General features: G+C 37.9%; 11 protein-coding genes across 24 annotated transcripts in view; 4 read left to right on the top strand and 7 right to left on the bottom strand.

The window, feature by feature from the left end:
• The window catches only part of LOC131687265 (uncharacterized protein DDB_G0283697-like), a gene marked incomplete at its 3' end in the record, with an annotated part of 23,987 nt that extends 8,391 nt beyond the window's left edge, over nucleotides 1-15,596 (bottom strand). Inside the window, exon 1 of the mRNA XM_058971337.1 lies at nucleotides 15,052-15,596. Coding sequence (XP_058827320.1) covers nucleotides 15,052-15,114 — 63 coding nt within the window. The remainder of the gene's footprint in view (nucleotides 1-15,051) is intronic.
• Nucleotides 15,597-34,037: 18,441 nt separating this feature from the next.
• LOC131690552 (uncharacterized) lies at nucleotides 34,038-48,814 on the bottom strand. Of its 3 annotated transcripts, XM_058976418.1 has the most exons (8): nucleotides 48,554-48,814; nucleotides 47,849-48,079; nucleotides 42,908-43,115; nucleotides 42,155-42,845; nucleotides 41,928-42,091; nucleotides 40,260-41,857; nucleotides 35,017-35,134; nucleotides 34,038-34,956 (listed from the first exon to the last, which is right to left on the bottom strand). In XM_058976418.1, exons 3-8 carry the CDS (start codon nucleotides 43,079-43,081, stop codon nucleotides 34,375-34,377), a joined length of 3,327 nt encoding a protein of 1,108 aa, XP_058832401.1. In that variant the 5' UTR covers nucleotides 43,082-43,115; nucleotides 47,849-48,079; nucleotides 48,554-48,814; the 3' UTR covers nucleotides 34,038-34,374. The 3 variants fall into 3 exon arrangements, with proteins under 3 accessions (XP_058832401.1, XP_058832400.1, XP_058832402.1); XM_058976417.1 differs by having other exon boundaries at nucleotides 47,849-48,814; XM_058976419.1 differs by lacking the exon at nucleotides 47,849-48,079.
• A 15,810-nt stretch (nucleotides 48,815-64,624) lies between these two features.
• On the top strand, nucleotides 64,625-66,261 carry LOC131690315 (serine/threonine-protein phosphatase 2A regulatory subunit B'' subunit gamma-like). 2 transcript variants are annotated; one of them, XM_058976006.1, is made up of 2 exons: nucleotides 64,625-64,828; nucleotides 64,889-66,261. In XM_058976006.1, exons 1-2 carry the CDS (start codon nucleotides 64,774-64,776, stop codon nucleotides 66,220-66,222), a joined length of 1,389 nt encoding a protein of 462 aa, XP_058831989.1. In that variant the 5' UTR covers nucleotides 64,625-64,773; the 3' UTR covers nucleotides 66,223-66,261. The 2 variants fall into 2 exon arrangements, with proteins under 2 accessions (XP_058831989.1, XP_058831988.1); XM_058976005.1 differs by having other exon boundaries at nucleotides 64,886-66,261.
• A 342-nt stretch (nucleotides 66,262-66,603) lies between these two features.
• Nucleotides 66,604-68,531, bottom strand: LOC131690314 (zinc finger X-chromosomal protein-like). Of its 2 annotated transcripts, XM_058976004.1 has the most exons (3): nucleotides 68,428-68,531; nucleotides 68,064-68,355; nucleotides 67,794-67,930 (listed from the first exon to the last, which is right to left on the bottom strand). In XM_058976004.1, exons 1-3 carry the CDS (start codon nucleotides 68,457-68,459, stop codon nucleotides 67,916-67,918), a joined length of 339 nt encoding a protein of 112 aa, XP_058831987.1. In that variant the 5' UTR covers nucleotides 68,460-68,531; the 3' UTR covers nucleotides 67,794-67,915. The 2 variants fall into 2 exon arrangements, with proteins under 2 accessions (XP_058831986.1, XP_058831987.1); XM_058976003.1 differs by having other exon boundaries at nucleotides 66,604-68,355.
• A 3,242-nt stretch (nucleotides 68,532-71,773) lies between these two features.
• On the top strand, nucleotides 71,774-73,936 carry LOC131691539 (actin-related protein 5-like). The gene is made up of 2 exons (XM_058978041.1): nucleotides 71,774-71,867; nucleotides 71,940-73,936. The coding sequence occupies exon 2, from the start codon at nucleotides 71,946-71,948 to the stop codon at nucleotides 73,893-73,895; it is 1,950 nt and encodes a 649-aa protein (XP_058834024.1). The 5' UTR covers nucleotides 71,774-71,867; nucleotides 71,940-71,945; the 3' UTR covers nucleotides 73,896-73,936.
• Nucleotides 73,937-74,242: 306 nt separating this feature from the next.
• LOC131691801 (zinc finger protein 780A-like) lies at nucleotides 74,243-76,214 on the bottom strand. Its single transcript, XM_058978452.1, has 2 exons — nucleotides 75,962-76,214; nucleotides 74,243-75,905 (listed from the first exon to the last, which is right to left on the bottom strand). Exons 1-2 carry the CDS (start codon nucleotides 76,088-76,090, stop codon nucleotides 74,412-74,414), a joined length of 1,623 nt encoding a protein of 540 aa, XP_058834435.1. The 5' UTR covers nucleotides 76,091-76,214; the 3' UTR covers nucleotides 74,243-74,411.
• Nucleotides 76,215-85,246: 9,032 nt separating this feature from the next.
• On the top strand, nucleotides 85,247-87,491 carry LOC131691739 (protein angel homolog 2). Of its 5 annotated transcripts, none has more exons than XM_058978362.1 (5): nucleotides 85,259-85,404; nucleotides 85,473-85,574; nucleotides 85,708-86,284; nucleotides 86,337-86,771; nucleotides 86,829-87,491. In XM_058978362.1, the coding sequence occupies exons 3-5, from the start codon at nucleotides 85,712-85,714 to the stop codon at nucleotides 87,204-87,206; spliced, it is 1,386 nt and encodes a 461-aa protein (XP_058834345.1). In that variant the 5' UTR covers nucleotides 85,259-85,404; nucleotides 85,473-85,574; nucleotides 85,708-85,711; the 3' UTR covers nucleotides 87,207-87,491. The 5 variants fall into 5 exon arrangements, with proteins under 5 accessions (XP_058834346.1, XP_058834341.1, XP_058834345.1 ...); XM_058978361.1 differs by having other exon boundaries at nucleotides 85,473-85,585; XM_058978363.1 differs by lacking the exon at nucleotides 85,473-85,574 and having other exon boundaries at nucleotides 85,247-85,380.
• A 12,540-nt stretch (nucleotides 87,492-100,031) lies between these two features.
• LOC131691046 (calcium-transporting ATPase type 2C member 1) lies at nucleotides 100,032-262,786 on the bottom strand. Of its 4 annotated transcripts, none has more exons than XM_058977198.1 (9): nucleotides 262,500-262,786; nucleotides 133,471-133,723; nucleotides 133,241-133,397; nucleotides 131,393-131,663; nucleotides 131,081-131,318; nucleotides 116,246-117,061; nucleotides 108,216-108,531; nucleotides 107,706-108,156; nucleotides 100,032-107,644 (listed from the first exon to the last, which is right to left on the bottom strand). In XM_058977198.1, exons 2-9 carry the CDS (start codon nucleotides 133,679-133,681, stop codon nucleotides 107,399-107,401), a joined length of 2,706 nt encoding a protein of 901 aa, XP_058833181.1. In that variant the 5' UTR covers nucleotides 133,682-133,723; nucleotides 262,500-262,786; the 3' UTR covers nucleotides 100,032-107,398. The 4 variants fall into 4 exon arrangements, with proteins under 4 accessions (XP_058833181.1, XP_058833183.1, XP_058833179.1 ...); XM_058977200.1 differs by having other exon boundaries at nucleotides 262,532-262,786; XM_058977196.1 differs by lacking the exon at nucleotides 262,500-262,786 and adding an exon at nucleotides 262,103-262,478.
• A 3,293-nt stretch (nucleotides 262,787-266,079) lies between these two features.
• Nucleotides 266,080-267,927, bottom strand: LOC131692659 (uncharacterized). The gene is made up of 2 exons (XM_058979822.1): nucleotides 267,484-267,927; nucleotides 266,080-267,428 (listed from the first exon to the last, which is right to left on the bottom strand). The coding sequence occupies exons 1-2, from the start codon at nucleotides 267,793-267,795 to the stop codon at nucleotides 266,538-266,540; spliced, it is 1,203 nt and encodes a 400-aa protein (XP_058835805.1). The 5' UTR covers nucleotides 267,796-267,927; the 3' UTR covers nucleotides 266,080-266,537.
• A 13,663-nt stretch (nucleotides 267,928-281,590) lies between these two features.
• Nucleotides 281,591-284,771, top strand: LOC131689792 (ubiquitin carboxyl-terminal hydrolase nonstop). Its single transcript, XM_058975092.1, has 3 exons — nucleotides 281,591-284,096; nucleotides 284,166-284,548; nucleotides 284,613-284,771. Exons 1-3 carry the CDS (start codon nucleotides 282,909-282,911, stop codon nucleotides 284,653-284,655), a joined length of 1,614 nt encoding a protein of 537 aa, XP_058831075.1. The 5' UTR covers nucleotides 281,591-282,908; the 3' UTR covers nucleotides 284,656-284,771.
• On the bottom strand, nucleotides 284,769-287,098 carry LOC131689793 (FGFR1 oncogene partner 2 homolog). Of its 3 annotated transcripts, none has more exons than XM_058975093.1 (3): nucleotides 286,950-287,098; nucleotides 285,956-286,504; nucleotides 284,769-285,901 (listed from the first exon to the last, which is right to left on the bottom strand). In XM_058975093.1, the coding sequence occupies exons 2-3, from the start codon at nucleotides 286,484-286,486 to the stop codon at nucleotides 285,635-285,637; spliced, it is 798 nt and encodes a 265-aa protein (XP_058831076.1). In that variant the 5' UTR covers nucleotides 286,487-286,504; nucleotides 286,950-287,098; the 3' UTR covers nucleotides 284,769-285,634. The 3 variants fall into 3 exon arrangements, with proteins under 3 accessions (XP_058831076.1, XP_058831078.1, XP_058831077.1); XM_058975095.1 differs by lacking the exon at nucleotides 286,950-287,098 and adding an exon at nucleotides 286,854-286,874; XM_058975094.1 differs by lacking the exon at nucleotides 286,950-287,098 and adding an exon at nucleotides 286,645-286,845.
• Nucleotides 287,099-288,358: the final 1,260 nt, after the last annotated feature.

Raw genomic sequence — 288,358 nt, 5'->3', positions numbered from 1 at the left:
TATTTCGTAAAAAAATATTACTCCTCCTCTTATATATCAAGCCCTTGTTTTAAAATTTTTCATGGAAAAAATCTTTTGCCCCTCTCTTGTATATAGAATCTTATTTGTAGTCTTAAGATAGCTGTAAATTTTTTTTCGCTTATAAAAAAAATTGAACATTGTAACCTACTAGTTTTAAGATATCCAAAATGTAAAAACAAAAGAATTTGGCACCGCCCAGCTAACGCATTTGTGCCTATCAAATAAACGAAATGAATAAAAAAAATCTAATTGGGCTTTCAATTTGATAACAGGATCTGTTCGGGATGCTAGAAAACACCATCGTCTTTCGATCTGTACTGGAAAATCGTGGGAAACAAGGTACCGTAATAATCGAATGAAAAAAAATAAACGAAGAGGTGTTATTATAGTCACTTCTGTCCAATTGACAATTTCCCCCAAAAGTGCACATCAAATGAATGGCTGGCGTCCAACAGGGGCTAACCCACATTTTGCATTTTTTACAGGAAATGGAAAAAAAGTCCGCATTTCCAAATTAGCATTGTTTTTATTGTAAAAATACACGTTTTTATTAATAGTTCATTGACTCATGTTGTCTAGAAAAAATAAGATCATTACATGTACTACTTTTCAATTCACGAGCATTTTCGTTATTCGAGGGGGTAACCCCGGAGGTACCAAGCCTCCAAAAGGGGCTAACCCACAATTTACACGTACTTTCCTTATCCTTCGTTTTAGAGGTATGGTGTCTATGGCAAAGTTGTTATGTGACATCTAACGCTTTATTTGATCATTTCATATTAGTTCGGAATTCAGTCGCTAGGGCGGCGCTGTTATCAACTTTTTAATGGAACGAGGTAGAAATATGGTGTCTACGGCAAAGTTGTACGTCAGGTAATTATAAATATATCTTCTGAAGATACCAACTTTGTAGGTCCTACAGGTTTTGAAATATGACGGCGCCGGTGGTTGAGTGGTAAGCGTGACCGCCACTCATTCCAGGCGGCCTGGGTTCAATTCCAGCCGAGGTCGTTGCGATTTTTCTGAGGTGAAAAAATCTGTGGTCACGTCTTCCTTCGGAAAGGGGAAGTAAAGCCGTTGGTCCCCGGTCTATGAGTTTTTAGTGGATCCGAGATCTGAAGTCATCTCTCTGACGTCGGTAAAGAAGAAGTGATCCAACTTCTATACTCTTACTAACAAAAATATCCTCCTCCTGTGATACTTGTGGAGTACACAGTAGTATATACGGCCTCTAGCAAAAGCAAGTATCGGACTAATTATTCCTTCCCTTTCCTTCCGCGATCTACGCTCGGGCCTGGCCGGCGCGGGATTGATCAATAAACACTTTAGGATTACCAGGAATTGCACATTGAAAGATGTTTCGCTACTTCCAAGCATAATTATCTACTTATTCTCTGTGCAACTTCAGGTAGTCCAGATCGATAACGGAGTAGCAGCCAGGGGTGGTCGCACGAGCTCAAGCTCAGGTTTTGAAATATGGCACATTTTTGAAAACATAATATGTGTAAGTAAATGTTTTAACTAAAACCTTCTCTATCTCGAAAAATACAGAACCTACAAAGTTTGCATCTTCAGAAGATAGAACCTACAGCTTTCTCGAACATAACATTTCTATCTAGTTTTATAAAAAAGTTGATAATAGCACCGTCCTAGCAACTGAATTCCGAAATAGTGTGATTTAACCAAATAAAGCGCTAAGTACCATACAGAAACTCTTCCGAAGAAACCATAACTCTATCAAGAAAGATAATAATTGATTCTACGTTTTGCCTTTCTCATATAGAAAGGTTATGCAATCACTCTGAAAAACGTCAACCTAATCCCGGCCCGGAGGGCCGAGTGTCATATCCCATTCGACTCAGTTCGTCGAGATCGGAAAAAGTCTGTATGTGTGTGTGTGTATGTATGTATGTGTGTGTGTATGTGTGTGTGTATGTGTGTGTGTATGTGTGTGTGTGTATGTATGTGCGTATGTGTCAAATAATGTCACTCATTTTTCTCAGAGATGGCTGGACCGATTTGCCCAAACTTAGTCTCAAATGAAAGGTGCAACCTTCCCATCGGCTGCTATTGAATTTTGGATCGATCGGAATTCTGGTTCCGGAATTACGGGTTTCAGAGTGCGGCCACACAGAAATTTCTCATATAAACTATAGGAAAAATTAAAAATAGAATTTTTATTTTTGATGCTAAATGTGTTCAAGGTGCATGAAACGTCGAGATTTGATGCAAACTCGAAAAAAAAATTTGACTACGATTCACTTTTTTGGATTTTGGCACATTTTTGCCTTTCTCATATAGAAAGGTTATGCAATCACTCTGAAAAACGTCAACCTAATCCCGGCCCGGAGGGCCGAGTGTCATATCCCATTCGACTCAGTTCGTCGAGATCGGAAAAAGTCTGTATGTGTGTGTGTATGTATGTATGTGTGTGTATGTGTGTGTGTATGTGTGTGTATGTGTGTGTGTGTGTATGTATGTGCGTATGTGTCAAATAATGTCACTCATTTTTCTCAGAGATGGCTGGACCGATTTGCCCAAACTTAGTCTCAAATGAAAGGTGCAACCTTCCCATCGGCTGCTATTGAATTTTGGATCGATCGGAATTCTGGTTCCGGAATTACGGGTTTCAGAGTGCGGCCACACAGAAATTTCTCATATAAACTATAGGAAAAATTAAAAATAGAATTTTTATTTTTGATGCTAAATGTGTTCAAGGTGCATGAAACGTCGAGATTTGATGCAAACTCGAAAAAAAAATTTGACTACGATTCACTTTTTTGGATTTTGGCACATTTTTGCCTTTCTCATATAGAAAGGTTATGCAATCACTCTGAAAAACGTCAACCTAATCCCGGCCAAATTTTTTTTCGACTCGTTAAGGGTTTCTGGATTTTAACAGGGGCGTAGTTGAAGGTTTACGGAGAGGGGTTACACCCCCCCTCTACTGTTCGCGCCCCTCCTTTAAAAATCTCCTTAAATCACCCCTCAGACCACCACCCCATCCAGCCCTCATACCCCTCCCTTTCAACCCCATCATCTTTAAACCACCACTATATCACAAAGCATACCAATTTAAGCTGGGGAGTCATTCGTTCATGGGACTTTCGCCCTCTTCACATACCCAGCCCCGCATGACAAAATGAGTTAGCAAGCAGATAACATTGATCTAATGATGATTAGGCTAATGGAGTATGATATTTTTTTGTTTCAAGTGTTTCACCGTCGACACGTAGCTCATCAAGTTCGTGGCTGGCATGCCATTGTGTATAAGTGCAAAGTGTACTAAGAATGTAATGGACATTTCCACAATTATGTTGAACATAAAAAGCCTCCGTGCCATAGTTTAGAGAAATGAGAAAGGCACAATTGCACCGCTAGGTGGATTAAAACAGGTTTTTCGGCAAATATATGGTGGTGGTCAACGCACTTACGAATGAGCAATGGAAAGAGGGCATTGAACCATGAGTGATCAGTTGTAAAAGTTACTACGACAATTGCTAGTACAATAGGTCGGTGTTAAGTCAGACCGGTCTAAGTCGCAAAATCTTAAAAAATGAGGTAATGACATCACTGGATAAAGAATTTCTTTAGCTACATTCGAGTTTTACCAGATTTGAAGAATGTTATAATTGGCAAGAATTATGACAAAAGTTAATTTTGAATTATAACGTAAAGGGTGCTGCGATTCAAACTTTGAACTTGTTTTTCTCAAAATGAAAACGATGTCACTTGGTCCGGTCATGCCGACACACAGTGGGGCGAAACTGAAAAAGACGGTCAAAAGTATTTGCTGAGTTTCACAGATGTTTCCATGCTTTGATGTCTTCAGAAAAGTTTCCTAGGACTACATCTTTTAGGATAAAAACCTTAATTTTTCATAAGGTGCAACTGTCATTTAAAAAAAAATACTTTTAGCTCAACAAAACTTTTATTTTGCGCGGAATCTTATGGAGCAATTTATTTTAAACACCTTCGAAGAACATATTCACCATCTATATATTTTTCCTTTACGTTGCACCTTAAAATCAGTTTTTTTACTTTCTCTTCTACACATTATTTTTTCTACATTGGTATGTTTTAGAAAGTTTTAGATATCATCAAAACACATAACATTTCTGAAGACTCTAATGATGTATGACATGTGCTTCGGGATATAAGTCGATTTTTCTTTAAAAATGCTTTTTTTCATTACAAAATTTTTCAAAATTGTGAATTCTCTTTGTGAACCAAAACTCAGCATGATTCGTTTCGGCATATTATATAGTATGTGTAAGTGAAGTATAACAATCCGGACTTTTTGGGTTTTTCGGTTTTCATGCATTTGTCTTCTATATAATGTATGGATATTTCGCAGTATCTATAGAACTCCCATTAGTAAATCAACACGTCATAATACAGAATACTAAACTCAATGCAAAATATATCTTCTTTTATAAACAATCAACATGTAAAAACAATGTAAAAGTGTACGAAGCACTAATCATACATTAGAAGTATTTTATATCGAATGACTAAAACCATTAATCTTGGAAATATTATATAATTTTGGTATTAGTCCTGTCATTCTTCGTTCTTAGCAATCAGTTACTCAAAAATCCACAAAACTCAAGCTCTGAGAGTGTATTTTCTGTAGTCCTTCTAATGTATAATTAGTGCTTCATGCATTTTCATTGTTTTTACATGTTGATTGTTTATAATAGAAGATATATTTTGCATTGATTTTATTATTCTGTATTATGACGTGTTGATTTACTAATCAGCGTTCTATAGATACTGCGAAATATCCATACATTATACAGTATAAAAATGCATGAAAACTAAAAAACCCGAAAAGTTCGAATTGTTATAATTCGCTTACATATACTATATAACATGGCGAAACTAATCATGCTGAGTTCACAAAGTTTCACAATTTTGAGAAATTTTGGGATGAAAAAGAGCATTTTTTAAAGAAAAATAGATTTATATCCCGATGTACATGGTATGCGTCATTAGTCTTCAGAAAAGTTATGTGTTTTGACGATATTTAAAACTTTCTTAGACATACCAATGGAGAAAAAATTAAGTTGTAGAAGAAAAAGTTGAAAAACTGATTTTAAGGCGTAACGTATATATCTCTTAAGGAAAAAATATATAGATGACGCATATGTTCATCAAAGTGGTTTAAAATAAATTGCTTTACAAGATTTTGCGCAATTTTTTTTTTGCTGCTGAACTAAACTTTTTTTTAAATGACAGTTGCACCTTAAGAAAAATTAAGATACTTATCCTAAAAGATGTAGGATGTAATCCTAGGAAACTTTCCTGAGGACATCAAAACATGAAAACATCTGTGAAACTCAGGAAAGACTTTTGACCGTCTTTTTTCAGTTTCGCCGCACTGTGCGACACCACTAACCCTTCCCAGTTACTGAGGGACTCTAAATTGCCACCTTAGTTTATATCAGGTAGTAGAAAAAATAATCTGCGCTTCTCGTATAGAAAGTATATGCGATTACTCCAAACATAGGATGCGAATGTATTTGTTTATGTGGCACACCTCACCTTTAGCTGGATCAATTTGCACAAAATTAGTCAAAAATTAAAGGTCCAACTTTCCCATCGGCAGCTATTGTACTTTTTTTTGCTGATATTACTGGTGGTTCGAGAGGTACGGGTTTAAAAGTGCGGTCATACAGTATGTTTAAAATCTATTGAAATAGACACAGAATTGCTAGGGTCAAGGATGCCAAAGGTACTGGTCAACTACATTTTTTTCGGTATATTTACATTTGCACAAGCCGTACAGCCCGCTACAGCGACGCATCACTACAGCTCTTGCCAGAACGGTAGCCAAACCGAGTATATTTTCCCGTAGAGCAGTAGAATACATTTTTGTTTTGCTGCTGTACTCCGACTGCTCGGCGAGAGTGTGGCGTAGTAAAGTTTGTTCTCTTGCTTTGTACACTTTTCTCTGCGTAGTCAAAGGGAGAGGCCCGCACACGAAAGCGTTGATGCCGGTCGTGGCGCAAACGAACCGCATTTATTTTTGTCGTTAGTGATTGAAAATATTGAATAGATCAAAAATATTAAAAAGTGTAAAATAAGGAAAGAGAAGCTGTACCGCTCGCGTCTGGTGGCTGTACTGGGGGTAGTATTTCTTTGTCATGTTACAGCTTTGCTTACAGACTGCCGTATAGCGCTGGGCTTCCTGCAATAGCGAACGACAGCAGCGATGAAAGAGAAACGAGAATGTAGGCAGAAAAATTACAGCCGCAGAAAAGGTAGGCATTTTTCATCCTTGGCTAGGGTTCACAGGCTTAAGTCACTGTTGGTCTACCGAAATCTCTTTTACCACATTTCCGATATACAGGTATACCTCGATAGTACGTACCCTCGTTAGTACGTACCATCAAACATTTTTTTTTCGTTTGATTTTGTAAACTTCAAAAAAATAGGACAAATTTAATGGAAGTTCAATGGGTTTCTGCATACTTTAGAGAACATGTGTGCTACTCAGAGTAATCGTGGAAATCAAACAAGTATAAAAAATCTGCCAGCCTTATGGACGCCCTCCAAGTTTCAGGAAAGTCTTATATTTTGAGAGATTGCTAACTTACAAGAAGATTCTTAAAACTTCAAGTAATTCGTCAGACACTCAGGTTAATTAAAGTTTGTTTTTGTCAAACTTCAGAGTATCTCAATGAACTTTAAGGACGATCTTCGAAGGTCGTATGGAATGTAGGAAATACTTCAGACTTAAGAGCCTTTCTATACTAATAATTTCTTTAGAAAGCACGATTCCACAAATATTTTACAGTTTCAGTAGATTTTGTTAACGGTTATCAGTGATTCATCCAAGCTGTACTAAACTTCAAGAAACTCATACGATAAAAATTCGCGAAGCTTCGGGAATATTCTAATTTATGGAAAATCTTTTAAATATCAGGGGCCCTTTGCAAATTTTATAAAATTCTATCGAACTTAAAAAAATGCCAAGTGCATTTCATGAAACTCACAATTAACTTCAGCGAAATAATTCGAGAAAAACTTTCAAAATTAGAAAAGTGACGCAGATCAAAAAACCTCTTCCAGCATTAAGTACGGCATGTCCCACAAGCTTCTGAGAAGTTTTACTAACTTTAAGGCAATTTGTAAAATTTTGAGACATTTTTCGAACATCAAACATTTTAGGCAATTTTGATTGCTAATATCTAGAGCGATAACAAAACGGTTTTTGATGGACGATCTTCAAACATCATGTACATTAAATTTGACTGCTGAGCTCTATCCCATAGGAGATACGATGTTTGAATTGGAATGGGCGAGATTCACACGACTAGCGATTTCGATGGAGAGGCTTGTACTACTCATCGAACCGAAAAAACGCATCTAAATGAGCATTTTCTCAATATCAATAAGCGAGTGTGGTTTAAAAAACTTGTTTTAATCCACCTAGCGGTGCAATTGTGCCTTTCTCATTTCTCTAAACTATGGCACGGAGGTTTTTAATTTCAACATAATTGTGGAAATGTCCATTACATTCTTAGTACACTGCTCTTATACACAATGGCATGCCAGCCACGAACTTGATGAGCTACGTGTCGATGGTGAAACACTTGAAACAAAAAAATATCATACTCCATTAGCCTAATCAGCATTAGATCAATGTTATCTGCTTGCTAACTCATTTTGTCATGCGGGGGTGGGTATGTGAGGAGGGCTAAAGTCCCATGAACGAACGACTCCCCAGCTTAAATTGGTATGCTTTGTAATATAGTGGTGGTTTAAAGATGATAAAGTTGAAAGGGAGGGGTATGAGGACTGGATGGGGTGGTGGTCTGAGGGGTGATTTAGGGAGATTTTTAAAGGAGGGGAGTGAACAGTAGAGGTGGGGTGTAACCCCTCTCCGTAAACCATCAACTACGCCCCTGTTAAAATCCAGAAACCTTATGCGAGTCGAAAAAAAAAATTGGCCGGGATTAGGTTGACGTTTTTCAGAGTGATTGCATAACCTTTCTATATGAGAAAGGCAAAAATGTGCCAAAATCCAAAAAAGTGAATTGTCGTCAAATTTTTTTTCGAGTTTGAATCAAATCTCGACGTTTCATGCACCTTGAACACATTTAGCATCAAAAATAAAATTTTTATTTTTTATTTTTCCTATAGTTTATATGAGAAATTTCTGTGTGGCCGCACTCTGAAACCTGTAATTCCGGAACCAGAATTCCGATCGATCCAATAGCAGCCGATGGGAAGGTTGCACCTTTCATTTGAAACTAAGTTTGGGCAAATCGGTCCAGCCATCTCTGAGAAAAATGAGTGACATTATTTGACACATACGCACATACATACACACACACATACACACACATACATACACACACATACACACACACATACATACACACATACACACACACATACAGACTTTTTCCGATCTCGACGAACTGAGTCGAATGGGATATGCCGGGATTAGGTTGACGTTTTTCAGAGTGATTGCATAACCTTTCTATATGAGAAAGGCAAAAAGTATCCACTATATGGGTGTCATTCAAGAAATATTTCCTAGCTCAGAGCTATCTTGTGTAGTCAAAAACTATGACTTAAATACCTTCTGGCACATATGAGATGAAGGATTTCTGACGCATCCTCCACTTCCACTCTACTAATCCACCCCCCCTCTACTTCCATTCCAGCAACATTTCAAAATATAATGATGATAACATAGAACTCATGTTGATTAAGTTAATTAAATATTAGAGGAGCCCGGGGCTAGTTGGTGGAATCCCTTTGTATTCGTTTCTATTGGACATATGGCGCTGCCTCTCATTATGTACCTCAAGTTAAGTGAAACCCATTATCCAATGTGTTTTTGTTAAAAAATATTTTGTTTTGTAGAAGTTGTGGTCTATATTGTGTTTTCGAGCATACCAAGTATTTTTTTTTTAATTTAAACACTTTGTGTTATTTTGGGTGATTTTAAATCTATTTCCCAATTGATTATATTTTTCGGAAGTGCGTAAAAAGAGCTTTCAGTATCCGTATAGATATTAAATCTATCCATGAATTAAAGTGATTTTTTAAAGTTTTTTTTTGTAAAATTGCGGTTGGAGTAAGTTGGCAAGTTGGCGCTACTATTTACAGTGCAAATGTAGTCATCAAATATTTTTATTTTTGGAATTCACTCCAAAGTAAAACTTTGTGTATCTCGTCAATGCAGGGGATATTTACTTCGGCCAAATCGCCTGAAGAATTTCGAAAATATGCTTTTGAATGTGGAATACGCGTCTAGGTAAAATGCCGGGGTATTAAGACTGAAATATATTGGCAATTGTCGGTTAATATACAATTTTATTGAAAAGACTTTCAGCACGAACCTTTAATGTAATTAAATCTCCTTTTTTTGGCGTATTCATACATACTGGGGTAAAATGGCGGATTTTTCGCGTCACACATTTTTGTCTATAAAAACAAAGACAATGCAACAAACACTTTGATAAAATTCAGGGATGTTGGCAACAGCCACATGTTCTATTTTGCAAGATCTAGCTACATCAAAGACTGTAAAAAGAAGAACTGAAAACACCCCAAACTAGCCCTGGCCTCCCCTATACTTTTTTGTTTAAAGTGAGTCAGCGTCTAGTTTCGTGGTAGTCGTGGGGTACGTGCTAAGTGAAATAAGAATATAATAGACATTTCCCCAATTCTATTGAACAAAACCAACTAATGAATCATAGTTTGAATAAATGAGAAATGCGCAATTGCACCACTAGGTAGATAAAAACACGTTTTGCCTTTCTCATATAGAAAGGTTATGCAATCACTCTGAAAAACGTCAACCTAATCCCGGCCCGGAGGGCCGAGTGTCATATCCCATTCGACTCAGTTCGTCGAGATCGGAAAAAGTCTGTATGTGTGTGTATGTATGTATGTGTGTGTGTATGTGTGTGTGTATGTGTGTGTGTGTATGTATGTGCGTATGTGTCAAATAATGTCACTCATTTTTCTCAGAGATGGCTGGACCGATTTGCCCAAACTTAGTCTCAAATGAAAGGTGCAACCTTCCCATCGGCTGCTATTGAATTTTGGATCGATCGGAATTCTGGTTCCGGAATTACGGGTTTCAGAGTGCGGCCACACAGAAATTTCTCATATAAACTATAGGAAAAATTAAAAATAGAATTTTTATTTTTGATGCTAAATGTGTTCAAGGTGCATGAAACGTCGAGATTTGATGCAAACTCGAAAAAAAAATTTGACTACGATTCACTTTTTTGGATTTTGGCACATTTTTGCCTTTCTCATATAGAAAGGTTATGCAATCACTCTGAAAAACGTCAACCTAATCCCGGCCCGGAGGGCCGAGTGTCATATCCCATTCGACTCAGTTCGTCGAGATCGGAAAAAGTCTGTATGTGTGTGTGTATGTATGTATGTGTGTGTGTATGTGTGTGTATGTGTGTGTATGTGTGTGTGTATGTATGTGCGTATGTGTCAAATAATGTCACTCATTTTTCTCAGAGATGGCTGGACCGATTTGCCCAAACTTAGTCTCAAATGAAAGGTGCAACCTTCCCATCGGCTGCTATTGAATTTTGGATCGATCGGAATTCTGGTTCCGGAATTACGGGTTTCAGAGTGCGGCCACACAGAAATTTCTCATATAAACTATAGGAAAAATTAAAAATAGAATTTTTATTTTTGATGCTAAATGTGTTCAAGGTGCATGAAACGTCGAGATTTGATGCAAACTCGAAAAAAAAATTTGACTACGATTCACTTTTTTGGATTTTGGCACATTTTTGCCTTTCTCATATAGAAAGGTTATGCAATCACTCTGAAAAACGTCAACCTAATCCCGGCCCGGAGGGCCGAGTGTCATATCCCATTCGACTCAGTTCGTCGAGATCGGAAAAAGTCTGTATGTGTGTGTGTATGTATGTATGTGTGTGTATGTGTGTGTGTATGTGTGTGTGTATGTGTGTGTGTATGTGTGTGTGTGTATGTATGTGCGTATGTGTCAAATAATGTCACTCATTTTTCTCAGAGATGGCTGGACCGATTTGCCCAAACTTAGTCTCAAATGAAAGGTGCAACCTTCCCATCGGCTGCTATTGAATTTTGGATCGATCGGAATTCTGGTTCCGGAATTACGGGTTTCAGAGTGCGGCCACACAGAAATTTCTCATATAAACTATAGGAAAAATTAAAAATAGAATTTTTATTTTTGATGCTAAATGTGTTCAAGGTGCATGAAACGTCGAGATTTGATGCAAACTCGAAAAAAAAAATTGACTACGATTCACTTTTTTGGATTTTGGCACATTTTTGCCTTTCTCATATAGAAAGGTTATGCAATCACTCTGAAAAACGTCAACCTAATCCCGGCCCGGAGGGCCGAGTGTCATAACCCATTCGACTCAGTTCGTCGAGATCGGAAAAAGTCTGTATGTGTGTGTGTATGTATGTATGTGTGTGTGTATGTGTGTGTATGTGTGTGTGTATGTGTGTGTGTGTATGTATGTGCGTATGTGTCAAATAATGTCACTCATTTTTCTCAGAGATGGCTGGACCGATTTGCCCAAACTTAGTCTCAAATGAAAGGTGCAACCTTCCCATCGGCTGCTATTGAATTTTGGATCGATCGGAATTCTGGTTCCGGAATTACGGGTTTCAGAGTGCGGCCACACAGAAATTTCTCATATAAACTATAGGAAAAATTAAAAATAGAATTTTTATTTTTGATGCTAAATGTGTTCAAGGTGCATGAAACGTCGAGATTTGATGCAAACTCGAAAAAAAAATTTGACTACGATTCACTTTTTTGGATTTTGGCACATTTTTGCCTTTCTCATATAGAAAGGTTATGCAATCACTCTGAAAAACGTCAACCTAATCCCGGCCCGGAGGGCCGAGTGTCATATCCCATTCGACTCAGTTCGTCGAGATCGGAAAAAGTCTGTATGTGTGTGTATGTATGTATGTGTGTGTGTGTGTATGTGTGTGTGTATGTGTGTGTGTATGTATGTGCGTATGTGTCAAATAATGTCACTCATTTTTCTCAGAGATGGCTGGACCGATTTGCCCAAACTTAGTCTCAAATGAAAGGTGCAACCTTCCCATCGGCTGCTATTGAATTTTGGATCGATCGGAATTCTGGTTCCGGAATTACGGGTTTCAGAGTGCGGCCACACAGAAATTTCTCATATAAACTATAGGAAAAATTAAAAATAGAATTTTTATTTTTGATGCTAAATGTGTTCAAGGTGCATGAAACGTCGAGATTTGATGCAAACTCGAAAAAAAAATTTGACTACGATTCACTTTTTTGGATTTTGGCACATTTTTGCCTTTCTCATATAGAAAGGTTATGCAATCACTCTGAAAAACGTCAACCTAATCCCGGCCCGGAGGGCCGAGTGTCATATCCCATTCGACTCAGTTCGTCGAGATCGGAAAAAGTCTGTATGTGTGTGTGTGTATGTATGTATGTGTGTGTGTATGTGTGTGTGTATGTGTGTGTGTGTATGTATGTGCGTATGTGTCAAATAATGTCACTCATTTTTCTCAGAGATGGCTGGACCGATTTGCCCAAACTTAGTCTCAAATGAAAGGTGCAACCTTCCCATCGGCTGCTATTGAATTTTGGATCGATCGGAATTCTGGTTCCGGAATTACGGGTTTCAGATTGCGGCCACACAGAAATTTCTCATATAAACTATAGGAAAAATTAAAAATAGAATTTTTATTTTTGATGCTAAATGTGTTCAAGGTGCATGAAACGTCGAGATTTGATGCAAACTCGAAAAAAAAATTTGACTACGATTCACTTTTTTGGATTTTGGCACATTTTTGCCTTTCTCATATAGAAAGGTTATGCAATCACTCTGAAAAACGTCAACCTAATCCCGGCCAAATTTTTTTTCGACTCGTTAAGGGTTTCTGGATTTTAACAGGGGCGTAGTTGAAGGTTTACGGAGAGGGGTTACACCCCTCCTCTACTGTTCGCGCCCCTCCTTTAAAAATCTCCTTAAATCACCCCTCAGACCACCACCCCATCCAGCCCTCATACCCCTCCCTTTCAACCCCATCATCTTTAAACCACCACTATATCACAAAGCATACCAATTTAAGCTGGGGAGTCGTTCGTTCATGGGACTTTCGCCCTCTTCACATACCCAGCCCCGCATGACAAAATGAGTTAGCAAGCAGATAACATTGATCTAATGATGATTAGGCTAATGGAGTATGATATTTTTTTGTTTCAAGTGTTTCACCGTCGACACGTAGCTCATCAAGTTCGTGGCTGGCATGCCATTGTGTATAAGTGCAAAGTGTACTAAGAATGTAATGGACATTTCCACAATTATGTTGAACATAAAAAGCCTCCGTGCCATAGTTTAGAGAAATGAGAAAGGCACAATTGCACCGCTAGGTGGATTAAAACAGGTTTTTTGTTTGTTTCTTATACTGCCAACATAACCACATTGAGATTTTGTATGAAATCTTTGAATATTCAAGATAACAGAACGAAGGATATAACATACGATGTTGAAGAGTTGGCGAATTTCAATAATAATTTGAATCATATCGAATTGAACATCTTTATGATCCTTGAATAACGCGAGGGTAATTTCTAAGTAACAGTCGCGTGTCTGCATCGCATGAGATAATGCACCATTCAAAAACTTCATTTTTGAGTAACCGCTTCATGATTAAGAGTAATCGCACCGGAATGGAAACAGTTTCTCAAGACACTGTTGACCAATCAGTCAATTGAGTGCTTAAAAGCGCACAACAAACCTAGGCGTAATTCATGTTCAGCTCAGGGATCGCATTTGAAACAAATGCAAAATAGCAAATTGGCTTTGATATCTCCACGAAAGCAAACATTTTCATATAACATTTAATTGCCAGACTCCAATCCGCGCCACCACCATACCACCCTCTCTGGTTCACCTTTTCTGATTTTCAATTTGTTGCATGTCTCTAAAGCACTACTTCATCATCATCACCATCATTGCCGTCATCTCTTTGGAATTTTATTATAGTATCCTCCTTATTAACAACTTTCGGCGAAGGTTAAAAACGCATTCGGCGTGCAAGCAACGGATCCACGTTGGCGTGAAGTAGGAAAAGGAAAATCTTTCACTTCCACCGTTCAAATCGCGTGCTGCTGTACACGAGAAATATTATGTATTGTTTCTTTCTCCATTTGCCACCAGTGGCGTTGTCCACGTTTCAAAAATTGGCCCGAAATTATGAATGCAAAATGAGAATGAGGTGATGGGGATCTGTACTGTTAATATTCCAACTTTTCATGAGTTTCAAATTACTTTGATCGTTCCGTCAATTATGAACAAGAACTGGCGTTGCTTGATTGACTTTCCACAAGTTCTTTCAATATATCATTGTTTTCGATAAACTAAATAATCTTTCAGCAGTTTTGTAAAATCTATCCGTAAGTACATTTGAAGAAACCTACATGTATTATGTATTTTGAGATCAACAGAATTAACTTTCCTGAAAATAGTATTTTCTTGCCAAACACAGTAATACTATTACCTCTGTTATAATAGCAGTAGTGGTCTTAAAATATATTGATCAGCCCAAATAAAGCTGCGATGGGAATGATGCCCCTGGAAACACATTCGACGTTTATTTTACGAGAAATTTATCCGAAAACTGGGAATCTGCTAAATGTGCAGTAGTAGAAGTCATTGAGATTGTCGAGTATCTCACGGTAAAAAGGTTAGCTTTGTTTACATTTATCAGACCTAGTACTTTGAATAATTTATTATCTTTGTGCGTCTGCTGATACAAACAAGATCGCTACCCACAGAGGGTAGTAATTATTTAGCCCTGTTTCCTATGATGTGCACTCAGGATTGTCAACAGATATATGTGTCTATTAAATATGATCTGAAATTTACTGCTCGAGGTGTCACTTCAATAATACAAAAAAAAACTCCATTTTCTATTACATGAGAATCATATGCATGAAAGATTACTACAGAAATTCGAATAATTCAACGTCACACTTACATCAGCAGAATTATCGGTAAAGTCATCCGATTCCGACAACTTATGCACTGGCTTTTCTGACATTTTCCCCGATCTGCCGTTCACCTTATCTCTCGTTCCTGTTTGATCTACACTTATGTATAATTTTCACTTTTCAAAACTCTGCAGCTGCTAATCACAATTTAAACACTGTACACCCTGGAATACGCAGGACACTAGCCGCAAGCCTCCCTTGCCAGTTTTGATGCGAACAATCCGGAATAATTTAAACTACGTAAATTTCTCCTTAATCTTCGAATGAGGGCAGGTACCTCCGTCGGCCGATCCACCTTTTGCCTGCTGTGCGAAACCCGATGGCTGGTTGATGGCTACCTTACGGATTGCGATACCGATGGATCCAAGTGGTATTGAAAAGTTTATGCACCTAAGATACCTCGCCTACAACACTGCTTTTACTTTGCAAAAGTGAAAAGGCTTACGTACTACAAATTATCTCCTCTGAATGATGAATAGGTAACACACAATTTTTTTCGGTTCGAAAAAACCAGTATGACAACTGTGTTGACGTTTTTCGTCGATATGTCAACGCATGCCATTTCACTTTTACTCCGTTCCTGATAGAATGTGTTGCTAAAATAATCCAGTGCTGTCAATACTGCCACTGAAAATATTCGACACGAAAAAACCATACACGCAGAATTTTATTTATGCATCAATAGTATACTTTTCTATCTGCCTCTCGTTTCTTCAACTGTAAATTTTATGCATTGGACATATTCGGTCTATCCACTCATTGAATGCTTACTAGAAGTATATGCATGAAAATGCATAAAAATTACAGCAGAAGAAAAGAGACGGGAATAGAAGGTATGCTAACTATGCATATTTTTGTTTCTCAGTGTATGCAATTAAACATCATTTTCATGTGCGTTCCCGCATAAACGAGAACAATAAATGTTAAATAATAAATAGTTTAAAAAACTTTACCCATTTTATGTATTCAAATTGCCCATTTTCGGAAGTTATTCGAGCTGTCAAAAAATGGGTATTTTTTTGTTTCTAACAATGAGTACTTTTTATCCATTTCACAACTACTCGATGAGGTAATGTCAATGGGTATATTGATCTTGATAATGGGTGAAAAATCCTTAAGCATTATTTCAAGCGAGTTAACCTGCAAACTAAGGATCGTAGTGGAACCTGCAAATTATCGCCCTGCATCGGAGTCCGTGGCGGAAACGGAACATTTCGGCAATGCTCCGAAAACAACGTCTGTTTAGACTACTGAGGATGTTGAAAATATGCGCCAGTTCGGCATTTTAAGAACAGCCAAAAGATCCAGCCATCAAAAATATAACCAGTTGGCGGTTTTATTTTGTTAAGTATTATTACCTAAGAGAAGAGACGACAACAGGCTTCTCGCTCTTCTTAATTTTCTCGACTTGGCCCTGCCGTAAATCTGAATACAACAAGCGTTAATCGTTGCCAGATTCCCTTTGAATGCTTCTTACAATTGCCGAAAATAATTGTACCTAAAAGATCGCACCTCTACCAAGAATTTACAATGCTAGCTGCATTTAAAAATTAAATTAAATATTTATTCATGTCTCTCTTAACAATACACGTAACTATATCGTCATTCAGGTCTTTTATTCAATTTGCACGAAATGTTGATGTGTATGAAAAATAGCCAGAGTAGATTCAGCAGCACTGTTTTCCATCCCGATTGTAAATATAATGAACGCTCATGACTGGGAAAATGACCAATCAGAAGCTGGTTCAATATTGAGGTTAGGACTGGATCAAATTAGCTACGCGATTGTCTTCTCTTCTCTTAGATTATTACCCAGTCAAGAAGGGCAAGTTGCTGGCTAGCGGGGGGCTATTTGCCAACTCGGATGCGCTAATTGCCCTACAATTTGCTGGCAATTGGGGGGCTATTTTATATGCAACATTTGGGCGATTTGCCGCCGTCATTTTTTTGCCGCTCTACCCGCCCTTAAATTGCACCTAAATCGCCCAGGGAACGCGCTATTTAATCGCCCTAAATTGCCTGATATGAAAATTAAAAATAGTAATTATTTTCGGATTCACTATCTACTCACATAAATTTATCGGTACACTAGGTAATCACCACCAGACTATAGGAAGAATCGATGGTGGAATTCGTATTGCACACCAAAACTTACCACAATCTGACTTTCATTTAGACTCAGAGATCTTGTTCCACTATACTTACACACGATTTTCCACATTCGTTGGCTAAATTAAGTGCACTAAACAAACAAAATACAAGCGGGAACGCGCCAATTGTTTAAAAAAAAACAATTTTAAACTTAAGCCAAACATGAACCGCCATGTTTGAAAAACGCAAAAAGCAACCAAGTCCATTTCAGCCGCCAGAAAATTTGTCTAAGTATTGAAATTGCCTTTAAATCGCATTCGCAAATTGCTTTTGTTCCTAGGGGCAATTAGCACAGGCGAGTTGAGTCAAACGTCAAACTTTTTAAATCGCCTGACCATGTTCGTCCGCATTTTTTTTTTGACAGGGTAGAATAGGATTTCTATCTAGATTCCTACCCAGGTTGACGTACAAGGTCTGTACTCATTTATGGGTACAAATGCTTTACCCATTTAATGGGTTATTCCACTTTGATTGAAAATGAGTAGTTTTCTACGCATTAATGGGTACTTGATTTTATCAGTATATTTGTATAATAGTTTTTTTTCACAATTTGACATATTGTGATTCGACAATAAACACGCCACACCGTAAATTGTTTCCGTCATTTGGGGTATTGCTTTCAGCCGGATAATAATTTGGGGAATATGGCGTTAGGTTATGTTACAATACAAAAACGATGATTTTGTCGAACATTTTTTTTTCGAGGAGTTCCGAGTTTCTACTATTTCTCGTATAGTTCAAATATAGTTTTCTAGCGAAATACTATACAAATTAAAACGTATAAATCAACAGTAGGATTTTGACGAACAATATTGGAAATAGTTATAGTATGGTTTTTGTTATTATACTGGCCATGTCCATCATAGGTTACTATAATGCAACAATAAGACTAATTGTGAAAACAAATTTCGGTCACTTTAGCAGAAGCGTGCAGAAACTACTTTATCGACGCTGCAAAAGGATAGGCGAAAGTAAAGAACCTTACAATAATGTTGGTATTTTCCGCATAGTTTATCACATTTGTAATGCTCGCATATAGTTTTAACTCTATCGATATTTAATAATCGAGATTTGATTATTGCGAATCTTTTCTTAAATCCACATTGCGACTTTTCAGCCAAGCGCCAATGGGCCGTGCGTTGAGTTACGCGCCCATCTAGTTTGCATCAGTGCGAGTGAGAAAACGCTTTGATGTTTGTTTTTGTTTCGATCGCACTCGTGTGTATCTCATATAGCAAGAACTCGACGAAATGCTAGATTAGCTCGAGATAGACAATACCTGCCATCTGGAAAGTGTTGACATCAGTGGTACTGCCGCTTTATCCAAATGAGCTATTTCCGCTATAGAGCAAAGAACACAATTTTCTTCATATTATTGTGAGCTCATCCCACCATCTTGAGCTGGGCAAATCGGAATTAGCTAGTACCGATAATTATGGGTGGCATAATGAATAACCATGACCATAGGAGAATAAAAACATACCATATCGCATATGGTTGAAACTACCATACAGGATGTGAACTTGTTCAAATATATTTGATTAATTTGAGTTGTTAATTTTATGTCCAACAGCGACAAGTTATCATCAGGCAGTACAGCAGTAGTAGTACCTTAGATTGTACCATTATTTTGCCTAATTAGTTCATCAATTTTTTGTGCTTTTGCCATAAAAAAATTATGTGCTTAAGATTATGATCATTCTAGTGATCATTTATTTTAGCAACCCCGCATGGCTAAAAACCATTTGACATAGTCCGAACAACAAACCTGTGTTATGGGATATAGTGACCATTAAAGGTGTTGATTTTATAATGTTCCTAGAATATAAACTTAGATTTTATTCAATGAGTATAACAATAGTTGTACCATATCCCCAATAGTAACGACGAATTGAAAGGCTAAATTATAGCAAAACATTATCCAGTACCACATGTTGATGGCCATGTTAATGGTTCGAATGTTAAACAAACAATATCTGATATGGTTTCGCTAGTAAACAAAACAGTAAATAGACATTATGTGGGATTGTTGAAATATAATGTACAATGACATCCTATCGTGTAAATATTTAGAACATAAAGCTTATTATTTCTATTGCTATCATTAACATAAGGTTGGCCGAAATATTTTTGAGTAAATTACGTATTACCTGGGATTGAACTATTATCTGATATTGTAAATATTTAGAGTACTTATGCAAGAGGTTGCAATAGAAATAATAAATTTATGTTTTAAGTATTTACAAGAGAAGAGTTCCTAACACATTACAATATATTGCAACAATTTCACATAAGGTCTATTTACTGTATTGTTAATAAGCGAAACCATTTCAGATATTGTTTGTTTAACATTCGAACCATTAACATTAACTGACATACAAGTCAAGTTTTCAATGTGTGTAAGAAAAATAACTGTCGTTTTCAAATGACAGCAGCAAGTAGTTACTTGCCGCTAGTCGGCGCTACGATCGGTCAGCAGGCTTCCAGCAATCGGAATAGGGACCTTGCGTGCAAGCTTGGATACGATGGTTATTCACGTATGCGAAATTGTGTACAATGGTGATTTGTAACGTATTTTTATTCGAATGTTTACACAGGTTTTCCAAAAAAAATTGTTCTAGCTTATATGTCTGCTCTCTGTGACATTACCATCAACATGCACAATATCACATATGGTTACAGTACTGGATATTGTTCCTTTATAATTTAACCATTCAATTCGTCGTTACTATTGGGGATATTGTAGAGCTATTGTTATATTATTGTTATATTGTTATAACTTGAATAAAATCGAAGTTCAAATTGTAGGAATCATACAAAAGTATCAGCTCTAATGGGTACTATATCCCATAATATAGGTTTATTGTTTGGACTATGTGACAAATGGTTTTTAACTATGCGGGGTCTCATGTTAAAAAGTAAATTAAATTATTTCCCTTTGAATTTCTCAAGAAAATCCATTAAAAAGCATTTCATGTGGTGTTTCAAATTAAATTCAAATAAATTTCACGTGAATACGACATATTTATCCATTGAATGGTTACTGCCATGCAATATTGAATCGTAAAGTATGAACTTTTCACATGACTTTCGCATGAAAAACATGTAGTGCATTTATGCATGTAAATAATTTATTTAACCGATTCTTCTATCAATGAAATCTATAAGTAAAACAAAGCGATAATCACGTGTAATTCATTTGGAAATTTCAGTCAATGGTATTTCTTATGATGTTGATGTGCTTTTCACACCATGTTCGCATGAATTTCATTTGAAAACCATATTTCCCACACTCGAATGGATATTCAAGTGGCAACCGTGTGCATTTCATGTGTTTGGGGATTGAAATAATGCAATAGATTTCCACATGATGTTAACGTGTTAAGTTTTTTCAGTGTGGATAAAATAATCCAGTCAAAAAACCCTCTAAGAACGGTTGGTTTCAAAATCGTCCAATGAATGACGTTCGTTGGACCAATTTGGACAACGTCCAAATAACCGTTCAACGAACGTCCATCATTGGACACGTGTTGAACGATTTTGAAACAAATTTTTAGACGTCTCAGTGGGAAGGCGGACGAACTAGAGCACTCTAGTTAGAGTGTGGCCAAGAGGCCATGACGTATCCAAACGAACATGGAATTTGACGTATACACAATAGAAATACGTCAAATTTCATGTTCGTTTGGATACGTCATGGCCTCTTGGCTACACTCTAACTAGAGTGCTCTAAGGACGAACAAGGTGCGGAGACGCTGTGCGGAGTTAATTGGGTCATTAAGCTATATATAGTTTTCCGTTCCATTCGATAAATTTTAGGTTCAATATACATAATATAACATTATTTCAAAAAAATTTCGTTGTGATGCGTAAAAACGATTTTTTTGTTTTTTAAAATAAATCTTATGTAAACTTGGCAACCATACATAGGAAAATTGCGGTTGTTTACATCTGGCCTATCAGGACAACGCCCTAAATGAAAAACAAACTATATGCAACGGATGGTGTTTATGTCAAATAAAAGTAACCCTCCGGGAAAACCGAGAAAACATGCCCTAATTTTTTCTGACAGGGCATCATTTGTCCTGAAATTCGATATGTCAAATCCTTCCTATAGTGTCAAATCCAGACTGTCAACATATTTCTTTATTTTAAATTTTAATATTATTTTCACGTTTCCTGAGTTGGAAAAAAACATTGTTGCAATCACGAAAATCAGCTTTATCGATGTAAGTAATAAAAAACGACTTTTTTTAATTATTTTTTTCTTTTTGCCTTTCTCAATAGAAAGGTATTGCAATTGCTCTGAAAACCGACTTTTTAACGGAGGCCCGGAGGGCCGAGTGACATATACCATTCGATTCAGTTCGTCGAGTTCGGCAAATGTCTGTGTGTGTATGTATGTGTGTATGTATGTATGTGTGTGTGTATGTGTGTGTGTATGTGACCAAAAATGTCACTCATTTTTCTCAGAGATGGCTGAACCGATTTTGACAAACTTAGTCTCAAATGAAAGGTGCAACGTTCTCATAGGCTGCTATTGAATTTCTAATGGATCCGACTTCCGGTTCCGGAATTACAGGGTGATAAGTACGAACACGCAGAAAATGTCGATTTTAATAAATTCTGCAATGAATGTATAAAGGTGAAAAATTTTCCAAAATATGACCACAACTGCTTCGATTTGTAGTATTAGGTCACTAACATCCATTCAAAGTCTATTTGGCCACATTGGCCACCATCCTCGGTTCCGGAAGCCCCGGCGGAAGTATCTAAATTCAGAATAACAGTCACATCGGTTTCTCGGAGATGGCTAGACCGATTCGACTAAACTTGGCCTCAAATGAAAGGTATTGCGTCCCCGTAAATGGCTATTTAATTTCATCCCGATCCGACTTCCGGTTCCGGAGTTACAGGTTGTGGCGTGCGATCACATAGCAAATTGTGATTCAAACCGATACCCCGATGGAAGCAAAAAAGGTAAAAATTTCGCTAAAATGTCTCTCAAATAACTTAACTTTGCAGTTCTAGGTCACCGACGGCTAAACAAACTTTCGTTGACTACATTGACCACCATAGACGGTTCCAGAAGTGCCCGGGAAAAGCGGCCATCTTTCATAACTAGCAAACTCATATCAGTTTCTCGAAAATGGTTGGGCCGATTTTCACAAACTTAGTCCCAAATGATAGCTATATTATCCCCACAGATGTCTGTAAAATTTCGCACGGATCGCTTGTATGGTTCCGGAAATATAGACTGAACGGTCCGGTCACACATGAAATTCCCATATAAGCCGGAACTCAAAATTTTTTTTCAAAGGGGGGACCCCATGAAATTTCAGAAATCGAATTCGTATTTTTGATGCCAAACATCTTTAAAATGCATGAAACGTCGAGATTTTATGTTATCTCGAAAAATTTTTTTTTATAAAAATCGACTTTTTGGGACTGCCGATTTCGCACCTTTTTGCCTTTCTCAATAGAAAGGTATTGCAATTGCTCTGAAAACCGACTTTTTAACGGAGGCCCGGAGGGCCGAGTGACATATACCATTCGATTCAGTTCGTCGAGTTCGGCAAATGTCTGTGTGTGTGTATGTATGTGTGTGTATGTATGTGTGTGTGTATGTGCGTCTGTGTGTGTGTACGCGAACACAATCTCACTCACTTTTCTCAGAGATGGATGAACCGATTTTTACAAACTTAGTCCCAAATGAAAGGTGCAACGTTCCCATAGGCTGCTATTGAATTTCTAATGGATCCGACTTCCGGTTCCGGAATTACAGGGTGATGAGTACGATCACGCAGAAAACGTCGATTTTAAGAAATTCTGCAATGAATGTATAATGGTGAAAATTTTTCCAAAATGTGACCACAACTGCTTCGATTTGTAGTACTAGGTCATTAACAGCCATTCAAAGTTTCTTTGGTCACATTGGCCACCATCATCGGTTCCGGAAGCCCCGGCGGAAGTATCCAAATTCAGAATAACAGTCACATCGGTTTCTCGGAGGTGGCTAGACCGAATCAACCAAACTTAGTCTCAAATGAAAGATGTTGCGTCCCCGTAAATGGCTATTAAATTTTATCCCCAACCGACTTCCGGTTCCGGAGTTACGGGTTGTGGCGTGCGATCACATAGCAAATTGTGATTCAAACCGATACCCCGATGGAAGCAAAAAAGGTAAAAATTTCGCTAAAATGTCTCTCAAATAACTTAACTTTGCAGTTCTAGGTCACCGACGGCCAAACAAACTTTCGTTGACTACATTGACCACTATAGACGGTTCCGGAAGTGCCCGGGAAAAGCGGCCATCTTTCATAACTAGCAAACTCATATCAGTTTCTCGGAAATGGTTGGGCCGATTTTCACAAACTTAGTCCCAAATGATAGCTCCATTATCCCCACAGATGTCTGTAAAAATTCGCACGGATCGCTTGTATGGTTCCGGAAATATAGACTGAACGGTCCGGTCACACATGAAATTCCCATATAAGCCGGAACTCAAAATTTTTTTCAAAGGGGGGACCCCATGAAATTTCAAAAATCGAATTCGTATTTTTGATGCCAAACATCTTTAAAATGCATGAAACGTCGAGATTTTATGTTATCACGAAATTTTTTTTTTTTTTTTTGGAAATCGACTTTTTGGGACTTTGCCGATTTTGCACCTTTTTGCCTTTCTCAATAGAAAGGTATTGCAATTGCTCTGAAAACCGACTTTTTAACGGAGGCCCGGAGGGCCGAGTGACATATACCATTCGATTCAGTTCGTCGAGTTCGGCAAATGTCTGTGTGTGTATGTATGTGTGTGTGTATGTATGTGTGTGTGTATGTATGTGTGTGTGTATGTGCGTCTGTGTGTGTGTACGCGAACACAATCTCACTCACTTTTCTCAGAGATGGATGAACCGAATTTTACAAACTTAGTCCCAAATGAAAGGTGCAACGTTCCCATAGGCTGCTATTGAATTTCTAATGGATCCGACTTCCGGTTCCGGAATTACAGGGTGATGAGTACGATCACGCAGAAAACGTCGATTTTAAGAAATTCTGCAATGAATGTATAATGGTGAAAATTTTTCCAAAATGTGACCACAACTGCTTCGATTTGTAGTACTAGGTCATTAACAGCCATTCAAAGTCTCTTTGGTCACATTGGCCACCATCATCGGTTCCGGAAGCCCCGGCGGAAGTATCCAAATTCAGAGTAACAATCACATCGGTTTCTCGGAGATGGCTAGACCGATTCGACTAAACTTGACCTCAAATGAAAGGTATTGCGTCCCCGTAAGTGGCTATTAAATTTTATCCCCAACCGACTTCCGGTTCCGGAGTTACGGGTTGTGGCGTGCGATCACATAGCAAATTGTGATTCAAACCGATACCCCGATGGAAGCAAAAAAGGTAAAAATTTCGCTAAAATGTCTCTCAAATAACTTAACTTTGCAGTTCTAGGTCACCGACGGCCAAACAAACTTTCGTTGACTACATTGACCACCATAGACGGTTCCAGAAGTGCCCGGGAAAAGCGGCCATCTTTCATAACTAGCAAACTCATATCAGTTTCTCGAAAATGGTTGGGCCGATTTTCACAAACTTAGTCCCAAATGATAGCTATATTATCCCCACAGATGTCTGTAAAATTTCGCACGGATCGCTTGTATGGTTCCGGAAATATAGACTGAACGGTCCGGTCACACATGAAATTCCCATATAAGCCGGAACTCAAAATTTTTTTTCAAAGGGGGGACCCCATGAAATTTCAGAAATCGAATTCGTATTTTTGATGCCAAACATCTTTAAAATGCATGAAACGTCGAGATTTAATGTTATCTCGAAAAAATTTTTTTTATAAAAATCGACTTTTTGGGACTTTGCCGATTTCGCACCTTTTTTCAGTTCAATATTACCGTGGCTGTTTTTTCTTTTTCAAAATTTTAGAACTCGAATAATGATTTATTTTCCTGTATATAGTTGTCATGTGATGTATGATAATAAAATGTAATATATGCATTTAAAAGTTTTTAATGAGTATAAACAACGCACACATTCTCGTGATTCATGATTGAGAAAGGCACAATTGCACCGCTAGGTGGATTAAAATAGGTTTTTCTAATTATAACTACTAGAGGTCCCATGCCGCTGTTAACACGGATAGTTTATTATCTCTCTCTTGCTTATGCTAGACCCACTAGTTTGACACATATTGCCCCGTGTACACACATGTCAAAGTAATGGGATACAATAGGTTTGTTCCAGTACATATAAGTTACTCCCTGTTGCTCCGGAGCAAAAAATTCTTGCTCCTTTTCACTCCGGTTTACCACCACAAGAAGAAAAAAGAGAAGATAGTATAGGAACGATTTTCTCCCTGTTTGCTCCGGAGTACTTCCAGTTTCTCCTGGTACTGGAACAAACCTAATATGCTAGATCGAGACCCCATGTTTCAGTTAGTGAATACATGCACGGAAACGAAAAACTACCTAAAATTGAGTTCCTTTGACTCAATCTCGTGCTATCGTGGAGGAAGTTAAAATTAGGTAAACCATGTTGAAGGTAGTTTCCATTTAACCACGGCAAAAATTACAACTCATTGATAGGTTTTTTATACTCAAATTTAAGTTGAATTTACCTAATTTTGAGTATACCCCAAACAACTCAAAAGTACCTTCCTCCAAGGAAGACCTCGACTGAGTGGAATCTCTCGTTTTGTTTTTGACAACACTAATAAGTGCGAAAGCGACGCACAACTCAAAAGTAAATTAAAAGAACTTATTGTGCAGGTTGTTTCATTTAACCGTGTGAAGACAGTATCGCTTTGCTCCCTCCCTCTAAGAACGGTTGGTTTCAAAATCGTCCAATGAAGGACGTTCGTTGGACCAATTTGGACAACGTCCAAATAACCGTTCAAAAAACGTCCATCGTTGGACCCGTGTTGAACGATTTTGAAACAATTTTTTGGACGTCTCAGTGGGCTCTAGCGGTAATAATCTCTTTTAGCATGACCTCACATAACATGTTCTTTTTGGATGTATATGGAAAAAGTATTGTGATTATGATGATAAATATTTTACACGGTCGAGCATAGGGATACGAAAATAAACAATATTTTTTCTGTAACACCGAGAGATATTCGCACAAGTATGAAACCACATAATATATTCGAATTCGTTTCGCTACACGTACATGTAAAGTTCTTACTCGCGACGTCACAAATTAAACTATTAAGGCTGTGAATTATTTGGCGAAATTTTAAACTTTTGGTTAAAATCTAACACTTCGAAATTTATTTGAAAAAAAACCTGCTCCGAAGCATGGTCAAAATTGACTGAGCGATAGTTAAATATGACAGTTCGATAGTTAAAATTTTGTCCATGATGCAGAATAAAGATGTAGAAATATTTTCTGTACATAATTAAGGTTGTCATTATTTTTCAATGCAAAATGAAGGGCTAAAGATGTAACCGAATCGATTGCCTTGTACGCAGCTCTCCTGGGCTCGATTCCCAACCCACCACATAGGGTTAGAGATTTTTCCAAAAGATATTTCTTTAACCCGAAAAGAGGCGAATGACCCTAAGGTTAAAACCTCTAAAATTAAACAAATAAAAAAAATAATGTAACCGAAAACGTGTTGTGTCAAGATTTGTTTGGGTTATTTCATCATGTGGATAATGACAGTCATACTTAATTTAATAAGAAAAAAAACTAATTTTGAAATATCGACAAATGTTCACACCTCTACCAACTTATGGTTATCGCAGCTAAATAACTATCCAAATGTCAACTTTTCAAATGGTTCGCTCTCGGTTAAATTTTACCATTCGAGAGAAACTAGAGCTTGAACATTTGCATGGGACGTCAGTGTTTTCTTCCTGAAATAAGAGTTTTCCGGCTTTAGTGTCCGTCTAACTGTGAATATAGTAACTATAGATCAGGCAATTTAAACACTTTGACGTTTAACTCAATTCGCCTGTGCTAATTGCCCCTAGAAACAAATGTAATTTGCGGATGCTATTCTATTCTATTCTATTCTATTCTACTCTATTCTATTCCATTCTATTCTATAATATTCTATTCTATTCTAGCCTAGTCCAGTCTAGTCTAGTCTAGTCCAGTCTAGTCTAGTCTAGCCTAGTCTAGTTTAGTCTAGTCTAGTCTAGTCTAGTCTAGCCTAGCCTAGTCAAGTCTAGTCCAGTCTAGTCTAGTCTAGTCTAGTCTAGTCTAGTCTAGTCTAGTCTAGTCTAGTCTAGTCTAGTCTAGTCTAGTCTAGTCTAGTCTAGTCTAGTTTAGTCTAGTCTAGTCTAGTCTAGTCTAGTTTAGTCTAGTTTAGTCTAGTCTAGTCTAGTCTAATCTAGTCAAGTCTAGTCTGCCATCTCCTTACGATCGCTAGAGGGAAAGAAATATTAGTTGGATGCCTACTAGAGTGGCTCGAAAATGACATTTTTTAGCACAGCACTTTTTGAGTTCCTTTTGTGGTCCCAAATGCCTGTGCAAAGTTTGGGAGCGGTCGGTTTCTTCCCGGTTTTGCGCATTGCGTTTAAATTTTGTATGGGATTTTATATGGGGAAAACAATTATTTTGCATTTACGTTAATAAAGATCGCTATTTCACTCAATATGGAAAACCAGCTTTATAAAACGATAATTCAAACCTTGGTTAACAACTTTGTCGAAGACGGTAACTAGCTACGAGTCTTCAAAAAATAGTTATAACGATTTTAAAACTTATGGTTCAATCCAAATGCAGAAATTAATTATTTCTTCCAACACTGTCTGTACACCACGACACCGATACTTTAAACTTGAATAAATAAAAATATATTCATCGCAGAGACTTTTACCTTTGAATGAAATGTTCAGAATGAATTGCTGAATAACATAGACGTAGTCAGAAAATGAAAACAAGAGGGGGTGTGGCTTGTGTACTCTCCAGTTCCCTGTTTAGATAGTTTAGTATAACATAAGGAGCACATCTTCAACGCAGGTTTAAACCGCCGTATTAAAAATTAATCTTACGCGTTTGAGTGCTACTATTTAACGGCTCTACTGTTATCTCATTTAAAATGGTACAGCGATTTATAAGTTTTACATATTTTAAAACCCTTTCAGTCAGAATTTTAAAAAATGCATATCCTTAGATTCGTTGAAGTCTCGGAATTGTTTCTATTGACGTTTTCGTTTGAGAATCTAGGAATGAAACAAACGTTTTTTGATGAAATTGAGTTAGGTACACGCAAAACAGAGGTGATGTTTGCGAACCAGAAATATACTTCAGGTTAGAACCCAACGCGATTTCCAGACCTGATTTAGTTTTTGCCCCAAACAAAAACACATAAATTTGTAGGGGTAAATTCTAAATATTGTAAATGTTGTTTCCAACAATAAAGACTGTAGTATGATTCATATTTGGGCCTATCAAAATATTAAGAAAGTTCAGTCGTTGACATTTACAAGGACGTAATGATTCTTTGTCTTATACAAAACAATCTAAACAGGGACTGGGGAGTACACATGCCCCCCTACTTCTTTTCATTTTCTGACTGCGTCTATGATATTCAGCAATTCATTCTGAACATTTCATTCAAAGGTACCAAGTCTCTGCGATGAATATATTCTCATTTATTTAAATTTTTAATGTTGATGTCGGTGGTGCACCGGCAGTGTTGGAAAAAGTAATCAATTTCTGCATTTGGATTTTACCATAAATTTTAAAATTGTTATAACTATTTTTTGAAAACTCGTAGCTAGTTACGGTCTTCGACAAAGTTGTTAACCAAGGTTTGAACTATAGTTTTATAAAGCTGGTTTTTTGTATTGAGTGAAATAGCGATCTTTATTAACGTAAATGCAAAATAATTGATTTCCCCATATAAAATCTCATACAAACTTTGAACGCAATGTGCAAACCCGGGAAGCAACCAACCGTTACCAAGTTTTACACAGGCATTTGGGACCACAAAAGGAACTCAAAAAGTGCTGTGCCCGCTAGTTTAAATCATTTTGAAGTTTTCCCATACAACTGCGAGCCACTCTAATGCCTACTTAAAAAGATGCAGGGTATCCAAGCAATCTCCATATGTATTACGGATGTTGGATTTTGTTAATAGGGAAGGAAATGGGGTGTGGGTTTGTGGTGATCAATATGCGTATTTGATGTATTTATTTGATTTTTGTGTATAGATTTGTAATGATGGGTGGATCTTACCAAGTTGGTTATTACTTTTATTATTCCTTTTAACTTGTCAGGAACAAAGAAACAAATGCAATTTGCGGATGCGATTTAAAAGTAATTTTAATACTCGTTTGTATTTTGTTTGTATGGTGCACTTCATTCAGCCAATTATAATTGTAATTATAATAGAGTAGACGTGCCCTTATTCATTTCATTAGTCACGATGTCACACTATTTCGCTGATAACTCAGCCCTCATTGGTTGGATTGCTCTTAAATAGGCATCAACATCTTTGCTTCGTTCTTAAGAAGCAGATCAGTAAAAAATCTGGCTTGGAAAATGTAAAATACTCGCGTTACAGCGAAGCGAAAAGTCGAGTACAACGCACCTTTGTTCATCCTACCATTTGAGCTAATGCGTTGAATAGAGATCTAACTAATGCGTTCAAATGGGTGGGATGAATAGAGGTGCTAAGATGAATTAGGGCACAGTAACCCTAGAACAGGATCCCTGACACAAAGACGTAACGAACGTCAGATTGTGGTAAGTTTTGGTGTGCAATGCCAATTTCACCATTGATTCTTCCTATAGTTTGGTGGTGATTACCTAGTATGCAGATAAGTTTATGTGAGTAGATAGTGAATCCTTAAATAAGTATTATTTATAATTTTTGTAAAGGCGATTAAAGCCAAATTTTCACCTTTCCGATTTGAATCAGAGACGGTTCAGTACCGTGCACGGACGGAAATATTCTTCCATAAAATTCAAATGCAAGCATTCTCACTTGTCCGGGACGGTGCCGTGCTGGAGAAGTGGGCTGGATGTTGTTGGCTCGAATCAAAACTTGTCGAAAGTAAACAAAGTTTATTCCGTATCGTCAAACTGGCGCCCAGGTGATGAAATCGTTAGAGTTCAACTAGAGCACTCTAGCAGAGATGCCAGGTACTTTTTTCAAATGTCTGCAATAATAATTTTAAAAGTCTGGGAAGAACAAAAAATGTCAGGAAAGCTAGTGTAACCAAAAGCCTTTGTATTCAAAAATCTGCAAATATCTGCAACAAAACTAAAAAATCTGCAAATATCTGCAACCAAACTAGAAAATCTGCAAATATCTGCGTCATCGAAAAAATCTGCAGCTTAAATTAAAAGTCTGCGAATTTGCAGACTTGTCTGCAAATCTGGCATCTCTGCTCTAGTTAGAGTGTGGCCAAGAGGCCATTATCGATGGGGCTAAGTCTCTAGAGCAGATTGCCGGTCGAGTCACATGTGGGACCGTATCTATCGTTATTTGTGTGATCTACCTACCACCAAATTCCGAGCTCGCTTTATATGAGCAGCATGCCGCCTGTGTGGATAAGCTGCTCAATCACATTGATGATCGCACTAGGGTTGTTGTTCTCGGTGATTATAATTTACCGTGGCTACGCTGGAGTTTTGATGACGAAATCGGATGCTTTATCCCCAATAATGCATCCTCTGAGCACGAGCTGTTGTTAGTCGAAACTATGATCGCTTCTGGTTTACAACAGGTAAACTACCTGACGAATGACAATGGAAGATTACTTGATTTAGCCTTTGTAAGTAGTGCCAGTGATTTTGAAATCCTAGAACCACCCGTACCGCTAATGAAATTGGATCGTCATCATCATCCGTTTGTTTTGACCATTGAGACTCTTTACGGTTCACCAGTGATTGACGATGTAGATGTGTGGTATGATTTTAATCAATGCGATTATGACGAGCTAAATGCGAGAATCTCAAACATCAATTGGATTGAAATATTATCACTGGGTACTCTCGATGAGGCTGTGGACAGGTTTTATCGTGAATTGGACTTAATTTTTCAACAACACGTGCCTCTGAGAAGGCGAAAGCGCCGTTGCACAAATAAACGCCCCTGGTGGAACGATGAGCTACGCAATCTGCGAAATCGGTTAAGGAAGGCTCGTGAACGATTTTTCCGGAAAAGAGGTGAAGATGATAAATCGTTTGTGCGAGATTTAGAGCGACAATTTCAATCATTGAATGCATCTTGCTTTCGATCATACGTTTCACGACTTGAGAGTAACATGAAGGACGAGCCGAAGCAATTTTGGGCTTATTTGCGGAACAAAACATTCACCCGTGATTTTCCTGAAAACGTGAACTACCGTGACAGGACCTCAACGACACCTGCGGAGTCAGCAAATCTATTCTCGTCTTTCTTTCAAAGTGTGCTAAGTAATAACTCACCACCTTTGTCTGAATCGTACCTGAGTAGTCTGCCGACGTTCTCCTTGAATTTGCCTGTAACATCTTTCACCGAACGCGAAGTGTACACCAATCTACGTGGTGTTGACGGTTCAAAGGGACCAGGATCGGACGGAATACAACCATGTTTCGTCAAGCAATGCTATTCATCGTTAGCTGTACCGATATCCATGCTTTTCAATCGCTCACTAGGTGAAAGTATTTTTCCCGCCAAGTGGAAGAGGCTTTAATAACACCAAGTCATAAAGCCGGTAACGTCCACGACGTCATAAATTACAGGGGAATTTCAATCCTGAGTTGCCTCCCAAAAGTTTTTGAAAGTATGCTGTAAGATATTCTCTACCCTGCAGTAAAACACATCATCACTACAGATCAGCATGGGTTTGTTAGAAAGCGCTCAACAACGACGAACTTAATGAGATATGTGTCAACGCTGATTGATAAATTAGAGAAACGATAACAAATTGATGCAGTGTATGTAGATTTCTCCAAAGCCTTCGATCGCCTTCCTCATCAGCTAGCTGTTGAAAAGTTGAGGCGAATTGGATTTCCGGACTGGCTGACCAATTGGATCTTCTCGTACCTTACAAACCGCAGTGCATCTGTGCGACTTGGAACTGTACTTTCAGACCCATTCGACATCACATCGGGTGTACCTCAAGGGAGTCACCTTGGACCTCTTCTCTTCGTGCTCTTTGTGAATGACATTTGCAGCGAATTGACATCGTGTAAGGTGATGTACGCAGATGATCTGAAAATTTATCGCATCATAACAACTCTGGTAGATTGTTGTGCACTTCAGATGGACATAGATACACACAGAAAAAAAATATTGGTAAAAGTAAGAGTGTTCCGCTCTTAGCAAAAAACAACTAATGCCTACTATCAGGTTGAAAGTAAAACTTTTAAATTAATCAAGAATAATAATCAAAATAAAAGTTTTCCTTTTAAGCTAATGAAGAATAGTATTCAAAATAAAAGTTTTATTTTCAAACTAAGAGCATGCGTTGGTTCTTTTTTGCTAAGAGTGAAAAACTCTTATTTTTACCAACATTTTTTTTCTGTGTGTAGGATCATGAGTTGGTGTGATAGAAACGGAATGACTATAAACATTCAGAAATGCAACATAATCACATTCACACGAATACTCTCGCCAATTACGTTTGAGTATGCAGTGAGCGCTGCCCCAGTAAAACGAGTATCATCAATCAAGGACCTTGGTGTTATACTTGACCGTAAGCTACGTTTCATCGAACACTTCAATGCAGTTACTGCTAAAGCCTTTGCAGTACTAGGACTCATCAAACGAAACACCCAAGATTTCAACGACGTCTACTGCCTGAAGGCACTGTACATCAGTCTGGTACGCAGCATTCTAGAGTATGGAGTTATCGTTTGGGCCCCGTATCACACCGTACACATTAATCGCATAGAACGGGTGCAAAAGAGCTTCGTCCGGTATGCCCTTCGACGGCTTCCCTGGCGAAATCGATTTGAACTACCACCGTATGAGCATCGTTGTGCTCTTATCAACCTGCCTACGCTACGAAACAGGAGAGTTTTTCTGCAGCGACTTTTTGTGTTCGATCTTCTCGCTGACAACATTGACTGCCCTCTGCTTCTCGCTAAGCTGGACTTCAACGTTCCTGGTAGGTCTCTGCGGAGAATGGACTTCTTTCGCCTCTCTACTCATCGCACGCAGTACGGCCAGAATAACCCGGTAGATGTTTGCTGTCAGCTCTTCAATAGCGTTTTTCATCATTTTGACTTTAACTTAAGTAGAGAAATGTTCAAATTGAAAATAGGTTTAAGTTAGTATAGTATTTCAGTCTGTACGAAAATTTATTAATTCGAAGGTAATATATTAATTCCTCCATGACGTATCCAAACGAACATGAAATTCGACGTATTCCCAATAGGAATACGTCAGATTTCTGCTCGTTTGGATACGTCAAACGCGTCTTGGCCTCACTCTAACTAGAGTGCTCTAAGTTCAACGGGGTATTAGAGCGTTGCCAGAAAATTTTAAAATGAGCATCGTAAAATACATAATACGCAAAAGCCTCATTTAATGAAAATCAGTATTGGTGGTCGAATTCGATTTCAAGCGATTTTGAGTTTGAACCTAATATGAAATTCAAACTAATTTAACATTTCTCAACAAGTTGGAAATTTTCGGGAGGGGTCCCAATCCCCAGGACCCTCTCCCAGATCCGCCACTGAAAATGTAGCATAGTACCTCCAACCTTATTTTAATACAATCTTCCATAAGATAGTAAATTAATGCATTCCATTTAACAGACTGAAGTGTATTCTACTTCACTCCGGTTATGTCTCTCACATTACCCTCCCATCTTTTAGTTTGATTGAAAGACCTAGAAAATGTGCATATAGGATTTTTTTTATTCACAGAAATGTCGACACCTTGTTTTATGTTTTAATTTGTTTATTATATCAATGAGCATCTTATTTTTACTTGATTTATCTAAGATTGGCGTTACAGTAAATAACATGCCTACGATGATAAAGCCAAGACTGGATTTTCTGTATTAGCAGTCTCCAGTTTCATATTATTTTACTAAACATACAAGCAACAAGCTTCTTTATGAAAAAAAAACAAATTAAAATTATATCACAAGTTACAGAATAATTTTTAATATGCTACCTATTCAAAACGATCAATCTATTTTAAGTCCCATATAAATATGTTCTACCAAACCCTACTGCTAAACTCATAATTTAGTCTCGTGTCGAACCATCCCGTTCTTAGCACCATACATTCGCAATCGCATTGGTCTACTGTTGTACGAAACTGCAGGGCCATTGGGATTCGCTACACCGACTACGTTGTCGACGCCGTTTATCAAATCTAAGCTATGGACCTGTTTTGAACTACTCGCCATCAGATTATTTCCGTAGCCGTTGACCATATGCATACTCTGGGGCGTTGCGTTCAGCGTTTGCCTTGAACTGGGTGCCGAAATGATCGCCGAACTGCCTCCGCTCACCAGCATGGTTGCATTCGGGGAAATGTTCTGCGCGTAGTGCATGGCTGCTGAATTTTTGTTGAGATTATTCAACCTCGGTGGTGCTCCTAGGTTCGAGCAAGGAGTAGCGTTTTTCAATCGCTGCTGCGAGTTGGTGTTCGAATTATTCGAATGGTGTTCCGATTCGTTGTCGTCTCCACTGTCCACATCCCCGTCACTGCTGTTGGTACTGGCGATGAAATGCTCGTTCTTGATCACTTTGCGACCCTTGTTCCGACGGTAGTATTTAAATTCGCGTGGTAGCGTGTAGGAACGTGGTAAAGAGACCTGCAGAAAAAAAATTAAATTGACAATCGGCCTTTGTGATGTAACGTAACTATTTATTACCTGGCTATCGATATCGGATGGAATGCGATTGGGATTATGTCCATTATCTGCGGCATTTTGGTCCAAATTTTCATCTCCGCTACTCACAACGGATTCGTTGCGGTCAGTTTCTTGGACTCTGCGGATAAAAGTAGATGATTTGTTTTAATTTGGTTTGGACATGTGGGCTATAAACGTAGTCAAGATTAGACTTTGCATGGATTTCATATATGCAGATACCAAACAAAACCGGTTTACTATCCAAAAGAAAAGGAGAAAATATCTGGCCAATAACCCGAGCATACTATTTTCTGGTATCATACCAAAACCTGGTATTAATTGATTATTAATACCTCATTGAGGTATTAAACAGATATTGAAGAAACATTCTTCAATACCTGCTTAATACCTCAATGAGATATAATACTTTATTTTAGTATTATTTTTGTATTCCAGTTATTTTTACAAATAGCAAATCAATACCTTATTGAATACCTCCATACAGTCAATTTTGTTATTGGAAGTTTGAAAAGGTTTTGCTATTATTCAGGTATTATAATGACACGTTTCATTATCGTAGTACATGTCTCAGTTAGGTATTAGGGTTTCAGGTATTCTACCTCTTATGCAAGGCTCCTCAATATCTTATTGTGGTGTTCAAGTATTGGGTACAGTATACTTGAATTTGGTACTCTGAAGTAATTTTCTTCTTCCCGGGTAGTCTTTGACCTAGTATAATGAAGAGACTGCATTCACCGCCAACATCGAAATAGGTAACAAGTATACCTCGACTGATTCCCAATAGTTCTTTAGATAGAAGGAAAGGAAAATCATTCCGATCGGCAACAAAGCGACGATATTGGCTTGTAGAGGAACATGGGGAGACTTGATCAGGTTTTCAGCTAAACCTGCATAAATCTCAAAAAAAGTTTTCAATCCTTCAAAAGTCATTGAGATATGATGTGCTAAGGTCTTGTGCGTGTTCATGATCTTTTGCAAAATTTTTAGTTTACTTTTTCAAAAGGTATACAAGTTTTTCTGTGAACGTTTTTTTTTTTTGGTCAAGTCTCCCCACTGCGAGGAGACCAAGGCTGGGGAGATTTGACCAAGATAATTTTGAACGAAATTTGAACTTTTTTGATGAATCCTCAATACTTATATTCTTCGCATCAGGCATTAGTAATGTTTATTTACTTCACACGATTGGTCTGCTCAATAAGGTATTTTTGGCTTTACACTATTAGACTCTTTCCCTATACTCCCTAGCTTGCATATGAATATGTAGAGAAGAGTGGGTATAGATGAACCACAGGGATAGGTGAACCTCTAGGGAAGTGTGTCATATTTTGATAACTTTTTTGTTAACCTAACCTCATACGCTTTTACGATAGCTTCAAATTTTTTTGAAGATTTCTTAAAAATAAAAATGCTCTTAATCCTCCTAGCAGAGTGATGAATCTCTCTTCGACAAAACAAAAGACATTCCATATAGTAATTCATATAGTAATGCATTGTTTATTGTATTATATTTATGCAAACAGAATACTGAATCGCAAAAGGATTAAGAATTACAAAAATTGGTTTATCTATTCTCACTCTCCAATAGAAAGCGCCAATCAACCACGTATCTTGGACGAATATTATATATGGTAAAGGTCATCAAGCAATGAGATATCCTAGTTCTCACAAGCTTCTAGCACATTGTGAGTCTTATCCATAGAGTCGACGGATGGATAAGATGTTCATTGAACAAAAACGTCTTCTACAATATTTTCCTGAGAAATAATCCAAGTTTAATCCTCATGACTTAAACACAGGCAGGCCAAGGTGGTCTTGAAAGAAATGCCTTAAGATCAAAGCATAGATAGGATATCCAACAAATAAGAGATTTACATGGTTTTTCTCCTTCGGATTTTATAAAAATCATTTTTGTACGATAATCTACACCAATAAAACTTATTTTCTGAATTTTTTTCAGTTACCATCTTTAGATAATTTTAATGGGAAATAAACAATCACCTAAACTTGAAAAACCATTTCAGGCTGATTTTTCAATACTGTGCTCAGCACAGAAAATATAGATAGTTGTTTTCGGTTCACTCAAAAACTGGCTTACGTTAAAATATGACGCTCTGCAAAGTTTCGTGGACGCACACTTCCAAAATGGAGTGTGACCAACAACCGAAGTTGGGTTATAACCTGGGACACTCTCTTATGTCATGCGTCGAAGTCCTTATATAGGTAGGTCCTAGCATGCATCAAAACGGAAACTGCCTTTGTGCTCGTATGTGTTACAGTTTCTAAAGGCGAATGGTAGCGTCTACGTCAGGGTTGTTAATCGATAATTTATCGTCATCGTCGATAACGTTAACCACCCGTCAACGTCATCGGAAACTCCGTTAACGATAATTTATCGTCGGATTCATCGTCATCGTCGATAATTCATCGGTGGTTATCGCGATACATTTTGCGTTACTTTCCCGTTTATTGGAGTTGAAGTTGATGCGGTTAACTTTCAATTGTTTTGAAATGAATAACTACTGAATGACATGTTATTGGCAGTTGAAAATCAATAGTTTTGGACATTTTCTATGCACAGGGGGGGGGGTGTTCCGACGATGTGTCAAAATGGAATTTTTTGTCAACTTTTCGGGAGAATTTTATACTGAAGGGAAAGTTATTGCCAGTTGACAATCAATGGTTTTGGACATTTTCAATTCACAGGAGGATCCACCAGTGCACAGTGTTTCCAAAGTGGCAAAAAGGTGAAAGAAATTCTTTGAACCACGAAAAAACATTTTTAGCTATAATGTATTGTAAAGCTTATTTATAGTTTTTTGCATTTAAAAAGTGTTGGTTGAGTAATTAATCCCTCTAAAGCTGAGCAGCAAGTTTTTGTTTGGTCATTTATGAAAATAAAAAAAAACTTTCTTTGGCAAAGTTGTTGAGAATATCTTAAGTATTAACTTCGCTGAAGAGACTATGTGCCTATCTGTCAATTTTAATTTACATTTGTGGAGATTTCTTTGATATACCCCTGAAAATTGCTTTTTTCAAAATACTTTTCCTGGTAATTTTGTGGAATTTCAAAATGTTCCAAGATTTTGTTCAGCATAAGAAAATACACAATTTTTGTAATATAAGTTTATTTGTACCTCTTACAACTTAGAAGTTATCGAATGTTTTAGTGCCCAAAAAGCAATATTTTGGTATGGAAGTCGCAAATTTCCGCAGACGAATACCAATACGAATCTGTAAAACAAACACTATCAAAATCGTTTGGTTTGCTCTAGCCTACGTTCAAGTCAAATTCGAGTAAATTTCTTCTTTATCTTAGAGATGCAAAATATACGAAAATAATAATACTGTACTGTAAGACCTCCTTAAGGTAAATTTTTACTAAATGGTCAGAACGGGTTATGAGGCTTTGTCGAGGGACTAAAGAATATTTTAACCGCTCCGGTTTATTAAAAAGAAAGAAAAAATATGTTAGTCCAGGTGTTTGCGTTTCGACTTCGTCTCTTCAGAACCAGAAAAAATATGTGCCGATTTTGTCAATGTCATCGTTTTATCAGCCTAAAATTCGCCAAGGGGCTGATAAAAACGGGTCTTCACTGTATTCAAAAATCGATTAAAACTCTATTATGAGGCCGTTCATAAATTACACTACATATTTAAGGGTAAAAGAAGGAAGCATGAAGCATCTTGTTACATAGTGTAGAGAAGAAACGGAGGAGGGGGCTAAAAGCTTCCTAACTAGAAAGGGTAATCAAACATTGGAAATATGTATGTGTATTCTCCTTTTTAAAATCCGAAATCTTCTAGTTTAAATTAAAATTATAATAAAATCTGTTAATCACCACACCATTTAAATGTGTAGTGTAATTTGTGAATGGCCTAATAATAGTGGCTTAGTAGTTTTTCATATATATTTTTGCGTGCTAAAAATAACTAATTACACAATAGCTCAAAATTTGTTTTCTTGATGGTCAAAACAATTTTGATACCTTTTGCCGCTTGGAAACACTGTGCAGCTGTGACTCTTCTGTGCACCAACTTACTCGAAAAGTTGAAAAATTCAATTTTGACACATCGTCGGACCCTTCTGCGTATTGAAATGTCCAAAATTATTGAAAATTATTGATTGCCAACAACTTTCCCTTCAATATAATTCACTTTCCCTAAAAATTGAAATAGTTTCATTTTGACGCATCGTCGGACCCTGCTGTGCATAGAAAATGTCCAAAACTATTGATCAACTGCCAACAACATGCCCTTCAATAGGTATTTATTTCTAAACAATTGAAAGTTGCATCAACTTCAACTCCAATAAATGGGAAAGTAACGCAAAATGTATCGCGATAACCGATGAACCGACGATGACGATGAATACGACGATACAATTATCGACGATGACGATGAAGGCGACGATACATTATCGTTAACGGAGTTTCCGATGACGATACATTATCGTTAACGAGTAACGCCGATAAATTATCGTGAAAAATGTATCGTATTAACAACCCTGGTCTACGTCATCAATTCAACCTTTTATAGGCTGTCTGTTCATTATCACTAAGGGGCCGTCACAAATGACGAAATCGTGCTACTAACGAAATATTTGTGCTACACATAAACATTTTGTTCGATGAGAGTAATGAAATCGTGCGGCTGACGAAATATTCGTACTATACACAAGCTTTTAGTAAAATAACGAAATATTTCGTTTCATTGACGAAAAATGGTTCCGTCTTCGATAATTAAGTTTATGCAATGTACCCTGAATATGCAAATTTTCAAAAATTATCGTTCATCAAGTCGCCATGTTCTTAGATCGTGAAATGTGCGAACCCAACTGTTTACAATACACAAAAATGCTCGTGTTCATCGATGAACCTATCCGTAGCAGATTAACGAATAAATTCGTTCAACGATACGATTTTTGTGCATGATTACACTATGAATTTTTCGGAAAAAATCGTTTATATTACAAAAGATGCTCGTAAATATTGGAAATACTTCCGTATATCTTATCAAACAATTCGTTTGTGAATCAGATTCTTAATAAGCCTACGAAAGTCGTTTCGCGGTTTCGCGTTATCAATAAGACAACGCTTTTATATTAACGTTACTACATTACTTTTAAAATGTAAAACAAAACAAAATTGGCACCTTTGAGCTAACGCAAACCTGCCTTATCAAATAAACGAATTGAATAAAAAAAATAACTACATTAATCAAAGAACACATGTTTTCATTCTTACCTAAAATTAGCCGCCTCTCGCGCCACCCAGTCGTAGTAAATTCGTGAATTTTCCAAATAATGTGGTGACAAGAGTATCTCCGGTGTCTTAGCCCGTTGCATCTGACGCTTAGTATTATTCAGATTGTTGATCGTGGTCGGCGGAACTGCTACTGGCACATTCTTACCAATGCTGTTACTATTATTATTGCCACTACTGCTACCGGTGTTAGTTGCACTTGGGTTGTTTGGCATGGTAGGTGTTGCTCGACTATCCAGTTTGCTGCGGGGTGGCGGAACAACGTTGTACGGGAAAGGGAGATTCTCAGTTCCAGTGTTCTCCATACTACTGTAGGTTCCCGATATCTGACGGGGATGGTTGGCGTCCATGTAGAGTCGACTGTGATTATCATAAAGAACTGCACGATTTGCTGCTGCAACATCTGTAGTACGGGGGCTTATCGAAGGAGGTCTATTATTGTTAGCAGCCGCATCAGCGTATAAACTAACGAAATTTCCCCGATAGTTTTCGGCGAATGGATTTCTTGGCACATTGTTCGGCAAGATTTTCGCTCGAGGGTGAACTTGACGAGTGAGTGAATTACTCTCAGTTGCCGATATTTGAGACGATATCGGGGACATGTTTCTGTTGTTCGCGGCTGCCTGTTGCGCTTCGGCATTCTTCATACTCACCAGCGCAGAAATATTAATTCCATTCAACCCAAAACTGTTGTATATAGGATCATAGTTAGCATTAAATTTGTTCAGATTATTTACATCATCTAAATTAGCTGCCAGCAGCAAGTTAAGATCATTGAATGACTTCTCCACGGAAATTTCAGCCATATCTGGACTTGAGGGTCGCCAATCCATCGGATCAATATCGATGTGTTTTTTCGCTCTTGGAATAGGTTGACGTGGCAATGTTGCCTTAGTATCGTCACCCGAACTTAGCGTTCCAGTTCCTGGCCCACCAAGTTTACCCTGCTTGATCTCCTCTTCAATAATTTTCAACTCGGCCAGTTGTTTTTGTTTCTTTTCCTGTAATTTTTGCTGGATGTTGACTCTTGAGCTGACGCTACTGCCATCATTTTCGCTAGACCCTCCAGTATGCGATCTTGGAAGAGGCCGTCGCCAGAACGGAATTGCCATTGGTCCGATAGGAGCTTCATGTTCGGTGTTATTGGTTTGAATGGCGAAATTCGGTGGTGGAACAAAGGTGGTTGGTTTCTTTTTTTTCCGTTTAGTTGCAGCATTCACCGGATTCGAAAAACGGCAGTTAAACACACCCGGTATGACATGAGGGTACTTTTGATTTCCACATCCTCCCATGGATTTTCCAGTTTCCAACTGTTGTGAGCTTTCCTGGCAGCGGCATGCATCATGATTACACTTGTTAGTCCTTCCACTACACGGAACCCGACCACCTGCTTCATAGCCTAACCGGCGTACATGAAAATATCGGTAATACACAACCATGAAGAATAAACCAACACCAAAACTACACAGTACTAATATAGGTATCATGTACCAACCCTCAGGACGGTTAGGCCAAATGCCAACCATCCACAGGCATACCAGCAGACAGTTCTCCATGAACATCACGACGTAAAAGGTAAGCTGTAATAGAAACATACATGTTAAACATGTATATCATAAAACACAGCCATCGAAAATCAATTCCACTGACCATTTTCTGCCGATGTCGAACTTCCTGTAGATTGATATATGCGAAAATGTACACGAACGCTATTAGGCCGCCCAACATTGCCTTTTTTAGTCTCGATATTCGTTCCCCGTGAAATACGTTTTTCGGTGAGATAAGCCACAAAAACATCGAGATCCAATGTAGGACTAATTGAAAAAGAAATCAATAGAGATTAGTAAACCGTCGTGAACATCATCGGACAAACTCACTGATAACCAGAAACACCCAATGACTGTAAACCGATGCGTAAACGGTCAACGAAATTACACGCGATATCACTGTACCCAATCGCCACAGGAACTGAAATATGACTCCAAGCCATGTCAGCACCAACCGGTGTACGTTTTGTAAACGAACATTTTTACTAAAACTGGCCAGAGCCCAGCAAACACTGAAAAGAGATAGTGTAGCTGAGATCATATTAAGATCGCGAAATGTTTTCTGTTGTTGTTCGGCAATGCTGGTCTGCTGGACTAAAGCTGTCGTTGATAAATGATGTCCACTGGCCAGAGCTTTCAGCTTGAGCGTACTGAGGTGGTTCTCATTCTGAAGATTCACTAGTACATATAGTTGCAGTAAAAGCATCGGTGCTGCCTCGCAGAACGCATGCACCAGCCGTAGCATACATAGGTCTCGGACCTCATGTTTCACATGGCGTAAATCTACGGGAACGAAGAGCTTAGCGTAACGCCATAATACACCTAATTGCGTGGCGTGAAGTGCCAGTACGGCGTATCGGCTGTATTTGGCCGTTTTAGTTAGCACTTCATCTGGTGATTTTTTCTTTTTTTTCTCCATGCTGTTTTCTGAGTGGTCGTGGCCTTCGGATGGTGGTCCTGTAGTTGCGGTAGTCGAACTTCTCAACTTTCGTTTGTTTAAATACCATCGTACGGAAACAATCTGGAAAATAAATGAATGCTCTTGATGGACACCTTTCACAGACTAAAAGAGGGTGTACAAACCTGTGAGATTACTAGTGAAAAACTGACAATCACGATAACGGCAGCAAAGTAGGTAAACTTCTGCCTTTCGTATAGTGCATAGCCGAGCACGACATCGAAGACAACATCGCAGAAGTAACCGGCCAGAGAGATCACGTTGAACAGTACATCACAGAGTGGCAAGAATTCGGCCATCGTATTTACAGTTGAATATAATACTGTGATTGATCTGTAATGGCGAAAAAAATATGAAAATATTGAAATAAATTCGCACATAAAATATCGACCCAGGTATTTGAAAATGTTGAATCTTGCTAATCGCACATAACATACTTTATTTTTTTACATTTTAACGACATTCTATTAGTTAGAGATTACTGGGTAGGGAAAGTTATGAAAATTAGAGCCATAGTACTCAAGTGAGAGCCAGGATGTAAACAGATCGGGAAACTAGAAGTGGCAGGGTCATTAGAACAGGCTTAATATCGTACGGGCTTAATCTTTGTCTTCTGCTAAGGAGGGTCGAGCTTAGGCAGCATAACTACGAATCACCCGAGTTCATTAGCATGTGTCCTGGTACAGATAGACGTGTCCATCTTTACCGTGACAACCGACTTCATTCTTACTTCCGACTTCTCCAATTCTTTCGACTTACTTTCATTGTTATACAAATATCAAAAACGTCGTCGTATTCATATGCACAAGCTCATAATGTGTCAGAGCTCAGCTCATTGATCTAGTGCTTGTGCTAGTGTTTGATTAGTAGTTGATTGATTGAAACAAAAAATAACTTAATCAGCATTAGTTCAATGTTGTCTTCTTGTCAACTTATTTAGGAATGCGGGGGAGGGTGTGTAAGCTTAGCTTACACTGATAAAAATGTATATGTTATACCTATTGATTTTACACATTATTTTTTGCAATTAGCGGTGACATATAGCTACCATTTGCTGGTTCATAAACCTAATGTGTGTATTTACAAGCAATATCTTACATTCACATTTCATAACTATAAGGCACATAAAACCCGATTCTATAACAATACACACATATAACTTATGTATGCGCATACATAGTTTATACAGCTGACACATAGAAGGTATGTGTGCGCGTGATAACATTAGCATTTTTTCTTCATATGGATTTTAAGTTGTTTGAAGCAAATAGAAGTCACGATTGAATTTTTTTCAGTTGCACCTAACGAGTGAAAATGCACAATGAAACAAAAAATGGTACGTGGGAGGAGTAAATTATTATCACTTTCATAAAAATGGTCAATAATGACGCCGGCCACGACCAATGCTGTTCTACCGAGGAAGGGAAGGAATGTTAGTTCGACACTGTCTGTTGATAGAGACCGAGATTGGATATCCCAACTACCTTCGAAACCGTTAGAGATTTTACACAAGTTGAATGCTGAAGATGGGCGTCTGTTCTCTGTGGAACTATGTTTAGCCAGTGACGGTTTGTCCGCAATTTCCTTTCAAAGAGCATTTTGAAGTTGGCTTTTAAGCCGTAATCAAATTCGGAACATGACGAAAACAGGCTCATTATCCCAGATGCGTTCGCCATGTTATGCAAGCGACGATAGTGATGAAGAGCTTAATAGGATTGTTCTCACTGCTGTAAATAATATTACCACGGCCATCTCTTTAATCATGAATCTGTATTTTTCCATGATTTTTTTCAGTGCCCGACATCTAGTGTAATGTATTTCTTAATTAAACGCTACGTAATTATTTTTTATTGTAGGGTAATGTGGAGAGAGATGCCGCACATTTCTAAAAATCGATACTGCGCCAAAGTAAACCATTCAATATTTGATGAAATCATTTTTATTAATTGCAATAAGTTTCTAAAATACTGTGAAATGGTTTTTGGCATGAAAAAAATCATCAAATTTCCATGAACATTTAAAAAAAGGTCATTGCGGGAATGAGAGGGTGAGACGCCGCACCGTTGCGTTGCGTTGCGTAAAAAGGCGAGAATTTCGCCTGAGAGCCACCATTGCGGGTCATGACCATCTTTACCGTAACTTGGGATGAGAAAGGAAGCGTTGATGTGGTACTTACTTAAAGGAAGGCCCCGACTCTGTGACACTCCCATATGTACCACGGATTGGGTAGTGGGTGGGTTGTTAGTCAGGATTCGCTTCAAGCAAGCGATGCGACTGAGAATATATTTTCGTGCTTAAGATGTTTGAATAGTTTATTGACTGTAGGATACGTAAATGTTCTGGGTAATCGTTTATCAAGATTGTTTCGTCGAAAACAACTTGAACTCCGGACAGCTGGCTGTCGGGAGTGTTGTCGACAATGTAAAATGGACCGTAAACAATGAGTTTAAAAGTGGTATTGCGGAACATTCATAAATTATGTCACGCAAAGATTACCCAATACTAACTAACTTCCCGTCATATTACCACGCTATTTTTGCCTTTGGTCTAATACGAATCAAATGATTTTAGTTTTTCCTTCATTTTGTAGTAGCACATTAATTCCGCTACTCGCAAAAGTGTTCATGTTCTATGGAATTTCCTATATACATGGCGCAATCGTGCGTAAAACGACCGTTTGCGTCAAAGCACATGACGTGCTCCCCTCCCATTTATGTCACAATTAGTTATATCCCTTCCTTCTAATAGCGTGGCAAAATTTATAATTGGTCCTTGTTGGTATAATCACAAGCATATTCAGATCCCGTAACTTGAAATTTTCCACCTCGTTCGAGTAAACGTTCCGATATTACAATGAAGACGTGAAACAGAAAAAATATAAATGCTGCGTTCCTAAACGATATTAACATCATGCACGAATCAAACACCTCCCGTTTCCAAATAGTACGTACTTATTCTTAGCTCAGTATAATTGACTGATGAGTTAATGGACTAAAAGTAAAACATTAAATATGACCATAAAACATTTGTTCCTCGTGCTGAAATGATTGCCGCAAATTGGTAATTGTATTTGAATTGATCTTGCGAATTGTCAATTCTCCACCCTCATACATAATTCAAATGTCATTCACTCAGATAAGACCACGCGTATTTCCCACACGCATTAAAGACCCACTCGATTCGTTTCCTAGTTGGTCAAATAAACACTAAACAAACAAATAAATTAGTTTGCTTAGTCTAAAGAAATGTCAGCTCGATTGGTATCAACCTGCGGATACGTGTTCCCTTACAATGCTATAAAATGAAAGTACAATTAAAATTTCATGCGACAAAATATGTGCAATTCAGAATATAACAAAATGAAGATTGCTTAATTATTTGCATTTAAAAAAAGATCGGAAAAAATTAGTTGCATAACCAAGATGGTTCATTTTCAAAGATAGCACTGCTGATGAATCACTTTATAAAAATTGGTGATAAGGGACGCGAACGAAAATAGCTGACCACCGCCGCGGGTGAGACGCCGCACCGTGGTCACAAACTGAAAAATAGTGAACAACAGTATTTTAGCTCTCGTTCATGTTTTGTAATTAGGTGTCTTCAGCTGAGTTTCATGAAGTTTTATTACACCTATAAATCGGCTAGCACCATCGCTTTTATTAAGGGGGTACTACCATTTCTAGAAACATTTTTTTATTCAGCATTTTAAGAATATTTTCCTTTGCAACCTTGTGTAACGGGAAAGTTGGAGTAACTTATTTAAGGGTATTATTTATTTATATGTTTGTACGAGCACATATATCTTCTGTTGCTAGGGGTTCCTTAAAACAGTTTTTGGTTGTTTCTTCCAACAATTAATTTAAATAACTTAGCTTTGTTCTTGAAAGATTCATTTTGAAAAAGCATTAATTCGTTGAAATTTTCGTTTTTATCCCAGTATTGACATCATTACAAATCTATGCGTTCACGAAAATTAGTGCCTGAAACTTTAAAGAATAAACCGGAGCAACTAATACTTAGATTTGGATACATATCGCCCGTTTAAATATATAGATAAATGGACTAATAATTCTATATCACTGTGTTAGGTCCACTAATCTGTGGATATACCTTATTAAGAACCTATACCTGACGCAAATGATCATTGGATGAAAAAAGTGAAAATGTTAAAAAGTAACATGGACAATTATGCGTAGAACGGCAGTACAGTTATTTACATTGATAACCTGTTTCGACTAAAATAACTATTCAGTGATACAAACAATTGCGCCATTAACCGATAGGAATCGTTTGAATCGTTAATACGTGTATAATAACAATGCAACTCATTTTCATATTTATATTGAACATAACAAACTATGAATTCATAGTTTGGATAAATGAGAATGGCGCAATTGCACCTCTAGTTGGATTGAAACAGAGTTTATTATCACACTTCTGTTTCAACATACTTTTCAATCGTTTCATAGTGTATATGACATTGCGTGGCTAGTGCCACGATCCAACGGACACTGACAATTCCTTCTGATCGGTTTCAGTCATTTTCTACACTTCAAATTATTAAAAACAGACGTAGGGCGTTTTCCCTAGTGATTCTTTTTCTGATACAATGAACAAAAATCATCAGCCCATCGACGCGTGCCATCCATACAAGAGACTTCAACGAGCAAGCGGTTTTCGCAGCGACGAACTCACCACGTCTGGCATTTTACTCTTAACTCAACACGCTTGTATTTTATGATCGTCACAGATAGTGGGACGATGAAATGGATCCATCATTTGCATATCACATTATATTGAATGCAAATTTCAGTTTAGCTCGTATCAGGAGAAAGGTAACAAAGGAAAGGTTGGTGTGGGAACTGAAAATCGTGTGAGCAAAGAGATGCGACCATGTGTCTTGTAAAATTTGTCGTATTGGAACATTGTTGCACACATACCAATTATATACTAACTAGTATGTTGATAGGACGAAAGGAAACATAATTTTACTTGCTAGTTTTACGAGCAAATGACAATTTAACAGAAATGGACACAACAATGTAGTTAGCGCGACCGGTACTAACCAACTAGAAAATTGCGATAATCCACGTGAATCTGCTATCACCCTGGTCAATGAACTCATCACTGACTAATGTTGTCGTAATTCATTAGCATGCAATACGCATTTGATAGTTCGCCAGGTTTTGGCTCTGCTGTATCATAGATGGCACCAACAGAATATAAATTTTCACACTATTGAACACTTTTCCTGCCTATCACCGATCGATATTTCTTCGTTACATCCGGAAATACTACTGCGGATTAAATTACAATCACAATAACAAGATTTATTTCTTTTTCTTCTTTTTGTTTACTTTTCTCGATTACCATCCGACTTCTCACGGATTGCTTCAATTGCTGGTGTAATTCACTTCACGATAAATAATTAAATCGGTCACATATCGATCGGCGACAGTGCTCCTGGTTAATGCTGATGCGGAGAAATGTGGATTTTCTTCTCATTCCTCGCATACAAATATTTTCCTTCATTTCGTTTGCCCTCTGTTCGTCTGCCGAAGGCAAAATCACCAACACTTCGTCGGGGTAAAGCAAAATAACAACACACCGGGATCATCAGCAGTCACCCAGCCCAGCCAGCATGGGCTAGCATTGATCGATCGGGCATTGGAATTTCAACTATTTCACATAAACAAACGGTGGCTCGTCCACTCACACGCTGCTAATACAGTCTTGGACCTCAGTAAAACCACTGCACTACTACTACGTACTTGTATTGGTTCCGTCCTGCGTGATCTACAACGCAGTCACTGTGTGGGTTGTCGGTCAATCCAAGAGATCTTCAAAAATTTGACCCTACTTTCACGCTTTTTCAGCACGATCTTGGCAAAATTCAAACTAAAAACTATCACAAAGTACTTTTCACTCATTTCGACGCTGGACAGATATATTTTAAAGCCCGATCAGTCCACTTTTCATCCGAATAAAAGCATTTTTCCGTTCATGTTATCCTCATGCACCACCGAATCTGCCTAAACTGCGTTACCAACTACCACATGAAAATAGCAAAATCATGAATGTTGCGTCACGAAGGTTACAATGACTCGATTGCATATCGTGGCTAAAATTTATGTTGCGCTACCTTATGGTTCATTCAGAAAATCGCACAGGTTTGTGGTGTGACAAAGAAACCAATACATTGGGTCGAAACTAAATGAAATGATGTTCAAGAATAAATTGTAGAGCACTACGGGGTCATACATATAGGATTACTGTGCCCTAATTCATCTTAGCACCTCTATTCATCCTACCCATTTGAACGCAATAGTTAGAGCAGTGTCTGCTATCTCTATTCAACGCATTAGCTGAAATGGTAGGATGAATAAGGGTGCGTTATACTCGACTTTTCATTTCGCTCTAACACGAGTATTTTACATTTTCCAAGCCAGATTTTTTATTGATCTGCTTCTTAACCCTCAAAAAGGCAACCGGGTCTCAGAGGCCCGGCACGTTACAATTTTTTAGTTACAAAAAATGTGTATGCAGTATTAGCTTGGGCATGGAAATTTTGATAAGTAGCTTTGAAATCTATTAGAAAAATAAAGAATTGTGAAATTTTCATCTATGGAGTGATGCGCAGCTATGTTTGAATTTTTTACATGCACAAAAAGGCAAGCCGGGCCTGGCAGACCCGGTGTGCATGCAATATTTACTAGGAATACCACGGGTTTTATACATTGATATTTATCTGAAAAAACATTTTGATAAGTTCATCTCCATATTAGCAGGAATTTTTTTCATGTTTGATTTTATCTTTTACCTTTTCTTATAAGAAAAAAATCTTGAAAGTTTGAGCGAATTCTATACATTTGTTTTATAAGAAATGTAAAAATAGCATACGATAATGACGTGTGTCATATTTTTTGGGTAAATACTTTTATTTCACCCACTGTGGTCTACTTGACAATTATTTGGATACAACATAACCTAACTCTGTCGTTATTGTCTATTTTTGTTGTCTATTCTTTGTGTTATAGTTGTCGTAATTATTCAAATTGTAGGATCTAAAAGAAACCAAAAATTGAAATGGCTATAAGACGATATGCCCCATGTTTGCAATCGTCTCAAAGAATCTGAAATAATGGAAGAAATTCGAGCAAATTCAACAGCAGACGATTCCGAAACTGATTTGCAAAGCAAGGAAGAAGATGTGAATGATATTGCTTACGACGATGAATCTGATGCAGAAAATATGAATATGTACTCCGGTTATGCATCAGAAGAAATTAATAGCAACCCAGAAACATTTATTGGTCGTGTTCAAACGAAATAGAGCTCAGAACCAATCGATAGTCGACGTGATCTTCCGAGTACTCACCTTTTGGAAAGAATTTGACCTTTTTACATCCATCGCCTTATACGCTGAAATCGGGATTTGCTGCGTGTTCGTACTCATCATCCTTTAATGCCGGAACCGGAAGGCGGATCAATTAGAAATTCAACAGCAGCCAATGGGAATGCTGTACCTTTCATTTGAAAGGTTTGTAAAAATCGGTAAAGAATTCGCTGAGAAATAGGTATGACATTATCTTAGGAACTTGGTAAGTTCCCCCGGGGCGTCACGAACCGCCATAACCGGCCAATGTGGTCGATGTGCCTTCGGTAGGTCATTAATGATCTAGACATGTAAAGCCAAGTAATGTTGCACATTTTTTAATCTATATTGCATCATTTGGACATCATGGTGGTATCAGTTTCTATGGAAATTTGCTGTGTGATTGTACTCTTCAACACGTAACTCCAGAACCGAAAGTCGGATCAATAGAAAATCAATTGAGACCGATGGGAAGGCTGCACCTTTAATATGAGACTAAATTTGTACAAATTGGTCCAGCCACCTCAGAGAAAATCGGTGAGATTGTTTGCCACATACATGCATCCATACATACATACACATACAGACATTTTACGATCTCGACGAACTGAGTCGAATGGTATAAGAGATACGGCCCTGCGGGTCTCGGTTAAAAAGTCGAAATTTCGACCGATTTCATAACCTTTCTATATGAGAACGGCAAAAAGGAGCTTGAATTTAGACGGGCCTGAGAGGCCCGGCTTGCCCTTTAATGTTAGGATTTTAGCTTGCCTTCACAAGGGTTAAGAACGAATGTTGATACTTATTTAAGCGCAATCCAATCAGTGTACGCTAGAGATGGTCAAGTTCGGGTTTTGTAAATTTAAACTTCTCAGTTTCGGGTCGGGTTCCGGGTTTTCGAATTTCAATTTCTCGGGTCCTGGTTTTTGAAATTTTAAACTTTCGGGTTCGGGTCGGGTTCGGGTTATTCGAATTTGGAATTTTCGAATTCGGGTCGAGTTCGGGTTTTTGAACAGATCAAACCCAACCATTTCTTGACGCTGTTTGCGTCACCACAAAACACCCAGTCTCTTTTTGTAGTATTAACTTTATTTACTTCACTACACGCAGAAAAATTTAGCATATTTAAACCAAAAATATGTGTTATTGAATCCAATCATTTATTGTTTATCACTTTAACAAACAAACTTATTGGTTTGAAAATATTTTTTTATTAGAGCAACAACAAATTTTTGCTTTCAATAAATACATTTTTAGTATCAATAATTTTCTTTTGATTTCAATAAAATAATTATTGAAAATCGGAACGATAATTTTTTTTATTGAAACAATAAATAAATTTTATTGAATTCAATAAATAATTTTATTGTCTCCCGACCAATAATTTAATTTATTGAATTTAATGCATAATTTTATTGAACCTGCAAATCTTTTTTCTGTGTGTAAATACTAGTACCACAGATAACAGACGTTTAGGCTCGATTTGAATCGTGTGTAAATACCCGCTACTGAAATTCTGAATAAATCAGATGTCTGAAACACGTTTGGCAAACGTTTGTAGATGGCGCAGTGATCGATACAATGCAGTTAGAGTGCAGCTGTCAAACGCGTGTAGCAAAGAGATGCGCAGATGGCAATAGTGAAACACGGATTTCCAACGTTTATCAATTTGAAAGTTTACACAGGTTTTTGAAGAAATTTTGTTCTAGCCTAAAGGTCTGTTATCTGTGCTAGTACTAAATATTCCCACCTTTACATCGCCAGAATTCGTTTCTGATGCTCAACTATTGTATTTTTTATTCATGTATAAAATTTCTTCTGTTCAGATTCGCAAACTGTCTGAATTATTTTCTTTTTTAAACGAGTACTCATGAGATAGCATTTAACAATAAGTGTTTCGCGCCTAAAATCTTTATGCGATTTACTTCTATGATAATCATCAATAAACCAAGTCAAAGTAAATTTTTCGCAAAATATATTGGTTCAAGCAAGAAGAATCAACGATGGCACTCATATGGTAATGGTAAGCTGGCGCCACTATCACATCAGTGGTACACATATGAAACAAGCACTTTCCGCCAGATTGTCCCCGGCCTAGGCCGTTGCATAATTCGGATTCCTTCGTGAAAATACATGAATTTCCACTATTTTAAGGAATTAATATTAAAAATATTGTGTGCTCTGTTCAAGCCATGAGCGGATTTGTAGAAGTTTGGAGTCGTTCCGAGAACTCCATTGGAGATCTCTACTGGCGCGCATACTGTACTAGCTAATGATGTGTCATCAAGAACGCGACAGAGAATCTTGATTGACACCGTTCGACACAAGTTTAAGTTTGACCGTACCAACCAGTAACGCGGGTGACGTCGTGTAAACATGTAATACATTAATACATGTAATAAATTATACAAAACTACTATTGCAGGAATGGTTTTCGGTACAAAAAAAACTAGAAATTTTGGTTAAGTACGACGGGCAAGGTTGTTTGAATCTGTTATCATTATGTCTCTTGTTTCCCCATGCGTTAGCCGATTTATCATACTTTCTGATTAAGATATCGACGATTTATAAGTTTCTCAGAAAATTACAAATGCGACGTTTAATAATACAAATTATACATGCCAATTCCTCTCACCAGTAATTCGTTTTGCCATAGGTAGATATATCTGGACGCGTATGGTGCTACTTCAGGTTCGAGTGATTCTATAACTATTTTGGATGAGCTATGGATGATACTATTGGATGATCCTTGGTCCCAGCTCGAATTATAAATTGTCTGGTTCAGGTCGGGTTCAGGTTTTTAAATTTTGAAAATATCGGGTTCGGGTCGGGCTCGGGATCACAAAATTTCTTCTGTTTCGGATTCGGGTTTTGCAATTTAAAAAGGTTCGGACTGGGGTCGGGTTTTTCAATTTTCAAGCTTTTGGGTTCGGGTCGGGTTCGATTTCGAAAAAATTGAAACCCGACCATCTCTACCCACTAAGAACGGTTGGTTTCAAATTCGTCCAATGAAGGACGTTCTTTGGACCAATTTGGACAACGTACAAATAACCGTCCAACAAATCATACCGGCTTGAACCTTCGTTCGAACCGGTCACAAATCTTGATAACTCCTGGTTTACCTAGAGTTTTTCAACAGCAACTTTTCTTTTTCAAGGCTACCTACATTTTCGTTCGATCAGTCTTTCTCAAGACTACCTATATTTTTTCGACAATTAGTCTTTCTCAAGACTACCTACATTTTCTACTCAATTTTCAAGACTAAAACATTTTTCAAGAACAATTCAGCCTAAAGAAATATCTAAATTTTCCAACATGCCTGGGTCCTCCCAGAAAGGCGTTGTTCCAAAAATTAAAGCTAACCGGAAAAGGGTATCGTCTCCACCCGAAAATTCAATTGACTGCATCAACTCATTCGATGTTTTATCCGAATGTGAAGCTGATGAAATTTCTAAATTTCCTCGCATTGTGCATAATGCCAATGAGAAGAAAACGCAATCACCTCCGCCTATAACAGTGATGATCTCCGACTTCAAAGCCCTTCGAACTGAGCTTTCGACGTTCCTTCCGGACGTGAAAGTCTGTTTCCAGATTCGCCGAAGAGGAGAATGTCGAGTTACAGCGGAAGAATTGATTGGGTCACAAACGACTACTCTAGTATCTTACGGAGAAGTTATATAAATTTTATTCATATGATTTCAAGATTACTAGACCATTCAAGGCTGTCTCGAAAGGGCTACCACAAGGTCAAAGTTTGGATGAAATATCCAACGAATTGAAAAATTTAGCACGCTCTGGAATTATACAGGAGCTTTATTTAATTCATTTTAACCGTAATGAGGTTAATAATTTGAAAGTATTTGAAAAAGCACGTTTTATGTCCCACGTGCGAGTAAATTGGGAACATTATAGACGACATGGGGGAGAATTCAAAATCTGACCCAGTTTCGTAGATCCCAAGGCTTTGGGCACGGCACAAAAAATTGTCATTTGGATTCCAAATGTATGATCTATGGTGATAAATCGCACACGAAAGATACTTGTCCGGTGAAAAAAACCACAAAAAAATTCAAATGCGCTAATTGTAGCGAAAATCATAAATTGAATTTCTGGGGTTGTCCTGTTCGAGTAAAAATTATAAATTCTCGTTCTAGACAACAAAAACAACACATAAAAAATATACCTACTTCTTTAGGTACACTTCAAGAAAACACGACCAATCGTGTTAATCCGATTCAAAATAGATTAACAACTACTTCTACCTCCGTCACACCATCCTACAATGCACAGTGGTCGCAATGGTACCAAAACGTGCGTTTAATTAATTGCGCTCTAGGAGTTGATCTTAGTGATTTGTTGTGTTAGGAATACTTCTTTGGAATGTATGCCCCCTTCTTTTGATATATACCGAATCGTGATTAATCCACCTAAAAGTGAGATAGAAAATTTATTTCTACTAACTTTTGAGATAGAGTCATAATGTCAACGACAAAGTTGTAGAAAATTTTACTACGAGAAAACTTCTTGAACATGCAAACTCTCCAAAATGTAACGGTGTTGAGATGAAGTGCGTTGTTCGTGGAAGCCACTTAAAAACAATTTTTTCATTATAACTTTTTTCTGAGATTTTTTCAATTTTTTAAATGTTTGAAGAAGTTATTCAAATTGAGAAATTAATCAAATTTGTCGAAGACGTCAACATTTTTTATTTGAAAACTTAAGAGTTATTGAATAACATATTTAAAAAACCGCCATTTTGAACGTCTATTACTAGGAGATGTGGAAATATGTGGAAGACATTTCGATTCTATTAGAAAAACAGTGAAAAGTACTACAAGAAAAAATAGTAGTTGCAACGGGCATCAACTGGCCTGTATGTAAAAATTATTTTCCAGTAATGCACGTTTTGTATTTTGTGACAAAATAAGTAAGACTTTTTCAACATAACTTTTTATGGTGATTTTTTCTATTCGTCAAATGTTCTGAAAAATCATTGAAAATGTCAAGGAAATCATATGAGACCAGAACTCTTAGTTTCTGTAATCTCAAACTCGTGAGTTATTCATAAATTAACACGATAACTAACGAATTTGATTCGCTAGGTGGACGACTGACAAAACTCCCCGAAGGAGACATTAATAATGTAAATGCATCCGTTCACAATTTCTAATTACTGTCTGGTAGATTGTCAAAGTAAATTTGATATGAGATTTTGGTGTTCTGAAGTCCAACCATAAGTAATCACTAAAGACTGAAATTTTTTCGCTCAGGTGCTCAACACCGCCTTTAAGCGGGCAAAGTATCTTACAAAAAAAACTAAACTTCCGAATTATTCCACTAAACCAATTCACATCTACAGTGAAATGCTAGTAACAGGCTACTCAAAAATATTTTTTTTAGTTGTTGAAATTTCCAAAAATAGTTAAAATGTGTTTAATGAAGATTACCACTAAACACAAAATAGTTTTTTTCCACGTTTTCCTCGACTTTTCAACTTTAAGCTTCAATTACCTTTGACAGAAAGCTACGAATATTCAAAATATGTGCGTATGAAACTAGGGGCAGATCACTCTAGGAATGTATAACAAATTTGCATTAACTTACACTGAAAAAAATCCAAACGTTAATTCTATTTGCTTCAAACCGCTTAAAATTCATATGAAGAAGAAATGCTATTGTTATCACGCGCACACATACCTTCTACGTGTCAACTGTATAAACTATGTATGCACACACATAAGTTATATGTGCATATTGTTATAGAATGGGGTTTTATGTGCCTAATAGTTATGAAATGTGAATGTAAGATTAATATTTCTTGTAAATACACACATTAGGTTTATGTGCCAGCAAATAGTGTCTATATGCCTCCGTTAATTGCAGAAATCTATGTGTAAAATCAATAGGCATAACCTTTACTTTTTTTGAGTGTAGAAAAAATGCATTTAATTTCCATTTTTGCATTTACTTTGCACTCCCTCGCAGAAAAGATTACTTAACAATCGTCCTACACTGATCCACTTTGTTCGATATTTTGTTGAATGTAGGGCTGTTTTTTGCAGGGTTTTGACGTCTTACACGCAACGCAAAATACATTGCACGCAACGCAAAATGCATTACGAATTTCTATTTTGATGGAAAGAAATGCATTTAATTTCGCTGATTTTTAAAAATGCATCACAAGTGATCTGCCCCTAGGTATGAAAGGTGTGAGCGTTGGGAAGAAATGCTAGTGCGGATGACAACATACAATCATGTTTTAGTAGTTTTATTTAGATTTTTATAGAGACCGCCTAGAGGCTGTGGTGGGAACTAAAGGGATAAGCCACATTGAATGATTAAATATTTGAAATTAAAATTCGACTGAGTTATAATATACACGTGAAAATATTTTTCTAAAGTTTTTCTGGCTTTTCTGGTTCTAAAATGCAACTCTGATTACGAAATCGTTTCGTGAAAACGTCATATAATACATTTGGCAATGGTTCTTACTCCTGCAAATACTGTTAAAATTTGTGCATGTCTTATAGCATTAACATTCAAAGTTGTGTCAATTTTTTAATATTTCCTAAATTTTAGATTACAGAAAACTTAGAGTTCATATGTGTGCTTTGAAACTTCCAATGATTTCTTAGAACATTTGACGAATAGAAAAATCACCAAAAAAGTTATGTTGAAAAAGTCTTACTTATTTTGTCACAAAATACAAAACGTGCATTGATGGAAAGTAATTTTTACATACAGGCCAGTTGATGCCCGTTGCAACTACTATTTTTTCTTGTAGTACTTTTCACTGTCTTTCTAATAGAATCGAAATGTCTTCCACATATTTCCACATCTCCTAGTAATTGACGTTCAAAATGGCGGTATTTTTAAACTATTTTATTCAATAACTCTTAAGTTTTCAAATAAAAAATGTTGACGTCTTCGACAAATTTGTTTAATTTCTCAATTTCAATAACTTCTTCAAACATTTAAAAAATTGAAAAAATCTCAGAAAAAAGTTACAATGAAAAAATTGTTTTTTAAGTGGCTTCCACGAACAACGCACTTCATCTCAACACCGTTACATTTTGGAGAGTTTGCATGTTCAAGAAGTTTTCTCGTAGTAAAATTTTCTACAACTTTGCCATTGACATTATGACTCTATCTCGAAAGTTAGTAGAAATAAATTTTCTATCTCACTTTTAGGTGGATTAATCACGATTCGGTATACATCAAAAGAAGGGGGCATACATTCCAAAAAAGTCTTCCTAACACACCAAATCACTAAAGTTAACTCCTAGAGCACAATTAATTAAACGCACGTTTTGGTACCATTGCGACCACTGTGCAATGGTGTGTTATCTTATGCTTCAGTGGCAGGTAACAAGGCTAAAATAACGGCCACAGTTACCACGCCTACAAACTCGTTTGCATCCAACGCTTCCTTTAGTCCAATGGATCTGGGTAGCGTAACGGAAGAAAAATTAAAATACTTGCAGGGCTCTATGTTACCTATGATGATTGCTATGTTAAATTCTACCTACCAACAAAATTGTAATGAAATTAAAGTTTAACAGTGACTGTAAATAATCATTTAAATTTATTAAATTGGAATGCTCGTTCATTAAAAACGTGCGAAGACGCATTTTTCAACTTCTTGAGGATACATAATGTGCATATAGCCGTTGTGCCCGAAACTTTTTAAAAACCAAATATCAAATTGAAGAGTAACTCTAATTTTGTTATTCATCGATTTGATCGAATTGTTGGATTCGGTGGAGGAATCGCAATAGTTGTTAATCGCAAGATCAAACATTCCGTTATGCCGTCTCTTGACACCAAGGTGATCGAGAGTTTGGGTATCGAAGTTGAAACTGATCTTGGTATCATTTTTATTGCTGCAGCCTATTTGCCCTTTCAGTGCACTGGCAAGCAAATTAATTTCTTGAAAGGAGACTTACAAAAACTTACAAGAAATCGGTCGTAATTCTTCATAATTGGTGATTTTAACGCCAAACACCGAGCCTGGAATAATGCTCAAAGCAATTCCAACGGTAAACTACTTTTTAATGATTACTCTGCTGGTTATTATTCAATTTTGTTCCCGAATGGTCCTACGTGCTATTCGTCTGTAAGGAATCCATCAACAATTGATTTGGTTTTGACAGATCAAAGTCACATTTGTAGCGAATTGATTACACATGCTGACTTTGATTCTGATCATCTTCCAGTAACTTTTTCATTTTCTCAAGAAGCTGTTTCCAATCCCATTAGCTCAGTGTTCAATTATCACAAAGCGAATTGGGAAAGGTACAAAGCTTATATTGAGAATAATTTAAATCATGACCTTGATTTACAAAATAAAGCTGACATTGATACGGCATTACAAAATTTAAGTAATTCTATAGTTGATGCTAGAAATTTATCAGTACCAACAACACAGAAAAAATTTAATACTCCTATTATTGACGACGATCTTCAACTTCTGATTCACTTGAAGAATGTTCGAAGACATCAATATCAACGTTCTCGTGATCCTGCTATGAAATGTATCTATCAGGATCTACAAAAAAGAAATAGCATAGATTCCCACTCTTAAGAAATGAAAATTTTGCGAAAGAGGTTGAACAAATCAAGCCAAATTCTAAACCTTTCTGCAAACTTTCTATGGTTCTTAAGAAACCTCAGAAACTAATTCCAGCTTTGAAGGAAGGTGACCACATACATACTTCTTACAAATGAAGAAAAAGCTCAAAAACTTGCTCAGCAGTTTGAAAGCGTCCATAATTTTAATCTTAACGTTGTGAGTCCTATTGAAACCGAAGTCTTACAAAAATATGAAAACGTTTCAAATCAAGTATTGTCTCTAGACGATATTGTTGAAACAAACTATGATGAGATCAAATCCATCATGAAAAAGTTAAAAAAATATGAAAACTCCAGGTTATGATGGAATTTTCAACATTCTTAAAAACCTTCCCGAAATCACCATGAGATACTTGATCAAAATATTCAACAAATGTTTTGAATTAGCATACTTCCCTGAAAGATGGAAAAATGCCAAGATTATTCCTATTTTGAAACCAGATAAAAACCCAACAGAAGCATCTAGCTATCGACCAATTAGCTTACTCTCTTCTTCTTCGCTTCTGTTTGGCTTGTTTGTGAAACAAAGCCCAAAATGGCACGGCGTATAAAACTATATTGCCAGTTAATTTTCGTTTATAGTCCAATGGACTTTACTTTTTGTGACTAACCGACGATAAACTCGCAGCGCCACAAAATTGGTCCACCACAGCACGAGTAATTCGCCCAATCAAGGTGAAAAAAGCGAATTATCTAGCACTCAATGAAAACCAACATGTCGACACGTTGAAATTTTCACCGGAAGTCCAGCTTACTCTCTTCTATTAGTAAATTATTTGAAAAAAATCATCCTAACTAGAATGATGTCACATATCAATGAGAATCCTATTTTTCTTCCTGAGCAGTTTGGATTTCGTATTGGACATTCAACTACTCATCAACTTGTGAGATTAACTAACATGATAAAGGCAAATATCTCAGAGGGCTATTCCACTGGAGTTGTCCTTCTAGACATCGAAAAAGCTTTCGACAGTGTTTGGCACAAAGAATTAATTGCCAAAATGTGGGATTTCAATTTTCCAATTTACATAATCAAGATAATTAAAAATTATCTTTCTAACCGTACCCTACAGGTGTCTCATCAGAATTGTAAATCTAATAAGAGTAGATACAGAACACTAGATTAGGATTGTCGCTGGTGTTCCCATTGTTTTCGCCTCGAGACATGTTTGTTTTGCTTCCATGTATATATCTGTCAAAGTATCGAAAGTCTCTCTAGTAAAAGTCTTTGGTCCGCGCTTTTGGTACACCCAGAAAAATATGGCCTGCTTTTAACCACAAACCGTTTAGTTGAACTTCAAATTGAGTTTGCCTATTTTTCATTTCAGTCTCGTTTATTCTGCTGTGATTTTTATGCATTCAAGACCGAAAACGTCCAATGCATAAAATTTGCAACAGAATAAGCGAGAGGCAAACAGAAAAATGATGTGATATCTGCTATGTAACAAATTTCTATGTGGCATACTATTATAATTTCATTAATTTTCCCATGATATCTATGTGTGACAGGTAATTTTTATCTGCTACTACAAATTGCAAAAAATTATGTGTGAAATCGATATATTCAATATAACGAATTTTCTCGGTGTAAATTTTCGACTGTTATTGTTATGAAATGAAAGAGTTCGTATATACCGCACAAGGAAATGAAAATTTATCAAAATTCAGTACAAGTTTAGACACAATTTGTGCATTCTAATTAGTGAAAACACATTAGCCAAGAATGGCCATTGTTTTGCTGGCTAAAAGAAACAAAAATGATTAGTCGCCATGAAACGACGATAGGATTATTTTTTTGCTTTTTTTATTTGTCCCATTTGACAGGTATATCCCGGTACGGCTCACAGAAAGGAGGCTTGCTATTCCGCGAATTGACAGTTTTCGGTGACGCCAGAGAAATCGTTGAGATAAACAAACGGATTTCTCGAAAGTTATATTTGAGCTCTTACGGTGAAAAAATAGTGTGCAATGGATTTTTGACGTAAATTACGCCATAATTACACTAGACACAGTGGATAATCAGTGCATCTATGTGATTATTAGCGTAAATCGGGAATTTGGATGCATGCCATAGAAAACATATCCCACCGTAATTTTCTGATCATAGCAAAGGTTTTGGACATCCGCATAGCTTCCTTGTGATTTACCAGGTGCCGATCATTCGTTAGCAGCAAACAATATATGAATTTCATGTAATTGTTTTCGCCGACGATTTCTATGACGCGCTCTCGTCAAATGTTTACACTCTAACGAGCTAGCCTAGTATATGTAAGCCGAAATCAAAACAATGATGTTCCTACCACTGATGCCAGCGACAATCCTAATCTAGTGTTCTGTATCTACTCTAACCCGACCTCTAAGAACGGTTGGTTTCAAAATCGTCCAATGAAGGACTTTCGTTGGACCAATTTGGACAACGTCCAAATAACCGTTCAACAAACGCCCACCCTTGGACCCGTGTTGAACGATTTTGAAACAATTTTTTGGACGTCTCAGTGGGCAGTTAAACTCATTCCGGAACCGGTTCGGATTTCTAAATGGAGCCATTATGGATTCCAAATCAAATGCATCAACCAATTCCGACTCAGAATCGGTTGTTGCATTTGATTTGGTATCCATACTGACTCCATTCAGGATTCTGAATCAAATTCCGAATGGATTGATCGGGCCGTTAAAGCAGGCGTCCCTCAAGGGTGCCATCTACAAACGGTGTTGCCACTTGGTTTGGCAGCTCTGTCAGATTTATGCGCGTATCCTGTCGGATTAGTTGAGCTAGGGCGAACTCGGTTTCACTCGCGTTTTCTGACAAATTTTAACAAGAACCGAGCAAAACCCTGGCATAACTCGGACATAAACTGTGCAAAGATCCTGGCAATTCCTACCTGGTAGAACTTAGCACGAATCGAGCAAAACATCTGACAAAGATGTGGCATGAAGCGTGCAGAGATCTTGGCCGTGCATTTCTGACTGGATTCTGGATAAAAGTGAGCAGCATCGGTTGGTTTAACCGCTTCTGTCAGAAACGGTTGTTGCATTTGAGCGAATTCGTTGCCAGAACCCACTGTCCAAAAAATTGTTGCAAAATCGTTCAACACGGGTCCAACGATGAACATTTGTTGAACGGTTATTTGGACGATGTCCAAATTGGTCCAACGAACGTCCTTCATTGGACGATTTTGAAACCAACCGTTCTTAGAGGGAATTCTCGCACAAATCGCGCAAAATGCTCGCAGAAACTCTGCCAGAATCAATTTCGCTTTGCTCAACTTTTGCTAACTTTCTGCTTGCCACGCTGCAGCGATGCCAGATGTGACATGTGTCTTCATTTTGAAGACATTTGAAAGGCTGTGAAGACTAGAGCACTCTAGCCCAGTAAAGTTCAACCGGAAATGAACTGGAATTCTGGCTGGTTCCAGTTCGTATACGGGCTCCAGTGACACAACCGATTCTAACTAGAATTCCGGTTCATTTCCGGCTGAGCTTAACTGGGAGTTAGAGTGTGGTCAAGAGGCCATGACGTATCCAAACGAACATGGAATTTGACGTGTACACAATAGAAATAATGTTCGTTTGGATACGCCACACTCTAGCTAGAGTGCTCTAGTGAAGACGGGTTTTTCATTTTGAAGACAAATTTGTTTCGGTTGTCTGACCGATTTCTGGCAGAATTCTGCCTCAAAATCTTAAATTGATTCAGAATCCTGGTCAGTGAAGACAATCCCAGTGAGCAAATTTTCTGACAGAGACCGCTCTGCTAGATTTCTGTAAGTCTTGGTTTGGCAGCCCTGTCAGATTTCTGCACGTATATCCTGTCGGGTTAGTTGAGCTAGGGCGAACTCAGTTTCGCTCGCGTTTTCTGGCAAATTATGACAGGAACCGAGCAAAACCCTGGTATAACTCGGACATAAAATGTGCAAAGATCCTGGCAATTCCTACCTGGTAGAATTTAGCACGAATCGAGCAAAACATCTGACAAAGATGTGGCAGGAAGCGTGCAGAGATCTTGACCGTACATTCCTGACTGGATTCTGGATACAAGTGAGCAGCACCTTGGTTTCACCGCTTCTGTCAGAAACGGTTGTTGCATTTGAGCGAATTCGTTGCCAGAATTCTCGCACAAATCGCGCAAAATGCTCGCAGAAACTCTGTCAGCATCAATTTCGCTTTGCTTAACTTTTGCTAACTTTCTGCTTGCCACGCTGACCGGGAGTTGAGCAAAGCGAAATTGATGCTGGCAGAGTTTCTGCGAGCATTTTGCGCGAATTCTGGCAACGAATTCGCTTAAATACAACAACCGTTTCTGACAGAAGCGGTTAAACCAACCGCTGCTGCTCACTTTTATCGAGAATCGAACCAGAAATGTACAGCCAAGATCTCTGCACGTTTCCTGCCAAATCTTTGTCAGATGTTTTGCTCGATTCGTGCTAAATTCTACCAGGTAGGAATTGCCAGGATCTTTGCACAGTTTATGTCCGAGTTATGCCAGGGTTTTGCTCAGTTCCTGTCAAAATTTGCCAGAAAACGACAGCGAAACCGAGTTCGCCCTAGCTCAACTAACCCGACAGGATTCGTGCAGAAATCTAACAGGGCTGCCAAACTAAGACTTACAGAAATCTAGCAGAGCGGTCTCTGTCAGAAAATTTGCTCACTGGGCTTTTGCTTTCTGCTTCCCACTGAGACGTCCAAAAAATTGTTTCAAAATCGTTCAACACGGGTCCAACGATGGACGTTTGTTGAACGGTTATTTGGACGTTGTCCAGATTGGTCCAACGAACGTCCGTCATTGGACAATTTTGAAACCAACCGTTCTTAGAGGGTTGCCACGCTGACCGGGAAACGGTGTTGCCAAACCCACATATGTAAAAGAGCATAATAGCAAAAGTGATGGGCAAAATATAATAAAATAATAGTTAGATGTGTGCTTCAATTGTTAAATAAATTTAAAAGTTGCAAGGAAATTTTTGCACGCGATTTTCTCCGTTTGACGTTTATGTTACATATGATGTAATGAAAAAACGCTCTAGATTTCTCAATTTTTACCTTCCCTCTAAGAACGGTTGGTTTCAAAATCGTCCAATGAAGGACGTTCTTTGGACCAATTTGGACATCGTCCAAATAACCGTTCAACGAACGTCCATCGTTGGACCCGTGTTGAACGATTTTGAAACAATTTTTTGGACTTCTCAGTGGGTTGCGCTTAATTTTTGCTTCAAGTAAAACCAAAAAAAGGTCACCACATACCCAGTAAAGTTCAGCCGGAACTGAACTGGAATTCTGGCTGGTTCCAGTTCGTATTCCGGCTCCAGTGACACAACCGATTCTAACTAGAATCGGTTGTGTCACTGGAGCCGGAATGCGAACTGGAACCAGCCGGAATTCCAGTTCATTTCCGGCTGAGCTTAACTGGGTATACCCAGTTAATCTCAGCCGGAAATGAACTGGAATTCTGGCTGATTCCAGTTCGTATTCCGGCTCCAGTGACAACCGATTCTAACTAGAATCGGTTGTGTCACTGGAGCCGGAATACGAACTAGAACCAGCCAGAATTCCAGTTCATTTCCTGCTGAACTTTACTGGGTAGTCTTAATACTTACAGATATCTAGCAGAGCGGTCTCTGTCAGAAAATTTGCTCACTGGGACCCATTTTTGGATTGGTGGTGTTTACCCAATAAATGGGTTTTCCCAGAAATGAGTGGTATACTACTCATTAATGGGTACTTTATTTTAACCGTGTGTGTAACGAAGTCCCAGTTAAACTCATTCCGGAACCGGTTCGGATTTCTGAATGGAGTCATTATGGATTCCAAATCAAATGCAACAACCGATTCCGACTCAGAATCGGTTGTTGCATTTGATTTGGAATCCATAATGACTCCATTCAGGATTCCGAATCAAATTCCGAATGGTTTGACCGGGGTGCATCAAAAATTCAACGTTCAACAAAGCTATAAACAGTTGTAGCGGTTGTATTTAGCTTATTGAAAATGGATAGCTTTCGCGCGAAACTTCTCAAGAATCTCGAATTGGATAACGTTGAAGGTAAGCACAATATTTGGCTATGCCTGTGATAACGAAAATATAAGCTCTATTTATCAGTAGTTCGCCAGCAATATCCCTTTCAAACCGACGACGAAATAGAAGACATTCTATTTCAGCGATACCGAAATCAGATATTTTCCAATGACAAACTTAAACAGAGCATAAACAAGTGTAAAACATCAGATTCCTATCGATTCATTCCTCAGTTTCACTTTGAGCTACCAAAGCACAGTGATGGCCTTGCTCAAAAATTACGCGAGGAAGCAAGAACCTTATTTTTGCAGAAGCGCAGCAAAGAACTGTTGGACAACAACGAGTTGAAACTTCTGTGGAGTCTGTTGGAGAAAAACTATTCACCGCCATTGATGGGCGAAGAGCAGTTCATAAACTACGAAAACTATTGTCAAGTAGCCGCTATTGCAGGGGATAAGTTCAAACGCTATCTGACAGCGTCCACTTTTGCACGGTTGGTGGTTTCTAGCAGCTATCCTGGTAAAATAAGTGTGATGTCCTTGTTTAACTATGCGATGAGAAAAGTATGGCTACAGCAAACCCGGATTGGTTTGTCTCTGTACGATTATACCGGACAAGGCTATTTAAATGAATCTGACCTGGAATCCTATATCTTGGAGTTGATTCCAACTTTTCCACAGCTGGAAGGGTTGGAAAAGTCATTTCACAGCTTTTATGTGTGTACAACGGTTAGAAAATTTTTCTTTTTTCTGGATCCATTGCGAACGGGCAGGATTAGGATTAGGGATATATTAACTTGTAGTTTCCTAGATGATTTGCTGGAGCTCCGCGATGAGGAAATACCGAAAGATGCACAGGAAATGAACTGGTTCTCGGCTCCTTCTGCTCTAAGTGTATACGGGCACTATCTGAATTTGGACAAGGATCACAACGGAATGCTCAGCAAAAAAGAATTAATTGGCTATGGTTCCGGAACGCTTACGCCCATATTTCTGGATCGTGTCTTTGCCGAGTGTTTAACCTACGACGGGGAGATGGATTACAAAACGTACCTAGACTTTGTTTTGGCTCTTGAGAATCGTTCAGAGACCCAAAGTTTACACTATCTGTTTCGTATACTAGACGTGGAGCATAAAGGCTACTTGACTGCATTTACCCTGAATTATTTTTTCAAGGGTATTCAAGATGAAATCTCAGCTCACCGTGCAGAACCTGTAAATTTCGCCGATATCAAGGATGAAATTTTTGATATGGTGAAACCCGCGGATCCCACCAAAATTACCCTGAAAGATTTGATAAACAGCGGTCATGGCGAAACGGTTGTTTCCATACTCATCGAATTTCACAAATTCTGGGCTTATGAGAACCGGGAAGTTATGGTGACGGACTCCACAGCAACCGAGGAAACGCACAACTTATGATATTCGGCCTGCCTTAGAAATAAAGATGAAGTAATGACAGCCTTGTGATTGTCAGGTGCCTTTTACTACACATCCTACATCAACTTAAGCATTAATTAACATCAAACTTGAGCTTCATGATAGATTAAGAGAATCATCTGAAAAAACTACTCATACAATTAGTAGCTTACGTTTGTGAGGCACTAAAAAACATTTAGACCTCATTTGAATTGCATAATTCAGTTTTCAAATACTCATTCCAATTCATAAATTCCGCATGAAGACGAAACACTGTCCCATCCCTAGCTGCCCATAAAAGAAAGAGGAAAATTACATTTTTAGTCAACCTAATTCATAAATGCAAAAAAATTGAGAATTTAGCCATTCATAAATGTAAAAAAATATAGTGAACCAAATTTTATTTATAAAAAATACATTTTTAAAAAGGATTATCTCATCTTCTTTGGTGTTTTTCCGCAGTTTCCGATCAAATGCCCCACGTATCCAATTCTTGATGTACTGATTCTACTGCAGTAGTTACATTTGATAGCCAATTTTGACCCGATATGCATCTTACTATAATGATCCTTCAACATTTGAAACTTATTGTACTCCAGCTCACACTTTGCACATTTATATGAAACCCTGCGCCAGGTATAGGTAACTTTATTAGTACTACCATCAGCAGCCAGCTGTCTAACGTGCAGCATTCCGTGAACCTTGTTAGAGTGAGATCGGCGAGCCTTTTCAGAGAAAAATGATTGAGAGCAGAACTCACAAGCCACTGGGTGGGCGACCAACTTGTGATTGCGCAGATCCTTTTTCGAGCGAAAACTCTCGCAGCAAAAATCACAATCTCGATACTGCCGATGAACAAGTATGTGATAGCGAATTGTATTGATTGACCAGAACCGCTTCCGGCAATGATCACACTCATAGGGTTTATCTTGGTGTAGTTTGCGAGATATTGGATCTTGTTGATCCTCATGGAATCTGGTATGATGGCTTCGAAAGGCGCTGGCATCTATAAATGTTCGTTGACATGGTTCGCAGGTAACAGTGGAAGCTATCAACTTTGCGCCTTGCGAATGGTATCGATCGTAATGGTTTTTCAGAAGCACAGCCGAAGGCAAATCCACACTACATTTTTGGCAGTTGAATTTTGATTCGTGCCTTTGCATATGAGCCTGCAGGCTATGCACGCTATCAAAACTTTTTAAAGGACAATGAACACATTTCACGGTTTTCGGAATATCTAAATCAGTTGGAGGCTCATTACCGGAAGCGTTTTTGCCACAATCGAATTCGTGAGTAAATAGTTTCTTTTTAGTTGAAAAATGTATGTCGCAATACTGGCAAGGGAATGACTTCAATATGTAGCTTTTGATAGCGTGTTGTATCAATCCATGTACTGACTTGCAGGTTTTTGAGCAATTGCAACAACGTAAATTCGCCGTATCAATGTGGTTCTTCATGTGAAAATTTATACTCTCTTTGTCGGTGAAGAACTTATCACAAATTTTGCAACGGTAGTCCCGGTTTTCGCATTTACGTTTTCCAGCCGTGCCGTTTTTCTTTTGTCTCTTGGCCTTTAAGAATTGTCGATCAGCTAGTTTCTTATTTTTTCCAGGATTGGTGCTGTCGCAGTTAATAGAATGGTCATCTTCAATAACTTGTTCTTCTGTTTGACTGAAATACTGTTGTTCGAAGTTAGTTACAGGAGTTTCATCTACAACGATAAACAGTGCTTTTTCCTCATTTTGAAATTTTATATTCTCATCATCTATATCTAGTTCTTCTTTTACAACCAGTTGGTTTGAATGCAGGTTTTGGAAATTATTCTCAAAATCGGAATAAATTACCTCATTTTTAACGACAGGCAGTGTTTTTTCTTCATATTGAAGCCTTCGTTCTCTAATTTTCTCGCTGATGATTTGACATTTCTGTTGAAAGGCATAAAACTCCTCCAATTTCACCAGACATTGGTGGCAGATTGCCGAAGGAAAATCCTGCTTTACGGTGAGCGTGATATTGACCAAATTTCGAAGCAAATCAATGATTCGATGGTTAGGCTCTCCGCTGGAGGGGAAAATGGGCTTTAGATCCCTGTCCAAGTAGCAGAACCGACAGTACGATTCGGGTTGCTCGATTACACTGTTGAATAGTTTACATATATTATTCCTACTTACTTTTATAAGATTAATATCAAAGCAACACTAAACTTACCAGTCAAGAATTTCATTTCCAGTTACAATCATCGCAATTTTTTAAACTATACAGGCAGATTGGCTGCTGGTGCTAGAGGCTTGACACATCAACTCAAACTCAAGCGTGATTTTTGAAAACAAAAGTAAATTACCCAGTAAAGTTCAGCCGGAACTGAATTGGAATTCTGGCTGGTTCCAGTTTGTATTCCGGCTCCAGTGACACAACCGATTCCAACTAGAATCGGTTGTGTCACTGGTGCCGGAATACGAACTGGAGCCAGCCGGAATTCCGGTTCATTTCCGACTGAGCTTAACTGGGTATTTTTAACTGTTATCCACCACGACGTTTGTTTGACAATTCAGCGGTGGGTTCTGTCAACAACTCGACAAACATATGATTACGGCCTAAAAGCCAACTGTCAAAATCCACTTTGAATGGAAATTCTAGAGAAACCGTTACTAGTCGAACACAGTTCACAACAGTTTATGAAAGATAAAACTTTTCTCTTTCATTAACTACCAACATCTGTGATTGGCGTGTAACGGTTTGTCCGGAATTTCCATTCAAAGTGGATTTTGACAGTTGGCTTTTAGGCCGTAATCATATGTTTGTCGAGTACTCCTGCGAACAGAAAAACTCGTCCGACAAACATCTTTCGTTAGTTCGATTCGTTTGATGTTGGATCGAATCAACGATATTGTTGGACGTCGCACCCCTCCCCAGATACTCATTCCGGAACCGGTTCGGATTTCTGAATGGAGTCATTAAGGATTCCAAATCAAATACAACAACCGATACCGACTCAGAATCGGTTGTTGCATTTGATTTGGAATCCATAATGACTCCATTCAGGATTCCGAATCAAATTCCGAATGGTTTGACCGGGTCAGAGTAACGTCAGAAGAAGTAAAGAATTAATCAGCTGATCAGAAACGCCTCTAATACCCAATCAAGCCATTTGATTTTGATTCGGAACCCTGAATGGAGTCAGTATGGATTCCCAATCAAATGCAACAACCGATTCTGAGTCGGAATCGGTTGTTGCATTTGATTTGGAATCCATAAAGACTCCATTAAAAAATCCGAACCGGTTCCGAAATGAGTTCAACTGCCCACTGAGACGTCCAAAAATATGTTTCAAAATCGTTCAACACGGGTCCAACGATGGACGTTCGTTGAACGGTTTTTTGGACGTTGTCCAAATTGGTCCAACGAACGTCCTTCATTGGACGATTCTGAAACCAACCGTTCTTAGAGGGTGGGTAGGGGGGTTTTCGATTGATTGACACCGGTGTAGTGGAGTGCACTGAAACTGCACTGTTTTTGCACTTTCTAGCAGAAGTGCAGAAAACTGGGTATGTTCCATTGACACTTCTGCTAGAAAGTGCAAAACCAGTGCAATCCACTACACCGGTGTCAATCAATCGAAAATCGTAATAAATTGCCTCTGGGACAAGACACACAGAAAACTTCCATTACCTAGCAGTAGGTAATTTTAAATCTGTGCATCCTACTTCCTCCAACAAAAAACGAAAAAGAGGGAGTCCAAATTTACCCAAAAATAATGAGATATTCCCCAAAGCCGACTAAATTTCATCCCATTAATTTTGAGTAAAAAAATCATTCCCTCTCGCTTGTTTTCCGGCAGTGAAATAAGGACAGCAAATTAAAATTACCTACTGGTAGGTAATGGATTTTAAGTGTGCATGCGGATAGATGTTTTCTTTTTCCTTTTTCATTCTTCGTTTCTAACTTTGCTAACATACGCTCTCATTCTGATTCACATATTGCCCACATGCTTTCTCATTCTGGCTCACACTGGTTCAAAGTGACGTTTCGTAGCCGCCCTCTAAGAACGGTTGGTTTCAAAATCGTCCAATGAAGGACGTTCGTTGGACCAATTTGGACAACGTCCAAATAACCGTGTTGAACGATTTTGAAACAATTTTTTGGACGTCTCAGTGGGTTCTTAGAGGGCAGGATTGCCTAATTTCGTTTTTGCTTGAAGCGAAACTGAGCAGAGATGCCAGATTTGAAGATTAAATCAAATTTTGTCTTCAATTTGAAGACATTTGAAATGTTGTGAAGACGAGTTTTTCATTTTGAAGACAAATTTATTCGGATGTCTGTCTGATTTCTGTCAGAATTCTGGCTCAAAATCAATAACCGATTCAGAATCCTGTCCGTTGACGAGAAATGAAGACATTTTTTTTATAAAATTGGGAAACGGTGTTGCCAAGACCACCATGGCAAGCAGAAAGTTAGCCAAAGTTGAGCAAAGCGAAATTGATGCTGGCAGTTTCCGCGAGCATTTTGCGCGATTTGTGCGAGAATTCTGGCAACAAATTCGCTCAAATGCAACAACCGTTACTGACAGAAGCGGTTAAACCAACCGATGCTGCTCACTTTTATCCAGAATCCAGCCAGAAATGTACGGCCAAGATCTCTGCACGCTTCATGCCACATCTTTGTCAGATGTTTTGCTCGATTCATGCTAAATTCTACCAGGTAGGAATTGCCACGATCTTTGCACAGTTTATGTCCGAGTTATGCCAGGGTTTTGCTCGGTTCCTGCCAAAATTTGTCAGAAAACGCGAGCGAAACCGAGTTCGCCCTAGCTCAACTAACCCGACAGGATACGCGTAGAAATCTGACAGGGCTGCCAAATCAAGACTTACAGAAATCTAGCAGAGCGGTCTCTGCCAGAAAAATTGCTCACTGCCCTCTAAGAACGGTTGGTTTCAAAATCGTCCAATGAAGGACGTTCGTTGGACCAATTTGGAAAACGTCCAAATAACCGTTCAACGTCCATCGTTGGACCCGTGTTGAACGATTTTGAAACACTTTTTTGGACGTCTCAGTGGGTGGGATCTTGTTTTCAGCCTCCCAGTTAAGCTCAGCCGGAAATAAACCGGAATTCTAGTTGGTTCCAGTTCGTATTCCGGCTCCAGCGACATGACCGATTCTAGTTAGAATCGGTTGTGTCACTGGAACCGGAATACGAACTGGAACCCAGTTAAACTACCCACTGAGACGTCCAAAAAATTGTTTCAAAATCGTTCAACACGGGTCCAACGATGGATGTTTGTTGAACGGTTATGTGGACGTTTTCCAACGAACGTCCTTCATTGGACGATTTTGAAACTAACCGTTCTTAGAGGGAAATCAAATGCAACAACCGATTCCGACTCAAAATCGGTTGTTGGATTTGATTTGGAATCCATACTGACTCCATTCAGGATTCCGAATCAAATTCCGAATGGTTTGACCGGGAACCAGCCAGAATTCCAGTCAATTTCCGGCTGAACTTTACTGGGCAAGTTTGTACGTTTTCCGTAACACAGATAGACACAGATTTTTAAACGGGCCGCGCACAGATTTTTCAAAATATCACCTGGCATCCCTGAATCAGGCTAAGGAAACTTTTGGTTAGTGGCAAATACAGGCAAATACATAAGGTACATAAATAAAAAAATAATGTATTTAGGTCAATGATAAAAAAATATTTCCAACAAAACAACGTTTTTCAGTGAAAAATGAGTCTTTTCGATATAGAGGATGTAAAGGTGAAACCGGACATTGTATGCGTCTACCCGGACCCAGAAGTCGCATCACATGTAGCAATAGTAATCGATAATGGGTCCTATCAGTGTCGTGCCGGTTGGGCCTCCAAAGACGCACCTTCGCTGACTTTTAAAAATGTATTGGCTAAACCACGGAAGGATCGCAGCAAAAAGGATGCCGAACTCGCTGTTCCAACCGTCCAGATCGGGAATGACATCACTAACATCGAGGCGGTGCGGTTTCAGCTACGAACCCAATTTGACCGTAATGTGGTTACCCATTTTCACGTACAAGAGCAGATTTTCGATTACCTGTTCAGTAAATTAGGCATCAATTCAGAAGGAAGCGTACCACACCCCGTGTTATTGACTGAATGTCTTGCTAACCCCAACTATAGCCGGGGGCTGATGGCTGAACTGATGTTTGAGTGTTATGGTATTCCGGGACTAGCGTACGGGGTGGATAGTTTATTCAGTTTCAGTTTTAACAGTGTTATGCAGGATGGTCTTATAATTTCCTGTGGGTATCATGCTACACACGTTATACCAGTTCTGAATGGACGTATGGTACAGGACAAGGTACGTCGAATAAATTTAGGTGGGTACAATATGATTAATTTTATGTACCGGTTGCTTCAATTAAAATATCCAGTACACGTGAATGCAATTACTTTGAGTCGAGCTGAAACAATGATTCACAATTACTGCTCGCTTGCCTACGACTATATAGAATCCTTGAAGGACTGGGCGTTATTGGACTACTACGATCGAAATGTAATCAAGATACAGCTTCCATTCAATCAATCAGCTTCCGCACCCACATTAACAGCTGAACAAAGAAGTGAAAAAAGAAAAGAGCTTTCGCGAAGATTGGCTGAGATTAATTTACGAAAGCGGGAAGAGAAGCTAGCCCAGGATAAGGTTCTTCTAGTTAGACTGAGTGCAGCGGAGGAAAACTTAGATGACGAAAATATTTCCTTCACCTTGCAAGAGTTTGGACTAAAAAATATCGATGAACTAAAAAAGACCATTGTCACACTGAGAGATCGCATTGCTAAAATAACACAAAAAATGAATGCTCCACAAATCTCCCAGGAGGAAGAGAAACCACGTCTATTGCAACCACCGGTCAATACGACCATACAGCAATGGGTCATCGAAACCCGTAAGAAGCGGGATGATATTTTGGATCGCAAACAGACTCGCAAGCAACGCAGGCAAGATCTTGCGAAACGACGGACCGCAGCGGCTCAGGAGCGAATGCGAATAATTTCTCATCTGGCCAAGAAAGAGAAGGGTGTAGATGACTTTGGAATGCGCGATGAAGATTGGGACGTATATAAGTCGATAAGCCGCGACGGGGATAGCGATAGTGAAGCAGAGAACGAGAAACTTATTGAATACGAAGAAATTCTCAAACAACACGACAGTAGCTATATTGAGCCCACGACTGCGACCGGCAATATTGCAGAGTTTCATCAGTTGCACCTCGGAGTTGAAGGGATTCGAGTGCCGGAAATTCTGTTCCAGCCAAGCATGGTTGGAATACAGGAAGCAGGTCTCGCTGGAACTATCGATTATGTGTTAAAACTATTCCCCCAAGAAACTTTGCCCAGGCTGGTTAATAATATCCTACTAACCGGAGGGTGTGCCAATATCAGGGGACTCAAAGAACGGCTGTCAAGAGAACTTATGCAAATGTTGCCATTTCGGTCGACGTTCAATCTGAAGCTTGCGTCGAATCCAGTTTTGGACGGTTGGAGAGGTGCGAATCGTTTCGCTATGAGTGATAACTTCGACCAGTCGTTGATCACCAAGCAGACATATGACGAGTGCGGTGGGGAGCACTTACATGAGCATTTGGCGAGTAATTTTTACTATCAAACACCAGCAAGCTGCGGGTTAAATGATACTTTTACATGATTTTTTGCAAATAAATGTATGAAACTTAAAACTTAATCAAATATGAAACATACTTTTCCAAAATTAACCATCTATCACATGCCTTTTGGTGTTTGATGTCTTGCTCTTGTGTTTAGAGGTATACAACCTATTTAACCCTTAAATGTATGAATTTAATTTTTCTTTGGTACTCATTTTCCTGGATGCATAAGATCTATATCAGTTGTTAAGGATTTATATCACAGAATTCGTTATGCTGCCAAATGGCAACAGTATACATTTAAGGGTTAATAATATGCATTCATATCGGAATCGCGAATGGACTGGCTTTCTTTCAGTAAAATTCGGATTTTGGATCAACATAAAAATCAGTTACACAAGTATATAATCTAAAAACGGCACAAAACACTAGAAAAGTATCCACACTGGTTCTAACATTCAGTGGATATGTCAAACTAATAAGAATTTTTGGTAGAAAGAGTACAGTTGCGAGAATCTTGAAATATTTTTCCTAATCTTTGGCATTCAACCTACCTATTATGCTCCGTGTTCATCGATCATATGTTGTTCCAGGTTGACACGCTGCATAAACTCCCGACTACAATCACTACAACAGTATGGGTATCTCCGGTGAATCCGCATGTGGGCCACCAGATTACTCTTAACTCGAAACCGATGTTGGCAGACCGTGCATTCGTGCTCCTTGCGATTGCTGTGGATTAGCTCGTGGTGTTTTAAATGTGTAGATTGAGCAAAAGACTTGTGACAGATTTTACACTCATAACACTTTCGATTTTCATGTTTCGAGCGGATGTGAATATTCAATCCCGATTGCTGTGCGAACGATAGGCCACACTTGCAAACAAACAATTTAATGCCAATGTGCGAGTTAGCGTGCGCTTCTAAATGACGCATTCGCTGGAAACATTTGCCGCATTCAGTACAAAGAAACCTTTTCGCGGTAAACTTCTGAACGGGTTTTCGATTCTCGTGTACACTCTGTATATGTCTAAGCATTCCCTGTTTTGAAACGAAACGCAGAGCACAAATGTGACAACAGAATGCTCTCACTAGCTCTTTTGGCACACCATGTTCTTGCAACATATGAGCAACGAAACCCGCAAAGGAGGTCGTTTTCATTTCGCAACTGTCACAATGCATTGTGTAGGACTTTGACTCGTCAGTGGACCGTTTGTGAAGCTTTAAGTGGTCGTACAGTTGAACTCCTTTGTCAAACTTTCGTGAACATATTGAACAAATAAATCCCTCCTTAGGCGATTTATGCGACTTGAGATGACGCTTGAGATTACTCGTGTGAGTGAAGCTTTTAGAACAAATTGGGCAATCGCTTTTGTTAGCATTATGATATTGAATATGCCTTTGCAATAGACGAGCATTGCGATAGGTTTTGCCACACACCGAACAGTCTTGAGGAATTTCCTTTGTTTCTGTTTCAATATTGTTTTCTTCCTGGTCATCAGATTCCACCAAGCTTTCACTGTAATTTGAGAAAAGTGGAAAATCTGTTTCTGGGCATTGTTCATTTTCTTCTATGGGCTGCGTACTGTAGTCAAACGTTTCTGCATCAAGCACCTCTTTTTTACATACCACATCTTCTACAGTGGGCTCGACAACAGGAAAACTATAACCGCCCTTCTCCAAGTTTTCATACTTTTCAATTACAAGCTCATCTAAGCAGTCCTCAACATTTGCTGCCAGCTCGTTGGTTCCATCTTGCAACTGCTCAATGTGCAAATTTATTTCGTTATCCCAAGTTGTAATTGGCCCCTCTTCCAGGATATTCTCCACCGATGATAATAAGTTAACAGTCTCATTTGAAACCGCTGCGCATTTTTCGGCAGTTGTACTGAGTTCTATCAGTATCTCCTGCTCCGATTGTTTCAAACGACTAAGCTGCTCCCTCAGCTGGCCATTCGAACGAATAAAAAGCCGTCGAGTTTCATATGCGGTCACCAATTTTTGTAAACACGTCTGGCATATCACATTCGGCAGTCCGTCGCCTTGGTGAATCTGTTCAAAACATGTTCTATCTGATAACATCGTAAAAAACTACAGTATTTACCTACCGACAATCCGGTACAAGCATTAATCACCTTCGGCAGATGGTAATCATTGTAGATTTCGAAAATTGGTGAAAAATCTCCAACGTTGGTCAAACAACAACGGCATACGTTTTCAAAGCTGATAAATTCCATCCAAACTTACGGAATGCAGAGAAATACCATTTTTGAAAAAATAACACTTTCTGCACAAACTGTCAGCATTAGGGGATGTTGTTCACGTTTTTCAGAAGTGTTTCTTTTTTGTGTTGTCTTCTGAGTTCTGACGGCTATCAAGCAAAATACCCCAGTTAAATTCAGCCGGAAAATGAACCGGAATGCTGGCTGGTTCTAATTCGTATTTCGGCTCCAGTGACACAACCGATTCTAGTTAAAACCAGGATTCTGAGTCGATTTTTTGATTTTGACCCAGAATTCTGCCAGAAATTAGTCAAGACATCTGAAAAAATTTGCCTTCGAGATGAAAAACCAGTCAGCATTCCAGCTCATTTTCCGGTTGAACTTAACTGGGTCTTTAGAACACCTACACGGTCATTCAAAACTACTCAAAATTTGAGTTGCTAGTACTCAATTTTAGAAACAAGCAATATGTCAAAAATTGAGTTTCGATTTGAGTAGAAGTAGAACAGACATATAATCTAGAACCACAGAGAACAGACATCCATGATCGAACAAAAATATTTAAAAATCGTGTGTAAACATTTGAATTAATATACGATAAACACTAGCGCTGCCACACCAACCTATCCCAACTAACCGTCAAATCCATCCCGAACCGGTTCGAAATCCTGAATGGATTCAGTATGGAATCTTGCTCAAAGAAAACTACCGATTCCGTCTCTATCGGTTGATGCATTTGAGCTGGAATTCATGATAGAAGTCCGTACCGGTTCCGGACTAGTTTGACTGGGTAGAGGAATAACCGCTGTCAATTCTGTCGAACTCAGCCACAAAAAACATGACGACAGTAGCGCACCTGGTTTGGATATCCCAACTACCTTCGAAACCGTTAGAGATTTTACACAAGTTGAATGCTGAAGATGGACGTCTGTTCTCTGTGCTAGAACAAACTTTCCCGAAAAACCTGTGTAAACATTTAAATGAAAATACGTTGAAAATCACCATCGCATACAAGTTCGCATGCGTGAATCACCATTGTATCCAAGTTTGCACACAAGTCCCGTATAGCGATTGCTGGCCGATCGAAGCGCCGGCCAGTGGCAATTTGCTACTTGCTGTTGTCATTTCAAAGCGAGTTTTATTTCTTACACAAGTTGAAAACTTTACTTGTATGTCAGTTCTCAGTGGTATGGATTCTAGCATTTCTGAATGGAATCAGTATGGTTTCCAACCCAAATGCAACAACCGATTCCGACTCAATCGGATTCAGAATCGATTGTTGCATTTGAGATGGAATCCATACTGGTTCCATTTAGGATTCCGAAGCGAATTCCGAATGATTTGACCGGGAAGGTGGAGAAAAGATCTCGAAATAGATTTATGGACATATCCATAACGCCAAATGATTCAAATGATTCAGGTTAGTGAAGTTTTCTGTTCGTATTATTAGACATACGGAATGGCAATTTCCCGTATTTGACCTTTGAATAAAAAGTACTCGAATTTGGCATCTTCATCCCGAACTCAAAACTGAGTAAACAACAAAAACTCATCTTTTGACTATGTGCACTTTTTATGAAATCGAGTGGCTGGCTACCCACTTTTAAGTTATTCTTAATGAGCGTGTATGAACAGCTGATCAGCCAAGTAAATATTAATATTTAGCATCAAAAATACGAATTCAATCGTTAAATCGGCCCTTTTATGTTTTTTCACGGGTGAAAAATTTCGCGCTTTGGCCGTCTTGAGCAACCTTTTAATCTTGTCCGATTGAGCTAAACTTTTGCAAAGAGACTTTTTGGAGGTGCGTCCGGTTATTAAATTTAATGATCACCTGTTTCCCATACATGCCAGTTTTGTGAATAAATGCTCGGATGCTCCCTCCGTCGCCATCAACTGATTTTATAAATATACTATAAAAGTTTTGTAACCTGAATTCACATTTGTTTTTACCAGAAACGTAAGATTGTTTCACATATAGAAGATTTTAATCTGAAAAGTTTTAAACTCATCCGAAACAAAACTAATATTTTGACAACATTGGTCGGGAAAGGTATATCATTTCAACAGGGGTTAGCAAAATATAAGAGGTGAGAAAAGAAGCCAGCTGGCAGATCCTGTCCTAGGAAAATAGTCCTTAAAGGGGTCTGACAGTGCAAAATAAAAAAAATTTTTTTTGCTTATTTCGGATCTCTAAGATAAGAAAACTATGCTCAAGAAAGGATTTATTCGAGTAAATCGGTTCTTCACGTATCTATGGAAGATAGATATTAAAATTCAAAATTCAATGGAAAATTCCACAGTGATTTTGCATAGTTTAAAACCTAGCTTGTAGCTTTGTTGAAGGATGCATATTAATTGGATGTCACCTAACAAAGTCATTTAACTTCTAAGGTTAAAAGAAAAAAAATCCGATTACAAGCATGTGCTAGAGATGCATGCAACATATAACTTTATAATAGAATATTTTTCACTACAAACTCGCATCAGTTTGCTGAATTTTTTGCATCCATTGCCGATTTTTCTTGGTTTTGAAAATTTTTGTGAGTATAATAATCTATTAGGATAAAAACATAAATGAGAGTCCACGTGTTCGTTCCATGAACCCCCACCAACTCTTTCAATGGACTTTTTCGTACCCCCTGTCATCCCCTAGATTGTCCAAGCGATATATGGAAGGTTCGTAATGTCATTGAAACGATTGGGGTAGTGGGAGCTATGACATACTGTACTACTCTAACATGACCAGACGCCAGGATTTAAGACTTGTCCGGCATAACCAGACGTATCGGAAAGTATCCAATATTTTACAGCATGCTGACGTTTATTCCTCAGGAGCCTCAGAAGTAATCATTTTCTACAAAATATTCAAGAATTTTTTGAGTCCTTATACCAACAGCCCTATTCGGCATTAAGACGAATTGGTTTTTCGAAACAATTTAGTTCGATCCAATGGTACCCTCATATGATTTTCATGTCGTCACTAAGAAGGAAAATCTCAATCGTTCGAAAAAGCATAACATAATACATAATAATAGAGAATGGGGCTGCAAATCCTCGAATAATGTGAAGAACGTGTAAATTGAGCCAAATTATTCTGATTCACACGGTACTTATATCGATAACTAGTACGATTCGGCTCCTGCTGTTGTTTCACAGTCTTACACAAGGGAAATGTACATCTGTAATATCGAGATCGATCCGATAATTGTTTTCCCTTTTTGTTTTCTTTAGAGACATTTGTCAACATCACCGATATTTTTGGTAATATTTGGAATTCTCTGCAACTTCTCATTTACTCCACTGAAAGAATATTTGAAATTTCAGAGTTATTTAATTGCAAAACGTTTTAAAAATACCTACATGAAATATCAAAATCTGTTATCTAAAAAAAAGTTGTCCGACTATCGCCTCGCAACATATCCTTCGAACTGATGACGAATGGTTCCACATTCTAGAAAACCGTCATCATCGCAAGAACTAAAAAATCATACGGGTCTACAAAAACCGATCTTGTAAGTAAAACTCAACATGATGGGTCTTTTGACCTTATCTACGCTACCTCAACCAAAAAAACACCAGAAAAGGTAAAATATTAAAATTTTTATTCGATCTCGCACTTCTGTCACTTGAACCAAAGGTATCGACTCGAAAAGTCACGGCGCATCGACTAAGCTCACTCAGTTGCGACTGTGAGAATTAGGTGAGAGTTCATCGGTGTTCATCCGAAGTGACTTTTCTCACTGCATTCGTCTGTCAGAATCGCGCGACTCAAGTGACTCGCCGCGAGTCACCTCACTCGCCGCGCAGAATAGGGCCGTATATGTTGGCGATAAACCGCTGGCGTTGGCTCATGATAGCAAACATCAAAAGTTCGTCATAAAAGATGAGTTCTCGTAAGTATCAAATCATTGTTTATTTAACTTAGTAGATATCTCCCATCGCGAAACCTGAAATGGAGCACTGAAAAAAAGCCTGTGATTGGAGCTGCATGTTGAACGCTATTTTGTTCTTATTAAAAGCGATTATCCTGCTGCATAATACTTCTATGCTGTTCTATGATTGATTTGATATGGCTTTTACAAGCTGGTAACGTTAAGCACTAATTATCTTTTGCAATTATCCTTATTGAGTTGAAAATCTGCAAGCTTTTGCTACCGCGCTGGAGGAAGACAGCCTGGAACCGTACGGCAAATCAGCACCGGTAAAAATACCTGTCGGTAAAATTTTTGACAATGTTGTTATCAACAACGGCGTTGACACTTTAACCCATTATAACCCAGGGGTTTCAAAAAGTGATCCAAATGCAGTGATATCTTCAATTCCACCAAAAATTGTATCAAGGATTATGGGAAAAATAAAATCACCGCTTAAAATGGTTTTGAGAATGAAAATATCTCGTGCAAAAAAATTCGTACGCTTAAATAAAAACAACAAATTTTAAGTTGTTTGACATATTTCTTCGGATTTTCTGATAGACAACACTTCTTTTACACCTGTAGGAACGTTTTGTCACATAATGGAATTATTAGCACGTATTCCAACAATAAAATTCAATTAAATATATTGCTTACTTTTCAGCCGCCATTTGCCCCAACTATACATGGTTCAAAAATGTAAACCAAATTATAAAAAATGACAGTTGTCTTGTTTCACAATGAAATATGAGGTGCAATGATCCCATTAGTGCAATAATAAAGCAGTTAGATGCCAGAATTCTGTAGTAAATACGCGTAAAACGATGGATAGTTCTGCGTATGAAATTTCATACGCTAGGATATAATGGGTTAATGGAATTGAATAGTTTATGTCGTTTCTGCTTACGTTATATGCTAGGGTGCGCTTTTCCATATTTTAAACATCTTGCGGCAATTGAGTTCTTTGCTACCGGTCTCACGAACACTAATGAAGTTTCCTGGTTGAAAACAATCCCATTTACTTTTGCCGTCTTTGTTTATTATTTTCCACCAGCTTGTGATGTAGTATTTGTGTCATGTGACGTGTACGTACATGAGCCGTAGAAAAGTCTATATACATGAAACTAGAGCTTCTTTATGACGACACATAGATGTCCGTACCATAAAATATCCTCATCCCAGTAAATTACATTCGTAATGAGATTTGGAATATGGGCTGATTTATGATGGAATTCCAACCGAAGGTAACAACCCACCCTCTAAGAACGGTTGGTTTCAAAATTGTCCAATGAAGGACGTTCATTGGGCCAATTTGGACAACGTCCAAATAACCGTTCAACAAACGTCCATCGTTGGCCCGTGTTGAACGATTTTGAAACAATTTTTTGGACGTCTCAGTGGGCATCCTGAATGAATCGGTTTTCGAATCGGTTGTTACATTTGCGCTTAAATTCTAAAAGAGAACATTCCGAATGCGATGAGCAGGGAATCTGCTGTCAAAACGAGTGAAACAGAGAGTTGTGAGAGAAAGAGTTTCAACTTTTCTTGGTGGAAACCAATGAGTAAAATGTATGGACGCAAACAGTTTTTTTAGATTTTATATGAAAATTTTCAAGTAAGTATCTAAATAAACTTCTACAAACTGTTCCCATATTTTTTCTGCATTAAATGTGTATTCATTTTACAACCACAATATTATAGTTTCTCCAAAATCCCAAGTTTTAATATCTTTCCCATACATTTAAATTCACCATAGCCATCACTGAAGCAGTGCCATCTCTTAAATATTTCCATGAAAGTATTACCTAATTCTATGCACTATGGTGCGGCTGTTGCAAGAAGCTAACGCCGATCTATGAAGAACTGGTTACTAAACTAAAAGACGAGGATGTTTCTGTCGTGAGGATGGATGCCACCGCCAATGATGTTCCGCCAACGTTCAACGTTCGAGGTTTCCCAACGCTGTATTGGCTGTCGAAGAATGACAAAGGGGATGATTTTAAAAATATGTCCGGTAAAACTATCCAGTCTAATGAACGCACCTGTTCACACTTTTCTTCTATGTTAGCTGCAGAATCAATGAACTGACGTCCATATTTGAGTAAAAACTCTAGTTTAACGGGATTATCTGAATTGCGTTTCATTTTATGAATCTGCAATAAAAAACTTTCACATTTGACAACAAAATGAAAATAAAACAAGACCACCAGCATGCTTTGATCAGCTGGCGTTGCCAGTTTAATTGTTTTCTGACATCTCTAAGCTGTCAAGACAAATCATAGGAATTGGGTAGCATAATTAGGGGCCCTTACACGCGCAATAAAAGTGTCATTACTAAGTAGTGTCATTACTAGAATTGTATGGGAATTCCGTCATTACTCACCTTACACGATCATTAAAAGTGACATTACTGCTCAGTAATGACATTACTAGCGCCTCGTGTAAGGGGCCCTATTGGTTTCTTCGATGAGCCAAAAAATGATGCCCCTTTTGTATGGGACCTTGGCGTATTTAATTTGTATTTGGTTAGTCTCACGAACGCTAATGCAGTTTCTTGGTTGGAAACAAATCCATTTGCTTTTGCAGTCTTTGTTTATTATTTTCCACCAGCAAGTGATGTAGTATTTGTGTCATGCGACGTGTACGTACATGAGCCGTAGAAAAGTTTATAAAGAGCGCTTCAAATGTCATGCCGATTGAGCAGTTGCTCGGAAAGTACCGCTATGTTCCAGTTAAGCTCAATCCGAAACCGGTTTGGATTTCTGAATGGAGTCAGTATGGATTCCAAATCAAATGCAACAACCGATTCCGACTCAATCGGTTTCAGAACCGGTTGTTTGATTTGGAATCCATACTGACTCCATTCAAGATTCCGAATGGTTTGACCGGGGTAACGCAGCGTCCCACTGAGACGTCCAAAAAATTGTTTCAAAATCGTTCAACACGGGTCCAACGATGGACATTTGTTGAACAGTTATTTGGACGTTGTCCAAAGTGGTCCAACGAGCATCCTTCATTGAGATATCTGACGTTTAAAATACGCACACTGAGTTCTCGCATTTTTATACTACCGCCCTCCCCTTAAGCCCACAAGCGGTTTGTTTTCCTCCCAATTTGCAGTGCAAATGATTTGTTTTCCTCCCAATTTAAACGTCAAAACGGCACAATACCAACGCAGCTGGATAAGTCTATTGGACGATTTTGAAACCAACCTTAGTTCTTAGAGGGGTGTATCCCGGTCAAACCATTCGGAATTTGATTCGGAATCCTGAATGGAGTCAGTATGGATTCCAAATCAAATGCAACAACCGATTCTGAGTCGGAATCGGTTGTTGCATTTGATTTGGAATCCATAATGACTCCATTCAGAAATCCGAACCGGTTCCGGAATGAGTTTAACTGGGACAGGCCGCTTCAAAAAATCACCCAGTAAAGTTCAGTCGGAATTCTGGCTGGTTCCTATTCGTATTCCGGATCCAGTGACACAGCCGATTCCAACTATACCCGGTCAAACCATTCGGAATTTGGTTCGGAATCCTGAATGGAGTCAGTATGGATTCCAAATCAAATGCAACAACCGATTCTGAGTCAGAATCGGTTGTTGCATTTGATTTAGAATCTATAATGACTCCCCACTGAGACGTCCAAAAAATTGTTTCAAAATCGTTTAACACGGGTCCAACGATGGACGTTTGTTGAACGGTTATTTGGACGTTGTCCAAATTGGTCCAACGAACGTCCTTCATTGGACGATTTTGAAACCAACCGTTCTTAGAGGGTGCCCGGTCAGCGTGGCAAGCAGACAGCAAAAGTTGAGCAAAGCGAAATTAATGCTGGCAGAGTTTCTGCGAGCACTTTGCGCGATTTGTGCGAAAATTCTGGCAACGAATTCGCTCAAATGCAACAACCGTTTCTGACAGAAGCGGTTAAACCAACCGATGCTGCTCACTTTTATCCAGAATCCAGTCAGAAATGTACGGCCAAGATCTCTGCACGCTTCCTGCCACATCTTTGTCAGATGTTTTGCTTGATTCGTGCTAAATTCTACCAGGTAGGAATTGCCAGGATCTTTGCACAGTTTATGTCCGAGTTATGCCAGGGTTTTGCTCGGTTCTTGTAAAAATTTGCCAGAAAACGCGAGCGAAACCTAGTTCGCCCTAGCTCAACTAACCCAATGTACTGGATACAAAGGTGTGGCAATGCTGTATTGCTCTCTCGCTCAATTTCTGTAACTTTATTACGTAATAAAGTTCAACTCCATATATTTTCCATATATCTGCTGTCCACGTGCTTTACAGAGATCGAGCGAGAGAGCAATAGCATTGCCACACCTTAGTATCAACCTCATTGCAACTAACCCGACAGGATACGCGCAGAAATCTGACAGCGCTGCCAAACCAAGAGTTACAGAAATCTAGCAGAGCGGTCTCTGCCAGAAAATTTGCTCACTGGGTGGGATTAAGAAATCCGAACCGGTTCCGGAACTGGGTGCCATCTAAGAACGGTTGGTTTCAAAATCGTCCAATGAAGGACATTCGTTGGACCAATTTGGACAACGTCCAAATAACCGTTCAACAAACGCCCATCGTTGGACCCGTGTTGAACGATTTTGAAACAATTTTTTGGACGTTTCAGTGGGTGGTAGCAAACCGGAGTAAAAAGGAGCACAGAGTTTTTGCTCCTGTTTACTCCGGAGTATCTTCCGTGTACTTGAACAAACCTACACGCAGAAGAATCAGGCCTTTTTAATCAACAAAACGTTTTGTTGAATCTAAAACGTGGCGAATGACTGTTTCAAACTGAAATGGGCGTTTTTCAAAAGCATGTATTTGGTTTAGTTCAACAAATACTTCTGTTTACATTTTAAATAGAAACATTGTTGAATCAAAATAAAATTTGTTAGATCTAACTGATCCCTTTGTTAAAAACCAACAGAATCTTTGTTTAATTTCAACTAAATTTGAGTTGTTCTCTCCTTTGGTTGATACAAAAGATTTGTTTTTGTTCCTTCAAACTTGTTTGTTCGGTTAAACTTAACATGATTTTGTTGTTTCAAACGAAATATTTGTTGAAACTACTGAAAAGCCAACAAATGAATTAGTTGGTAATTTCAACCAACAGTATTGATTGAATCAAACTTGAATCTTGTTTGTCACTATATCAAACGGGAAAATTGTTATTTAAAACCAAAATTTGTTCATTTTTATTAATTTTTTTTCTGCGTGTATTTTAAGTCTTCAAAATGAAGACAAATCTTCAAATCTGGCATCTCTGCCTCTACTCCTTCATAAATCCATTGTTTATAAGAATGCTGTGCTTGTGTGGTTATCTATAACATTGTAATTTATATCTCATCTGTTTCGAAAAAGAATTATTTTTCAGGCAAAGGTTATATAGAATAATTGCAGTTGAGTACGAATATCAAAATTTATTTTTTCATATTGCCGGAGTTCTTACATAAAATTACCTTGGTCTTTCAGTGTTATTTTAAGTTGTTCAAAAATTTGCTGCTTTGTATTCAGGGCAGATTTCTTCACTCCCGTCTTACGTTTATACCTGGGACGTTTATACCAGTCTTAACGGTGCGTTAAACGTAGGTGAAGAAATCGACCTCAAATTTTATAAATAATTTAGAGCCAGTTCACTCTCGCGCAAATTTAAACAAAAATGATGCGGAGTACATCGCTGGTGTCTAATGTTTTCGTTTTTTTGTAGTTTGATGAAACTGATCAGACACTCAATCTGCCTGCATCTACTAGAATCCATCCTGGTCCCTTTGGGCGGTGGAAGCAGAGGTTTAAAACAAATGTCCCGCTCTGTGAAGAAGTCAAAATCTGGTGTACAAACTGCCGATAGAATCATTCAACGTTATACCAGACAGAAAACCATGTCAGAAACATGTAGAAATTGGCAAACTGTCTCTTCGTCGGTTCGATGCTGCCCGAATGACGTGAAATTTACGCTTATGAGCTATAACATTCTGGCTCAAGATTTGCTAGAGTTACATGCAAACCTGTACGACTTGCATGATCGTGTGGCTTTATCGTGGCCTCACAGATACGACAGGCTCATAGCAGAAATCAATCTTATCAGGCCCGATATCCTCTGCTTACAAGAGCTGCAAGAGGATCACCGAGAACAGTTTAGTTGTGGGTTAAATAATTGTAACTATAACATTATTTATAAGAAACGTACCGGTGACAAAGCGGATGGTTGCGCGATTTACTACCGCAAAGATTTATTTAATTTAATCGATCACCAAGATGTAGAGTACAATCAACCAAACGTAAAGGTAATAATTTTCTGTTGTAAGTTTCAGTGTTTGGTGACAATTTTCATTACAGCGTTTAGACCGTGAGAATGTGGCAATCATTGCAAAGTTTGGACTGAAATCTAATCCCAATCAACGATTGATTGTGGCCACAACACATCTTCTCTATAATCCGCGGCGGCAGGATATCCGACTGGCACAGATTCAGGTTTTGCTGGCAGAGTTGGATCGGTTGGCATATTCAGGTCATTACGCCAACGGAACACCGAAGTACCTTCCGACAATCGTGTGTGGGGATTTAAATCTCGAGCCCTACTCAGCTCCCTACGTACTTTTGACAACAGGGTTCTTACAGTACGAAAACCTTGCCGCTAATACACTCGAACCGAGCGACTCTAAACCTTTGTGTGGAAAAGTGTTGCTTCCCTCCAACCTTGGAATCACCGACGATTGTCGGCATGAGTGCTTGCTCGAACGAGTAAACGAGGAGAGTAAACCACGTACCAGGGTTGGTGTCAGCTGTTACCTATGAATAAATTGTCGAAATTACGTAACTTTTTTGCAGTTGCATAATTCTAGCAGTGCATATACGCTGAGCCCGGAGCTTCATCAGAAATCAAGTGAGAACTTCAGTCGAGGAACTCTGAGACATTGCTTTCGATTCTGTTCCGTATATAAGCATAACATAAGGAAAGACTACCAGGAAGCGTCTACCTTCCAGGGCAAATGGATCACCGTGGACTACTTGTTTTACACAAAGTTTTTCAACATTGGCGAAAATAGGCTTGCAGAGAGTAACCTTAAACTGGTGGCAACGTATTCTTTACCGACGGTGCAACAGGCTAAAGAAATTCACACCATACCGAATATGTATTTTGGATCAGACCATTTTTCGCTGGCTGGACAATTTTTACTGAGAGCAGAAGTTGATTTGAAACTGTAATGATTTGTTGTTTTGTGCCTAAATGTTCTAACAAAATACTCGGTCACTGACCTAGCTTCGGGATCAATTTGAAATGTTTCAAAATTTTTGGGACGAAAACGTCTTGTTCACTACAGAAACAATGTATGGTATAAGAAACTTTTTGGACGGGGCTTCGATGCTTGGTATGTGACGAGATTTTAACCTCTTAGAATGTCGGTGCAGTTTGTTTTATTGTTGTGTTATATTGAAATACAAACTAAAACCAAAAAAGGAATATTCGCTAGTTATTCTAGTTAGTTATCACGCATTGCCTCTTCTTCCCCCATGTATCACATTGTCACAAATTTGTTTTTTTTTGTTGGGGGGGGGGGGGGGGGTGGTAGAAGGGAGTAAGGGTTTCAGCGTAATAAAACAGGTTTTTTTTTAGAAATCTGGGGGAGCGAATTAACCGAAGCTTTTGTACATTATACTGCATAATTTCAATAACATTCTGTAGTTTTTCTATGCAAAAAAAATATCGACAAGTGACTCGGTGACGAAGCTTTTTGTGGAACGTTTCAGGAAAAAAACACGATTTGCGGTGTTAACTGCCATTCAAAAACTACGTAACCGATTTATTTCGAACTGCATACACATCCTATGTAAAAAATACATAACCCCTACGTTGAGTTTTGGAGATACATTTTCAAATGTTATATTTTGATTTCATAAGTACCATTTTGTCTTCATACTCCCATTAGCGCTTCTACGTGTTGAATATTATTCTAAAGTTTCATCATTTTTAGTTATAGGGTTACTGTGCCCTAATTCATCTTAGCACATCTATTCATCCTACCCATTTGAACACATTAGTTAGAGCAGTATCTGCTCTCTATTCAGCGCATTGGCTCAAATGGTAGGACGAATTAAGGGTGCATTGTACTCGACTTTTTGCTTTGCTCAAACGGGAGTATTTTACATTTTCCAGGCGAGATTTTTTATTGTACTGCTTCTTAGGAACGAAGCAAAGATGTTGATACCGATTTAAGAGCATTCCAATCACTGAAAGCCGAGTTATCCGCGAAAGAGTGTGATATCCCGACTAATGAGATGAATAAGGGCTCATCTACCCTACCGCTTAAAAATTTTAATATTGACACGAGCAATAGAGTAATAAAAAAAATTAAAAAATTTCTGAATATTACCGTGTCCAAAGATATATAGCTCATTGATCTGCGAACCGGTTGAAAAAGTATAGTGTTTGCCGGGCGAGTTATTGCCTGCAGATTTTTTTGCGGAAGTTAAGTTTTTTGGAATAAATTAAAAAATCTTGTTGCGGCAGAACTGCGTTCAGGGTCGTCCCCTCATCATCTTTACAAAGACACAAAGCCACCAGAACGTTATCCGTATTAAATGTACAAACTGATGAATAAAAGTAGTCCGCGAACAAGGCTGTGAAGCGGGAAAATTATCCGATGCCGAATATCGATAATGCTATGGTTGCAATTACCAAGGTACGTATATATTTATTTCGAGGCAGCAACGTGTATAACACTTTAATATTTTAGGTCGCGAAACTGTCGAAGATTGATATCGAAGCAGCCTATTACCATTTCGAGCTACATCCTAATTGCAGAGAAATTACAACTTTTGTCGCAAGGAGCGAAGTTTATCGGTTCTGCAGACTTATGTTTGGGATAAAATCAGCGCCAGAGTTATTCCAGCGTGAAATGGAAAACGTTTTTCGCGGTATCAAAGGTTTAGTAGTATACATGGACGATTTGTTGGTATACGGAGCCAGTGAAGAAGAACACGACCGGGTCTTAGAAGAAGTGATGCGACGAATTGAGGAGGTAAACATGAAAATTAACAAGCAAAAATCGTTGTTCGGAGTGGAAGCTGCTGAATTTTTGGGACACCACATATCGAGGAAAGGAATTCGCCCGACTGATGCAAAGATTAAAGCTATTTTAGATCTTCAACCTCCAACGTCGGTATCGGAATTAAGATCGCTCCTAGGATTGATCAATTTTGTCGGGAAGTTCATTCCAAACCTGGCGACTATGACATTCCAAATGAGGACATTGCTTATTAAAGACTGCCCATTCGTATGGAACGAACAACACACCGGAGAATTAAATGCAATTAAACACACCTTAGGCAAAGTTGAATCCCTTGGATACTTTGATCCCAAAGATGAGACGCTTTTAGTAACCGATGCCAGTCCCTTTGGATTAGGGGCAATATTAATCCAGATTAAAGACGGCATTTCACGAACAATTTCATGTATCTCCAAAAGCTTAGCTGATCACGAGAAAAAATACTGCCAGACAGAAAAAGAGTGTCTCGCCATTATTTGGGCTATGGAAAAGTTATACGTGTTTTTATATGGTCTACATTTCACACTAGTGACGGATTGCAAACCGCTAGAATACCTATTTAATAGAGTTCAATCAAAACCTTCTGCAAGAATCGAACGTTGGATTCTGCGTTTGCAAAGCTTCGACTTCACTGTTAAGTACGAACCTGGAAGTCAGAACCTAGCTGATTCACTCTCAAGATTATCTCAAAGTACACATCCATCATGCGCAGAGCCAGATCTAATCGCATGGCTTTCTGAAGCAATAAAACCAACAGCTATCTCAATTGACGAGATAGAAAAAGCAACATTATTGGACGATGAACTACAGACTGTTAAGGATGCAATGTACTCAGGAAATTGGGATGCGGTTTCGGATGAATTTAAAACAGCTACAATTAAAGACAGTTTAACAATGTACGGGGAATTAATTTTACGAGGAGATCGAATCATAGTGCCCAATCAACTGAGAGAAAGAGTGGTCCAATTAGCTCATGTGGGACATCAAGGATGCAACTCGATCAAAGCACAACTCAGAGCAAAAGTCTGGTTTCCAGCGATGGACAAAAAAGTTGATATGGTAGTTCGAAATTGTAAACCGTGCAAAATGACTGCACTGCCAGACAAACCTAATCCTATGACGCGTCGTATACCAACAGAGCCTTGGCAAGATTTGGCTATAGATTTTAAAGAGGGTCTCCCCGGTGAAATGTCACTGCTAGTTGTAGTTTGCTACACTACCCGATTTATACAAATTGAATCAATGAAACCTGCTACTACTCAGCGTGTTATAGGAGCTCTTTTGAAAATGTTCAGCGCATTCGGGATTCCAAGATCAATTACATCGGACAATGGTCCTCAATTCAGAGCCATTGAATTTCGAAATTTTTGTATTAGTTATGGGGTCCACCTGAATCTCTCTACACCATATTGGCCAGAACAAAATGGAGCCGTAGAAAGACAAATGCGTAATATTGCAAAACGCCTCAAGATTAGCGCGATTCAACAAACTGATTGGAAAACAGATTTGTATGAGTATTTAACTCTATATCACTCGACGCCTCAAGAAGCAACAGGGATGTCTCCGGGTAGAATGATGTTTGGAAGAGAAATTAGGAATTGGATTCCCTCTATTCATCATGGTCCTAGTCTAAGACTGGAATGTGCTAAAGACAAAGATATGCTAATGAAGGAAAATCACAAGCAACGGGCAGATAGGCAGCGCCAATGCAAGCATCACAAGTTGGAGAAGGGAGACACGGTCATTATGCGAAACTTAAAAAAGGGATCATTATTACCTGCATTTGGAACAGAAGAATACGAAATAACTGACATCAAAGGGGGAGCGGTGACAATACAGTCGAACGAATCCGGAAAGGTATACACTAGGAACAGCACACATTTGAAGAGACTGGACAACTCCTTGAACTCCAGTAGCGGAGAATCAATAGCAAGTCATAATAGTATTGAACAAGACGAAACGGAGGATACCGCACAGAGTGAGTTTGTCCTGCCCAAGAGGTGCCGTAAATTTCCTGCAAAATTCAATGATTTTGTAATAAATGGTATGTAAATCGACTTTTAAGAACATTTATTAGTGGATCCGATTCTTAAGTTAAAAAGGGGTATATTAAAATCATAAAAAGGGAGAGATGTAACGATTGAGAGATATGCGTTTTCAGTGACGGAGGTTGTTCGACTGTCGATGTGAAGTGACGCCTGGTGTCTGAATAGAGCGACACTAACACCAACGAGCACGATCGGTTATTGAGTCAGTGGAGTATCGTCGAGCAACTGAAACGGTTCGTAAAACGCGTTGCGGAGCTTAGGTGTTACGAAAAAGCAAAGAAAGCAAACTGTTACAGTCAGGTCCTAGGGGCAGATCCAGAAAAAAATAGAGGGTTCTGAAATTTTGTTTTTATAATTAACATTGTGCTATTTGTAATACGTAATAACCTTATTTGATGCATATCAGTTTTGTTGGTCATGTTTTTGAGTTAGAATCTAATATAAAGTAACTAATTTAAAATTTCTCAACAGGTAAAAAAATCGAAGGGGTCCGGACCCCCTGGATCCGCCCCTGGCGGGTTCTGTTGCCAGACGTAATAATGGTGCCTTGACCAGGATGTTTAAACCTTCCATCGCAAAGTTGCAACGGTTACAAGAGGATACAAGTGGTATCGAGACGCTTCAGCTATGCCGGTGTGAGCAAATTCGCAGCTGCTTAGCAAAAGTTTCCCAGCGGAGCTATGCCAGTGTGGGCCTATTTGCAGCCGCTTAGCAGAATACACTTCGGCATCCAGGCCATAGGACGACTGTACACATTGCATCGTTCTGGAGTGTATTCAAAACCCAGCAAGTGTTCCGTCGATATCATTCTTCGATCGTCTTCTGGATCAACGTTCAGCACTATTCGACATCATCCAAGTAGCAATGGAGTCACATTCCATATTTTCTGGGGAAAATCTATGAGCGCCTGCGTGCTTTGTCTGTAAGATCGTACAAGGTTAGGTAGCTTAGTTTGGGTTCCCTCGCAGGTAATGAAGAATGAACGGACTCTTTAGCTTTAGAAGGTGACATAGGAAAGACCAATTTGCTTCAGCGAACTTTTCAGTATTACTGATCAGAGAACCCTCGAAAGTTGGCAAACTTTATGGAGCAATGGGGAACTAGGAAGGTTACAACATTCGATAATCCCTAAGGTATCGACGAAACCTTGTTTCAAAGAGATGGATGTGGGTCTTGATTTCATTCGTGGGATGTCTCGGCTCAAGTCCAATCACTACACGCTAGACGCTCATCTCCGACGTATTGGGCTCGCAAGTAGCGGTATCTGCACCAGCGACAACGGTTATCACGATATCGAACATATTGTCTGGGCATGCGCCGAGTACTGTTCTGCCAGACCCAACAAACACGACACATAAAGCACAACATCACACGCGCAACATATGAGCCGTACTACGAAATCTGTAGCAAGACCTGCTTTCTCGAGAAAGACCGCCTGGCGCCCAATACAATGATGCATCCGTCCGAACCTGTAATCCTTATCGTTGATTCCCGATGCTGGAAACTGAAAGTTCCCCCCCCCCCCCCCTTCAGCCTTGTCCACCATCTCTCCTGTTTCTGATACGCAGATGTAGGACTTCACCCCTCCCCCTTTCCCTTTTTTATATATCTTCCCAAAACTTATGTGCCTTTCTGTCTTCTAGTTTTAGTTGATCAATATATAACCACCCACTACGCATTTCCCGCCCCATTCAACAAAATTTGTTGAAATTGCATTTTCGAAACATTGGTGAATTCATTAAATCTCGATCTAAATTTGTTTGAAGAATGAATATTTTATATAGTACTTCTAGGAGGTGCTGCTTTACATGGCAATATTCTTCAAAAATACTAAACATCCAAAGTTAACTGTTACGAAAAAAATGTGATCATGACCGAACGAAATGTTATAGCGCAATTATTTTTTTTCTTCATTATGAAAGCTCACAACTCCAAAACAAGTCCTCTTATACAAAATGTTATTGCACCATTCAATTCATAACTCAAATATACATCATTAATACTCACTTACTAGGAATATTTTATAACCTTTATTATTTTCAATCCTGCCTAGAAGCTTTGTATATAATTGATAATACAAAAAAAATCAACTGCTCAGAAAAACTGATCCTGACCTGCTAAGAAAGCCGTTATTTTTCATAATTTTTTGCTTTCCAAAATATTATTGTCGTTGTTAACCACATTGAGTTCTTGCTTCAACTCTACGCATTCTAAAAAAAACTTTTTGGCAAATATTGAAATGTATGCATTTTTTCCATGAGCAAGTTTTTGTTTATAGTCAATCAACTTAATCAAACATCGCTTCCCGTTCGAAGCATTGTCTCTAATCCATATTTCGGAACATCTTTTCAAAAAAGAGCTCAGAAAAATTCAACAACTATGGGACCTTGGCTAGAGATCAGTACTAATGTTGCCTAAAACTATATATAGGTTCTCAATAAAGTGATCGGATGATATACTTCCATTATTGAATATTTAATTAAATTAGGCAGCATTAAGGGGTTATATACAAAGTTGTGGCGAAAAAGTTAGCTAAATTCTAAAACTATTTGAAAAAGCGAAAGACAGTTCGTTAGTAGTACTATCGAAGTGAAAAAAAAAACAGATTGAATTAAAAAAATATCCCCCGGAAAGGGATTTTTTTGGCAGAGGTTTGCGGTTAACGCTCTCAAGATATCTCACTTTTAGGGGGATGAATCTTTAGACATTCAGTATTAGGAGAAGGAACTTATTGCGTTAATAAATACCTCAGCAGACACCTATGACCGACATTTAGCGAATTTCGCGTTAATTCATATTTTAAATTTGAATAATATTTTTACTCGGTATATTTTTGTCTCTGGTACAGTCGTGATTCGCTGGTTGGACATTTTTTAACTGGACCGCTTTTTAGTTGGACCTTCGCTAGTTGACATTTGTCAGTCGGTCCAACTAGCGAATCAAATTCGTTAGTTGGACAAGGCTGTGGCCCAACCAGCGAATCACGACTGTATACCTGAGTTATGATCATCTTTCCTTAGGGGGTGTGTTTTACTCCATCTTCCCCTAAGCTTTCGATTAGTGAGTAGTTTGGCGATACTGATTTTTCGTCTAAATATTTTTTACTAGAGACACCGTGTAAATGTCTTTAACTAAAAAAGTGTACCTTGTATTTCAAATCTTTTGGTTCCATTGGAAATGTTAGAAAATTTCCTGGTAAAGCTCTCATATCTGGATTTAAGTAATCCTTAGGTGGTGAAGTAGCCAAAAGTTTTTGTTTTGGTGGGGTTTTAGTAAGTTTTCTCAAAATAAAGAATAATGATCATACAAAGCCTATTATCCAAATGTCGAATTTCAAAATGATCCATAATTTATTCTTCAACATGATATTCGCATCTCTTCTACTTTCATTGAAATTTCATTAATAAACTTTTTTAGTTTATTAATTAATTTGACATTTGACTTGTAAGTGCTGAAAAGACTCTAGCCTAAAAAATATGCTTTATATTCTTATTACCAAGATTTCGTTGGAAAACTGAGAAAAATTTTTACCAAATTATGTACAAATACCTTTTAGTTAAGTGTACTAAGTGATGTTTTACCAGTAAAGTAGTTTATAATCAATGTTTTTAGAAGAGTTTTGTAATTTGTCTGTCCCTTAAAATTCTTTACAGCTTGTTTTTCGACATTGTATTCATATATCTTTTTATTTCGCTGCAATTTAATAGTAGATAAAGATACGACATGATGTCGTCGCCACAAATGCAGTGGGTTCAAAATTGTCGCTTTTGCATATGCAATGATGTGATTAAAATGATTTTGCGTCAAAAAGAAAAGAGATACCGATATGGACTCAAAGAAGGAGTTATAGAACTTGCTAAGATGCATCATGTCGATAATAATAAAGGTGTTGTTTGTTGTTTACTATTTTGAAGGAAATTAGCAAAAACGCTAATAATACAGTAATTTCGAAGTAATTTACTTCTAAAAGAGTACTAAATTCACTTAACTGTAAGATATTAGTATATTTTTATGTAAAATTTTCTTAGCTTTCCAGTGGAAACAAAAAAAGTATAGTAAGTGGCATACTTTTGATTTATAGCTAGTATAAGAGAAATTGAATAACCAAAAAACGTGGAAACAAGAAGAGATAAGGGTTGTATACCATTCCCCAGAAAGCCATTTCCCAGCAAGCTAATCCCCAGAATTCCATTCCCCAGAATGCACCGTTCCCCAGAAAGACATTGCCCAGAATGTACCATTCCCTAGAAAGCCATTATCCAGAATGCTCCATTCCCCAGAAAATCATACCCCAGAATGCCCCATTCCCCAGGCAAGTTAATGTTCGTAATCGTTTTTTTTTGTGGTGGAGCCTAAGGTTTGCTGATTACCTAATTCAAGGAACTGATGCTGTGTGGAGCTGCTGAGGTCATGCCGCCGAATGTGACTATCTCTCCCAAGCAAACCTGTTATCCACTCGTATAATCGGTTTACTCGATCATAGGGATTGGTTCCTTCTTTCAATCATGAGCAGTTTTTTTGATTTTGTATGTCTAATAACTCTTGCACGAAAATTTGTCATATTTTCGTCTGACCGGTTTATTCAAACATAGGTGTTAATTCCTTCTTTTGAACTTTCCTTGAATCTATATTAAAATCGAATTAGGCAATCCATGAGACTAGGGTTGCCACCTCTGGAGAGGCTTTGACCCGGAGATTTATACTGACCCGCGGCGGGGGGCGGATTTTGAGCGGACCTAGACAGAAATTGGAATCAACGCGATTACTCGACATTTAAAAGCACTTCAATAGCTTTTTATCACGTATTGAGTGAAAAAGAGACAAGTATGTACTCTATCATTCTTTCTGAAAGTCGTCATGGCTTTTTGCACTTGGTGATTGAAAAATTACTAAAATTGTGTCACAATTACCGTTGAGCGTAAAGTTTTTACCAAGCTTAGTGCGCGCTACTCTTCCATGGCGTTAAAATAAAGCTATAAATTTTTCATGTTTGAGAACGGTTTTGTCGGTTTAATTAGATGTAGTATCTCGTTTTCCCAGATAAGTGCCAAGAATACAAAAGATCCAGCCACTCTTGCTGTGGAGGATAAGTCGAATGAGCATTGCTCTTCACCACAACTAACAAAAAAGCAGTGCAAAGGAGGCGGTTCAGCGGCATCACGTGGGAAGCACTATGTGGTGTCGGTTATTCATCGCCAGAGGTCCCAACAAAGGGGCGAAACTCACTTGCTTTGCCAACAGTTAAGGATCGCTGCAGGAGTAGCAACAACACCGGAAGAATTCGTTTGATATTGACCTAGCCAGTGAAACAAATCTACCATACCTTAGGGCAGCTGCAGATACGCACCACCAACAGTGAAGTGATTTGGTAAACTTGCAACAAAATAACTTTTTACACAACTTTGAGTGACTTAATGGGTTGCAAAATTTTAATTGTAGCATATTGCGAAATATTGCTTTCATGAATTTGTAGTATATTTGATTTGTTTTTCATTTTCATTATTTTGCGAACGAAATCAGCAATATTTGTTGAAGTCTTCAGTTGACAGCAAACGAAGGGTTAGTCAGGCAAAATAAATCTGAACCAAAGAATCAATTAATTTAAAAAAAACGAAATTATGCTTCTTCCCAACAAACCCGGAGAAATTGATGTAAAACGCGGAGGTCCGGAGATCGCTCCCGAAAACCGGAGTCTCCGGGTCAAAGCCGGAGGGGTGGCAACCCTACATGAGACGTTTCTGATCAGCTGATTATTTCTTGTTTACTTATTCTGACGTTACTCCGAGGGGTGCGATGTCCGATAATATCGTTGATTCGATCCAATATCAATCGAATCGGACTAACGAAAGTTGTTTGTCGGACGAGTTTTTCTGTTCGCAGGAGTAGACTTGGTGACAGAACCCACCTTCACTGAAAAAAATCCAAACGTTAATTCTATTTGCTTACTTGCTTACTTTTTATTTGCTTATTTGCTTTGCTACCGCTTAAAAATCATATGAAGAAGAAATACTATTGTTATCACATGCACACATACCTTCTATGTGTCAACTGTATAAACTATGTATGCACACACATAAGTTATATGTGCATTGTTATAGAATAACATAACGTCGCTGTTGTGCTATCTTATGACAAGCGCCATTTAGCACTTTTCGAGAAAAACGATTTTTAAAGTTTGAGATTGAATATCTTAAAATTTATAAATGTTAGAAACTTTTCGGAGAAGGCATTCGATGCTTCTATCTTTTCTGAAGTTATCTCTCGATTTGTGCGAAGAACGGTTGACTATATTTACAGTTTCTGCTTAAAATGTAAACCAAAGTCGCTTGCATACGTGTCATAAGTGTGTATTGATGATAAAATATGTATGACGTGTCACAAGTGTGCACAGAAGATTTCATATAAAAATGAATCATAACTGATTCGTAAAATTATGCGTTATAGAACACTTTGTCCAATATTATACTTTTCAATACGATAGCAGCAATATCAGGTTACAAAATGATGATATTGGAACACAAAGTTTTCACAATTTTCCTTCTTTATTCGGGAAAAACAATAAACAAAAGTTGGTTCCACTAACAATTTAGAGACAATATATATCAAACAATTTTATTGTTGACAGACGACTAGACGAAATATATATTCTTCTTGCATAATCCATCACCACATTTCGGTAAACTTTCCAAAACTAGTGAAAATCTCAAAAAGAAATTTGTTCAATAATCTTCAAAATATAAGCCTACCATTCCCAGAAAAAAAAACTATGGTAGGAAAAGTTTTGCTCCCAAGACAAGAACCTAGCTAATGTTTATGGTTGATCTGCATAGGAATTACCTATGTCATCAGAGACATCTGTTGGCTTGCTATAAGCTTTATGGCTTATAGCAAGCCAACAAACTAGGAATGTCGTCTCTTTTTTCTTTATCATAAGATAGCACAACACGATCACACGAGAAATTGGCGCTAATCGTGTTTCGCAATATCTCAGTAACCCAGCAGAATTTTAAAATTTTGAAAACGCAACTTTATAGATTTCAAAATTTAGTAACATGGCATATCTAACTAAGTTCACCCCAAAATGGCGTTTGTCATAAGATAGCACAACAGCGACGATGTGCCTAATAGTTATGAAATGTGAATGTAAGATTAATATTTCTTGTAAATACACACATTAGGTTTATGTGCCAGCAAATAGTGTCTATATGCCTCCGTTAATTGCAAAAATCTATGTGTAAAATCAATAGGCATAACGTTTACTTTTTTGAGTGTTTGTAATGAAGCTAATCGAGTTGAAATACAAAGTGTATTTTTGAGATAGAGACATTTGAAGACAAACAAGTCAATTTCAGAAAAAAAAGTATATTAACTCTGTAACGGCTGAGATTTTATGGCATGTGTAGAACATTTTTCCCCCAAATGTGATCCTCTATCACCTCTCGAGAGATTCTTGATCATGAACCAAACACCCTGTACATGAGCCAACGAACGTAGATATGATATTGGGTGTGGCTAACACCGCTATAACATATGTCGCATGCCAATGGAATAGCATCATGACGTAGATAATAACTATTTTCACAAAATACATTGTATTCGTTATTTATAATAGTTGTACATTTGAGCGACCGAAAATAAAAGTTGCAAGGATAGAATACGCTTCGCAAAACCCGTTTCAAACATATTCAAACTTTGACTTTTATATATCTATATATATATATATATATATATATATATATATATATATATATATATATATATATATATATATATATATATATATATATATATATATATATATATATATATATATATATATATATATATATATATATATATATATATATATATATATATATATATATATATATATATATATATATATATATAAAAGTCAAAGTTTGTATGTATATGATTTATAGACTCCAGAACGGCTTAACCGATTTCCGTAAAAAATTATACAGTTTTTATTTGTTATGGGGCGTGTTTGTGTGCTATTAGTTGGAGATTATCTGCCCGCCAGATGGTGCTTTGGAACAAATTGCGTTTTCCTCCTATTTCGTTGAAAATCGCTGCAACGCGCGATGGGTATTAGCTAGTTAGAATATAAAAATCGGAAATAAACGTCAAGCATAAAAATCGGACATAAATCCTTCAGTATAAAAATCGCTTAAAAAGTTTTCACCCGTAAAACTCGGCAAGGATGAGCCTCCAGTATAAAAATCGGTTAAAAATAAATAAATCGCTCGTAAAAGCATCCGTATATCTTGATGTTCAAGATTAAAGTCGGCTAACAAAAACTTTTTTGTAAGAATCGGATATATTTTTTCCGGTTTTTTTTATCCGACTCTTACAAAGGAAAGTCCCAGTCCGATTTTTATGCTTGAAGTTTGTATCCGGTTTTTATATTCTAATATATTTGAAACGGGTTTTACGAAGCATGTTGTGTCCTTTATTTTCGGTCGCTCAATTTTAAGGAATCTAAAAAAAATATACGTGCACATATTTCCCATCAAATAGTAAAACATTATTTCGTTCGGGAAATGTATTTTCATGCACTTAAAAACTGGGAAAATACCTAGTAGAAATTCTTGAAACGGGACTCCTGTATTGAAACGTTACAAGTATTCTATTTAAAACAATTTATACTTCGAAAAACTCAAATTTAGATCATTTTATTTAACGAATTTTAAGACGCTTAAATATCAACGCGAAACCGGTAAACGAACGTCACAAGCGCTTTCCTCTAATACTGTTTACCCACTTATTAATCCCCCTAAAAGTGAATGTTTTGGAAACGATTCATTGTTCTACCAGAGACATCGTGAGATCATTACTTGTTGCACAAGCCAAACGCTGTGATTGGAAATTCAATTCATTTATACTCTGTAGCATTACTAATGAAGGTGACATACATATTTGAAAAACAAACAACGTGAACTTGTAAAATTTATTGCATTTTACCATCGTATGTGTGTGTGCTAATTGTTGCTTTTGTTCATTGGTCATAGTATACCTATATTCCATGCACGTCATTTTTATAATTTGCAAATATCCAATTTATCCGGTGAAAATAGCAAAATTGATATTCAATTTAATTTGCAAACCTCACTTGAACTGACACATGCGAATAAATAAGTAATATGTTTGATTCATCATAATACTAACTGTTTCATACAGTTTTGTTAAAATTACTCGCTTTGGTTTATTGTTTCGTTTTCGTAAACTAGGCTAAACCTTTAGTAGCTTTTATTGTTTTGTTGTAGTTGATCAGATGTGTACCAAATATTTACGTTTAATATGCGATATTTGTGTTGGTTTATTGTTATATTTTGTGATCTGCATTTGCACATTTTACTGATGATATAATAATGATGACCATTACTTTTTTGTATAAGAAAGAAATAGGCGCACATGCATAGGTGAAGGCAGGAAAATGACAACGTCGCAATTGGAAACTGTTCTGTAGGTACGGTGATCTGTTCATTTTCATCCTAACCGTGTTAGCAGGAATAGGTTCGAAACCATAGTGAATCATTCTAGGAAGGAATTAATGTAGCGATTCGGCTTCTTTTAAATGTTGATATGTAAAATTAGTGTAAAAATTATAATGAATACCTATATGGTCGAAGCAAATGTTCGTTGGGGGTTGTTGGATCTTGTAAATAAGCACAAAATTTATGTATGTACACAGAATGAAAGGTATTGTTTGCGATTTAGAGTAAACTAGAAGAGAATGGGGATTTATTGATGATCATGTGGTGAGAAACGTTTGCCCTTTGCTTAATTTTTCATTGAATAGTTGATTACAGTAATTGATTGTGCTTCTAAAATGACGATGAAGTGCCTTGTATATGTTTCCTCCAAAGTTCATAATAAGCTGTAACATATGGTGTTCTACCAGAACAATGAAAAAAGACTTTCCTATGTAGGTATATAGTTTTTGCATTTTAAACTCATTCTAGTCTATTACTTAGTAGGCTTTAATTAATCTTAATGAATGTTGACTATGTCAACAAAACTAAGTTCTACTTTTTTACTGTGGTTGCCAATCCTAGACTAAAAATTATAACTTGTAATTGTTTTATAACCAATTTTTCAATGGTATTGTTTGTTTAACAATAATCACTTTTGCGCTACTCTCACGCTAGAAGAATTGCTTGCTGATGTTATTTTAGTTTTCATTTTGTAAGACTATTCGGTTTGCTGGTGTTTTCGCATTTGTTGGTGTTTTGTTGACTTTTACATTACTGATTCACTTTTAGAAGACAACCAATCAAATCAACTTCTTTTCGTTCTCCATGAGCCACAGACTGCAATCCACATTTTTATCTATTTTGTCCATTTCAGGGGTACAAAACTAGGAATCGAAACTCTACGCCTTTCACAAGATTTGCACATTATTTCCTCTATTTATCAAACAGAAGATAAACATCAATATATTTTTTGCAATTATGCTACACGGTTCCTAAGAAGATAAGTTTCAAATCACCTGCGGATTACTGTGAGTGTAGTGGCGTGGCGATGCACAGACAGAAAGCTTGACTATCTTGTCAATGTGCTAGTTGGGATCGCATTTTTGGCATACCTTCGGAACGATGTTCACCAATAAAGCCAGTTTAGACCAAATGCGAGTCATTATCACTCGAGGTGCCGCTTACATAATCTAAATATAGATATATTTTGCTACCTGTTCGAAAACCTATGGATCACCGGTCGGGCACAACCTGAATGGGCATTACAGACTACTCGATCAGGTTCCGATCCAACAGGTTCACCCTTTTCGTTTCTATTGTCGTCAGTTTTGCTGATTGTATAACTTAGTTAAGGAAAGTATACTTTTTCTCTCATACTTCTTCCCAGACGCAAATTGCGACAAACAAACCGATTCTAGCTATGGTCTTGTGGTTTGTTTGCGCTCCTTCTAAAACATATCATAATAACTTTGGTAAATATTTTTTAGTCATACTACGGTAATATTATTTGGTTTTGGAATCATCAGCTATGTAGTAGTAGTTGGACACCGCAGTTTTATTTCGATATGTTTTAGCTTGAGTTTCCCCTTTTTGTTCTGTTCCTTCTTAACAAAGGCTTTGTTTATAGGTACTATTAAACTTAAGTGGGTATCAGCAAATTACACTGAGTGAGCATATGCTATACAAATGATATTACACTTCTCTCATATCAGACTCGCGTACTGTATCGGGGACAGACAGAATATATTGTTCAAATATTGCATTACACTCCTTGTATCGCCAAATTAAATTTAAAAAGAATGTCCCTTTTTTACAGAATTTACATTTTTAACACCGTTTATCTTTTTTAATTCGGTAAAGAAACATTATTTTTTAAATTTTATTTGGCGATACAGATAGTGTATTTATTTATTTTCTCAATAACGCAACTTTTGATCAAAAAATTCCTAAATTAGCATAGTAAAATTGAATTTCCGGAAACGCCTCGAAAAAATTGCTTTGCAGTGTACTGCCCATACTCGCATAACAGTCACATATGCATCTACATTATTTTTAGTTAGCTCCATCAATTACGATTATTTTGACATATAATTCAAGAAATCATTGTAAAATCTCAATTTTCTTCTGTGAAATACGTGAAAAAAATACCAAAATATGGATGTCCCATATGAAGAGTACCCGCATATCAGTCCCATATGTGATCTGTAGTATAGCATAGTTATTTGTATGCCACCGGGATTCATTGTACGGTAGAACAAATTAAAATAATATAGGTATTTAATATATCCCGTAGGGGCCGTAGCATTGATGTCGAAGGGAAAACTCGAACAGCTGTTTGGTTGGCCATCAGAAACGAAACGAACGGGGAGATTTAAGTTAATGGTAGTATATTCTCCTTACCCTGACTGATACCTACTAGATACATCGTTTCGCAAATATAGTAAATCTGTACGGTGAAATACATCACCTAGAATGCTTGAGGGATGAAAATCGTTCATGAGTACTTGGAGCTTCGGAGGTGGTGCTAGCAGCGGCAACTGAAGCACTTTAACCATCAGAAAAACTCTAAACGATTGTCTATCATCTACTTAACAAACAGTTGCAGAATATTCCAAATTAGAATTGAATAAGATTCAAAAAATGCTCGAAGTGAAAGATTTCCTGTTCTGGTATCGTTTGGTGGTCGGATCGATTTCGCCAAATATATTCACATTATCAAAATAACTATCTTACAGTACATTACATCAGGAACAGTTATATATTAATTAAAAGTAGTTACAACACGTACACTTATCAATGTGCTAGACAAACAAAACTAGCTTCATAAGCAGGTGGGACTGATATGCGAGTACATTTGATGACAAAAGTACTCGCATATCATCGCTGTTGTGCTATCTTATGACAAGCGCATTTCGAGAAAAACGTTTTTTAAAGTTTGAGATTGAATATCTTGAAAGTTATAAATGGTATTTAGCAATTCAAAGAAGACAATTGATGCTTCTATCTATTCTGTATTAATCTTCAAATATTAACAAGATCGGTTGACTATGTTGCGAGTTTTTACTGTAAATGTAAACAAAACTCGCACTCACACGTGTGTATTGATAACAAAATTTGTATGGCGTCTGATAATCGTGCATGGAAAATTTTCCATAGAAAAAAAATCATCAATATTCATGTCTTTGGCTTAATTTGGTCTATAAACAATCGATGAGATGCATTTTGAAGGAAGTCAGAGAATCTAGAAAAATAGTTATTATTGGTTACAGTGTGGCCAAATATGCTATATTTCCAATTCAAAACTTAAACTGAATTTTGCTCATAATTCGAGTATTTTTATTCTGAATACGATTATGCCATTGTGTTGCTCAGATAGTTTTACACATAAAAACACATTATACATCAAGATAACTTGAGCCAATCCTCAGACACAGTCATTTGAAGCAAAAAGTTAAAAATTTCTCAGCTCGTTTCTCACTATATCTCAGTAACCAAGCAGAAAGTCAAAATTCTGAAAACGCCACCTTGTAGAGATTTTTTACACAAATAATGTGGCATATCTAACTCAGTTTATCCCAAAATGGCGTTTGTCAAAAGATAGCATAACAGCGACGATATGAGTCTTATATTGCTTTTTCAGTGGTTTCCTTGTCACCAAAAGACTAACATTTTTAATTTTATTTATGTAATACAAACATATTTATATAGTGATTTAACTATTTTGTGCAACAATGCCGGGATTTACAATTCTTCGAAGCCGTGAAACAGAAAGCAAACGAAAATATTAAATTGTATTTATCTCAATATGGTGACGTTTCATATGGGACTGATATGCGAGTACCAGCAGAGTACATCCTAACTCAAGATCTATCGAACGAATGCACAATATTTGTCCATATAATTCCCCAGGTAGCCACAGGATCAAACCGCAATCCAGATGCCGGGTACACCTCACACATATGTTTTTCTCAGTATGTACAGTCCATTAACTAGATGCTTGGTTTCCCTCAAACAGCTAAATACGAATAATAATATCAACAAATCTACAGCGGTCAATAATCACGATAAATGGATTATGAGCTGGATTGCTGCAACACTAAATTCGGTTTCGCTGCTTATACGGCTAGAAAGCGAGGATCTATGAAATTGAAAATGAATGGAAAATTGAGCGGCAAGGCTATTACAATAAATGATGCAACTAACAACAGCGGTTTGAGATTTGTTCGTCTTTCAAACAAATGATTTGAGATTTCCTCCTTCAAGTTCAAACAAATCTGTCGAATATTAGCTGCTCTGACTATGGTACATAAAACATCGATATCGATATCGGTTGGCGTAGACAATTTTGAAGTGATTGATGAGCTCGCGTATTCGACAACGATTCCAGCAGATAAATCGTGCTTTCTCTGAACTCGAAAAAATTCTACGGTTCAACAATGTGCTCCTTCGCTCTATGCTAACAATCTACAATTCGCTCATTTGACCGATTCTACTCTATGGCCAATGAACCAGAACTATGTTGGCACGCACTTTTAGTTCGAACGAATGTGGCGGGAATCATTTTCGGTGGAATGAAAGATTACATATGCCACGAAATGAAAAACCTACTTGAAGAGCCACTCATGGAACGCACAGTAAATGCTGGTCGAATTTGGTGGTCGGTATGTCGGTATCTTGAAAATTTCGATGCTTAAGAATTCGAATGGGTATCTTGACCAGGGATGTAATGCACCTCAGAGCAAATAAAGAGAAGAATAAAAAAACGCTCTTTGCACTTTTCATGCGAACCACCGCTCTTCTCTTTCACAATAAACCTCTTCACTCCGATGTGTGTGGCTCCCATACGTGCATTCTACTCCTTGGCTGCACACCTCAAAGAGCTGAAATAATGAGGCTCTTTAGTGTGAATCTTGGTCCCACGCGCACGGAATCAGAGAAGGCAACCAAAAAACATTTTAACAACATTCTCTCGATCAAACTTTACCTGAATTGTAGTTTGATTCGCCTTCCTAGCTGCTTGCCAGTGAGGAGAGGCACAAAAAAGTGGCTCTTCAAGGTCTCTTTGAACGAAATTGTGCAGCTCTTGGTGCACATATCTTTCTCTTTTTCGTTTTCAAGTTTCTCTTTGTGCGGTCGTTCTGCACATCGCAGTGTTTTTGTGCTGCTCTATTTTTCATCGGTGTATTTCGCTCTTTGTGGCACATTGTGTGAGCAAATAACAAGCCTGAAATCTTGACTCGTGAAAGGGTGCGCTTGCGATCTGCGGAGTTTGCCAGATCTGTGAGGCTTGTAACAAACAGCCAAGGGCCAAGCTAACTGGAGACGTCTTGATATACCAAATTATTTCCGTTCACATTCTTGCCACAATGACAGTTTCAGTAGGTTTCTAGTATTCCATATTTTGATAATAAACCTCGTTAGAAATGTTAGACAACTTGGTTCCAAACCAGCTCGTTTTCTAAGGTAAAAATATCGTGGGCACGTCTTCCTTCGCAATGGAAGTAAAACAGCTCTCAGTCTAAGCGTTGCTGGGTGGTTATCTGATGGGGTTCCGATGATGTTTTCCACGTATTCTGTTTGTATTATTGGCCCCACTGACACTTCAGATTGTTCTGCTCTATGTGCTGCAAGCTCGATCCGCACTAGATAGAAACGATACAGCATGACTCGATCTGTAGATGGTTGTCATCGAGCTAAAATATTGGAGTATTGTTTTCGACATGTTGATAATAAATTATGAAACGAATTCGAACATCTCAAATTCGTGTCGCATAGAATGGATTCTGTCGATTGCGAATCGACCTTAACCCAACGTTTTAGATCTTGACATGAAACTTATGGCGGCATAGCAGATACCAGGTGTCTCTCTGGCGTCGGTGATACCCGAAAAAATATAAATAAAAAATGGTAAAACTTGAAACGGCAGGAGCGCGATGTGAACTAATTAATTTGAAAAAATCGTTGGCAGGTATTCTGAAGTACTGCTTGGCGTTCGACAATACAAAGGAAGAGTTGCGATTTGCCTAATCTTGCTATAAAACACATATTGCCCATAATTGCAAGTCAGTCCCATGTTCTACGAGATTTCGTATCCACTTGGGCCTGACTTGCCGTATGGCATCGTGAAAGAAGCAATCTTAAGAGAAGTGAAATCTCAAGTGTACGGTTTTCCAACTCCTTCAATAAAACAATATACTTTTCATCAGATAACACATCATTAAATTATACAGAACAAGCAGCTACAAAACACATCACTGGTTAACGGAAAACATTTCTTTCAATGAAAATTAAAAAAATAAACAGATACAGAAATGAAACAGAATAGCCTGTATTATTTCCTATTACTGCTAAATTTATCTATAATAAAGAGGAAACTAGTCTCGAAATGTATAAATAAAATAATTGATGAGCAGCCAATGTACGTTTAAAAATATAAATATCTACAAAATACTTTTTAAGTAATGCTAAATCAACCTAGAGTTTATCATAATTCAATGTAAGAGATGTGTACCCCAAAAGTTTTAGATTGATTTAAATCAGTTTTCGGATATCGAAAATATCATTTAAACAGTTTAGTTTTAGCCTGACGACGCAACCTGTCGAATGTGTAGTATTTTGTATGTCTAATTTTCTACTGGATAGAGTTCCATGGGAACGCAATTTGTCGATCCAATCACTTTCCGTCCTCTCGCCACCCCTGATAGTTGAACGTTAAAAGCTTAAATAAGTCTCTTACAGTGTGTTGCATGTAAATGTTTACCGACATTGGTTGCGGGGTCTTTCTCAGCTCCTTAGTCCTTATGCAATCTTCCAGCGTGAGCTGACTGTCATACGAAATCCAGTTCACTTCTCTTGCGATACATTCGCCGTTCCATTGTGCGTTCGAACCACTTCTTCAGCTCGGACACGATAAATACGCTCGACGTTAGCGATACGAGAAAGATGAGATCCATTGCCGACAGAGCCTCGGTCTGGAACACCATCTGCAACGGGGGAAAGTATATCACCAACAGCTGACCCAGGAGGGAGAAACCGACCGCCAACAGGAACATTCGGTTGGTGAGCAGACCGATCTGAAAATAAAGATGGTAATGAAAGATATCCCAAGCCCGTCAGCTGGTATATGTTTCAAACCTGAAAAACACTCTTGGTCTGCGACCTGCAACTCAAAGCGTTCCACATATCGAAAAGTACGAAACAGGTAAAAGTCATCGTTGTATCCCGACTGGTAACGCCCGTCCCGTCAGCCATTTCCCTTTGAAACACCCAAAGTGTTCCCAGTATGATGATGCCAGCCGACAGCAGCACATTAATGATGAGCGATTTTGATATCATTGGTTGTTTCACGTTTCGAGGCTTCTGCTTGAGCACATCCAAATCGACCGGTTCCACACCAAGCGACTGGGCCGGTGGCCCATCCATGATAATGTTGATCCACAATATCTGCATAGCATTTAACGGGTTCGATATGCCCATCAGTGTAGAGAGAGCAATCAACGAAAGAGCTGCAATCGATGTACTCAATTGAAAGCGGACGAAATTCCGAATGTTCCAGAATATACCCTTGCCTTCCTCAATAGCAGCACTGTAAATAATTTGATATCATGGTAACATTAAGCAATTTCAACTAGGTCCTAGTCTTACATAATTGTATGAAAATCGTCATCTACGAGAATCATGTCGGCAGCTTCCTTGCATACGTCCGTACCATTTTTCCCCATTGCAATTCCGATGTCAGCCCGCTTCAGCGCGACTCCATCGTTGACACCATCGCCAGTCATTCCGACGATGTGGCCATTCTGCTGCAGTGCCTTTACAATCGCGAGCTTGTGCTTCGGAGTTACTCGGTAGAACACACTGACCGTGTTGATCAGCTTCTCCAGCTGCATCTCGGTCATCTGGTCAATGTCATGACCGGAAAGAGCCTGCATGTGAACGATGTCGAGACCAATCTTGGAGGCTGAGGGAACAAAAACAGAACTGTGTGAGCATTTTTTTCACGTATTGAATCCTCCATCCGTTATGCGGTTGCGTTAATATAGTAATATTTATTTGATTCCAAAAGAAACTTCTATAGTATTTCTAAGAATAAAACCATTATTCCAACTTACAAATAATCTACTACTTATTCCATGTTAGCAAATAACTGAAACAAATAACTCAAACAAAATCTAACGTTCAAAAACGTTGAGACATTTGTTCAAAGGTTGAAAACGACCAACGGTCTACTACTGAACGATAGATACTTACACAAAAATCAGTCTATGGAACCTTTCAACTTTAAGCTTAATTTCGTCATGGTGAGTTGCCAACACATACAAGTTTAATTGCGTAGATAAATTCGCTTGGTAGTTTGGCAGGAGATCTGCGGCTGTGATCACAGAAATGATTTTTTTTTAATTTAAAGATTAATAAAATTTCAAAATTCTCTACCAAACCATATGAAGAACGAATGTAATGTTATTCATGTTGTGTTTTTAACGCCTTTTAAGCCACATACGAATGTTACGATCACTCACAAATAAAATAACAATACAAGACATTTCATTCCCATTGCCAGATATTGAGTCAATACAGCCAATGTGACGATAACACAAAAAATGAAAAGTACTATCAGAGCAGACCATTTTGGCATTAAGGGGTTACACCACTGTAGAAATCGAATTTTTTTATTGATCTAAAATGTGCTTTAGTGTCTTGAAAATGATATACCAAAAAACCACAGACGACAATAATTGCTAAATTATCAAATTTTCAATTATGCCGCAACGCCTCTTATGTATATCCCATCCTTATTGAAAACTTTAACCGCGTTTCTCTCAACCACATTTTTTGAGCTGGCCGGAAACGTAACTCGAACAAATGATTTTTGTTCGTTTTGAAATTTTTACAGTATATTCAAAATTGATTTCTCCAGCGACGTACGTAGGATTTCATTTTTTCATTGATTAGTATTTTTAAATCAGCAATTTTGTGTCGATTTTTATGACACTTTTTCACTAGAAAGAGCGTCAATTCGGGAAAAAACAAGATATCGAAAAAATCCTACGTACGTCGCTTGTTGTTGTTATAAGATATCAGCAAAACTTTAGTTTCAAGCTCTAGGTTAAAAATTGCGGGAGATAGGTTTCCGGTCATGGACCCTTCCCAAAAAGTCGTCTATGAGAAAAGGCTGCACGGCCGCCATCTTGTGACAAAATTGCTTACAAAATTTAATTAATTTTTGTATTTCGTAAGTAGTATTATAAACCATTGATTCACCTCTTTATTGCGTATAAAAATATTCCTGAAATATGCCTATTTTTCGTGTTATACAGTGGTGTAACCCCTTAAATAATATCTTGCCAAACAATAGCACAAAATCAAAGAATGAACTATCGCAATGATGATTGCTGCTGTTCATCTCTGTTTGCCTTTCGAATGCCGGGATAGATTTTTATTTGACTATTGTACCTGTGCTTACAGTCGTAGCGGGTTTGCTACATTGTGTAAGGTGGTGGCTGTGTCTACAGCGGCTACCCACCGCTGCCGATGGATTCCCATCAGTTCCCTTTTCTTTTTTCCTTTTTTATTTCGACTATGTTAGTTACATTTTCTTTTTTACAGAAATGAACAGCAGCAATCATCATTGATTGATGCTAATCGTTGACAAGTTTTCAATGGTGATCTTGCGTGGATTTTCTTTTGTCGATTCCCACGGTAAAGATGGACAAGTCTGTCTATGCCAAGGGACAGCTTGTTAACTCGGATGATTTGTAGTTATGCTGCCTAAGCTCGACCCTCATCAGCAGAAGAAAAAAGTTAAGCCCGTAGGATATTTAGCCTGTCCTAATGACCCTGCCACTTCTAGTTTTCCGATCTGTATACTTCACATCCTTGCTCTCACTTGAGTACTATGGCTCTAATTTTCATAACTTTCCCTACCCAGTAATCTCTAGCTAATTGGATGTCGTTAAAATGTAAAAAAGAAAATGTGACTAACATAGTCGAAATAAAAAAGGAAGAAAAAAAATTTTTTTTGGTTGACTTTTACGCTTGAGATGGACGTCTGTTCTCTGTACCTAAATTGATGTTGCTTCTCAGTTTAGCACTAGAAAAACTCTAGAAAGAGAACTGCGGAGATAAAAAAAGCATTTTTGGCAAACGTATTCCCTGACTTTGTATGGCAACACGTCCAATGTTATAAGGATAGACAATGTTCGATTAGATTCGTTTTTTGACAGCTAAACCCGAATCCAATCGATCCAAAATGGAGTCTCCGCAGTTCTCTTTCTAGAGTTTTTCTATTTTACACGACCCAGAGCGAACTTGGCCATAATCCCAACGCTCTGTCATCGATGTAATGTGATATTCGTTATGGAATATTGTTTGTTTGGGGGCCATTCAAAAACCATATCTCACAGAAAAGAAAAAAATAGTCTAAAATACACTTCTCCTCCAAGCATATTGCGAATTGTTGTTGGTTTCATTATCCCCGATCCACTAGTACGTTTCAAATTCATTTTAGTTACTTTTTGCTAACTATCAATACGCGACATCATTTATGAACGTCCCCGGTGATATATTTAGAGCAGACAATCCAATTAAAAATAGGATTAATATGATTCGAGTGCGCTTTTAGTTTCTTTTGTCACATCTTTATGTTCTTTATACATACTAAGAACACTAAATCATGTTGCTTAGGGATCATCCATAAATGACGTAGCATTATATGGGGGAAGGGGGAGTTTTGTATTTTGTGATGATGCGTGACGACAGGGGGTAGGGGGTCATGTCATGCTACGTAGCTTTTTTAAAGGAGAATAACTAACATCGTTTTTTATTTTTTTTTATTTTACAGGTCAAGGGGGGGGGGGGAGAATTACCGTCAAGCTACGTAATTACCAGGGGGTATTTAGAGGTTTGTGACGAAATGCTACGATGGGGGAGAGGGGTGTTAAAAATCACTCAAAAAATGCTGCGTCATTTATGGATCGTCCCTTATGCTATTTTAGACAGAGTTTCTATTGCCGCCAAAACACTTAAATGATAGCACGCGCTTAAAAATCTATGGTCTGTTACGAATCGCTGCAAAAACAAACATTATTTCGCCAATTGGATGATTGCCCCGAGCTGCTCTCTGTAATATGGAGTATGATATCGATTGTAAGGCTTCATCCTTAACCCTCAAAAAGGCACGCGGGTCTTCCAGGCCCGGCGGCTATCGATTTCTTAGTTACAAAGCGTTACGCATGCAGTAAGAGCTTGAACATGGAAATTCCATTAACTGATGCTAAAATCCATCGAAAAAGTAAGATATTACGGAAATATCACATATGGTGTGCTTCATAGATTCGTATAAACTTTTTACATGCACAAAAAGGCAAGGGGGGCTAGCAGGCCCGCTAGGTATTTCGACATCATCTGTGCATACTGGTGATGCAAATAATATTCCTGGCACGTATGTTTGCATCCAAAAATCAATTTTTTATGGATTCATTTCAGTTTTTACAAGTATTTCCTAAGCTTTGACGAACTTATCTTTGATCAAGTTAAAACACATTTACCATTTATTAGTATCATGTAATTTTTCTCACGTAAACACATTTCAATGCACCCAGAACTGTGCATGCATACTAGACCGGCAATTTTTTAACTTTTTAGGAACACTGCTAAATCAAGTGTTAATTAGCTCTACAAACCATATGTCACTTATGAGCTTTTTCCTAGAGCTCTAGTTCACTCACAAGAGTTTTGAAGTTTCTATAGTGTCATATATGGAAAATCGAAATCAAAATTCAAAAAAAAATTCTCACAGTTACTCTGCATACCTCAAAACTTCAGGTGGTGTAGCTTTTTTCAGAACGAACAACTTTGTTGAAAGTTGCATAATGATTGGAGGTTACCGGGCAAAGTTATTTAACTTCGAAGATAAGAAGAATTTTTGAAAATGTCCTATTCTAAGCATGTGCGAGAAAGAGAGGCAGCATTTAACATTATATTACAAAAATATTTTACCACAAAGTCGGATGAATTTGCAGCCTTCTGCAATGTTAATCCTTTTATCTTCAGTTGTGTACCTGAGTATTTTAGGCCAAATAAGATGATACTGACATTTTAAACTTAAAAATTCTTGTGAGTAAACCAAAAGCATCCGAACAAGTTTGTATTTGGAATGGGGTCATAATTTTGATTTTTTTCCTGCCAGAAAATGAAGTGAATGAACGTTTTCCAAGGACAAATTTCTCCATTTTTAGCCTGTGGTAAAACAAGATATTGCTCGACATATTCGAAAAGTGGTAATTATTTATTTACATAATTTAGCTTTTGGCTTCACCCAATGCTTACTCTAGTTAATCCCGGTAGTGAGTATTTATAGGGGATTCGTATTTTTATGAGAATTTGACTTTATTAGTATATAGTATAGCTAATAACTACAGGCGTGAGCTTTAATTTTGAATCCTTTAAAATATTCTGAAACAATCTATCAGTTCTTCATTTTTCGCTTATATGTTGTTTTTTCACAGTCTATTCTTCAATTCAAATAGAGAAATCATTCAAACACTTGAAAAGTTTGTATTTCTGCATAAAATTGATCTATATGCTTTGGATTTTTCATGCTTTTGCTGTAAGAGGGTATAAAATTTTACCGGGTCTTAGAGGCCCGGCTTGCCTTTTAGCGTTAGAATTTTAGCTTGCCTTCACAAGGGTTAAATTACGTAGCATTGAAGGGGGAAGGAGGGCATTTGATATTTTGTGACGATATGTGACGATGGGGAGGTAAGGTCTCAAGCAAAGCTACGTAGATTTCTTTGAATCAGGAAAATGAAAATTGTGTTGTGCACCTTCCTAATTATAAGTACATGTTATACTGGCACGCAAAAAATATTGCATCGACTCTTGGTCATTAATCTTCATGCCTTGTTATACAGAGTTGAATCGATTGCTCTGTATTATGCATTCCACAAGATGTTTATTTGACGATTCAGCGGTAGTTTTGTCAACATATTGCAACTGTGTCGGTATCCTAGAAGTCAAATAATTCAATGCTTAATTTTGACAGCATGATAGAAACAAATTTACATGCGAATCAGCAATCAGTGCTTGCGTGCAGTTGCCATTAACCCAAAATAAAGTTACGAGCATAAAAATTCGTTTGGGTTAATTGATGATATGAAAATTTCAGCTTCAGGGATCAGACGGTGACTCTTTATTTTGAAAGCGAAAAACTAAGATTTAAATAACCACTATTGTTTACTAAAGACGCTGAATCTCTGTTACAAAGACTCACTATCTTTGTCGTTTATTTACCATTTATCGGTCTAAGTCATTTCAATTCAGCAGGAGACCTGTCAATGGCCCTCGTTCGAGAGGGATGTGAATAGATTGACCTCGGATGGAGTGTTTTTGACATTTCTCGTGCTCCAACAATACTGACAGATAAATGGGGAAAGAACGATTGAGATTGCGAGTCTCCAGAGATTCAGCGTCCTTAATTTCTACTACTACTGAATTTTAACAGCTATCAACTACCTATCTGTCAACATTCCAAATGGGCCGCTTTCGAGGATAAATTTAATCACTCGAGAGGAAATAACTTTCGAGCTGTCAAGGAAAAAAAATCTTCAAATAGTTCGTAGCATAAGATTTAATGTTAGAGCTCTGATAAGTTGAATATGAATTTTCAAATGTTTTACTTCTCTTGTATTTTGTATTATTGTATTTTTTTGTCTTAATTGCCAGCAACAATACATAACATGGCTTCTGTATTCGAATAAAAAAATAGGAATAAGGGGGGGGGGGCTTGGTTTTCAAGGTACATCTTTATATAGGGGGGAGGAGGTTGAGAACTTTGTGACGAAATGCTACGAATGGGGAGGGAGGGTTTCAAAATTGCTCAAAAAATACTACGTCATTTATGGATGAACCCCAAACTGGATCATTGTATTACAGTATGTACCGAAGTTGATCAAAATATTCAAAACAAATATCAGTTTCATAAATATTTTTTTATTCCATATTACACACATTCCAAACACTAACCACTAGATATTCACTCTTTGTGCAACAGCTTCTTCACCAGACCAAGTGGATCAGGTAGCTTGGATAAGTATGGTTTCTCGATAATCTTTTCCGGCACAGTCGTGATGGTGTAAGGAACCTCCACAATCTCCGGCACCTGATAATTAATTTTTTTGTGTACCGGTTTGTAGACATACTTTTTGTAAGGCACCTCTTTGATAACTTCAACCTGCTTAATCACTTCCACGTGCTTTTTGACTGGAATATGTTTAACCTTTTCCACATGTTTGATCACCTCGTATGGGACTTCAACTTTGTCGATAATGACCTTCTCGATCGGTACCTCCTTGACTACTTCCACCGGCCGCTCGATAAAGACTTCCTTAGTGACAGGTACGTGCTTCAGAACTTCCACGGGTTTTTTGATTTCAACAACTTTTTCCACAGGAACCTCTTCGATTATGGTTTGGGGGACGTGCTTAACTATTTCCTCTCCTTTCGTGAAGTCAACTTTCACGAACGGAATTGGAACTTTTTCGATGTACGGGGAGATCACGGGTACATGAAGGTTGTGTGCATTGGTTACTGCCGCCAAAGCGCATAAAACTAATAACTGATTGAGAAAATGCCTAATTAGAATAATATGACGGTACATTAGTTTTACAAATCTTTACTCACCACATTCATGATAAAAATATAACCTTATTGTACTGTATTACTTGAACTTTCAGACAGAATTAATGCTGTTCAGTGCATTAAAGTCCATTTAAATAGTGTATTGCGATTCGGGAGAACCCGTTTAGTAAGAAACGGAAATGCACAAAACGCGCCTCTTATATCATTGCTGAATAGTGGGGTAGTGTACTTCCACGAACCAGTGTATAAAGTAAAGAAAGGGAAAACAACCCTTCAGGAAACAGGTATGGAATTATGTTACATTCAAACTATGAACTATAAAATGACTTGGCTTGTATGAACCGATATCATTAAGAGTGAAACGTTTCAACTAGCTAGACCTATCACTATCGAATAATAATGAAAGTTGTAAGTATTCCGCAAAGAAGTGAATTATGAGTTTAATTTAAATATTTTCAGTTTCAGATAGCATTAATAGGCATATTTGTTTTAGCCTGTGAGGCCAGCATAGTTCCAGATTATGTACCCGTTCCGATTAAGGTACCGGTTTTGGATATTAAGCATGTCGAGAACAAGGTGTCCCCTATCAGGGAAGTCAAAGTGCCTGTGATAAAAAAGGTTCCCGTAGAACACACCGTACCGCACATTCAAGAAGTTCCGTACATAAAAAAGGTGCCAGTTGAACATGAAGTCAAGGTGTTCCGTGATGTGGAAGTGGTTCGAGAAGTACCTGTTGAAAAGGTTGTGCACAAGCGTGTGGAGGTCCCCGTTCCTGTTGTTCGAGAAGTTGAACTGATTCGGGAGGTGCCAGTGGTGAAAGAAATCCCACATGTCAAAATAGTCAAAGTAATCAAGGAAGTTCCAGTTGAAGAAATCATTTATAAAGATGTTATTGTTCCGGATACGCACCCGGTTGCAGTCCCAATTCATGTTCCAGTAATTAAAAAAGAAATCAAACAAAAACCTTCGAAGTTAGCGAACCTTTTGCATTTGGATGGATACTTCGGAAAATAAATATATAAAATATTCAAACTTACCAATCGCCATAGCCGTTTCTTGTGCATCACCGGTTAACATTTTCACCAACACTCCACTCGATCTCAGTATCTCAATTGATTCTCGGACGAGTGGCCGTGGTGGATCTGTAATACCAACCAGTCCCAAGTAGACCAGGTCTTGAAATGAAGACCCCTTGGCAAGCGCCAAGACTCGTAAGCCTTTCCGCCCAATTTCATACGCCTCCTGAAGAAACTCAGCTTCGTTTTGCTTGCTCAATGTAATCGCCTGTCCTCCATACCAAAACTTTGTGCACTGGGGCAGTACTATTTCGATTGCACCTTTGACGAAGTAAATTTCCTCCTTATTGTTTGCATACTTGGGTACAGCCTTCACAGCCATCATTTTCTGCTCGGAACTGAAAGGGTACTCCTGTATCCGCAGAAAATTGTCCGCTGCCGAGTATTGTCCATTCTTCATTGCCGCCGCTAGCAATGCACCCTCGGTCGGCTGACCTAACAAAGTATCATTCTGTATAATTGCGTTATTGCAGACTACACCGGCCTCCAGCAGTTGATTGATACTGCGCTTAGCATTGTCCATGCTATTACAGTCCCGAATGTGGATTTCACCGTTATCGTTATAACCAGCGCCGGTCACATCGGCCATGTACCCATCAGAGGTAATGATCACCGTTGTGGTCATTTCATTTTTGGTGATCGTACCCGTCTTATCCGAGCAAATGACCGTTACACAGCCGAGAGTTTCCACCGTCGGTAGCTTTTTGACGATACAGTTACGTTTTGCCATACGCATAACGCCTAGGGCTAGTGTGACGGTAACTACAATCGGGAGACCTGTAGAGTAGAGGCAAGGATAAGGAATTGTGAGTTTTCTGTTTGGAGTCATATTCTTAAGGTTCCACATCATTATTGAAAGAATGATAGTAAATATACGACATTCTTTTAGCAAACAAATAAGTTAGATCATGTTAGCCATCACTAATTGATGACCTTGTCTCTTGTCGTCTACGACAACAATATTCCAATCATAATCGACTAATCTCGGAAGTTTCCTTACTAGTTTCAAATAATATAACATTATACAGACTGCGTGCAATGCTAGACTATATTCAAATATATGTATTGCATAGAAAAAAGACATTTTTATTTTTTTTTGGAACAATAAACATTTGTAGTACAAAGATGATGATTGTATCTTCCATATGCTGTCTAGTAAAATCTTTCTACATAGGGTTACTGCGCCCAAATTCATCTTAGCTCCTCTATTCATTCCACCCATTTAAATACATTAGTTAGAGCAGTGTCTGCTATCTCTATTCAAATAGTATGATGAATTAGGATACGTTGTACTCGACTTTTCGGTTCGCTCAAACGCGAGTATTTTACATTTTCCAGGCAAAATTTTTAACTATACTGCTTTTTGGGAGAATCTTTGGCTTGTTTGAAAAGTATATTCTATAATACACATTTTCTTATTTCGAAAGTTATATGTCTAAAACACGTCGTGTTTTGAAAAAATCACTCATGCCTCAAAAAAGTAAAAACCATAACCCAAAACAAATTCATAAAGCAAAACTGTCAGAGTTTTCATTTGAAACTAGTCTCGTTAAGATCTGTTCCAGTTCGGTTTCTCATCTCGCTCAGTTCAGACGCTAGAAATCGCTCCGCTGCTAATTGCAAAGGCAAAAATTGATTCCTTCTGCCTAGTGTGTGAAACGTGAATAAACATTGAGTGACAATACAAAGCAAGAGTATGTCCCGTTGCGGGCAAACTGTGTTGCTTTAGACTTCTCGAAATGTCCGGTAAGACCATCAATTCGTGAAGTGGAGCAAATGTTGAAAGTGAACATGAAGCTCAACGTAACAGAAGTTAAATCATGTCAAAATACGGAGAGGTGAAGAGTGTTACGGAAGATACTTGAAGGAACTTCTTCCCAGGACTCCGCAATGGTGTTCGTGTGGTGAGAATGCGTCCGACAAAACCTATTCCTTTTTATTTGACTTTCACATGCACATCACCTCAAGGTGTTGAATCTCCTTAACGAACACTAATCACGTACCCAGGGCAGATTCCCGCATGTCAATATTGTGATCAGCCGCTACACCACGGAAAACTTTGCACAGAGACTGCTAAGGAAATTCCAGGTGATACGACCAAAGCCGGTATACAGTCGTCGTATGCTAAACCCCACCCGTTTGTAAACCAACGACTGAGGAACGGGCATTCACTAACCCCAGCTCAACAACGATCGAACCCAGTACCACTAAACCAACTGCTGCTACCAACATCGAAGAAACAACGATTACAGCAAATGTTTCCAAACCAACAACCAACACCACCAATAAGGAATCAAATACCGATGAAGAAGGATTGCCAATAGCGACCCGTAAGCACAAACAACAAATAAGAACATCCGACCGTGAGCAACACGAATGCAGTACCGATGACGACATGGGCATAAACGAAAACACGAGGGAAAAAAGGACCGAACGACCCCCAAGGTGCAGCAGACAACACACCTAATATTTCAACACAAAGGAAGAGGATCTCAACACACAGCAGCAAGATGCGTCAACAATCCCCAAAGAACAGACCGTAGCGATATTTTTTTCTATTTTTACATACTGTAAAAACACGAAGGATCCACGGCTCAGTTGTGCTAATGCATTGAGCCGTGTCAAATATATTTAAAATAAAAAAAAAGATCTGTTCAACGAGTTTAAAAAGAAACATCGTCCGTTCGCGTATACATTGAGTTTAAAAAGTTTGAGCGCATCCTATACATTTCTATTATAAGAAATGTTAAAGGACTACATTTTGGAAATTGCTTCTTCTGAGCATTCTGATTCGAAATGACATGTACAATATATAACATAATCATAAAAAATAATTTTAATCTATCAATTAGTATGAAATTTTCAAAGCATGTTTTAAATTTTTGTTATGTTTTTTACTTGTAGCTTTTCCAAGATGCAATTACAACTAAAATGTTTCATTACTATTTAGATTTTCGCCCACAAATAAGGATTAATTCCTCATTCTCGGATAGTGTAACTATACAAAATACGAAATACGTGCTGTTTAACTGGCTTTTCCAACTTTCAATAACTTATATCATGATTTGTTCACGGAAAAAACATTTTAGATCAATTAATAGAGCCCGGTACTTCATGAAAATGATGCTTTTCTATTTCTATACATTTCGAAAGTGTTTGAGAGAACTAATGATAGGAATCAAGAATACCCCTTGTCACAGGGATCAAAGATACCTGTTGTATAAGGTGAACAAAATTAAAATTTATTTGTATGTTTTGTGAAATTTTTTATTCAAAAAACGCTTTTAATCCACCTAACAGTGTGATGAGACATTTCTTATAACTCTTATCACTCTCTTCGGATATTATATCGTTTGAGAACATTTAGAACTTGATGCTTCGCGATGTTTTTGATAACACATACTACATGGGATAGTGGCAGGACTCAGAGAATCGCTCAAATCAGTATAGGACAACATCAGTGCTAGAAATCTCAAACCAAATCAATGGAAAAGCGAAAAAGTGGCCCATAAAATAGACATACAAACGAATTATTGTTAATGCTCTGTTAATAAAATATCTAAATTCCTCAATCAATGCATCGTGGTGGGAAAACTGAATTTTCCTAATGGAGTTATATATTGTGCTGAGCCAAAAAAAATCGGCACGCAAATTTTTTTTTTGAATCGATTTGAAGTTTATACTTTACTCAAATTTCCAACGCGACTGAGAACTAAGAAATGAAATCACAGCTGATATCACGCTAGCTCTGAAGTGCAAGTGCATGCGTGCATAGTTCAAACTTTACTTCGACATCGACTTTTTCTTTCATTCCGCCCGGTCAATTGTTTTTTCACCAACTGTTTTACATGATTTGAATCGTGATAATCTAATAAATCGACTGATATTCTTTTTTCAGAATTTATGGAATGCTTTATATGGATAAACCGGTGACAAAGTTGAGCGCATTTTTTCCAACGCATACTATCAAGCGTTCAATTCGTGTAGACGCTCACCGAATGTTCTTTGAACCCTAAAGTTTCGTTTTTTTAAATTGTTCATTAAAAGATCATTTGCGCCAGTTACTAACGGACTAACGGACCTTACTCCATGACATATAGGGTTATAAGTCTATTTATCTACATATTTCAACGGGCGACATGTATCTAAGTACTAGTTACTTCGGTTTATTCTTTAAGGTTTCAGGCACTAATTTTCGTGAACGCATTGATTTGTAGTGATGTCAATATCGGGATATAAACGACAATTTCAACGAATTGATCCTTTTTAAAATGAATCTGTCAAGAACAAACCTAAGTTATATAAATTCATTGTTGGGAGAAACAGCTAAAAAAAAACCCTAACAACACAGATATATATCGCTCATACAAACATATAAATAAATAGTACCCTTAATTAAGTTACTCCAACTTATCCGTTACACAAGGTAGCGAAACAAAAATATTTTTAAATGATGAATAAAAAATGATTATAGAAATGGTACCACCCCCTTTAAAATGGAAAGTGCTAGCCGATTTATAGGCGTAATCAAACTTCATCAAACTCAGCTGAAGCCACCTAATCACTAAAACATCAAAGCGAGCTAAAAATACTTTTGTTCTCTATTTTTCAGTTTGTGACCACAGTGCGGTGTCTCACCCGCACATGAGGATTTTTTTAAATGTTCGTGCAAATTTGGGGATTTTTTTTCATGACAAAAACCATTTCACAGTATTTTTGAAACTTGTCGCAATTGATAAAAATGCTTTCATCGAATATTGAATGGTTTACTTTGATGCAGGATCGATCTTTAGAAATGTGCGGCAACTCTCCCCAATTTACCCTCTGCTTCAGGTGTCAAGGTTTCATGGGAGAAGTCCTGGGGAGTCGGGTATACCCATTACCCCTAATTACATTTATTACATGCGCACAAAACATGTTCAAATAAATAAAAGCGGGCAGAAAGAAAATTAAAAGGCTGTCGGTTTTGTCACTGTGGGATGTTGGTCTTACCCGCAGCATTCGGAGCATTTGTCGCACTGGCTGTGTGCATTCAAGGAACGAGGTGTACGAGGGGACTGAAAGTTTGAAATTCATTCGGCCACGATTCGCATGTTGACAGGCATGTCCAAACACGCCACGGCACCGCGTGCTGCATTTTAACACCGCAACCGAGTGTATTGAAATGAGCATCCCAAGCCAGTGCTCGATGCGAAGCACCGAAGCATGATAAACGAAGCACCTGTGTCGGTGGCGGTGTTAAATTTTCGATCCGGTGCTTGGATGCTTCGGAAAACACTCGGGCCGGGTGCTTTAAAATTTCTGAAGCACCGGAGCCGAGCGCTTTCAACTTCGGATAACACCTCGGAAACTCTTTGACTTTGCACCCGTATCAAAGCGAGAATATTTAAGCCCGCTAGCATATGCACAAAAAGAAAGAAAAAAAAGTCGGTGCGACGGAATAAAAGAGAACAGCAAATATACTTCTTTTATCACAGCAGTTTGATTTTTAGTTGGATATGTAGTTATAAAATATCCAAAGTCGATGCAAGTATAGATCGCGGATAGTGGATTTTTTTACTTTTGCGTCTTGGAAATACTAATCAACGAAAATTCGATTTCTTTATCTTCTTGCAAATGTATATCTAATTGAAAGCAAAAGATATGAACTTTGCCATCGATAAACATCTTTTTATTTTATTTATGATCCCAATGGTGCTTAGCTCAATTTGAATCTATTCCTATTGCCGCCATTTAGTTGGTATTTCTATACAACTTAATCTTATTATGGCGTTAGAATTGGGCACACGTTTCGAATTTTCGATCAATCAATCAATCACAAGTATTTCACTGTATTTGGATAATTTTTATTATACGAAACTTTGGCACCAATTTTTAGACATTCTATCTATTGCTGGTCGTAATAATAAAGTATTGAGTCATTTCATGTCGCAAACTCTATTACCGTGCAGAGCCCATCCACCGATAGGCCTCCATTTACCCATCAATTTGACGGCGAAATTGTTTTGACTCGAATATTGCACGGAATTTAGAAATCATAAATAAATTGAAATATGGAAATAGTACGTAGACAATCAATATAATATACACTTTCATTATTCATCTTTTCATATTTTTCCAAATAATTATATTCGAATGCTGTATTCAATCCGTTGCCATTTTACCGCTTTCTTTCTCTTAACTCAAAGCCAACTGTTAATAAAACTGTGTAAGGACAATATTTCTAAGTGAATTATACACAAACCGAATGAACAAAGTCTGCAACACATGTTTGGACCTAATTTGTCGGTAATAAAAAATTATAAACCTAGTATTTTCGGCAAATGGATATCTATTACTTGTATTATATTATTACGGTGAATGGCACTCTAGAATTGTTGGGCTTTTCGGCTATTTTGCACTGTCTGCCAATTCATTTACAAAATTGCGTATTTTTTCTTGATAGTTGATTAAATATTCTAGTTGAAAACGAAGATCGAATTGAAATGCCTTTTATCATTGTTTTCTAAAGAGCGTTGGAAGTAGAAATCGCCGTTAATTGATCGGTAGATGGGTCTTGCACGGTACAATATTTAGCTAAAATAGTGATGAACTGCCTCATAGTGCTTTTTAGGCTGACAAAATGGAAACACTGAAAAAATCAGTTTATCCGGTTACCAGGTTGTTTTGAAAAAAGAATTAATTTCAATTAGAATGTCAAATTACAGTACTAATTTTATCATTGCGGTCAATAAAACGTATTTTCAGAGGAGCTAATCTAATATAAAATACCTTCGCTAAAACAAGGTCATGTATAAGGTGATCATGTTTCTCAAATATTTTATATTCATTCCAAGCACCCCGGCCTGGTGAGTTAAAAGGGAGAGAGGCTTTGCTTTACTCTAATGGAACTGGAATTGTTCATATCATTTGTAGCAAGTTACCTACTGCAGAGAATTTCAATTTTCAAAATTACTTGAAACACGTTATCGTATGTAAAGGCGTTAGGGCACAATCGAGGTGCGCCCATACGATTTATTTCCGCATTATACGTCATTACCAGTGCCATTACAAAACTTCTATCACAGCACAATGCATAGAAATGAATTTTGGCCGAACTTCATTACAATTTCTGGCACATCCAACGACGTTCGTGTGTTGACGTGCCGTTTGGTTCGCTGTACTATAGACTTATAGAGCATTAATTTAGAAAAAAATCTACGTTATCATAAATATCGCTAGCTAGTGTCCTAGTCCTTATCAGTTCTTCGATAGTTATACTATATAAGCTATATTCATTATTCCGCATGTAAACTCAATAAAACAAAGACAAATTTAGTTGACAAGATGGCAAGTGATCAACCAAACCACATTCTGAAGTGATGCAGTTTGAAATCTGAAGACTAGATTTTTGCCTTGCTATATTCTGCATTTTTAATAATTGATCCGATACCTTGTCCTTTTTATATCTATTCTGCTTTAAGGTATAAAAAGCCATCTTCAAATGGGTTTTTTACAATTTGATCGGCAAAATTTAATTTCTGCATGCATTTTTGATACATACAATTTCATTTGACTGTCTAAGGAGATTTCAATTCTTGCACAGTATAGTGGGTAAGTAGACTTACCAGTCATAGAGAGTGTAACTGTACTGGAAACAGTGATCGATGTAAGGGTATGCGATGATTTTTGCTGATACGGTCGGGCATCTACCATCGACATAACTTTTTATAGTCCGCCGGAGATGCAGATGGCAAACATGAGTTGGAAAGTTTGTGAAAACTAAAAGCATATTGACCACCAGACCATCCAGTACAATATTAGTCAATGAAGTTATGCTTTGTGTAAGCACTACGCACAGGAAGAGACTCCTCTCACTTGAACATCGAGAAGTTAGCAAAAGCATGTAACACCACAACACCAACGAACAGCTCATTAATTTACTTTATTTTTTAGCAGTTGAAAAAATAATTGACTTACACCAGAAAATCGAATAACAGATAAATGATTTCCTGGATAATGCGACCTGTAATGCATTAAATACACCTTAAGTTTGTTTGAGAATTCATGCACAAATAGCTATACAAAACTGAAATATATCACGAACCTGTTAACAATATATTAAACTAGCTAATACCCATCACGCGTTGCTGCGACTTTCAACGAAATAAGAGAAAAACACAATTTGCTTCGAAGCGCCATCTGGCAGATAATCCCCAACTAATAGCACACAAACACAAATTGGTTAAGCCGTTTGGGAGTCTATAAATCATATACATACAAACTTTGACTTTTATATATATATATATATATATATATATATATATATATATATATATATATATATATATATATATATATATATATATATATATATATATATATATATATATATATATATATATATATATATATATATATATATATATATATATATATATATATATATATATATATATATATATATATATATATATATATATATATATATATATATATATATATATATATATATATATATATATATATATATATATATATATATATATATATATATATATATATATATATATATATATATATATATATATATATATATATATATATATATATATATATATATATATATATATATATATATATATATATATATATATATATATATATATATATATATATATATATATATATATATATATATATATATATATATATATAGATAGATAGATAGATAAATGAAAAGCAACTGAAAAGACAAATCACACCTTGGAATTTTCCAAATTGAATAGAGCCAAATTGATACATTTACATTTAACATATTTTATTTTAGATTCGATTACCCGGGGTAAGATTTTTTAAATCCCCGGATATTCGAATCTGACCTATTTATTATTTGGAATAAATTTCCCTTATTCCATAGCAAAATAAAAAAAATATGTGTGCATACTTTGCATCTATAAGATGTGAACAACATTCTTAAGAAATGATACTTGAATTTGGCTTGGTTCGTCAATAGACCATCGGTATAATTTGTGTTGGGTTTGTGTAAGTCATAGAAATTTAAACGCGTATGTAAATGATATGTTCCCACGCGAATTGACTTTATTCGCTTGCGTATTATCTTATGATAACTTGTTTCTTTTTACTTTTACTGTAAATTTTGACAAATGAACAGTATATTTGATTGAATTTCTTAAAATGACAAAATAGGATGATTTGTATTGAACAAAAACCAAGATCTAAAAATTGCAATACAAACTAGTTGGACCCACTCACATTTGCCCGAAAGGTAGACTGAAAATATTGGTCCTAAAGTTTTTGTTTAAATCATACACGGCACTCATGAAGTCATTTGATGGTAGCTGAAGCCGCCAGTTTAGAAATTTTACTAAAATACTACAATTTCATGTTTGATTTTACCTATGCGGAAACCAAAGAGAATTTCCACAGGTTTTAAATATTGATCTTTCTACCTAGAGTTAAAAACTAAAATGTTTTCTCAATCAGTGACATATTCACTTTCCAGACTGATAGCTGGAAACATAATTTCTTTTCGAAGTTATGACTAAAGCTGAATACTTTACAGGATACTTAGCGACCTTGACTTATACTACTTTTTCAGAAATCATATTTTTATTAATTTTATAATGACGGGACATTATTTTGAGCATTTCACGACAAATGAAAAATACAACCGTCAAACTGGGAACTTGCAACACTTCTGACTTCCTCTGTTAATGTAAATTTGGCAAGAGTAATAATAATTTTTACAATTTGGAGTCAAAAGTCTTAAAATTATTCAAAACATATGAAAGGTGTTGATTGAATAAAAATATTTAAAATCAACATTTTTTTTCTATCACGCATTCCTATTTGCTTTTCAATTTAATTTGGGCGCATATGTATTTCCATACCTGAATAAAATTTTCAAACTGAGCTATCTAGTACTAAGTAGCGGAAAACTTTGACACTTTAGTCTTTCAATGATACTTTTAGTAATACAAATGTGGAGGTTACAATCCAATCGCTATTAATCGTTAAATAGTTAGTCTCAATATTTTTTTTTTAGTTTTTAGAAGAGAATTTTCTCTTATTTTTAAAGAATACAAATGACCGAACGATATTTAAATTTCGAAGTGCAGAAAAATCTTTTTAATTTTGATACTGAATAATGGTCAGTTATGGTCTTCAAACGTAATACTCGGCCTGAGGTTGTTTGATGTAAGAGTTGGCTAAGATGTACAATTCGACTACAGTACCAACGCCAAATTAAATCCATTCATTCATCCATTTATAATTCCTACTTGCATACCTACTTAATCCTTCCTTGCTGTAAAGTGCATTACAGATTCTTCTAAGTACCAAGCTCGTTCATGCATATGAACGCACCAAATTGCTTTGAGCCACTTACCAAGCGACAGCAATAGCGCGGCGATAATCGCTACCGAAATATAAGCTGCCGTGTTTTACGAATTTAAAAACACTCGGTACGGTGCCTGCCGATGCCAGAAACACCTCGGTTGCGGTGCCTGCCGATGTGAGATGCACCTCGGTTACGGTGCCTACCGAAGTCAGAAACACTCGGGTCGGTGCTTTGCCCAAGCATCGAGCACGGTGGTTAAATATCATGCGCTGGCACCGACACCCGTGCCTTGGTATCGGCGACCGGTGTCTGCTGTTGAGCACCGGTACGGCGTGCCAACTTCAATGCTCTTGGTGGCGTGTTTATTGGTAGAAGTGGCCACCGTGCAGCACCGTTCGGTGCTTTTGCCATGCCTGTGTTGAACTTCTTTTCGGTAATACGAGCCATATCGATGAGGTCAATGCAAGCGTTCGTTAGTAATTGCAAGTAGAAATGTGGTGTTCATCGTTGATAGCAATATAACACGGTTGTTACAACATGAGATAACGTGATCAATCACAGTAACGATGTTTTACCTGCTGATAAAAATCAATCTAACAAGAACGCATTTGCGATGCATTTTGAATGATTGATTACTAGTTTACAGCATTTCTGAATTCAAAAAGCAGGTAGTTATTTTCAATTTAAAATGGTGTGCTGAATCAGAAAATTAAGAACAAAAAATTACAATATAACAGTTTTCGAGTTTCACTAAAAATGAATTTCGCTTTTAAAATAAAGAGTACGTTTAGTATCAGTATATCTTCAGTTATAGGTTATAGCGCATCGATACGAAATATAATTATGATAAATCAAAGGTAAATGCATGTACTTTTTGTCCTCTAATCATTTTGTTTTAATGTGACTAATAATTCTGACGTTAGATACGATGTTGTCCTTTTTTCTTAATTTTTCCTAATTTTTAAAGAAATGTTTGGTTAAGATATTGGGCTAGATCATATTTTAGTGAAGCTTATAGCCTGCTAAAAGCTAATGAAAATACGCATTTATCAGTTTAAATCGGATAAAATTGTAAAAGTTATTCAATTTTTTGTGGAATGGAATATTTTGAATTTCTCGCGGTTAACTTATTAAACCATCTCGATCCCATTTTTTCTAGGGTTTGTTTCATAATATCTGAAGGATTTTCTGTTAGAACTAAAATAAAATAAATAAGATAAAGAATTTTGAGATAATTTAATCTGGGGTAATATTCGACCTCGTTTATCTAAATGATTCAAGTCTTCTGATAATAACAATTTCAGGCTCAGTGAAATGATAAGTCAACAAAAAATTGGTATTCAATAATACGCATAGGGGGACCGAAGCTATTAAGACCGCGAGGGTAATTCGGACTCCCTCGATTGCTCAGAAAATCGTAAAATTTACTGTCTGTCGTATACATTCATGGAACCGCTATTCTCAAAAGTTAATTATGACAGCTGAATCTAATTATTTGTCTTTAGAAAGGAGATATAACGTGTTTAATTTTTTTGCCATCCACAAAACAAAAATCACAATAATGGTAAAACCATGATTAAAGCAACAAATTAAAGTGAAAAAATTACAGGATTTTAGAAAGCTTGAGGCTGGAATGATTTTTGTTTGGGTGAAAATACAGATATTTTCAAGATACTTGCCACTTTTGTGCGAAATGAGCATACGGGGCTATTCGGACCCCCTATTCCATCAAACGTCTTTCAGCGGCTTGCGGCTATGCAGACGATTGCAAACGCCACAGCAAAGAAAATACATGATGCGCCAATTGATAGCGCAAAATGTTAAATACTCTCACCAGTTTCACAAATGGTGACTTTGGTGGTGGTTTGGTTCTATTAACAATTTATTTTACGTCTCGAAGTTTGTATTTTGAAATTATATTAGATGCATATAATCTTCTACGACGTACCGATTTTACTATTCTGGCCCACAAAACTTCAATATACTAGAATACACTGCATAGACATCTAAGTGTAAATGCAAAATATTCTACGTTCTCCAAATCATTCTGAAGTTCAGACTTTAATTCTAAAATAAGTCGTGTTCGATATCCTACACAATTTCAAAATACGAACTCAAATAGATGTCTAGTAGAGAAAATAAATTAATAGTTTTACAATACTTGAGTGATAGGCTTTGCAGGCGTCTTCAATAAGGGTACATGTGTCAGTTTAAATTGAGGTTTACTGGTTTTCAATTGTTACTATTGGCTTGGTCGTGGATCTTCATCTAGTGCGTCAGCTGTGGGGATGGCCGTTCGATTTCTGTTGAGCATAACTGACCTGTGTTTGGCCGGGCCGATCTGAGCGACATACAGTGACACAATCTCATTTTCGTACACCGCTATGCGGAAAGCTTATATGTATTTTACAAGTAAAAAATTAGTTTACGAGACATTTTATTTATGTAGAAATAGTTTAGTAGTCAGCATAGGGAAGATACAATAATTATCTTTGTACTACAAATGCTCATTTTTTCAAAAATAATCATAATTCTAAAGATAGTCAAATACAGACGCAATCTCATATTCGTACAGTACACATGGCCTGCGTTAAGCCAGACCGAGCTGAGCGCCATAATTTTTTTCTGGTATTTTTCATGTTAAAATGCATTTTTAGGTAACTTATCTTTAGCGTGGCAAATTAAAGACCACTTATTTGCTTTCGTTTGATATTTGTGTTCCCAAAAATAATTAGATGTGGCTGTTGCTGGTGCTATGTTGGATGCGATAGCGATTTTAGAGCATGTTTCTCCAAATGGCGCTTGGTCCTCTTTGGCTTAACACAGGCCACATATTTTTTCAAGAATCAATTGAAATTTCAATAATAAATATTCAATGTGGTAGCTTTTATTTGTAATAACAGTTTTCAATCGTTGTGGAATGCTGACCATTAGTTTTTGTGTGTATTCAACTTAAATTTTATCCCATTCTTCTAAATAGTAGTTTCTAAGCTCATTCTCACTATAATCCAAATAGTTTCGCACTTTTTATTCAACTACTCCCATTTATTTTTCTAATCAGTTAATAAACGAGGTCCGCAGTGGAGAATCCATAACATATAAACAATTATAAATTTACTCTAAACGTTTTTTGCATGCCTTATGCTTTAGGTCCTTCTCCTGATCGAATTTTCAACATCCACCATTTCTTAGTAGAAGTACCATTTTACGGAAGCTTTGCTTTAAAATTTATTTTAAATTTTAAATTTATCAATTAAGACCAAATTTCTAGCGCTTCTAGCGGACATATAATACCCCATACAATAAATATACTGTCCCTGCGCTTAGCTGCTGTTATAAGACTATTACGTCCACGTCTGAATTCGATTTTCTCCACTCAAAACAACAGCCATTTGAGTCAAGGATGACTAATTTGAACCCGTAGACAAAGTTTACAATCTCCAATATTCCGATAAAATGTTTCAATATTTTTTAGTAAATAAAAAATCAATTCTTTGCTCTTCTCATTGATGAACAGCTTCTTGCTCAGAACACAAGCATTGTAATTGTCCGTTCTCCGTACAATACGAGCCGTTCCAGAGCAGACTTATACTTAAATGCTATGATTCAATTTATTTACCATGTATATAACATTAATTATCGATTTTCCCAAATTTTTCTAATTAAAAATCTGTGCAATTTCGCTTATTCTGGTCAATCATGGAGTAGCAACTACGAATTGTACAGTCATCATGCTCAATCGTGTTTACAACAGTCACAGAAACGCTGTAACTTTCTATCTATTTTTCATATGTCTATGGAAATTAAAGAAAATATTCTAGAGAAGATTTACTTTTAGATAAAGCAATAAAATTTGAAAAGGGGTATATAACTAACACCTTAACCGATTGGAAAAGAACGCAGTTATTATTGTAAACTCTTGTCATGTTAACCCTATCCCGTCTACATTTTTTCTCGGTTAAACATAGAAAATAACATAATGGATCTTCTCCAAAATATTTTTTCGTCTCATTTCAAATTGATTTCTTGTTAATCCCGGTTTTAAAATCATGTGTTACTTTTTATGGCAAAAAATCACATTGTCCAACAGAATTCTCCTAATAACCTTTTCAAATTTTTTATTTAACCACAGTTTTGAGCTTTCAGGTGAAAGAAGGCATATTAATTTATGGCGTACAAAAAAAAGTTGAATATTCAATTCAGCTCTTTACACCAATACTTAATTGTTGTTATATTTACAATCTAACCTATTCTAACTGTTGAATTTTAGTTTTAGTAGTATCATACTGCTTATTTTCGCAATCTGATCCAAATATCCTGTCAATCCCAAAATGGTGCAAACCTTAATATTTTGTATCACGTAATTGAATTGTCAAAAGACTGTCGAGTTTAAAAAGGTTGTTGAAATTATTGCCGTGTAGATAACACCTTTGAATTTGCAGTCGCCTGCTTACCTTCGGGAATAGCAGCCACCGCTAGGCTCACACTGATAGTAAACATTTCCACCAGTGGTTTCGCCTGGATCCAACCCAGCAGCATGATTGCACCAATGATGCAAAACGAGTAGAAGCTCAGTTGTGCTCCCAGTATATCCATCGATTTCTGCAGCGGTGTTTTGGGAGCTTCTTCAGCTTGCATCATCTTAAACACCTCCCCAAATTCACTTTTATCAGCTGTACTAACAACGATACCCTGAAACGGAATAATGGCCGTAATTAACATCATGTCAATACTGTTTCTCGCATTCTAGCAATGGGAATAAGTACCTTTCCATTACCACACCTCACCAGCGTCCCCATGAAGGCGATGTTTTTCATACTCGTATGGTGATTCTTTGTATTGTGCACATTCAGAATAACTTCTGTGCTTTTTCGGGCCGGTTCCGTTTCACCGGTGAAGCTCGACTCATCGATTGATAGGTCAAAACCTTCGAAAATTCGAATATCGGCCGGTACTCGGTCGCCTACGTTGAGATACACTATGTCACCGGGAACGAGGTTTCTCGCCAGGAATGTTTCCAGTCGTCCCTCTCGTAAACTGAAAATTGAAAAAGATGATTCTGTGTATTATTAATATGCTAACGTGTGCTTTTATCTTACTCTGTAAATTATCTATTCGAAATTTCTCTAAACTTTATCTGTATTTAAATTATCCGTTTTCTTCTGATTCTCACAGTTTAGGGAGATCTCCTTAGCAATCAGCTTAAAAATAGCGATTTTTTGCCTCAATCGTTAGAATTATTATCAGAGAATATTCTTGTAAAATTTCAGAGTAGCATCTCATGACTGAAAATTTCCTTTAATTGAATTTTTTTTGCTACTATAAAACGTTAAGCGCAATTTTAAGAAAACCATTTTTTTAATTCCTTGCGTGAATTAAAAAAACTATAACTGCTATGTAAACAAGTAAAACAGTGCTTTTAAGATAATTTAATTGTACATACACAGTGCATAAACTGAACTAAAAATGTATAAAAAAATCTTTTTACAATATTATTAACACACCTGCTGTTAAAAAATGCTGCTAAAATGCTAAAAAATATCGCGCTTTATTACAAAATCACTTAATATTTTAAATTTCAACCTTTTATCGCCATAATAGGCGCAGAAAAGCCCTCCGCATAACGAAGTATTTCACTTTTCATTTCAGATAAAAATTACGGGTTGAATCTGGCACGGAGTTTGAGTTAGCCGAGCGAGCTGCTGCGTGAAATCGTTTATGAATCCGCCATTTGTATTTATTTCAACATTCCAAAAAACTTATTGGGTAAATATATGGTAAAAAATACGCAGAAGATAATTTCTTTGTCTTCTTGTTTTCATGTTCAAAATAATCCTAACTAACCATCTTTTTTATGCGATACTAATAAGGAGGTCCCCTTAATGTCATTTGATCATTTCTCAAACGACTCGGATCTAACTCAGAGTAGTCGAACCAAAACTTTACAAACTACTTCAAAAACGTCTAATTCCTTAAGTTAGACCGATTACCATCACCTAATTCCTTAAGTTAGACCCGATCCATTCTAGGGTTGAGTACCATGCCTACTTCAACACTAATTTTTTGACAGTCTATTATACTAGCCATCAAAACATATGGATTTTTGTTAAAAATGAATAACCGTTCAAGTACACAAAAATGTAAAAACAAATAAAAAACAAAATTATGAAAATTTAATGAATAGTTTTTGAGATATCACGTTCACCGCAACGGTACTTTTCAAAAAACAAACTTCATTCCGAGGTAATTGCGTTTAATGTATTGTGTTAACTTCATCCGTGGAAGAACCAGCGCGCTGCAGACGGCTGTAATTTGAAATCTAGTGCTCCGATCTGGATGAAATTTCGCACAGATATTTTCAAAAGTATGCACTTTCAGAATATTCAATAGATGTTTTTCGATTTTTTGAGTTCCAACTTTGTATACAACCCTTTCATGAAAGTGTACATCTTGAACAGAAATTTCTCTTTTTTTGTTGTTTTTCAATATGGGACTCTTATACTTTAATGGGCAGTATAGGTATATGGATTTAGGAACTCGGGAAATACGTAAGTACACTCGCGAATAATTACAGTCTTAGTATTTTTCAAAAAACACACGAAGCACTAACTTACCAGTGGCATTCAGGGGGTACTAATTTCTTCAGTTCCTCCAAACTTTTTTCAGATCTGTATTCCTGGATGAACGCAACAGTGACGACGATAATTATCGCTATCGTAATACTGGCAGCATCATCAAACTGTCGCATACACGCACTCACCAACGCTGAACCTGCAATTGAAATGTAATAATAAGAAAGAGATTTAAATGTTCATGGAACCGCCGGCATAATAACCACACTTACCTAATAGTAACAATATGAGTGGATTTTTAAACTGCTGGACGTACTTCATCCACGGTGGTTCATCGTCCAGCGCGTTAAGTTCATTGTAGCCTACGATTTTTGATCGACTGTTGGCTTCGGACCACCGTAGTCCCGTGCGGACATCTACTCGAAGCCGGGCGGCTACCTCTTGGGCCGAGTAGGTCGAAGCTTCCGCAGTGGACAGCAGCATCTCTTTGAGTTCGTCCGGATCACCCGGAGAGGTGCCGTCACCCTGGCGAAGAGAGGCAAAATAATTACAACATTAATCGATTACTTCTAATTATGCAGATTGTTACTTTGTTCAAACGAAACTGAATCATCCGTTGTTAGTTGTTAGGCACCAAGAATATATATAGAACGTGAAAATTAAAAGTTTAAGTAACATACGTGGTGTGCCAATTAGAATAATTTCCTATTATTTTTCGCGCTTCCACGGTTGAACGGTATGTGATAACTATCAGCTTCAATGGAGACGTTACTATGCAATGCACATACATAAGGAGCCAGCAACAGAAACAACTAGTGCACCTAAGTGACAGTATCAACTAATAACGTTGATGGGAGCATCTATGCGTAGTAGGTGATTAAAAGTTATTAACCTGAAAAACGAACGTGCGATAAGATCGTCCAATCGCTAATAACATTCGTCTGCCTTATCACAACTAACCATCGACTCTACACATGTGTATTGTATAATTTGTATTTCGCACACTTTGCGACTCATGTAGTGCTAAATCAATAAATAGATCCCATCAAATGACACTCGGTACAAGGTGTACATCACAATCAGCACGGTTGCATTGATAATTAATTAGCAAAATTTATAATGATCAGTTTTTGCAATGTACTTTTTGTATATATATAAGTTCTGATAAACTGAATAGACTTTAATAATATGATAATTGAATATAATGAAAAATATTACGCGACCCGAAATCTAATAATTCCTTATACATTTCAGAAGGCTATATTAAGGTATTTTATAAAACTTTCCAATTACACTAGTTTACAATTACACAATTGTATCCTGAACGTTTTATATCCATTCCCTAAAAAATGACTCGCGAAAACCCATTTTTAAACCAGTATTTTAAAAAAATGTGTCTTCATTCTACCCCAAATATACTTTAACAAACTTCATTTCAAATTGTCGGTAATTACGTTATCCTTCGATTGGTGATATAACATTTTTCGTCACAATTACAGATTGATCACTATTTATACATTTATATGAAACAAATGTAATTTCCTGCAAATAGAAGAACATGGAGAGACTTGACCAAGCGCAAAATTCTATTATTAGCTATGACGTGTTCTTTTAGGGTCTTAAATTTGTTTCAAAAATATTTTTATATTTGTTTCGACCCCTTAAGGTAATTTTAAAAGTTTGAAATGAAAAATACTTTCCTAATAGAAAATATTCCGTAATTAATAAATTTGTGTTGAATGATGTAATTTTTTATCAAACTTTGTATGGACATATCTACTCGACTTTTTAATTACTCATGTATCATCTTATTCCTTATGAAGTGGTGAAATGGTTTTACATAAATCGGAACATTGGAATAGTTATTAATAACATTTGGTGCAAAACTTAAAAAGTTATCGCATTTTGAAAGTTCATTTGGGGTCATATTGACCCCAACACCTCAAGAAGGTGAATTAATGGTATTTATATAGCCATCAATCGGTTAAGAAAAAAAAATTGTTTACTAAAGTCCAGTAGTGAAAATTTAATTGGAAAATGAAATTTCATATTCCGTGAAAGAACTGAATAATTCCTTTGGCGAGCGTGGGCTTCCTCATCGTAGTCCTCTATATGGGTAGCTACCCGAGCAAACGAAAAGCCCATAATACCGCTATGGTCATAGGGTTTGACATGGGTGTTTGACATGGGTTCAAACCATGAAAACACCATAACCACGGTTCGATCCCATTTAAATTATCATATGTTGGTGTTTTTTATGGGTTATTGAGACCATTTTGTGGTGTCTTGATGGTTGTGAATTTTCTCACGGACCATGTTTAAGGTATTTTCTAGGGGCTATGTGGTATTTGCACCCATGATTATTTGCTCGGGTAGATGGATCAGCCGAATAATGTCATTTTTTAGTTGATCGATTAATAGTAAATAGATTATTTTTACATAGTTGATTTTTGTAATCGGCTCATACCATGAGATAATTAAATAATAGTTTAAAAGTTTATCATAGACTATTGCGTTGTATTTCGTTTTAGAATTTTGTTAATGTTAAAGGACCATCAATAAATTATGTATTAAGCGGGAGGGTGTGTAGCAAATTGTAACACATGGGAACAGGGGAGTAAGCTACAACGTGACGTAGTGTGTTTTCACTGAAGAATATATAGTTGTTACCCCTGAGATGAGTCGATAGTGTTGATAGATTAAAACTCTTTCGAAAATTATATTACACGCTCTTAAAAAGTGCTACATTTATAAAATGTCACCGTGGTCGTGTCCTACAACAAGCCTTTAATTTTCTGTCATGAGTTATTTATAGCAGCGTAGGAGAGAATGTCACAAAACACAATGCAATCATGATACGATTGTGACGGGCGTGCGGAGTTAAAAGTTATAGAGCAAAGAAAATCTTTGTGAGCTTCGTAAACGACAAATGGATGCGAAAACTAATACGAACAAAGTCTATTTTATATGTGAGTGCGAGGCGTCGACCCATTTTTTTGGAGCGTTGCGCTCACCTCAAACTGTGCACGAATCGCTCCATGTTAAAATAGATTCATTTCGGGCATGAGATTGTAGGCGTAAAAACAACAACTGTGAGCGCACTTTTTTGGGCCAGAACAAGTGAAATTACACAGAGAATCAACGAATGGGTTTAGGAGTAATTAACCATCCTCAATGTGCACATTTCGAGAGATCTACATTTTGAAATACCAATAAAGTTGCCACGGTAAGGAGTTGTTGTTAGTAGGATGGAGTAAAGAGTTACACAAATCTACATTCACCGTGATAATTGATACGATTTATGCAACTTAACATGTGTTCATTACTCTAGGCAGCCGGCTGCCGAGAATTTATGATAGATTTAACATTTGTTGAATTGATTCGGCTTGCAAAATGCAACTACAACTCCGGACAGCCGATTGTCGGGAGCGTTGCTTATATTAAATTGAATCAAACGCCATTGAAACGATTTTTTTATTCCTTGTATCTTTATTCCGGTGGAACACGACATTCTAAGGCCAATACTATACAATGAAAAGCAATTAGCTTTACTATCTCGAGACATTTGTCGATATGCTAATAGTTATATAGTCGAGGATTTCATAATACAAGTATGTATTACTTATCGTGTATAATCATTGGTATTATTATAGGAGACGAAATGACAGTTATGTATTGGTTTCTGTCTCCACGGATGACTGACTCCGACTTTTACGTTAGCTTTATTCGAACGTGTTTTGCTAATTGAAGGACATTTAGAACGGTATAAAATAAGCACTACCAAAGTATCTGAAAGCACCGACTTGTTTTATCACTAAAACAAGATTAGAGACAATAAGAACGAAAAGAAACTAATTTACTAATTTGAAACATGTGCTAAACCAGAAAATGCAGGAAAGAAAGAAGATAATCCTGGTTTTGTCGCCTTGTACGACAATAATCGAGCTATAATATTATGACACTCATGATAAAATATGTAGTACTCAGAAGCTAATGAAAGTACTCAATAAATGAGAACATTTAATATTACATAATAACACAATTTAATGGAATAAATGCAAACTATTAAATGAGACAATCAAACATTTATTCTTCGTGTTGCCGCAAATTGGAAGCTGGTTTTGAATTCTTCTCGTGAATAGTCAATTCTCGACCCTCATACATAATTCGACTGTCATCATTCCACTCAGACAAAATTTTCCGTATTCCCTGCATCAAATGCTCCGTGGATTATTCTACAGATGTGCAAATAAACATTAAACAAACAAAGGAATGTGTTTTCCAGTCCAAAGAAATGTCAACTTGTTTGACATCCTGTGTCCCTTTACAATGCCTTTAAATCAACGAACATTTACAATTACATGTGAAAAAAGTGCAATTTTGAAAATATTAAAATATGAAAACTGCTAAGATCGCAAAATATTAGTTGCATAACCACCTTTCAATTATATCACTGTTGATGACGGATTCGGACGAAAATAGCTGACCACCATTCATTCCGTAAATATTAGATGGACGTACGAGGCGTATACTACAACATATTAGACATTGGATATTGTGACAATCATGTTGATAATGGCAATAAAATAAATGATATGCAAGGTGAAGCGGAGTAAACACATCTGAAAAATATACATTATTATGTCGAAGACCGTACAAATACTACAAAAACTAACTACTGGCTAAATTTCGATTTGAACAGATAATAGCTTGAAAAACATATAATATGGAAAAGGCCCAATAAGCCTTTCCAGCCTCCTCCATAAACCCAAGTCAAGGCGTATTGCAATAAATTTTTTAAAGCAGCTTTCTGTTAGAGATCAATATAATGTGTTGCTTTTCGCTCGCGTCAGTTTTATCCTGAAATATAGTGATTTTGTGGAATACGTTCGTGTAGCGGAAAAGATTTATCCGTACACTCTCGTCCGAGCAGCTATGGATTCTAGCCGTAGTGCCAAACTAACAATTAGGTATACCCTTGGATCGCTTGTGTGAGGACAGGAGCCACCGGACAATATCCTTTTTAGCAGTCGTTTCGCAATCTACACCTGTGTGAAAAATGAAATTCACCAACGGTAGCGTGGTTACTGACTACTGGTGCTACATGCACCCCTCAGCTAAATATCAGATCTTTTCTTTTCTTTTGGTATTTTTTCTTCCTCTTTTTACATTTTTACATTTCTCAATAGAAACGTATAGCATATAGCAACGTATTAGATAAAATTATATCATACAGTAAATACGCGTGAATTCTATGAACACGCATTCGTGGCGATGAATCGAAGATCGGTAGAGCTAACATCTACATCCCGAGATTACGTTGTTTGTATGGGGTGATTGGACCATATGCAAAAAATGTTATCTCATAATACCACTGCCGGCCAATGGGACGTAGAAGGTTAACACACACACACTTTCTGTTAGAGATTAATATGAAGAGCTACCATTATGTTCAATAGAATATAAAGAGCTATTTTCTTAACCGAAGTATTAAATGGAGATTTACCATGAAACTAGTATTAATTGTTGATGTTTGATGCACTAAGTTTATTCAAACTGATATATGTAGTATTTCTTGAATATGCTTGCAATGGCGTCAAACCATTCATACGATGGGGTTGAATGAGATGATATAAAAATGTGGCTCTTGTAGCTACAGTGCATATTGCCCACAAGAGCTAGTTACAATATAACAAGTAAGATAACAAATACTGCGTGACTAAAAAAGTCGAAAATAGGTTTATTTCATCATTTCATAATGAAATGAAATAAGTATCATGTTCGTGTAAATTAATTTAAGAAAGAAAATTGAAAAAAGATATAATCCTTTTCATTATGTTTACTTTTACATTTTACATGCAACATAAATTTGTAGGGTGAAGATGGGATGTTCAGCTCAAAAAGTGAAAAATGTATGATCGTCATGTATACTCCAGTGATTGTTTCTACTTAAACAACTAATTCAAAACTGATGTATGAAAAAACAACACTGATTTCACAAAGGTAACTATCGTTAAAAGATTATATTAGTCGGCTTATTTCATATTCACTACTTGCTCTGCATTTAATTTAGCTATCATACAATACAACGAGCGTTGCCCAGAACTAAATTATGGTGCTTCCATATTGCATTCCATACTTGAATGGTGAGAAGGCCCTTCCCTGCCTACCAAGAAAAAATTGTGCTTCCCATGGAAATAAGGGCAAAATTCAAGCTCTGGCTATAGAAAATAGGATAAGTTGAGTTTATTACATAACATAGAAGCGATTTTCCCACACCAGGTTTCCGGTGCATGTGTGACAGATGGTATATAAATGAGTCGTCGAGTTTAGAAAAACTTCAACAAAACCAAATTAGAATCGCGCAAACTTCTACACAAACACAAACTACAACTCTTTTTACTGTGTTGCTTGTTTCAGTAGCAATTACATATTTGTCACTTTCGCACAAAAATCCGTTCTGGTATTTTTGCTGCATACAACAGAGCAGTTCTCGAACGAACAGCATTGTTTTCCAGAAGGATGTTTATTACCACCGCGGCCGGTTTCCTTTTCCTATGAGTGTTTCCCCCGAAAAAATGGGCGCAATTGCCAAGAGCTCCTACTGCTATGATATGGCGAATAAAAGCAGGTTTCCGGCGAATTTCCCTCTCGAGGAAACCGGTTTACCGCAATTACAACCAAAGTAAACCGATAAAAATGGGCCATTCTATGGTGGAGTGGATTCATTTTTTGTTTTAATCCTTGCGAGTACGTTTTCTTCTTGAATTTTCAGCCACCAAGCAAGATTATGTAAATACAACCCGATAATCTGATGTGACTTCGTGGCTAATAAGAAAAGTGCGTGTGATGAAACCATAGGCGGCACCAGCTGGCGCGCAAGAGGGGGGGGCACGTCTTTTTGACAAAATATTTCTCGAATTTTGGAAACTTATATCTTAACACGGTTCATATTTAGGGAATGGCGAATAGTGAATTAAATCACACCGTCTTTGAATGAAAGCACTATTCTTTTTTATAATTCGTTTATTCGATACGGCTCATTGCGGTGACTTAACCGAACCGCGAGTCTTTTATATATTTACAAAATATAACTAAAAACAAAACCAAATATTATTGAAAATTTGCCGACAACATCCCAACATCATGTTTAGTTTTCAATTGGCTATCACACTTTACTCTGGTGCACTTAACGCCAAATATAAAGTCTGAATCTCCGAATAACAGCATGTACAGTAATGTTTTTATATTTCTACCTTGTATGATTCCTGATATGTTGTTCAACTAAAAATAGCGCGAAACCCAATCTAAAATTTTGTCAAAAAAATTCCTGTCAGTCATTAGATTTTTCGTTAAGCCGTTCTGATGTTCTACTGGGCCAGGGGCACAACGGAATGAAGAAATTGAAGAAATCAAGAAATTTGAGCTCATTTCTGCATGTTTTTGAAAGCGTTTCATTATTTGTAAACGCTTTCGCTCGGTCTATTTATTTCAGAATATTAAACTAACATGATTCCGAGATATGCAGAAGGAGAAAACAAAAATAATTATTAACAGTTAATCGAAAAACCTTCAGCGTCGACTCGCGAACTGGAAATAATGCAATGCAAGATTATCCAGAAAGTACTGTGGCTCTAGTGATTAAAAAGCACAAGGAAACTCTCACCACTGCCAACCATTCTCTGTGGTTGAAGGTCATACGGAAAACAAATTTAATCCCAATACCTTGGATTATGACTTGGCGAAAAAACCTGTACGACGAGGTACTGACGAAACTCGATGGGTGTGTCTTCGTCGACGATCTATGGGGATTTCAAGTAAAGCCCGGGGCTCAAACTCTACAAGGTTCCTGCTCATGGCAAGGTTCCTAGAATGCTCAAGTTTGTTTTCATTGGTAAGTGCACAAAAAATGATTTGTCGAGGTATCTGTTCCTTCAGTAAGAAAGCCAGCGTTTGTTTTTGTGACGGATTAGACTATGCATTTAGAAGTTTTTAAAAGAGATTGCTTCAATAAACTTCAATAAAGGAAATCGCCCCAAACCCTGAATTTACAAGCAGCGTTCAGAAAAAGAAATCCACCGGTGAATAATAATGCAAAACTCATGAAATCAAAAAATATGCGTCTCCATGAAAAAAACTAATTTTACAAATGTCCAAATATCAACCTTCGGCGCAAAACGGCGTAGGATGGCACCATGATTTTTGAAAACTAGATAAAATTCTGCGTGCGTTGTACTAGATGAGATCCTTCAACACGCTTTTACCGATAAAGAGATGACACTCTGAATGTAAATAAGTCCGCGTTAAACAACATAGTTATATTGATTTTATTGGTAACTTTTGAAATACTCATTATTTCTCAAATCGAAATACACCATTGAATTCCTGAGAAGATTTTCTATTAGAAACGCCTATATGTGTTGTTAAATTATCATTGTAGTACTTATTAAAATGAGATGAATTAGAATGAACAAAAACTTTTTGTCACTCAAAATCTTGCAGATTTTGAAGACTTTGTACGGTTCAAAAAAAATGTAGCACTTATATTTTTCAATCGATTTACTCAAGGACGAAGCTTTGGGTAATGTACATTTAGAAAAAAATGTAAAAGGTGTGAAAATCGACACATCACTGTGTGATGGTCCAGATTGTTGGCTAACTCTAATCAGGTCCCACAACAGAAAGGACATGCTAGAATTATACAGAAACAATTGAGTCATTTCATCTCAAAGGAGCTGAATCCGCTAAATTGTTAACAACTCTGTCCAATAGACAAATATTGGACCACAATGAAACTCAAACAGAGGCAACCTTTTTACTAAAATAACTTCTGGCAGAATAGAGGGGGGCGGTCTTGCCAGTGTCACAAACATAGGACCCTTTTGTTAGTGACACTGGAGCCGTAGGTGTCACTGAAATAAAGAAACTATTATCATAATAAATAACAAACATAGTACCCCTTCACTCATAAAACCAGCTAAATTTAGAACAACCTGGCAGTTAGAATAGGACTGGTTTTGTTCAATGAAAATCTTATAATTCAATTGTTCGGAAGCCTTATCGCCTCGCTAGCAGTCAGTGCTAGAGGTTTGCACAATAGTTAAAACTGACAATGAATCTTCGCGCATCAAAAGCGCTGCAGTTTTGCCGTTGTTGTTCTGCCAGAATGGGGAACTTTTTCCCGGTTGAGCGAATAAAGCTTTTTTCCGCTGCAGGCAACAGTCGACAATTGAAGATCTGACTGGATCGCCGTGGTAACTGACAACAAAAGGCAGGGAAGAAGGGAATAAATAAAAGTGAATTAAACTAAGCTTTAATTTCTGCTCTCTCGCCGCCGCGTTTTCAGCTAGAGCAATTTCATAAATTATGTTTGCCAGCTTTGTTTGCAGGGCTGCCTGGTGAGCGAACCTTTTGCGGGAGTAATCTATTAAGGATATTTGCGCAATGGAAGCTGATGGTGGAGATGGGCAGCTGGAAACAGGAAAACCCGCAGGAGGTGGCGTACAGTAATTAAATTTCTCGCCGGTCACGTTTTGTACCGAGTAAAAGAGATGCTTTGTGAAAAGGTCAACTGAGGACAGTGTGGTCGTATTTTTCTTAGACGACTAGAGATAGTGCTGTGGACTGGGCGCTGAGAGATGCTTTGTACTTTATTGTTATTATCGTATTTGTTATGTGCAACTGTGCTGGTCGAACGACTGAGCTTGTTTCCAGTTTTATCTATAATTTAAACTAAATAAGGAGAAACACGACAAATTCCACACCGCATATGGAGATAGTGTTTAGACCAAAAACCATTTACTAAATTGAAAATATAAAAAACAGTTGAAAACTGAGTGACAATTTCTGAAAATCAGAGGCATGAGAATAGAACGAGCTTACATACACAGATATCAATGCACTATATAGCAGGACCACAAGTTCATTTCGATAATTTAGTTCACAGCTCTTTTAGCACTCCAACCATGGTCGACCTCAAAATGGACCTGCCAGGAAAAACCGCATCGGGACGGACCCGATAAACTAGGAGATAACTTGTGCCACACAACAAATGCAGCTGAAAGCGACAGGAAATTAACCAACAAAGTTGCGGACGAGAGATGGGGTCTTCGAAGTTCACCAAGCGACACACATGGATAAAGTATATAGCACATGGAGCACTATTTTCCAGTATATACACATATATCGATGACAGGCAGAAAAGTTGAATCGTCCTCGAGTGAGTCCGTTTGCAACTATACTCCATCCCCTAGAAACGGGACCTTCGTTTGACCGCATATAGACATGATGTAAGTTGTTCGGCGCTCATACTGCTAGATAAAGCCATGTGGACATAAACTTTTCCAGATTCAATGAATAGATGAATTTGTGATGATTAAAGTTAGTTCGGGAGGCCAAGTGAAAGTTTTGAATGCATGCAGTTTTAGTAACTCCTATTAATCAAGAGCGAGGGAAAATGGTGCGGATGGGAACTAAACAATGTAATATTTACTACGAGCTGCAGGGTTTTTGCATAAATAGGCATAATTGCATTTTAATCCTTCTCTTTGCTTGTATCTAAGGCCAAAGCTGGACACGAGAAAATGGAGGAAATTGCAATTTTATTACTACATTACGAAAACTCTCTACAAATTCCTACACCTCGATTCATGTCTCATGTCAAAAACACATATGCGTCCAATCGAGTTATTCGATCCCCGGAGCACCGCATATTGTGGAGCTGAAAGAGTAGGGGAGACCGGGGCTGGTTGGCCGAAGGAACAAGTTGGCCGAGTTGTCTTTTATGAAAAGGCTATTATGCGCAGTATAGCGTAATCTATAGTAATTTTGGTGGGGTATTAGCTGTGTACAGGAGCACGTATGTTCATTTTCCGGCGCTGGTGAGTAAATTATTATTTTTTGTAATATGTGTAACGCGCATCAATTTACATCTGATTTCCAAAAACGTGGTTGTACTGAAAATAAATTAAAATTATTGACAAATAGAAATAAGAGATTAGAATCATTAAAAGATGGAAATTGTTTACAAAAACAGATGTTTACAATCCTGAAATTTATCCTCCTGAGGAGTTCTTGGCAGGATTTGTAACAGATCAACCCAAACCCTTAACAAAACTCGTCCATCAGTATAGAATTCGCTGCTTATGTAAGCCCGCCTGAAGACAACAGACCTCTCTCCAAGGCGAGTGAACAAACTAATTCGAAGAAGCGTCAACGTCGCAAACGACGGTCGACTTAGATTTGGACCGATTCCCCAATAAAAGCAGCGTTGGAAGAGGAGAAAAATAAAAGCAAACGTAAGCGTTCACTGACGGAAGAAAAGAAAGCAGTGAAAGCTGTAAAAAAGTTCATTAAGGCTGCCGAAAATCTAAAACTCTTTCTATATGAGAATGGCAAAAAATCAAAAAGACTAGAGAGTAAAGAGTGGAGTTTTTTTGTCCCTCCGTATTGCAAAATTATGTTTTCTCATTAATAAACGTTTTCCACTGATGCATGAGATGTGTTTTACTTATTTTGTTGCAAATTTTTCACTCCGCCTTTGATTGTTAATAACTTTTTACCTGATATTGTTTCATTACTGAAAAAAATCATATATGTGCTAAAAGGTTGTATTTTCATGGCAGCACAAACCGTTTATCAAAAAGTCTAACTAGAATGAGTGCAGAAATTCCGAAAGCAAAACTCGGTCAACCAACCTCGGTCTCCCCATACAATGTTTCTGTGCCCTGATTGAAAATTTTCGTGATTTTGTAGGCGAACGTCCAAAGTAAATGTCATCCGCATTGGTAATGGGGGTGCAACATCCAACTGCATATTATACCGAGTTTCAAATTAGTGAAAACTGATTCAATAATCACCGACGCGCCTTAAGCTTTGGTAGGGTGAGTGCTCCTATACTTGAGGTGTACCAATAGTTGCAGTGCCTATCTAAGGTACCAACCAAAATCAAATATTTTTTACTGATTCATCGCACTAAAATCATGCAACGATAAAACTGTTATCCTTGAAATTTGCTCAAAAAACTATTAAAAAAAATTGATTTTCTTTGAATTTTGAGCTTCCTTGCATCTATAGTTGGTCTAATGTACCTATAGTTGCAAGTGCCATAAGAAAGCAATGGGATTTGCAACAATAGGAACCAAAATTAGCGATTGCACCACTATTGGTACATGTGTTCCTACAGTGGTACAAGCGGAATTGAATACATAATTTGGTTAATAAATAATCTTTATATTTTTCTATGAAATAGGGACTGAAAGCTTTCGTTTACCGTATTAACATCACCCATAGATCTATTCATCGATTTTTTAACCCCCCAGCACTCGCGCGAATGGTTCCCCGAATGAGCACCCGCTGGTGCTGGGAGCAGATTTCCCTAGAGTTTCGGAAGGCGTTGCACAAAATACAAGGCGATATTGTAAACCATTTGAAAGTTACATGAAAGCAACCAAAATATATTTCAACCATAGGGTCTGTTGATTAAACTATATAGCTGAATCATATGTTGGTTGTTTTCATGTAACTTTAACATGTTTCACAATATCGCCTTGATGTCAAAGAGAAAGTTGCAGGAAAGTTTACGGGCCTTTTGAAAAACCTATTATTGTTGATGGAGAAACGCGACTAACTTATGAAAAGGTCGTAATATAACAAAATAATTGTGTTGTTAAAACAAAAGTTAAAATATCTCGAGAGCTACTACATTTTAGAAAATTTTTGTTAAGAGCATTTCAATTTAAAATGGCGTTTAGAATTATATTCAAAAAGAAAATTGTATTTTTGACTGCAAATAGTAAGAATTATAAAAAAATGTCAAAAGTTGTTGTTAGGAAAACTTTTTTATTGAAAGCTTCTCCAGGATCCAAATACTCTAAAAAGTTGCTTTTACGTCTTTAAAACGATAAACATTAAATTTTTGACATTTTTTGATGGGGTAACGCGAATAACTTTTAAAAAGAGCATAATTACACTAGTTAATTGTTTTTGAAGGAGCAAAATTTCAAATATCTCGAAAACTATCGCATTTTGGAAGATTTTTGTTAAATGCATTTTGATTTTAAATGGTGCTTAGAATTATATTCTGTAATAGAATTACAATTTTGTATGTCTATTAGTATGAAATTTAAAAACATGTACGAAGTTATTGTTAGGAAAACTTTTTTACCGATTTTTTCTCCATCATGCAATCACATTCAAAATATAAAAAATTTTAAAAAATGGGTTTTTTCGCAATTTAAATTTTTATCATAAATTTTTGTTTTTTTTTTTTTGAAAAATGACAACATTTTTTTCAGACAGAAGTATTCATTCCCTGTAACTCGTTCTCAGATAGTTTTGTTGTATAAAATACAGTAATTGAACAAAAAAAGTTAACTTTGAGAAAAGTGAGTGATATTATAAAATGCATGCACACATACATTTACCGATCTCGACGCACTGATTCGAATATACGAAACTCGGCCCTCCCGGGCAACGGCTAACAGATAGATTTTCAGAGTGTTTGCATATCCACTCCATATGAGAAAGGCAGAAAGGATTCTCTTGCTATTGAGTGACTTCCGGAAATAAAAATAATTGATGACTATTGAACTGTGAATACCACAGCCAGGTTACCCACACCACACAATTTATAAAAAGTGTAATAAAAACATTTTGTTCGTTGTTAGGTGAAATATCTATATGGACACCTATACCTTCTTTCACGCATTATCGTAAAATATAAGCCTTCGTGGAATAAAGTAAAACATGTTCAAAATTGAGAAATTTTCTTATTACACTTTTAACTTTTACAAAACAAAATGTAATGCAACATGAACACATTGGAGAGTGTATTTCGGATTACTTGAAGTACACATCCATCGAGAGATAGCACCATATGTCTAATTGAAACAGTGAAAAAGGGACGTACACCAATCGTCAAGTTACTGACTCCCTACACAATTAAAAAGTCTTGTAATTTTACGTCTCGTGAGATAGATGTAAAAGAAGCATCGGATTTCGCAACATTTAAAGACCTGTAAAAATACACTTCCACAGCGCTCCAGTTGAATCAATCAATTTTAATATTAAAAGACTCACAGTATTTTAAATTACATGTCAGCACAGGTACAATAATATTATCAGACAGAAACATTCATCGCGTCGTTGAGTACGTCAAATATACATACAGTTTTTCTGTATGTTTTCATTTATACAAACTTTGATGAATGGTTGCGCACAATATAATTTTGAAAATGGCTGTATATTGTTATTACCTTTGGTATATAAGAGTCTGGAGTTTCTAATTTTCTCAAAGTATCAAACAATCTTGATCATCGAGGTTTGATGGCCAGGGGGTTGTCTAGTTACAAAAAATGAACCGTCTGCAAGTGCAGCAATCTCTATATGAAAGAGCTTTCCGACAGTTGAGAGATCTTTTAACCACAATACTTGAAACTTCTTAGCCTTAAACCATATGTATCTGAAACCAGATTTCTTATTGATGGTATTAACATATAATGTCATAATGCAAAATGTCCTACGATGACAAAGGGAAGTAAAAAAATAGATAGCCGCCGTTTTTAGTTATTGGTGTCCAATGTTCACCGTGCATATTAGAATACTATAATCTCTATCAAATTCCATTTTGTTAGATTCGAATATAGAGGTTGTAACCGTAGGGTAACTCGCCCCTTTTTCGAATTAGAAAAATCTCTACCAATATGTGCGGGGATGGGAATCGAACCCAGGTGAGCTGGGTACAAGGTAATCCCTCCCCTCATCAAATTCTTGTAACACCTTTACATTTACCGTGAAAATTAGAAGGCCACAGCCTGCCACTTCTCACTGGAAATGACAGAAACGATGATATTTGCATTCACGTAACCTATCTTATCCTTTTCAACGCTTCTCTCCTCCAGCACTACAACCGATTTAATATATGTGATCTCCAGCTGCGTTGATGGCAATCAATATTGTATCTACCTTTGCTATTGAAAAATCCATCATGGGGCGACTGCTGGGCTGTCTGAATGCTGCTCAGCAGTCAATCTACTGGAAAAGGTCGCCGGATAAATGCTCCTTTTCGCTCTTGGCACAATATTCGCGAATAAAAAACGATCTGCTACAAACTAGATGCGGCATTGACAGGTGTTTCGCAAACATCCCGGCGTAGGATGCGATTGAAAATTGATTCCAATTTCGACCTGAATTGCTATGCGAATTCAAGAAAGAAAATCGTTCCTGTTGCAGGGATGTCTTATTTGCCGAAACAGTTGATAGACAGGGGTTCGGATTCATCGGGTGAATTTGATTGAATTTCAAATGCGACTGTACTGAAAGGTACTTTTATATACATCTAAAAAGGTAACCAATCAACAATAAGCCATCGAGATTCGGCATAAATAATCGAACTTACGGAGTAAATTCTGTACAGAACAGAGTTAAATAGATGAGCAAATTTTTGAACGATGTGTTTTCACATGTGTTTTAAACTGATCTGGGAGTAGTTTAGCAAGATGCAGAATTCGCAGGCCAGTCCTCAAATGTTTGAGCTCCACCCGTAAAGGATTAAAAAAAACAAAAAAAATCTTAGTATCAATTTTAAATGAGTACTGATTAACATGAGAGTGAAATTAATCAGTGCATCTCTTTTATTGCACTTACCCGTTGTAGCAAAAGGAAAAAGCAAAAACGCCATAAGTCTCTCATATAACTAGATGAAACAAATACAGTTGAATCGTAGATGGTTGAGCACGCTTTTGTATATAGGGTAAACAGGTCTAATACGCCCCCTTAAGCAAAACTAGCTTTATTTCAACGTTGGACACTATGATCTGCGCATCAACTACTCTAATTTATTGCTATGTTAGCTAAAATTAAATTCCTGTTTTTTTTTATTACACATTTATTAATGATGCTCAAATTCTAGTTTCTTCGCTAACCCTGGGCCGAATGCCCTCATTTTCAGTATAATATGCCTCACAGCAATCGGTGAGTATGCCCCCCAACAGTAGGGTTATATGCCCCAATCGAATTATTGAAACTTTGATCATGCTAAAAAAGGTCCGACAATGTATGGAACCACGATTTACTTAAAAAATCAGTATTACTGTTATTTAAAATACAAAATCGACAGAATAATTACTTTGCAGTTGAGCTAATTATGGGACATACCATCAATAACTTAGAGAGGCGTTTTGGCCGGCGATGAGCTGTTGTGAAGACATGAATATTCTACATACAGTGTATATGTAAATATATATATATATATATATATATATATATATATATATATATATATATATATATATATATATATATATATATATATATATATATATATATATATATATATATATATATATATATATATATATATATATATATATATATATATATATATATATATATATATATATATATATATATATATATATATATATATATATATATATATATATATATATATATATATATTATAAACACATGGTTTCAAGCCATAAAAACTAAAATAGGAACCTCAATGTTTTAATAAGCTGCTCGAAGTAGTTCTATCAAATCCGACACCTTCTAATTGGCTGAAAAGCTTATGGAAATATGGTTGGAAATTACATCGATATAGTTCTTTTGAAACTTGTGTGTATATTGTTGCTTTGCGGCATAGTCCTGGGAATAGAAGTGGGGCATTTTGCCCCGGGGGGGGGCGTATTATACTCTCTCACCCTATGCCAACTCACTTTAGATGAAATTGTTGAAATGATAAAACTATCGGAGAGCAAAAAGTGTTGGATTTTTCATGCAATTCTTTGGCTGTTCTGACTTTTGCTTTCTATAGGTGTGAAATGTTGCACTAACCCTATCATGATCCTGAGCCGTCAGAATCGGTTGTGTATTCTGTGGAAATCGAAGTTCAAGTTGTAGTTTCAAAACATTGCTTTTCTATAAATTTTCGCGTTTTACAATACATTGAAATAATCGTTCCGTTTCATTTATATGAAACATCTCGACCCTTTACGAAAACGTTGAAATCCATCTCATAGGATGTAAAATGGAGCTTTTTCGATTTGCACTACATTCGTAAAGATTTCTACATTTTCAAAAGGTTCATTGCTTGCAAAGTCAGTATTTGGGGAGAACTCTCAGGAAATACCCAGGAAATAAATCCCGATCTCTTCGCCAAACAGTACATCCTCGCATAGAGAAGCCTTTCGTGTATATTGTTAAACTGTCGAAATGCTGGTCCCGATGAGTACATCAGTAGCATTTGAAATGTATTTTCGCTATAAGCCAAGCTATATCAAACGAATTTTCTGGATTCGAGATTCGTAAATAAAATAGGTGCAAATCAGAGTTTTCTTCATTCGACGCGGCTTTTCTCATGACTGTTGTTGAAACTTATCCTGTTCCTGGAGCATCCATCCCGCGCCCTTCCGCGTAGGTGATGGATAACAGATGGAATGACGTTTCAATCATTTATGTACTTTTCTCATTTAGTTTTACACCAAATGGTTCGAAATGCGCCAGCGGGGATGAGCGTTTGGAACAGAGATAGCGAAAAGGTATTGAGTGTATCATACAAATTGCTTGAGATCGTTTGCTGTAGCTTTGGTACAGTGTGTTTGAACCTGCACAAAACTCGCATCAAGTAAAAAATCTACCTTCATGGACTCCCGTTAGCATCGCTATTGCTAAATGAAGTATAATTAAACTACGATATTGATGACGAAATTTGAAGCGAGGTATACCTTAGCGGATCTTGACAGTCTATTTCGACATTACATGGCTAATATTACAATCCTACTGACACTAAGAATACTTCCTGATTGTGATCGAACCTACGACGACGACCCTTTGAGACGACAGACCAGGAAAATTCTGGATATGTTTTTCGAAAATCTAAGAATAACATTTTCTTTTAGAAACCGAATTCTAATATGTAAAGTTTTCCACATCTTGTCGTGCACATACCCTGCATATCACGTTGTTGAATCTCCTGTTGCTCGTTACGAAAAGGTATTAATCTAAAATACGATTAGGGTGGTCACTCCACCTAATGTTTGCTGATTTGTGGTTTGATTATTTTAATGAGTACAATTTAGTAGCTCCGAAACATAATGACAAAGAATAATTGCAAAAACGAAAAGTGTAGAAATATTTTTAGGACCACTCCAAAGAACTGTACGGCATCACTTCTTCATGCGACTGGCAAAGCTCTGACAAAATGCAGGGGAGTACAAGTTTTTTTCCTTGAACGAACGGAAAAGTTTAATTAAAATATTTCAACCATACTTGCCGGCTTGCTGAATACGTTCTGTCCCTCCTGGGATTACTTCATAAAGCTGTTGGACATATGGTATATTCCTGGCAGATTTCCCCCATTTATAGACATAGTGTTTTATTGGCGTACAAGCTTTATGAAATAGAATTAAACTGAGAATGAAATATCCTCTCGAGGCACTCAACTCAACCGTACAGCTATGTACCCGGTCATACTGAAATATACATGGATTGAAAATACAATCTTATGCTCTCATGCTTCTCTGGATCAGTGGCACTTTGCACAAATTACATCGAACAACTCCGCCTTGTGCATCAGCATCGCCAGATGCATTACAGAAGCAATAAATCTTTCACGCGAGAACTCACACGGCGAAACAATAGAGTCGGTTATGCATAAAAGTGGTTGCATTGAGAAATGGAAAAACAATTGGATTCAAACATTTTCGATGTAATGCTATTGCATGCTATTGCAATCCTTCAAAAACGTAAATATATAATATTTTGTTATTATATTATTCAAATATCAATAATTTCTTTGTTTTCGTTACAATAAAGAAAAGTATTGATCGCATTTCAAAGGATATAAAATTTCTGCAAATAATTTGAATTTATAAATAACCGAAATTTGGATAAAATTAAAAATCATCGGAATAAAGTAACAATATTTATTCGAAGAAGTTTTGAGTCTGGTTCCCCGATAGATCATAGTGCTACACAATACAAGAGGAATTGAATACAGAAGAATTCTTGCTATCATACGTTGCAAAATTTTGCACACATTACGATCGATAATTGAATTCCGTAAAGTTTCCCAAAAGCAATCATTGCCAGGGATGCAAGGATGCACCGCACCGCTGCATTCATCTTGCATCTATATCAGACATTGTTCGATTCAGCCAGGCAGCCATACCTAAGGAATCCCACTCCATCCATTTTGTCTATTCAAGCTATCGAATCGCAACGGAGAATGGTGTCCATGAATTATAGATTCCAGATGGAATAATTATACCCAGTATTATTAGCATCTTTGGGGTAGTGATCGGAATTTTCATCCCGTCTTATGTCAGCGGGCTTGATATGCTTTAATTGGATGCTATCTGCATCAAGGCGTCTATTTGTTAATAATTGAATAGCTTTGCCTCTTTGTGAGTTGACCCCGATCGATGGCAGCCCAATTTGTTATGCCTTATTATTGAACGTTAAAAGATTTACGGGAACTTTTGCAATTAGGTAGATTAAGTTCTTTTTGTTTGTTTTTTGTATCTGTTGCAGAGATTGCAAATTGTTTACAACTATTTAATATCTTCAATTGGTCAATGGATTTGTGATGTACAGACATATTATGCCGTTCTACGCATAATTGTCGCAAGTCACTTTTTTAGCATCTTCTCTTTTTCATCATACAGTCCCTTTGCAAATATACTTTCGAAAAACGCTTTTAATCCACCTAACAGTGTGATGAGACATTTCTTGTAGCTCTGATCACTCTCTTCAGGTATTATATCGATTGAGTACATTTAGAACTTGATGTTTCGTGATGTTTTTGATAACACATACTATATGCTACAGTGAACTGAGAAATGAAATTTCAGCTCTTGATATCACGCTACCTCTGAAATGCATGCGTACATAGTTCCAACTTTACTTCGATATTGACTTTTTCTAAAAGTGACTTCCCAGTAGTATCTTTGATTTGAATTATTATCGCTAATCCTAATGTCAAAGAACAAATAAAAAACTCTAGAAACTCGATTTAGGAAAAATCATCATCATTATTGAAATTTTCTTTTTCACGAAATTTTTCGATAACCTTCCGTCACTTGCGTTAGTGCACGTTGGTCTGAAAATCTAGCGAAATCGTCTTAGGGCACCAGCTGGTCTCATTCAGATCCATTTCGGCGGGTTAAATCTGTAAAGAATTCTAAAAACTCACTTCAATTCCATAATTTTCAGTTTAGTAATTCGAGAGTTCATGCTCACCGCAAGCCATAAAAAGTAAACTGCGTTGTGGAGCGACGGTCACTACTCCTTTTTTTTCAGTGACTATTAAAAAATTTCATGCTTTATAATTTTCACAACCTTATTAGGGAAAGTTTGTTTATTAAGCTTTTGCGATGTTGAATAGGGAAAAAGCTGGACATTCCTGTATTTTCTTAATCCGCAACATATAAACTCTTAAGTTTACCAATTAAGGATACCATTTTCACATAAACTATCGCACGAATGAGAATAGGTTCGCCAAGTGTTGAAAGAAGTCGATAAAATAACCCCTTGAAAACTATCAAAAATTTGATGCAGTTCGATGCAATTGTAAAAAAATATCCTTGAAAAATGGGATGTACCTATTAATGTGGGACACAGTGAATAATAAATTAAGTAACGACTCGTTTTTATCATCCCCATGGTGTATTTTAGGCTGACAAAATGAGAAAATTGACTAAATCGTGATATATTTTTTTCTTTATTTATAATAAACTGAAACTGTTAAAATATTCTTCTCTTTTCTTAATGTAGTCTAATAGATTATTTAATATAAATTTCTCTTAAAGATGTATTCTAGCACAAATTAAAAAAAAAACAATGAATTTTTATTTTTGCATATTTGCATCTTTAACATAAGGAAAACATGCCCAAGAAAAGATTTACTCGAATTTAGCCTTTTACGCCTGCTTGAGCCCATCAAACATATTTTAAAATGAGGCTGACAAATCGGGGGCAAACTAAATTGGGGGTTGATTGAATCGGGTCTTTAATGTATTATATAGGCAATATTCGAAGAAGTTTCTTGTAGACAAGTGTAGAACGACTTTGATTAACTTGGAGGCAGCAGAGTAGCCAGAAATTCGGTTTGGTGGGGGTTTGGTGAAAATCGAAATTACTGTCCACATGGCATAATTCAGAAACCGTCATCTTTAAAATTTTAAAATTATGGAGGATCAATTTTTCAAAAAATAGTAACAGAGTTCGTGTCTTTAGCGAATTTGTTGAAGAATAATTTGAAAATTTCCCATTCCAACATGTTATCTTAAATCTAATGATTACGTTGAAAATCATTAGATTTAAAACAATATGTTCGAAGTATAGTCACGACACTCCGATTATATCACAAACATTACCCACACATCTTTTTGCTTTTCTCCTATAGAAAGGTTATGCAATCACTCTGAACATCATCAACCTAATCCCGGCCCGGGGGGCCGTCTGTCATATATCATTCGACTCAGTTCGTCGAATTCGGCAAATGTCTGTGTGTGCGTATGTATGTGTGTGACCAAAAATAAGCACATCGGTTACTCGGAGATGGCTGAACCGATTTCATCAAACTTAGTCTCAAATGAAAAGTACAACGTTCCCATAGGCTGCTATTGAATTTCATTAAATTCCGAGTTCCGATTCCGGAGTTACGGGTTTAAGAGTGCAGACACACAGCAAATTCACATTTTTGCCTTTCTCCTATAGAAAGGTTATGCAATCACCCTGAACATCGTCAACCTAATCGCTATTTTTTGACTTGCATAGGTTTTCTGTATTTTAACAGGGTCGCAGTTAGGGGGATACGGTGAGGGGCACCCCCCCCCCACATCACTCACCACCCTTCCCTAAGCCGCCCTTCCCTCAGCAAGTACCCCACCACGCGAATAAAATTTTCTAATTCCTCTAGAATAAACTTTCCTAGTGAGTTTGAAAAACCAGTGAAAAATTTGGTTTGAAATGATTTTGTGTTGAGAGACTAATTTAAAATTTCTTAACAAGTTGAAAATTTTTGGCGGGGACCACATTCCCGAACCCATCTCCTGGATCCGCCACTGGTTTCAAATGTTTCAGCGTCGACACATAGCAACTCAAGTTCGTAGCTGTCGATTCATTGTACGCATGTGTAAATCGCACTGAATATCTAATAGACAGTTCCACCATTATATTAAACATAACCAGCCATGGAATCGTAGTTTGGATAAATGAGAAAGGCACAACTGCACCACAATATCTATTCGATTTTGCCGTTTTTCGTACATAGATAGTTTTTTGAAAATATTTTTTGAATTTCCGAGTGTTTTGCCTTCTTTTCTCAATCTGCAGAATTCGTTAAAAATATTTTTGGATTGTTGTTAACTCTTACGTCCCCAACCCCCATTTCATTGAAAATGTTAAATTTCAAAATAATGGTTCTTAGCCAACCAAATTTCATGCGGTTTTTTGGAAACAATCACAAAATTTATCCAGTTTACAGCGGTCTTCAAACCAGTCTGACAGTTAAACAAGTGAACGGGAGGGTTTTTGCCTAAATTGGACACACCCCGGGATCTTCCAGGAACCTGGTTCCTCCGATAAAAAGGGAAGATTTTCGACTATTTGCAAGCCCTGTCTTGCGGCATTTCAAATTTCATGATTTTGCAGAACAAGCACACTGAGAGATATTTTAAGAGCATTTGAACTAATTGGCCATACTCAAAGGGTATTCCAGAAACCTGGTCCCTCCGACAAAGAGGACAATTTTAAACTAGTTGCAAATCCCATCTTGCGGCACGTCAAATTTCATGATTTTGCTAAGCAAGTTCACTGAAGGACATTTTGAAGGTATTTGGTCTAATTGACCACATCTTGGAGTATTCCGGGAACCGGGCTCCTCCGGCAAATAGGGCAGTTTTCGACCAGTTATAAAACCCGTCTTACGACATGTCAAACTTTATGATATTGCAAAACAAGTACACATGTCATTTTGAGTTTTTGGGCGAATTGGCCGCAACCCGGGGTTGTGACACCCCGCAAGATGGGTTTTATAATCAGTCGAAAAGTTTCCTCTTTGCCGGAGGAACCAGGTTTCTGGAATACCTCGGTTTGTGGCCAAATAGATCAAAAACCCTCAGAATATTGGTCAATGCATTTGTTTTACAAAATCGTAAAGTTTTGTGCGTCGCAAGACTGGTTCGAAGACCGCTATGAAAGTTTTTTGCTTTTCTGAAAGGGGGGGGGGGGGGGGTAACTTCAGTACTCCCAACAATATATCCGGAACTACGATCAGTTCCGAAAAGGTGGCCTCGGTTTTTAAATTTGGACAAATTTTGTAATCGTTTCCAAAAAACCACATGAAATTTGGTTGGAACGCGGCTGAGAACCATTATTTTGAACAATTTAACATTTTCAATGAAATGGGGGTTGAGGACGTAAGAGTTAATAAAAAACTGAAAATGCAAGTATGAAAACACTGGTCACTGGATCGATGGTGTGAAAAAGACGCATATTCGTGTTGGTTATACCAGTATTAGTAGCAGAAAGAAAGGGAAAGATACATGACACGAAAACGAGCGAGAAACCGTTAGCAGTGCGTATTCGCGCGACTATACAATGATCAGACGAGTTTTCTCATCATTTGTTTGACCGTCGTTGTGCTACCAGCTAGCATCAGCAGTAGCAGAACAGAATTTTTTGTGCCATGGCCCATACGAAACAGACAGTCCGCAAGTTCATCGGATGGAAAGCTCACCGAAAGCAGTTCGCAAATGTGCACTCGCCACCGACCAGGAACTGTCGTCCTGTGAGAAATTCACCGCTATCAGAAGTCAACGGAACTACTACTCCGAAATCTGCCCTTCCATCGTCTGGTTCGTGAGATTGCGCAAGACTTCAAAATCAATCTACACTTTCAGAGCTCAGGTGTAGTGGCCAGCAAGGTCTACCTGGTCGGTTTGTTCGAGGATACGAGATAATGCACCATGCACGTCAAGCTAGTAACTATCATGCCGAAAAACATCGCTCATGGCTCGCCGGGTCCTTCTTATGCCTCCCATAATAAATAAACCCATGGTCCTTTTCAGGATCAATCAATTATATTGTAGTTAGGATTTCCAACTGAAATTTTCATTTTACATTGCATTACAAAACTCGCCCTTCTCTCCTACCAACATGAATTATTTTCAATCTTTATGCTGCGCGGCGGTGGCACTAGTTTACTAGTTCATATGTAAAAACACGTTGAAAATGTAAAAGTGTTCGCGTTTTCCTCAAAAGTTTCTTAGGTGAGTGTGTTGTTTTGAAGGAAGTTGTAGTTTATTTCAAATATGATTCACCAACGAAGGAGAGAAGGAATATCGAATCAAAAATCTTCATGCGAATGGTTGCCCTGAAAAGGCCAGGTTCGGGTTTTTTCTCAGTATCGTTTCACCTGCCAACAAAGAAAAAATTAATTCTTTTCGGTCTTCTTTGTCAGTAGAATAATATGGATGATAGGCAACACACCAATGGGTTAATACCCTGAGCAATGGTCACGCCGGAGAGCAATTTGTTCAGATCTTCGTCATTTGGAATAACCAGCTGCAGCTAACGGGGGATAATCATCGTCTTTTTGTTTTCACGGCCGCGTTTCCTGCCAGCTCCAATATTTTGGCGGCGAGATACTCCATTGCAGCCGCCAATTAAATGAAAATGGATGACCGGCAGGAAATTGGAGACCAGCACAAAATGAGCGGGATTTTGGCTTTCCTTTCCCCTTTCACCGCATTAAGACATAGCGAGCGTATGTGTGGATTGGTTCAAGATTTACAAGAGATAATAGATCATGGTTTCGGTCGGGTGTTTTAAAATCAGGTTTTTCGATGTGTATGCTACTTTCTAACAATCTTTCATGAAAATACAGTCGTGATTCGCTGGTTGGACACTTTTTAACTGGACCGCTTTTTAGTTAGACCTCCGCTAGTTGGACCATTATCCAACTAAAAAGCATCTGAACGTCAAAATCTCGTGTCAAATTTACTTTGACAATCAATCTGACAATATTTAGAGATATGAACAGATGCATTTACACTGCCAACATCTCCTTTGGAGAGTTTTTGACATTTGTCAGTCGGTCCAACTAGCGAATCAAATTCGTTAGTTAGACAAGGCTGTGGCCCAACCAGCGAATCACGACTGTAATTGCCACTGCTATTGACAGGTAACAAACACAAACTGATTCATCCTCCAGCCGTGTACAGCTCACAAATATTTCCTTCTCGATATTGAACAGTCCTTCAAGGGGATGCTTCGTTCGCTCTAAACAGCTCAACACGATTTGAAACAAATCTGTAGCGGATGCACCATATTGACGGCTCTGGCCAAGATGAGCTGAAAATTTTTACCATTTCCAAGTGCTTTTCAAGATTTAAAAAAAAAAGATTTTCGTTGTTAATGCATCTCACACACACTTCAAAATTCAATTAAACATTGCTGAACATGTTTTCGACAAAATAATGAAAAAATTGACTAAATCCATGAAGTACAGCAAAAGATACAAGCGTTCCAAACCTTACATGATTTTGCTTCTGAAATTTTGAAGAGGAACCCCTATATTGAAAGGTAAGTCGTTAGTCACAACATATATAAAATCTAATTACGTCATTCGATTTATACAGCCATTTACATAGCCACTTACCGGAGTATTTTTTTAAATTTTGGATCCCACTGGGTGTCTATTTTTGTAAATAATAATAGGATGATGAGCCCATTATCGCCATGTTTCTATCATCACGCTACCCATTTGAAGCCGTTGGTTAGAGCAGTGTCTGCCATCTTTGTTTAACTTTATTTATTTGTTAACAGATTAAGGCCGAAGTGGCCTGTGCCGTATACAAAAGATTCCTCCATTCCACTCGGTCCATGGCCGCGCGTCGCCAGCCACGCAGTCTGCGAAGGGTCCGCAAATCGTCTTCCACCTGGTCGATCCATCGTGCACGCTGCGCGCCACGTCTTCTTGTACCGGTCGGATTGCAATTGAGAACCGTTTTCACCGGGCTATTGTCCGACATTCTGGTTACGTGCCCGGCCCACCGTAGTCATCCGATTTTCGCGGTATGACAGATGGGCGGCTCCCCTAACAGCTGATGCAACTCATGGTTCATTCGCCGTTTCCATGTGCCGTCTTCCATCTGCACTCCACCGTAGATGGTACGCAGCACTTTCCGTTCGAAGACACCAAGTGCGCGTTGGTCCTCCACGAGCATGGTCCAGGTCTCGTGCCCGTAGAGAACTACCGGTCTAATCAGCGTCTTGTAGATGGTCAACTTCGTACGACGGCGAACTCTGTTCGACCGAAGTGTCTTGCGGAGGCCAAAGTAAGCACGATTTCCTGCCACGATGCGTCTACGAATCTCTCTGCTGGTATCATTGTCGGCGGTCACCAGTGAGCCCAAGTACACGAACTCTTCAACCACCTCGATTTCGTCGCCGCCGATGCAAACTGGAAGCGGGCGGTTCTCATTCTCGTCTCGTGAGCCTCTTCCTATCATGTACTTTGTCTTCGACGTGTTGATGGCAAGTCCGACGCGCTTGGCTTCTCTTTTCAGTCTGATGTAGGCTTCCTCCATCTTCTCAAAGTTTCGTGCAATAATATCAACGTCATCGGCGAAGCCAAGTAGCTGAACGGACTTTGTGAAAATCGTACCACTCGTGTCGATCCCTGCTCTTCTTATTACACCTTCCAGCGCGATGTTGAATAACAGACACGAGAGACCATCACCTTGCCGTAACCCTCTGCGTGATTCGAAGGGACTCGAGAGCGTCCCTGAGACACGTACGTCTTTGTTTAACGCATTGAGTCAAATGCTAGCGCAACAATAGGGGCACTCGATTTGTGTTTTCGTTGCGCTCAAACACGAGAATTTCACTGTTTTCAGCGCATGTATGTAGCAAAGCTGTTGATGCCAATTTGTACACATGCCATTGTTTGTAGGTCGAGTAATTAATGAATCAGTGAGGCGCCCTCCTTAGTATGGTGAAAATAGGCACTTCACCCTACCAAAAATCTTCAACTGCCCATAAAAACAGATCCTGATGTACTAAACACAAACGGAAAGCACCTTTTTTCATCATTTTCCTTCTAATTTCCGAAAACAATAAATAAATAAAACTACAATAGTGGACCATTCAGTTTATTTTTTCGAATAATTATCTCGCCACTATTCTTAAATTGTCAAGACTATGTGCCTCCCGAAACCAGCCTAGCCGTTCTAGGATTTGCCTCACTTTCTTTTTGATAGTTCCATTATATCTACCACATTCCACCTCCGATTCCGATTCGAACATGACGACATTTCCGAAAGCACATTCTTTATTATGAGAGATTATATTTCACACACATTATCGGGTTTTCTCATTTCGCATTTGGGGGTCTTATCTGTCCTTCGCACATAACCACCCATAGTATCCTATGGATTAAAATAAAATAGTTGCATTGGCTCGGTAGCACCGCATCCTTCATCGACCCATTAGGATGCAAATGAAGAAGAATCTTCTTCCTTGTATAGCTCGGTTAGTCTGAGCGGCCGTCAGAAGGCATACCGCTAGGAATCGCGCCATCGACATCGTCGTCCTTAACGATGTTATATACGAAGGAAGACGATGCAAGTGGAAAAGGACGTCCGGTTGGGCATATAGAGCTGAAAAGAGTAGGGCTTTTTGTTCGATTGTGAAGCTCGACAAAGCTTTACACCATGAACGGCAACAGCAGCTATGATAGCAACAACAACTTCAGGGTGACCATTTCCACTAGGGTTCGGCAACTTTGCACGCTCGTTTATTGCTTTTATCCACGCTGGCGCTGTCAGCGTTAAAATTGTTTGCTTTCCTGGGTAAAAGGGTGGATCTAGTATGGGGTAGAACATATCGGGAGGTGGATACCAGTGGATGGTCTACACTTTCACTAAGCGGTTTAACCGGCAATGTTTCGTGATTTGGAAAGTTTAACATCTTTAACTATGTTTCGAGAAATCCAGTATGTTGCCGATTCCTCGATCATCTTTTGTACATGCAAACCAGTCATAATTTTTTTAAATATATTTTCACGTAATGTTTATTCTATGGCATGAATTTATGTAGCAGTAGAAAATAAAGACATGCGACCATAGTTTGAATAGTGTTTCTATATTGGAAATTATCGGATAACGATACGAAAAGTATTTTTCTATTCCATTGTTTATCATTCTCTCAGGGAGCAATGTAAGGTACAGATAAGCACTATTTCTTCTTGTTGTGTAAACTGTTTTATCGTGAGTTAGTTACAATATGTATATGACCATGAGCATGATGACCGTACAATTCGTAGTTGCTACTTCGTGATTGACCAGAAAAAGCGAAGTTGCACATAGAATCAACGAATGAGGCTTGGAAGTAGCTATCCATCCTCAATGTGCACGTTTGGAGAGTTCTACACTTTAAAATGCCAATAATGGCTCCAACGACCTTCTTACAGTCAGTGGGGAAGGGAAGGAATGTTAGTGGCAGGTGAACGATTTTATTATTCCTTGCTCCTTCATTCCGGTGAAACATGCAATTCCAAAAACAATATAATATAATTCGAAGCGATTACTTTTAGTGTCTCGAGACATTTGTCGATATATCTATGTAATTAAAGGTTTGTAATACACGAATTATTTGTCATGTATAAATTTTGATATTATCATTAATGCCAATTATGTACTGGCTTCTTTCTCCGCATACAATTGATTCTTATGTTATGATCATTAGCGCGCTTTGTTATACTATCTAAGACATATTTAAAACGCTATAAAATAAGCGCTATCGAAATACTTGTAATAACTAACTTTGTATGTCGGATTTATATCCGATGATTTTTTACGCTAATTATTAGAACAAGATTGGAGACAATAACAACGAAATGAAAATAATTTGTCACTTTTTGTGTCAATAAACAAGCAACAATATTTTTATACTCATGCAGAAACAAGGTTAACGTGACAGTAATATAGTGCATATGCCAGTGCTCAATACAATAACAACAATTAATATAATTTATTGATGATTTATTGGACTAAAAGTAAACTAATGAATATGACAATGGAACATTTCTTCTTCGTGCTGATATGACTGTCGAAATTTGGTAACTGGTGAATTCTTCTTGCGAATAGTCAATTCTCAACCCTCATACATAATTCAAAAGTCATCGTGCACTCAGACAAGACCATGCGTACTCCTCACGCGCGTTAAATACCCAGTGGATAAGCTTCGTAGTTGGTCAAATAAACACTAAACAAACAGAGAAATTGGTTTAATCGGTCTGAAGAAATGTCAGCTCGATTGGCATCAACCGCGTTCAACGGATACGCGTTCCCTTACAAAGCAAAGAACATTTGAAATTACCTCCGATAAAATATGTGCAATTTAGAATATAACGAAATGAAGACTGCTTAATTATTTGCGTTAAAATAAGATCGTAAAAATTAGTCGCATAACCGAGGTGGGCCATTTTCAAAGATAGCACTGCTGATGAATCACTTTATAAACATAGGCGATGCAAACAACGCAGCCAAAACAGCTGACCATCGCCCATAAATTAGTTACAATTAACCTTCTAAGTCCCACTGACCGGCAGTGGCATTATGAAGAAAAATTTTCTGCATGTGGTCCAATCACCCCATGCAAACAACTTAATCTCGGGATGTAGTAGGTGTTAGCTCTGCCGAATGATGAAGACCTTACGGTTTATTTTCCCGTCAGCAAGCCCCGTTCAGTTATGATACGTGTTCTATTATTATATCAGTATTATAATAAAACTTTCGATTCCTTTCGACGAACGCATGTGCAAGGAATTGACAAGTATTTAATGTATCATATAATTTTATTTATTTAGATTTTATGCATAAGTTAATATAATACAAAAAAATCGGTGGTGTAAAACTGAGGTTTACTTTTGCTACGAACGTTTTCTCGTGATGAAGTAAGCAAAAATGTAACATAACCTTTTTTACCAATTTTATTCGACATCTGATGTAGACACTTACTGGTAACGAAATAATAATTGAAATTGAATCAAATCGCAGTTTTTATAAAGTAGGTATTTAAATCTGTTAATTCAAACAATAATTTTATTTACTCTTCACAATGTTACCTGTTGGATGAGAACTTAACTAGAGCATCGAGCACACAGTATCGATCGAATGAGGATTGGCGCGATTTTTCTGCAAAAAGCGTATCCGTTGAAGTATGTAAATTCTGTTCAATTACTTTGCCAATGTTAGCTGCCAGTTATTTCAGCAGGTCTTAATCGTCCGCTCGATTTGAGTCATCGAGTTCATCTGACGTCATCGATAATATTACAGTAATGTTTCGATTATATCACGGTCGGTCTGTATTTTAGCGTGATATATTTGAAGCGTGATATATTCAAAACAAAACAAAAAATTACTTTCAAGTATTAATTCATGTATTTCTATTAACAATGATTATTAAAAAGTTAAAGTTAGTCACAAAGAATAAATCATAGTAGGGTAATGTGACTATTTTTGCCATGTTTCTATTACCATACTACCCATTTGAAGCCGTTGGTTAGAGCAGCGTCCCGATGCACCAGACGCCCCCTTAAGGACACGGCAAATAAGTTACGAAGAAATTAAAACAAAAATTGGAATCAGCCGAAAGTTATTTCGGCAATCCTAGTCATTGCAACAACGTTTTTGGAAAAACAAGATTTTAAGAAGATTAAGAGATTCACGTTTAAAACTTCGCGCCACGCCCTCCGCCCACGGTGAACAGCGCCATAACTTTGCTTCTACTGCTTGGACCTCTATAAAAAATTCAGATATATTTTTAAGAATCTATACTTTAAGATAAAAGAATAAAAAGTTCGACTTTTTGACCGACCTCATCATACACAGGGTGTTTGGTTCATGAGTAAGAATCTCTCGAGGGGTGATTTACTGTCATATTTGGAGCAAAAAATCGTTCTACACATACCATCAAATCTCAACCGTTACAGAGTTATTGAACTTTTTGTGTAAAAAACTTATTTATCTTAAAACACCTCTAACTCAAAAAGTATACCTCGTATTTTAAATCTTTTAGTGCCATTGGAAAGGTGAGAAAATTTTCTATTGAATAATGTCCTCATATCTTTCAGATAATAGTTTTAATTACCTTTTAGTTGTAAAATAGTTAAAAGTTAGTTTTTTTGTTGAGGTTTTTGTTAATTTTCTCAAAATAATGAATTATGATTATAGCAATATCTATTATCCAAAAGTTGGGATTGAAGACAATTCATAATTTGTTGTTCAACATAATATTCCTATCTCTTCTCGTTTCCTTGTAATTTGACATCTAAACTTTTCCTGTAATTGACTTGCAAGTTCTTAAAAGACTCTAATCTAAACAATATGCTGTATATCGCTATTATCAGGGCTTCATTGGAAAGCTGAGAAAATTTTCTTTCGATATATGTACAGATATCTTTTAATTAAGTGTACTACATGACTTTTTACTAGTAAAATAACTCAAAATTTGCGTTTTTTGGTGATTTTTGTAATAATTCTAATTATTAATCAACTAAATTTATCGTCACTATTTATCATTTGGTGCCCCTTAATATTCTCTACAACTTATTATTTGACACTTTAGCCCTATCGCTTTTCATTTCGCTGCAATTTAATAGTTAACACAGATAAAAATTATTTTGCTTGGAAACTAAAAGAGATAATTGAATGGAGTCAAAGGAAGAATTGTAGAACTTGCTGAGATGCATTAATTCCATGATAATAATGGTGAATTTTATTATTTACTATTTTAAGAAAATAATGAAAATGCTAATAATAACACTAACTTTAAACTAATTAACTTCTAAAACAATACTAAATTCACTTAACTGAAAGGTATTAATACATTTTTCTCTGCAAAGTTTTCCTGGCTTTCGAATAAAAATAAGAAAAGGTACAATAAGTGCCATACTTTTTCAATGAGAGCTAGTATTAGTGAATATGAGACAAAATATCCAAGTTCAATAACCCAAACACATGAAAACAAGACAAGATAAGTGTATCATGTCAAAGAACAAATTATACAACTTTTCAAGACTAACAATTTGAATTATTAAAATAGTGATGTTAACTATTAAGATTTTCGCGAAGTGAACGAAAAATCGATCAAAATTGTTAAATTTTAAATAAATTACTGTGAAAAGATTACTTAACCGCATTAGCTGAAACATTTGAGGACATTTTTCAATGGAAAATTTTCTCACCTATCCAATGGAACTAAAAGATTTGAAATACAAATTATATTTTATGAGTTAGAGCTATTTTAAGACAACTAAGTTTTTAACACAAAAAGTTCAATAACTTAGTAACGGTTGAGACTTCAAGGTATGTGTAGAACGATTTTTTTCTCCAAATATGACAATCAATCATCCCTCGAGAGGTTCTTAACCATGAACCAAACACCCTGTATAAACCCTTATCGCAATAGTCCGAAACCCAAAAATAGGCTCATTACCCTACATGTAAATAAGCAAATCAATTGTAAAAATATCTTAAAAGTGCCAGGGCACAAAATGTGGCTTAATTGGATCAAAACGTAGTGTGCCTTGTCTGTTTTTCAAGAAGCGTGATATAATCGAGATAAAACCGTGATATAATCGAGGGTGATATAAACGAGTATTGACATAAACGCATAGTGATATAATCGAAACATTACTGTACTTCAGTTGCTTGAACTTACCGTTTAATTCCTTGAGTGTTACTGGTTCACATCACCAATTTTCTCAGGACCGGTATTCTAGTCGGTTTAGACACAAAACTGTCCCTGTTCCAGGTTAATTTTTCCCTTTAGTACCACCGACTTGCAGAAAGATGACTTGTTTTTTTCGTTAGACTTCAACCCCCTGACTATAAATATTTCCCTAATCAAGTAGATCGAATATGTCTCCATATATGGCTATTGTACACAAACAACAGATTATATATAATTTTGAATTCAAATCAATTTGGCGTTTCGTATATAGAAATATTTTGCAATCGCTCAAAACATCGTTTTTTTAACCGAGGTCCGAAGAGCCTCTATACTATTCGACTCAGTTCAAAGAGATCGGAAAATATCTGTGTGTATGTGGCAAAAAATGTCATTTCTCTTTCTCAGTAAATCATCAATGATCTATCCAAGTCGCTTTGGCTACATTGGCCACCTATGACGATTCTTGATACCCTGAGGAACTTGACAAATTACTAAACTAGCGTCACACTTATTTTGAGTTTTTAATTTTTTATAGAAAATTGTACATGGAAAACAAAACATAAAATTCAATCAAAAAAATCCCAACAAGACTCTGCTTACTTCGAAACTTAAGGACGCGTAGCTTATTTTATTACGAACACTTTCGTCGAATGTTGCTTATTGATTGAAGATTACCGGAAAAGTTATTTAACTTTGGAGGTCACCAGAATTTTTGAAAATGTCCCTTTGCAACCATGTGCGAGTAAGAGAGGCAACTCATAACTTTATAGTAGAATATCTTTCTACTACACTGCCGTTATAAGCATATTTGTCCCATGTTCTATGGGATTCCCTATATACATGGGACAATTATGCGTAGAACGGCAGTACAACATTGGATCAATTTGCAGTCATTAGCAATAATGATCCTTACACCATAAACTATTTTCTAGAGGATTTTTGTACGATTATGGCGTTTTTACTGAATTTATTGTTTCCATTGCCGATATTTCGTATATTTTCACATACAAACATAAAAGTTCCAAGAGGAACCATACCATTTCATATGTGGTGTAAGGCGGTGTTCCGAAAAAAGTCAGTTTTAGTACCAGTCTAGTGGGTATATAAGAATTATTGTCAATTCTATTGCGCGATACCCAACAAAAAATACGATTCATCTTGGAAGTTAACTTACAATACCTACTACAATATCGCAATTCAGAGTCCCAGTAGGTGAATCAAGTGAGAAATTGCTGCTATTTTTCTACCATATCGTGTTTAACATTGTACATTTTACCAATCGGGTTGGTCGTATTTTCCGAAGACTACATATTCACAAGAAGATAGAAGACTACTAGTAGGAAGCGGTTGTCTTAGTGGATTTACAACTTTCTTCAGTTTGTACTACTCCGAGCTAGTAGCGATGAAATTGCATAAAATTTTTCATCATTCTCGGGACATTTTTGTTTTTATATTGAATTTTGGAGAACGAAGCAAGAATATGGAAGCCAACATTTCATCGATTGTATGTATTGTATTGGGGGTCAATAAAACTGCAAGCCTACAATGAAAAACAGCAAGTCGAAAAAAACACTGTTGCAGATATACTTTTTCGTTGAGCCTTATGATTTAGACAACCTTGTTTTGGTTTTTTTAAAGTAGTTTTAATTGTGTTCCGGTGTGCAAAAGCATTTCCGACAATAATGTGAATTGGACTGTTATATTTAATGGGCAGATCAGTTCATCCATCTTTGATGAGATATCCATTCCCAATATTCTAAGCATTTTTGTTTATTAAGGATTTAAATACTTCCACAAACGATAGCGTTTTTATAATTTTGCACCATTGCATGAATAAGACCATACATCTACTCAACAATTATTCGATAACTGAAGAGTAAATTTTAGAACAAATATACATATTGTGTAATATATACTTGAGTACAACTTGGCGTAAAGTATCCCCATTTTTGGATAAAATGACATGTAGTCATCAATTTCCAAACAATCGAAAATACGGGCAAGAAGTACGGACACAAATAATTGCATTACATTGCCAGGTTAATTGTACGTAATCTATCTTCCCTTTTTCAATTATTTGATTAGTATATCACACGTTTCCAAGAGAATTTTAGTTACAATGTTTTTGCGTATGTTTGATGTTTTAGTTTCATCGCCTGCGACGATTACTTGCAAGCATTAAATTAGACCTAGAAGCTCAAACATCAAACATCATTGGCGTAGTATCCCCGTGAAGTGAGATATCCCCCGATGACGGTAATTGCTTATATCAAAATTTGCTACCATTTAATTAAAGTACTACGAAAATAATGAAGCCTTTCCTAAGTCAGCGAAATGCCGTATCCAATAGCTACATCGCAAATACCGTCCACTGTGCTACGTGGACTGACTGCATTATTTAGTTTGTGCAACGCCTTACTAGTAGCCGGGGTCAATTGCAACAAATATCTCCAACCCGGAGAATGTTCACAAATACAATGACCCTTATAAGCGCTATGAAACCAGTCAATAGAATTAAAATTTGAAAATCTACATCAATCATGTCTGAATCGTATTCATGAACAACACATAAGCCTGAATACAGAGGACAGAAGTTTGATTTTTATCCATCCGAAATTTGTCGTGGTAGCGGTATCTTAAAAACTAAAAATCATAACCGAAATGAATGTGTTTAATACGGAGCCTTTCATTTGAAACTTGTTTCGTTAAAATCGGTTCAGTCTTTACTGAGATAATTACATAACATTAGTACACGTATACACAAACATCCCAAATTGTTGAGCTGATGAATATAAGACTCAGCCCTCCGTGCTTTATATGAAAAATATGAAAATTTGAGCGAGTTCTACACAGGTCTTATATAAGAATTGTAAAAATATCAATACTGTCAACAACTTACCCAAACTATTCCGTATGCAAATTTCCGACTTCGTTGCCATTGCTGTTGTTTTGAACAACAATTCTCAATTGTAAATCTAATGTGTGGGGTCCATCTCTACTGATCCCTTTTCAGTTAACTTGTCAATAATCTTTTGATATGAGCATATTTGCTACAGCTCGCGATTCATTAAACTTCTTCCAATTTAATTATATTGTTAGATATTGAGCAATGGGGGAGTTTAACGGAGCCGGTGTTTTGAAAAAATAATGGATTCAACGTACGCAATTTTTCCAGTGAACGTGTGTGAAGTTCCGTTTCCAGTGTTATGTGCACCATCTCAACTATAAAAGCTATAAACATTCTTCTTTAGCCTGATTTTTGAACTAATTCATTCCAAAAAAAAACGCAGAGTCAAGTTAGTAGGCTGGCAATAGGGACACTCGCTCACCACCTTTTGCAATTATCGGTACTAAAGCTTCTAAAGAAAATCAAGCACATCTATTGTTCCTCTCTAGAAGGACTCTTCACCAACGCGAAAGAATAGTGTAGAGACGAACAGACAGTAAACGAATTATGTATGTAATTGAATCACAGTCATTAAAATGACGCCGTTGTAAGAGGAGAGCTCTTCGACTGTTTTAAAAGAGCTCAAGCGAGGCTCATCACATACGAATGTACGATGAGTCGTTTATGGCAACCACCAAAAGCAAAATGACACCAATTTCGGTAGTACACACAAGCTTACCATCATCATTACCGCTGCCACTAACTTCCCAGCCAGTAATAATGGAATCGAAGAGGTAAACCGGAATTCAATTAAAACGTCGGTATCCATTAGCTCATTTCCGATATTAGGCAGCTCACTTGCTGAGCAAACGGATACCTAGCGGAAACGGATGGAGTGCTTCTATATTTTCATTAGTTACTGGACGTCCAGTAATGTACTACGTTCTATTCGCCATGAAAATTAACATTGTGTTGTACTTAAGGAAGTAATGGGATCAGCTACTTAGTATATGTAACTTGACCACTGAATTTTGAAATTTAAATTTTCATGTACACGAATTATTGAAACTATATTACATTCAGCGAACGTTGTTCAGTTACAAAACTACGGCGTATTATTCAAATTTCCTTTACCTGACCCGAGGTCGGAAGTGTGCATTGCAAAACTGCAGTTTATCCCACTGATGCACAAAAATTATATATGAATCATGTCAGTCATGTTTCTAAAAAGCTCAAATATGAAATAAAAAAGCATATGTAATAAATGATTGTTTGAGTACCTTATTTTTCTATTTGGCCAATCCACACTTAATTTACAAACCCAGGACACTCGAATATATTGATAGCTCGCCACTTCAATCTTAAGAAATAATTCCACTTCCTACAAACCTATTATCTGTATAATTGGCCCGTACTTTAGAAGCAATCGATACCATTCAATTGCAAATTTACAAATTAATCCAAATGAACCGCTTTCTCACTCTTATCTCCGATATTTTTCTCTTTTGCCTAGTATGCCTTCACTCAGTGTCAAGCAATTCACATCTTGCGAATGCGGATGGTGCTCTGAAAATCCAGAAGGTATTACACCACCTACCACCTACTTACCCCACACGATTCGTGGGTAATCAAACTAATTTAGCCATCATTGACTTCAGCCGGAGCCGGTTCTTCTGACTACGACGAAGAAATAAAAGGAGCAAAAACGTTTGCAGTTTCTGGAAGTTGCTAATGTACAGTAATCAGTTAGTTTCCACCTTTCCGGATACGCTACTTAGCTATTGACAGGTATACGTACAGAAACGTGCGGTATCGTCATCGGGCGCTACTTTACGTCACGAGGGTTACTTTACGCCAAAATTAGAGAATGATATTTGAGCTTATAGCTCCAATTTAAGGATATTTTGTTGACAACAGCAAACCATAGTTTTATTCGTTGGTTCAAAACAAATATAAAAATTGGGTATAGGTGGATATGGACATAGGTTTTAGAAGTTTAAGATAATCGCAACAGACGATGAAATATCTATCTATCAATCTATCTATCTATAAACAAAAAAATCAAAGTTTGTATGTATATGATTTATAGACTCTCAAACGGCTAAACCGATTTCCGTAAAAAATTATACATAGTAGGCATTTGTTATGGAGCGTATTTGTGTGCTATTGGTTGGGGATTATCTGCCCACCAGATGGCGCTTCGGAACAAATTTTGTTTTCCTCCTATTTCGTTGAAAGTCACAACAAAGCGCGATGGGTATTAGCTAGTAAAATGTACGCAAAAAACCTATTTTAATCCACCTAGCGGTGCAATTGTGCCTTTCTCAATCATGAATCACGAGAATGTGTGCGTTGTTTATATTCATTAAAAGCTTTTAAATGCATATATTACATTTTATTATTGTACATCACATGACAACTATATACAGGAAAATAAATCATCATTCGAGTTCTAAAATTTTGAAAAAGAAAAAACAGCCACGGTAATATTGAACTGAAAAAAGGTGCGAAATCGGCAAAGTCCCAAAAAGTCGATTTCTATAAAAAAAATTTTTTCGAGATTACATAAAATCTCGACGTTTCATGCATTTTAAAGATGTTTGGCATCAAAAATACGAATTCGATTTCTGAAATTTTATGGGGTCCCCCCTTTAAAAAAAATTTGAGTTCCGGCTTATATGGGAATTTCATGTGTGACCGGACCGTTCAGTCTATATTTCCGGAACCATACAAGCGATCCGTGCGAAATTTTACAGACATCTGTGGGGATAATATAGCTATCATTTGGGACTAAGTTTGTGAAAATCGGCCCAACCATTTCCGAGAAACTGATATGAGTTTGCTAGTAATGAAAGATGGCCGCTTTTCCCGGGCACTTCCGGAACCGTCTATGGTGGTCAATGTAGTCAACGAAAGTTTGTTTGGCCGTCGGTGACCTAGAACTGCAAAGTTAAGTTATTTGAGAGACATTTTAGCGAAATTTTTACCTTTTTTGCTTCCATCGGGGTATCGGTTTGAATCACAATTTGCTATGTGATCGCACGCCACAACCCGTAACTCCGGAACCGGAAGTCGGTTGGGGATAAAATTTAATAGCCATTTACGGGGACGATATACCTTTCATTTGAGGTCAAGTTTAGTCGAATCGGTCTAGCCATCTCCGAGAAACCGATGTGACTGTTACTCTGAATTTGGATACTTCCGCCGGGGCTTCCGGAACCGATGATGGTGGCCAATGTGACCAAAGAGACTTTGAATGGCTGTTAATGACCTAGTACTACAAATCGAAGCAGTTGTGGTCACATTTTGGAAAAATTTTCACCATTATACATTCATTGCAGAATTTCTTAAAATCGACATTTTCTGCGTGATCGTACTCATCACCCTGTAATTCCGGAACCGGAAGTCGGATCCATTAGAAATTCAATAGCAGCCTATGGGAACGTTGCACCTTTCATTTGGGACTAAGTTTGTAAAAATCGGTTCATCCATCTCTGAGAAAAGTGAGTGAGATTGTGTTCGCGTACACACACACAGACGCACATACACACACACACATACATACACACACATACATACACACACACACAGACATTTGCCGAACTCGACGAACTGAATCGAATGGTATATGTCACTCGGCCCTCCGGGCCTCCGTTGAAAAGTCGGTTTTCAGAGCAATTGCAATACCTTTCTATTGAGAAAGGCAAAACGTTATATACTTATTAAATTATTGGATAATAGGATATAGTTTACGTACAATTAACTTGGCAGTGTAATACAAATAGTTATGTTCTTATTTTTGGCCGGTATTTTTGATTGTTTGTGGATTGGTTACTATATGTCCATTTTATCAAAAATGAGACTACTTCATGCCAAGCTTTACTCAAGTATATATTATACAATCTGTATATTTTTTCTTAAATTTACTCTATTTTTGGAATTTTATTCTTATTCAAAACAGATTGATATTATTGTGCAAGTTGGACAATTTTGAAATGAAACAGTAATCGATAATTTGCAAGTTGAGTGGATAAATGATATTGTTTTTGCCATGGCACAAAAATATAAAAATCTATCGCTTCTAGAAGCATCAAAACTATCCGCCGGATCCCTTCAAAAGTGTATTCAAGCAATACATTGTAGAATGCCTGAAAGGGCGACGGATAATATTTTTGGATCCCCCGGAAAATCATTTACGAAAAATGGAATGTGAGAAAAATACCCAAACAAGGTTGTCTAATGCTTATTGCCGTTTTCGTTTCTGACAGTGCACTACACCGGTGTAGTCGATGCTACACACACTCAAACTCGGGTGTAATCAATCTGTCTCTACACTGGTGTAGGGCCAGGTAAAAACGAAAACGCTATAAGACTCAATGAAAAAGAAAATCTTTTCTCGGTTTGCTATTTTGTGTCATAGGATTTTTATGAATTTATTGACTCTCCGAAACAAGTTTCCTTGATAGGTGTTGCGCTGTTTTTAGACATGCCGTTTTATTTTTACAAGCACGACATTGATTTGCATTCACATCGTAAATAATGAGCATAATATCTAATAATAAATTTACTTGATTTCGGCATGAAAGGAGGCTTCCTTTGGGGGCGACTTTACGCTGATTTTCATTATATCTCATGCTCAAGCTGGATATTCCAAAAATTCTTATCACTGTCTTTGAAGGCACTTCTGACATGCTTAAAACACCAAAAAGATTTGAATTGGCACGATCGTAGTAAATGAGTGTAATGTAATAAAAAACCCTATTTTTGGTGTAAAGTAGCCCCCAATGACGGTACAGCAGCAGTCATCTACGTGCAATTTATCACCTGGTACGCGTCATTTGCGCCGAGCGGTGAAATGCTTATCGATGAAACGACGAAGTTACGACTATTATGGTTGAGAAATAAATGTAAATTCTTGACGAATAATCCGGAATCGGTCAACGCTTAGTAAACGAGTCGAACTTTTTTTTATTTTATATTTGATTTTATTGTTAGGTTACATGACATTTCTAACTCAATATATTGGTTGTTCATCCACACGTAGTGAGTTTTCGTCCTTATTGCTTGTATGATTCGGTTAATTACTATTACGTTATAATATGTTTTTGCAGCATAGTGATTTCTGCAATAGGAAGTTTCAAGGCTACACATTCAATTCGGTTCGGAAATTTCCCAACAGCCGTGTAGCCAGCCCATTTAGAATCTTCCGAGTCTCAGCTATCAAATGTCACTTTTACTGAGATCTCAGCAAAACAAATTGTTTACAGAAGTCTCAGCTGTTGCAAAAAAACGAAGTTCGGCAGAAAAAAAATAAGTATGTACTTGTCATGTGAATAAAAAAAACTAAACAAATCTTATGGCGTTTGCGTTTTCGACTGTGCACTACACCGGCGAAGTCGGTGCTACACTCATTCAAATTTTTGTGTAATCAGTCTATCTCTGTTTTTGCACTACACCGGTGTAGCAATAAGGTAAAAACGAAAACGATATTAAAAATAACTTATGAACTATAGAGAGAGCTAATAGTTGCAATTGATGATTTTAACGATTTTTCTTGGAACTTGTTTATAATGCTGGTCGTCATAATTTCCAATGTTTCTATGTTTACGAGTCTGTGCAACTCATGTGTGCTAAACCAGGAAAGACGCTTCGAAATTATTAGAATTTTGTTCTGAATCCTTTGAAGCGTTTTTTTTCCTGGTAATATAGCAACTTACCCAAATTGGCACAGTGTAGAACGTTGCCGGTCTAAATATGTATTTTACATTATGAGAAGGCATTAAAATATTATATACTTGAGGCATTTTGCTTGGATTGCTTCAATGTAATCCTTGAAAATAGCTTTTTATCGTAAATCAAACCCAAGTATTTAACATGATCTGATCACGTTAAATTCTAATCATTAGATTTAGCAATGGTTATTATTTCGTTCAAGAGAAGGAGCTCTCGTCTGATGCGGAAAAACAATTAATTGTGTTTTTGCCGCGTTAGTGGAAATTTTCCATTTATTTAGGAAATCATTGAAAATATTCAAGTTTCGTTGAATTCGACTGGAAATGAATTTAGTTACTCTAAAAAGGTGGTAAGTATTGATGTTGAATGTTCAATACGAAGTCACTAATAGTAGAGAATAAACCAATTGATCAAAAATTTGCTTCTGCTGGATCTTTATCTGGCTTAAGGATAGAATTAACCTTGGCATTTTTCATCTTTCAGGAAAGTATGTTAACAGGTTGAAGGTTTAGACCAATTTACAGTCGTTGAAAGTCATGACACAAATTTTAGTTTTACACCATTTTCAATACTAATACTTGTTTAATCAAGATAAGACAAATATAAATTATAGACTCAATCAGTAATTTTCTTTTTTTTCCTACTGGAGTAAATCATCCAGGCTGTAGTCTTTTGTGCAATTTGTAATTGTATTGTGTTGTTATTTTCCATTTCCCTACCATTCTTTCCTACTCCCTTTCTTTTTTCCCATATATAAAATAATGAGACGATATGATATATCTCCGAATACCATAGTTTTCCCATTTCCTAATTGGGAGATTTTCCTGTAGATTCTCTGTGTTTTAGATCTTAACACAGTTTTTGATCGACGTCGGAGGTGTTCAAAAGTGTTTGTGTATATCACGAATTCTGATTGGTCGGATGGAAGATTTTAGAGTGTTCTTCGTCTTTCTCACTTTCGACATTCATCCAGTATGGTAGAGATTCTGAAAAAATCGAGGACAAAAATTCGCATTCTGTCATGATCGGAAATCGCGAAATAAACTCTAGCTTCTATATTCTATCTCAAAATCTGCACCTAAATATGATTTTATCTATGATTTTTGTGATTATGTATAATGCCTGCTAGTTGGAATGCTGTCAAATTTCGAAAGGAGGCACAGAAGAATATTTCCCACTGAATTCCACCACTCATTTATGTCCCCACAGATAATGATATTGTATGTAATACTTCTTAAAATTCGTTAGTGTTATGAAGAAATCATAGCGATTACAAAAGTTTTTTTTATTTTTTTCATCAATAAATTCACCATTTTAAAACCACAAAATAAACTTATATCCAACCTTGTTACCTCAATAAATTTTTAAATAATTTTCTATTTGAAAATGCATAACCAAACACACCGATAGAAAGCAAATACATCGGTGTTGGAACCGAAAGCCACTAAATGATCATAAATATTTTACTTTCATCGATTTGCGGCCCACATTCAAATAGAACTCGATTCCGGAAATAATACCATTCTTTTACAACAGCCAACAGAAAGGCTTATTTTCCCCTCATCAACCATCCGCCGAGCCGGAGCGAGATGCCTAACGAGATGGAAGGGCTGATAACTTTTCCATTATGACAAAGTAACACAGTTTATACACGGTAGAAACGGGTACGACTACGAGGTGCAATCCCATGCTTGATTTTAAATGCAATTTTCCAAAAAAATAACATTTCGGAGCAGAACATTTTATTAGTTATGGTAACGTAAAATTTTACAAAAGTATCGGGGATAGGCAACTAAATTTTTTTTAAATTTTTTCTGGTGCGACTAAATAGTGTAGATCTTGAAAGGCAGTAAGCGATCGTATCGCATAGTCAGAAACCGCCCCTTCTCAACAGTTTGCATAATATAACTAGGTACAAAAAATATATATTCTGATATCAGGAGGTAAAGAGTGGCACGCTTGTAGTCTAGTAACTCAGGAGAAAAAGTCTGTTCATAATCAGGTGGGATTACACGTATATTTTGCTTCCTGGAGCATTTCGGAATGGCTGCGAGAAAGTGTGTAGAAAAAACGGCTTGGCATAGTATCTGTTGGAGAATCTTTGCAATTTTTGTTATTGCGTAGTAAATGGGAAAACACTCTCCTCTTTTTGAGCTTGTTGGATGCCTGTCGACAAGAAGATTCTGGATGTGACAAAAATAAGGGAGGTCATTGAGAATGATATACAGTAAGGGTGAGAAGATTGGAACAATAAAAGATTTTACGGCGTTCTGTCCCAGAATTGTGTAAGTAAATAATCGTGAATTTACTAGATACACTGAAGTTTTTTATGCGGGGATACGTACCGCATAAAATAACCGCATAATTTTCAAAATCCGCATAAAAACCCGCATAACTTTGAAAATCCGCATAAAAACCGCATAACTTTGAAAATCCGCATAGAAAAAACCGCATATCTTTAAAAAGCCGCATAAAAAACGGCATAAATTTGAAAATCGGTATAAAAAATACATAAGGTGTGAAATATTTTTCAATATTTAGAGCCATAGTACTCAAGGAACAGCAAGGATTTGAAGTAAGAAAGTTTAGAAAAGCATGGAGTAGGGCCATATGAGCAATCTTAGACTTTCCTGGCTACTTCACTCTTTGTCTTCTGCATCGCAGGAGTCAGGATCTTTTGTCATTAAATGCGAATCACCTGAGTATGTGGCATGTCCGGACAAGCGTAAAGTCAAAGTGACTCTCCAGAATCGCAGAACTGACCTCGGCACCTAATCGACTAGCATCGAAATAACGATTTCGAGAGAAATTTCAACGTCGGGAAATTTCTCCGTCGGAGTAGACTAGGCCCACCGCCGGGGACTAGTTCGAGTAGATCGGGCAGTAGCACCGGCAAATTGTTGTCGGGGCGCCTGTCAACTGGAAGTCATCCTCCACCCAGAATCGCAGGACCGACCTCGGCATCTGCCCGGGTAGTATCGGTTTCGGAAGACCTTCCACTGTCGGGAAACTCTTCGTCGCAGTAGGAAAGATCCACCGTCGGGGATTATTCCGAGTAGTCCGTAGCGAATCGCCGGCTTGAATCGTCGGGGCACCGTCCGTCACCGGTTGCAGGAGACATTTTTTCGTCGGGAAACTCTCCGCCGAGGTAGCCTAGTTCCACCGTCGGGGACTACGCCGAGTAGTACCGAACGCGACAAACTACCAGTATAGGGTCGTCGGGGCACCAGTGAACCGGAAGCCACCCTCCAATCGGAATCGCTGGATCGATCACGGCAGCCAACTGGTCAACGTAGAGAGGAGGGCATGTAGAATATCATGCCGTGCAGGACTGATATGGCGGTTATGAGACCAGCGAAATCTAGTACGACCAGCTAGACCTAGAATCAAGTGAAGTGCGTTAGCACGCCTCCCCCCGAAGTAGTCATTTCAAATGGAATCCGGGGGATCAGTCAAATGTCGAATTTCTTGGTGGAGTTTAGAGGAGTAGGGTTCAGAGTTATCTTCTCTGTTCAGAGTCCCTCACTCTGGCACACGATGGACGAAATCGGTAGTATGGTCTAACTACTGAACGTGTGCTGGGTTTACCACCAAGTTAAAAAAATACACACACATAGAGACTTTTTTCCGATCTCGCCGAACTTAGTCGAATGGTATAAAATATTTGGCCCTGCGGGCATTGTCTAAAAACTCAAAATTTCTGCCGATTACATAACTTTTATTATGAGAAAGGTAAAAAGGTTTTCAGTCACTTTTTGTTTTTATTTTCACTGACATCATGAATGCTCCCCATATCCTTAACCCAAAGACTAGTAATTATTTATTTATTTATTTATTTCACTGACATTATGTAACGTAAGACTAAAGTCTTTTCAAATGTTACATCTTGGTGGAATTCTGTGCTTTAATTTGAAAATAATATGAAAAGGTACTAAATCTAATTCTAAATTAATCTAATTCTAATTGTTCTCTAATATCGCATTCTAATTCATGCCGTTGAAATAACAAAGCAGCTCTCGCTTAAAGTTTCTCAATGAGGTAATGGATTTTAAAAAGTATGGCAAATTGTTATAAACAGAGATACCCCTAACGAACATGGATTGGTTGTAATAAGCAGTAGTGTGCTGAGGTAACTGATAATTAAGTGTACGTGGGTTAAGTAAGGGCCTTAGTTTGCAATGTAAATATTCAGGTTTTTTGGAACTGATAAGTCGGTACAGGATCAAACTGGACCGATAAGCATAAAAGTTAGCAAATGAACAACCTATGAGAGATTTTTGCAGATGAGAAACTCGGGAATACCTGCAGAGGTTGTAGACATAACGAACACACGTGTTTAAAGCAACTCTCAACTTATTCATGGATGCTGCAGACGCATTTGAGTATATGAAGTCTCCATAGATGAAATGTGGTAAAACAAGTGATTTGAAAAGTTTAATTTTGGTGGTAATTTCAAAATGTTTAGTAACTAGATTCAAACGCTTCAGAGTACCGTATATCTTTCCACATTGCGCATTTACTTGGTCATCCCAGCTCAAATTAGACGTGAATATAACACCAAGATTCACAGTGCGATTCACAAATTGGATTAATGCATTGTCTATGTAAAGTTGAGGTGGAGTCGGAAGAATGGTAGACTTGCTTAGTAACATCGCTTTAGTTTTCGTGGGGTTAACGAAAAGCAGGTTTCGCTGGGACCACAAAAGAATTTTTCTTAAATCATGGTTAATTTTTCTTGCTATACAATGCATACTATATGTTTTATTTGCACAAAAATAAATCTGAACATCATCTGCAAATAAATGTATCGAGCAAAAATCCAATACTAGAGGTAAGTCATTTATAAAAAGTGAAAACAAAATAGGTCCAAGCACAGACCCTTGTGGAACTCCTGACCCAATGTGCTGAAAGGAAGACATAATCCCATCGAAGAAAACTGCCTGACTTCGATCACGCAGATATGACTTCATCAAATTCGCCGCTAAATGAGAAAATTGAAAAGACGATACTAGCTTCGATAAAAGCTTACTATGTGACACACGGTCAAACGCTTTGGCAAAGTCAAGTAACAGAAGAATAGCTATTCCACGTTTATCAATCACTTGCGAAATATCATCGTGCACTTTCATCAGTGCGGTTTCAGTGCTGTGGAATTTTCTGAAACCGGATTGAAAGGGATGTAGGAAATTCATTTCGTTAATGAAAGAAGAAATTTGTTCTTTAATAAGTTTTTCAAAAACTTTAGATATCGCGCTGAGCAAGCTAATAGGCCGAAGATTAGATAAACAAGCTAAATTACCTTTTTTCTTGATGGGGATTACTTTGACACATTTCCACATGCGGGGAAACACTGATGAATTTATAATTGAGTTAAATAAATGACGTATATATGGCAGTGCATGAGGCAGGATTAACTTAATGTATTGTATGGGAATATTATCCAGCCCGACCGCATTAGATTTAATCGAGGATACGGCGCTCATAATTTCATAGTCTTGGATGAGCCTAAAGCGGAAACCATTGTTATTTGTGGGGAAGGTAGGAACTGAAGAGTTGTCAGCGGTAAAATTGGAAGCAAAGTAATCGTTGATATCGTTTGCAGAATGGTCAAAGTTATTTTGGACCGCTCCTTTTTTAGAAATACCGAGTTTTTTAATGTTATTCCAAAGTTGCTTACTGGGAATTTCCATATTAAAATTACGTCTATCAAAGTCGATTTTAGACTTTTTAATTAGTTCATTTGCATTATTTCTGAGGCGTTTATAATGGGCATGATCTTCAACACTTTTGCTGCACTTCCAATTTCTATAGGCTATATCTCTGTTGACCATAGCTCTTTCAATATTCGCATTGAACCAAGGATTAATCCTCGGTTTGGCAACTCTTAGTGGAAAGAATGAATCATGAATTCGGTGTAGATGGCCATTCAAAATATTAACTAGCATATCAGGGTGATCGATACTAATATATTCGCTCCAATCGATGTTGTCGAAGGCATCACTTAGTCCCTGGGCGTCATAATTTTTGTAGTCCCTATAACATATTAGCTCTGGTTCGAATTTTGCTGAAAAATTAAGCGAAGAAAATATCAAGTCGTGTTTTGAGATTCCTGACAGAGATACCTGTCCAAATCTAAGGACCGCGTTAGGGGAATCCGTTAGAAAAAGATCAAGCAAGGAACAGCCCGTTCGGTGAAAAAACGTGGGCTCATCATTAATACATGTGTAGGACATGTTCAATAAGACATCTTTAAAACGTTGCGATTTACCAGTGTGCTTTAGCAGGTCTGTGTTGAAGTCACCTAGGAAAAATGTGGAATTATACTTGACAGTATATTCATCGAAATGATACAGAAGTGTTTCCGAGCAATCTACATTCGGAGGGTTGTAGTACACCCCTAAAAGAATCTTATCAATACCACACTGTATCTCCAGCAGCAGAAATTCTGGTATAGAACGAGAGTAATCTGTAAGTGTGGATTTCCGCACAATCCTACTTGTTAGCTTATTTTTCACATATATGCATACTCCGCCCCCGTGTCGATTACGATCATTCCTGAATAGTTTGAACCCGTCTATAGCAATCATAGGGTCGATAATAGAAGCATCAAGCCAAGTCTCTGACATGCAAATGATGTCTATTTTGCTATTATTGATCAACATTCTAAGTTCATTTAGTTTGGCAAACCTTCGTGCACAAAGACTTTGGACATTAACATGACAAATATTAAGTTTATCTGTGTATAGTGCAGCATTTAGAACAGACTTAGGAATAATCATGTTTGTAGAGGTATTGTTAAACAGTTGGCTAGCCATAATCAGTGCAATGAGATACAAGAAACTTTGCACGAGAAGCAATTCGCAAAGCTTCCCCACATGAAAAGATAACGATAATAGAGAACATATTCTTACATCTAGAAATTTCTTCTAACATTAATTAATGCACTTATGTCGCAGTTCAACTGACAATTGGAAATAATATCATTAAAAGCACAGAACAGCATCAATGGAAATTTCATTTGTCGTAGCCAAAATAATACTAGCAGCACGATATCGTTTGTTCAGCAGTAATAGAAATAGCATCCGCAGTAGTAGAAACAGCAGCAACAACAATAGCAACAGCAACAGCACCAACAGCAGTCCGTTCCATCATCATGTTTATAGTACAGCGCAGCAAAAACTATCAGCAACAATTACTTTTAGGAAGGAACAATCATGGAAAACTCGAGGATCGGATACAAAGGACAATAAGAAAAAACTTGGGGAAAAGGCAAAAACAAGGATAGGTGTAATATTTTGACTTTCAGGAGAGGTTGGAAACACAGGAAAAATCTGGAAGGTATCATGGGAAATGAGGAAGGAAAGAAGAGCTTAATGGAAAGGTTAACTGAATTTTGTAGATAGCTGAAGAACCGAGTGAAGGGCTTCAACTTTTCCATGGTCATCCACATGAACAAGGCCATCACGAACAAATACCTTTTGTACGCGCCCTCGTAGCTTCAGTTTGTATGCTTCAGCACGAACTTCCATAGCAGTAGCCGTAAGATGCTCATTAATAAAAACTCTGTTGTCGTTATCGAAGCCTACATGCCGCTGGCATAACGCTCCATGTCTAAGGTATCTCTTGAAGAAATAATCCCTTTGGTGGCGAAAGGCGAATTGGCAAATAATCGGTGGAGTTGATCCAGTCGTGATAGCTTGCTTCGATAATCGTTTCAAGTGAACGAGCGAACGATCATCGCAAGTATTTAACAGCTCCTTACAGATGTTGCGAAAAATAAGAGGCAAATCCTCGTTCGGCACGTATGGTATTCCAGATACGATGAGGTCATTTGATCTATCCATTCGGCTCACGCGTTCGTCAGTAGCATCCAGTTCATTGCGGAGTTCCTTCACCGCTTTTGTTATATGGTTTATTTCAGACGTGTACTCAACCTTGATTGCAGCTAGATGAGTCTCCAGATTGTCCATTCGGTGTCCAAGTTCAGCTTTCCAAGATTAAATTTTGGCCAATATTTGCGCGTTAGAATTGGCGAGCAGCTTTTGGATATTCACCCATAGGCTATCAAGGTTAAAAACACCATTCGTTTCGACACTTTCTTGTTTGTGATTGCTCAGTTTATTTTGGTTCCGATGTTTGTTGTGAACCATTGTGACAGTGCAGATTGAAAGGTTGGCAGCAATTGATCGGTGGAGTGAGCAAGTTATAAAAACAGCGAAGCTTCTGAAGGGATTTTTATCATATATGCTATTGCGTTGGATAATTAGATCGCGTTTTATCACACTTTATAATCACTAGAAGTGCAAACTTTGGCGCGTTCCGAAACTTCTGCTGCATTCAAGCGAGCCGACACTAGCGCAGCGAATTATAGATGTTTAAGCAGGGAAAAATAGCTAATTGAACTGCGAGCACACCACACTTTACTCGAAAGCACTCATCCCTTAAGAAACAATTAATAATCTAAAATAAAAATATGACCATTTTATGTCTTTCGTTTGCGCATGTGCATTCACGAGGATCTATCTTTCGATAAAATTTGCTTCAGGTGATGCCCCAAAAACTAAAAGAAGGCTGCATAAAAAGAATCGAATAACTTTGAAAATACGATTAAAAATCGCATAACCTTGAAAATCCGCAGAAAAAAACCGCATTACTTTGAAAATCCACATAAAAAAAACCGCATAACTTTGAAAATCGCATAAAAAAGTTGGATAAAAAACCGCATAAAAAGACTTCAGTGTATTATCAAGACAATGGGGTGAACACATTTTACGGAATTTTTTTTACCACGTTTATCAATATCGTTGTATTTGACTAACTGATTTCAAATTAAGATTTTTTCCAAATCCTATAATTCAAATATTAAGAAAAGTATTATTCTGATTTAATGCTTCTGTGTAATTGAAATTATCCTTGTGATAATTGATCGTACCCGCCGAAACACTTAGATATAAGTTGGTTCGTTCCTTATTTAGATTTTGAATGTCATTTTATTCACGAGGGGTTGACTCTATCACAACGGGCATGGTTCATCCTACATAAGGTTTATTTATATTCGTATACGTCCACCGACAAACAGCAGGATGCACAGAGTTAGAATGCGTATCGGTACTGTTTCCAAAATTTTTATTATGATATTTATTTTTCTTGAACCTTAACACTCCTAATATTTACATTTGCGCCCTATCTCAAGTGACATATGTACAAAGATGACTAACGTACAATGCTAGTAAACGGTGCGCTATGATATAGAATTATCCTACCAGCAGGAACTTCAGTTATCTAAAGCAACAGTCATTCACAGGTCCTTTGTCGATCCATGATAAGGCACATAATGCAAACAATCACCTTGTCATTCTAATTATTTTTGTTCGGAGTGTTGGTAAGTACATTTTCCATCTCTCGGCAAACCCGTTAAAAATATAACGAAAATGACTGGGGACTATATGTTGGCAATTTTCCACTTCGGAGAATTGTTCATGGTGAAGTTGCACTTCAGATAGGCGTCGTTCTGCGCAAGAATACTTACAGCGAGTTGTAACAAAACCAGAAGCAATTTTTTATTTCATTTGCCACTGAATGCATAACTTTGAGAAAACATTGCCTCAATCTGTCAACTAAATTTTGTTCTAATATCATTCGGGTGAAATTTGTCAAATGAAAACTCCATTTAATTTTCCGCTACAAAATGTATCGCAGCGGCAAACATATAAACGGACTCGACACCAAACCATCTGGGAAAGGAAATCAGACATTCCTTACACTTTGCGCTGCGGGTATGAGCCCACATCCTGCCGGCTGAGCCGGAACAAACTAAGGCTGTTTATATTTGTTTGTACATAGCTGCTCGCTCTAACTAACTGCACACAAACGGAGGCGTTGGGAAAACAACTGTGCACAAGAGCCGCTCTGGATAGCATCAGTAAAACTTTTTCACTTTTACAATGTTGATTCAGGAGCACACGGGGTTGGCCTTCGCCCAGTTGGGTACTTCGCTTCTTTCGATATGCCAGATCCTTGTAGCAATCCTCTGCTTAGTGACGCAAACAATTGAAACTTTCATCTCGAGCAGTTTCATGTTGACTGAAAATTTTCTAACAGTCACAACAAAATGAATCTAGTGAAAATGAAGACGTTTCCTTTAAGGACCATTGACAAACAATAATCTATCCATTAACTGGAGGCTTTCTAAATCAATAAAAAAAATTAGAAATCTCTTGAAAATTAACTGCCACTGGAAAATGCTTACATTCATTTTTTTACTATAGAGGTTTTAATCTTAGGACCATTCACCTCTTTTTCGGGTTAGAAAAATCTCTTTTTGAAGAAATCTCTAACCCTATGTGCGGGGTTGGGAATTGAACTCAGGTGAACTACGTACAAGGTAATTGATTTACCATCTACGCTATGCCCGCCCCCGCTTACATTCATTGTCAATTTCAGAATGCATCTATTAACTCCCCTGCTGATGGTAAGACTTCAACTGCTTATTTAAACAAATGCCAAAATGCTAATCCGTATTAGCAATATCTCAGTACACTACTGTTGTTTTCGTTGTCAATTCTCGGTCAATATTTTTCGAAGATTCCAAAGTTTTATTCAAATATTATTTTGCGTTTTTTTCCTATGAAGCTTTTCTGGGATAATAGACACCACCGTTTTTAAATATAACTTTTCACGATGAATGAAAATAATATATATTTGTATGGTCTTTTACAAAGTTGCATGGAGCAATATAATACGCTTGAAACAAAAATGGTTTTATGAATATTAACATGGTTTTAAGTACTTACTTTTTTTTAACTTTGTAAGCCGTGGCAAATCAATTTAGTATGACTAGTACAATAGCTTATAGTATAATCTATATACATAAAATGTTATAGCAATATGCTTGATTTTATTAGCTATCAATAATAAAAAAAATCAGCGAAAAACGAATTCAGTACTTTGTCCATTTATGTGAAACAACAAAAAGGGATCCCGAGCAATCGGATCATCATCAATCGTATGCTCCAAAATGATGGGTGTTTCCCGTTTAAAATCTCCCAAAAGATTACCTCCACTAGAATGGGTGCTTGAAATAGCTTATTAAATAACCATTACATGAACTGTAGGTATTTCCATTCCCATCAAAACACTTTGATTCAATATAGTAGATTATAACCAAATACCATATGAACCACCATAACCGGACCATCGTCTATACCATGGAACGGCCGTAAATTTTGCCATGATAGCGCCACAGATTGTTCTTAAATTGACCATACTACGTAAATAAGCACAGATGTAATGTAATGTAATGTACGTAATACTAAAACCTCTCCATTCCAATGAAGGAACTTAAATAGCATATCACTTTGGGTTATTCCTGTTCAAAGATTAGAAAACATTTATTCAATTGATTCACAGAATTCACTATTAATAGTGTGACCCTTCCTCAATATATTGATAGTTACTTTTGAACCAAGGCTTTCAATATCGCCGATCTTATATAAGGAGTTAAACAACTGTAGATCACAAAAAACTAGACATCTTTCGGAAACTTCTCTTTACACAATAATGAGATGAATGGATATTCTGTAAAAATGGAAATTATAATGTATTTGTGAAGCGAAAAAAAACTTTATCAAATTATCATTTATCACATGTGCAAAACAGTAAAAAAAGATTGTTCAATTTCCGGACATCTAAAAAGAGTTGTTACGAGATAACATTTTTATATTTTTCAGTTTGTTTAAAATCACACGTATAATTGTCAGGGTTACAAGCGATCAAATTCGAAATAAAGAAAAATAAAATAAAAATGGTCGAAAATTCTACTGCTAAATTTAATAAATAATTTATGTTTAATCTACACATATTAGCCTTTTTGGAAAGGCAGCTCATTACCATTCGAACCGTAAATCTGTTACGTCGATTGGATATTCATACGAGATATTGATAAATAGCTGCAAAGACTACCCATAACATTGGAGAAGAAAATGGACATTGTTTTTTCATATTTAGCAACGTAAAATTAATTTAGAAAACACCTTTTTTCTTACATGATTTTCCCAAACATTGTAAACTAGTGTTATTTAAGGGGGTCTACTCATCAGAGGCTCATAAAAAGGTTGTTTGTTAGAATTTTGAGCATGAAAACAACAAGACAAACAAATGGTTTTTGCTTATTTTTAAGCATATATTTACTCATACTTTGAATGTCAAAATAAATAAAAAATGGCGGATATCTAAACAATCTTGCGCCGCTGCGGACACCTCAAACTCCGTGCAAGATTCAGCCCATATTTTTTACCTGTTACAAAAAATTAAAATACTTTCTTGTTCGGAAGACTTTTCTGCCCAGAATAGACTATTATAATGATTGAAAGTTGAACTTTTAAATATTTTGGACATTTTTAATAAAGTACTCTATTTTCGGCCTTTTTAGTAGTAAGTGCGTTAATAACATCGTAAAACGAGATTTTTAATGGATTTTTTTAGTTCGGTCTGTGGACAATTAAATTATCTAAAAAACAGTGTTCTACTTGTATACATAGCTTTTATAGCTTTTTCTGTAATTCCGCACGCAATTTTGAAAAACATGGTTTTCAAAAAATGGAGTTTTAAAGTTTTTAGAATGAAAGAATCTTACAGGCATGAGATATTAATAAAGCTATTCTCTGATAACAATTCTAACGATTGAAGCGATAAAAAGATTCTTTGAACCTGACTGATGAAGAGACCCCTTTAAACGGAAGACATTTATCTTAAGAGGGTTAATTGTGACCTTTCACTAAATTGTTCAAAAAGCTTTGATTTTGTTAAAAATTTAGTAATAATCATAATATTTAATGTTCTATAATTTTAGGGTAAATACTATTGTTAATTCCTATTCGGGAGTATAGTTCGATCACAAAGCCAATTACGATTTTCGAAGTTTGGGAATATGTGTGGAATAAAGTTCTTAGTTAAATATTTCAACGAAGGTATCACCTGATGCTAATTACAATCGCAATCTACTGCAAATTTTTCATTGTTAACATACAGAAGTTGGTTTGAAAATTGTGCGCATATTCATCATTCAATAAAAGAACATAGATATTAATGAAAAATGTTGTTTACGAAACATATCCTCAACGATATGATGACATCAAGCAAGAATTGATTTCGTCTGCAGGTATTAATTATGAAATAACGATCAAAAATTGAAGAAGATCGCTAGCTAACAGAATTATAACGCCACCGAATATTCGATTGGTTATTTTCGTGTCTGTCAGTCTCATATAACAATGTTCCAATCATTCGGCACTTTGCTTATGCCCGAATGTTGGCTCATATTGTAAGTAGCGTTTTCCCTAAGCGCAATATATAGTGGCTGTTTTACAGCAGAATGAGCCGTTCGTTCGCCATGCAGTGACGTTGATGCTATTTCAGATGAATAGAGACAAAAAAATAAATTAATGCGAAATATACTTTTCTGTGCTACCAAGAGCATAAAGCTAAATGAGTCCTTATTATTTGCAATGCGATTGATTGCGGTATCAGCAACTAATTTTTCATCGGACGCTAATCGTGGTATTAAATTTTCGAAGAATACATGCATGTCATCAGTATTTTATTATCATCTCTATCAAATAAATTTTTTGGCGTTCCATTCGTGTGATGGCAAATCTAAATGCAATAAAGTTTTAGATCTTTATATCTATTCAGATAGATAGCTAGATAATGCTTTACAAACCCTCCCTCTTCGTCAGATTCCGACCCCATCCATCATGGTCACCTCTTTGGTGAAAGAAATACATATGCCAAATAATATACATAGCTGAAAAGAAATGCTTCAGCAACTCGGCCAGCGTATGTGTCAAAGATAAAGAAAAGGACGAATAAACAATCCAGCGATTTGTAATATTATTCATACTAAAACTATACAATTTCTTTTCTTCAGCCCTATTGAATTATTCTTCAGAACTATGGAAAATTGATCACAATTTCCTCAATAAGTACTAGAAGAGTTATCGCTTTTCCAAAAAATAAAGTTTTTTCGCCGTGTGGAGAGTCGTTACAAAAATGATCAACAGACTCATCAATACCATCCTTATGATCATCATAGGGCGGTTTGATTAACTTACTACATTCAAAATGAGTATTCAGCATTTTCACTCTTCCGCAATATAGGGAATCGCAAACCGAAGGAAAGGCAACTGGGAGGCAATGAGGTTATGATAAGATACGAACACAGTTTTATGGAATCGATTGCAATTTATGCTTTCCATCGTCCTATCCGTTACCCCTACAATACTGCTCCAGCTGTAGTAAATAGTCAGCAGAAGATATCGCAACGAACAACATTTGATTGGTCGACGTTAGGGGGCCTGGTCATGATGGAGAAAAAAGAACGATGATGACAGGACGGAATTCCGAAATCGAAAATTAATTAATTTCTTTGTTGATTTTCGTTCGAAGTCTTATTTTTCTCGTAATCCGTGATTATTTTTATTTTTTTTCATTTCGAACGTCGAGCGCCCATTCGCGGGATAAGTCAAACTGTAGCTCTTGTCAGGTCGCATCCAGCACAAAGGATGTACTAATGGGAACAATTTGGATTGTGGCCGCGTGGGAGAAACGATTAAGCGTAAAATTAGTACATGTTTAGCAGTTTCCGTAGGATTTGGAAAAGCAAACTTCTGAAATGATTTTAGTGCAACTGATTCGTTGGATGGAATTAACATATTTTTTGTTAAACGGAAGTGAAATCATTGAATTTTCCAACACAGCTGGCTTGTATCTCTGTGATTAAGAGAGGTCCGTTCGGTCCAATTTGTCACACGTTGCTTTCAAAAAGAATGCTCAGCATTTTGATAGTCGGTTTAGCACGAACAGGAATGTTTGGGCCATGTTAGTATTTTACCATCGAAAAACTGACAGTTTTGTTTCCCTTGCCTCTGACAATCACAACGTATGTGGAAGACATGCTACAGTAAAGTGACACATTATTAAGTTTTCCAGTGCTCTCCAGTCTTTTGCTAGGGTTCGTGAAGTTTTTGTGTAGTGACCATGTGCTACTCGCACATGCATGTCATCGATGCTATCATCCTACTTGAAATATTTTCGCATGCTATACACGATGCTAAATGGAACCGATTCGACCCATGTTAAGGATACTAGAAGTAACTTTATACCTACTCTTCCCCTCACTACTAGCTTGTGTCTTCGTCTTTTGCATCACAAACGATTGGCTCAGCATATGCAGATACTTGTTTTATAGTAGATTTTATATCAAATTAATGTGCGAGACTAATATAATTTAAATGTTTTGCACATTTTTTGTGATCATGCATATCATGTATGTGGAGCACATAAAATATAAGTTTGGATTTTGACCAGTGTATGCAAAAGCTAGATTTTTATGATATCGCTGTAGAACATCGTAGAAACCTGACAGAACGACGCACTATTTTGTTTATAACTCTGTCTCCAGTCGATTATCTTCAAATGGCTTTATCTTTATGATAAAACACATTATAATTTTATTGGGCTGGAAAATGCGAAATACTCACATTAAACGAAGCGAAACGTCGAATCGAGCGCTAGACTTTTCAAACGCAAGGTATAGATAGTCTGAGTGAAATATGAGTGGTTTTTATAGTGTTCAATATGTTGTTATGTATAGTATCGCTGTACAAACTTGAATATTCACATGATCCGTATATTCTACACGCATTAAATAAATATATCAACCAAAAAAACTCATATGATATCACATAAAAAGTTTTCGGTGCCAGCGCAACTTGTTTTTTTTTTTAAATTATTGTGATATCACTGTAGAACATAATATTGGTTTGTTTCACATTCCTTCAAAAAACCACAGTAGAACAAATACATGTTGTATCTTATTTGACTGAAATAATTCGAACTTATCGAAAGTTTTAATTGCTATTTGGGCGTTGTGTCAGGTAATTCTGATGGAGTCAATTGAGCCTCGAAATATCCACAAAATCAACGATTTTTATGAAAAATATGTTTTTGTGCAGAGGACATTGAGTGTAGCTTTTGGTATAAATATTTTGTTGAAATTTCTTTTTTTGTTTAAATCATAGGCTTTAAAACTTTTGAAAACAATAAAATTGTGTTCTTTTCAATTTCTTGTTTCTCAAGAACTACTCCAGATAATCGAATGAAATTTTGCAGACTTATAGAAGGATGCTTACATTGCCATATAAATGTAGCACCTCAACGATCATCACCCTCGCAACCCACCTGCAATATCAACGAGGCTTCATCGCAGTGATCGTTCTCCATCTGTCGTGCTCGATGCACAGGCAGCGGCTATCGATCGAGTGATCGATCTTTATCAGCCGTACTCGATGCGCGATCTGAAGCCACCGAGATGCATTGTGTGGTGATCGTTTATTGGTCTGTTGTGCTCGATGCACAGACCGAAATCAATAAAATCATTTGTTTAAATTCCCTATACCTTTGCCCTGTGTAAAATATTTTTTCTTGTTTTCTCGATTCTTGACTTTTGTATATAAGCCCGTAGGCAGTAGCAATAAATCGTTAGTTTACTAAATCAAACCCAACCGAATACTTCTACCGCGTTTCTAAACGATCCGATAACCATAAATTGGTGACCCCGTTTTTAAAAAATGGTGAACGAGGACAAACCAGGCACTGGAGCAGGCAACCCAAAGGTACCGGAACAGCAGCAGGAAGCCAACGTGGACACCCTAAACCTGCCACGACTGAGCCCGCCGGTGATGACGCAATCCAACATCGAGTCATACTTCATGTCATTGGAGTTCTGGTTTGCCGCTTCCGGTATTGGAAATGCCCACGACACCAAGAAGTACAACATCGTCATGGCACAAGTGCCACCAAGCAAGTTGACGGAGTTACGTTCCATTATTGAAGCCGTCCCGCCTGCCAACAAGTACGTGTATATCAAGATGAAGCTGATTGAACACTTCGCCGACAGTCAGCAGAAACGTTTGCAGCTCGTATTGTCTGATATGCCGCTTGGTGACATGAAACCGAGCCAACTTTTCAACGAAATGAGGAGAGTGGCTGGAAATTCGTTTTGTGAACCCGTGCTGCTCGACCTGTGGGCCTCCAGACTTCCACCGCATGCCCAAGCTGCCGTGATTGCCTCCAAAGGGGACCCGACAGAAAAAGCTACCATCGCAGATGCCATCGTGGAATCCATGGGCCTTCGTAGCATCAACACCATCGGTGCGAGCGCACCGAGCACACCAGCAGCGACCGCTAAAGTTACAACAGAATCGCCTCCTGACAGAATTGAAACGCTCCAGCGGGAAATCGCTCAACTGACCAGGATGATCAACAAAATGTTCCGCTCAAGCGAAAACCCACGGGAGCGATCACGTTCCCGCAGCCGAAGCAAAGTGAGTAAATTTCGTGATAATGAACCGTCCTATGACGTCTGCTGGTACCACTCTAAGTACGGAGGGGAAGCACGACGGTGCCGTAAACCGTGTTCCTTCGGACTAGCAACCAAGCCCAGCAACCAACAATGACGTCGTCCAGTTGATCCTGCGTTGGAAATTGGCGAACTTTCCGACACAGCCACACTATTTCGCCTTAAGATCTCGGACACAATTACCAACATGAAATTCCTCATCGACACCGGTGCGGATGTGTCCGTCATCCCGAGAGATCTCAAATCAACCCGGATGAAACCAACGTCATTTAAATTGTTCGCCGCTAACGGAACACCGATTAAAGTGTACGGAGAAGTTATGCTGAAGGTTAGTCTTGGCCTCCGGCGTGAATTTCTGTGGACATTCCTCATCGCAGACGTGTCATCAGGGATCATCGGTGCAGATTTCATTTGCCACTACGACCTGCTGATTGATTTGAAACGTCATCGTCTCATCGACAACACCACGAAGCTGGAAGCGATGGCAGTTTTGACACGGACGAGTGAGTACTCTATAAAAACATTCAGCACGTCATGCCCCTACGCCGAGCTGCTGGCAGAATTCCCATCCATCACCAAACTAGCAGCACCCGGTACAGTGAGTGCATCATCAACAGTGCATCGCATCGAAACCACCGGTCAGCCATCATACGCCCGGCCGAGACGTCTTTCATCAGACAAACTAGCAGCAGCGCGCACAGAGTTCGAACACTTGATGCAACTGGGAATATGCCGCCCCTCGTCCAGCAGCTGGGCCAGCCCACTTCACATGGTGAAAAAAGCGGATGGAACCTGGCGCCCGTGTGGAGATTATCGTGCGCTGAACGCTCAAACCATCCCCGATCGGTACCCACTACCATACCTGCAGGACTTTACTACCATTCTGCAAGGAAAAACCATTTTTTCCAAGGTTGACTTGCAGAAGGCATTTCATCAAGTCCCCATACATCAAGACGACATCCCGAAGACTGCGATCACCACGCCGTTTGGACTGTTCGAATTCACATACATGACGTTCGGACTTCGGAATGCCGCTCAAACCTTCCAACGGCTCATACACGAGGTACTACGAGGATTGGACTTCGTGTTCCCATATATTGATGATATTTTCATCGCATCATCGTCAGCAGAGGAACATCGTGAGCATCTTCGGCAGTTGTTTACCCGTCTACAAGATCACAACTTAGCAATCAATGTTGCAAAATGTGAGTTCGGGAAGAAGGATATAATTTTCGTTGGCCACTCAGTCTCGGCCAATGGAATTCGCCCATTGCCCGAACGTGTTGAAGCAGTCAGCAACTACAAACGCCCGACAACAGTGAGGGAGCTAAAAAGTTTTCTCGCCACAATCAACTTCTACCGAAGGTTCATCCCGAACGCCATCGTGGCTCAAATACCACTTCTCAAGATGACTCCGGGGAACAAGCGCAACGATCGGTCTCAACTAGTGTGGACAGAGGAGGCCACGACAGCATTTGAGCAGTGCAAAACACAACTCGCTCAAGCAGCGCTGCTCGCACACCCCGCGAAGGACGCCGAACTATCTTTGTGGGTGGACGCATCCAGCATAGCAGCCGGAGCTGTTTTACACCAAGTTGTCGATGGTAACGTGCAACCATTGGGCTTCTTTTCCAAAAAGTTCGACAAGGCCCAACTGAAATACAGCACGTATGATCGAGAACTAACCGCAATCTACCTGGCAGTAAGACATTTCAAGTATATGCTGGAAGGTCGAAGTTGCCACATATACACCGACCACAAGCCGATCGTGTATGCATTCCAGCAGAATCCTGAAAGAGCCACCAGTCGTCAAGCCCGTCATCTAGACTACATCGGACAAATAACAACCGACATCCGACATGTGAACGGGAAAGAGAACGCAGTCGCAGACCTACTCTCTCGCATCGCAGCTGTGCACGCAGTGCCGTCGGTGAATTTTGAAGCTCTCGCCGCCGACCAACAAACAGATGATGAACTGCGAACAATTCTGGAAGGTAAATTAAAATCGTCATTAAACCTTAAACAGTTTACTGTTCCAGGCAGTTCAAATCAGTTGTATTGCGACTGCTCGGATGATCGCATTAGGCCCTTCATCACGAAAAGATTTCGTGACCAGTTTCTTCAAGCCACACACGGACTTTCTCATCCTGGTACCCGTGCTACAGCCAAACTGATGACGCAGAGATTCGTTTGGACAAACATACGGAAGGATAGCATCGCTTACGCAAGAAGGTGTGTACAGTGCCAGCGCTCAAAGGTGAACCGGCATACCCAATCACCCCTCCGCCGGTACACTGCACCTGAGGAAAGATTTCGTCATATCAACATTGACATCGTAGGTCCTTTTCCACCAAGCAACGGGAATCGATACTGTCTCACCATCATCGACAGGTTTTCTCGTTGGCCTGAAGCGCTACCTGTGCCGGACATGACAGCGCCTACTATCGCTCAAGCCCTTGTCTCAGGCTGGATATCCCGCTTTGGTGTACCTACACACATCACCACGGACCAGGGACGCCAGTTTATGTCGGCACTCTTCACAGAATTGGTTCGAACGTTCGGAATAAGCCATCTACGGACTACGCCCTATCATCCCCAGTCAAATGGTATCATCGAGCGATGGCACCGAACTCTCAAGGCAGCCATCCTTTGCCACAACCCGGACCGTTGGACCGAACATCTTCCCATGATTCTACTCGGATTGCGTACCGTCTACAAAGGTGACATACGTGCTTCGCCAGCAGAGATGGTGTATGGAACAACACTTCGCATACCGTCGGAGTTCTTCCACGAAAATCCCAGCAACAACACTCAATCGGAATTCGCAAATGAACTTCGAGATGCCATGCGTATGCTGCGACCACCTGACACGGCATGGCATGGAAAAGGTAATGTGTTTGTGCACCCCAACCTCAAAACGTGCACAAACGTGTTTGTACGCAACGACTCCATAAGGCCATCATTATCACCACCCTACGACGGTCCATACCAGGTGCTTAGCCGAAACGACAAGCACTACCGAGTCAACATCAATGGTCGGAGCGTCAACATTTCAATCGACAGACTGAAACCAGCTTACATACTCGACGATCACCAGCCATCAGCACCCGTTAGCGATCGTCCAGCTGCAACAACATCGGAGCCCCAACCGGCGAGATTCACTCGATCAGGACGACGAGTGATGATTCCACTTCGATATCACTAATCGTCGCGCTCTCTAAAAAGGGGGTACTGTAGCACCTCAACGATCATCACCCTCGCAACCCACCTGCAATATCAACGAGGCTTCATCGCAGTGATCGTTCTCCATCTGTCGTGCTCGATGCACAGGCAGCGGCTATCGATCGAGTGATCGATCTTTATCAGCCGTACTCGATGCGCGATCTGAAGCCACCGAGATGCATTGTGTGGTGATCGTTTATTGGTCTGTTGTGCTCGATGCACAGACCGAAATCAATAAAATCATTTGTTTAAATTCCCTATACCTTTGCCCTGTGTAAAATATTTTTTCTTGTTTTCTCGATTCTTGACTTTTGTATATAAGCCCGTAGGCAGTAGCAATAAATCGTTAGTTTACTAAATCAAACCCAACCGAATACTTCTACCGCGTTTCTAAACGATCCGATAACCATATAAATATATATTTCCATATCAACTTTTGAATAGGGCTAATGAGGTTGGTAAACAAACTTTTGTTTTGCTGATTTCTCTTAATTTGTTATAATTTCAACTCAGAAAACATTTAAAATTGATTCCACCAAGGGTAAAGATGTTGATTCATGTATATTTTTCATGATATTCAATTCAGCAGCGGAATAATGAGGGAAATAAGTTTATTTACAAAAATCTCTTTAGCCCTTTTGAAGAATTCATATTAATTTATGGAATATTGGTGTGTCGGTGGACCCGTTATACGATGATGATGAGTATTTTAACAGTTTACAGTTTGTAGAGGGGCAACGAAAGAGCTTTCCCAGCACCCGGTTCGAATGTGAGAGAGAGCCCACTGAAGGTTCATGATTGATGGGCTGTCAGTGTGGCAGTCGGAGGGCCGCGGGAAAACCTCCGCAGCACGCGGTCCGGTTGCGGCGGAGGGCCCGCTAAGCAGTGGTGGTAGGTAAATGGTGTAAATCCATTCGCGGTCTGCGTTAGATGGATTCTAGAAAATTGGCATCTTTCAAGAAAGCAAGTAGTGCCTCATCGTGCACTGGGTCGTTTGCTAGTGTTTCCCGAATCGAGAAGGGCAAGTTAAGGTGTATTCGCAGGTTTTTGAACTCCCGGCAGTTTAAGAGTAAGTGCTCCACCGTGAGTCTTGTGCTGCAAGTTATGCATGGTGGATGGTCAACGCGGGTGATGGTATAGGTGATCCACGTATGACCCACGCGGAGGCAGGAAAGCGCTCTTTGTTCTACTCGGTTTTCGCGGTCTGTTCACCTTTCGATGCCTCACTTTACCTTCTGAGGGTAGCCTCGAAGAGCAGTTTTTTTATTTAACATTTAATACTTATCGTTTAAAATACGGAAATTGAATGAATATTCAAATATTCTTTGTATTGCCAAAACAAATTTTTAAAAGAATGTGTCATTTTCACCGAATTAATCTTACCGCATTCCCTTAAATAGAAAGTGTCCAGCAATCTGTCTAGCCCCTGATCTCGCTTAGACCAGAACCTAAAAACCAGAGTTAAAAATATTGGAAGCTCTCTTTCGATGGCTGAAAATGAAATCGCGGTGAATAGAAAAAATATTCATTCAAAAATTCGTGTTATTCATTCAATTGAATATCGTACAACAATATTCATTGCACTAATTATCTACGTAAATGTTTTCAAATGTTGGAAATGCATATAAATAATAATTATCATCGCTTACATTGTGTTAGGGTCTACTTTGATGCGTTTGATTCGTTGATGCACGCTCGCTTCGTGCAATAATCGGAGGTGAATTAAAATCTGCATTGAATGAATGGGCAGTTTGTTTGTTTGATGTTTCAAGTTGCATCACTGAATATTGAAAATGCATGCGGCTGAATGTAATCAATTTTCATTAAATGAATTTGAATATTTTTAATTTGCTTTATGTGGCTAAAAATCGGGGTTTTGAATAACTTTTGGTCACTGAATCCATTCCAGTTCTCAGTTTTGAAATCGCATATTTCGTTATTTTTGGATTATTTTTAAGTAGACCCATTGAAAGTGGCGGTCGGTAAAGGGTGTATATACAGTCAATGATAGTAGTCTATCAAATCATATAGCAGAAATAGTTTCCAAAATTAGTAGAAATTACTATATTTTCAACAATATGAAGTTATTTAGGTAACCAATTAGTAAGAAGATTTATGAGGTACATGGTGTCTCCACAATGGAATTTTCAAATATGTGCTTATAATTTATTAGTGCAAAAATGCGCAAAATGAGGCCTGTATATCTTGAAATTACACCAAATTCTGTGGTAGATTCATAAGAAGTACCATCTCAAAAATTGTAAGGTGTAAATATAAATTACACAAAAATTTAAATGTTTAGCATGCCAATTCCTATAAACTCAAAATTACTGCGATCAATCGTGTTGTTCTTGAGATAAAGGGCGAACACGAAATTATTGCGACACCGAAAATGTCAAGCCAATTTTCTTATAATGTTTAAAATCAAACCAAAATTATAGGGTAGTTTTATACATATATTTACTTCAAAAATCAAAACAAAAGTTAATCCATGGAGAATTGAGTGTAAAATTGAACGCATTTTCGCTTGATGCCCTCCATCAAAGTCTTTACAGTGTTATCCGGTACCAGTTTCTCAGTTTTTTCCCATTTTCTTGCCTTCTCGTCTTTGACTGTCTTCTTGCTCTTCCGAAGTTTCCGCTTCATCATTGCCCAGTACTGCTCCACCGGGCGCAGCTCCGGACAGTTTGGCGGATTCATGTCCTTTGGAACAAAATGGACAGAATTGGCCTCATACCACTCCAGGACACTTTTAGAATAGTGGCATGATGCCAAATCTAGCCAAAATAGCGGAGCTTCGTCGTGCTGCTGCAAGAACGGCAAAAGGCGCTTCTCGATGCACTCAGATTTGTAGATCTCGCCATTTACTGTGCCCTTTGTCACGAAAGGCTCACTCCTTAGTCCGCAAGAGCAGATGGCCTGCCAAATGAGATATTTGGAGGCGAAATTCGACATTTTCTTCTTAAATTTGTCGTCCACATAGAACTTGCTCTTGCCGGTGAAAAACTCCAACCCCGGAATTTGCTTAAAATCGGCTTTTATATACGTTTCGTCGTCCATCACACAGCAGCCATATTTTATCAGCATCTTCTCGTAGAGCTTCCGTGCCCGAGTTTTAGCCGTCGATTGTTGCCGCTCATCGCGGTTTGGGAAGTTCTGTACCTTGTATGTATGTAGTCCACCTCTCTTCTTTGCATTCTGGACGTAGCTCTGCGACATGCCGATCTTTTTAGCCAAATCACGGCTTGAGACGTTGGGATTTGCGTTAGTCATCCGCTTCACCTTTCCCTCCGTCTTTTTGTTCTCCGGTCCCGGTTTTCTTCCAGCTCTTTTGCCGTGGTCCAACGTCAACCGCTCCTGGAACCGCTTCAACACTCTGGAGACGGTTGAATGGTAAATGTTCAACATTTTTCCCAATTGCCGGTGCGACAGGTCAGGAAATTCCAGGTGTTTGGAAAGAATTTGTTCTCTCGATTCGCGTTGGTTCACCTGCATTTTCGTTGAATCGAAAAACACGACTTCAAGTTGGACAGCATGTACACAATATACATCAATGAGAAAGTGTGCAAAATTTGGTTGATTTTTACCCAATGGTAAAAAAAGTTATGCCCTGTTGAATGTGTCTCAATAATTTCGTGTTCGCCCTTTATAGCCATTTGAAGTCCCAAGGCATTAAACATTCGTACGAATTGAAAATCCTCGACATGACTTGCTTCAACGACGTATTAAAATTGATCTACCATCCGATTAGCAAAATATTTTGAGATAAGTTTATTAAAACTTAGAGAAGAATTAAATAAATACACTACAAAACACACTACTACACGCCAATAACAAAAAAGCCTCGTTGCTTCCAAGGTGAGCAAGATAAGTGAATCAAAAGCAAAGGTGGAACAGTTATTAAAGGTGAATATGGAATTTGACCATCCGTTAGTGACCCACCTGCAGCTACATAATACAAAAAAACATGGCACTGATAACGTTCAAGACGCTAGTTTATGCATATTTCTTTGGTGTGATGAATAACATGCCACACGACTTCGAATTCGACAACATTAAAACCTTGATCCCCGTTTTTATCGACAAGGATATTTCTGAAACTCGCCTCCTTGATTTGGCACCTGCCCCGAGTACATTAAAAAATTCATGTCGAAATACAAAGAAGTGGAATCCGTAATGAATGACACCTGGAGAAACTTTTTCCCCGGCATTCTCAACGGGGTTCGTGTGGTTAGAATGCACCTGCACTAACCTATACCATCTTACTTGACCTTCGAATGCAAATCTGCTCAAGGTATTATCTACATTCAAAGAACCCTATGTACATACCGCGGGCAGACGCCACGTGCAAGTTCATGGGGTAAAACTACCACGGAAAATAAATCTTAATACAACTGACACACCGACAAACAGCCTTCCACCGTTTAACCACAGACAGCCTGTCTATCAGCCTGGTTATCGGGGATCAACCCCAAGCAAACATTCAATACACCTAGCGAAGGTATAACCAAAAACCTGTTTTAATCCACCTATAGGTGCAATTGTGCCTTTCTCATTTCTCCAAACTATGATTTAATAACTGGTTCGTACAATATAACATTATGGAAATGTCTTTCATTCTTATTACACTTGGTAAGTATATATAAGAGCACCTTTTTGCATTCATCGAGGTATCGGTTTGAATCGGAGTTTTCTATGTGATCGCACTCCACAACCCGTAACTCCGGAGCTGGAAGTCGGATAGAGATGGAATTTAATATCAGTTTCCGGGGACGCAACACCTTTCATTTGAGACTAAGTTGATCAAATCGTTCTAGCCATTTTCGAAAAAACCAATATAACCGTTATTCTGAATTTGGATGCTTCCGGATCCGTCGATGGTGGCCAGTGTGGCCAAAGAGACTTTGAATGACTGTTTGTGACCTAGATCTACAAATTCAACAGTTTATATTTTGGAAAAAAATCACCTTTTTACATTCATCGCAGAGTTCGTTAGAATCGGGATTTGCTGCGTGATCGTACGTATCACCCTGTAATTCAGGAACCAGAACTCGGATCCACACAAAATTCAACAGCAGCTGATGGACCTTTCATTTAAAATCAAGTTTGTCAAAATCGGTTCAGAAAATTCCGAGAAACCGATGTGGACAAATCAACAAATTTTGTTTTGTAACCATACTCTTCAACTCGTAATCCGGAACAAGATGTCGGTTGAAAATGAAATTCAATAGCAACCTATGGGAATATTATACCTTTCATTTGAATCTTAGTTTGTAAAAATCGGTTCAGCCATCTCCAAGAAACCGATGTGGACATTTTGTTAACAAATCCGCACATACACACATACATACATACATACATACACACATACATACATACATACATACATACATTAGAGTGGGACATGGTTATATGAAAAAAATAAAATTTCGCTCCGAGTAACTTTTTAGGTTCCATTTAGGTCCCAGAACAACTCTGCAAATTTTTAGTTCGATCGGTGAAACTATATTTTTGCGCCCACGGTTTAAAGTTTACATGGGATTTCGTATGGGGAAAACGTCTTTTGCAAATTAATTCTTCCAAGAGTCGCCCGTTACCTCCTAAAAATAAATAGATATCTGATTTTTATAGGAAAGTTGTCAAGGAAACAAAGTCTAGAAGACCACGAAACGATCTGATGCTTGTGGAAAAAGTTATTCAGCAAAACCCGATTGATGCCCTGAAGATTAATGAAAATTTTACTTTTCATAGCATCACTGCTGCTGACGGTCGAATTATATACAAAATCTTTAATTTTTTCTTATTATGTACAAAAGAAGACTCAATTTATCCCTCAAAACTCTTGCGAAGTGGCCAAACAGTATAGAAAAATGATTTGGAGACATTAAGAGGAGATCAAAACAAAATTGCATATAATTGGACAACCAATAACAGTGGTGCTAGAAACAATGAATATTTTATCGATCGTCAGAGCATCAATTGGTTTCAGCTTAATAACTTTTTTCTCAAGCGTCAAATCGTTTCGTAGTTTTCGAGACTTTGTTTCTGTGTTAAATTTCCTACAAAAGCCACATAACGGTTTATTTTTAGGAAGCAATGGGCGACTCCTGGAGGAATTATTTTATGAAAGTTGATTTTCCCATATAAAATCCCATGTAAACTTTAAATGGTGGGCGCAAAAATATAGTTTCAGGGATCAAGCTAAGAATTTGCACAGATGTTCTAGGACCCAAATGGTACCCAAAAAGTTGCTCGGAGCTGGAATCTATTTTTTGTCCCACCCTAACATACATACATACATACATACATACATACATACATACATACATACATACATACATACATACATACATACACACAGATATTTTGCGATCTCGGCGAACTGAGTCGAATGTTATATGAGACTCGGCCCTCCGGGCCTCGGTTAGAAAATCGGTTTTTGAAGCAATTGCATAACCTTTCTATATGAGAAAGGCAAAAGAATAATATTTAATTAGCTTAATAAGCATGAGTTCAATGTTATCTTCATGTGATTATAATTTGGAAAGGTTGGTGGAATGGGTTTGAACGTGTAGGGAATGGGGGGTTAGTAGAGTGGGAGTGGAGGATGCGTCAGAAATCCTTCATCTTATTTCGGTATACGGGATGGATGAAGGAAATGCGGGCGTGAGGGTGGTCCAAGGGGAGGGGAGTGATGAAGGAGGGAGGTGTAAGGGCAAGACGGGGGGGGGGCGGCGACGCAATACTCAACTGCATATTTTGCCTTCCATTTGAGACTTGGTTTGAGAAAATCGGTTCAGTCATTACCGAAGAACCGATTTGACTTTAATTGTGGAATATGCCCGGAATTCCGGACTTCCGGAATCGTCGATAGTGGGCAATATACTCAAAGAATGTTTGATTGGCAATCAGTGATCTAGATCTGCGATTAGAAGTTATTTGGTGACCATTTCAATAGTTTTTAGCCTCTGAGGTATTACGATTGTACCGATTTATATGGGAAATTCCAGTGTATCCTTACTAACACCCCTGTAACTCCGGAAGCAAGAGTCAGAACCGAATGAAATTCAGCAGCAGTCAATGGCATTACTGTATCTTTCATTTGAAATCAAGTTTGTGAAAATCGGTAGAGAATTCGTTGGGGAATGGGTGTGATATTAGCTTAGGAACTTGGCGAGTTCCCCGGGGGCGTCATGAACCGTCATAGGTGGCCAATGTGGTCAAAGCTGCTTTAATTGATCATTAGTGATCCAGACCCGCAAACTAGAGTAATGTTACATCAATTTTAATATGTTTTACATCATTTGAACATCATGGTGGTACCAGTTTATATGGGAATTTGCTGTGTGACCGCACTCTTCAACCCGTAACTCCGGAACCGGAAATCGGATCAACTAAAAATTCAATAGCAGCTTATGGGAGCGTTATACCTTTCAGATGAAACTAAGTTTGCGAAAATTGGTTCAGCCATCTCTGAGAAAATTGTGAGTTTAAATGACACACACACATACACACACACATACACACACATACATACACACACACAGACATTTGCCGATCTCGACGAACTGAATCGAATGGTGTATGACACTGGGCCCTCCGGGCCTCGGTTAAAAAGTCGATTTTTACAGTGATTGCATAGCCTTTCTTTATATGAGAAAGGCAAAAAGACGGATACACAAAGGTCACTCAGAAACACAAGAAACAAAAAAAACTAATAGTGAACATTCCAACGACTCCAGAGATAACGACATGGACGTACACGAGAGCGTGGAAGAGGGAATTGAACAACCAACAAACAGTAGACGGTAAAGTGAATTCCGAGAAAGATCGCGCGAAACAGTAAACGGTGAGCCCAGGATAGACGACCACAATAATTTTCGTTTTTTTCTTTGAATTATTTTGAATAATTTTACTCTAAAATGCATATTATTCCTAAAAAAGGCGAATGACCATTGAAATTAAAGCCTTTATAAACAATAAAAATGATGATCAAAACTATTAGAAATTTTTATTCTCTCCAACGCCACCCAGTGGAAGAATTTGGAATTAAACTGGTCTATGTTGAAAAACCCTTGACCTTAAAATTTATTACGCCGAAGACTACGCCTCGTCAAGTGTTTCCGATCACGAGATATAGCCAACTATAAAACATATTTTTCCGCGCTAGGGCCGCCCAGTCAGAAAAGATTCCTATTTTTGTACTCGAAAGATTTTCATCGATTACAGCGCCACTCAGAGCTGAAAATGTGACTCTGATGCATTTCTTTGCAACTTTGAGTCGTTTACAAAACCACTTCCAGTGGACCGAACAAGCTGCATTTTCAGGGAAGGTTATTAGACACACAAACTCCCGTTTCGAGGTTAAGGTTGGATTTCGAAATTGACGCCATTTTGGGCCACTCTAATATGTACAGGTAGTACATAAAAGAAGACCTGGAACATCGTTATTCATTTGATAAAGTTCAGTAGGAGATCCGGAAAGAAAACGAAAACAGCGCTGAGCACCAAAAATACATTACACAGTAACAAATCGTATTCGTGAAATAGTGCACAAAACCATACAGTATCGCCGATCAATTACGCTTTCATGATCCATTTCATATTATCAAGTTATTCCGCGCAAAAAATCCGACAGCAAATTCATTAACAAAATATCACGGTAACGTATATCGAAATTACGAACATCATGAACATGAATCGCATTACTCCACGCGAAAAATCCGAAAATTGTGACTAACGTCTGGAAATTGAAACACATTACTCTGTCAGAAAAATCCGGTAGTAAAATTATGAACAAAAATCACGATGACGTACATAGAAATTACAAAATATCGTAGCTAACATCTTGATATCATGAACATTGCTTAGTTGTTAACCGGACCAACAAAGCATAGATTATGCTAATATTTATGTATAAAACATCAACATTAGTTCAACTATTAGGTCGTAATCATAAAGAACTTAAAAAACATGCATTTTCGTCTCTCGCGATGAATGGGTTAATAAAAATCAGCCTAGCGTCGAATTATGAAATATAATTATATAAAAACCTAAACATATTGAGGACACAACCACAGGACTCTACCAAACTTTTGAGTGTAACGCTATGCATTTTTTGCGTGAGCAAGCTGTGTGGAAACACAAATAGTTTCATGAATCTGTGAACTGACTTTTTTCTTTGTAGATATTGGAAAATAATATGAAGCTAATATAAGTTTTCTTTTGAAAGAAACATATTCGTATTTTTATTAAATCATTGAATGCTGGTATCATCCCTTGGTAACGACACAGATTTTTGTTAAAGCTCATGCCTTTATCTATACTATAACATGCAATAATAAATCTGAAAGATGTTGGACATCGATATCTAACATCAAAGTATAGCATAAAACAGAATTCAAGTTAAATAAGTTTATAAACACACCAGCACGAAACCATATTGCTATAAACAGCACACTATCATAGCCAAAATCAATCCATAACTCCACATTAATATGCTGATGATTATCTCTGCTCGGGGACGCAAAAAGAAACTTTCCACTGTACACGAACATTGATGAACACGAAAAGATAGGCATAGTTTCATACTAATACTAATTAAAGTTCAGTATGATGTTGTTCAGTTGACCATCAAACTAATCGCGATATGCTGTGGGCGTTTGGTGACTGAATAACGTTATTATGGACTTGTATTCAGCACTCCATCGAGAAACATGTCGATATGAAAACGCCATGTACTTTGTTGGTATTATCCCTAGAACAAACCACCAGGCGTTTCCATTTACTTTGGATCGAATGGTAAACGGAAACGGTAAAGTCAATTAAAACCATCAACAATCTACAGTGTTTTTTTTCACACATTGATGACGATAACAAAATGCAGTCACTTCAACGCTTTTGTGAAGTCTCTACACCTTCAGTCCTTCTAGCAGTGGAGCTAAGAAAGACTACATAGAGTAGCACCCACTTGATGATGAAACTAAGAGTTAATAAACGTAAACAATCACATTTCTCTTCTTGTGTCGTTATTTTCCACCACTCTGAATCCATCATCCTAGCTGCGCTTTTGGCGTTTCTTGTCAAGTATATGAAAACTCCACGTGACCTGAGAAATCTTCAATCCAGCAGCTCTCATATTACAAGGTTGGTGGTACAGAAATATAAGTATTCTCGTCCGTTTTCAGTTTCACATTAGTCATACTCCGGGAGAGGGAGGTAAGTCCTTTGCTCACAGCCGATCAAAAGCACAGCGCTAGCGGCACAACATCGACAATAACGGGAATGACATCACCCTGAGAACGACGATGATGGCTTCAGTGGAGGCGACGTGGAATCACTTTCGCAGGCCCGGTTTGCCTTTGGATTGGGCGGCACTGTGTTCCCATTTGGCAGTGATGGCAGTACACTGGGATTCAAATCATTACCCGGTTCCTGGAATGTATTTATGAAGATCGATATACCGAGTAGTTTGCAATAAAACGTAATTCCCAATTACCTGTAACTTTATGTTGCATGGTAACATTGCTGGCAACCCTCACAACCAGCTTCCGGTTTTCGAGCAGGTGCTCAACTGTTCATTCGGTGGGAAAACAGAAGCAACAGAGCGCTGCTGAAATGCCACGTAGACAAGAACCAACCAACGAAAGCACGTTGTGTAGCACCAACGTGTAGGTATGGTACAGTGGTGATTCAGGACAACCAATCTGCGCCTACATACACACACGCACACATAGGACTGCTTGTTGTACACTACACGGTATACACTATATGTCAGGACCTAGAGTATGAGAGAGATTAATGTGGCAGATAAAGCGCAACTCTGTTCTGTATATGGCCCTCCTCGACCGTCATTGCTGGGTAGTGGTAGTAGGCTTGACCAAATCTCCGCTAGGCGTTTGAAGTGGCAGAGAAAATGTTGTGACATTACATACTCGACAGATCCATCGAGGGAGAGGTTGGAAAATGGGAGCTTTGAATGGTTATAACTGGTTTGAAATTGTATACATGTTAATATACTTTTTCAGTAACAACAGTACTATACAAAATTATTTACATAAATGCTATAAACTGAAGGGGCGCTTTATCAATGTAATTTAGTCACAGGGAGAACATTTAAACTCCCTTTTTCAATTTGCCAACCGACGGGCAGGGAAAAGCTCGTTTGTTGAAATACAAGTAGCTTTTGGCTATCATCATCATCATCGAGGCTGTTGTCATCTGCACTTGATGGGATTGTTTTTAACTTTGCTTGTGTCCTTCGGACCAGTTTATTTACCTCTGGTACTCATCTCTCTGTCTATCTAATAGACTGAAGAGAAGAAAGTTAGCTCGATGCAGTAATTCAAAAGTGAACAATTGCTTAAACTGCGAGTAATAATGAAGCAAAAAATTAACGGGAAAGGACTCTTCTTGAGTTCGTTATAAATAGTTTATTCTCGTCTAAAAGCTGTCATCTCATGCTTGTCAAATGAAAACCAAGCCAAACTATCATGATGATGTAAAAATTGGAGTTAGCATATAAACGTCCCGACTTCAAAAACCTGTTGCTTAAGCGGATGAAATTATACGACAGCAAGAGGTGGACTTAAGGATTTTTTCGGGACGTTACACCGTAACAAGTAACTGGAAATAATGAGCAAATGCTGGCGGATAGAACAAACCAAATAAACATCCGTATTAACTTTACTTTTCATCCATTTTTTATTATACGCTTGTGAAGATAACGTTGCATCCAGACAGTGCGATTGTTTTGAAAATATTTTGGCAGAACTTTGCGCTGCAAGTTCAGTCATGCTGAAAAACTTTTAGAAAAGGAGGGAGGGTCAACTCAACAAATTGAAATGCAAGATCCATCATCATATCATGATCGTCGCATCACAGTATGCGACTTAGTAGAACTCCTAACAGAATGTGTAGTCTATACTATAAATGGGTTTGGCTAACCAAACTGAACTGAGCGTGATAGTTTTCTCTGGAATTTTTCAAGCCATAATTTATTTTTGATAGCTTATTTGACTTTGCTTACCGTTTGAGTTCTTAAAAACAAATTGATGGCAATGGTTCTACATTGGATCCGGTAGCGTTTCTTGAATATGTATCTCAAATGGCGCTGTGTTCTTCTTGGCTTAACACAGGCTATCGTTCCGCCGAACGATCTTTCGCCGCAGAGGGGGGTGCTGGGTCTAGTTAGAAGCGTCCTGCGGTACAAGCCACTTCTAATTCTAGACTAAGTATAGTTTGTGGCACCTGCGTTACAAATACCACACGCTATAGCTTAATAAGCCGGGAATTCCTCGTCCAGTTAGTATCGTTCTGCGTAACAAACCAATACTAATTCTGGTCGTAAGACAATTTGCTTCCCCGCTTGCGTTACAAACAAGGAAGTAATTTGACTTTGGATTTAACAAGGTGGAAAAACCAACGAAGAACTCCAGGGTCTGGACACGAAGTAAAGGATTTTCGACTGAGTGAAGTGGTACTTTCGACTGCTCGATTTCAACTTGATTTTATTATACAATTTTTTGGTTTATATACCTACTTTCCTAAGCTAGCTATTTACAAATAATCGATTTTTGAATCGATTTTATTTAGATTTGTTTTGGTACAGAATGTTAACAATGAATATTGTTGTCAACTCTGCACAAATGTTTTATTATCCAAGCCACCGCGCGAAGTCAAATATCGATATAATTATCGTCTTCGAATGCGCTGTGACCGGCAGTGGCACCGAAAATGCCGATGAAGCATATATGACCCTTGCGTGAGCGCGCATTGACTCATCGTTGGGCGCACTTGAATGTATTTTTTTATTCAAATCGTTTATTTGATAAGGCACGTTGCGTTAGCTTAAAGGTGCCAATTTTGTTTTGTTTTACATTTTAAATTGCTTAAAACTAGGGGATTACATATTGATTTTTTTTAAAATGAAACTAATGCGATTTTATAGCTATCTTATATATCTACACAAGGGGATAATATTGTTTTCGTAAGATTAGGGGGGTCATTTAGTTTTTGTGGCAATATGGTTTGACATTTTTATCAGTGAGATTATTGGAGCAAATAATGTTTAATTAAGGGGGACAATTTTTTACGACTAACTTAAAACTAGGCATAACTAGAGGGCATGATTGAATTTTGTAAAGATTCGTAATTATAGTTATTTTTGTGGGTAGTAGAGTTGGGCAATTTCAACGAGATTATATAATATAATAGTTAAAACTAGAAGAGACAAGAAGAGCTAAATGCTTCGTGATGATATTGGGGGGGGGGGGGGGGGGGGGTAGGGGTGTTACTTCTGGGTATAAGAGTCAGGGGAGGGAGGGTAGACAAAGATGGCAGTGAGAGAAAATTATTTCAGTTTCAGGCATCGTGAGATCAACGGATGGATTACAAACTCGGGTGGCCTTCATCAGGGGAATCATGTACTGGGACGCCGGGTGGTCCTCCTCAAGATGGCAGGGGTTTTTCCAGACGATTTCGTAGTGCGGCTCAGATGTGGATCGGCTACATTTCGAGTTAAGCGTGTTATGTTCGTGCCGTAGGTCCCGTGTTTGTTGGCTCATTCGATACAGATGGTTTGATACAGGTGGAAGAGCGTTCTGAGAATGATAAGGAGATAACAAGGGGCAGTTAGACTTGTATATTGATGGTTTTCACAAAGGTGTATATAAGAGACATATAGAGAACGTCGCGGCTTGCCAGCACATCTCGAACCGGGACGTTGGTTGGTCTTCCTCGGGCCCGCAGGGTATCCATTAGCCGAGACCTAGCGGAACTGTACTCGGTGCACGCCCAGACAATGTGCTCGATGTCGTGATAGCCGTCGCCACAAGCGCAGATACCACTGTCCACGAGCCCAATACGCCGGAGATGTGCATCCAGCGTGTAATGGTTTGCCATGAGTCGGGACATCACACGAATGAAGTCACGACCCACATCCATCCCCTTGAACCAAGGTTTCGTCGATACCTTAGGGATTATCGAATGTAGCCACCTTCCCAGCTCTCCACTGCTCCACGAAGTTTGCCAACTTTCGAGGGTTCTCTGATGAGTAATACTGAAAAATTCGCTGAAGCAAATTGGTCTTTCGTAAACGTCTCCTTCTAAGGCACCCACCTTAGCTAAGGAGTCTGCCTTCTCATTGCCCGGAATGGAGCAATGAGAAGGGACCCATACCAAGGTAATCTGGAAAGAGTTGTCAGATAAAGCACTCAGTAGCTCCCGTATTTTCCCCAAAAAATACGAGGAGTGCTTGCCTTGTTTCATCGAGCGAATAGCGTCAATGGAACTGAGGCTATCCGAAACGATGAAGTAATGGTCTGCGGGTAATGTTTCAATGACTCCAAGGGTATACTGAATGGCAGCTAGTTCTGCGGCGTAAACTGAAGCAGGGTCACTGAGTTTGTAGGAGGCGGTGAACTTTTGATTGAAAATACCGAAGCCAGTGGATCCTTCGAGGTTTGATCCGTCAGTATAAAACATCTTAGAACAGTCGACTTCTCGGAATTTATTATAAAAAATGTTTGGAACCACTTGTGGGCATATGTGGTCCGGAATTCCACTAATCTCGTCTTTCATGGATGTGTCGAAGAAAACAGTAGATTCAGAAGTATTTATGAAATGCACACGGTTGGGATTGTAAGAAGAAGGGTTAATATTCTGCGCCATGTAGTCAAAGTACAGGGACATGAAACGGGTCTGAGAATTGAGCTCAACAAGCCTTTCGAAATTTTCAATCACGACCGGGTTCAAGATATCGCATCGAATGAGCAATCGATATGAGAGTTCCCAAAATCGATTTTTCAACGGGAGAACGCCCGACAGCACTTCGAGACTCATCGTATGGGTCGACTGCATGCACCCTAAGGCGATACGCAAACAACGATACTGAATTCTTTCGAGTTTGATGAAATGTATGTTCGCGGCGGAGCGAAAGCAGAAGCATCCGTATTCCATTACCGACAGTATCGTTGTTTGATACAACCTAATTAGGTCTCCTGGGTGGGCACCCCACCATGTTCCGGTTATTGTACGAAGAAAGTTGATCCTTTGTTGGCATTTCTGTTTCAGATACCGAATATGGCATCCCCAAGTACCTTTCGAGTCGAACCAGACCCCTAGATATTTTACTGTGAAGACCTGAGCGATAGTTTGACCCATTAATAGAAGCTGTAGTTGTGCTGGTTCACGCTTCCTTGAAAATACAACTAGCTCAGTTTTCTCCGTGGAGAATTCGATACCCAGCTTAATAGCCCAAGCAGACAAATTGTCCAGGGTATTCTGTAATGGTCCTTGTAGATCGACAGCTTTGGGTCCCGTAACAGACACCACGCCATCGTCTGCAAGTTGCCTTAACGTGCAGGAATTGTCAAGACATTCATCAATGTCGTTGACATAGAAATTGTATAAAAGGGGGCTTAGACATGAGCCCTGGGGAAGGCCCATGTAGCTAAATCGTGATGTCGATAAGTCACCATGCGAAAAATGCATGTGCTTTTCCGACAACAAGTTTAGTAAAAAGTTGTTTAAAGTCGCTGAAAGACCATGCTGGTGCAGCTTCTCTGAAAGAATGTTGATCGAAACTGAATCAAAAGCCCCCTTAATATCTAGGAACACTGATGCCATCTGCTCTTTGCTAGCATAGGCCATTTGAATTTCAGTTGAGAGCAACGCAAGACAATCGTTCGTCCCTTTGCCTTTGCGAAAGCCAAATTGTGTATCTGACAGTAAGCCATTTGCTTCGACCCAATTGTCGAGGCGGGATAGGATCATTTTCTCGAACAACTTCCGGATACAGGATAGCATTGCGATCGGACGGTACGAATTGTGGTCGGAGGCTGGTTTTCCTGGTTTTTGGATGGCGATGACCTTCACTTGTCTCCAATCGAGTGGGACAATGTTAGCCTCGAGAAACTTATTAAATAAGTTCAACAAGCGTCTCTTGGCAGATTCAGGCAGATTCTTCAACAAGTTGAATTTGATTCTGTCTGGCCCCGGAGCTTTATTGTTACACGACAAGAGAGCAAGTGAGAACTCCACCATCGAAAAAGGTGTTTCGTTCGCGCTATCGTGAGGAGACGCGGCGCGGTAAATCTTCTGTGCCGGGGCGGAATCCGGACAAACCTTCTTGGCGAAATCGAATATCCAACGGTTTGAATATTCCACGCTCTCATTAGTACTGTTTCGGTTTCGCAAACGCCGGGCCGTGCCCCAAAGAGTGCTCATCGATGTTTCTCTCGTTAATCCGTCAACGAACCGGCGCCAGTAACTACGTTTCTTGGCTTTCATCAAACTCTTCATTCGCGTTTCTAACGTCGCATATTGTCGATAGCTAGCGGGTAACCCGTCGTCCCGGAAGGTCTTATACGCGGCGGCCTTCTCCGCGTACACGTCTGAGCACTCTTTGTCCCACCACGGATTAGGAGAGCGTTTTTGTATGTTCGCGCCGGGTACTGGCTTAGTCTGAGCTTGATTCGCGCTGTCGAGAATCAAGCCAGCCAAAAAGCTGTACTCTTCCTCCGGAGGAAGTTCTTGGGTAGATTCGATGTTGTCGGATATCGCGGCAGCATAGCTCTTCCAATCGATATTTCGTGTGAGGTCATACGAAATATTGATTGATTTCAATGGCCTTGAACCGTTATTGATTGAGACTACAATCGGCAGATGGTCGCTGCCGTGGGGATCAGGAATTACCTTCCACGTGCAATTTAACCGCAGCGATGTTGAGCAAAGGGACAAGTCTAAGGCGCTCGGGCGCGCTGGAGGAGCAGGAATCCGTGTCATTTCACCCGTGTTTAAAATTGTCAAATTGAAGTTATCGCAAAGATCCTGAATTAAGGAAGACCGGTTATCATCATAGAGGCAACCCCATGCTGTACCGTGAGAGTTAAAGTCTCCTAAAACTAGTCGCGGTGCTGGCAGGGATTCTAAGATGTCTTGTAGCCGTCGGTGCCCAACCGCGGTGTTGGGGGGAATATATATGGAAGCTATGCAAAGGCTTTTGCCTTTGGTTGTTACTTGACAAGCGACAACTTCAATACCTGTTATCGAGGGAAGGTTAATTCTGTAGAAGGAATAGCACTTTTTGATCCCCAAAAGCACTCCTCCATAGGGGGTGTCTCGATCCAGGCGAATAATATTAAAGTCGTGGAAGTTGAGTTCTATGTCGGAAGTTAACCAAGTTTCACATAATGCAAATGCATCGCAACTCAAATTATTTATTAAAATTTTGAAGGAATCGATTTTCGGGATGATACTTCTGCAATTCCACTGTAGAACAGTGATCAAATCCGTGACCTCGTTCGATGAGTTAGCCATCGAAGGATACAATCGCTGAGAGGAGGGGCCATTTAGCAGTCAACTGCTTCAAAAATGTTCTCACTGTAGGGAGAAAAGCTAACATAAGACTTTTAATAGGATCAGTAATATTGAAAGTTTTTATTATCCAGTCCACTATGTCTGAGAGTTTTATAATTCCAGTGCTGTGATTACTCTCGAACTGAAACAAAGGAACACTTGGGATTTTTGATGTTCCTGGAAGTGCTGGGAACTCCTTCTCTGAGCTTAATCCTCCGAGACCAGGAGCTAATTGCTTCGGTTTGGTTGCAACACTTCCAATAGATGTGACTTTCGGAGCCCCCTCAAGGGACACCTTCTGGCCTTTACAAGGAACTTTACGAGAGGAAGTGTTCCTCCTCTTCCTATAAATTCTAGGCACCCTAGTAGATGTTCCCTCTTGTGGGTTACCAGCCTCGCCCTCGTCAGGAGGCAAGTGAGTATAGATGTTTGCTGAGGATGGTGGCGTAGCATTCTTTAACATTTCTGCGAAAGAATGATTGGATCGTCCCGCAAGGGAACGTTTCAGTTTATCCCCGCGTAGTTTGTACGCGGGACATGCCGAGATATCATGCAGACTCTCCGCACAGTAAGGACACTTTTCGGCTTGCTTACTGCACGAATCATCCAGATGATTCTCCCCGCATTTTCCACAGCGGGCCTTATTACTACAATGGGTGGCTGTGTGACCCAATTGTTTACACTTTGTGCAATTCATGACCCGCGGCACAAACAGACGCACAGGCAGACGAACCTTGTGCAAGAGGACGAAATTTGGCAAAGCGGTACCAGCGAAGGTCACCCGATAAGAGTTTGATTGGGGGTACGTTTTTGAACCATCCCCCGCAACTACTACTGAGTGCAAACGTTTGCACTCAAGTATTTTAACTGGCTGAAGTAAGCGGTCTCTGAATCGGCCAACCCCGTACTTCAGCAGATCCTCGCACGTCAAACTCTCATCGGTTACGACGCCTTCGGATTGTACTCTTACAGCCGGAATATACACGTTATAATCCCGCGTAAAGTGCTCACAGCAAGCAATATCGTTTGCCTGCTTTGAGTTGGCTAGCAACACCCTTATCTTGTCTGAGCGGACCTTTGAAATTTCGGTCACAGCCGAGAACCGTTCCGTCAGGTCTCTAGAAATCTGAAGAAGATTCAGTGATTTAGTCTTGGGCCGAAAGAAGACCACAAATGGACCAGTTGAGAGTTCTGGATAGCATTTGGGCCGGGGGGGAGCCTTAGAAGTTGAACCCGATTCAACTTCCATTTGACCATCCGGAGAGGGAACCATAGAAAACGTCAACGCACGGGGTCAGCGCCCGCGCAGACGGAAGAAAGCAATAAATGTGTTACAAAAGACAAAAACCACTTAGCTTTAAACTGGTGTCCAACGACGAACCGATCCAGCTTATACAGCTGGCTATTGTTTAATCCTCACACGCGAACAAAAGACTGAGGACCGAACCGAACTGGCAAAATAACCTTGAATGCGGATTAAAACTATTCTTTATCGCCTCACACAGCACTACGGACTAGAAAAAACAACCTCTGTCTCGATGGAGAGCTCGAAAACGAATGCGCACTTGAATGTAATTCGATTTTCCTTCTGCCTCTTTAGGTCAGAACGAACTGTTCTATGTTACGGTGGTTTGTTTTGATTCTGCCGCTGCTCGCTGCGAACAGCTGTTTGTGATTTTGCGTCGGCGACATATTGCCCCCCGTAAGTCTATCCCATAGACCTTACGAAAAACTAGCCGACGCGCCGATGGTCATCTTGCTTGTCGAGATTTTCGATGCCTATCTGATTATAAAGGTTCATATAATATTTACTTTTGTTACCTACTAATGATTTATGTTTTTGGAGCCTAGTTTAATATTTGATAAATGATAACGTTCCTATCTTTTAAGTTATTTTTAATATTTGTTTAAGTTATTAATGCACTTGCTTTAAATTTGTGTCACACTATTTGCAGCTGTTGTTCGTGGAATTATTCTCGGTGGTCGTCTTGGAAGTGGAGTTGGTCTGCTCGATGTTCTAATGGTGTAACGTCGACTGCCTTTCTTATAGTAAAGGGCGCTGATTATCGTGGCCACAACAAGTACTGATGATACCGCTGCTACTATGACCGGAACATGATGATTTATCGCCTTTGTTTCAGGATCGTTGTGATAGGATGAATGGGTTGCAGCTATCGGATCAAGTTCTGTTGTTTCCCAAGTGTCTTCTGACGCATTGAAATTGTCGTTTTTCCATTGAGGTATTTGATCGTGGCGTTTGAAGTATATTTTTTGTTGCTTTGAAGTTCCGCCGATGCTAGCGTACGTTACGCTGTGCTTGGTTCGTATTTCACAACCAGGATCTAATTTTACAACCGCTATGTTGTATGAGGTGAAATTCAATTCCTTATTGCAGAGTATCGTGATTGTATTTGAATCTTTTGCGTAGTATAGTAGTGTGTTTGGTTGTGATAATATGATTACTTCCGCGTAATCGGTGGGCAGGTTATCGAAAGTTGTAATATTGCAGTTTCTTACGGGACGCTTGTGAAATATTGCTGCTGGCACGCATGACATTTCCATCTGTATTGTTGGCTTGAAGCAGAGGAAGTGTGTTTCGTTTAGTTTCCTTGCCTCATTAGAGGGATAGAAATACTGGTTGTGCTGATTGATGGCGATTCTTGGTTGATCAACATGAATTTTTGTTCTGTTTTCAAAGTCTGGTATAGCTATAACCTTGAAATTTTCGAATGATTCTCTTAGTATCACAATAGATCTCATCGTGATGTGATACGAATCATTCTTTATTTTGAGTTTATAATGGGTTGCAAACTCATCCTCGGGTATGTAGTGATTTGCAGGAAGTCGCAGGTTCGCTTGTTGGATGAATTCATTTCTTTCTTCTATGGTGACGGGTATACGTTTCAATTTTCTGTGACGTGTGAGAATACTCTCGATCAGTTGTTTAGCCACCATTATTGTGTCCATCAGATGGTTGGCTAGAGTTTCTGCATAGTCATCGCGAACTGTTTGTTCAAAAGTTTGATTCCATCTAATGCGTGGTGAATCCGTTGTTCAAATTGATTGTTTTGTTGCAGGGTTCTTTCCCTTAGCTGATTCATGCTATGTGTGACGTCATGAATTTTTTGTTCTTCGTTCATTCGGATAGCCTCGATTTGCTCTGTCAGATCATCGCCTCCGAATAGTATGTCTTTAAGGAATCCAAAAATTCCCTTTCCTCTTTTTACTCGAGCTGGTTCCAAAATTTCCTGCTTCGCGGCGTAACACTGTTGTTCAATCGAGGTAGCCAAGTCGATGAGTGTTGGATTTTTTATTTTCTGCTTTAGTCCATTTATAGCGTCTTCGATGTTTCTGTGTATCGTGTCAATGAGTTTTACATCGTCGGTGGGAGATATGTTTGTAGTAATTTGTGTGTCCCAAATTCCGGTTTGTATTAAATAGGTAGCTTCGTGATCGAATAAAAGTCCCGCATTTGGTACGGGTTTGATGGTCATACTGGACGTTGTATTTAAAGATAGTACTGCTGCTGTAGTGACGAGCATTTTTGCCCACATGTTTGGCCTAGCTCGAATAGTTTTCTTTTTCGGTTTGGTTGGATGAGCGGCTTTGTGCTTTTCTGCTAGTTGTTTTACTAGCTCTATGTCGATTTTTTGTCGCTTACCCCAATCTGTCATATTTGCCTTTGCATTTGAGCTACTATTTTGCGGGAAGACGTCTTTTCGTTTTGGTGATATTTCCTGTATGTGACCGGTGAATACCGTATCTGCCTTTACGTCTAATTTGGCCAATTTTACAGTTGGCCTAACTAATTTAGAGTTTTCAGTGCGAACGACCGCAGACCTTGTTTGGCCATCCTGCGCCTTCCTTACTTCGGTTATAATTCCTTTATGAAACTTCCCTTTCCGTTGTTCGTCTGGAAAAACAACGACATCATCAGGCTGGAGTGGTTCTGTGTTCTGTTTCCATTTTTCTCGTTTGTTCAGTTTAGGAAGGTATTCTGTACTCCACCGATCCCAAAATTTAGTAGTTGCCATTTGAGCCTTTTTCCAGTGTTTTCTTGTTGCCTCGGCTCGCGACGTGTCGTCGAGTGAAGGATACGTTCCTCCTGCGCATCCAATCAAAAAATGATTTGGTGTCAGGGGTTCATCATCGTTGGAGCTTAATGGTATATGTGTTAACGGGCGACTGTTCAGGAGATGCTCTATCTCGATTAGAGCATTCCTAAGTACGCTCTCCTTGGGTTTTGATACTGGCCATAACTTTTCATTTAGTAATTTTTTAACCTCTTGTATCATACGTTCCCATGCTCCTCCAAAGTGTGGAGCTGATGGTGGAATAAAATTCCATTTTATTCCTTCGATCGCTGTTCTGATTTCTAATTCCTTCATCTGATTACTTGCGCCAACCATATTGGTGCCGTTATCGCTGTACATTTCACAGACCTTGCCGCGCCTGTTTTGTAAGTTTTTTATGCAGATGAGAAGCGCGTCTGTACTTAAGTCGTCTGCTAGTTCCAGGTGTATAGCTCGAGTAGCCATACAGGTGAAGAGTGCACCCCAGCGTTTTTCACATCTTCTTCCTACAGTAACTTCCATTGGTCCAAAGAAGTCTATACCGGTGTGTGTAAATGGTTTTAAATTTGGAGTGGTGCGGCAGCTTGGCAATGTGCCCATTTTTGGAGGGTGAGGGCTTGCCTTCTTGTTTCTGCAGAGTTGACATCTTGCATTCACTCTTTTTACTGCCGCCCTAATCTTGATTATCCAGAAATGCTGTCGTATTTGAGCTATAACTGCTTCTGTTTCACGGTGTAGAAATTTCTCGTGGTATTGTTTTATGATCAAATTCGTTATATGTCCCTTGTTTGGTAATAGTACTGGAGTCATGTTTTGTATTCGTCCGCTGATTCGGATGAGACGGTTTTCATCTAATGCAAGCTCGTGATCTGCTACAGAGCTGTTCTGGTAAATACCTTCGCCGTTGATCAGAGCCACTAGCTCGGATGGAAAAGCTTCTTGCTGTGCTTGTTGTAACAATAGGATTTCTGCTCGCTTATAATGATCAGAAGTAATTGTCTCATCATATCTGGAGTTTGATACTTTCGTCCTCAATTTTTCCATGTATTTGAGCCAGTAACAAACTGCCTTCTTTAGTCGTCCCCAATCCGAGCACCAAGTTGTGTGCATAATAATGTTCGCAGGTTGTATTTCTTGAACGCTGCAAACCCTTTTTTCTTCTGAAGTTTCAATGACTGCACCTTTCTCCTTTGGCCATGATTCCACTTTTGTATTTAGGTACGTCGCTCCTGTATACCATATAGATTCCGTAGGTTGGATGTTCCGTGTTGCTTCGTCTGCCGGATTCATTCCTGATGGTACCCACCTCCATTGGGAGATCGTTGTGTCGTCGAGTATTTCGCTTACTCGGTTGGCTACAAATGTTTTATACCTGCGATGGTCACTTCGTATCCAGGAGAGTACAGTGGTGCTATCTGTCCACATGGTTACGTTTGTAATATTCAATCGAAGTTCCTTTAAAACGGTTGTTTTCAATCGTGTGCCTAACACCGCGGCTTGAAGTTCTAGCCTTGGAATTGACATGGCTTTATTTGGTGCAACTCTCGTTTTTGCTGCTATTAGGCTTACGTCGTATCCATGTAAGGTTTCTGCTCGTATATATGCTGCCGCGGCGAACGCTGATTCTGATGCATCAACAAAGATATGCAATTCCAATGATTTTGCGTCCGGTATGTTGGGAGAGAAACACCTAGAAATTCTCAGATGTGATATTGTGGATAGTCTATTTGTCCAAATCGTCCAATCTTCCATTAATTTCGTAGATATTTTCTCATCCCAGTCTATACCTTCTTTCCAGGCTTGTTGCATTAGTAATTTACCTCCAATCGTAATATGCGCTATTAATCCAAGAGGGTCGAAGATTCTGGCAATTGTTGAGAGGACTTCTCTTTTGGTCGGTATGGCGTTGGACTTGAAGTCTGCTACTCTATACCCAATTGTGTCTTGGGTCGTGTCCCAGTATACTCCGAGGACTTTCTCTGATGTTGCAGTTTTTTCAATAAATTCCTTTTGGGTGGATTGTCTCGCGACGTTGCGTTCAGGTAGGACGTCCAGCATGTCGGCATCGTTTGAAATGATGTTTCTTAGTGTGAAGTGTGCAGCTTCATGAATTTTTATAACTCCGAACGTAACTGCACTGGCTTCCTCCGCTGTCGAGAAACTGTCCAGATAATCGTCAACATAGTGTTGTTTTATAATGGCGTTGGCTGCCACCGGATCGCAATCTCGGTAGTTCTCTGCGTTTGCATTCTTTACTGCTTGGGCACATGCAGGTGAGCAGGTTGCTCCAAACGTCATTACCTGCATTACGTAGTGTCCCATGGTATTTGAAGCCTTACCGTCCCTCCATAAGAATCGTTGAGCCTCCTGGTCCTCTTTGCGTATTTTAATTTGTGAGAACATCTCTTGGATGTCTCCTGCTACTGCGTACTTTCCTTCTCGGAATCTCAGTAAAATTCCAAAGAGCGATGTCAAGTTATCGGGACCAGAGAGTAATTCAGTGTTGAGCGATAATCCTTGTACCTTGGCAGCTGCGTCAAATACAAGTCGCGGTTTTAAAGGTGTTTTATTAGGATTTACGACAGCGAAATGAGGCAAATAGTATGTTTTATCGGTTGTTAGTGTTATCTCGTTTGCTGTTAATTTTCGTGCGTATCCCTTTTCAACGTATTCCTTAATTTTGTCCGTGTACCATTGGGCAAACTCAGGGTTTTTCCTCATCTTAGTTTCAGTGTATTCTAACCTCTTTAATGCTCCCTTGAAGCTTTCTGATTTTGGCATTATGGGCCTGGCTTGTTTCCATAAAAGGCCAATTTCGTATTGACTCCCGTCATACTTCATTGTTTCTTTTATCAATTTTTCAGCTCGTCTATCCTCCTCGCTCTGTTGGTTAGTGGTGCTAACCTTAACGCCAAACTCTTCCGTTGAGAAGTATTTCCTCATTTCTTCTCGTAGTGAGTCTTGCTCCTCTACTACACAGGAATATATTTCTCCTTGATGTCGGGAGTTGGTCCTTCCGTAAATGACCCATCCTATTGGTGTTTTAGCGGCAACTGGACCGACTTTGCTTGCTCTCTGTTTTGTTGCTGTTAATAGTCGGGGATGATCAAGTCCAATAAGTAATGTCGGCTCAGCATTCTCGTATCCTTGAATAGGAAGGTTTTTAAGATGGTTGTAGTTGTCATGAAGATCCTTGTAGTCAAGTGTCTGTCGTGGCAAGGATAATTTTTTTACTGTACGTACACTTTCCATTTGGTATCGAATTTTGTTGTCGCCTGATATTTTGAAACATACGCTTTGGCTTTCGTTATCTTCGTGTACGGAGTCATTTGTCCATTTTATGCATAATGGTGATACTGGCCCTTGCAAACCTAAATCTTTGGCCAAGTCGTCGAGGATTAGACTGTTCGATGAGCCGTGATCCAAAAATGCGAAGGTTTCTAATTGTTTTCCTTGCGCATAAAGTGTAACCGGCAGTATTTGGTAGTAGACCTTATTTCTTTTGGTAGCGTGTATGTTAGTGCGCACATTTTCTTGTTCCTTCGAGGTGGACGATGTTGGAGCTTGCGCATCTATTTCTTTCACTTCCTTCTTATCTTGGTTCTTCTTGTTGTCTTTTGATTGTCCTGAAGGTTCCTTGATTTTTTGTTTTGTTTCCTCCTTTTGGGAGGCTCGTTTTTCATCATTTGTTTTTGGTCTGACGCGAAGAAATGTGTGATGATATGCTGTACATCCTTCTGTTCTGCAGTTTGGCCTCATTTGACAGTTTCTAAAGGAGTGTCCTTGGCGTAAACAGTTAAAGCACATGCGTTTCTCTAGTGCCAGTTCTCGTCTTTTTTCCACACTCATCTTTTTAAAGACCGGGCATGCTACTATCCAGTGTTGTTGACTACAACAGGAACATTTGGCTTGGGATCTGGATGTTGTTTCAGCGTGCATATTGACTCTTGATTGGCGCTCATTTTTCGGGTTTTCCTTCTCAGATTGACACACCTTTTGTGCAATAAGAAGTGTTGCTCTTTGCTGTTGCGGTTTCAAAAACTCGTGTAATTCCTTTAGTGTGAGTTTTTGCCGTGGTCGTCCTTCTTGCGGAATCATTGCTTCTGCTTCCTTGTCCGCCCATTGTTCTCTTAAGTTCAGTGGTAAGCGGCAAACAAGTTCAGCCATCTGCAACGGATTAGTTAAATAATCCTCACACTGTATCATGGACATGTTGGACACCAAATTTCCGAGAGTCACTACGAAGTCCACCATGCTTTGAGGGTATTCCATGCGTGGGTTCCGTAACTTTGCCAAATCCTTCCATAGTTCGTTGTATATAGCCAACGGTTGTCCGTAAATACTATCCAGAGTTTCTACTACATGTTTCTCGTTTCCTGGATCCATCAGCAAGGCACTTACGTGTACCTTTGCTGCCTTGCCTAGACTTGCCATAAGTCTGTTTATATTGTCGGTATCGCTGAATTGACCTTCTCGTTTGCTTTGTTCGTAAAGCCGTTTGAAATTTGGCCAATCCTTGTAATTTCCGTTGAAAACTGGGAGGGGTGTTGCTGTTTGCCTCCTCAGTAAGTTTGTAATTTCATCCGGCAATTTGATTGTCGGAGCTATTTGTTGTCCCGCTTCGGGGTCCATTTTTACTTGGTGCATTTTGGTTGCCATCTCAATCATGGCTTTTTGAAATGCCTCATCACGCAATTTTTGGCTTTCCATTTGTGCCTCAAATTGGCGTCTTAGCAACTCTACAGTGTCTGCTGGTCCGCGTTCCTTGGACACACTCCTGGTAGTCTTCTTCTTTTGATCCTCCAGCTCCTTTCTTAGTTGCTGGAGCTCCATTATTTCCTCTTTGCACTTTGGGCAGTGCCAGAGGTCCTTAGTGGAGGGTCTTTTCTCAAGTTTGGTGCAGGTCATGTGGAACCAGTTCCAACACTTTGAGCACTCGACCATCCATTCGTCCGCGCTGTCCTTATCCTTGCACAGGCGGCAATTCCCATTCGGGTTGTGCGCGTATCCTCCAGATGCCATCCTTTAGATCCGCTTTCTCTTTCGGCTTGTTTTAGATTCACTAGTGATATATCGCACGGTGTGATATATATTGTGATATCTTATTCAAGCACTGTTTGTTTTCACCGAATCCGCTATTGGCTGCGGATACGCCTTATTAGCGATTTTGTAAGTGACGCGTATTGCAATGCGTATTACTGTCCGTTATAAGCTACGGACACGCTGTGTTTCTAGCGTTTTTCCACCACAGTTTGTAGGTGTTCGCTTTAATGTTTATGCCTTTTTCCACTACCGTAGCTTGGTCAGTGTAGGACTTAGTAGTTTTTCTTTACTTCGTGCCTTCTGTGGCGAGAATTGTGAGGATAAATCCTCTCTGGAGCCACCATATATCGTTCCGCCGAACGATCTTTCGCCGCAGAGGGGGGTGCTGGGTCTAGTTAGAAGCGTCCTGCGGTACAAGCCACTTCTAATTCTAGACTAAGTATAGTTTGTGGCACCTGCGTTACAAATACCACACGCTATAGCTTAATAAGCCGGGAATTCCTCGTCCAGTTAGTATCGTTCTGCGTAACAAACCAATACTAATTCTGGTCGTAAGACAATTTGCTTCCCCGCTTGCGTTACAAACAAGGAAGTAATTTGACTTTGGATTTAACAAGGTGGAAAAACCAACGAAGAACTCCAGGGTCTGGACACGAAGTAAAGGATTTTCGACTGAGTGAAGTGGTACTTTCGACTGCTCGATTTCAACTTGATTTTATTATACAATTTTTTGGTTTATATACCTACTTTCCTAAGCTAGCTATTTACAAATAATCGATTTTTGAATCGATTTTATTTAGATTTGTTTTGGTACAGAATGTTAACAATGAATATTGTTGTCAACTCTGCACAAATGTTTTATTATCCAAGCCACCGCGCGAAGTCAAATATCGATATAATTATCGTCTTCGAATGCGCTGTGACCGGCAGTGGCACCGAAAATGCCGATGAAGCATATATGACCCTTGCGTGAGCGCGCATTGACTCATCGTTGGGCGCACTTGAATGTAATTCGATTTTCCTTCTGCCTCTTTAGGTCAGAACGAACTGTTCTATGTTACGGTGGTTTGTTTTGATTCTGCCGCTGCTCGCTGCGAACAGCTGTTTGTGATTTTGCGTCGGCGACACAGGCCAAATGTGAAAGTATTTTTCCGATGTTTGCGCATCACGTCTAAACCGCCACATGGAACATCACCAAACTTTGCATTTACAGTCATGAGATCTCTGGGAACGTTATAGGCATGATTTTATACAACACCAGCATTTGTAAATAAAGCTAAAGAACATGATCGAATGAACTATTTTGTGCAGAAGTAGGAAATTCCAAAGACGTTTCAATGCAAATTGTTGCCTAAGGGCAATTGTCAGTTGTAAACAATAACCACAAGAAGGGTCGGACATAGCTTAGTTGGTAAATCAATTGCCTAGTACGCAGCTCACCTGTGTTCGAATAGGGTTAGAAACATCAACGGTAACACCGGGAATCTCAGCTAGTAACGTTATAAAATGCACTGTCAATTGTAGAATTACCAGAACATTTGGGTGAGAGAGAAGGTTCATGTTCTTTTGGTTGTCGAACTGATTCTGACGGGATACTAGTGATGCTTATAGACGACAAATCATAATTCAATGGTTGTATAGCAATCTCAATAATTTTTTTTTAAATAATAATAAAGTAAGGAGTGAAGCCTGTGTCCGAGACCCTACTATGTGGCCATGCACTTCTTATGCAGAACACGCATCCCTTAGTGAAGATCGGTTTTTCGACCCCAAGGAGATCTATTGTTAATGCATTTGGAAAGGGGGAAACCGAAGAGCATCTGTTCTTCGTGTTTGGAGCGGCTAGAAGAGAAACGCGGGACCTTGTCAGCTATTATATCCAAAATCACTGGAAGGTATAGAAGCCCTGGTATAAGGAATCAGAATATAATAGCTTAAATGGCACGTTCCGCGGATGTAGTCGGATTTGTGTGCCTTGCCGTATATTTTCATCATTTCCTGAGCGGAAGAAAAGGAGAAGGAGGTGTGGGGAAGTAGAATTGAAAGGGTGGGAAAAATAACAGCACAAAAACAAAAACGAACAACAGGTAAGTTAATCTCACAAGTAGTTCAACTCGCCTGCGAGTAAGCCTAAAGCTCTTTACCATATTCGATAAGAAACTTTAGTATGTCTCTGAGTTTCAGTCGTCCAAACATGATGTCGTCTATGTAAGGACGGCCGTAAACTCGAAATCGCTATTGCTGGACAGTTGCATATCAGATGATATGAGGTTCCGTAGTCGGATTCACAAAGATCACATGAAAAAGACTCAACGTGAAAAATTTAGAGAGAACATTTGAGCGACCGAAAATAAAAATCGCAAGGATAGAACATGCTTCGCGAAAGCCGTTTCAAACATATTAGAATATAAAAATCGGAAATAAAATTCAAGCATAAAAATCGAACAGAAATCCTTCAGCATAAGAATCGCTTAAAAAGTTCTTACCCGTAAAATTCGGCAAGGATGAACCTCCAGTATAAAATTCGTCGTGTTCAAGATTAAAAGTCGGCTAACAAAAACTACTTTGTAAGAATCGGATATATTTTTTACTGAAGGTTTTTTTATCCGACTCTTACAAAGGAATGTCCCAGTCCGATTTTTATGCTGTATGCGACCGTTTTTTCAGCCGAAAAGAAGTTTTTCACCAGAAAACTCTGGACTTTCTAACTGTGCTTTATTTTATTACCCTAGATTTGTAATGTTGAGACATTACCCGCTCCGTATCGCCCCATTTCACATAAAATTTGTCATTTCTTAGTTAGTGTCAAAGAAACTTCGTGACTTGTGATTTTTTTGTTGTAAACGAACATATCCTACGTGAAAACCTTTATGAAATCGAATGGTGTTAGTTTCATCTAGTGTGAAGTTGTTGATGTACTCCATTTTTCTCAAGTTCTAAATTTGTGATATTCCAGCCAAAAATAACCACAACAAAAAATAAAATTAATCTAAAATAACCCCGACAAAAATTCAAATTAAAAAAATAGAACATTCCAAATTAAAAAAAAACACAAAAGACAGACTTAGGGTACAATGAGGTAAAACTGACAATTTTTCGGACCCAGTAGAGAATAAAACTCTACCAAATAAAATTTACATATGAAGCTATATGAATAAAATGATGTAACATAGATGAGTAACTTACCAAATCTATACAAATAATGTACAACTTAATTCAATGCAACAAGTTGGAGCATTGTATGTATGTATGTATGTATCCGTGTTTTGTTATACAATCGACATTCTCCATTCCAACATCGTCGAGTAAACTTAGTTTCTACATCAACACGATTTTAATACACTCTTAACGTCGTAGAGAAAACACCCTTTCTATGCCCAGGAAAATCTCTTTCCGTTCCACAAAGTAATAAAACGCCAACGGAAAAAAACTGTGCACACAATTGCTTTGTTCGTTTTTGTAGAATTTTGTTTCGCACTAGGCCTAATTTAAATGGTAATAGCGTCATCATTCTTTCTGCTGACTGCTTTGATTGTCAGTTTATTCACCCAAAAACAAAAAAATCCGTTCAAGCTGTTCATGGGTTTTCTTTCTACTTCATCACATGTTGGCATGTTTTTCGTTCATTCTACACTAGCCACAAACAAAGGAATTCAACCCACCGTTTAATCTCTTGGAAATTTGAACATACCTATAATACATGATTCGGTCTGTTCTGGAATGTTGCTATGCTTCTTAATTTGAATTCCGACATGTAGGCATGTAAAATACGCTATACCCAGCCGACAACCATCACACAATGGGACCATGGAAATACCTTTTTTTGTTTTTTTTGTGATTTTATCATCCAATTGTTTGATCAACCCCCGACTTTATCAGCTTTTTGATGCGATTATGTCAGCCTCATATGAAAAATATTTGACGAGCTCTAGCAGACGAACCAAGTTAAATTCGAGTAATCCCTTTCTAGAGCATACTTCTCTTTTCTTAGAGTCGATTTTTTCACCCTCGCTTAATATTTAAACCAGGTTTACCAGTACGTTTAAACCAGGCTTAAGGGGTTACATACCTTTTTATTTTTCAAAAAATCGAATTTTTTACTTTATCTGAAAGTCCAACTCTTTGAAAATATTTTCCCAAATTTTTATTGATTTTTTTTTTGAAATGTTTTATTGCTCGAGTATCCTATTTTAGTTCAACCAAAAAATATACTATTTAAAAAGTTGCAGAATAATATTGTGAACATATCCTACGAAGAATTGCTGGCTCTCAAATGACAAATAAGACCCCAAATAGGATTTGTCTCACCCTTTTTGGATTGGTCCCACTGTGCGTCGTTCGTGCTGTGCCACTATAATACTTTGTTTTAGCTTCGCGCATAGAAAGGTTTTACCTTTACTCTTAAAACTGGATTTGAAATCCGCGTCACTATGATCTGCTAAAGCCTTACTAAAACTTAACACCTAAGCAAGGTTAAATGTATTTCACCCAGACAAATTTTTACTATACATGAATTTTTTTGCTGAAAAAGAAAATAGTTTCCAGAATTATTTCCTTCCGGTTTAAAGTAAAGCAAAGTGGATATTAGACATTAGGAGACTAGTTAAGTAGTCCCAAAGGATAGTCGTTCTATCCCTTTTTGCGATACAGAGACATTAACCTTTGTATATGTCACAAGTAGCCAACAGAAGACCAATGTAAGCAGATTCAACCCAATATCACTGTCGTTGAACTCGTGGTGTACAACTTTCTGCAGGCAGTCGCCATTTTTTCAGTCCAGCTTGAGGCTCCGGTAGCATGGATACAGCTGTTACTGACATTCTCTTTCCCGTATCTTCTTCTGCATAAACGAAATGGGGAAAAATTAACACCACCCAGCTGTCACTGTGAGGAAGGTAGATGGTAACATTTTCTATATTTCTCGTTTAGATCTATACCAAAAAAATTACAAAGAATGCAAACGTAATTGTTAGATTAGGGATTGTACCGGAATAAAATTTCACTTCGCGCTCAAAAATATTTAGTCCAATATACATATTAACAATGTCCTATTGCTAAACACTAGTTGAGTAAAACTATTCTAGTTTTATTGGAAAGCGATTACAGTCATTTTTGTCTTACTATTAATTAGAGGAAAGCAAGGTATTTTACACGAACTGCATCGAAAATACACCACACGATATCAGATATGCTAGTCATACGAAATATAAACCGAAAGCATTCGTGATGGTCTGGCCGGACTTAGCCAGTATCAACTATTTGTAGAAAACGTTGCGGTGACTCTCCGAAAAAGCTCATTTTGTGCCAAATATCGACAATCCGGTTAACGCCCCATAAAAACGATTGAATTTTTTTTTTTTGAGTATTTCTCGCTTGGTTGTCGTACGACAATGTTGAGCGAAAACTTTGTGGTCATCAGTGAGTATAATTAGTGGAAAATTGACATAAATATTAAACGACGGGATCCAAAACAACACCACAAACCCTAAACAAATTGAGCTCAGCTGACGTGCAGTCCCACTGGCAGACTGTCTGGTAAATTGTGAATCATCTTTACGCTTGGTGAGTTCAGTTTAGTACCTTTTTTGCTAGGATTTTTTCATCCACAGATAGAGAATGCCATTCGATGATGTGAAACTAAGCACAGCGGTTAGTAGGAGAGGGGAATAGCATTTTCATTCGCCCTCTACTTCGGTTTCTCGAATGACAGTTTTTTCTACGTTCTGAATATTGTTGACCATAACAGCACTGTAAAAACAAACTCAATGAACACGCTTATCGGGTTGGTAAAAATGCGGTGACATTTTATACAGTTTAACTCCGCCATAAACATTAAAGATTTCAGACGTAGACGGAGAAGAGGGATCGTGTTTCAACCTGAACTGCTATTGGTGCCCATTCCACTATCCTGATTGCAACGAACTATTAGATATTCATAGAACTTTACATAAAGTTTCCGTAGAACCAAAAGGCAAATCTTTCTTTGTTCGCTTGCAGCTATCCTTTCCTCAGTGGAATTTCCCCATTTTAATTAAATCCATCATCGTGCAGCAGCATTTCCATGTGGAGGAAAAATCGTGCAACGATAAAATAATATCGAACAATTTTGAACCGAAAATAGCATCATTAATAAAAAAATGGATGTATAGAGTCCGTCGTATAGTTCAATTATACTAAATTCATAAACGCCCTGAATGTACAGCTGTAATAAGTACCTATTTTCGCACTAAGGCTATAGCTACAGCTGTAGATTATTGGTCCATTTTCCAAGAAGGCCTTTTTCAGGCAGAAAATAGTCGCTTCCGTATTCGACGAGTACGAGTGACCATTGAAATTCAAACATTGGATCCGACCAATGCACAGTCCATCGAGATGATATGCATGAAGGATGTGTGCTTTAATTGAAAATTGCTATGTGAATCGTATTTAGACTAGTTTAGGAAGACACAATGATTTGGAGTACACTCAGGTTTTTTTTTACGCGGGGGATACGAGCCGCGTAAATGAAAACCGCGTAAATGAAAACCGCGTAAATTTCAAAATCCGCGTAAATGAAAACCGCGTAAATTTCAAAATCCGCGTAAATGAAAACCGCGTAAATTTCAAAATCCGCGTAAATGAAAACCGCGTAAATTTCAAAATCCGCGTAAATGAAAACCGCGTAAATTTCAAAATCCGCGTAAATGAAGACCACTTAAATTTAAGAATCCGCGATAAAGGGAACCTCATTGATGGATACCGCGTAAATTCCAAAATCCGCGTAAATGAAAACCGCGTAAATTTCAAAAACCGCGTAAATTTCAAAAACCGCGTAAATGAAAACCGCGTAAATTTCAAAATCCGCGTAAATGAAAACCGCGTAAATTTCAAAATCCGCGTAAAAAAAAACCGCGTAAAAAATACCGCGCAAAAAAAACCGCGTAAAAAAAAACTTGAGTGTACTTATTTCACTGCGGAAATTTCCAAATGGAACATGTTTCATTTATCACCGTCTTTTTTGCGTGGGTACTGGGTCATTTTATTCCCAAAATCCCCTATCTTTAATAATTTTTCTGGTTCGTGATGCAATCATACATATTTTACAGTTTATAATGAATCTGTTAATAACAGCTTGTTGGAACTGGTTGCAATGAAATACGCTATTTGGTAGTGCGTTCATCTCTATTTTAATTTTTGTTGCAAATTTGATTCTGATAAATAGGCTGTTATGCTGTCCAAATTTGCTAGAAACCTGTAGTATATGATGAAAATGTTGGATTGATTAGTACCAGATAAATTTTGGCAAAATGTGTGTTAATAAAACGGTCATTGTTATTTGTATTACAGAAACTTATCTAAATATGATAAAGAAATTAGCTGCACTGCCAACCTCGCTAGCTGCAAGCAGTCATCTGTCAGTTATGCAGCAGGTCACTAGAAAGGCAAGAAAACCAAGAATAAGAAGCCAGTTATCTCTTCTTGTCTTAGGTTTACCCGGATCTCATTTGACTGGTGTTCACTAAATAAATCTATTCATTTGAGAGGATCAAACGAAGGAAGTTGAATATGAACTGCGACTCATTTGAAAGCAACAGTGAATGAAGAACCACGAACCGAACTTCAGACAGCAACTGATGCGTTAAATGAATATGAATGTTACTGTAGACGACTGATTGGCTGCGTTCATTCAGTTTCGATTGAATGAACTGCAATTTTACTGCACTGCGCGTGAGTGCGACTTTTTTACATTTTAGCAGTCTTTTTTCAATTATTAATATTTCTTTAATAGGAATAATAATTCTTATACAGACGAGTTTTTACAAAACTTGAGTGCATTCTTACGGTAGATTGTACATTTTTTTCGAGAGTTGTCCTACTGGAGCTGTAGAGCTACGCTCTCGGAAGGGCTCCCCACAGTATCACTCACTACAATTACAGACGAGGCGGGAAATGTCACCCATTAAAACACTGCACAAGGCCAATTGCAGCGGGCCGGGATTTTGAATGTGATATTCATTGTACCTTTCAGATATGTGTGGACGTAGGGACATCGCGATCACGTGTATCATTGCGAAGAGCACGAGCATTTGTACGTTAACGTGTTCGATCGTGTTTGTGTTTGTATGTCGCGCGTGCTGACGTGTATGTAGCTCCGCGTGTATGAATTCTATTCTATAACTGTTTGTCCTCTCGCATATCTGAAACTGATGCATAGTTTTCGGTATACGGTTCAGATGCTAGAAGATAGTGAGTTCTTCCATATCACTTGAGTTCCCGATCATGTCGCCATGAAACGTGTTGTCTAGTGGACATGGGCGTTATTTTTGATTAGTTGAATTGAATGTATGGACCTATATTGTTAAGAAAAAGAGTAATGATTTCCGGACGTCACCGATTCACTATCGCGCTAATACGGACGTTTGTGGCGTTTGAGACCGCGTTTGTAACTTCGTAAATACTAAAACGTTCACTTTATTACTGGGGCACTATATCAAGTTTGCGCGATCGCGGGCGTAGGTGTGCGTTAATGATCGTGAAGGGCTTAAGCGTTCATATGTTAACGTGCATGTCGCGTGTGCCGCGTGTATAAATTCGAGTTCCCGGTCATATCGCCATGAAACGTGTTGTCTAGTGGATATGAGAGCTTTCTTTTTTAACTGGTCCAATTGAAGGCATGGGCCAAGACTGCTGGTACCGAGGATAGACTTCCGGAAGTGACCGTGCATGATCGCGCGACGACGGGAGTTTGTATGTTCACGCTTGAGACAGCGTTTGAAATTTATTGGTGCGTTTACCTTTTCACCGGGATGTTGTAATGTTTGCGAGATCGCGCGTGTAGCTTGCGTGAATGATCGCGAAGGACTCAAGCATTTGTATGTTGACGTGTTTGCTATTTGCAAACTATTTGCATTCTGTTACAATTTTTTCAAGCTATGCTGACCGGGAATGGAAGTTTCACTCACGTCGGTACATTAATCGTACCTTAATTTATCTAATCCGATCTTCCCAAATGAATCGACTCGAATGACGAATTGAACACTGCACAGAGGAGTAATTGGGGTCGAATCCTGGCCAAAATTATTTGCTGCTGCAATTGTTGTTATAATGCCTTAATATGAACTAAAAATAGACAATTACTAGTTTTAGGAACAATTTGGCATCTACCCATCTACCAGTGCAGAGGCCAATTTTCTATATCCTTTCGAATACTAGTAATTTCTAGGTGATCTTTGTGAATACATTTGTTTTTCCAGTTGCACAAACATTTGATCAGTGGGAAAGGGAGAAGAAAAGGGATGCCTGTGCATATTTTCATAGAGATACATTTTGGCAAACATAATATTTGGCCCTACAGCATTTCGGTGTACCTCAAATTAGTACAAATTTCAATATTTTCAAATCGCTTGGGATTGGTGGATCGGACAAGATCGGAAGAGTTCGAATATTTTTTGTATAGCTGAAATTCTAGCCGTATAATGTAACTTTTTTATCATTCAAATTTGGAATAAAATGCTTAAAAAAGGTATTTTTTAAAGTTGGTGCAATACACAGCAAGTCTACTTTTTTAGTTAGTTTTAAGCTGAAGTTAAACAAACGGTTGTGTTGAACTACGTTTGTAATAATATTGTCTTATTTAATACAGTCATCATCACTAGAAAGCGATTTTGCTGAATATATAACGAAAACGATTAAAATATCCCTTAGAATATCACCATTGGGCATACATGCAAAAAATCTTTAACAATTTTTGATATACTCTTAATTTTGCCACGTTATACAGTAGGTTCTTGGGTATGTAAAAAAAAATATAACGAAACAAAAAAATCGAAAAAAAATATTTTGGTTTTTGACCAAGAATTTGTTCTAGTTACTCCTCTGTGCACCGGTAAAAAGTGAACAACTCATGCGTGTTTTTTGAAAAGGGCCAATAAGCATACTGTCAAAATTCACTTTGAGAGGAAATTCTGGCCAAACCATCAATCGCCGATTATTAGTGACAGCAGTAAACGAATGAGAAAACTTTTCTCTTTTATAAAATGCCAACGTCCACTATTGGCGATTTTACGGTTTATCCGGAATGTTCTCTCAAAGTTAAATTTGACAGTATGCTTATTGGCCGTTTACAAAAAACACGCGAGAATTATTCTATCATATACGCCAGTTCTAAACCCATTCCATGACACAGATGTCACGAACATATACACAGATAGACATAGAACTAGCACTTATGTGCTAGTCGTATGTCTATCTGTGGATATGTTTGTGACAGCTGTGTCATGGAGTGGGTGTAGAGCTGGCGTAGACTAGTACTAAAACTACAACTATTACAACACAACCACTAATAGTTTTCTACTATAACATTTTCTATTTAACCATTTTTTAATTAGCATGTGCGCGATGACTAAGTCGACCGAATTCGGTAGTAAAGTCACAACTAGAAATATGGTCCATACCGAGTCTTGACTTTTATCACATCTTCCACAATGACATTAAAAATGTACATAGGGTAGACGAGCCCTTGATCATCTCATTAGTCATGATATCACAATTATTCATTGATTACTGGTCCAAAACCGTGAAGAATACAAAATGCTCTTGATTATCCGTCCATTTAAACTGTTGAGCAGAGATAGCAGACGTTGCTTTAACTTGTGTGTTTAGATACGTGGGATTAGGATGTATTAAAGCATAACAATCCAAAAACTAATTATACTAGTTCACTAGTTTCACACCAAAAGACCGAAAGCTTACCTCCTCGTTTTGAGGCATGCGTTCAGATTTACTGTTAACCAAGTATCGAATGACGAATCCATTCGCATCTATAAAACATCAGTGCAGACAGAGACCGACGAAAAGTAAATATGAACAACAACAAAAATAACCATTTTCATTTGATGCGTCATTTTGTTATTTGGAGACGTTTTTATAAAGTATTAAAGCTACTTGTAACAATTTCTTTAAATTCGACGAATTTTTAATCCTTTTTATAGAAAATATTCATACTATACATGCAACGTTGATAGCGCCTGTTCTGATTTGGTCGGAAATTATTGAATCAAAGCAAAGGAACAGCAACCAAATATTTAAGAAAAAGCGATACTGCGGATCATCTGAAAAACAAGCCGATTTTATCATAATTTATTTATTTTGAGTCATGAAACCGGATCTTTAGTTTTGATTACCCTTTTACACTTTATTTGACCCTATTACAGTTTAAGCCAATCTCTAACCCTATGTGCGGAGTTGAGAATCAAACCCAGGTGAGCTGCTTTCAACGCAATCGATTTACCAACTTGAATATCGTGATTGTAATCCCATCTTTTTTTACCAAAGTTGCAAAGATCAATTTCGATCAGGAGGATCTGTTCGCCTGCTTTCATCGAGTATGTCACCAACGCTTAGTAATACTACTAACTGCTGCCACAACAATAATTAGCATCGTCTTGTCGACTGGCGAATTAAGTCCCCGTCGTTTGCTTTTCATTTGTGTTTTTTATGCTAAATCGATCTTGTATCACTATTTCAATATTAAAATGCAAACAATCTTCAAAATTCGAAAGCCTTTAGACAATTTACACATTCTATCGATGACACAAGCTTTGCGTAAATTATTATTTGTAGATCATCTAAAACTTAAGTTGTTCGGCGATAATATGGGTGCAGTTGAAAATCGAAATATTGTACTTTCTTTCCATTTTCAGCGTTCGTAACTAATGCGCAGCTTGTATACATTGTAGCTAGTTGCGCACAATGAAAATATGAGAAAATACGAAAGGCATAGTACAAGATCAAGCACAATATTTATTCTCACCGAAACTAGGTACTAGTTCATCTGCTATTAAGCGTTATATTTGAGTTCGGTAAAATTCAGAGCATAGTAAGAGTTCCATATTAAAATCAGGTAAGGTGTATCAAATAGCGCAAGTGTAAGGTATTTGCAAAAAAATATGTAAAAATAGTTAGAAAATTGATGGCTGAATCGCTCTGAAACATACTTTTTATAGCGTTTGCGATGAGCACAACATCTCCAACATCCAATGGTTCGGTTCGATTAATCTGATTTTTGATTTAAGTAAATCTAGAGAAAATTTTCAATAGGACGTAAGTAACATTGAGAGCCTCTCTTTGTTTACTTTCTCTTTCGTTTATTACGACGTCATTACAACACTTTGTGCTAATTTTCCAGTACATATCGAAAGCCGATGGTTTTTACTACAATATTATGAAAAGAGTAGACTAATAAATGTTAAAATGGCCAAGTAATGAACAGAAGAGAAAGACCGCAAAGAGAATCTCTCATTGTTACTTACGTCCTATTGAAAATTTTCTCTAGAAATCTTCTCTGACACACCGTAATCGAACAAGACGTACGGGACGAACACGCAACCTTAAGCTATACAATCGGGGTCTGACGAAGTGCAGAGGATGTCTTCTCACGGATGACGAAACCTATATCAAGATGGACTACAGGTATGTTCTCGAACAATGTTCTCAGTAGACTCAAATTTGTTTGCGCTGACCAAGTCGTATGAGAACTGATGATCTGGAAAGGAATTTGCAGCAACTGACATAAAAACGACAAAGCGATAGTTTAGAAGCTATACAGTAGACCGGCAACTTTTTTGAACACTACTAAATCAAGTGGTAATTAGCTCTACAAACTATATGCCAAATATGAGCTTTTTCCTAAAGCTCTAGTTTAGTTACAAGAGTTCGAAAGTTTCTATGGAGAAATATATGGAAAATCGGGAAAAATTAAAATTCAATAAAAAACTCCCAATACCACAAAACTTCAGATACAGTAATTTTATTAGTGGGTCATATATGTTGAGATGCGGGAAAAAAGTTTGAATTTTTTGGGAAGCCACATTTTTATGAAATTCTTGTTAAATGTCTAGCGTAGTACAATGTCCAATTTACATAATCCACTTGAGAACATAAAAAATATTAATATTTGTCGAAATTTGCGCAGGACATGTTTTTCAAAGAGGTTTGCAGTGTCTACGATTGCAGCCCAACAGCTCAATTGAAAGCATAAAGCTAAAAAAAAAATCATTAGTATATGTACCTGTGGTGTCCTTGAACGATTCATTAAAAAAATTCTTTTTGGAAACGTCAAAAAAACACAATTTTCACCTAAAAACATTAAAATATTCATAACATCAGTATGACACGGCAGCTAAAGTACGAACAAGCTAAAAAAATGTTTTGAGATCGGTTGAAAGCTTTTTCGGCAATCGTATTCACCGCGAAGACGTCTTTGGGAAAACATGATTTCGAGATAATCGCGTTTAAAGTTTCAAGTATAAGCCACGCCTCCGTAAGGGAGCAAGATGAAAAACGCTATAACTTTGCGTCCACTGCTCCGAACTCTTTTGAGATCACATTCTTAAGAACCTAAACTTTACGATAGAATAAAACATCGTTTTTTGGCGACCTCAACATATGTAACCCCTTCAAACTGGTTTCACCCTGGTTTCGCTCTAGTGAAAATTTTGATGTTTACCCAATTTTTCTTCTTGAATGTAAATACAGCATAGATCTTTTGACTTCTGGAAATAACTTCACGGTAAGCAACATTTTTAGTTTTGTCTGACTTTTGTTCCAAGACACGCCACTGCGCGCTAGTGCCCTAAGACGATTTCGCTAGATTTTCAGAGCACCGTGCACCACTACACTAGAGAAAGAAGGTTATGAAAGATTCGCGAAAAAAATGTTCCAGTAATGTTGATGATTTTCCCTAACGGGTTTTGAGTTTTTAAATTTTTCTTAGATTTTAGGATTGGTAATACTACTGTAATGTCGTTAAAATGTAAAAAAGAAAATGTGACTAACATAGTCGAAATAAAAAAGGATAAAAGAAGAAGGAACTGATGGGAATCCATTGGCAGCGGTGGATAGCCGCTTTAGACACAGCCACCACCTTACACAATGTAGAAAACCCGCTACGACTGTAAGCGTAGTGACAATAGCCTAATAAAAATCTATCCCGGCATTCGAAAGGCAAACAGAGATGAACAGGAGCAATCGTCATTGATTGATGCTAATCGTCGACAGGTTTTCAGTGGTGATCTTGCGTGGCTTTTCTTTCGCCGGTTCTCACGGTAAAGATGGACAAGTCTGTCTGTGCCAAGAGACATGCTGGTGAATTCGAGTGATTCGTAGTTATGCTGCCTAAGCTCGACCTTCATCAGCAGAAGGCAAAAGTTAAACCCGTACGATATTAAGCCTGTTCTAATGACCCTGTCACTTCTAGTTTTCCGATCTGCATACTTGACATCATTACTCTCACTTGAGTACTATGGCTCTAATTTTCATAACTTTCCCTACCCAGCTAATTGAATGTCGTTAAAATGTAAAAAAGAAAGTGTGACTAACATAGCCGAAATAAATAAAGAAAAAAAAATAGTAATAATGTTTTAAATCAAAGATGAGACTAGGAAGTTTCAGATTGAGTGGTACAACGGTACTCGAAATGTGTTGCTCATTGAGGTCACTTTTCAAAAAAGTCGATATCGAAATAAAATTTGAAGTACTAGCGTGGTATCAGTAGCTGCAATCTCAATTCTTAGTTCTCAGTCGCGTAAAAAAATTTGAGTAAACGCTATTGCGAGTATGCATTTTAAACATATGCAATAATTTGGTTTGGCCTTTGAGATTAATCGTACAGAGCCCTGCCACTGTCCCATGTAGCATGTTTTATCAAAAATATCACGAAACATCATATTCTAAATGTTCTCAATCAAATATAATTTTCGAAATAGTGATAAGAGTTCTCATCATATTGTTAGGAGAAATAAAATCATTTTTAACCACACACTACAGTGCATTAGGTGGGTTGAAACAGGTTTTTTGTTTATTTACTGGCATTGATTAACTAGACACGTTAACATTATGTGGAAAACACACCCTTCTCACACAAACCATCAGGTAGTGCCTTAACAAGTATTGAAAATTGAGTTATGCAACTGGCTGAATCTTTTCGTAGGAAAAAAGATTCTCTGTCCCTTCGGATTACGCATAAATGACTCCGTTTATGAATCCACCCCATTTTGGCCCTTTATACAGAGGTAATGTGAATGTCGGTTGATAACATAATTTTATCCTTACTGTTAAAAGCATCTTCAGCCATCGGAGTATTCCATGCACTGATGGTGGGTTCCTATATCATCATCATCATCACGAGGTAGAAAGTTGGTTACTTTGAGGGGGAGTTTACTTACATGTTTCTAAGAAACATTTCTTAAAAGAGGTTGTTTATATGTTTTGGATTAGTCTCAGGAAAGTGAGCCTTCTGTCTCCACCAGTCTCCTTTTATTTCACTGCTATTCCGATTTGCTAACAATTGTTTTGCGCGGAGTGCTATCAGGAATGTTGATTTAGTAACGAGAAAACTCCTCAATGAATTTCACAATTTTAGATTTATTTGATACTTCGTTACTTTATAATTCTATGCATGTTTTTTTAATTTCTTGCCTAAAAAATTTTTTGTTAGCAGATTTATCATTTGATGATAATTTTATTGCTCCTATCAAAGTCACTATATTCAGTGTGTATATAATATTGTTTCCTTCGACAGCATAACTGCCGTGAAGTACATATCAGCATTATGCGTACCACTGTACTATAGTTTATTCATATTAAGTGCCATACAATATTTATGATATTCATATTTTATTTATGTTATATTTTACACTAAATATTCATATTCGTCTGTTTACTTAGAGATAGCGGCTTCAAGTGGAACTGCGATTTAAGAGAGGGGAAGGCAGAGGTGTAGGTTTTACTATGATAGTTTACATGCGGGTTTCGGTTGCGATGAGGAATTGCGGGATGCAGCCAGTTGACTTAGGTTCTTGTATGGTTCAATGAAACCCGCGAAGTGAAGCAAAAAGAAGCTGCTGCGAGAATAAATAGCCTTATCCCATCCTAATAAATATGAAAAATATTTTTATGTTAATCTTTTCCATTATATTCATCCAATACATTCTTTGATTTTATTCATATTATTTTGGTCCATTTATCAAATATCGTTCCATTTTATTTTATTTTTTGGTTTAGTCTATAGAGCCGTCGCATTCTAAGTGTTACTTACGTTTAGTTTGTTTGTTAAATTTTTAGTTCAAATAAGTACTTTTGTAATCCATAATAGTATGCAGGTTTGATGTTGACTATATTTCTTGAATTCACCATATTCATATTAATTGTAGAAAGAAGTTTCATAATATTTATTATTGATTGTTATTTAATATTCCCTTGAAAATTTCATTTTAATATACAATGAAGGCCCGCATTTGCTAGCATGACATGAAATTTTTTTGACACTATTTTGTTAGCCTCACTTGAAAATCCGTCTGATGGTTGCTAGTAGACACACCTAACAATATACGAGTATATCCTTGATTGAGCAAATCTATTTTATGTTATAGATGTGAAACATGCAAAATAAAATTGAAATTTGAATTGGACGACCCGATTATAGGTAATGAGCCAAGCTTTTCAATGTCTACACTTCATTAGCCGTAAATACACCAGGAGACTAATAAAAACGGGTCTTTACTGTGCTGGTATCATTTATTTCCAGCAACACATGGATTGTCTCTATCATCGCAATATTATACCTTTGATTTCATTACTCATTATATGCACTATATTGTTTTATATTGCTCATTTACATAATTAAATTCATGGTATACGTTATATTAATTGCATGTTGTTATATGATATTCATTATGAATCATAATTTCCATTATATACATTATCCTGATGACATGTAATGCTATAAACACACTATATAACAATTGAATACTGGGAAGGGATGGGAGCAACAGGGTATCATACGAATTGAGGACTGGACGAGGGAACGTGGATAGCCAGCCCAAGTCACTTGAAGGAAACTTGTTTTCTTCAGAAGGTCTTATATGAGTTTAACGCACCCTTCTCAAAACAAACCATCAGATAGGTAAAGCATGTATAGCGAAATTGTTTACCTTTTGACTGGAACATTATTGTTGGAAGGGACTCTTTTCCTCCTTTTTCCCCTGCGAGGTGTGCGTAAGAGTCTCTGCTTACGGGCACGTCCAACCCTTTTTGATTTCCCTTTAGTAACAGCAATAATGTGAAGGTTTCACGATAAACTATTTCGGGGCTACTGTAAGTCTACCCGCATTCACTGGAAAAACCTTGAGCTGATGGTGGCTTCAAATCACATCACATCACGTTAACATTATGTGGAAAACACTTGAATTGATTCAATTGTAAAACGCATGAAATGGATACGTTTTCATTTCAATATCTAATAGAGTGTGGACAATATGATTTTCAAGTGGAATTTGTATAAACATTATGTGAAAATCATATGCACATTTAAAAAACACCATAAATTAAAATTTGCAAGTAAATTACACGTGAATATCGATTAGTTTTACATATAGATGTAATAGGCAGAAGAATCGGTGAATTCAATTGTTTACATATGGATATGCACTATATGTTTTTCACATGAATGCTAAGTGGAAAGTTCACACTATGCGACTCAACAGCATAGCAACCAACATTCAATGGTAAAATATGTCGTATTCATGTGAAAGTTGTATAAATATAATTTGAAACACCACATGAACTGCGTTTTAATAGATTTGTGAAATTCAAACTGAAATCATTTGATTTGCCTTTCAACATTGAAGTCCACATGAAAATTATGTTAAATTTTATAAGGTTTTATAGTGTGAATTTTTATCAGTGTAGGAATAATTCACTATTGAAATTGTATACCGAGACTGAAGCGGTTCCGTCCATATATTTTAGATTCATTCCATTTGAAATGCGTCTCTTCAGTGCAGTTGTATCACCTCCAGAAGTTCACACCTGTCATTATTCCCATTAGCAGTAGGTGGTCATGAGATATCACTTATAAAATAACCTTACCTTTTATTTGATGGGCCAATGTGCTTCTCAATATCAGTTCATTGGGTGGGACATGGAAGCTATCAACACTACTAACCTATACCGGAGCTACGCGGAATGCATATCAAATGCTATAATGGTGCAAAAACCACCTGCGGCAATGAATTGTAATGAGTACGAGACAGCTCGAACGAACCATGGCACACCGCAGCGTGATAGTTCCGCTGAGCGGCTCCTCCTTCCGCTGTCTCTGAAAATTGCCGCAATTTGGCCTATCAATTTGGGTTATCGGAAACATTATTTTACTTGTACGATAAATGCGACAATGTTCCGCACGCGTCATAAAAGCACAACCACCAGGCGAACGATCGATATTCCAGTGCCATAAACATCGTAACAACAAAAAAACAAACAATATCGAATTCAAACAAGTATACAACATGAATTGATTTAGAATGCATAATTACTTTTTCCGTTGCCTTGTCACTCATAATGAAGCATTCAGTGATTTACACTGCTTCGGTGTTTGCTTCTACTTTTCCACACTTTTCACATTCAACATTCACGAGTTTCCATCGGTTCTGGAGCAGCTACTAGCATCCGATACAAAATCAACTTTTAATGATACTGTGTCTCTTTTGCAGCACTTTTTACATTCTAGAAAGTTTCAATCGAATTTTCACTGCTACACAATAAGAAAAGCAAAAACACTCCCCCACCGTACTACACCACACGAAGTCCGATCAAGGCCTCGGGGCAAGGGAAGATCGTGTGGCAGAAAGTCCTGCCCACCCACAAATAATTCCTCGGTGCAATCTTCGACCAAGCCCGAAATGCTTCAACCAAAGCGAAAGATTCGCGCACGGCGACCGCAGCGGCACAAATGTCCTTACAATGCGGGAGCTCACCAGCAAATACCCTGCGCCACAGCACAATTTTTCGCCCAAGTGCTGGTGTGTGTGAAAGAAGAGTGCAAGAGAGTTGTACGAATGGGAGCACGTGAGTGTGGAAAACGCGGACTGATAAGAGAGCGAGAATTCGTACGTTCGCGGTTGTTGTTATCCAGCACATCAACGCATGCACACACAAACCGAAACAAGATTGAACAGTGCACAGTGGCACGACTTAGAACAAAAGGTGGACTAAAGTCCAAACTTTTCCGTATCGGTTCATATAGGACGTTTTTATGTAATTTTGGTACGCTGAATTCGTTTTCGATATTAAAACATTTCAAAAATAAACATTTACTATTCATTAGGGTGTCTCAAAAAAAATTTTTTTTCTAAATCGTTCTTAAAATTTGTGTATATTAATTTTCGTGTGCTAAACCGTTTTTGATATTAATATCTGCAAAAAAAATTATTATACATTAGGGTGGCTCAAAAATAATTATTTTGCTGTGAAGGTTAAAAATTTTTTTAAAGACATTTTTGTACGCTGAATTCTTATGTTGGTTATAGAAAATAGAAATTAACTTTACTATTTATTAGAGTGGCTTAAAAGTAAATATTTTGTCTTTTATAAAGATTTCTTTCAATTGTAATTTTGGAATTTATTTTCCGTATTGAAACGAATTGATTCTCATTATGTGGCTTTAGAAATGACTATATTATTTTTAAGGATGAAATAAGATGTGATCGATTAATTTTGGAACGTTTAATTCATTAGTGGGTTACTTGGTATGAAAACTCCATTTTTTCATTTTCACAACAAACATTTTGAGCGTCTTAGTGGAATATTGATTACATTCACTAATCAACAAGATGGTTAACGATTTTGTTTTCGCAGGTGTGTTTTAAGTTGCTTAGATTGCTTATTTCATACCTTAAATTAAAATAAATCCAAAATCCTTTTTTCGCGTTAATGGTTCATTTAAAAATGGTCTTATTTTATTAGGATAATATCGCATACCCTTAAGCTATATCAGCGCTATGCAAACTCGAAAAAAAGTCTTATCAAATGACTAGAACTCAACTGTGTTCACTCAATTTGACAGTTATTGCGTAAGTTAGCAAACATAGTTCATGAAACATTTTATGACACATTTCAGATGGTTGAAAATATTGACTGAATTTTAAACATTCTTAATTCCTTTACCACTTAAAAACCATACTTCCCATTCGGCTCCTTACTCTTGATCACTAGTAAAACCCTTGTAGATCATGCTCTAAATGCTATTATTGCTGTGCATAAATTAGTGTCATTATTCTAGTCATAAAGTGAATATTCAAATTAAATATCAGTAATAACCATGCGTCTCCATTCACAGTTTTTTCAAATTTTGACTGCTTATCGCAAGTTTTCGCAAAACTAGCATAGGCTCATTTTAAAGAGAAAATGAAAAGCTTTCGAATGAGCATAGTGTGATCGCGGGCATTCACGGGCGTCGTTGTTGTTATCGCTTTAGAAGTTCGAATTCAATAAAAATTCATGACAAACAGTTATCTAAACACTAACTAAACCAACTAGTGACTTATTTTTGGCGATTTTACGATGTAATTTTATCACACGGATTATTTTGGTGAAGTAACGCAATTCATAAAATCAACCGTTTCTTTGAAAAACGAGAATAACCGTATGTAGTTCCTATGGTCAAATAATGCAAAAAACACTTGAGTTATGCCCTTCAAAAAGCTGTCAAAAATTCATTTTGCATTCAAATCACCTAAAATCTCGCGAAAATGTCTCTAATGGCTCAGTTGATACGAGAAAAATACTACTGAGAATATCGCATAACCTTCATATATGGACTTAAGTCCGGGCTCGTCCCACTGTGCAGTGGGTTGAAGAGGAAATGCATCTAGATGAATTGTAGGGGAATTATGGTTAAAACCGACACCTTAAGCTTAACACTTTTTCTAAGTTGCCACAAATCCAATAAAATTATAATTTTTATGCAGAATTCTTCTTCAGAAAATTCTTAACAAGACTTAATTTTTTCAGCGCTTCAAAAAATTAATTTCATTAAAAAATATTGGTTGTAAAACTTGGAAAACAAAGTGACTTTTTGTAAGCACTGCGGGTAAAACCGACACCCCATAGGGGTAAGATCGACACCCCCTTTAATTTATTTTCTCTCCACTTTATTAAAATCTTTATCTTTATTAAACATGAGATATATGCTTGATTAATAAAGTGTGAGTATGTATGATGCAAATATGTGCTTTTTATTGCTTCATCATGTAGTGAGGGGAAGAAAGTTCGAAAGCGTAGTACTATAAATAAGAGTATTTTATGCTATAGGATTATTTATTGATATGAGTATTTCCAAATAATCCTTGCGCACATCATTGCAACCTCCAGTGTCATTTTATTTCATAAGAGAAGATTTTCAAGCGTTCTACGTTCTGCTAATTGGATTCATTCACTTATAAGTGACACACACACTTCTTAGTAAAACTATCTTTTTCAGATTTGATTTTTCGGACTCTGATCATCAACGATCTATTGGAGTATACATAATATCATTGTCTCATTGTGATAAAATTCGTCTATGACAAACCAAGAGAACACTATAAATTCGGTTTGATGACCTTTTTGCAGAAATAGCAAAAGCTTCGTTAGAATCAGATAAGCAAAAATTCCAATTTTTGATTTTTAAAGAGACTTACAAGAAATAAACACAATAAAAGTATTTCTGTGTGTTTCTGCTAATACTATAGTGTTCTAATAGGCTAATTGAAGTGTCACAAAGATCCCCAGTATTTTGAAATGAATCGCAACTATACACAACCATCTTAACAGGGTGTCGGTTTTACCCTAACCATAGGGTGTCGATTTTACCCCAACAGCGCACATTTTTTTATAAAAGCAATTAAAAATATTGAATTTTTCAAACTCGTCTTCAATGCACCTAGTTGATCATAGGACAGGCCGATAATAATAGGTACTGAAAAATGGGGTGATTTGAAAAGCTTTCGTTCGGTTAAAACCTTAAAATCTACCAACGAAATTTTACATCCAGACGAGTATGAACGCTGCTGTCGAATGTTTTGTTAATTTTTATGACATTCGGCGCACTAACGTAAATCCAATTTTTCTTCAAATGCTCTAAATAAACGTACTAATAATATTGTATCATTATGAAATGAATAAAAATTTGATTTCTAGGAAAAGTTGTGGGGTGTCGGTTTTACCCACAGTGTCGGTTTTTCCCACAATTCCCCTATGTGAGATAATAAAAATGTTGCTTTAATCTTCCTCGGACCTCCCATCTTTTCTGGTAGAAAAAAATGTATTATTTTTTTTATTCAATTCGTTTATTTGATAAGGCACGTTGCGTTAGCTTAAAGGTGCCAATTTTGTTTTGTTTTACAAATTGCTTAAAACTAGGGGATTACATATTGATTTTTTTAAAATGAAACTAATACGATTTTATAGCTATCTTATATATCTACACAAGGGGATAATATTATTTTCGTAAGATTAGGGGGGTCATTTAGTTTTTGTGGCAATATGGTTTGACATTTTTATCAGTGAGATTATTGGAGCAAATAATGTTTAACTAAGGGGGACAATTTTTTACGACTATCTTAAAAGTAAGAATAACTAGAGGGCATGATTGAATTTTGTAAAGATTCGTAATTATAGTTATTTTTTTTGGGTAGTAGAGTTGGGCATTTTCAACGACATTATATAATATAATAGTTAAAACTAGAAGAGACAAGAAGAGCTAAATGCTTCGTGAAGATATTGGGGGGGGGGGGGGGTAGGGGTGTTACTTCTGGGTATAAGAGTCAGGGGAGGGAGGGTAGATTATTTCAGTTTGAGGAATCGTGAGATCAACGGATGGATTACAAACTCGGGTGGCCTTCATCAGGGGAATCATGTACTGGGACGCCGGGTGATCCTCCGATTTCGTAGTACGGCTCAGAGGTGGATCGGCTACATTTCGAGTTAAGCGTGTTATGTTCGTGCCGTAGGTCCCGTGTTTGTTGGCTCATTCGATACAGATGCTTTGATACAGGTGGAAGAGGGTTCTGAGAATGATAAGGAAAATAAGAAGGGGCAGTTAGACTTGCATATTGATGGTTTTCACAAAGGTTAAGGGACATATAGAGGACATCGCGGCTTGCCAGCACATCTCGAACCGGGACGTTGGTTGGTCTTCCTCGGGCCCGCAGGGTATCCATTAGCCGAGACCTGGCGGAACTGTACTCGGTGCACGCCCAGACAATGTGCTCGATGTCGTGATAGCCGTCGCCACAAGCGCAGATACCACTATCCACGAGCCCAATACGCCGGAGACGTGCATCCAGCGTGTAATGGTTTGCCATGAGTCGCGACATCACACGAATGAAGTCACGACCCACATCCATCCCTTTGAACCAAGGTTTCGTCGATACCTTAGGGATTATCGAATGTAGCCACCTTCCTAGCTTCCCACTGCTCCACGAAGTTTGCCAACTTTCGATGGTTCTCTGATGAGTAAAACTGAAAAATTCGCTGAAGTAAATTGGTCTTTCGTAAACGTCTCCTTGTAAGGCACCCACCTTAGCTAAGGAGTCTGCCTTCTCATTGCCCGGAATGGAGCAATGAGAAGGGACCCATACCAAGGTAATCTGGAAAGAGTTGTCAGATAAAGCACTCAGTAGCTCCCGTATTTTCCCCAAAAAATACGAGGAGTGCTTTCCATGTTTCATCGAGCGAATAGCGTCAATGGAACTGAGGCTATCCGAAACGATGAAGTAATGGCCTGCGGGTAATGTTTCAATGACTCCAAGGGTATACTGAATGGCAGCTAGTTCTGCGGCGTAAACTGAAGCAGGGTCACTGAGTTTGTAGGAGGCGGTGAACTTTTGATTGAAAATACCGAAGCCAGTGGATCCTTCGAGGTTTGATCCGTCAGTATAAAACATCTTAGAACAGTCGACTTCTCGGAATTTATTATAAAAAATTTTGGAACCACTTGTGGGCGTATGTGGTCCGGAATTCCACTAATCTCGTCTTTCATGGATGTGTCGAAGAAAACAGTAGATTCAGAAGTATTTATGAAATGCACACGGTTGGGATTGTAAGAAGAAGGGTTAATATTCTGCGCCATGTAGTCAAAGTACAGGGACATGAAACGGGTCTGAGAATTGAGCTCAACAAGCCTTTCGAAATTTTCAATCACGACCGGGTTCAAGATATCGCATCGAATGAGCAATCGATATGAGAGTTCCCAAAATCGATTTTTCAACGGGAGAACGCCCGACAGCACTTCGAGACTCATCGTATGGGTCGACTGCATGCACCCTAAGGCGATACGCAAACAACGATACTGAATTCTTTCGAGTTTGATGAAATGTATGTTCGCGGCGGAGCGAAAGCAGAAGCATCCTATTCCATTACCGACAGTATCGTTGTTTGATACAACCTAATTAGGTCTCCTGGGTGGGCACCCCACCATGTTCTGGTTATTGTACGAAGAAAGTTGATCCTTTGCTGGCATTTCTGATACCGAATATGGCATCCCCAAGTACCTTTAGAGTCGAACCAGACCCCTAGATATTTTACTGTGAAGACCTGAGCGATAGTTTGACCCATTAATAGAAGCTGTAGTTGTGCTGGTTCACGCTTCCTAGAAAATACAACTAGCTCAGTTTTCTCCGTGGAGAATTCGATACCCAGCTTAATAGCCCAAGCAGACAAATTGTCCAAGGTATTCTGTAATGGTCCTTGTAGATCGACAGCTTTGGATCCCGTAACAGACACCACGCCATCGTCTGCAAGTTGCCTTAACGTGCAGGAATTGTCAAGACATTCGTCAATGTCGTTGACGTAGAAATTGTATAACAGGGGGCTTACACATGAGCCCTGGGGAAGGCCCATGTAGCTAAATCGTGATGTCGATAAGTCACCATGCGAAAAATGCTGGTTTTCCTGGTTTTTGGATGGCGATGACCTTCACTTGTCTCCAATCGAGTGGGACAATGTTAGTCTCAAGAAACTTATTAAATAAGTTCAACAAGCGTCTCTTGGCAGAGTCTGGCAAATTCTTCAACAAGTTGAATTTGATTCTGTCTGGCCCCGGAGCTTTATTGTTACACGACAAGAGAGCAAATGAGAACTCCACCATCGAAAAAGGTGTTTCGTTCGCGCTATCGTGAGGAGAGGCGCGGTAAATCTTCTGTGCCGGGGCGAAATCCGGACAAACCTTCTTGGCGAAATTGAATATCCAACGGTTTGAATATTCTGCACTTTCGTTAGTACTGTTTCGGTTTCGCAAACGCCGGGCCGTGCCCCAAAGAGTGCTCATCGATGTTTCTCTCGTTAGTCCGTCAACGAACCGGCGCCAGTAACTACGTTTCTTTGCTTTCATCAAACTCTTCTTTCGCGTTTCGAACGTCGCATATTGTCGATAGCTAGCGGGTAACCCGTCGTCCCGGAAGGTCTTATACGCGGCGGCCTTCTCCGCGCACACGTCTGAGCACTCTTTGTCCCACCACGGATTAGGAGAGCGTTTTTGTATATTCGCGCCGGGTACTGGCTTAGTCTGAGCTTGATTCGCGCTGTCGAGAATCAAGCCAGCCAAAAAGCTGTACTCTTCCTCCGGAGGAAGTTCTTGGGTAGATTCGATGTTGTCGGATATCGCGGCAGCATAGCTCTTCCAATCGATATTTCGTGTGAGGTCATACGAAATATTGAATGATTTCAATGGCCTTGAACCGTTATTGATTGAGACTACAATCGGCAGATGGTCGCTGCCGTGGGGATCAGGAATTACCTTCCACGTGCAATTTAACCGCAGCGATGTTGAGCAAAGGGACAAGTCTAAGGCGCTCGGGCGCGCTGGAGGAACAGGAATCCGTGTCATTTCACCCGCGTTTAAAATTGTCAAATTGAAGTTATCGCAAAGATCCTGAATTAAGGAAGACCGTGCTGTACCGTGAGAGTTAAAGTCTCCTAAAACTAGTCGCGGTGCTGACAGGGATTCTAAGATGTCTTTTAGCCGTCGGTGCCCAACCGCGGTGTTGGGGGGAATATATATGGAAGCTATGCAAAGGCTTTTGCCTTTGGTTGTTACTTGACAAGCGACAACTTCAATACCTGTTATCGAGGGAAGGTTAATTCTGTAGAAGGAATAGCACTTTTTGATCCCCAAAAGTACTCCTCCATAGGGGGTGTCTCGATCCAGGCGAATAATATTAATGCCGTGGAAGTAGAGATCTATGTCGGAAGTTAACCAAGTTTCACATAATGCAATTTATTAAAATTTTGAAGGAATCGATTTTCGGGATGATACTTCTGCAATTCCGCTGTAGAACAGTGATCAAATCCGTGACCTCGTTCGATGAGTTAGCCATCGAAGGATACAATCGCTGAGAGGAGGGGCCATTTAGCAGTCAACTGCTTCAAAAATGTTCTCACTGTAGGGAGACTAATAAGACTTTTAATAGGATCAGTAATATTGAAAGTTTTTATTATCCAGTCCACTATGTCCGAGAGTTTTATAATTCCAGTGCTGTGATTACTCTCGAACTGAAACAAAGGAACACTTGGGATTTTTGATGTCCCTGGAAGTGCAGGGAACTCCTTCTATGAGCTTAATCCTCCGAGACCAGGAGCTAATTGCTTCGGTTTGGTTGCAACACTTCCAATAGATGTCACTTTCGGAGCCCCGTCAAGGGACACCTTCTGGCCTTTACAAGGAACTTTAGGAGAGCAAATGTTCCTCCTCTTCCTATAACTTCTAGGCACCCTAGTAGATGTTCCCTCTTGTGGGTTACCAGCCCCGCCTTTGTCAGGAGGCAAGTGAGTATAGATGTTTGTTGAGGATGGTGGCGTAGCATTCTTTAACATTTCTGCGAAAAAATGTTTGGATCGTCCCGCAAGGGAACGTTTCAGTTTATCCCCGCGTAGTTTGTACGCGGGACATGCCGAGATATCATGCAGACTCTCTGCACAGTAAGGACACTTTTCGGCTTGCTTACTGCACGAATCATCTAGATGATTCTCCCCGCATTTTCCACAGCGGGCCTTATTGCTACAATGGGTGGCTGTGTGACCCAGTTGTTTACACTTTGTGCAATTCATGACCCGCGGTACAAACAAACGCACAGGCAGACAAACCTTGTGCAAGAGGACGAAATTTGGTAAAGCGGTACCAGCGAAGGTCACCCGATAAGAGTTTGATAGGGGGTACGTTTTTGAACCATCCCCCGCAACTACTACTGAGTGCAAACGTTTGCACTCAAGTATTTTCACTGGCTGAAGTAAGCGGTCTCTGAAACGGCCAACCCCGTGCTTCAGCAGATCCTCGCACGTCAAACTCTCATCGGTTACGACGCCTTCGGATTGTACTTTTACAGCTGGAATATACACGTTATAATCCCGCGTAAAGTGCTCACAGCAAGCAACATCGTTTGCCTGCTTTGAGTTGGCTAGCAACACCCTTATCTTGTCCGAGCGGACCTTTGAAATTTCGGTCACAGCCAAGAACCGTTCCGTCAGGTCTTTAGAAATCTGAAGAAAATTCAGTGATTTAGTCTTGGGCTGAAAGAAGACCACAAATGGACCAGTTGAGAGTTCTGGATAGCATTTGGGCCGGGGGAGCCTTAGAAGTTGAACCCGATTCAACTTCCATTTGTTCATCCGGAGAGGGAACCATAGAAAACGTCAACGCACGGGGTCAGCGCAGCGTATAAAAAACGACGTCTCTATTGAACAATGTTGAAATCGACTTAACATATTAGCGAAGACTACATATTAAGAAGACTGATCTCTTTCCATCCCCACAAACAAGAAGCGACAGAGTTTGCAGCAACTCTATCGTATGAAGGTAGGAAGTTTAAGGTTCAAAGAACTTTAGGTGAGTGTGTATGAGAATTAAACGCTTGATAGTATGTGTTGAAAAAAATGTGTTTAGCTTAGCGGATTATCCTTCTCTAAAAGAAGAAAATCAGTCGATTTATTAGATCATCACTATTCAAATCATGCTAAATAGCTGCTGGAAAAACGATCGGCTTAGCTGAATGGTGCTTTTAAAAAATTGGCTGTGGTTTTTTCATTGCGCAGTTGTGTTGCGTACCTTAGTAAGTTGTAGTAGTGTGGCAAAAAATCACAGCCACTTTTTCAAAAGCACAATTCAACTAAGCCGACAGTTTTTCCAGCAGCTATTTTGCATGATTTGAATAGTGATGATCTAATGAATCGACTGTTTTTCTTCTTTTGGAGTTTTGAAAAGGTTGTATATGGATAATCCGGTTGCAAAGCTGAACACATTTTTTCCTACGCATACTACCAAGCGTTCAATTCTAACACATGCTCAAAAAAGGAAACTTGAGCCTTAATGTAAAAGTGTATATGTGTGTGTGCATCACAATGGGAAGTATCACATTTACCCGCAAGTGGCGTTGTTGTTACTGTCTTCAGATTCTGAACAGAGTTGCCAGTCTTCTTGATATGCGGTCTTCGATATTAACTTATGGAAATACTATCTGTGGAGCAATAGATTTCAACAATCTGTAGCCGTCTTGCAGTAATATTGATGATTAAATAGCTAAAAATGAGACCGATACATAAAGAATTCTCTATTGTAAAACAACGATCCTGAAATTACGTTACGTTAATCTTCTCGTCTACCCAAACAAACCACAAGCATGAGCAACAGGCCAGCATTGAACGCGTTATTCGCGAAATTTCTTCAGTTTTTCTCGAAAAAAATAACAAAAAATTATCACTATTAGACCGATTGAAAAGAAAGAAGAAACACGAACACAATCAGGCAAACCGTACTGTGGCATTAAGCTGCTGTGCAGAGAATTGCGCTGAATTTTGCTCAAGATTGGGTTGAAGAGGGAATTTTATCTAGCAAATTTACGATACCTTGTTGATTTATTATTGAAAATAAGGTAGTACCTACCAGCTTCGAATTTAAAGTAAGTAGCATCGCTAAAAAGTAGTTGAATCTAAAAGCACGCCACGCGCCTTCAAAGCAAATAAGGAGAGAAGAAAATATTCTGCTGAAATGCAACATTATGTTCGAAAGTAAGTGTCACATTAAACATGATTTATTTTTATTTAATTCGTTTATTTGAAACGACTCAAGTCGTTAGCGTCACGGATGCGTGGGTATTTTATATATTTACAATATTAAAAAAATAATAGGGAGAGGCTGTCCGATCACGTACTTTAAACTTTTTTTATTATAGAGGTTTTAACCTTAGGGTCATTCGCCTCTTTTTGGGTTAGCGAAATCTCTTGGAAAAATCTCTAACCCTATGTGCGGGGTTGGGAATCGAACCCAGATGAGCTGCGTAAAAGGCAATCGATTTACCGACTACGTTATGTCCATCCTCTACTTCAAACTTGCAATTAGCGGTGAGAATATATTTGATTCCTCGCCAACTGTATTTTATGGGGTCATTCATATACCTATTCGCTGGACTTGTACTTGCCATTCGAAATAGTCGATACAAGCCTTTCTTCTCGCTCAGGCATGAAAAACAAATAATAAATCGAGCATTAAGTTAAAGTTATAATGTTCAAAGTGTCTGTACTTCGCTTTGAAACGGTTCGGTTCTGAATGATCGCTTGTAGTACATGATACTTCAAAATTAGTGTCCTTTCCGAAAATGAATGTCTTGTTTTACCCTTTCTGCCCCGACGTATCAAAAAAGGTAATTTTTCATGATATTTCTGATGGAGACGCATGGTAGTGTTCGATTAACCAGGGTTCACAATATAATTTATAAACATTTCTCAGCGATTTCAACAATTGAAAAAATGTGTATTCTGATAAAAAATCACATTAAATTTAATGTTAAATTTTTGAACCACCTGAAGCGTCACAATTTTGAAGAAAAAGAAATTAAAAATAAACAATTCGGGCCACTTTTGAGGTTTTGTCCGAATTTTGTATGGAAGTTGATCACTGTGCGTCGTCATACACGTTCCTTTCATCATCGTGGTTACTGCCTTGATGCTCGCGATCAAGTGTTCTTCCTATCTTCCCTTCCTTGTGGGTCATGAGTGCGAACTAGAGATGGGCGCATGAATCACGAATCGATTAAAAGAATCGATTCTTCAAAAAGAATGAATGAACCGCGATTCTTTTTTCAAGAACTGCGATTCACTGAAAAAGTGACTAATTATTATGAGCCCAATGAGATCCAACAAGAACTGAATGAATCAATTTAAGAGGTTGGCATGATTATGATTCTTTAGAGCGAGTTAAGGGGGGTGTAAGGGTTCCAGCGTAAAAAAATCAGTTGCTTGTCAATTTTTTTTAGAAAGATGGGTGAAGCGAATTGATCGAAACTTTTTTACATTACACTACATCATTTCAATAACATTCTGTATTTTTTTCGGGCAAAAATATCAACTCAACACATAAAATGGCGAAAATGTTCTTGAAAAACAGTTATTCCACTATTTTATTAGTAAAAAAACTCTTAATTGAAAAAATAATCTCAAAAACTCAACGTAGGGGTTAGGCATTTTTTACATAGAATGTGTATGCAAAGTTTGAAATAAATCGGTCAAGTAGTTTTTGAATGGCAGTTAACATCGCAAATCGTGTTTTTCCAGAGACGTTCCACAAAAAGCTTCATCACAAAAAGCTGTAGATATTGTTGCATGAACAAATTACAGAATGTTATTGAAATGATGTAGTATAATGTACAAAAGCTTCGATCAATTCGCTTCACCCATCTTTCCAAAAAAAAACTCAACCGGTTAGCCCATCTCTAGTGCGAACTCTCCGTCATTGATAGCAGCTTCTTCACTGATGGTATTAGTTGTTGAGTTTGTGGTGCTTGATCTGGCTTTTGTAGTTGTCATTGTTGCCTGAACAGCAGCCACACAACGATTTATGGTTTAGGCAATGATATTGGATACTGAGTTTTGGCATTTCTTTCCGTAGATAAGTTTCCTCGGTGATTTCTGGGAGGGCCTTTGTTCACAGAACTGACATTCATTTTTTGTCATTGACATGTACAGAGTTCGTTGCGATTTGACGTCTTTGGATTTTTCTCGTCTACTCCAACATCCCGCAAGCAACTGATGAGCAACAGACAGTATTGAGTAAAACAGAACGCCAGAGGGAGGATTCGTACCAGCAACCCTTATGCTATCCCAGGGCTATAATGACGTCACATGACCATCGCATAGGCGACAGTGATCGTACCACTGCCTTTAAGGCGAAATCACACACAAGCAGAGAAATTAAAATAGATCAAATGTGTTAGATGGTGAGGGGCTGTCGTGTAATTAGATTTTTGCCATTCTCACATAGAAAGGTTTTGCTATTTCAACTTTCTAATCGAATCTCTTACACCAATTGACTCAGTTCGTCGAGATCGGAAAATGTGTGTTATGCATGTGTCAAATAAACTCACTCATTTTTCTCAGAGGTGGATGAGCCGATTTTAACAATATTATATTCAAAGGAAAGGTGCAGCATCGCCATTGATCGCTATTGAACTTCATTTGGATTGGAGTTCTGATTCCGGTGTTAAGGGTTTAAAAGTGCGGTCACACAACACAATCCCATATCAAATGGTACCATCATGATGGCTAAATGATGTAATACACATTTACACAATCAAAGTAGGTTTGAGCACACCGGCCACCTATGACGGTTCTTGAAGCCCCCGGGGAACTTGGCAACTTCCAAATGTCACACTTATTTATTTTATTTATTTTATTTATTTATTTAGAATTTTCGATTGAATTTTACAAATTTGATATCAAATGAAAGATATGATACTCCCATTGATTGCTATTGAATTTTTTACAGATCTGACTTTTGGTTCCGGAGTTATAGGTTGGTTAGTATGGTCACACAGCAAATTTTTCATATAAATCGTTACAATCGTATTATTACCTGTTATAAATATTACCTCGGTGGTTAAAAATCTATTGAAATGAACATCACATTACTTCGATTTGCAAATCTAGATCACTGATGGCCAATCAAAGATTCTTTAAAGTTATTGTCCACTATCGACAGTTCCGGAACTGCCGGGTCTCGGGCATATTCTAGAATTAATGTCACATCCGTTAGTCGCTAATGACTTAACCCTCCGGAAGTCGCGCAAATGGCTCATTGAACGAGCAGCCGCAGCTACTCTAAGACGATTTCGCTGGATTTTCAGAGCAACGTGCACTCAGTGCACTAACGCGACTTGCGGAAGGTTAACCAATTTTCACAAATCAAAATAGCAAATGGAAGATTTAAAAGGGGAGGTTTCACCGCTTACCAATTGTAAAAAGAATGTAATTGACATTTCTACAATGTTATATTTAACGTAACCAGCATTTAAATGATAGTTCGGATAAATGAGAAAGGCACAATTGTACCACTAAATGGATTAAAACAGGTATACAAGGTATCGTAACATTTTTAAAGTGGACAAAAGTGAAATACAAATACGAAAACATTTTTTTGCGCTAAAGACATAGTTTCGAAGCTGTTTGTAAGAGATTTGGTTTCTTCAGTAAAGTTGTCGAGAATGCTATTACCTTCGATCAAAACATGAAATCTCTAGGTATACAACAAATCGAGAAATTAAGCGATGTTAACAATTTTTTCCTAAATCCACATTTTTTTTATTTGGATTATTTCAAATGCAATTAACCGTTATGTGCCCCACAAAAAACAACCGATAAGATTCCCGAGCTACTGCCTATTAAAAAATTTGTATTTATGTCAATTTTTATTTAATTTGAATTCAGAATGTCATCGATTTTTCGACCCAGCTAAATGAAACTATATGGACCAAAAAGCGAAAAACGAAACCACGCGCACATTAAAATTTATTCCATTTCCGCTCTTTTCTGATTTTTTGTGAGTAATAGACGTCCTGAAGAATCGAAAAATGCAACTGTTAACCCAAAATTGTTATTGATATCGAAAATATCACGCTCGATTTTAAATTGCCTCTTAGTGAGTAAAAACAAGCGAAAATTGAACGCTAAACTAAAAAAATAGTTATATTCAATAAATTTTTTTGGTTGATTAAAGTTAAGTAAACGTAACTGTAATAAGTACTCGAAGAAACAAACATTTTTTGAATGATAAAGTATTCGGTCGCTTTTTTAAATGTAACGTAACAGTCCAAAATCCCAAAAAGTCTTTTTGTACATAGATTACTACGTCAACAAAACATAAACATAAAATTTTCTTCGATCATTTTCGACCTATTTTCTAAAAAAATAAAACAATGGCGGTATGTCGTTGTGTAGAGCCAAAAACAATTTGTAAGGTAACAGTCTTTTACTTAATTTTTTATACTATGTTTATTTTATAACCCAAAAACGTACTTTTTATGCTCAAAATAAGTTAAATAAGGCAAGTAGTTTGCAAATAATTTCATTGCTGCATTTACTGTTTTCTCTCCAAAAGCGACTTTAGTATGAAAATTTAGTATAACTATTGCACGATTTCACCCGGGAAATTCTGTATGGATAGCATAGGGGCAAATGCCAAAACATTGTCGAGGAAGCATATTATTACTTTTGATTGCATCGTACATTACTTCAGAATTTGTTACTGTATTGAACAGTACAGAAATGAATATTAACATCGAGAAATCTATAAAAATGATATTATCGATGTAAAGTACATTTTGAATAAGCTTGCTTTTATTACTAAAGTAAAAAGTATTCGCGACATAGCGACGGCTCATCAAATTCAAGTGAATAATGAAGCATTTGCTTCTTATAACACTACGAAACAAGCATATAATTTACTAGTTTCATTAACTTTCAATTGGGTCACAACATGAAAAATAAAATTCTTTTATTGCATAATAAAATTTTATTTAAGAATTTTATTCTTCTAGTAGTGTCCCAAAGAAGTTAAAAACGTATCCATATGAATTTCCTCTCGAATCTTCAGAAAGAATTAAAATTTATTTTCTACTGCAATGTAAACAGATCCGTTTGATACATTCGGACTTGCTCGACAATAGTTGTACTCACAAGGTTTAGTGTATTTGAACCTATGCGAAAGTATAGTAGGTAGGTGATTGAAAAGAAGGTATTGTCCTGCTTATCCAATTTCAAAAAATATTTTTTTTTCTCAATTGACCACGTATTATTCAAAACTCCCAAGTGGGAAAAATTTTGGACAAGACCAATTTCTTTGTGCATGAGGGCACATGCCTTACATGAAGTATGGTTTTTTTTTGTTTTAGTGTTTCGGATTCTCCTCGTCAGTAACTAGCACCATCTGGGTGTCCAGTTAGACTATGTATCTGAACTAGTACCCAAATTAGCACTAGTTAGACACTAAATTCCAAAAAGTCACACGTCTTGCGTGAACACTAAACCACTGGCTTATACCGAGTGATGTCTCGATAGTAAGCACAGAGGTTCTGTTTGCCGACGAGGAATATGAACCGAAACTGTCTTTTGGTATAAGTACCAAACGCCTGGAATTATGCAAAACTCCCAAGTGGGAAAAATTTTGGACAAGACCAATTTCTTTGTGCATGAGGGCACATGCCTTACATGAAGTATGGTTTTTTTTTGTTTTAGTGTTTCGGATTCGTATTATTAACGTCAGCTGCATCGGAATAAACTAAACAATGATACATTGTATTGGGATCCAAATCTAGTTTTAAATTATATAAGTTTAAAAATAAATTGGGTTTTTTATAATTTAATTTCGATTTCTTTGAATCTATTGCATATTTTATTATGAAAACAACTTAATTAATCCAAATTTAGACGCACATGTAACGTAACTGTCTTTTAGTGTAACGTAACAGTCCGAACATTTTTGCTTTCACACGAATTTTTTTTTTCCAACGTTATCGACATTTTGTTTTCAGCTTTCGTCCTCAAGATTAGAAAATATGTAACATTTGTTAAAAATAGTTCATTAGGAGAGCAGACTTTTTCGGCAATGTAAGCCAACTTTAAAAGTTGCTTCCAAAATGATGTAACGTAACAGCCCATACTTAGACGTTTTTAACTCACAAATAACAAAGCATACAAAAATTTTTATATTTGTAGAAAATCTCACCAAATGAGCATACTCTCAGTTGGTTGTATAATTCATAACAGAAATATGTATTATCAGGGAAATTCATGTCGAAATAACCGTCTGAATGTCCGCGATTTGGTCCATATGTGTTAATCTTATTCCAGTAAATCCAGATTTTCGAGCGCATGTTCTACTTTATCAGGAGATATAAACTTAAACAATAGGATTCCACTAAAATTCACAAATAGCATCCCAGTACTGGAATATACTTCCGGAATTCCAAATAATCGAGTACCAGATGAATTTATCCGGTACATTTCCATTAAGTTTAAAAGTTGATGAGCTTCTGAATCAAATTAAAAAAAGTAAAACAACTGTTCGATTTTCCAAAAAAAAACCAATAGAAAAACCATGTTGACAAAAAAATCGATGTTCGGAGTGTTCAAAATTTTAAACAAAACTTCATTACAATGAAACATTTTTGGATGAAAAAGGAACCATTCAAGCACACGAAATTATAAGCAAGAATTTAAAAAAAAAGATATAAAAATTGGTTGATCGTTCACAGCATTGGTACTTTTCAAAAAACTCCATTCCGAGAAAATCGCGTTAAAGTATTTTGTTAATTCCATTCGTGGATAGAATCAGCGGGCTATGAACGGCTATAACTTCAAATGCGTGTACTTTTGGAATATGCATTTTTTCGATTTTTTGAGCCCAACTTCGTATATTTCTATACAGCAGCACAAAATGATAATCGAATTGGGCTAGCTTACAGCGGTATACTACACGAACATACTTACTACTTGAATGGCTGACGTCCAAAAGGGGCTATCCACATTTTTTTTAAATTGAATTTTTTGCATTTTTGAATAGTTCTAAGTAACCCACGTGGACAGTCATTCAAGAAAATAAATGAAAATAATTTTTAGATTTTTTGCTATTAGCAGTCAAAGTTGAGCATGAAGGTAACCCTAGTACTAGCTGGCGTCCAAAAGGGGCCAACCCTAAATTTTGTCTAATGGAAATTCGTGTTTTATCGTTCGTTTTCCGAGGTTTTATGTAAAAGCAGTCCATCGATTCGCCATCAGTAAATGTTATGTTGTAGCTCACTTATCGGTGAACTCGATATAATATAGTTTATGGTTGGATCGCATTGTACGTTGGCGTTTCGGCCCAGATATTCGTTCCTGAAGGTAAGTGCCGCTCACATACTTGCTATGGGAAGGGTAAAGCAGCAGGAATAGGTGGATAGAAGAAGTCAGAGGAAGTAGAGGAATGTGTGAAGAAAGATGACTGTAAACTGGCCTTAACTCTAAAGCAAAAAATAAGGAAAGGACGTGTGAATTATGGGTTAGCCCCGTTTTGACGCTAGGTACCCCCGGAGTTACACCCTCGAAATACAAAAATGCTCTTGAATTGAAGAGTAGTTCATGTAATGATCTTATTTTTTCTAGACAACATGGGTCAATGAAGTGCTAATTAAATTGTGTATTTTAATAATAAAAGCAATGTTAATATGGAAATGCCGAAGTTTTTTCCATTTCCTGTAAAAATGCAAAATGTGGGTTAGCCCCTTTTGTACTCCAACCACTCACTTGACGTCATCGCCGCCAAAAATTAAGATTTGAAAATCGCGTCACAATATGAGGGTTGAAGCCTAGCGTCTATTATAGCAAACATCTTTCTCGCAAAACAAGTGTAACACGCCATACAAAACTGTTGATAATTTGAACTATGAGTACTCAAATTTAAAAATATTGCGATCTTTCAAAAAATAAGTATCGACTTGAGTTGAATTTTCTCAACTTGTGAATAACCTTTACTCTTTGAAGTATTTGGATGAAAACACAACTAATACAAGTGCCAAAGAAATATTGACAAATTAACCAATCAGTAAACAAATCGGCGATTTGACATTCGGAAAGCAAAATATTATGTTACTCCAATTCTTGTGGCTTGGTAGCTGTTTGTAGCTTCTAGTGTTATTAGGATATCAAATTTACACAAAATGAACGCGGGCAAAGGTCCCCGCAATAGATTTCTAGGCATATCTATAACGCCGAGATATCTATAAATTCCGATGCATTCCTTTGCATTATTATTAGCTAAAAGGAATGGTTATTTTTTGTACTTGATTTTGTATTTGATTTACCAGAAAAAAATACACGAATTTTTTACATTAAACATCCTGAACTTAAAACTAAGTAAACGAGAACAGCACACGTTTCGACTACGTGCAATTTTTTTGAAATCAAGTTGCTGGTCACTCATTTTATATTATTTTGAACGGGCATAATACTTAATGTATTCGAAGTGTATTTGTGTCTAATGTCCAATAACACATTTCTGTTGTCTTTCTCTTTGCACATCAACGTAAAAGCTCAAAATTCACGGGAATTAGCCGACCGATAGAGTATATTAAACGGGTAAACTGGACGTTAGTGCAATTCTCAGATTTTTTTTTCCGGGATTCAGTGAAGCTAGTAAAATCGAATATCAATCCTTATTTTTTATATTCTTCTAATGTAAATCAGGAAGATTTTTTTTTTCAAGCAGCAATATTTCTAAACCACTCAAATTGGGAAATAATGAGCAGATTCAATGCAACATGCGCAACTACTTCGCTTCTTGTTTCTGTTACTAAACGCAACTATTACTAGCTACATAACAAAAATCGCGACGGTAGCGAATAACTTTCAAGGTTGAAGCCGTGGATAAATAAGTAAACAACAAGCAAGTTAACATCAGGAGCTACACTTCTTTAAAACGAGAAAAACGTGACTTGTCGGAGCTTTGTTTCATGAATGGTCATATCTACATACACCGAAGACCCGTTTTTATCAGCCCTTGTGGTGTATCTTTGATTGACAAAATGGGGGCAATAACAAAACATGTTTATTTATTTATTTTTATAAAACATTAGTCCGTATACACTGCCTCATAACCCTGGCTGGTTAATGAAATCGGCTCGAAAAGCTGACAAAATTAGGGGCTGATAAAAACGGGTTTTCACTGTATATAAAAGTCAATGTTTGTATGTATATGATTTATGGACTCCTAAACTTAACCGATTGCTGTGAAAATTTATACATAGTAGACATTTGTTCTGGAGCGTGTTTGTGTGCTATTGGTTAAGGATTATCTGCCCACCAGATGGCGCTTTGGAACAAATTGTGTTTTCCTCCTATTTCGTTGAAAGTCGAAGAAACGCGCGATGGGTATTAGCTAGTATCATATAATAGTTCTATCCATTTTAAAGATTTATTGCGCGTCTTACTCTATACTAACATAATTATTGCTTATTTATATTACTTACATTCGATAATAGCAAAAGTTATTACTGTGTCGATACTCAAAAGATTTCCTTCACGAATAAACCTATAATGTGTTTAATTTAAATAAAACTTGCCAACACTAAGCTTTATACGTGTTCTATCATAACCCAATTACATCAGTAGTTGTCTCATCTGTAATCTGCTTATTACAATTCAAGAATTTTTCATATTACACAAGAGTTATTGTACAATTTACAAGTTCACCACGTAACTAGTATTAAAATAATTTATAAAAGATACGGGAGAAATCACGTAAGTTTTACGTGAAATTCCGATGGAATGATAGTTGAAATGTTTGTAAAAATTACAAACTTATCATATAGGTTACTTTAGGCTATTAGGTTACTTTGTAAATAATACGTGGAAAATCACGTAAGTATTACGTGAGATCAGGCGAGTGTTCATTCTGTGTTACTTATGATCCACGTAAAAGTGAAAAGTGCGATGGAGAAAAATCACATGTTTTCACGTAGCATTAACGTGTGGATTATTTTGAAAAAATAGTATAAAATTCGTAATAATAGAGTAGAATGAGGTAAAATGGGTATGGTGGTACAATAGGTATAAGACATTATCTTTGCTATGTTATTGCAGAGGTCGCTCATGTTGCGTTAATTAGATACACGATAGAGAATATCGTTGACGACTGTCATTTCAGCTGTTACTTTGGATCAGCTGTATTAGTTATGGCGTCGTTTATGTTTTCGTGGGTTGTTCTGCGAAAACGCATTATCTTTAGTTCTCAGTACAATACATTTAATCAATGTAAAGAATTGTTAAGTTAGTTTAAACCTATGTAAAAACTAATGCTGAACACGAATTAACCCTAGTAATAATTTAGGTTTTATGGTAGTTTTATAGCCACTCATAAAGCCTAGACTGCTCTTGTAGCATACTATAAAACTTGAATTGTTACTTGGGAAGTGTTTGTTTTTCGATATATTTGTTTTTGAAAAAAATGCGGACATAAACATGAAACATACGAGTAAGATAGGTCACTACTATAATGTAAATTAGAATTATTTTGAATTATTTTGAGTGGCCATCCAGACCTGAGAAAAAATATTCAAAGTTTGAGGGTTGCTATACCGTTCTTTTAATTATAAGGCACGAATAAAATCAACATCCCCCCCTTAAAAACAGTAAAACTAGTAATTACAAAAATGGTTGCATAAAAACTGGAATTACGGCAGCTAACATAAGCTTTAGTTTGGGTTTCTTCCTAGACTATACTTAAGAAATGGAGTTTCATATAATGTTTTTACTATATTGCCACCTTTTCAAGGCAGTTTTAATTCGAAATAAATATAAATATATTTTAACTAAGTAGAAGAACCGTGCTTCCATTAATATAACATTCATTATTAGCCCAAAACTCTGGGCCTTATGAAGGGTTAACATTGACGTTATAAAAAAACAGGAAGAGATAGTAATATGATGTTGGTTGGCAAATAATGGATCGTTCTGAGGCTCAACATACGCACAATAGGTATTGATATGTTTATAATTAGTTATTTTGAGAAATTTAACAAAGACTTTATTAAAACTTTAGCTTTGGACCTAATATAACAAAGACATAGTGCTCTAACAACTGAGCTTTTGCAGCGCAGCTCGTGTGATGCGGCTTGGTCGCATACCCGAGTCCAAGGATACGAGGAGGCGCAAAGCCGTTGCGCAACTGCCGAACGAGGTATTGATTAACCCACCATCAGAATTACAAGCAAATCTGTAATCCTCTCGTTTTCCCGGTTTATTCAAACATTGGGACTATGGTTAGTTTAAAGCAGTGCACTAGAAGCAGAACGCTAGAAAGCGATATGGCGTAGTCACAACCGGACACTGACAAATGGGGTTACGCCGTTACCGCTCAGTCGGCTTTAAACTAGCCATAGCCACTATGTTTTAGTGAACAGGGCAATTGAGAGGACCACAGGTTTGCTTATAATTCCGGAAACCGGTTAATAAACACCTCGCCCGACAGATCCGGCCTCGGAACAAACTTTGGTGAAAAAATACACTTTTGCTCTCGGATTCGGTTTATGGCAAAATGTACGCTTTTGATAAATATCCGCATTAAAAATGGACCTCTATCACCAAAGTCTATAAACTAGACAATTACCCTGTATTAAAATCTACTGTTAGTATGTTAGTAAAAATGCTTGATCAAAAACTAATGATTGAAACCTCGGCCAAACTAACTACATACTAGCTTATTTTGACGATAAAGGATGATAGAATATGTAAGATTAGTCGTTGATGTCATATTTGTTCGTTTCGCTCACCGCATTGATCGATCCGATCTTGTCGCCAGCAGCTAGAAAAGTTTTAAAGAAATTACGTCCGAACATTCGCTGCTTCTTGTGATAGTGCTGACCATTACCGTGCAGCGGTTCATGGGGTACTCGTTCATAACCATATTTTATATCACTTCTGGTACCATCTTCCTCCGCTCCCTTGCCTTTCGAGCCACGAAGACTAAATCTGCTTCCCAGAAATTCAGCGAATTCAACAAAAACTTTGCTGGGCATTTTATGACGCGATTTGTCTGAACGTACATATATAGAAGGGCCAAACAGAAAATATGAATCCCTTGTGCAAACTTATTTCTATTGATGCCGATCTACTACATAAATAGAACTAATTGATTTAAAGACATGTTTGTAACTATTGCTCCCGTACCGTGAACGTTTCTGGACGCAGCAGCTGCTTACTTGTTTAACTGGATGATGTTCTATATTCTGCACCAAAGGCTTTCTCCGAGCAACACGTCCTTTCTGTATAACATAAATCGAACACTTGAACACACTTTTAACATTCGCACTTTTCACGATAAATCTGGCAAGATACTTTGCTCACAAATTGAATTATCATTTTAATTTGAACAGGAAAATAATTGGAGGGTTGCAACCAAAAGAGAACTCCCGAATTGATCGATTAGATTTGCGTGTACTGCGGCCTGCGGCTGATTGCGGATTGTCCCCACGTCAAACAGGATTTGACATTATAGAATGTCATCGAAACCAAAGACGATGCTTATATGTTTATTTATAAAGACATGTGGAATGAAAAACAGTAAATTTCGACATATAGATCTTTCTTTAGGGCCTAAATTGCAAATGTAAACAAACTGCGTTTTCGCTATTATGACATTTTGCGACAAAAATACTACAAGATTGAGGTGAAAATTAGTTAAAATCTCGACAAACATATGATTAAGGCGTAAAAACCAACTGTCAAAATTCTCTATGAAAGGAAATTAAGGACCAACCGTTACTGGCCGAATGCAGTACATAGTAGTTAACGCAAAGAAAACTTTTCCCTTTAATCTACTGCCAACATCTGTGATCTGCGAGTTACGGTTTGTCCGGAATTTCCATTCAAAGTGAATTTTGACCACGTATATGGCACCCCCATTCCAATTGTATTGAACTGACATAAGTCAACATCTCAGCGGGCACACAAATTATGGGCCCCACTGACAGTTCAGATTGTTCTGCTCGTTTTGCTCGAAGCTCGATCTTCACTATTCAGATACGGCACGGCATGCCTCAATCATTAGATTTTTGTTAAAAAGTTTAAATATTGCACCGCTAATTGATGAAAAGTGTTGTTTTGGACATGTCGGTGAATAACAAAAAGCTTTTCACCATGATGCCCAACAAATTAAACGAACTCGAGTATCACAAAATTGTGTCGAATAAAATTGATTTTGTTTATTGTGGATGGACCCTAACGCGATGTTTTAGATGTTGGCACAGAAATCATGGCGGCGTAACCAGCCTCCTGGCAACCCTATACCATCATATGGAGTTTGACAGCGACCGACATATATGGGGCGTTATAGCTATAAAGCCCCAAACAAAGAATTATGTTCGGCACTATGCTCGATATTCAAGCATTCCACACGACGTTTTGCATCTTGTGGGATGATTTAATATCATATCATTCAGAAAATCGACATTTTGTAACTAAATACAGCTTCTAATCATTCGGTTCAAAATCAATGTTTTGCTTTTCATGGCAGTGATGCTGGCTGTACAGAGACGTCGTCCTTGACAGGGGGCTGGGCGTAACAGATACCTGATTTTGACAGTTGGCTTTTAAGCTGTAATAGCTGTGTGTCGTGAAATGGTTTTTAGTTCGATTTATAATTAAAGAAAACAAAACGGCGAAACATGCATTTTCTTCGAGATTTAGACTTAGGCCCTTCTTCTCATACACCGAGCAAAAAGCACCTGAGAATTTCATAAGTCTCGGCATATGAACCAGCCTTCTGACGGTTCCATTGAACGCTTTAGAATGTCATAGGCAGGCGTATGAATTCATTTATCTTTATTCATGCACTCCATAGACGTCCAAATAATGTATTTCATAAGACAGCCTTATGACTGCGCTCTAATATATGCATTTAAGAATTTCATAAGTTTTTCTTATGAAACCCATATGAGATCCGTTATTGATTCTATAAAAATATATTTTGTTTTTCATAAACGTCTCTTTTGTGAAAAGTTCATAATTGTTTTCTATGAATTCAGTATTGGCGTGGACGACCAACCAGGAGCTAATAGTTTTAGGCCAGCACTTCTTGGTAACCGCTGTTTGAAGCAAAAGAAGCGAGATTTTTAGTCAAATTTCAACAAAATTTTAAATAATTGTTTTTTTTTGTATGTTATTCAATAAATTACCGTGAGCATTAAATTAGTTTAGATGGTTCTGATTTTTGTGGAAGAAATCCGATTATTATTGATATGAACTTTGAAATGAATTGTGCATATAATTAGTGTCTGACGCGTATATTTTATTTATCAGAATCATTTGAGAAGTAACAATCATTATCATTCAGTTGCCAAGTCCAGTTTCCCAGTTGTCTAGGCCCAGTTTCCCAGGAAATATTGACTCATTATATACAAATTTTAATATTTAATGAGATTTTTCTCTTCAATCTTGTGAAGGGATCTACACTTGGCGATTCATTTGACCCTCGTCTCAATGTTGATTTTTACTGTTAATTTTTTGACTAATAAAAACGCTCGAGAAATGTCAGCCATGTTCTAATTTTTATATAAATGCACAATAATATCCATAAAATAAAAAACTTATGACATTCATTCGAACATTGTGTTGAATTTCATAAGACTGCTTCATATAAATCATAATTTCTACTATGTTTTCTGCTTAGAAATGTCAGCAATTTTCATAAATGGGCACCTATGGCGTTCATTTGGACATTTTCATGAATTTCATAAGACTGTCTTATGAAAATAGTAAGAGATGGATTTGCAAAATTTTCCCTCCAAATCATAAGACAGACTTATAAAATCCATTTACATTCCTTATGTCCGAAAGTCATAAGTCGTTTTTATGGAAATTCAATGTAGATTTTGCTGGAATATAAAGGCTAAACCACAGAGAACAGACGTCCATCTTCAGCATTCAACTTGTGTAAAATCTCTAACGGTTTCGAAGGTAGTATTTGACAATACTTTCCAAAATTCATTCATCAGCTTGCAACATTTGACAAGTCTTCTGCTCGATTGGAATGTCATTGACAGGACTCGTGCGCGATTGGAATGACACTGACAGAAAAATGATAAACAAACGATTGACGTTTCGAGTCTTTATCCAGAGGGATTCAACGTCGTTAACCGAATGCAAAACAAATATGTTCCGAGACGAAATCAATAGACTTTTCTACGGCGCATGTACGTACACGTGACGTGACACAAATACTACATCACTAGCTGGTGGAAAATAATAAACAAAGATGGCAAAAGCAAATGGGATTGTTTTCAACCAGGAAGCTGCAGAAATGTTCGTGTGATCGGGCGACAAGAACTCAATGGGAATACCAGCGACAATCCTAATCTAATGTTCTGTATCTACTAATACCCTTTAAATGAAAATTTACGACTTCATAAACTAGTTTTAATGGATAATAATAGATGTACTAAGTGTTTGGGAACATATAGCCACTTTATTTGACAATTTGGTCCACGTGGATGATGGTTCTTCAAGAGTACTAGGCAGATTTTGAATATTTGAATTGATATGGTCCCAATACTTTGGATAGTTCACTTAATTTTTAAATTTTATACAGTGTGCATTTGAATGGTGCTTACTTAAGATTTGGATTTGAATTTATATTATCCCAATACTTTGGCTAATTCACTTAAGTTTTAATACATTGTGCAAATTGAATATTTAATTTAACTTATATGTAATGAACCAACAATCATAGGATACTGCATCGGTCTGGGTCTAGTCGTCAGAGTATCCCTTCGCTTCTATCCGCCACCTGAAGCACGCGCCGTATTGCTACAAGATTCTAGGGGCTGCCAGAATCTAGTCTCCACGATACAAATTTCTAAGCATAAAAAAATGTCTGGAGCCCACCGTCTACGGACAACCTTTCAACTGTATTTATTTAAAAACCCAATTAGACATCGATTATATTTTATTTTCCAGTTTGCTAATTTTAATGGAATTCAATGTTTTGAAAAATTTAACTAAATTGTTTGTTAGAAACACCAACCGCATGGTTTATTTTAGGGGAAATTTCGTGAAAATGCAATATGATTAATACAAACTTTACACGTTCAGATGCAGAAAACACATCTTTACACAAGCTATGACCGCAACATTAAGTTTCACTATCCTAGGTATTGTATGAAATCATCACTAAAAATCGAAATGATAGTCAACCTCATCGGTGCAATATCAGGAGGTCTGCGTATGGGTAGAGCTGCTCTCGGAGCTAATCGCATTCAAAAACTCCATACTGGCAGAGGTTTGTGTTTGAATGGACGATATTCTCTCCGAATTTCGGTCTCTGTTGTCAGCCATCTCTGGTGATCCAAACCGATTTAGGTTTGTTTGCGTTTCTGTCGAAACTAGAAACTCTCCCAAGCCATCCCAGTTTGTCTGAGTCTCGATCGTAGTCAACCCGAACTCCGAAAAGATATCATCACAAGTTTGGGTGTACATATGGGAATAGAGCATTGGATCAGCGCGATCTTCATTGGGGAACATAGTGTCATAGATGAGATCGGTTTGCGTTTCACTGCAGACGGAGATGATCGAATCGGTAGCTTCGACATTATATTGCTGCTGATTTTTACAGCTGTTTTCTTCAAAGTATACCGGTTTTGCTCTGTCCAGATAATTCGTTTGGCAAAAATTGTCCACTGTTAACGTACTGGCTGAAGAAAGTTCATCAAGTTCAGGCTTAAAAGTCTGCGTTGAACATTCGTTTCTAACTCCAACCATTTCTTCGTTAAGATTTTCTGTTTGGGTCGTTTGTGACTTTTTATCCGCTAGCACTGTTGATTCAAAGATGATTTTCGAATATCCATACTGAGTTTGGTCGAATGCTGATTTCAATGCTTTGCTAGACCTAGTTTTTGAATTGACTTTGCGTTTACAGGCTTTTTCTGCAATAAGTTCGTGGTAACCATGATTCTTTCGTTTGCTATGAGTAAGCAATGCTTCCCTGCTGCCATACGAGTAGTCACAGAATTTACAGACGAACACCTGTCCGCAGTTAGTTTGATGCGCTCGCAGGAGCGATTGCGTGGCAAAAGATTTTTGACAACGACTACAAATAAAATGCTACATAGAAGAAAAAATATTTAAAAAGAATACATAAGTTAAAAATGTAGTTTACCTTCTCCGAGTGCATTTTCAAATAGTGTTGCTTCAAACTTCGAAAAGAATTGAAAAATTTAGTTCCGCTGGCTCGTACATGATAAACGCAAGCTTCCTCTGGACAGTGGAAGTGTTTCGAGGGTTCATCAATACTGTATGCCTCAACGGCATTCCTTGATGGAGGCAACTTGTGTCGACGAGAGATATGCATTTGCAAATGAGAAACATTTGTAAAATGTTCGCTGCAGTCATTAACTGGACAAAGCAATAACTTGGTCGCTAATATTTCTTCGGGTGGTAATGTTATTTTGATTATCACACCACGCTCCATTGAAAAATCAATAAAAAAGCGAGACGATTTATATCACAACCGTAATAAGCTTATTCTATGCGGTCGATAAACAAAATATCGTTAAAATCCAGTCTTTGGTTAAAATCAAGGTTTTATCATTTTTGTTTTGATTCATTCATTCTTGACAACGCAACTACCAGAGATGATTGTATAGAGAGAGATGCGCGAAGGCCGAAGACTGAAGCCAAAAGTTCAGCGGCCCTTACACGTACAGACACTTTATACACCAACTAGCGATGTGTCAAAAACTGCAGCCAAAAGGACTGTCAAAAAGTGCAGCCAAACGAGCATGAGGGTTTTGATAGGGGAAGTACCGGTCAAAAAAAATATGCTAACGAACATGATCAGGCGATTTAAATAGTTTGACGTTTAACTCAACTCGCCTGTGCTAATTGCTCCTAGGAACAAACGCAATTTGCGAATGCGTTTTAAAGGCAATTTCAATACTTAGGCGAATTTTCTGGCGGCCGAAATGGACTTGGTTGTTTTTGCGTTTTTTCAAACATGGCGGTTCATGTTTAGCTTAAGCTTAAAATAGTTTTTTTAAACGATTGGCGTGTTCTCGCTTGTATTTTGTTTGTCTAGTGCACTTCATTTAGCCATCGAATGTGGGAAATTGTGGAATCGTGTGTAAATATATCGGAACAAGTGGTGATAAGTTTTGGTGTGATTGTGGTAAGTTTTGGTGTGCAATGCCAATTTTACCATTGACTCTTCCTATAGTTTGGTGGTGATTACCTAGTGTAGTGATAAGTTTATGTGAGTAGATAATAAATCCGAAAATAGATAATATTTGTAATTTTCATATTAGGCAATTAAGGGCGATTAAATGGCGCGCGAGATGGCGCGTTCCGTGGGCGATTTATGGGCGAGTAGAGCGGCTAAAAATGACGGAGGCAAATCGCCCAAATATTGCATTTGAAATAGCCCCCTAATTGCCAGCAATTTGCAATTGAAGGGCAATTAGCGCATCCGAGTTGGCAAATAGCCCCCGTTAGCCAGCAACTTGCCCCAACACTTGACTGGGTTATGGGAGCTGCCGTGATGCCAGTTTACATTCATGGTTGCTAGTTTTTTACTGTTTTTCTCTCCGCTGGTCTGTTATATAAAGTGTCTGTACTTACACGTTCAATATTTCGACAACGTTCATTTTGACGTGCACATTTCATAAGACATTAAGTACAATAATATGCTCATGCTGAGAAAATGGAGCCTGAAAAATTACCTCGTACTTTATATTCCCATTTATGAACAGGAGCTTGATTTAAGGACCAAACAACGTAATGCCGTGTTAAATTAACCATTTTTTGCCGAATAATATTTATTATAATTTATTAAATAAAATTGTATTTTGAACGATTTTTACAGATAAATGTTTTGGTCCCTTTTGAAACATCGCACTGGTTTTGTGCCTTCTCTCATAATCCCTTTTCGGCGAGACGTTAGCTTATAGTTCATGAGGGTGAACCCTTTTGTTTACAGTAAATGATTATGTGACGTTTATTTTGATCCCGTTCACGGTGTTGGGATGTTTTTGTATCCTTTTCAAGTATAGTTTTTTTTAAAAGAAGAGAGCCCATAAAAAAATTCTGTTTTGTTTGGTGTATATGCACCGTTCATTTTTGAGGGGAAGTGAAAGGGAACATAAACAAAACAAAGTATTTTGATTATGTGCCTTTTCGATAATCTATTATTTCGCCAACAGCCAGGCTTATTTAAGGTGTGTATAAAACTTTAGTGTCCATTTGAAGTGAGTATTAACCGGAATTTTTTTTATCTTAAAATACGTTTATTTAGGCCCAAATGCTGTAGCTTAACGAGGCCGATAATTCATTTTTTTTTTATATTACATGTCACATGTTAGTGGGGGAAGGGAAAGCCGTATTTAGGGGCGGCTTGCTCCCCTCTTATGTAAGTAAAGGAAAAAGGTAGGAAGTGGGATACATATTGTGTAATTGACATCGTCGTTTGCTGATTGATCATTGTGGCGGATATGCACACTTTGTTGTAGTGTTGTAGTTTCCAGCCTGTAATCGCAGGGGCGAGGGGAGGGTCGATATTTCGGATAATTATTGGCACTCTATATCATCTGCATGTGCGGTATGTCATGATGTTCTGGATAGACGGTTATCAAGAAGAGTGTGCACCGAAGACTCGTGAAGCAATGCCATATTGTAGATACAGGGATAGGTTGGTGAGATTCTACTGTGAATGAGAGAGGGTAAAATGTATTAAACTTGGACATCAATGGTTTTCAAAAAGATATAGATAAGAAAAATATAGGGGTGGTCACGGCTTGCCAGGACGTCCCGGACTGGCACATAGGGTGATCTACCTCGGGCCCGAAGGGAATCTATTAGTTGGGACCTGGCAACACAGTACTCTGCGCACAGCCAAACAACATGCTCGATGTCGTGATAGCCGTTCTCACAAACACAATGATTATTTTCAGCAAACCCTATACGACGGAGATGCGCGTCAAACGAGTAATGGTTGGACATGATCCTTGACATCGTACGAATAAAGTCCCGGTTCACATCCAACCCCTTAAACCAAGCATTCGTTGATACCTTCGGGATAATGGAATGTAGCCACCGTCCCAGATGCCCATTGCTCCATGAGGTTTGCCAACTATCGAGCGTCCTCTGACGAGAAATACTGAAAAATTCGTTGAAGCAAATTGGTCTTTCGTAAGTGTCGCCTTCTAATGCGCCCACCTTGGCTAAAGAGTCCGCCTTCTCATTGCCCGCAATAGAACAATGTGACGGGACCCAAACCAAGGTAATCTGGTAAGATTTTTCAGATAAAGCACTCAGATATTCCCGTATTTTCCCCAGGAAATACGGTGAGTGCTTTCCAGGCTTCGCCGCACGGATGGCCTTAATGGAGCTGAGACTATCCGAAACGATGAAGTAATGGTCTGAGGGCAGGGTGTCAATGATCCCGAGAGTATACTGAATGGCAGCTAGTTCTGCGACGTAAATTGAAGCAGGATCATTGAGTTTGAATGAGGCAGCAAGATTTTCGTTGAAGATACCGAAGCCTGTGGACCCGTCGAGAATTGATCCGTCAGTGTAGAACATTTTGGCGCAGTCGACTTGATGGTATTTGTTATAGAAAATATTTGGGACCACTTGTGGGCGAATATGATCCGGAATTCCACAAATCTCTTCCTTCATGGATGTATCGAAAAATACAGTTGGATTAGAAGTATCTAAGAGATGAGCACGGTTGACGTTATATGTAGATGAATTGATGTTCTGTGCCATGTAATCGAAGTACAAGGACATGAATCGGGTCTGAGAATTAAGCTCGACAAGCCTTTCGCAATTTGCAATCACCAATGGGTTCAGAATATCGCATCGAATGAGCAATCGATATGAGAGGTTCCAGAATCGATTTTTCAGCGGAAGAACGCCCGCCAGCACTTTGAGACTCATCGTATGGGTCGAGTGCATGCAACCCAAGGCAATACGCAAGCAACGATACTGGATTCGCTCCAGTTTGATGAAGTGTATGTTCGCAGCGGAGCGAAAGCAGAAACATCCGTACTCCAACACTGATAATATCGTTGTTTAGTACAACCTGATTAGGTCTCCTGGATGGGCACCCCACCATGTTCCAGTTATTGTACGGAAAAAGTTGATCCTTTGTTGGCACTTCTGTTTCAGATACCTAATGTGACATCCCCAGGTACCTTTAGAGTCGAACCATACCCCGAGATATTTGAATGTTGAAGCCTGAGCAATAGTTTGATCCATTAATTGAAGCTGTAGTTGCGCTGGTTCACGCTTTCTAGAAAATACGACTAGCTCAGTTTTCTCCGTGGAGAACTCGATACCCAGTTGGAGAGCCCATGCAGACAAATTGTCCAAGGTATCTTGCAGTGGTCCTTGCAAGTCGACGGCTTTAGGACCTGTAATAGAGACCACACCGTCATCTGCAAGCTGCCTTAGCGTGCAGGAATTGACAAGACATTCGTCAATGTCATTCACGTAAAAATTGTAGAGGAGAGGGCTTAGACATGAGCCCTAGGGAAGGCCCATGTAGCTAAATCGTGATGTCGATAAATCGCCATGCGAGAAATGCATTTGTTTTTCAGACAACAGGTTTAGCAAAAAGTTATTTAAAATTGGCGAAAGACCATGCTGGTGCAACTTCTCATAAAGAATGTTGATCGAAACTGAATCGAAAGCCCCCTTAATATCCAAGAATACTGATGCCATCTGCTCTTTGTTAGCATATGCCATTTGAATTTCTGTTGAGAGCAACGCAAGGCAATCGTTCGTCCCTTTGCCTTTGCGGAAGCCAAATTGTGTATCTGACAGTAAGCCATTTGTTTCGACCCAATTGTCGAGCCGAAACAGGATCATTTTCTCGAACAACTTCCGGATACAGGACAGCATTGCAATCGGACGATACGAATTGTGGTTGGAGGCTGGTTTTTGGATGGCGATGACCCTCACCTGTCTCCAGTCATGTGGGACAATGTTACCCTCAAGAAACCTATTAAATAAATTCAACAAGCGTCTTTTGGCAGAGTCTGGCAGATTCTTCAATAAGTTGAATTTAATTCTATCTGGCCCCGGGGCTTTATTGTTACATGATAAGAGAGCAAGTGAGAACTCCACCATCGTAAACGGTGTTTCGTTCGCGGTATTGTAAGGCGATGCGGCGCGGTAGATTTTCTGTGCCGGGGCGGAATCCGGACAAACCTTCTTGGCGAAATCGAATATCCAACGGTTTGAATATTCCACGCTCTCGTTAGTACTGTTTCGGTTTCGCATACGTCGGGCCGTGCCCCAAAGAGTGCTCATCGATGTTTCTCTTGTTAACCCGTCGACAAACCGGCGCCAGTAACTGCGTTTCTTAGCTTTCATTAAATTTTTCATTCGCTTTTCTAATATCGCGTACACTCGATAACTAGCAACTAACCCGTCGTTCCGGAAGGTTTTATACGCGGCAGCTTTCTCCGCGTACACGTCTGAGCACTCTTTGTCCCACCACGGGTTGGGAGAACGTTTTTGGCTGTTCACGTCGGGTACTCGTTTCGTCTGAGTTTGAATCGCGCTATCGAGAATCGAGTTGGACAAAAACTTATATTCTTCCTCCGGGGGAAGTATCTGTGTTGAATCGATAGTTTTGGATATCTCAGCAGCGTAGCTCTTCCAATCAATGTTTCGTGTGAGGTCATAGGGAACATTGAATGGTGTCGATGGTCTTGAACCAGTGGTGATTGCAATTACAATTGGTAAGTGGTCACTACCGTGGGGATCAGATATTACCTTCCACTTGCAATCTAACCGTAGTGATGTCGAGCATAAAGATATGTCCAGTGCACTTGCTTGCGCAGGTGGTCTAGGAATTCGTGTCATTTCCCCTGTATTCAGAATTGTCATATTGAAGTTGTCACAAAGGTCTTGAATTATCGAAGATCGATTATCGTCGTATAGACAGCCCCACCCCGTACCGTGAGAGTTAAAGTCTCCAAGAAGCAGGCGGGGCGAGGGAAGGTGTTCAATCACGTTGGAGAATCTTCGATATCCCATCATGGCCCTAGGAGGAATGTAAATAGAAGCAATGCAAAGATCTTTGCCTTTGATTGTTGTTTGACAAGCGACAACTTCAATGCCTGGCGTCGAAGGGAGGTTGATTCGATTGAAGGAGTAGCACTTTTTGATCCCTAAAAGTACCCCCCCATATGAGTCTTCTCGATCCAAGCGGATAATGTTAAAATCGTGGAAGTTGAGGTTTATATTAGAAGTTAGCCATGTTTCACATAGGGAAAATGCATCACAATGATTGTAATTTAGCAAGTGTTTTAATGAATCAATTTTGGGGATAATACTTCTGCAGTTCCACTGTAAGACAGTGATCAGATCCCTGATTCCGTCTAATAAGTTAGCCATCGAAGGATACGATCGCTGTAAGGAGGGGCCATTGTTCAGTCAACTGTTTTAAAAATGTTCTTACTGTTGGTAGAATAGCATCCAGCAAGCTTTTCATAGGATCGGTAATGTTGAAAGCTGTGAATATCCAGTCCACAATGTCAGAAAATTTAAGGAAACCCGTTTTAGGTTGAGTTTCTGACTGTAAAATTGGAGCACTTGGGATTTTTGGTGCCCCGGGGAGTGCTGGGAACTCCTGGTTGTATCTCAATTTCCCAAAACCAGGAGGTATTATCTTCGGATTTGTACCAGCACTTCCAGTTGATGAATTATTTTTATTTTGTACCCTTGTTTGGGACAACCTAGGACCCTTACGAGGAAGTTCAGGTGAGTTTTGATTAGGTCTTTTCCTAGAGTTTCCAAGCGGAGCCAAAGAATGCCCCTCGCAAGGGTCGTTAGAGGCGTTATCGTCAGTTGGCAAGAGAGCGAATGGGTTTTCGGAGATAAGTGGAACAGCTCTTTTAAGCATTTCTGCGTAAGAGCGTCTGGAGCGATCTTTGGCGGATCGCTTCAGTTTATCCGCGCGAAGTTTGTACGTTGGGCATGTCAAAAGTGCATGCGGATTCTCCCCACAGTAAACACACTTCTCAGCGGGGCTACTGCAAGTATCATCCGCATGGCGTTCCCCACATTAACCGCACCGTTGCTTGTTGCTACAGTAGGTGGCCGTGTGACCTAGCTGCTTGCAATTGGAACAATTCATGACCCGCGGTACAAACAGGCGTACAGGTAGACGAGCTCCTCCCACTTCAACGTAGCTCGGAAGTGCAGATCCGGCGAAGGTTACGCGAAACGAGTCTGATGGATAGTAATTACCATCTTCGATGGACTTTGAGTGCAATTGCTTGCACTCCAAAATCTTAACTGATTGAAGGTTAGGGTCCTTAAAGCGGCCAGCCCCATCATTCATCAGATCATCGACAGTTAGACCCGCATCACTTACCACACCGTCGATCTCCACATCACGAGAAGGGATGTAGACGCGATACTCCAGCGTAAAGAGGCTATTGCTAACGATATCATTGGCCTGTTTCAAGTCAGTAACGACTACGCGCAGTTTATCTGACTGAACCTTTTTAATCTCGGTTACGGCCGAGTAACGTTTTGTCAGCTCCCGTGCAACAGTTATGCTGTTTAACGGTTTATTTTTGGGCCGAAAGTATACCACCCAAGGACCAGCGGATCCATCCTGGTAAACCTTGACTCGGGGGGGCTGTGAGACATTGGGGGGAAGTGGGGGAAGTGGGTCGACCATAACATTATCTGTCTCAGTATCAGATGTACGTTCTTCTTCATAATATTCCTCTTCGGAGGGTGATCCTTCTGTTTGTTCCATTTTGTTGCGGGAGCAACACGCTCTACCGCACTGTTTAACTTAAATCAAAATAAAAAATCAAAAGCAATAAAAAGAAAAAAATCGATAAGAAAAGTAAAAAACGAAACACTTCACCAGTTGGTTCCTGACGAGCTGGTAGGTGAATTGATCCTTCGTTTGTTTTATCCGTCACCCGCGTGACCTTCACACAGTAGAGCTGATATAGCTCGTCTAAACAAAGCCGTCTTTCAGGCAAGAAAAATGTTTAGTAACGCACTTCACTGCACTACTTTAACTGATATCGCAGGTAACAATTATCACTCGCGGGACTGTTTATTAGTAATGCTTTACTGCAGCCTCTGCCACAGCAAGCACCTTCGTACCACCGAAGAAACTAAACCACACCGGAGAGAACAAAAAGCACTTGTTTCCCGGTACAAAGTTGGGTTACGAATGAGATTAACCGGAATTGTTTACGTTTTGCTTATGGGCCCATTGGAAATGTTTTCGTCGATTTTTGCCAATACTAGAGAGTATTGACAAAAGTATTGTACGTGTAATGGAGAAAAGTTGTATTGACGATGTGAATTTCAAATGGGATTAAAATATTATAACAATATCGTATTGACAAAAATATTGACGTGTAAGGGCCGCTTTCCAATCGGACCCAAAACAACCGTTCCAAACGAGTAATAAAAACAAATATGGCGGATAAATGAAGTAACTCATGGAGAGTATTGAGATTAAAATAAAAAGAAACGTATGTAATTATGTTTAAGTACGAAGAGTGTAAACTTATTTAGCATGTACAGTCGTGATTCGCTATTTGGGCCACAGCCTTTGTCCAACTAATGAATTTGATTCCTTAGTTGGACCGACTGACAAATGTCAAAAACTCTCCAAAGAAGACATTAGTAGTGTAAAAGATTGATAGATAGATTTGACATGAGATTTTGGCGTTCAAATGCTTTTTAGTTGGACAATGGTCCGACTAGCGGAGGTCCAACTAAAAAGCCTAGTAAAAAGCTGTTCAGTTAAAGAGTGTCCAACCAGCGAATCACGAAATTTCATATTGAATAATTACAATCTACAAACACATGAATTGCACACGGTTGCCACTTGAATATCCATTCGAGTGTGGGAAATATAGTTTTCAAATGACATTCATGCGAACATAGTGTGAAAAACACATCAAAATCATAAGAAATACCATTGACAAAAATTTTAAAATGAATTACACGTGAATATCACTTTGTTTTGCGTAAAGATTTGATTGGCAGAAGAATTGTTGAAATCAATTGTTTTACATGTAGAAATGCACTACATGTTTTTCATACGAAAGTCATGCTTTACGACTCAATTGCATGGCAATGAACATTCAATGTATAAATATGTCGTACCCAACAAACATTAGGAGCTGAACTATAAGACTACGTGTTGATTTAAAGCAGATTAAAGGTTATGTAAGCTGAATAAAACTTTCGCTGAACTATTTAAACATTAACAGTTTATTCAGCCTATTTAAAATCCAGTATTCGCCAGTTCCAACTAGGCTGAACTATACTGCTAATAAATGTAATAGTGACAATATTAAAGTTTTTATTCAACCATCTTAATTAGACAGAATTACGAGATGAATAAACGATGCTGTTATTAATACTATTACCTTTAATCATTTAGCTGCACTACATGTCTTCAAAAGGTTGTTTCTACCTTTACATTTGCCGTTATACCACCTTTGACTTTTAGCTGAATTATGAGTTTAACAAAGGTTATTGTAACTACTACAAAAATTGGCGCGATTAGCAAATCATGAGGAATGGCAACCGACCTGGGTTCGAGTCCCAATACACACACAATATTTTTTTACTATTAAGTGAAGGATTTTTTTTTATTATTTCGGTATATTTAAATTGAGATGTTTTGTATATATTGCAGTTAAGGAGCAATAGATCAATAAATGAATAAAGAAATAAAGAAAGTTTATTAAGTTTTTCTATATCTACTGAGTTTTCACCACGGGAAATACACGATTTACAGTTTTTCAATGTACAAGCTTATCAAATCACACGCGCCCTCGTTTATGTAAATTTACCTTTTAATTCGAAACGATGTTTACTTGTGAAACATGAATATTCTCATATTGAACACAAGAGAAACTTTTTTTTCCAACGTTGCTATAAATTTTTGATACCAGCATTGTTACCATGATTTTTTTCTATCCATCCACTTGCAAACAAAGGTACAATGAAATGATTATTCACGCTGGCGAACTTAATTGATATCAATAAATAAACTATTGAATTCGAACAGCGACTTCCGCTTACCAAAAAAATCACAATGCAAAGAAAATCATTTGGCAGGGAGTGGTAAATAAATTGAGGAGATTGCCACCTTAGAATTATAAATGACTTCAATCCATCATTCAGTTACCACCACTTTCATATAACACCCATTTTTACTTATCTAAATGTTTTGTGACAACCATAAATCCTAACATTGGAAACAAAAACGACTATAATCATCATTTTTGAAATAAATTATCTAATTTAAAATTCCTGAATGTTCTAAAAATTATTAATTAAAAAAAATTGAAATAAAAAAATTATCGTAGGTTCGGATTCGAACCCAAGCCAACTAGGTTCACTCAAATCTATAGAAGGCTACTGTAGCCTTTGTACAGACTCTATTCAGCAGCCTAGACTTGTCGGTACATCGGTGAAATCTTAAGCATTCAATGTATGCAAGATTGGTGCAGACAGTAAGGTAAGTGCTTAGTATTCAACAGGTTGCTGGTTCGGATCCAGGTACGTGATATGATATCCAACAAGGTAATACAATTTTTCTCTAACTGTAGCGTAACACAAATAAAAGAATATGGCTTCCAAAGAGATTGATGGCGTGTGTAACTTGAAATAAATGTCTTTTTTAACAATTTTTCTATGATAATTCTCTCAGCTGAATAGCGGTAACGAAAAGGTTTATTGATAAAGCTGTTGTTTTCATTAGGCTGTATACGTGCTGAAGAATTGTTCTTTCATGTGTCTTAATCAGACAAGCTGAATAAATTCTCCAAATCCCGGATGTTTAAGGGTGGAATAAACGATATATGATTACACGTATACTTCCAATGTTCAGCTAGAGCTGAATAAAGCAACTGTTAAAACGTTTATAAAACCACGAAATGTTTGTTGGGTATACAGGTGCAATTTGTTTGAATTTAATTTGAAACACTATATGAAACGCTTTTTAGTGGATTTTCATGTGAAATTCAAAGGGAAATCATTTCATTTTCTTTTTAACATGAGAACACACATGAAAGTGATGATTAATTGCGTATGGTTTTATCGTGTCGATTATTTTCAGTATAGTGTTTGTTTTTATCAACACGCACAAAAAAATTTAGTAAATATAAACAAATTTTGATTTTAAATAACAATTTTCCCGTTGGATGGACTAACGAATTTTATTCGCTAGTTGGACCGACTAACAAATGTCAAAAACTCTCCAAAGGAGATGTTGTCAGTGTAAATGCATCTGTTCATATCTCAAAATATTGTCAGATTGATTATCAAAGTTAATTTGACACGAGATTTTGACGTTCAGATGCTTTTTAGTTGGACAATGGTGCAACTGGCGGAGGTCCAACTAAACAGCGGTCCAGTTAAAAAGTGTCCAACCAGCGAATCACGACTGTACTTCCGACATCATGGATTAGCACTAAACAGGAGAAAAACCGATTGTCGCTGGATGGATTTTCCAGTTTTCAACTGCAACCAGAATACCTTACCTTAACCGGCAGCGCAATTTTCTTTTGTTTTCCTCGCGAAATAATTCGTGTATACAGGTGTACACATTTTTTTTTTTCTATGTGTGCATCAGCTGTCACTTTTTTCGGACAAACAAGAAGAAATGAAGAAGAAAACAGTAGCACGTGGTCACATACTTCATTCTGATTGGTTAACGATGTAAACATTTGCTCTTTTGCGATCTCGGACGCCATACTTATTTTTACCACGTGCTTACAAGCTTCGTTTCGATTGGTCGGTTTGTTGATTATGTGCTTTGCGGTCCTGGGCCGCCATAATTAATTTCACTAGAGCTCTATGCAAATCATTTCACACACTTATTGGGGGTTTGTTTTCCTCCAGCTGTCATGTATAAAACTGTCAGCCAATTTTATCGTTTGAAATAGCTCGTCTGTAGTATTTATAATGGTGTTGAAATGCTCTATGTCGCTTTAAAACTTATTCCGGAGACGTACAATAGCGGTTGGTCAGTTTCCATCATGAAAATAATACGACCGAAAAGCTATTTTCGATTTGTTTTTCTTCACCTATGACAGGTGGAGGATAACAAATCATTGAACACACTAATACAGTTACAGATTGTCAAGTACTCTCTAGCAACAAACCAACACACTCAAACATGACGAATGTGAACACCTATACCACAGACTAACAGACATAACACTCAAAAACAAAGCTTCACCAGCTGTAACGGTCATTTGAAATTATGGCGCCACTGACATATGAACAAGCATATGGGAGATAGACCACTAGTGAAAAATTGTTCTCAAACCTGAGGGGTAACCCACCAGTAAATGAGTGATTGGGACTGTGAATAAAAGGTGGAGCTAGTGTTCTGGGAAAATTGTCGGATCGATGTTTTTTGAGGGAATTCCCTCATAGTGTTATGTCTGTTAGTCTGTGCCTATACTATAATGCATCTCGGTCGGACGTCGCACCCCTTCGTAGTAACGTCAGAATAAGTAAACAAGAAATAATTAGAACACTCTAGTTAGAGTGCGGCCAAGACGCGTTTGACGTATCCAAACGGGCAGAAATCTGACGCATTTCTATTGTGAATACGTCAAATTTAATGTTCGTTTGGATACGTCATTACCCCTTGGCCACACTCTAACCAACGTTGCTCTAACTAGAGTGCTCTAGAAATAATCAGCTGATCAGAAGGTCTGTTCCAGTACCAGGAGAAACTGGAAGTACTCCGGAGAAAATCGTTCCTGTACTCTCTTCTTCTCCTTTTTCTTCTTCAGGTAGCAAACCGGAGTAAAAAGGAGCAAAGATTTTTTGCTCCTGTTTACTCCGGAGTGACTTCCGTGTACTGGAACAAACCTAGAAACGTCTCATGGATTTCCTAATAATGCCGCGTGTTTTTTGAATAGGGCCAATAAGCATACTACCAAAATTCACTTTGAAAAGAAATTCTGGACAAACCATTAAGCGCCGATTATAAATCACAACAGCAGACAAAAGAGAAAACTTTTCTCTTTCATAAAATGTTAACATCCATTCTCGGCGAGCTACGGTTTGTCCGGAATTTTCTCTCAAAGTGAATTTTGGTGGCATGCTTATTGGCCGTTTACAAAAAAAAACACGCGAGAATTGGAACTTTCGGCTTCAGTCTTCGCACATCTCTATACTATCATCTCTGGTTTTCATCACAAAATTAATTCAAGAGTGCTGATTCAAATGGTCCTTAGTGACAAATGTAAACAAACTGAGTTATTTGCAGCACAGCATGTGATTACAACATAGCTAACGAATACCGAAAACTAGGATTCATTATACCCAGTATTTATCAAAATAACAAGCATTATATAAAAAGTCGTAAAGTTTTCATGATCATATTTTGAAATTTTGCACTTGAGACCTTTTAAAATGAAAGGACCTATGCGCGAAATATTTCAAAACCTCTGCAACTGTTCATAGGCGCCATGCAAAAACGACGCAAGATTCATTTCATTCTATGTTTTCCCACTGCACATAGGTACCTAGTAAAAACGTCCTAAGCATCAAAATAAAAGAAATTATTTTCTTCTGTTAATGCGACTTATTTTCGAAGTTGAATTTAGAAAGTATAATAAATTAAATTATAATTGGAAAGCTTAGTTAATCTAAAGTAACATGCCATTCGTTGGTTTTAACCACTTCCAGCCAATGGTTTGTTAATATAAACTAAAGTTTCGCGCAATTTTTTTTCTGCAAGGCTTCTGTTAAATCCAGTGCAACTATTTACCATAGTAATGAAGAACATTCGTATTCCGGTGCTCATTTTCTCGAAAACTTTGAAGATATTCAATATCCGTCGTAAGAGCTACCTTTGCTGAAAAAAGCCTTATGTGCAGCGTCGTATGATTCTTAGGCCCGAAAAAAAGACCTATGTGAAAGGTCCTATAATTTTCAAAAGGACGCATCATTTTAAAGCACTTAAAAACTACATTAGCACTAAATATTTCATGTTTTTAGTATTATTTACCTAAAGAGCATAGTCCATAGACTATATTGGCATAATTGTTTCATCAAAACGCATATTTGTTCTCTAATAAGGATTTGTTTTAGGTCCATGAAACTTCAGCATCGTTTTTCTCAGTTCGAGCTCAATGTCACTTAGGACCTTTTGAATAAGTACTCTTGAATTATTAACGGCGTTATTTCTTTTTCAACGGGAATAGAAAAGCTCATGCAAAGAGCTAGGATAGGATCCGCCAGCTGGCTTCTTCTTATATTTTACTAATCCCTGTTGAAAACGACATACCCCCACTCGACCAATGTTGCCAAAATATTTGTTTTGTTTCGGTCGTATATTTGTTCTGATTAAAATATTCTATATTATGTACCAATTTCATGGAAAAATCAAAGATTTAGTCTTTATATCCGCATTTAAACGATCATAACGTTTTTTCCATCGGAATACAGCAAAACAAAATAATATATATTCGTTGTTGGACATTACGAAAAATATCTTCACGCCTCTTCATTTTTGTAAGTTGCTTTCTGAGTCAAGCAACCTCTGTCACAAGAATAATTTTCTCTGTTCGGATTTATATTAAATATTCTAAAACTACTTTTCTGCAAGGTTTAATTTTTGTTTTGGAGGAATGTATAGGTTTTTACATGTGATTGTTTCGGAGAAAACAGCAGTAGAAAATACACTCTCCTATTTACACCGATGATCGATTCAGTTGAAAACTGTAAAATTCAACTGTATCGATAATACCAAAGGAAGAACAAGAAGCGACTTCCGGGATAACTTTCTCCCTGTTTGCTCAGTACTTCCAATTTACTCGGTACTGGAACAAAGACAATTTTTACATGATGTTCAAAATATTTTCATACTTACGCTACACAGCCTGTTGATTTCGAAAAGAGGCATTTCCGCATTACTCCGCACACAGAACAGAATCCACGATAACCGCGCTACCGGATCTCTCGGGAATTTCAGTTCTGGATAATATGTTTGATTTCGTCTGCCAAATAATGCCTGCACTTCATAATTACAGACGGATGTTATAGAAAGAAAGCGGTATCTCGAGAAAACAAAAAAATCAACACGGTTAACAATCGTCGTTTTATGTTTGATATCACAATATGACAACACTTCCAAGCAGCCCTTTGGTACTTTTAGTTTCCAAGCCGAAGGTTTGCCTATGTCACTTTCGTCCAATCACGAGCTGGTTCAGAATTGGTTCAAAAACAGAAGACAGAGCTGGCGGATCCTATCCTAGGCAAAGAGAAAGAAAATCACGTTGACGGATGGAGTTATGTTGTTGTGATTGTTGTATTTTTATTGGATTGCGGCTTTCGGCATTCCTGACTTGGTCGGATTTTTGTTTTATTTTACTAATCGCAGTTTCAGTCTAGTTTTGATGTCTGCATATGAAATTTGACGGTTTTGTTGGATATGTACAACGTGACTGATATAGTACCGGTATGAGATTGTTTTAATATTTCATGATAGTACACCAGTATTTGTGGCTAAAGACATCAGTCTGTATGAATTAAAACAATATTGGCGAACGTCGCGATATGTCGGATCACGGATGTTCTCATTTTGCAGCTTTTGTGAAAGAGTTTGGATTGGAATCATTCAGCGTTGTGCACGCCTATTTCAGCGTATGCATCAATAAAGAAGCTCGACGCCGAAAGGCCCTGTCTTGTTTGTGTTATAAGTGCGGTAGTTCCGGACCGCAATTATATTCGTGCCTGCACTGCATTTTTTTCGGTTGCAAGGGAATCCACATTAACGAGCACTGCAAGCAAACTAAACACTACATCGTACTGGAACTATGCTACGGAATGATCTACTGCTATCAGTGCAAAGATTTTATCTACGACAGCGAATGTCAGACAATAGCTGAGAAACACATCAAGAAGGAAGCGAAAAGCTTAAACAAGAGTTTATCTTGGCGTCCTTGGTCGCCATCAAAACTAGAGATTGATTTGCTGCTGAAGAATCCAAAACGGCGGCATGTGACTGCTTTCACCAGTATTGGACTACGGGGACTGCTGAATCTAGGCTCGACATGTTTTATGAATTGCATTGTACAGGCTTTGATTCACACTCCGCTATTGAGAGACTATTTCCTATCTGAAAGACACGAGTGCCCCGCAAAGACGTCGGCTAAGTGTTTAGTTTGTGAAGTATCTCGCCTATTCCAGGAGTTCTATTCCGGAGCTAGAGGACCACTTTCACTGCATAGACTGCTTCATTTGATTTGGAACCATGCGCGTCATCTTGCAGGTTACGAACAGCAAGATGCGCACGAGTTTTTCATTGCTACACTGGATGTGTTGCATCGTCACTGTAAAATTTCGATGAACGAAATGGCAGCGGAGAAGTCTAAGCACTCACAGCAACATCAACAACACGACACCAATCCAACTCAGTGTAACTGTATTATCGATCAAATCTTTACTGGAGGTCTTCAGAGTGATGTTGTCTGCCAGGCATGCAATGGCGTATCCACTACTATTGATCCCTTCTGGGATATTTCACTTGATTTGGGTGAAGCTCAGAATCAAGGCTACGGCGGACCACCGAAATCTTTGATTGACTGTTTGGAACGTTTCACGCGAGCTGAACATCTAGGGTCGAGTGCCAAAATCAAATGCTCCAGTTGTAAGAGCTACCAGGAATCAACTAAACAACTCTCAATGCGAACACTGCCGATTGTAGCCAGCTTCCATTTGAAGCGGTTCGAGCATTCTAGTCTGGTACGTCACATCTGGTGTTTCATGTTATTGTTTAAAACTCAGCTTAATATACGGTAATTTATTTTTCAGATAGACAAAAAGATCTCCACATTCATCTCATTCCCATCGGAGTTGGATATGACCCCATTCATGTCCAAAAAGAAGCCTGAACAACCTCATTCGTCGTCATCGTCAACAACCGCATCCCCTCCGAAATCGTCGAAGAACTCAACGGATCGGAAACATGTCAGTAGCGGAAGCAGTGGTGGTCAGATCAATGACGAAAGTTTTGCCGGTCCATCACACGATACGGGTGATTTCCGCTATTCACTGTACGCTGTTATCAACCACGTGGGAACACTAGACGCTGGTCACTACACGGCATATGTTCGACACCAGAAAGACATTTGGGTCAAGTGCGATGATCACATCATTACTACTGCCACTTTAAAGCAGGTTCTGGATAGTGAAGGGTAATGTTATCTTGTGCTACATCGAATCATTACTTTAACGTTTTCTTTCTTTTGACAATTTCAGCTATTTATTATTTTATCACAAGAAAATTTTGGAATACGAATAATCGATAAAAAGACATTAAATCAGCTAACATCGAGTTCCGTGGTCGTTGAGACCTAAAACGCTAAAGAGGAGTGTGATTCTGTATTAGTTTTGATTCGAAAATATACTTTGACAATTAACCACACAAGCTGCTATTTAGTACACTATACCGATGAAGTCGGTGTTACACTCATTAGGTGTAATAATTTCCCTTGTGTAGCATTATGTACAAGTGGAAACGCTTTGAGAATCTTAACTTAAAACTAAATCGCTATTAATCACATAGTCCTTCTTAAAAAGTGATTTTGATGGCAAGAGAAACGTATGCGTATTGCGAGTTTTAAATAATGAGCAGTTTTGCTATAGTTGTGTCAATATTTGTTTATTTTGTTAATTAGTGATTAAACACGAAACAGACCAATGGACAAAAGCTTAACAATCGAGCTGCTTAACGGTTTATTTGCTTCTTGTGTATCGTTTTTGATCTATGCTTTTACTCCATCGATAAAGTATTTACCAGTGAACAAGTATGCACATATCGTATGTGGTCGAATCTTTTTTATTGATGGAATCAGCACGAATACTTACCAGCTGGCAGAACTTTACTTAGAGCGCCATTAAGACCATTCCTCATTCCTATGATTGCGGCAATTGCGTGTGAACTAATTTTGGAACGTGCAAATTATAGAGTGCTGCATTTCTATACGTGCGGCAGTATGTATCTATTTATGAAAATATACTGGCAATTTTCTTTTATAGTAGTAAAGCATATTCATACGATACTGATAATGCAGCCAATAACTAATTGGTCGAGTATTTGAACATGTGAAAATAGATGACAAAATTAATCAATTTGATGTTGCCAATCACGAAATCCTGTGATTTACTGACTATTCGAGCTGATTAAAACAGGAAATTACAAGGGATTATTTGACATGCTTTTACAGTATAGCTGACTGGCAGCAAAACAAAACAGACATTTCATTTTCGTCCGAATCGCGTCACGATAGAGATGACGTCGTGTTGGTACTACTGGTATTAGCAACCGGGGGAGAAGCTGCGCTAGCTGATGGTGCCGAAGTGGTCATTGCGGATTTGAAGATGAATGGATTGACCTTAATCGTACCGGTGTGAGAACCGGAACCCGGGACGGTAACAGCGAAATCGTCTAACAAGTGATTGTCAGTTTGTGTAGATTTTTCATCGACGAGGATCCTTTGACCATTGGAACCGTATTTCTGTGAGATCTCTAGCAGCTCGCGAAGTCCCTGTAAACATAAGTTTATTCAATTTATTTTATTGTTATAACGGTAATTATTCACCTTATTTTCCGTAATAAGCTTACTGAGACACTCCTGTTCCTGGTTGAACTTTTCCTCGTCAATCTGCGATGCCCGCTGCATGACAGCCGCCATTTCTTGGATCTTATTAGTTTGCTGCCGGATAAGTTCATCCTTCCGTTCAGAGAACTGCTGATGCTTGTTGAATGCTTCAACAAAATTTACCTTCGTGTTCAAAATCTTACTTTGCGTGTGTTCTCTATATTTGGACATGATATGCTCCAGAGCATGCTGATGATCTTCTAGGGCCGCTTTGAGTAGTCGGTTTTCTTGCTGGATTTCACGGATTTGAGGATTCTCCTGATGAATAATAGTAATTAACTGATTATTCGACCTTTCTCTTGCTAGCTTATTCAAAATGTCAATGTCGTCTTGAAACTGTCGCATTGATTCCATCTGCTTGTTGACCGATTCGGTCTCTAAAAGCAGCGAGTCACCAAGCGCTTCGCGGTCTTTGAGCCGATTGGCAACTCGCTTAGCATCCAAAATAATCTGCTCAAATGTGACGGACATTGTGTGTATTTCGCAGTTCTGAAACGAAATGATTAAATAATTAAAATATTAGCAAATGGATCATCCAGCTGCTGCAACTCATGTCCACTATCTTTAATAACAACAGTACGAATATTTCGCTTTCGACAAGCAATAATGAAGTACAAATGTAGGTATACGTTTTTGAGTTTGCAAAGAGAAATGCTGCTTATGCCTATCCGTTGATTCTCATCAAACGCCAGCAAAAATTCTCGATGGGTTATTTTTTTCTCGAAATTATCTGGAGCGACCTCAGAAGAAAATAATATGACAATATTTCCTAAGGTAACGATTTTTGCATGTTTTAGAACATACAATTTTTAATCGTTTTGTCATTTGACTGATTTACTTGATAACGAAAAATATGTTAAAAACCCTTGCAATCAGAAACTTTCAATGAAATGCTCGCGATTTTTATATTTATCAATGAAATATCAATATTTACCTTATATACTCAGCAGCAGCTGCAAGGATTTTCTTTTTTTTTTTGACAGCTGTCCCGCTCTGGTACGCAGACAATGGTTATATATAGCAGAGCACTCTAGTTAGAGTGTGGCCAAGAGGCCATGACGTATCCAAACGAACATGGAATTTGGCGTATACACAATAGAAATACGTCAAATTTCATGTTCGTTTGGATACGTCATGGCCTCTTGGCCGCACTCTAACTAGAGTGCTCTAATACCCAGTAAAGTTCAGCCGGAAATGAACTGGAATTCTGGCTGGTTTCAGTTCGTATTCCGGCTCCAGTGCAACAACCGATTCTAACTAGAATCGGTTGTGTCACTGGAGCCGGAATACGAACTGGAACCAGCCAGAATTCCGGTTCATTTCCGACTGAGCTTAACTGGGTATATAGGTGTGGCAGAACACACGGTTTGCTAGTGTTGGCAACCAAAAATATGTAAACAATCCATCCCACTGAGAAGTCCAAAAAATTGTTTCAAAATCGTTCAACACGGGTCCAACGATGGACGTTCGTTGAACGGTTATTTGGACGTTGTCCAAATTGGTCCAACGAACGTCCTTCATTGGACAATTTTGAAACCAACCGTTCTTAGAGGGATGAAGCACAACCAGGGTGGCCAGATAGAATTCTTTAATATCGGTAGCGTCAAAGAGAATAGTGAAAGAGACGTAGAGTGAAAATCAGTCAAAACGGCAACACTCCCTTTACGATGATTTCAACACTAGAATTTGGCAACCGTTTCCAAAGGCAGCACTTTAAATGACTCCTATTATATTTTGAAAACAAACCTTTTGTCGATTGTTGGATTTGTTTATCAAACGATGTGCATTTCGAAACAAAGAGATGAAATAATTCTAAAACTTGTTTTTACTCATACTTAGACTCTAGAATGCACCTTACAATCACGATTGCACTAAATTCTGACGAAAATTCAAATTTTTTTTTGATAGATTTACAATACTTATCTCCTCCAACTCAGGCATGAGTAATGTTTATTTACATTGCACGATTGGTCTGCTCAATAAGGTATTTTTGGCTTCACACTATTCGTCTCTTTTCCTATTCTCTTTGGGTAGCGTCACTAAAAGTTTATCGGTAGTTATCGGTAGGCCAGGTTGTTGTTCCAAAAACGTAGTATTGACATAGAATTGTAAAATACTGACAACACAAATCTTAGACCAAATCCAAGCCAAAAAATTAATGTTGAGTAGGATGTGTCCAAAATCAATAAAAGTCGGTAGTTTTCGGTAGGAATAACAAAATATCGGTAGTTTTGCCTTGGTCGTCTGTGAATTGGTAGGGAAGACCAAAATCGGTAGGACTACCGATAAATCGGTAGGACTACCGATAAATCGGTAGGTCTGGCAACCCTGAGCACAACAAGT

This window comes from Topomyia yanbarensis, chromosome 3 (assembly GCF_030247195.1).
Source record: "Topomyia yanbarensis strain Yona2022 chromosome 3, ASM3024719v1, whole genome shotgun sequence".
In the NCBI taxonomy this organism is placed as follows: domain Eukaryota; kingdom Metazoa; phylum Arthropoda; class Insecta; order Diptera; family Culicidae; genus Topomyia; species Topomyia yanbarensis.
Note: the sequence above shows the minus strand (reverse complement) of the source record. Positions and strands in the feature narration are given on the sequence as shown.

What these genes read in the sequence shown, in the direction of transcription:
- LOC131690552 (XM_058976417.1), bottom strand. Translation starts at nt 43,081, where the DNA reads ATGGCCGAATTCTTGCCACTCTGTGATGTACTGTTCAACGTGATCTCT. An exon ending in TTGGGTGTTTCTGGTTATCA is followed by an intron (nt 42,092 to 42,154) that starts GTGAGTTTGTCC and finishes TTTTTCAATTAG; the next exon opens with TCCTACATTGGATCTCGATG. An exon ending in CATCCGATATCGATAGCCAG is followed by an intron (nt 34,957 to 35,016) that starts GTAATAAATAGT and finishes TTTTTTCTGCAG; the next exon opens with GTCTCTTTACCACGTTCCTA.
- LOC131690315 (XM_058976005.1), top strand. Translation starts at nt 64,774, where the DNA reads ATGGATAGCTTTCGCGCGAAACTTCTCAAGAATCTCGAATTGGATAAC. An exon ending in CGAATTGGATAACGTTGAAG is followed by an intron (nt 64,829 to 64,885) that starts GTAAGCACAATA and finishes TCTATTTATCAG; the next exon opens with TAGTTCGCCAGCAATATCCC.
- LOC131690314 (XM_058976003.1), bottom strand. Translation starts at nt 68,459, where the DNA reads ATGATTGTAACTGGAAATGAAATTCTTGACTG. An exon ending in GGAAATGAAATTCTTGACTG is followed by an intron (nt 68,356 to 68,427) that starts GTAAGTTTAGTG and finishes ACTATTCAACAG; the next exon opens with TGTAATCGAGCAACCCGAAT.
- LOC131691539 (XM_058978041.1), top strand. Translation starts at nt 71,946, where the DNA reads ATGAGTCTTTTCGATATAGAGGATGTAAAGGTGAAACCGGACATTGTA.
- LOC131691801 (XM_058978452.1), bottom strand. Translation starts at nt 76,090, where the DNA reads ATGGAATTTATCAGCTTTGAAAACGTATGCCGTTGTTGTTTGACCAAC. An exon ending in ATGCTTGTACCGGATTGTCG is followed by an intron (nt 75,906 to 75,961) that starts GTAGGTAAATAC and finishes TGTTTTGAACAG; the next exon opens with ATTCACCAAGGCGACGGACT.
- LOC131691739 (XM_058978363.1), top strand. Translation starts at nt 85,712, where the DNA reads ATGAAACTGATCAGACACTCAATCTGCCTGCATCTACTAGAATCCATC. An exon ending in ACAATCAACCAAACGTAAAG is followed by an intron (nt 86,285 to 86,336) that starts GTAATAATTTTC and finishes TTTTCATTACAG; the next exon opens with CGTTTAGACCGTGAGAATGT. An exon ending in AGAGTAAACCACGTACCAGG is followed by an intron (nt 86,772 to 86,828) that starts GTTGGTGTCAGC and finishes ACTTTTTTGCAG; the next exon opens with TTGCATAATTCTAGCAGTGC.
- LOC131691046 (XM_058977196.1), bottom strand. Translation starts at nt 262,348, where the DNA reads ATGCCCAGCAAAGTTTTTGTTGAATTCGCTGAATTTCTGGGAAGCAGA. An exon ending in GTACCCCCTGAATGCCACTG is followed by an intron (nt 131,664 to 133,240) that starts GTAAGTTAGTGC and finishes TTCAATTTTCAG; the next exon opens with TTTACGAGAGGGACGACTGG. An exon ending in TGAGGTGTGGTAATGGAAAG is followed by an intron (nt 131,319 to 131,392) that starts GTACTTATTCCC and finishes ATTCCGTTTCAG; the next exon opens with GGTATCGTTGTTAGTACAGC.
- LOC131692659 (XM_058979822.1), bottom strand. Translation starts at nt 267,795, where the DNA reads ATGGAGCGTGGTGTGATAATCAAAATAACATTACCACCCGAAGAAATA. An exon ending in TGAAAATGCACTCGGAGAAG is followed by an intron (nt 267,429 to 267,483) that starts GTAAACTACATT and finishes TCTTCTATGTAG; the next exon opens with CATTTTATTTGTAGTCGTTG.
- LOC131689792 (XM_058975092.1), top strand. Translation starts at nt 282,909, where the DNA reads ATGTCGGATCACGGATGTTCTCATTTTGCAGCTTTTGTGAAAGAGTTT. An exon ending in GGTTCGAGCATTCTAGTCTG is followed by an intron (nt 284,097 to 284,165) that starts GTACGTCACATC and finishes TTTATTTTTCAG; the next exon opens with ATAGACAAAAAGATCTCCAC. An exon ending in CAGGTTCTGGATAGTGAAGG is followed by an intron (nt 284,549 to 284,612) that starts GTAATGTTATCT and finishes TGACAATTTCAG; the next exon opens with CTATTTATTATTTTATCACA.
- LOC131689793 (XM_058975093.1), bottom strand. Translation starts at nt 286,486, where the DNA reads ATGTCCGTCACATTTGAGCAGATTATTTTGGATGCTAAGCGAGTTGCC. An exon ending in AGCTTATTACGGAAAATAAG is followed by an intron (nt 285,902 to 285,955) that starts GTGAATAATTAC and finishes TTATGTTTACAG; the next exon opens with GGACTTCGCGAGCTGCTAGA.